This window comes from Fringilla coelebs (genome assembly GCF_963513975.1).
Source record: "Fringilla coelebs genome assembly, chromosome: 27".
Lineage (NCBI taxonomy): Eukaryota > Metazoa > Chordata > Aves > Passeriformes > Fringillidae > Fringilla > Fringilla coelebs.
The window spans coordinates 4,795,291-5,039,083 of record NC_140053.1 but is presented as its reverse complement, the minus strand read 5'-3'; the positions used below and the strand labels follow the sequence as shown (position 1 = coordinate 5,039,083).

At 60.0% G+C, this 243,793-nt stretch overlaps 9 protein-coding genes across 14 annotated transcripts; 4 read left to right on the top strand and 5 right to left on the bottom strand.

Moving 5' to 3' along the window:
• Nucleotides 1–1,650: 1,650 nt before the first annotated feature.
• On the top strand, nt 1,651–28,586 carry MAP3K14 (mitogen-activated protein kinase kinase kinase 14). 2 transcript variants are annotated; one of them, XM_084222296.1, is made up of 16 exons: nt 1,651–1,755; nt 9,224–9,496; nt 10,028–10,097; nt 12,254–12,461; nt 12,576–13,172; nt 14,178–14,315; nt 16,400–16,529; nt 17,190–17,321; nt 17,743–17,847; nt 18,900–19,063; nt 19,408–19,558; nt 20,164–20,514; nt 21,725–21,831; nt 23,111–23,255; nt 23,783–23,883; nt 25,545–28,586. In XM_084222296.1, the coding sequence occupies exons 2-16, from the start codon at nt 9,244–9,246 to the stop codon at nt 25,707–25,709; spliced, it is 2,817 nt and encodes a 938-aa protein (XP_084078422.1). In that variant the 5' UTR covers nt 1,651–1,755; nt 9,224–9,243; the 3' UTR covers nt 25,710–28,586. The 2 variants fall into 2 exon arrangements, with proteins under 2 accessions (XP_084078422.1, XP_084078421.1); XM_084222295.1 differs by having other exon boundaries at nt 12,251–12,461.
• Nucleotides 28,587–30,666: 2,080 nt separating this feature from the next.
• FMNL1 (formin like 1) lies at nt 30,667–48,679 on the bottom strand. The gene is made up of 26 exons (XM_084222420.1): nt 48,266–48,679; nt 42,166–42,249; nt 41,830–41,913; nt 41,669–41,742; nt 41,043–41,126; nt 40,696–40,827; nt 39,328–39,436; nt 39,040–39,116; nt 38,853–38,946; nt 38,444–38,518; nt 37,849–37,959; nt 37,556–37,705; nt 37,363–37,464; nt 37,018–37,255; nt 36,525–36,830; nt 36,305–36,426; nt 35,296–35,498; nt 34,335–34,569; nt 34,159–34,227; nt 33,978–34,058; nt 33,293–33,422; nt 33,042–33,205; nt 32,725–32,826; nt 32,405–32,497; nt 32,101–32,224; nt 30,667–31,135 (listed from the first exon to the last, which is right to left on the bottom strand). The coding sequence occupies exons 1-26, from the start codon at nt 48,425–48,427 to the stop codon at nt 31,032–31,034; spliced, it is 3,309 nt and encodes a 1,102-aa protein (XP_084078546.1). The 5' UTR covers nt 48,428–48,679; the 3' UTR covers nt 30,667–31,031.
• A 6,954-nt stretch (nt 48,680–55,633) lies between these two features.
• LOC311163409 (myosin light chain kinase, smooth muscle-like) lies at nt 55,634–61,503 on the bottom strand (the record flags this gene model as incomplete). The annotated part of the gene is made up of 11 exons (XM_084222247.1): nt 55,634–55,867; nt 56,172–56,262; nt 56,574–56,694; nt 56,779–56,931; nt 57,010–57,133; nt 57,925–58,142; nt 58,534–58,737; nt 58,844–58,934; nt 59,768–59,846; nt 60,693–61,284; nt 61,445–61,503. 11 exons carry the CDS (start codon nt 61,501–61,503, stop codon nt 55,731–55,733), a joined length of 1,869 nt encoding a protein of 622 aa, XP_084078373.1. The 3' UTR covers nt 55,634–55,730.
• A 9,179-nt stretch (nt 61,504–70,682) lies between these two features.
• HEXIM1 (HEXIM P-TEFb complex subunit 1) lies at nt 70,683–72,276 on the bottom strand. The gene has a single exon (XM_084222229.1). It carries the CDS (start codon nt 72,083–72,085, stop codon nt 71,171–71,173), a length of 915 nt encoding a protein of 304 aa, XP_084078355.1. The 5' UTR covers nt 72,086–72,276; the 3' UTR covers nt 70,683–71,170.
• Nucleotides 72,277–73,701: 1,425 nt separating this feature from the next.
• On the bottom strand, nt 73,702–81,196 carry ACBD4 (acyl-CoA binding domain containing 4). The gene is made up of 10 exons (XM_084222300.1): nt 81,072–81,196; nt 80,882–81,002; nt 80,703–80,787; nt 80,512–80,632; nt 77,972–78,085; nt 76,876–76,982; nt 76,145–76,295; nt 74,907–75,064; nt 74,372–74,416; nt 73,702–74,093 (listed from the first exon to the last, which is right to left on the bottom strand). Exons 1-10 carry the CDS (start codon nt 81,139–81,141, stop codon nt 73,983–73,985), a joined length of 1,083 nt encoding a protein of 360 aa, XP_084078426.1. The 5' UTR covers nt 81,142–81,196; the 3' UTR covers nt 73,702–73,982.
• Nucleotides 81,197–84,797: 3,601 nt separating this feature from the next.
• PLCD3 (phospholipase C delta 3) lies at nt 84,798–97,036 on the top strand. Of its 4 annotated transcripts, none has more exons than XM_084222389.1 (16): nt 84,798–85,081; nt 87,413–87,574; nt 88,954–89,182; nt 89,260–89,389; nt 89,873–90,098; nt 90,834–91,035; nt 91,440–91,584; nt 91,703–91,855; nt 91,933–92,082; nt 92,225–92,260; nt 92,851–93,010; nt 93,773–93,889; nt 93,972–94,120; nt 95,016–95,151; nt 96,247–96,358; nt 96,438–97,036. In XM_084222389.1, the coding sequence occupies exons 1-16, from the start codon at nt 84,979–84,981 to the stop codon at nt 97,000–97,002; spliced, it is 2,775 nt and encodes a 924-aa protein (XP_084078515.1). In that variant the 5' UTR covers nt 84,798–84,978; the 3' UTR covers nt 97,003–97,036. The 4 variants fall into 4 exon arrangements, with proteins under 4 accessions (XP_084078515.1, XP_084078514.1, XP_084078517.1 ...); XM_084222388.1 differs by having other exon boundaries at nt 91,930–92,082; XM_084222391.1 differs by having other exon boundaries at nt 96,209–96,358; nt 96,438–96,668.
• A 1,348-nt stretch (nt 97,037–98,384) lies between these two features.
• NMT1 (N-myristoyltransferase 1) lies at nt 98,385–116,296 on the bottom strand. The gene is made up of 12 exons (XM_084222392.1): nt 116,141–116,296; nt 110,337–110,451; nt 108,963–109,107; nt 105,674–105,792; nt 105,107–105,198; nt 104,385–104,501; nt 103,523–103,693; nt 103,093–103,201; nt 101,932–102,102; nt 101,073–101,240; nt 100,239–100,376; nt 98,385–98,523 (listed from the first exon to the last, which is right to left on the bottom strand). The coding sequence occupies exons 1-12, from the start codon at nt 116,266–116,268 to the stop codon at nt 98,503–98,505; spliced, it is 1,494 nt and encodes a 497-aa protein (XP_084078518.1). The 5' UTR covers nt 116,269–116,296; the 3' UTR covers nt 98,385–98,502.
• Nucleotides 116,297–116,569: 273 nt separating this feature from the next.
• DCAKD (dephospho-CoA kinase domain containing) lies at nt 116,570–125,390 on the top strand. Of its 2 annotated transcripts, none has more exons than XM_084222034.1 (5): nt 116,570–116,704; nt 119,741–119,858; nt 121,825–122,028; nt 123,838–123,925; nt 124,359–125,390. In XM_084222034.1, exons 2-5 carry the CDS (start codon nt 119,747–119,749, stop codon nt 124,642–124,644), a joined length of 690 nt encoding a protein of 229 aa, XP_084078160.1. In that variant the 5' UTR covers nt 116,570–116,704; nt 119,741–119,746; the 3' UTR covers nt 124,645–125,390. The 2 variants fall into 2 exon arrangements, with proteins under 2 accessions (XP_084078160.1, XP_084078159.1); XM_084222033.1 differs by lacking the exon at nt 116,570–116,704 and adding an exon at nt 116,743–116,877.
• A 6,455-nt stretch (nt 125,391–131,845) lies between these two features.
• Nucleotides 131,846–137,253, top strand: C1QL1 (complement C1q like 1; the record flags this gene model as incomplete). Its single annotated transcript, XM_084222285.1, has 2 exons — nt 131,846–132,451; nt 137,074–137,253. The coding sequence occupies exons 1-2, from the start codon at nt 131,891–131,893 to the stop codon at nt 137,251–137,253; spliced, it is 741 nt and encodes a 246-aa protein (XP_084078411.1). The 5' UTR covers nt 131,846–131,890.
• Between the last annotated feature and the right edge of the window lie 106,540 nt (nt 137,254–243,793).

The window sequence follows — 243,793 nt, the reverse complement described above, 5'->3', positions numbered from 1 at the left end:
GGAAGGACTGAAAACCACCTTCATCTACCAGCTCTCTCCTTGGAGGGCTGAGCTGATGAGAGCAACCCCACTCCCCATATTTTCCATGCACACTTTAAGCAATTCCACAAGTTCTGGAGTGACCTGCAGAAAATCCTGTCGACTACAACACGTGAGGTATGACAGTGACCTACTGTGACGGGTTCTTTTGCTCAGGGCTCATACCCAGAGTTAAACGGGCAACAGGGGACTGTTCTGCAACACAGAACATACAACCATTCAGGTTGGAAACAACCTCTAAGATCACCGAGTGCAACCAACACTCAATCAACCGACACAGTAGAATCCTCCTATAAAGAAGGACTGGAAGTTACGATTTCTGTCCAAACTATGCAAGGAGTTTGAGCAAGAGGCCCCAGTGCAGAGGCAGCGTATGCTGAAGGTGAGGGATGTGGGATCTTGCTCCTGTCCATTCCAAGGCTGCTCCAAGCACCATCCCTGTGGTTCTCACACACAGACTCTGCCAGAGCTGTGAATCATTCCCTGCTCCTGTGTCACACGAGGAGTCCAAATCCAGAAGGAATAAGCACTGGATGAAATCCTTCCCTGGCAGGGTGGGCAGGCCCTGGCACAGAGTGCCCAGAGCAGCTGGGGCTGCCCCTGGATCCCTGGCAGTGCCCAAGGCCAGGCTGGACACTGGGGTTTGGAGCAGCCTGGGACAGTGGGAGGTGTCCCTGCCATGGCAGGGGTGGCACTGGATGGGCTTTAGGGTCCCTTCCAATCAAATCCAATCCATGTTTCTATGCTTCTCTAAATTCATCAGAATCCTTTCTTGAAAGCTCTGAAACCACCTCTGAAATTATCTATTTCCCATGGCTCCCCCATCTCACTGAGTCAAGGACCAAGTCATCCACACCCACCCCTTCCTTTAGTGTCAAAGCAAAACATAACCGTACTTGGGCAAAATATAAGCCGAATAATAAAGTGCAATTTACTGGGGAGATCAGAGTTAAGTTATCATAAACTTACAGCACTCAAAAATCTCCCCACAGCAGGACTGACAGCTCCCGCTCCTCACCGCCGGGAGGAGCGCCGCCATGGGGGGACACACTCCTGCGGCCCTTGCCTTGTCACTTCACCAGGAAAGGGCGACAGAGTCTTAGACAAGGAAAAAAAATCTGTAGAATGGCTCAGCTTCCGGAGGCAAGAGCAATGTAATGGGCGACTCTCTGGAGCAGCTGCTGACAGGGAAAACGCGCTACTGCGGCACCGAGGGGGCTCCGAGGGGGCTCCGAGGTGGTCTCAACACACCTGTCGCCCCCCGCCCGAAGGAACCGAGGGACACGGCGGGGCCCGGGACCAGCGAGAGCCACAGCCAACATGGCGGACAATCGTGAGGGGACCGGCGGCCGCTCCCGACCCCGCCCCCTTGGCCCAACGCGCGTGCGCAGTGCGACGGCGCCCGGAGAACCGTGGGGCGGGGCCTACTTGGCAGAAAACCCCGCCCACTTCTGGGAAACCCGGCCGGCTGGGGCCCGGAGAGCTGGGGCAAGGACCGCGCGGTGATTGGGCGCGGTGGGAGAAGGGGTGGGGTCATGCCGCGAGACGGGGCGATGATTGGCTGTGCGGAGACAGGGGGCGGGGCCATGGCTGGGTGCCGCTTGTCAGTGAGCGGGAGCTGCCGAAGAGGCCTGAGGGGCCGCGCCGGGCTGTGCCGGGCGGGCTGAGCAGAATCGCGCCGGGCTGGACCGGGCTGAGCCGAGCCGAGCCGGAGCGGTAGGTGCGGGCCCGGCCGCCGCCGCGGAGACGGGATCCGGGTCCGGGGTGCGGCGTTCGATCTGGGAGCCGCGGGGTGCATCTGCCCGGTAGGGCCTGGCGGAGCTTCCGCGGCTGCCGGCGGGAGCAGCGTGTGAGGAGCCCCGGCCCGGCCGGGGGCTCCGAGGGGGTGATGGGCTCTCCGGGCCCCGCCGCAGCCGTTCCCTTCGCAGCGCTGCGTGTGGGTGTTCGGAGCTGGATGTCACTGCTGCCCGGCACCTCCTCGAGTCTGCGGCTCCCGGTGCCCCGGGCAGCTCGGCTGTCTGAGCTCCCGGTGCCCCTCAGTGCCCTGAGCTCCCGGTTCCCGGGCTCCCGGTGCGGGGACTTCGCTGGTCCCTGGCCCTGGAGAGGGGAGGAGGAGGCAGGGAAGAGCTCAGCTCATCAGAACACGGCCGAGCCGGACCTTCATTCACCTGACCCACCGATCCTTTTCGCTCCCAGCGTCCCTTTGACACAACTAAATGCCTAGCTCCTTTTTTTTTTAATTTTTTTTTTCCTGGCGAAAGGTTAATATGTTTCTTTGCTGATTAATAAGTTGCTGCTGTGGTTGATCTCAGATGCTTCCTGTCAGCTTTAACTGGTTACATTAGAAACATGTGTTGAGTGCTCTGCACATGGAGGACACAGCAGTCTGAAACCAGCACCTATAAACAAAGTCTGAATTTCTTTTTCAACTGGCTTTCTAAATGCTTTTATGAGTAATAATTCACGCTTCTGTGCTGTGACATTAGTGATAAGAATAGCTGAACTGAGTGTGTCTGTAGTGAGCTGCTTTATTGCATTTTACCTCAGTTGATGTCTGTTATTGGCATGGCCACCGGATTCCTTGGGAATGAGTCACTTGCTATTAACTATTAAATTTTAACTGTATTAAGAGACTGAATCTTGTAGAGTGCTGTGAAGGAGCATAACAAACAAACATAACTGAAAACCTAAAGGGTTTGTGGGCCCTGATCCAACACCACTGGAGTTAATGAACTTGAAATTAATGTGTCTGTCCTGAGTTTTCTTTCTGTGGTAAATGGGAGAGGGTAGAACAGAACTGTTATAGTAGTGATGAGGTGCTGAATTATTATTATTATAATTGCCAAGAGGATGGAGGCAAAGTGACCATGAATCAGCTTTCCTTCTGTGACTTTTGACCTTTGCTGGCAAGTGTCAAATGTGTTGGTGGACACAGAGGGATCGAGGCCTGGAGGACAGAAAGATTTCCAGGTTCTGAGATGAGCAGCGGGCTGGAGTAAAAGAGCCCTGAGCCAGGACAGGGACTGGAGATGATGGGAGAGGGAGAAGAGGATGCATGGAGGGACAGACACGTGGGAATTGCATCTGTGGGAGAGTGGGCTTTGCTGATCATGATTTAGTGACATCAGGGCCCTGAAGAAAATGGACCTTGTCTTGCCTAAAGGCAGTTCTGTTCCACAGTTCGTGTGGGAGTTTGTCTCATGAGAGTCTGCTCAGGCTGGACACTTAGAAATCATCCCAATCAGTTCATATTTTGATTTTATAGTCACAACTGAATTGGCAGGACCAATCATAAATTAAGATAATGTAGAACTGCTTCTATCAATACTAAATGTAACTAAACTTTTGGATTGGTTTTGCCAGTAAGGCATCCCACCCTTACTGCTTCCCCATAGATTTACACGGATTTTATAAATATGATTGAAATGTAAGGCTGCAAAGCAGTGTAAAGTAACAACTGGTGACAGCCTGGCTCCACCTCCTTGGGCAGAATGGATTTTCAGGTGTGTCTGTGGTGGCTGCTGGAGGTTGTCCCTTTAGGTGCTTTATGATATAATTTTGTTGTAGTTTAGGAAATAACTTCATGAGTTGGTTGTCAAAGCCATGATGTTGTTAAGTGGCCTGAGAACTGTGTGAGAACAGCTGGGAAGCAAATCCTTATCAGGCTGAAGTTTGTTCTGATTATTTCTGCTCTCCTTGTTTACAAAGGGGTTGGGAAAAACTGGCCATTCTCTGAGTGAATGGGCTTGTGGCAGTGTTTGTAAACTCTGGGCAAGTGGTGGTGTTCATATCTTTGTTCAGCAGCACGAAAAGAATTGTTCAGGGGTGAGCTGTGCTCGGGCTGTCCTCGAGGAAATGAGGCTAAAGGTGTGTTTGGGTGCTTTTAGAAATCTGCTGATAATTAAACCCAGTCAAATATTTCCCTGCAGATTTTGTAACCAAACTATTGCAATATCTTAATGTCTGGTAACTAAAAAAAAAAATAACTGAGGCTCATTATCCTGGTGTTTACAGTAAGCAACACCAGTGGCTGAAAGAGGATTTGGGAGTATTTACTATCAAACCACTTTAAAGAACATGTTTACACACTGCCTATCGTTTGTAATGTGACGTGCTCCTACATGGGGCTGATAGTGCAGGGCTTCAAACAGGGAGCTTGTGGTGCTGTGGGGAGAAGGTTTGCAGCTTTTCCTGGTGCTTCTCAGGTGAATCTGTGGATCCACACCAGAGGGACCAGAGGGGATTGTGCAGGAGCCCCTGGAATGGCTGGATGGGTCACAGTGGTTATTGAAGGGGAGGTGAAGGCTGAGAGCTCCCTGGAATAGCAACTGCTGCTCTGACTCACCCGGATTTTAATCAGTCAGGCATTCTATTTATTTTCACTTTGGAGCTCTTAGATACACAAGGGAAGTCTTTCCCCCCCCTTCCCCCTTAGACATGTTCACTTAAGGCAGCATAAGTGTGGTTGAGGTCGGGGGGGCGGGGGGGGCTGTTGAGTGCTACAATTGGTTTTTTAAGTCCCTTCTGACACAAAGTGAAACTTGTCCTGCTGACAGCTCTGAGCAGTTTAAATCTCCACCCAGGCCTGGGCTACAGTAACAGGCCTTAAACAGCCTCAGCCAAAACCGGAACTGTCTGAATTTCAGTTCCATCTGAAACGTGTGCAGGCCAGGAGCCCACGGGTGCCATCCAGGCACAGAGGCGCCAGGGATGGAGGGGCAGTGGTGCCCAGGGTCTGAAGGGCTTGCACAAATAGTTATGGAATGATTTGGGTTGGAAGGGACCTTGGAGTTCGTCCTGTTTCACTCCCTGCCGTGGACACCTTCCACTATCCCAGGTTGCTCCAAGCCCTGTCCAACCTGGCCTTGAATGCTTTCATCTAAATCTATATATTTATATAACTAAAGTATATATGTATACATACATGCCTTTGGCCCCAAACTGGATTTTTAATGTGATCCATCTATGTTAGAAGTATAACAAGTATAATCTTTTTTTTTTTTCCTTTGAAAGAACCTGCTCCTTGACAAGGTTTGGTGGCTTTGCACAAGGATTTTGTAGCTAATACCCTGTGTAGGTTCTTTTGGCTACAGACTTGGCGCTTTCTGCCATACTCACTGACAGCTGTTAGAACTGGAAGGTCCCCAAAAGGTGTGTGGTGTTCTTCTCAGTTGCCATTCCCTGCTCTAGTGATGCAGAAATTCCTGGCTCTTCCCAGCTGTTGCTTTGTTGTGGTGGACAGCAAAGCAACGTGGCTAAAAATGCTCCTTGTGTTTGATCAAACCAGTAGCAGCTGCAAAGGCAACCTGAGTTAGTGCTCTGTGCATAGAACTCCTCTCCATAAGGAAGTGGGAAACCTCACTGAGACAACATAATTTTTTATCTTCTTCTTTGCTTTCAAACTAAATGTCAGTTTGAAACTGCTGCTGAATAGGTACACTCAGATTAAAAGAAATCTCCATTCTGTGAAGCTGACTTAGGAAACCTTACATATATTTTAAAGCTCTTTCCCAAGTCTTTTTTGACCACATGTGTGGGCTGATGCACAGAGCATTAACTGAAATTCTCCCAAAAGCCATTGTGCAGGGGGACTGGAGCCAGGCACACCAAGCAGGGTCCCATATTATGGTGTGCTGTGGAGTGGTGCAGTGCTGGAAGGTGTTTGCATGGCTCCTGTCCAGCTCTGAGTTTCTCTCACAATGACTTCATGACACACAGAATTGCTAATGCTTAAGATCCCTGCTCCAAAATCTTCAAGCTGAGATGGAAGAGCTGAAGAAGGACTTCAGAGAAGGAAGGAGGAGGTTTTAAAGGAGCAGAAAGCATGTGGTTGTCTTTTACATTAATAATGTTTGAGTATCTCATTAGTTCTGACTCCCATCAAGTCTCAGGTGACCTTCTCCAGTATTTTAGTTTCTCCCACACGTTGGCTGAGGGAGGAGCTGCCACCAGAGCGGTGCCTTCACAGCACAACTGAGACTGTTTGGCTTTCATTCTGTAAAAACACACTTTCTGTTTTACAGCAGTGGGAACTAACATTAGTTAACCCAAGGTGAGTAAACCCTTAGTGAAGATAAGGAGCAAACAGGCTTTAAGCTGGTATCAAAAGCCCATTGTGGGTTAGGAGTGCACTGTCCACTCTTATCTCCTGCATCATTACCTGACTTCCCCTTTCTGCCTTGAAAAAATGAGTCCATCACATGTCCACAGAAGGAAGAAAGTCCAGGATATGGAAATCAAGAATTACAGCTGTATCTAAGTGAGCTGGCTGAGGGAGAGGAGAAGCAGCTCAGGACCACGAAGCTCCCTGTGCTGTTTGTCTGTGCCCTGTGTCTGTACAGGAAGCTGTGCTCATCCTGGAGCTCGTAAACAGGCAGGGGAGCTGCAGCTCCAGAGTGTCTCACATGGGTAAATCCTGCTCTTAGTGGGCTTCCTGTGGATCCTCAGGTGCCATCTGCTGCTGCCCAGGCTCCCTTTTGTCTGGAGCTCCCTGAGAAGGGCTGTGAGGTGGATCTGTGCAGAGGCAGAGTGCCTGGGTCTGAATTCATGGGACTCAGGAGCTCTTTGCACCTCTCTTAGCCCCCTTCCACTTGCACAGAGATGAGTCAGGCCTGTTCAGTTCTGAATCACAGAATCACTGAGCTTGGAAAAGACCTCCAAGGTCATTCAGTCCAGCCTTCAACCAAATCCCACCGTGCCCACTAAGCCATATCATGAAATGCCATGTCTGCTTGGTTTTTGAGCACCTCCAGGTATGGGGACTTCACCAATGCCCTGGCAGCCCATTCCAATGCCTGACCAACCTTTCAGTGAAAAAACTTTCCCAATATCCAACTTGAACCTCTCCTGACACAACTTGAGGCCATTTCCTTGTGTCCTGTCTCTTGTTTTCTGGGAGCAGAGCCCAACACTTAATTGGCTTCAACCTCCTGTCAGGGAGCTGTAGAGGGCAATAAAAGTCTTCCCTGAGCCTCCTTTTCTCCTTTTAAAAACTATTTAAAAGTTCTGATTGATTATTTTTATTCACAGCTTCTGCCCACCATGCTTTGCTGTACACACCATAAAAGTACTTGGCATTTGACTTTTCCAAGGACTGAAAATTGCACAGCAACAGTTAAACCATGCTGGGCATGCAGGTTCTGGTCCTGCACAGCCCCACAGACCTGAGTCACACATTAAACTGCCTGAGCTCTGCCCGGGTTGAGGCAGTTGCTCACAATTGCTGCCTCGGTCTCTTTGAGTCTGCAAGTGAGGTAGAGCTTTGTTGACTTTAATCTCAGTTATGTTTCCTTGTTATTCTTTGCCGTTTTAGAGGGCAACAAGGACTTGGAGTTTTGTTTCTCCCCTCTCTCTGTTCTCCTTTGACTCAGCCAAGGAGGGACTTGTAGAATTATGTATTTTTTGGCCATGGGGATTGGTTTGCCCTGAAGAACCTTGAAGGTGAGGGGAGGGCAAGGAGAGACAGAGTTAATGCAAGTCAGGAGAGAGTGAGGATAAAAATAACCCTGAACTTGTCAGTTTGGTCACTGGTGGCTGGGTTAGTCATCTGGCAGGCTCTGCTCCTGCTGCTCCAAGGGATTATTTTACAGCACTGAGAATTGACATAATTTCTGTAGAGGAGAGGGAGCGGGACGGCCGTAATGAGTGGGATACTGTCATCAGCACTTCTTTTGCACAGCAGCTGTTCTCTGTTTGGCCACTGAATGTGGTCATTGTTGACTTTCCTTGTATACCTGCCAGGTTGTTAGGTGACTCACAGCACCAAGGTTCATGCACTTGGCTCCCAAATGCCTCCCCTTTTCTTTGGTGGTCCTTCAGGCATGGAGCACCCACTCATTTTTTCATTTTCCTGATTCATCTCTGTTGCCAGGAGCCTGTTGGAGTAAATGTCCTGTTGCCCCAGGCAGCTGCTCAAGGGGGGGAAAAAAGGAAAAGGAAAGGAAAAGAAAAAAAAAAAAGGAAGAAAGATTAGTGCAGATTGAAGCTGATGAGCCTCAAGGTGTGCTCCTGTAATGGTGCTGATATCTGATTTTCTGGCCTCTGTTAAAATGTCCCCCCTTGTCCTGTCCTGGGTTTGTGCTACTTAACTCCCCTATACATTGTCCAAAGTTTCTGAACTTCTCTGGGTTGTTTAAGGGTGGAAATATTAATTTTAAGGTTTTACATTGGCACTAGGAAGGGGTCTCTGCATTAAAGGGGCAACAGAGCACATTCTGGTTTGTAAGGAAACAGCTGGTTTAACTTCTCCAGAATCCAAGGTGAGGGGATATGGGGCTACACCAAAGCTGTATTCCCCAGGGGTTGTGCTGTAGGAAACTCCTCACTCTCCACATTGCAGATTTTCACCCCTGGGTATCCCCATCCTGTCCCTCAGTGCTTTGCTTCCATGCTGGTTTATGATTCCCCCTTTCCATCCCCAGCTCTCTTCCACCTTCCCCTGTGCTGGGACTTGTTTGGAGCTGCATTTGTGTTCCTGGTCAGCTCACAGTCTGTGCTGATCCCCTCCCCAGCTCTCAGAAAAAGGGGTCTGTTCCAGCATCATCACTGTCCTCTGTCCTACACCAACTTCCATGGATCCTGACTCTGTAAGAGCTCCCTTCTGATGGGCTTGAGCAGGGGTTGCAGAAGTTGTTGATGATGTAGAGGAAGGAGGGGAGTGAGGGAGGGTCTGTGGATGGGCAGGTTGGCTGTCGAGCCTGGCTTCATTGAGGGAGGATGAGGAATGGATTTGAGGATGACTGAGCACAGGGAAAAAAGGAATTAGCTGGGTTTATGGCCATTCATGTGGTGTGAGAGCACAGTGTCATTCCCCCCAGGTGCACTCTAGGAGAACTTTCATATCTTCCCTTTTTCTGGGGATGAATATTCTTCCTGTTTAGTGATGTGGGAGTTCCTTCTTTTCCTTGGTTTCACTGTTTATATTTAAGGGAATATACCAATAATTAAATTTCTCTGAAACCTGTGTGGTTGCATACTTTCAGTCATGAGAATGTTGAATATTCAGAACTTCAGTGGTCCAAGTCAGAAATGGAGAACTGGTACGCCAGGGGTCTTCTCCAGCACCTTGATTTGAATTATTTATTAATTATGATACCTTCAGGAGCCTCCTGTTTCTCATGAACTTGAAGCTGCTTCTGTCTGTGAAGGATTTTGACAAGTGTTTTGTTTTTCTGTTCTTGCTCAGTGTCTCCCTGAAGCTGGGAAATGGCCGTGATGGGAATTGCATGCCAAGGAGCTCCTGACCCAGCCGTCAAGCACAAAAAGGAGCTCACAGCTGCCGAGGGGCTGAAGGAGACAGTGAGTGAAAAGCAAAGCAGTGTTTGCAAAGTAGAAGATTCAAAGAAGGTAATCTTTCACAGTCAGTGGAAAATCCTGAATGATGTAATCACCAGAGGAACAGCAAAAGAAGAAACAGAAGGAGGCTGTGCATCAATTTCTATTATTGCCCAAGCAGAATGTGAGTAGCAGGGCGGGCTGCGCTTCATTGAGAAAAAGGAATGTGTAGAAAGGGATGAGATTTCACTCCCTCGGCGCTCCTGGAGAGCTGAGGCCACATCTATTTGTAATCCCAAGTGGGGTGGGGCTGATGACACATCCCAGACTCTATTTAGGAAGCTCATGAAATCTCCTAATAATGTGGCTGAATAAAGCATAAATAACAGACCAGCGTGAGGCCTGTGCACCTCAACCACATCTGTGTCCTGTGGGGCACCTGTTCTTAGCTGACTTCTGAAGGGGGTTTAAAAGAGGGAATAAAGAGGAGGAAACCAAAGTAAAGCTGTCATCTGGGAAAGAGCAGGAGATAGCTGGGAAGCCTCCTAATTGTGGGGGAGGAAGAATGCAGTGTGGGTGGTGTGACATGACTGTGCAGTGATTGTCTGGATCACTCATTTAGCACAGTGGTAGAGCTGTTTAAGTCCAGTTGTTACTAGGAGAGACTTTGCCTGGTTTAAGACAAGTGATGATCCTGAGTTTTTTTTTCCCACAGGTGAAAACAGCCAGGAGTTCAGCCCCACTTTATCAGAGAGATCCTTTATTGCCCACAGTAAACGTTACAGGTGAGAGACCTCTTAATGCAAACACCCCTCTTCACTGCTGCTTTTTGACTTTCCTTGTTCCAAATCACCCTGGCTCTCTGCACTTAAAATGTTTTTCCAAAAGCACTCCTGTTGGAATTAGCTCTTCAGTCTGAGGCCTGGTAAGAATGTGTCTTTCCCAAAACATCTTCCTATCAGGAAAAAATACAAGTTTAGGCACAAACCACTTGAAGCACCTTGTCTTATTGGCAATGCCTTCAGATTTACTGCCCTTGTAGCCTTCTGGCTGTTTCTGGATGGTCAAATTTGTTTTGAAATGGCTGATTTTTTTTTTAAGGTTCATAGGCTTGATGTAGAAGGATCCAGGGAGAAATTTTCTGTCTTCTTTAACTGAACTGTTTTGATGCTTTTGAAAATGTTACACCATCTGCTGAAAAGTGAAACCTGGGTTGCTGCTAGAAGGAATCCTCAGAAAAGGGAACAGCTTAATTTCTTGGGAGGATAAAAGGGGATGAGAGAGCCTTTGCTTAATGACAGCATCAACAACAGAAGTTGTGAGCACAGAGAAGCTGGAAGTGGTAAAAAGGACAGTGACACTTGTGATGGACAAGTGGAGGCCTGGGAATTGCTTTTCTGGAGTCAGCTGGGACTGAGTGAGCTGCTTGTTCTTCATGAAGAATTTCTTCCTGTTGGGGCTCATCCTGGAGCTTTCTTACACACTGGAGCCCTGGCAGGCAGCCCCAGCACCCTGAATGTTCCATTCTGAGGAACAGAATGAGGTGCTGCCTGTTTCCTGGTGGCTTCAGACACCTTGTGGGGTGTGTGGTTTGACACTGCCCAGTGGCTTTAGGATGTGGTCCCATGAACCATCAGAAGAAGTGCAAAGTGACCCATTTCTGAGGGGTTTTATGTGGGATCTGGGGTTTTCTGGGATGCACACCAGCTGTGTATTCAGGCTCAAGGCACTGTGCTGATGCCATCAGCCAGAACTGTACTTTTGGCATCTTTTAGCACTAAAACACCAGGAAAAAAAGGAGAGAGTGGCTGTGCCCTGCATCACTGATCAGGAAAGGCAGAGAAATGTATCAGAATAGTTCTGAGTCAATGGAACAATTACTTCATTTGAAGAACAAAAATCTTGTTTTCTCTTAGAGCTTAATTTTAAAAAATCTAACTGCTATGATTGATATTGAATCATAGAATCACAGAATGGTTTGAGTTGAAAAGAACCTTAGGGACTATTTCTTTCTGACCCTGAGTAACTGCAGGCAAATATTCCTCTTGAGAGTTCATCTCTATGTGCAGACCCCAGCTGGAGTGTTGTGTGTATCTGTACACATTCTTAGAAATCATGTTGCAGTATTGAGCTTTACAAGCCAGCACATTTTGGCTTTTTGAAGCTCTTTTATTTGAGTCCTCTTAGTCATCCCTCTTTTCTGTGCAAAGTTATTTTCCTTCAAATTAGAGCAGGCATTGATATTATGAAAACATTTATTAATTTTGATAATTTTTAAAATAGGCTGCATTTATCCATCATCTCTGTGTTCACTAGAAATCAACCACAAACTGTCTCAGAGCAGGCTGGAGACATGCAGTGCTTTCCTCTCTATTTGCTAAGTTCAAAAAAGAGACAAAAGACAGCTGGAGAGGGACTTGGACAAAGAGCTGGAGTGACAGGACAAGAGGAATGGCTTCCCCCTGCCAGAGGACAGGGTTAGGTGGGATATTGGGAAGGAATTGTTCCCTGGCAGGGTGGGCAGGCCCTGGCACAGGGTGCCCAGAGCAGCTGGGGCTGCCCCTGGATCCCTGGCAGTGCCCAAGGCCAGGCTGGACACTGGGGCTGGAGCAGCCTGGGACAGTGGGAGGTGTCCCTGCCATGGCAGGGGTGGCACTGGATGGGTTTTAAGGTCCCTTCCAACCCAAACCATTCTGTGACTGTACATTCCAGTCTTGTTCATCCAGAATTTGTAAACTCTGGGTCACTTTAATGTTTTGCCTTCCCCACACCCCAGAATTTCTTTTATACAATGCCAGAGGTGCTGCTGGGCCTGGACCTTCAATTTACCCCTACTAGAAGGCAAGAAATTGTGTTTTAGTTCTCTGAATTAGCAGAGTTGCTGCTTTTCCCTCTGTGAGCTGTGCCATCTCAGAGCCCTCTGTGCTCTGCTTTCCAGCAGCCGCTCGGACAGCCTCGATCACATCCCCAACAATGTGGCCCATGCCACGGAGGGCAGGATGGCACCCACCTGGAGAGGGAGGCACCGGGGCAGGGCCAGGAAGAAAAGGCACAAGAAAAGATCCAAGCTAAAAGGACAACCTGCGGCTGCTGGCAGGAGAAGTCCAAGAACTCCAGAACAGGAGAGCTGCACCCCAATTCCTGTCCAGGTGAGAGTCTTCCACCTTCCTTTTGTACTGTCCCTGCAAACTCTTAACAGCTCTTGAGTGAATTTTGGTGTATATACTGAGGTTCCTGCTCAGCTGTTTGGTTTTGTTTTCTAGGAGGATGAATCCCACCAAAGTGCTCTTTACAGGAACAGTTTTTGGGTTCCTGAATTTAACAAGGACTTGGGCTATGATCCACTGTCTTTTGAGAAGCCTGCCCATGCCCCTTTGTCCATGGGCAAACTCCATTCCCCAAGGAGCCAGTACAGAACTGAACTGCACAAGCTGATCAGCCCTATTCAGTGCCTTAATCATGTTTGGAAACAGAGGGACACTGTTCCCCAGCCTGAGACTCTCCATCCTTTTCCCTACAACATCCTTCCCCCCCATTTCCCACATGTGGACAACCCTCTCCATGCCATGAAGCAGAATGCTCTGGACACATATTTCCATGGGGACCTCAACTATCAAGACAGTCACTTATCTGGCCTAAACTTAGAATATAATTTCACCAAATGCATCAACCAGTCTGTGCAAACCAGTTCAGACAAGCTTTCTGTGGAAGAATATTTGGTAGATGCCTTGAAGGGGAGCGTGAGTTTTGGTGAACCACAAAATTTAGCCAGCCTGGCCAAGACATGGAGAGGAGGTGGGCTGGAGCTGAAGGAACAATTCCATGAAGCAAGTGAAAATGAAGGCGTGCTGCTGAACGAGGTGATCTGAGCCACTCTGGGGTGTGGGAGGCAGAGTTTCTCCTGGACTTTGGGAGAGGGATAGTCTGTATCCATGTGCTTGCTTCTAAAACTGTCATTTCTGAATGGTTCTGGATCTGGTTGGAGCTGCCAGATAACGATGCAGAGTTGTTTTCTGCAGGAATTAAAGCCCTGCCTGTCTCAGACTGCTGGCTCCATGCTGTGCTCAGTCACCAGACATGCAGGCCTGGCTCTGAGCAGTGGTTCTGTGCTTAGTCAGTCTTCAACCATGTCCTCTGTTTGCTGGGGAAGAGCCCAATCTGTTCAGCCAGGCTGCAATATTTATTGGCTCTGGATGAGCTGGAGTGTGACAGAAACCAGGGCTGGGTAGAAGGGGAGGTGCAGAAGGCCAGGCTGTGCCTCTGCTGGGACCAGCAGCTCCAGCAGCATCCCTTGCAGTGTCCCACAGGGCCTGGGCACAGAAATGCATTTGAATCCTAGGGACATGGTTCACTTCTGAATTCAGTTCTCTCTCAACACCTTAAAGTCCTCCTGGAGGACTTCCCTGGGGTCAGTGTGACCCTGTCAGTATGGTCTGTGGAGTTCAAGGTGTCCCTTACCTGCCTGAATGTGTTCACACTGACATCTAAGGCACAGTCTCCATCTACTGACTGCAGAAAAGCTTTCACAGTGTCTGCATTTAGTCACAGGAATCTGGGTTGTAGGATTCAGCTTTGTATTTATGTCCTGCATGAGAAGGAAGGAACACAGAGCTCCAAAGCCATCCCTGCCTTTCTTTACAGCAGTGGGGTGCACTCAGTTAGATCCAACAGAGCCCACAGAAATCAAGTATGTTCATCCTGTATGGTTTCATTTCAAGCCTGTGACAGAAATAATCTTGTACTGAGATTTCTGGAGAGGTGCTGTGGTATCTGTCCTTGTGCTGCTTTGGAGAATGCTGATCTCTGTCTGTGCAGTTTAAGTGTCTCTTTCCTTGCTTCATCTTGTTTTCTGTTTGCACTTCCAGAAGCTGAAGCCGGTGGATTACGAGTACAGAGAAGAGGTTCACTGGACCAAGTGCCATGGTTCCCTGGGCATTGGCTCTTTTGGGGAGGTGTACAAGATAGAGGACAAGCAGACAGGATTCCAGTGTGCTGCCAAGAAGGTAATTCTGTGTGAGAGGACACAAGACAGCACATGGAGAGAAATCTCTTCCCTCTTTAGGACCTTGTACAGTCACAGTGAAGTGCTGCTGTTGTGTCCAAGGAAAACCTTCAGGGGGGTGGCAGACAGAGAAGCAGGTGTAGGACCTGTCTGTGCACAGGGACCAAGATCAGCAGCCAGAAAAAAGCTCATTTGGCTTTAAAGTGTGCTGAGAAGGATCCTGGGTGCTGAGGCAAGAGCAGAGCTTTCTGAATGATTGGGAGTGACTGCAGGGGAGCAACAGCTGCATGGGTTATCTGTTACCTGACTGTTCTTATCTCAAACCATGTCTGGTGTAAGTGGTTACATGGCAGGTATTTATTTCCCTGTTGAAAAAGGAATAAAGTAGGAAAAACCCAAGGCAGTCAGTAGGATGTGAAAACAGAGCTTTCATCTCCTCAGTGTCAGCTGCAGTGCTGGCACATCGTTCTGAGGTGATCCTGCTCCAGATGCAGCAATGGATGTGTGTTTTTCCAGAAACTGGCACTATAATCTGTTGTACTCCAGGGTATGCCATTGTCCCATAATGCAGGAAGTGTGTGGAATATAACTTGGATCAGGGCATTGATTTGTGGGCTGCTGTGGGGGCCTCAGGGATGCAGACAGAGGGATAATGCAAGGAGAGGAGGAAAATGTAAACTATTTTATTTGAACTTACACTTGAATACTTTCATCACCCCTGTGAACTGATGTTTCTCACATTACTTCACTAGAAAACTTTGTGTGGGAAGTGTTTGCCTTGAGTACAAAAATATTATGTGCAAAAAGAACCGTAACTTTCATTTTCCAGTTTAAAATGTTCATTTTTCCCCCATTTACACTGGGCCCAGCTTGCTGTGCTCCCTGTGGAAAGATGTAAGAGTCAAGCCAGTGTGTGTATTTATTTAACCATTTGATAACCATTCATTTGTCAGCTATAAAAAAACAAACATCTCTCAAGCATATAGAAAATTAATTCCTGTTCTGCATCCTCACAGTTCAGGTGTGAAATCTTGTGGTGACACAACCAGCTTGTTTCCTGTCAGTGTGTAGCTATTTAAATGTGTTATCCATTTGGCAAATCCACAGTCTTGGGAGAAATAGCTGTTCCTTGTGGGGTGTATTTTCAGGAAGGAAGATGGTTATGCTGAAAAGGGAAACATCAAAGTAGGAGAAACTGAAGTCTTTCAAAATGTCATTTTCCCCCCCGTAATTACTGAAGGATAAAAGGATGCTTCCTTATATCAGAAATGCATTTTCTTAGATCACACTCTGAAAGCAGAGAGTTCTAACATGCAAATTGGACACTTCTCTATGCTCTATTTAATTTCCATGAATAACTGTCTCCAGTTCCTGCTGCCTCCCTGTGACAGGAGGCCACTACCTCACCTTCTTTCACCAGACTTGGTGCTGGAAGCACCTGCTCTCCAAATTCTTGAGATGAAAGGAAACCAGCTATAGCTGGATTGCTGACAGAGAAGAAACATGATGCATCTTTTTCCCACCAGAATCTTCATGACTCATGTTTTCCTTCTGGACTTCAGCAAATTCTTCTTTTATTTAGTTTGGCTGAACTTAGTGCATAAAGTTTTTCTTTAACCATTTGCAGGATGAGCACCACCTAGCAAGGTCATCATGCAGATCACTGCTTGTGGACATATTTTTTATTCCCTCCTGTTTTGGGGGAGTTGAATTTTTGCCAAGTTTTGCACCATCCCCAGAGGTTTTTTCCCCTCAGTTGTCAAAATGATCTTTTAACTGAGACAGAAATTTCCTTCCTCCTGAAGGGTGCCTGTCCTCAGCTGTAACCTGGAGTTATTGCAAGCTGGCATCTCTTGTGATGAATTTTCACTTCCCTTGAACACTGAGGGTTTATCATCCCAAGCCTTCCCACTTCTGGCTGCACTCCCCGAGTTCTATTTGGGAAGGTCACAGAATTCAATTTGGAGGAGACCTCCAAGACCATCAAGCCCAGTTAACCCATCTCTGCTGTCCCACAGCCACCAGAGAGGGACAGTTGTGTGAGGATCCCTCCCAGCAGCGGCTCAGTTCTCCCTGTTCCTGTAGGTGCAGGTGGAACACTTCCGTGCCGAGGAGCTGACGACGTGCGCGGCCGTGACCAGCCCCAGCGTGGTGCCCCTGTACGGCGCCGTCAAGGAGGGCCCCTGGGTCACCATCTTCATGAAGCTCATGGAGGGTGAGCAGGGCACTGTGGAAGCACCACTGGCAGTGTCCAGTGCACATTGACCTCCTTTTCCTCCTGCCCCAATATGGATCTGTTAGTTCCTCAGTGCATTCCTGGTGTGGATTCCCGAGTGGGTGGGGATGGGTGTGTGTAATCCCTGCAGTGGGTTGCTGTGGGGGGAATGATTCCCAGTCCTGCCTCACTCCGGTTCAAGGTGTGTCTTTTTCACAGTAGGACACAGTTGGGGCTGGTTTGTGCTTCCTGGTGGTTTGCAGGACACCAGTGGGGCTCATTGCCCTGGCTGTTTTAGCAAACCTCGATAATTCCATTGCCTGGTGTTCTTTTCCTGGCCAGAACCATGGAAAACAGGCTGTGAAGAATGAGTGGTGGTCAGTAACACCTAGAAATGCCTGTTCTGATCACAGAGCACTTGTTTTCCTCCAAAGCAACACTGTTAAACTGACACTAAGCAAAAAACCATATGAACAAGGCCTGTTTTTGTGAGCAGCAAAAACTCTGGAAATAAACAAAAGGACCAGAGCCATGTGTGGAAGATTAAGTTCTGTCAGACCTGGAAAATCTCATTTTTTCAATGGAAACCACCAGGAATGCTAATGATGCTGGGGAGAACTTAAACATAAGATAACATGGACTCCCTGGATTCCTTTCTAGGTGGCTCATTAGGGCAGCTCATTAAACAAAGTGGCTGCCTGCCGGAGGACAGAGCTCTCAGCTACCTGGGCCAGGTGTTGGAGGGTCTGGAGTATCTTCATGCTCAAAACATTCTCCATGGAGATGTCAAAGGTAGGAAAGTGTTTGAAGTGCCTTGTTCTTCCCTTTTCTTAGTAGAGGCAAACTGCTTGGAGATTAAATTTTGGGATTATTTACTTAAGTTATGGGATCTACTTACTAAATGTTCAGATCTATGTTTGAAATTAGAGTTTCCCTTGGTTCTAGACTGCTGGGAATATCATATTTGTCACCTCTTCTTGTCACCCAAGGGGCTGCCAAGCTGCTTGCCCAGGCTGGCCCACCACTGGGCTACAAGAATCTCCAGGGCAGGTAATTGGTAGTTTATAAGAGATAATTACAGCTCTGTACTTGCTTAAGCCAGTGACAGGAGAAATAAATCCTTTGGGCTTAGAAAACTGTAGTTGTGTGTGCTTTTGAGTGTTTTTCCCATCTCCTGATGCAGAAGAGACTAATGGAACCCTTCTCTTGGCAGCTGAGAACGTGCTGCTGTCAGCTGATGGGAGCAGGGCCCTCCTGTGTGACTTTGGCCACTCTGCTCACCTGCACCCAGATGGGCTGGGAAAGTGCTTGGTCACAGGTGAGGCTTTGCTGCTGCTCTTCTGAGGAATTGCCCTTCTGACTCATTCTCTCTCATGAACATTTACATGTGGCTGATTTGCAAGCAACTGCTCGGGGTGTCTCATTTATTGGTATTACTGTGAGGCATCCCACTGACAGCCAAAATGACCTGAAATTTGGGAGGTGATGGTTTTTATCTCCCAGGCTAGAAGATTGTCAGCATGCTGCATTCAGTGTTTTGTCCCTGCAAGAAGCCACACTGAAAATTTAAAATCCTACTTGGACTTTTGTAACCTCACTAAATAGTGGGGAAGAGTCCTGATCTCCACTAAAGTAAAATTCCTTTTTTGACAATTAAACTAACCATGCTTCTTCATGCAGCTGTTGAAAGAGAAGAGTAAGTTTTCTAAAGTCAAGCTCATGTTTTGCCTCCCAGATTTGCTTGAAAGGGAAGTTAAATCCCTATTCTGTGTATAAGGGATAGGTCTGAGAGAGAACAATTTCTGAGAACACAATGCTGCTTTTTGAGTTAAGGTGGAGCCCTTCCACTATGGAGAAAAGCTGGGAGAGCTCAGATTGTTCAGCCTGGAGAGGAGAAGGCTCAGAGGAGACCTCAGAGCCACTTCCAGTACCTAAAGGGGTTCCAAGAGAGCTGGAGAGGGACTTGGAACAATGGCCTGGAAGGACAGGGCAAGGGGGAATGGCTCCCACTGCCAGAGGGCTGGGTCAGATGGGGTATTGGGAATGGGAATTGTTCCCTGTGAGGGTGGGCAGGCCCTGGCACAGGGTGCCCAGAGCAGTCCTGGCTGCCCCTGGATCCCTGGCAGTGCCCAAGGCCAGGTTGGACACTGGGGCTTGGAGCCACCTGGGACAGTGGGAGGTGTCCCTGCCATGGCAGGGGTGGCACTGGGTGGGCTTTAAGGTCCCTTCCCACCCAAAGCACTCCATCCTAGAAAGCTGACATGTCTCACTTTAGCTGAAAAGAGAGGGGTTCTGCCTTAGCCTCCTGCCAGTGGCACTGGAGCAGCTCTCTTGCCTGCATGCAGTCAGTTTTCTCCTGGCTGGTTTTAGGGAACTACGTGCCTGGCACAGAGACCCACATGGCCCCCGAGGTGGTGATGGGGAAGCGCTGTGACTCCAAGGTGGACGTGTGGAGCAGCTGCTGCATGATGCTGCACATGCTCAATGGCTGCCACCCCTGGACCCAGTACTACAACCACCCTCTCTGCCTGAAGGTGAGTGATCCAGCCTCTCTGCAGGTGAGCTGCCAGAGCTTGTTCCTGCTGGCCAGGGAGCACTCACCTCGGGGTGCATGGCTGGGAGCCAGCTGGGCATCTGACAGGATACCAGCCTTGCTCTGGGAGCTGAGCACTCCCTGTGCTTGCTCTGCTTGGCCTTCCATGCCCTGCTCATGACTTGGGTGTGACTTTTGAGCCATTCAACTGTAATAAAATTACTGTTCAGGTCTCACTTAATGCTTTCATTTCAGTTGGAAATGCTGTCGGGGTGGGAAGAACCTTCCTGAAATCAAATTAAGCCTCTCTGGTCTAACCTCTTTCACTTCCTGTTTGTTACACAGATCGCTAAAGAGCCGCCTCCTCTGAGGGAAATTCCACCTTCCTGCAACCCTCTCACTGCTGAGATTATTAAGCTGGGGCTGGAGAAGGAGCCTCTGCACAGGGCATCTGCATCAGAGCTCAAAACTAAGACCAGCGTGGCCCTCGAGGAAGGTAGAAATGTCCTGATGTAACTGATGCAGCTGAACCTTTGTATTCCCACTGGGAGAGCTGCTGGTGCTGCTCCTTTTGGAAGGGCCAGTCTGTTTTATTGTCCACCATATCATTTTCACAGCTTTAATGCATATTTTGGGTTGATGGCTTCTGCCTGCAGCCAAGTGTTTGTCAACCAAATAAATGAGAATTTCCTGTGTGCTGTCACATGCTCTTCTTCCTTCTCTGCTGGAGGAGGTGAGCTCTCTGTGGGTTTGTTCAGGGGCTGTGCCTGGGCTCCTGTCAGCTGAAGCATCAGCTGCACCTGGAGAGCCTGGTGTGCAGCACAACTGCAGGCAGAGGTTTATTGCATCCTAAGCTGTAACTCATACTTGTGGTTCAGTCTTGCCCCTGACACATCAGTAATTTATTTCAGCTTAACCCTGCTGAGTGGTTCTGTAATACAGCAAGAATTTGTGGAGGTGATTAGGTTTTATCTTTTGAAGAAGCTGGGCATTTTGCAGCAAATACACTTCAAAAATTCTTACAGAAAAGGAAAACTTTTACCTCTTTTATTGCTTTATTTGATAATGTTTGTATCCTTTTTTTTTTTTTTTTTTTTGTAGTGGGAGGTGTGAGAAGCCCCTGGAAAGGTGAATACAGAGAGCCCAGACATTTATCTTTGAGCAAAGAAAACAGTGCCCAGACATCCCTGTCCCCCACAGTGAGCCCAGTTTCTGAGATTGGTTCTGACCCAAAACTGCCAGTCAAAGTTTCCTGTGGCAGCCCAGTCCTACCACCTCCATCTCTGGAGCAAACAGAGGAGGTTGAGGAACCCCACTGGAATGAGGGCAAGGAGTTACCTGAGACCTGTGATCCCCCACCTCTCTCCTCAACTCCTCTGCCCCTGAAGAGCTGCAGCCAAGTGGAAAGAGCCACAACCATTTCAGAGCAAGAACTTCAGCAGCTGGAAATTGGTGAGCACTGGGCTGGGGGAGGAATTCAACTCTTTTTGCTTGAGAGCAGGGTGAAAATACAGCTGCTTTCTCTTGGCTTGTTGACAGTTATTTTTGGGTTTTCGGCTTGGATGTCATCTTGCTCATAGTTCCTTTCTCGTTACACAAATTGCTCAACCTTCCTTCAAACTACTAAAACTAATAGTTCTTAACCAATTAAACATGCCACAAAGGGAGTGAACAGAATTTCCTTCCTCCTGAAGAGGGGGGAACCTTCTGAGAGAGGTGCAGGAACCTCTTGGAAAACAGCCTGTTTCAGACTTGTGCTTGTTTGCACTGTGTAAACAGTGTCAGAATTCCAACTTCATCTGCAATTTTAGGTTCAAATTTTATTTTTTTTTTAATTGAGGTAAGCCAGGATAAAAATTAAGGAATGGCAGATGTCAAGCAAAGCAGTGCAGTTAAAATCAGCCTGCAACTGTTTAGTTCTGGGCGTTGGAAAACCTACAGCCATCAGCCAAGGAATTTGGTTACAACAACAATCCAGAGTTTGAAAACCAGCAGTAAATTCAGTGTGGAAATCAGTGATTTGTCCAGTTCCATTGCCCCACTATAACTCTAGATTTCACTTTTTTTTTCTCCCATATTTTCTAGTCTTTTTGAGTGAATTGAAAGAAATTAGGAAGAGAGGGGTTTGAACTGCAACTGTGTCAGAAAACAGAGGAATTTTAGGGCTTGCTGATGGGCAGCTTCTTTCTCAAATGGCTTTGGGCCTCAGCAGCATTGTAAGAGCTGGTTATGTATGGGATATCTGGATATTATCAGGAATTTTTGCAGTGTTTGTAAGTACTTGTATCCAGATAAGGGAGTACAACTTGTGAGAGCTGAGTGCATGAGTTTGACCTTTCCCTGATAATATGGATGGATCTAAAGTGACATCTCACTGGAGAATAATGGGCAAGAACTGGTAAATTTGGGGTGCTATTTTGCATGTGTTTGCACAATCCATCCCCTCTTGGCTCAGTTTCCCTGTGTCACAGTGTCCTGTGGCCTCTGCAGAGTTGTGTGTTGGGCTCTTCTGGCACCAATATGAATGCTCATTAAATATTGCTGAAGAGGCTTTGGGTATAAATTGCAGAGCTGTGATTAGAGCAGGGAGGCATGGAGGGAAACACTGGAAATGTCTCCCTGAAACACTGGAAATGTCTCCTTTCTCTTCCTTTTCCTGCAGAACTGTTTCTGAACAGCCTTTCCCAGCCTTACTCTCTGGAAGAGCAAGAGCAAATGCTTTCATGCCTCAGCATTGACAGCCCCTTTGTGTCAGATGCCAGTGAGAAGGTGAGTGGGGATGGGTGGGGGGTGGCTGGCTGGCCCCCTTGGCACAACTGGGAGCTGTGACCAATTAAAATCTGGAATTTCTCACCTTTGCTGCTGCTTTCTGGCACCCAGTTTGCTGGGAAGAAAGCTTTGCTCATGGCCAGTGGGGTGTAGCTGTGCTTTGGTTCCCTGTCCAGCATGGATCCTGTCCTCCAGAGGCTCTCCTGTGCTGTATCCTCACCAGAAGCTTCAAGTGTGTGGATACAGAAAATCTCAGCAGCCTCAATCCTGCCTGTGCAGGAGAAGGGAGCTGGGGAAGCAGTGATGGAAACAGGAGCTGCACCAGGCAGCTGTTCAGGGTCTTCTTCCTCGCCATGGCCACCAGTGGGAGGTTTATGGAAAGACCAGGAGAATAGAACAGGAAAACAGAGACCCAAATCTTGGATGTTCATTCCCAGATCTATTCTCCATGAACTTCTTTTAACCCATTGATAGTAATGAATACATAGTCCTGGTTATTTGCCAATTTCAATTAGATTTAAATTAGTTCTCTGTGGTGTTCCTAAAGTGGGGAAAACCAGTGAGGAACGCTGAATAGGCCTTGTTGGAGCAGGGAAGGACAAAAGCCCTTCAACCACACTTTTCAAAGACTTTGAGTCCCCAATTTGTGCATCCTGGCATCTGCAGGAGTCAGTTCTGATTGGGAACAGCTTTGTGTCCTAGTTCTGTCTTTCAGTCTTCCAGTGCTTTTTGAGTAGGACTGAGGGAGTTCTGCACAGCTCAGCTGTTGACACACACAGTGTGCAGTGTGGGATCTGACTCTGCTTGGTTTTTCCCTCTAACACCTACACCATACCTTTAACTTGGTTTTGACTGGGTCAGACCTCTGTGCTGGTGTCAGATTGACTGGGACAATGCAGACCCTTCCCAACAGTGCAGCAGCACAGGGTCTGTGGTTGGTTTTGTACAGTTAATTGTTTTTCCTGGGTGTTTCTAATGTCAATAAGTGACAAATATTTTAACTGATTCTTAATTCTCCTGCCAGTCACTACAACCCCTCTTTTCTCACCCAGCTTTTCAGCTCACTATTGATTTAACTATTGAGAATATCTGATAATGTCTGCACACTGTTGCACTGCCATCCATTCCCTTTCCCAGATGGCACATAAATGTTGACTGAGGCCCAGCCTTAAATCCCTGTGGATTTCCACCCTTTTCCTCCTGACCTGATTTTAATGCTCATCTCCTGCCAGCTCATTTTCTTTCAGAACCTTAGACAAACTTGTGCTTATTCCTGCAGAACTCCATGAAGGCTTCTCACAGCTTGAGGGACACCATGAGCTCTGGGATCCATTCCTGGAACAGCCAGGCAGAGGGGCAGAGCTGCAGCTGGAACAACCTGCTGAGCCGCAGCCGGCACACGGACACCCCCAGCTGCTTCAACGGTGGGTCTGCCTTCCCACAGCAGGGAGAAATGGCCAGAAATCCTTTTCTCACTATCTAGACAAGCTGGATATGGAGTTTTTGAACTCCTTTTGTCCTTCAGTTGCTGTGCCAGCACAGACCCCCCTAAAGATGGGTTGTGAGGACGCCCAGTCTGCCCCAGTCACAGATGGGTCTGTGCAGTAAAACCCAGGGAAGTTACTGAACACACACAGAGCCTGTGCCCTGCTTCATGCAGCTTCCTTGTGCAAGGAATGTTTTATAACCACAAACATCTACCCAGAATTTTGAGGGCATATTGTGCAAATTAATACATCCCTTCAGCTGCTTTCTTGCTAAATGCAGCTCTGCTCTGTGAGTCATTGCTGTCTGCAGCAAGCTCCATGCTCAGTAAAAGACCTACATAAATTAGATCCTTAATGACAAAAATGAGCTTTTCCCCATGTGTGTGCCTTGTCAGTCAGTTTTGCTGTGGACTGTGAGGTCCTTGTGGCTCAGCAGAACTTAAAGAACCTCTTGTGCATTTCAGGAGTGAAAATCCAGATCCAGTTGCTAAGTGGAGAAAATTTGCACATCAGGGATTTCCACAGGACAAAGGTGGGAGACATTGCCACGGGGATAAGCAGCCAGGTGAGACACAGACTGGAGTTCAGTGCATCATTTGAGGAATGATTTCTTCCCTACTGCAGCCTCATAACCCCTGAATGCCAGAGAGAGCCAGGAGTGGTTCAGGGGTCCTTAGGACCCCTATAGAAGCAGAGCCTCAGTGCTGCTGTTGGTACCAGAGGATGTTTTCTGAATCACAGAATCATTAAGTTTGGAAAAGACCTCCAAGATCATCAAGTCCAACCTTTGACCAAATCCCACCAGGCCCACTGAACCATATTTCCAAGTGTCACATCTACTCATTTTCTGAACCTTTTCAGGGATGGTGATTCCAGCACTGCCCTGGGCAGCCTGTTCCAATGCTTATCCACTCTTGCAGTGAAGAAATTTTCCCTAATATCCAGCCTGAACCTAGTACCAAACCTGAATTGTAAGCCAGTGCCAAATTGTCAGAGTGACCACTGGGATCTATATCTTAGAATATAGATATTCTGTGCTGCAGCTTAAAAAATCCTTCTCCTCAATTATAAACTCTTTTCCCTTTCCTTGAAGAATCATATATAGCTTTTTCATCATGAGCAGTAGCATCAGCTCAGGGAGATGAGCTGGGGTGCTTCCAATTTGTTCTGTTGGAGATGTTGGCACACTCCTGTGAACCTCACTGTGGGCTGCTTTGGCTGTTCCTGAAAGAAACTCTGGAGTGTCTGTGGGACTGTGACTCATCTCAGTGTAAAATGGGATCTGAAAGATCTCACTGTAAAATGAGATTGTCTCTAAAAGATGTTGCACCAGTCCAGAAAATGTTCCAGTGGTGCTGGTTCTCTCTAGACTCTGTTCTTGTGCACATCACAAAGCAAAACAGCTGCAGAGGAGGTCAGGTGCTCAAACATGGGCAGCTCAGGACCCCCCAGCCATGGCCCAGAGCTCAGGGAGGCACTTTGGTGTGGGGGTACCAGTTGTTGGTTTTTCTGGGTCTGGATTGAGATGGTAGTTCATGTTTGGACTCAGGTGTTTATTATTCCTTATCAGTAAAACAGTCTCACTACTGTGAGTTCTGCAGCCTTTCATTAGAAGGCACAAAATGGCCAACAATCTCTTGGTACAAGGTCTTTTAAGACTAAACTGTCCAATTAAGAACTGACACCTGAATTATTTTCCTTTTTAACCCAATAACTGATCCCAAAGAGCCCCCAATGGGAACTTTTCTGCCCAATTACAAAGTGCCCCCCAAACCTAAGATGAAGGAAGAAGAAGCATGAAGAAGAAACCCAGGACAAACCCTGTGCCCTCCATCTTGCTTCCATCCACAACACACTAAAAATCCCAAAACCTCATTTTCTCACCCAGTGACACACCTACACTGCTCTCTATAATCTCTTTCACACTTTTGTGGATTCTGCTGGGAAAGTCTGGGAAACTTTCTCTATGAATGAGGGTCAGAGTCAGTGCTCCCCTGGGGATCAGGGCACCCCAGAGCAGACAGAGAAATATTCCCAGTGCCCTGGATTTGCACACTTTGGCAGCAGGGTGGGCACTGCCCAGTCCAGTCTGAGGTGTTTCCTTATGAGAGGAGCTCAGGATGTTCCTGCCAAGCACGAGCCCCTCCCTGGGAGCTGCTCCTGCCTTGGGAACTCTGATGGAGGGGGCTGGAAGTGCCACTGAGCTCTGTGTGTTCTGCTCCCCAGATCCCTGTGCCTGCCTTCAGCCTGGTGACCAAGGAGGGGCAGCCTGTGCACTACAACATGGAGGTGCCTGACTCTGGCATCGAGCTGCAGTGCACCCTGGCCCCCGACTGCAGCGTCAGCTGGGCCTGGCGCGTCAAGCACGGCCAGCTGGAGAACAGGCCCTGAGGCCCTGCCTGCTTTGGAGGTTTGCACCTTGTGAAAGGAGGAATTGCAAAGCTTCTGACCTCCCCTGCCGTGGAGCACCAAGTGCAGTGGCTGCTGTTTGTGCTGCAGCAGGATCACAGCTCACTGCCCTCGGGCCTCGCTTCTGTTGGCTGCTCTGATCCACTTCCAAGACGTGTCCTGAGCTTAGACATTCCCAGGACAGTGGGAATTCCTTGTTTTGGGTGTGTTAGAGCTTGAGAATGGTAGGTGGAAATTCCTCACTTCTCAGAGGAAGGAGGTCATGCTTTTCAGGAGAGCAGGGCCGTTGGGTGAGAGCTCTTGCTCCTGCTCCAAGGTGAGGTCGGTCGTGGCTGGGCTTGCCCAGAGGAGGAGCTTGGGTGCCCTCGGTGTGGCTGGGGTTGGTTGTGCCAAGGGGAGCTGGCTGACTTCTTTCCAGCTGGAGGAAAAAACATTTCTGCAGGCTCTGGGGAGCATCATCTCCACCTCAAGCCTTTAGCATGGGGAGGATCCACAGCAGTCACTGGCTGGCTCTTGGTGTCACCTCCCGCCCTTCCCCGCAGTTGCTTCATTCTTGAATGAGAAAAGAACTTGGTTCCCAGAAAGAGCTTTGCTTGCAGCTCCCAGCTGCAGGTCTCAGAGGAGCTGGTGCTCTCTCTGGTGTCCCTGGCAGGCAGGGCAGGAGAAGGGTACAGAATTCCATGGTGGGAGGCTGGAGGGGTTGTTCCTCCATCCTGTTCTCACCTCTGATGTGGGACTTCAGGTGTGCTGTCCCATCCTTGGAGGAATAAGGGACATCAGCTCTGTCAGCTGTGAGTGGGCTGAATTTTATTTCAGAGTTTCTAAAAATCTCCCTCCCAGCTCCCAGTCCAGCCCAGTGCCCCAGTTCTGTGAGCTCAGCCTGGCCTCACAAGGCTTCCCACTCCTCCCCTCACTTCAGACTGGGTTCACTGAGTGGGATGGGCAGCTGGGCCTAGAATGCCTTAAGCTTTAAACTGTTTTTTTACTGATTTGTGAATGTTTGGAACATACTGAAACCTCACAGGTCAAGTTCAGGTGGGCGGGTGCCGTTCACCCTTCTCCACCCCAGAAGAGATCCCGAGGGAGTTGTGAGCTCCTGTGTGCCTGTTCAGGGTTGTGCTTGTTCCAGGCCTGGCACAGCTGGGAATCCCAGTCCCTCCCTGTGGATGTGGCTCTCCCAGAGCTCTGAGGCTGCATCTGAGCTGGGGCTTGCATCCAGCCTGGGCAGAGCAGCAGCTCCCAAAAGCCAAGGTGGGCTCTGCCAGGTCCGTGCTGGTCTGGGAGACACAAAGGGGCAGCGATGCTGGCAGTGCTCCCAAGGGAAGTTCACTTAGAAAATAGCTGGGAAAAGCTGAACTCTGAGCCTCCCTTTTTGAGGAGCAGCACTCCTTAAACAATGGATGCTCTCTCCCTTTGGTCTCCCAGAACATGGGCTGGTTTTGCTCCAACAGACAGTGACATCCCTGATCAGAAAACTCAAGTTTGTAATAAGAATGATGTAATAAGAAAGTGGAACTCATGAAGAAAAATGAAACCTGTCACCACTTTGGGTATCATTTTTATAGCACTTTTTGTTCTAAAGCACTTAATACATTGTCCAAAATAGGCACCTAATTATATCTACTATGCCACATTCAGAGTCTTTTTAGTAAATAATTAACACATTATGCACACATCTTCCAGGAGGGAGTGGGGAAAGGGGGAGGTTGGCTCGATTTCTTTTTTCAGATGCCATAAACTATTAAGAGTTTAAGCTCTGGAGCAGGAAGGATCAAAATGCCTCTTCCAGGGCTCCCAGGAGCTCCCAAGCACAGATTCAGTGCATGCCTGACTCCATTCCTGAGCTTCCTCTCCGGGGACAGGAGGAAAACGTGGTTGTTTTTGTGAGTGCGTGGTGAAGTGTCAATCCCAAAGCATTGTGGGCTCCATCCCAAAGGCTGCACCCTGTGCCTCTGTCACCTGGGGGATGCTCCCATGTCCTGGTATCTAGTTCCATGCCTAGGCATTGGGATTGAGCCCTGGAGCAGCAGGGAGGGAGCAGCAGGACTGTCTGCAGGGCTCCTGGGCTCTGCATCTGCAGCATTAACCTGAACTCAGGCTACCTGCACAAGGGCAGGGAACCCTCATGGCCTGGGATGTCCTCCCAGGGCCCATGGAGCTGTCTGTGTTCCCAGACCCACGGAGAGCCCCAGGCCCATGGAGATGTCCATGTTCCCCAGTACCCTCATAGCAGCATTAGCCAGGATTCCCCCTCTTTGTGTTGCCCAAAGCCTTCAGTCCTGTTTTGCTGCCACCACAAGTGCCCCAGTGAGGCTGCAGGCTCCCAGCCCACGCTGCTTGGCCGTGTCACTGCTCTCAGGGTGGGATGTGGTGTCACAGCCCCTCCCTGGGGACAGACACCTCGCAGCCCCACAAACCACTGGTGCCTTCCCAGTCCCTGAGCTGGGGCTCTCCTCTGGGATGATCTCCAGGCTGTGATGCCAGCCAGCCTGAGCTCTCCTGGCTCTCTCCTGCTGCCAGGACAGTTTCCTCTTCCCTTGGCTTGTCACTTTGCTGTGACAGGCACAAACAACCCAGCTTCCAGATGAAGGCAATAATGACAGCAGAAGGTCGGGAAAGATTTGCATTATCCTTGTTCAAATTTGGCTGGAACTGTCAGGTTTCATAACAAGTGTTTAGGACAGAACCCCAGCTCAGGGTGGGGAGGACAAGTAGGAGTGATAAACACAGATGGCTCTTGTTGTGCAGCTCCTTCTGGAAGTCTGGAAAAATCGCTGTTGGTGAGGTGAGGTGGAGCTGAGGATCTCATTGGGATGGGCAGTGGGGGAAGGTGCTGGAACGAGGAGCTTGTATGGAATGAATGACACTTTATAAAACTGTGATTTCTTGAAGTTAATGTTTTTGACCTGCATTTTCACAGGGAAAAAAATTAAAGCTAAAAAAAAAAAAGAATATTTTGTTTGTTGTCGTTGCTGGTGGTTTGATGTGTTGTCCTAGAGAACAAGATGGTGATGCTGAATGAGACATTTTCCAGGAAGAGGAGCCTGGTCTGAATGAACTCTGCTGTATAACTTGGGTTTGGGGCATTCAGAAGAAATCAGGGAGGAGGCTTGGGCACTGCCCAGGCTCCCCAGGGAATGGTCCCAGCCCCGAGGCTGCCAGAGCTCCAGGAGCCTTCGGACACTGCTCCCTGGGATGTACAGGGTGGGATTGCTGTGCAGGGCAGGAGTTGGACTGGATGGGCCTTGGGGGTTCCTTCCAGCCCAGGATCTTCTAGGATTCTGTGATTTCTGGGGCTGAAGAGGCAGCACTGACGTGGATGGATCCCAGGCTTTGCTGAACAGCCTGGCATCTCTCTCCTTCCAAGCAGCCAGCCCCTTGTCCTCCCTCTGTCCCTCTGTAGGGGATTTGCTGCACTGGGAGCTGCTCAGGAGGGTGAGGCAGGCAGAGCTCTGGGGATCCCCCCACAGCTCCCAGTTCTGCAGCCCCTCTGCTGCTGCTCCTTCAGGAGCTGTTTGTCTGCACGGGGCTCAATCCTTCCGGTAATTGAGCCCAGAGGCTGGGGGGGGGGGGCTGTGGCCAGGCTGCTGAGTGAGGACACTTACCCTGACACACATTTTTGTGCTGTCATGCACCCACATGTCTGTGCTGTGAACAGACCTTAGAGCTGTTGTCCTCAAAAAAAAAAAGGAAAAAAAAAAAAAAAAAGAAAAAAAAATGGTGGGTGGTTTGCTGCTAGAATTCCAGACTGGATTGTGTTGGAAGGGACCCTAAAGATCCCCTCGTTCCATCCTCTCACCTCCCACTATCCCAGGGTGCTCCAAGGCCCGTCCAACCTGGGGAGGGGGCAGCCACAGCCACTCCCTCCATCTTTCCATCCCTCCCTTCATCTTCCCTCCCTTCCTCCCCCCATCCTTCCCTCACTCCATCTTTCCTTCCTTTTCTCCCTCCCTTCATGACAGCATTGCCCACCCATGCAAACCCTTCTCCCAGACAAGTCCTTTATCCTCTGAGACATTTTATTACCAGTTTTGCTTTAGATTAAACAGGCCTTCAGTATATAAAAATAATGTATACAAATGAGCAGTTAATGGTTTACATTTCTGGCTTAAAGGCATTTATAAGTTACACATTCATTTCCCATCCCTCCCCGGACACGGAGCCGTCGCTGAAGCAGCTTAAATACAGCAGGAAGCAGCGGCTGCTCTGGCTAAAGCTGGGACGAGCGAGAAAGGACGGGAGGAGGGACAGGAGGAGGGAGGAGCGGAGGCTGCTTGATGGACTAAATGCACCAGGAGAGGTTTAACTGCGGCACTGCGGGCTCAGGGTTACTCGGCAGCAGCGGGGCAGGGCAGGGAGCGACAGCCGGGTCCGGTCCGGTACCGAGAGGCTCGGGCGGCTCCGGGGCCGCTCCTGCCTTTGGGATCGCGGGGCTGGGGACTGCCGGCATCTCCTGCGTGTCCCACCCGAGAGAACGGGGAGCCCCGCGGGGCTGACGGTCCCGGTTCATCCCAGAGGCTCCAGCCCGAAGCTGCAGGTGGATGCCGGGGATGCAGGTGGGCGGAGGTGCCGCCACCTCGCAGAGAAACTTGTCCCTGATTGTCGCAGCTACGGAGCCTCCCCTGCGGCGAGGAACAGCCCAGCGCTGCTTGCCACAGCCTTGGGGACACCCTGTGTGGGGGTGTTCCCATCCCTGCTGCCGCAGCACAGAGAAATTTGAAGGAAGACTTACAAAATCATGTAAAATAGCACCGCTGCCAGCCCCTGGCTCCGGGAGGTGCCCGGGGTGGGAGCTTTGCAGCAGGAGAACGCGGCTCTCGGGGGGCTCTGCGGGCCGGGGGAGAGGGGCGGGGGGGATGTGCGGGGAGCGCTGCGTCCCTGGCTGACACCCCCTCCCCTCCCCTCCCCTCCCGCAGCGGGAATCGAAGGCACCAGCAAGCGGAGGGTGGGACAAGGACACAGAGCTGGCCCCGCGGCCGGCGTGCGAGGGATGGGACACCTCTCTTTTCCTTCCAGGACAAGCTGGAGCCCTTTCTGTGCTTCCCCCTCCCTGTCCGTAGCCAGGAGGATCCCCAGCCCTGCCAGCCTGGGGAGAGGAGCCCAGGGACACGGCCAAGCAAGCGCCGGGGTGCCCGGCCCAGGCAGGCAAGGCGGAGCTGGCGCGTTAAGCGGCTGGAGCAGCTCGGGGCGGGCTCTGTCCGTCCGCCCCGCCGAGCCCCGGGCCGAGGGACTGCCGTCCTGCGGTCCCATCTGCGTCGGGAGGACGGTCCTGCCCCGGTGCTGCAGCTGCAGGGACGGCGCCGGTCACAGCGCGATGTCCGGCGTCGCCTGCAGGCTCTGTCCCGCCGCCCGTTTCTTGGCGCTGCCGCGGGCCTTGTCCCCCCGCCGGTACGGGTTGTTCCGCAGATCTGCACCGGGGGAAGCACCGGGGCCGGATGAGCTGCACCGCCCACCGGGCATGGCCGGGGTCCCGCGCCCATGGTGTTACCATGGAATGGTTTGTGTGGGAGGGAGCTGAAAGCCCATCCTGTCCCACCCCTGCCATGGCAGGGACACCTCCCACTGTCCCAGGTGCTCCAAGCCCCGTCCAGCCTGGCCTTGGGCACTGCCAGGGATCCAGGGGCAGCCACAGCTGCTCTGGGCACCCTGTGCCAGGGTTCACCCTCACAGCAATGAAATTTTTTCCGAGCCTTCAACCTAAAACTTTCCTTTGTTCGTTTAACACCCCTGCCCCTTGTCCTGTCTCTGCCCGGATTCGCCCCTCAGGGTTTGAGGCCACCCAGGAGGAGCCAAGGGCCGCACGCAGGGACAGGGACGGGAGGAGCAGCAGCCGCCAACAATCCGCCCGTGGGACCCCGAGCGCCGGCTCCGGGAGCCCAGCACCGCCCCGGGGGCCGATCCCGGGTGTCCCGGGGCTGGGGCTCAGCGTGGCACAAATCCTGGAGGAATCCCGGCGGGGAGGGGGGGAAGCCCGGCAGCCCCCGCCCGCCTGCGCCGCCCCGCCGCCCCACGTTACCTACAGAGGACTCTCCTCGTTGAAGCTCACGTCGCAGAAGAGCCGGGACGAGCGTTTGCCCGTCCGGGCCGTGAAAGGAACAGTTTTGAGAGCTGAGCAGAGCGATCCAGAGACAGCGAGGAGGAGCAGGAGGAGGAGAGAGGAGGAGGAAGAAGCAGAAGAGGAGGAAGAGATATGAGACAGGGGAGGCAGCACTCGGCAGCTTTGCCATGTGGGATGTGAAGGTGCTTGCAGGTAGGTTTGGTCCCTGTGATGGGGCTTGGTGACTCCCCCAGCTCCTGCGACAGCCCCTGCAGCCCCCAGGACTGGGTCTGTGATGTGGGGACACCTGGCTGCTCACCTGAACTCATCTCTCACCTGAAATTATATCCTCAATGGCCCCATCTTTGCCTTCGTAGATGAGAGGCTCCTTCACCATCTGCCTCTTCTTCAGCTCAGCTATCATGTCCATCTGCTGCCTCCTGGCCTTCTGGACAGGCAGCTGGGTGGGGACAGGGTGCTTGAGTGCTGTGATCACACCCCAGAGGAGGTGGGGTAGCCTCCCCTCCACCTCCCACCCAGCTCTCCCTCCCCAGGACCTGTTTAGTCCTTCCCCACCCCTCCTCCCAGCCAGGGCTGGGGCTGGGACCCCAGCAGGACACAGACATGGGGGCACCTTCACCTCGGGCTGCTGCTCGCTGCCAGGGGAGCCGGATTCTGCCTCCTTGGCTGCGGCCTCTTGCTTCTTCCACAGCTCAATGTCCTGCTCTGCTTTCTTGGGAGAGGGGCAGGAAGGGAGTGCTGAGCCAGGGGAATCCAGGACTGCAGCCCCCTTCCTTCTTTGCCTCACAGCCCCCAGCTCACCCCAACCCAGTTCCAAAATCCCTGACCATCCCAAAGGCATTCCAGCCTGTGACTTCTGCTGATTGCTCCAAAGTGGAGTCAGGTGCCCCAAATCTCCTCCCAGCCCTCAGAAACAGAGAACCCCACGTCCCCTCCTACCTTGTAGGCTTTGATGAAGCGCATGAACATGGGGAAGAAGGTGGTGGGGGGACTGGTCTTGGGGTTCTCCCCAAAATACTCCACAGCTGACTCATACGCTTCCTGTGGGCAGAGACACCTGATCTGGGGGCTGGGCAGTGGTGTCCATCGCCCACCACCTCCTTCAGCCTCTCCCACCTCCCCATCCTGCTCCATTCCCTCCTGCCTGTCCCACTGGAGCCACATCCCGAGCAGGAGCCTCTCCCACGGGGCAGAGGTGTGAGCAGAGGGTGTCCCCACGCAGGGGACAGCCCCCACGGCCCCACCCCAGCACCCACCTTGGCGGTTTTGCTGTCAGCCTGCAGCTTCTCCATCACCTCGGAGTTGACCTTGAGGAAGTCCTTGAGCACGGGGCTGTCGTCCTGCCTCATGAACTCCCTGCGGGTCAGCTCCATGCCCTGCTGCAGGCTCCGCACGTCCTGCAGGACACCGTCCAGGGACACTGCGGGAGGCGAGCACGGCGGGGTCAGGGCAGGCTCCAAGTGCCAGGGGCTGCCCCGACCCCCAGCCCGGGGCCCGTGGGCGCTACCTGTGCCTGCCTTGTCAAGGAAGTGCAGCTCGGTGTGGAAGCCGGTGAGCTCCGGGTACTTCTCCATGATCACCCGCACCAGGTAGTGCAGCAGCGTCTGCTTGCGGTCTGTCGACTTCATCTCCAGGAGCTGGGGCGGGGCAGAGTCAGCCCCGAGCCGCGGCCACCCCCCCTCACCCTGCTCAGGGCTGCCCTTTGTCCGTGTGGCTGGGTCTGTGTCCATCCCTCCATCCCCCCCAGCCAGGTCTGGATCCCTCCACTCCCATGGCTGATTCCCATCTTTCTCCATCCCCATGGCTGGGTCTGCATCGCTCTGTCCCTGCAGCTGGATCTTCATCCCTGCATTCCCATGTGTGACTTTCCTCCCTCTATCCCTGCAGCTGGTCCCCATCTTCCTTCATCCCATCTTCCTTCATCAAGGTCCTCGAATCCTTTAACCTCTCCATATCAGGTCTCCATCCTTCCAACCCCCCTCCTGTGTATCTCCATCCCTTGCCTCTCCATCCCAACAGTCTCCTCATCCCTCTGTCTCCACAGCTAAACCTCACATCCCTCCATCCCTGCTGCTGGTCCTGGCATCCCTCTATTCCCACAGTCGGTTCCTGTGTCCTTCCATCTCTGCAGCTGGTCCTTGTGTCCCTCTGTCCCCATCCCCCCCACACCAGGGGACCCACCCCGGCCCTACCGCGTCAAGGCTCTGCAGACGGAAGCCATAGGCAGCCCCACGCTTGCTGCTGTTCATGTAGTTCCCGAAGGCCAGGACGATCTGCAGGGACACCGCGGCTTGGGGACACGGCGCCGGGAGGGCACAGTGCCCACGGACACTCTGTGTGCACCATCGGGGCCGCCTCCCCCCGAGCCCTCACCTCGAGGATGTGGCGCAGTTTGCTGGAGGACTTGAGGGACATGGAGGCAGCGATGATGGCGTTGAGTTGCTGTGGGAGGAAGGGAGGGAAGGAGGGAAGAAGGGAGGGAAGGGTGTGAGTGTGGCCGCAGGAGCCGCCCCCGCGCAGCCCCCGCCCCGCCCGGCTCCGGCGCACACCGGCATCAGCAGCTGGGCCGTGTCCCCGAAGCTGCCCAGGAAGATCATGACGTTCATGCGCTCGGCCAGGCGCGGGATCTTGCTGAAGCGGATCATGAACTGATCCTCGTCCGAGAGCTCCTCCGGCGGCTGCTGGTCCCGCTCGAACTTCCCGATCAGGGTCCGCTCGTACTCGGTGGGCAGGAAGCGCAGCAGCAGCTCCAGGAAGTCGAGGCTCAGGGCTTGCTGGTCGTACCTGCGGGGAGGGGACGCCCCTGGCACTGTCAGGCCCTGCCGCAGGTCCCGGAGCCCCCCTGTCACACTCGGCCAGTTCCATCACCCCTCTGTCCCCACAGCTGGCTCCTGCATCCCTGCATCTTTCTGTATCTGGACCCTGCATCTCTCTATCTCTCCATGTGGATCCCTCCATCTGTCTTTGGTCCCCACATCCCTTCTTTTCATGTCTGGTTCCTGCATCCCTCCATCCCCACAGCTGCTCTCTGCATCTGTCTGTCTGTCTGTGCCTGACCCTCGCAGCCCTTTCTCACATCTCATGCCTGCATCTCTCCATCCCCACAGCTGGTGCCTGCATTCTTCCACCTCTCCACATCTGATCCCTCCACCCTCCATTTCTCTGTATCTGATCCTTCCATCCCTCCATCTCTTTGTATCCGACCCCTCCATCTCTCCATCTCCGATCCTTCCATCCTTTCATCTCTCCGTCTCTGATCCCTCCACCCTCCATCTCTCCATCTCTGATCCCTCCACCATCCATCTCTCCACGTCTGATCCTTGTATCCCTCCATCTCTCTGTATCTGATCCCTCCATCTCTCCATCTCTGATCCCTCCACCCTCCATCTCTCTGTGTCTTGTCCCTGCATCCCCGTACCAATTCCTGCATCCCATCACACCCCAGCTCCTTGTTCCTGCTGGGCTGGCCCTGACCTTCCCCCGCCCTGCCCAGGCCGTGGGGTCACTCACGTCTCGATGGCCGTGCAGATGTCCTGGACGCTGCGGCCGCCCTTGCGCAGGGTGATGGCCAAGTTCTTGGCGCGGTTGGACTCCATGAGGGTCACCTTGCTGGGCGCCTTCTGCGTGGCCTTGGCCTTGAGCGCGCTGATGTCCAGGGCGGGGCCCTGCGCCTTGGTCTTGAACTGCTCCTCAAAGTCACTCATGTCCAGCTCCTGTGGGGACACAGGGCTGTGGACACGGCGGGGAGGTGGCACGGCACATCTGGGGTGAGGACGGGGCCAGAGGAGCAGGATAAGGGTGAGGAGTGAGGACCAAGATGAAGCAAGGGGATGAGGATGGAACAAGGGGACAAGTACAGGGACAGGCAAGGGGACAGGATGGGGTGGGGGACCAGAGGATGGAGATGAGGAAGAAGAAACAGGATGTGAAGGTGTGGATGGAGCAAAGGGACAAGGACAGGGTGAGAGGAGAAGACTTCCTGGTGCTAGGGACTTTTCCTGACCTCCAGCTCCTCCTGCAGCCCTGGACCCCGCAGATGGGTGCAAGGTGGGCACAAGGCAGGCTCAGCATGGCCGGGAGCACTGAGTCCCCCTGTGCCCGGCCCCTTGTGCCCTGGGCTCACCTGCAGCACCTTGCTGTGCCCATTCCTTTGTGCCCTGGGCTCACCTGCAGCACCTTGCTGTGCCCAGCCCCTTGTGCCCAGGGCTCACCTGCAGCACCTTGCTGTGCCCATTCCTTTGTGCCCAGGGCTCACCTGCAGCACCTTGCTGTGCCCATTCCTTTGTGCCCTGGGCTCACCTGCAGCACCTTGCTGTGCCCATTCCTTTGTGCCCAGGGCTCACCTGCAGCACCTTGCTGTGCCCATTCCTTTGTGCCCTGGGCTCACCTGCAGCACCTTGCTGTGCCCATTCCTTTGTGCTCTGGGCTCACCTGCAGCACCTTGCTGTGCCCATTCCTTTGTGCCCTGGGCTCACCTGCAGCACCTTGCTGTGCCCATTCCTTTGTGCCCTGGGCTCACCTGCAGCACCTTCTCATCGTTGAGCTCCGTGAAGACGGTGCCGTCGATCTGGCTCGGCTTTAGGGCCACCCAGTTGAAGACAGGCATGCGGAACTTGGTCTGGATCGGCTTCTTCACCTTCACTGAGGGTCACAGGTGGGGGGGGGCACGTCACACCCACCCCAGGGTGCCCCCAGACCCCTCCTGGGGAGCATCCCCACCATCCCTGGGTCACACTCACCTGAACCGTTGGCAGTGGAAGGGGCACCCGGCCCGGCTGGGGGCTCCCCACCGAGGGGTGGGGGTGGTGGAGGGGGAGGCACGGCCCCCTCTGGCCCCCCCGGGAGCGGTGGGGGGGGTGGTGGCACTGGGGCACCCGGGAGTGGGGGAGCTGGGGGAGGGGCGGTGCCGGCGGGCAGAGGGGGTGCGGGGGGTGGGGGAGGGATGGGCTGAGCCCCCGGCAGAGGTGGGGGGGGTGGAGGGGGTGGGGGTGGGGGGGCAGCAGGTGCTGGTGGGGGAGGTGGGGCCGGAGCCACAGCCGGAGCATCTGCAAGGGAAAGAAGAGGGGGGTGAGATGGTGACACAGCAGGGCACGGTTCCACCGCATTACCCTGAGTCCCCGGGCACACCCCCACAGCCCCGCCTCATTTTCTGTGCCCAGAGACTCGCTGCCACCCCTCCTTGGTGCCAGATGCCCCCGGCGGGAAGGGGACATCCCCTCGCACCCACGGTACCTGCGCAGGTGGCGGCGGTGTCAGTGGTAGCAGTGGCCTCTCCAGAACCCACGGGGGTTGCGGGGGTTTCTATGACAACGGGGACAATTTCGATGGCGACGTCTCCGTCGGGCCCACGCAGAATCTGCACCAGCCCCTTCTCCTCGAGCTCCGCCAGCCGCCGCTCCAGCGCCAGCCGGTAGCACTCCTGCGGCTGCGGGGACGGCGGGCTGGGCGGCCGCGGGGGGCTCAGCTGCTCCTGGACAGGCGACAACCCCCGGCAGGTCACCGGTGTCCCTCTGCACCCCTCAGAGCCCGGTCCCCGAGCCCCAGCCTCCCCTCAGCACCGCGGCACCCCCGGCTCACCCGCAGCGCCTCCAGCTCCCGCCGCGCCTGGCTCAGCTGCTTCTCCAGCTCCGCTATCTTGGCCATGGAGTCGTTCTCCGCATCCTGCAGCTTCTCTGTCAACTGTGGGGGACGAGGCGCCGCCGCTCAGCCCCGTCCTCATCCCTCCCTCGGAGCTTGCGTCAGCGGCTCTGCCCACGCGCCCACGGCCCACCTGGCTGACGTGCTCCTGCAGCTCCTCCATGTGCTCCAGCACCGCCGTCTTGGTCTCCGAGTCCTCCAGCATGGCCCCCACGTCGAAGACGTTGTCCAGGTAGGCTTGGATCTGCACCTGCAGCTTGTCGCTCTCAGTGAGGCGCAGAGTCTGCCGAGGGACAGCATCCCGGGGTCACCATCGGTGCCAGCGGCACCCCCGGCCTCGGGATCACCCACTCCCACCCTTGGGACCACCCGCTCCCACCCCTGGGATCACCCTGGGGTCACCCCTGCCAGCCCTGGGTCACCCACCTCCAGGTACTGGTCCAGCCCCAGGTGGGTGAACTCGTACTGCAGGAACACGCGGAAGTTCATGTTCTCCACCGAGTGCACCACGATGTTGATGAACTGCATGCAGGCCACCTGCGGGGACACGGCCCAGCACAGGGCCAGGGTGGCTCCTGGGGATGTTGCCCCAGGGGCTGCGTGGGGGGTTGGTGGCCCTCGGGGACATGGTGCCCCTGAGGAGTGCATGGGGGGTTACATGTCCTGGGGACATGGTGGCCTGGGCACTGCACGGTGGCCTTGGGGACATGATGGCCTTGGGAACAGTTTGGTGGCTCAGCATGCCTTGGGACTTCATGGCCTGGGGACAGTTTGGTGGCTTAGAAGCCCTTGGGGACAGCAGAACAGCCCTTGGGACACGGCTGTCTTTGGGACCCGCCATCCCCAGGACAGCACAGTGCCTCAGCAGCCCCTGGGGACATGGTGGCCTGGGGAGAGTTTTGGTCGTTCAGCATCCCTGGACAGGGACAGTGTGGTGGCTCAGGAGCTCTTGGGGCATAATGGCCTGGGGACAGTGCAGCAGCCTTGGTGACAGGATGCACTGGGGACAGCAGCCACTCACCATGAAGTCAATGTTGGTGTCCTCATTTCGGAAATACTCCATCAGCTTCTCGAAGCGGTTCTTCTCCCCGCAGACCTGGGGGGAGCCGGGGGCTGAAGGCAGGGAGGACAGGGCCAGGGGACACCCAGGAGGGTGACAGGACAGGAGGTGTCTACTGGTGACACCATCCCAACCCTGACTGGTGCTGCCAGGCACCCGGCCCAGCTGGGACATGGTCCTGGGGACACATGGGGGCATGGGGACATCAGACCCAGAGAGTGGAACATCCCTAAGTGAACCAGAGGTTTGAGGGTGGTGCAGGGCTCTGCCACACACAGGGAAACTGAGGCACAAACCCAGCAGGAGCACAGATGTTCATGTGAGACTGGGTGTCCCTGCTGGGGACTGGGTGTCCCTGCTGGGGACTCACCTCCTTGAAGTTGTCAAAGGCAGCCAGGATGATGTCGTGGCCACCTCGGACCAGGCACACAGCAGCCAGCAGCTCCAGCACCAGAGCCTTGGTCCTGCAGAGACAGGGGGTGTGAGGGGGCTGGGGCCGTGGGGTGGGCGAGGGGACAGAGGGGACAAGGGACAAGAGGGGGCAGGGCAGCTCCTACCTGGCGCTCTTGTTGTTGAGGCTCAGGGTGATCTCGTTGACACAGGCTGGGTGGTTCATCACCAGGCTGAAGCCGGACTGGGGAGGGGAAAGGAGCATTCATGGGGTCGTGTGTCCCCCTGGAGGCACTCACGGACCGCGGGACATGGTCCCCGCCAAGCAGGAGGTTGAGCGAGGACATCTCAGAGCCAGGGGATGCGGACCCGGTCCCACCCCGGAGCTGCCCCCGCAGGCTCGGGGGATGCCGGGGAGCCCCGGGCGGGTCCCGGCGGATGCCGCCCACTCCCACCTGGTAGTTCATGATGGCGCGGAGGCACATGATGCACACATGGACATCGTCCTTCTGGCTGACGAGCCGCGAGTTGCGCAGCGTCTTCCTGCTGTGCGAGGGGTTCAGCCTGGGCGGGGAGAGCGCGGCTGAGCGGGGCCCGGGGCAGCCGCGGGCGCAGCGCAAAGCGGGGACGGCGCAAGGGGGTGGCAGCGGGGGCGCGGGGACACCGGGACACCCGGGCGGCTGCACCCCACGGGAAAAACCCTCGTGAAGCCCTGGGACCGGGGGGAGGTGTGGGGTGGGTTTTGGGGCCCCCTCGTGCACACGGGCGGTCTCGGAGGCTCACCGGGGCGGGCAGGAGCTGCCGGGTGACCTGGGGGCACTGTCCCCATCGCTGCCCGGGGCACCGCAGGGGACGCTGGGGTGAACGTGGCGGAGGAGGGTGTGGATGTGCTGGTTCGAGAGGCAGCAGCTGGAGGCGCGTTAGAGCCTGCAGGACAGGAGGGAGAAACGGGGCTCCCGCGCCGCCCCGGGGACACCCGCGCTCGGGGACAAGGGATGGGACCCCTGCGGGTGCCACGTCCCTCCTGACCTGTCCCTGGGCTTGGGAGGGACACCCCGGCTCCTCCAAACCTGCTGGCAGGCGGCGAGGGACCCCCGCGGTCCCCGGGGTGCCGCGTTACAGCTCGTGGGGTGACCGCGGTGGGTGTCCCTGGGACCCCCCGCCCACCGGGGATGCCCCGCAGGCCCTGTCCCCAATGCCGGTGACCGGCAGCGGGGTCCCGTGGGGTGTCCCCGTCCCGCCGGTGCCCCGTCACCTACCGTCAGCGCGTCCCCGGCAGCGTGCAAGAGAAGAGCGGGGTTAGACGGGGCTGCGGGCGAGCGGCACCAAGCGAGAGCCACCGGCCACCAGGACCGGCTTGGGGGGACACAGGCCCGTCCCTCCGCCCCGGGTTTAAACCAGGGGGCTGCGATCTGATCCCCCAAAATCTCCAACACCCCCAATTTCTGTGTATTCTTGGAGATGTGTTTAAAAATAGACTGGACATGGCCCTTGGTGCTATAGTCCAGTTGAGATGTCGGGGCATAGGTTGGACTCGGTGATCTCAGAGGTCTCCTCCAGCCTCGTTATTCTGTGATTCTGCGATTCCGTTTAACCAGAGCGCCCCAGTCCCCGCAGGGCTCAGCCCCTGGTGGCGCCCAGGGGGATGTGATGTGGCTTTGTCCCCTCCCTCAGACCAGCAATGGGCGCCCATTTTTAGGGCCGGGCCTGCGTCTCCCTGCCAAGCCCCTCTCCAAGCGCGGTGCGGCCGGGGTGCAGCGAGGCGACAGCGGGGGACACGGCACGGGGACACGGGGACAGGTGGGGACGGCACCACACGTTACCTTACAGTGAGGGGCCGCGGCTTGGAGGAGCCCTGCGTGGGGGACGAGGAGGTGCTTTTGTTCAGGTCCTCCAGCGACCTCTCCTTGCCCTTGTCAGAGCCGGGGCTGTTCTCTGCGCTCTCCATGTCATACCTGGTGGCCCGTGGGGACATGGGGACAGGTGAGACGCGGCACCCCAACACGGGCAGATGCCCCCCAGAGATGTTGGGGATGTTCTGCTCTACCCCAGCCATGGAGCATCGCCCTGGTGACAAGGGAGGGCCCCCCCCAGGGACCACCCCAGCCCTGCTGAGCCCCAGGGGAGGCTGATGCCAGCCTTGGGGACAGGGGACCCGGTGGGGACATACGCGACGGAGCACTGGGCAAAGGCGAGGTACTCCAGCAGCACGTCCAGCCCCTTGTTCTCCTCGTTGAGGAACTCCTGGACCCAGCTGGAGGGTGCAGAGGGTTAGTGGGCTCTGCCAACCCCCACACCCTCTGTCCCCCTGTGCCCAGACACTCAGCAGAGCCACCCCCTGCTCAGAGGTCCCCAGCAAGGGTGGAACGCTGGGGACATGAGGTGGCACCATGAGCTGGCATTTCTCTGAGGTCAGGTGAGTGCCACGGTGAACCTCAAATATGGGGGACACAGCCCAAGGGCTCTCCTGCCACCACTGCCACTGTGCCACCGCTACCACAACAGGACAGCCTGGCCCTGGGCACCGTAGGCACCCACCAGGGCTCAGGACAGCCAGGGTGGGGGCACGGTCCCTCCTGGCACCGTGGGGGTACCAGAGAGCCATAAGGGAGTTCAGACCCCCTGCATCCCCAGCTGCCTCAGCACCCTCAGCCTCCCGTCAGAACCCTCCCAAGGGAGCAAGATGAGGCCACAGCCCCCACGTCCTGCTGTCCCCTCCAGCCAGAGCCAGCACACGCCCATCCCCATCCCAGAGGCAGTGGCAGCAGCTGGGTGACAATGCCACCCCAGCCTTACCCGATGTAGTTGGTCCTCAGGGAGATCTCCAGCTCCCGGAGCACCTGTGTCGACTCCTGCACTCGCCTCTTGAACTGTGGCACAGGGACAGCCATTGGCACCGTCCCTGTGCCAGCCTGGCACGGGCACCAGGGCACCGGGGTGCAACGGGGACCCCTCACCTTCCTGCTGACTCCACCCGTGTCCAAGTAGCTCTTCAGCTTCTGGATGTAGGCAGAGGGAGGGTTCTTCACCTGGAAACGCTCCTGCAGGCCCCAGAGAGAGGCTGAAACTGGGCCACCCGCTGTGGCACGGGGACGTGCCGCTGTCCCCACAGCAGCCACAGTGTCCCTGTCCCCACCCCAACGGCATCAGTGCTTAGTGAGGTTAATGAGGTGCTGTGTCAGTAACGAGATGGATGTCAGTGCTTGGTAGTGCCAGACTGATGCCCAAACCATGCCACGAGTGGCACCTGGGGACAGGGATGGCACTGGGGACGCTGTGAGCTTGGGGCTCACCTGGTCACAGATCAGCTCCCACTTCTTCTCGTTGTCATACTGGTTAAGCAGCTTCATCTTGTCCGGGGGCAGGTTCATGGAATTCTGTGGGTGAAGGGTGTCAGTGCTGGGGGTCACCCCAAAAACACCTCTGGGATGCAGCACCCCCTGCTCAGAGAGCACTGGGAGATGGGGATACCCACGGGAGGATGGGGAGGTCGGTGGATAGATGGGGACACTGGTGGGACATGAAGATTCCAGCGAGAAGATGGGGACACAGGGGACACTGATGGAACAATGGTGGGACAGTGGTGGAAGGGTGGGATCACAGTGGGAAAATGAAACCCTCAGGATGGGGACACTGGTGGGAGGATGGGGACAACCCTGGGAGGTTGGGAGCACCACTATTCCCAGGATGTGAGCATCCCATGGACTCATCAGTAATGTCCCCACCCGAGGGTCCCCAAGGGGAGGGGTGGGGACAGGAGGAAGAACTGGACACAGCCACCCATGTCATGAGTGCCCCATGTGCCCAGCCCAGTCCCAGCAGTGCCACACGGGCTGAGGGACAGGGACGTGACAGGTGACAACTGAGGGACCCAGGGGCCTGGGCTGCGCTTGGGGGTCACCCCTGAGTCCCCCCCACCGCAGCTGGTGACGAGCCCGTCTGGGGAAAGCAGAGTTTGTTGAGAGACGGTGATGTCAGGGCCTGGCTCGTCCCCACGTCCCTCCTTGCCCCCCCTGCCCAGCCCCAGCCCCCACAGGACGTGACGCGGTTTCCGCTCGGCGCCGGGCGCTGCCGAAACCGCCCCCGCCACCGGCGGGACCCGGCCCCTGTCCCTGCTCAGGGACACCACGGGGCACCTTCCTGGGACACCACTGTGGCCTGGGCCAGGCTGCAGCTCAGCTTGGCTCTCAGGTGATTCATTTCACTGAAAGACGCAGCTTTTGGTGCTCCAGCTCGGCTGGAGAGCGCCTGCAGGTGGCACGATGGCTCGTGGAGCATGCACAGCCCCAGCCTCCCCTAAATCCCAGTCCTGGGGTTCCCTGAGGAGGAGGATGGGGACATGGGGTGCATGCCATGCTGGAGCAACCACATCCTTGGAGGAAGGCATCTCCCAGAGCTTTGGTTGCCCACAGAAGAGCAGGTCCAAGGGGAGAGGTCCCGCTGTGGTGGGCAGGAACAGAAACCTCTCCACCTCCTCCAGGGAGGACCTGTCGAGCTGCTTTTACAAGAAGCCAAAACCAGGAGCTGTGGGTGGGGAGGAGCTGGGTTGGGCTGGGGCTGGCTGGCACGAAGAGCTGGGCAGGGGACAGTCAGGCTGCAGGGGCAGAAATGGCCTCACTGGGAAGCCACTGGAGCTGCTGGGTGGGGTCTGGAATGGGCAAAGGGACAGCAGCACCTGGCTGTCACCATCGCTGATCCCAAGCTGCCATCACCCCATGTCACCATTGCTGATCCCAAGCTGCCATCACCCCATGTCACCATTGCTGATCCCAAGCTGCCATCACCCCATGTCACCATTGCTGATCCCAAGCTGCCATCACCCCATGTCACCATTGCTGATCCCAAGCTGCCATCACCCCATGTCACCATTGCTGATCCCAAGCTGCCATCACCCCATGTCACCATTGCTGATCCCAAGCTGCCATCCTTGGGATGGATGAGGGTCAGACCAAGGGACAGAGCTGTGCCAAGAGGGACCACACACCCAGACACCCCAGCCAGGGCTCAGCCACACCCGTGGCACCTCTGTGGGACACTGTTGGGTGCCCTTGGCACTGAGGGCATGGTGGCACCTGCCACAAGGACCAGCTTTAGGCCATCACGCGTGGGACCTGGACCAAGCAGGACCCTGGGTGAGACAGGACCCAGCAGGAGGGTGGGGCAGGGCTGTGCCCGTGGAGGTGGCTCTGCCCCGAGCCCCGCCGTCCCTCGGTCCCTCCCTTGCGGGCAGGATGTGGCACAGGTCGGGTACAAACTGGGTGGCGGCTGCGTCCCGAGTGGGCTTGTGGTGCCGGGGAGGAAGCGGCTCCGCTGGGGAGCCTCAGCCGGCAGCACGAAGAAACCGGTTCTCATTTCCTGCCGGGGAGAGGGGACTGCTGGGCGGGAAGTGGAGCAGGACGGGAGGTGTGGGGCTGGGTGGGTGATGTGGGGTAGGGCAACAGCCAAGCACCCCACAGGTGTCAGAGGAAGGACTTGGTCCTCCTCCTCTTCCTCATTTGGGGACAAGGATGGAGGAGCCACAGCGACTTGTCTCCAGCAGCCACATCCCACCTGCCTTCATCCAGCACCCTCATCCCGCCCCTGCCCGGGGCTTCCCAGCAGCCTCACAGCCCAGCACGTCGCTGAGTGGGTGCCACCAAATGTCCCCCAAGAACCCTGCTGTGCCACAAAGCGCCACAGAGCCTGCAGGGCCATCCCAGCCATGGCCAGCACCAGGACGAGCCTGGCTGGGACCCAGCTCCAGCTGTGCGTTGAGCCAGGCTTTGTCCTCCCCTGAAACCAAGGCCAGGGGAGGTGAAGCAGCACCAACATCATCTTCTGGTACAAAAGAACCTTTTGCTATCGTGGCTGGCAGGGATGGAGCTATTTTGGGTGTCAGACACCTCGTTTTGTTCCACACGTGAGCGAGCAGCGCCGAGCGGAGCCGGGCTGAGCCGAGCTCTGCACCAAGGCTGGCACAGAATGTTCTGGCATCCCCGGGGAAGGGTTTGTGCTGCAAAGCCTGGCAGGCTGAGCCCTGGCAGCGCCGTTTCTGGGGCACGGGGATGTGTGTGCACAGAGAGGGCAGGGACAGCCTGGGCAGCACATGGGATGGGACAAGGTCCCAGCCAGCACCAGGCACAAAGCCCTGCCACAGGAGAGGGGACAGGGCGGGGAACTGTCCCAGAGGGCAGCCTGGGGGCCCTGCCCAGCTGCAGAAGGACCAACATCTCCACTGTGCCACTCCTGGGATGCTCCATCCCTCCTGGCCACAGAGCAGCCCTGAGGGGGTTTGGGACATGGCCAGTCCTGAAGTGCCAGCTGTCCCACAGTGTCCCCTCCAGTGCTCCCGCTGCCACTGGATTTGTTCTCCTGCCTCTTCCCAGGGCTCAGTGGAAGGCACAGAGCAGGACCAGGCCCACCCAGGGCTCCCTGACCTCCCTCGTGCCCAAACTGGGCTGGGGGACACTGCCAGGACCACTTCATCCCATCAGGGATCCAGCCAGAGCCAAACCCACCCAGCGTCAGGCAGGGACGGCTGGGGCAGGACGAAATGTGTCCCCAGGATGGCCGGAGGGGGTGGTGGCAGGAGGCTGGGCTGGGCTGGGCTGGGCTGGGCTGGACTGGGCTGGGCTGGACTAAGCTGGGCTGGGCTGGACTAAACTGGGCTGGGCTAGGCTGGACTAAACTGGGCTGGACTAAGCTGGGCTGGGCTGGACTAAACTGGGCTGCTGCTGCCACGTGCGGCCCCAGCTCTATTTTGAGAACAAGCAGAAGCTGCTGTAGCTCAAACCGGGGAGAGGAGCCGGATCCCACCAGCGTGCCCTCATCCCTGCTGGGCCTGCCTGCCCACCCTGCACGGGGGGGTCCTCCTGGTTCACCCAGGGCTGGATCCAGCAGCACAGGAGGGCTCCTGCACAAGACACTCTCCAGGTCCTGATCCAGCAGCTGGTGGCTCACAGGCAATGTCCCACCTAGGACACAGGTCCCCCTGTGGGGACAGCCTGGTGCAGCCCCACATCCCCCAGCCAGCCTTGGCCACCGTGCTGGAGCCAGGCTGGAGATGGATCCAGCAGGAAGCTGAGGACCAGCTTTGTTTCCTGCTTGAGCCGAGGCTGACACTGGGCCAGGGCTTGCTGGTGACCTGTCCTGCTGCTGGGGCCAACAGCACATCTGCAAACATCTGCAAGCATCTGCAAACATCTGCAATGGTGACGTTGGCCTTGCACTCTCCCAGTTCCTGGAGAAGAGGCAGCAAAGCCCCCACCAGGCAAAGCTCCCGGCTGGAGCAGCCCCTGTCCCAGCCAGCCACGGCTGGATTTTGACTTCACCACCCCTCAACTCACAACTCCATTTATATATTCCCAATTAATGCCCCTTGACATGAAAAGGGAGGGAAATCCTGCTTGCTTCAAGCAGCAGCATCTGGGCATCCCGATCCCAGCAGCAAAGATGCCCTTCCTCTGCTCCATCCCAAAAATCCACCTGGTCATATCTCAAACTACTTGGCACAGGACAACCCTCCCATCACCCTGCCAAAGCAGCATCTGCCACAGTGCCCCAGCTGGGAAGAAGCCAATTTTTGAGAATGAAGTTTTGGGAAACTAAATTCCCATTTCTTGGCACAGAATGGTTGTATCCCCTTCCTGGCAGCAATTTGGATCCCTTAGGCTCCTCCCTGGGCTTTTCTGGCGAGGCTTTGCACCACCAGCTCTCCCAGATTGGGATGTCCAGCCCAAAACTGATTTGCACTGAGCTCTCATGGTGGCATCACTGCAACCATGGCAACGTGTGAGGTCTGGATCGTGTCCCACCAGGAGATTCCCAGCTCATCACCACCTGCTCCACCACTGAGCTCAGGAGGTAGGAAATTTGAAGGCAGAGTCAGGGATTGTGTTTGTGGTGGGTGAGGGCAGAGGGACCCCCTGTCCCCATCCCCCCGGGGTTCTGCTGCCCCCAAAGCCACGAGAATGGGGAAGGGACTGTGAAAGGAGGAAGCAGGATTGGGACAGCCGCTTTCACAAGACGCCCGCTTCCCGTCGGGCCGTGTCCAGCCCCCTGGGTGCCCCTTCTCCTGGAAAAGGCCATTTCCTCGGGATGACGGCACAGAAGGTGGTGCTGAGGGCCTGGAGCAGAGCTTTCCCCTTCTCTGATCATTTTTTGGTTTAGGATTTTCAACCTGCCGGGCCCAGCCCGGCTGAAAGTGCTGCTTCCTGGGGCCTCACAGCGGAAACACCCCGAGGCTCTTCCTGCCACCGCTGCTGTGACAGCCGGAGCCATCAGAGGCACCGCCACCACACCCAGCCACCTGCCAGCCCGGGTGTCCCCCGGCAAAGCCCTCCCTGTGCATCCCGGAGGGTCCCGCCAAGCAGCGCCCTCACCTTCCTCACCTTCACCCCCTGCGGCCGCGGGGATCGCTCCCGCGGCGATGCTCACCCCCGGATAATCCCATAAACTCCGTCAGATAAAAAAGCTCCCAAGGAATTTGCGCTCGGGGCTGGGATGGGGGAGCCCACCCAGCAGATCCCGGCAGGTCCAACCGAGCGCATCCCGGCATTGTGGAAGCTGCGCCCGGCGCGGGATCGGCAAAACGGCTCCATCTCCCGCCAGGGGTTCGGGGGGATTAAAGCAGCGATTCCTTTTTCTCGGAGCACTTTTGGGGAGGGCACGGGCAGGGGCTGGAGCGGGTGGCGCGGTGGCCGGACCCGGCCCTCCCGGCGCGAAGGTCACGGCCAGCCCGCCCCGCTCAAGGACGGAGGAGCGGGCGGGAGCCGCTCTCCCGCAGTCCCGAGCGGCTCCCGGAGCTTCCTGCCATCCATCCATCCATCCATCCATCCATCCATCCATCCATCCATCCATCCATCCATCCATCCATCCATCCATCCATCCCGCAGCACCGCGCTCGGCATCGCCCGCTGCCCCCCGGCCGGGGCTTCCCCTGCTCCGGGAGGAGGAAGAGGAGGAAGAGGAGGTGAGCGAAGCATCGCCATCCGCAGCACCGGCGGCTTGCGGCGCGCTCCGGCCCTGCCGCCGATCCCGCCATGGCGGAGCCTGCCCGGGCTCCGGGACTCGGGGTCACCCCAAGAATTCGGGGGTCGAATCCCCTCAAGGTGAGAGCGAGGAGGGCGGGGAGCGGCTGGGGGTCATCCCGGGGCAGGGCTGAGCGTCCCCGGGGAAACGAGGTGAGAGCGGGGCAGTCATCGTTAGTAATAAGAACATCAATTAAATAACAAATCAAATCATTAATAGAACGACGGGATAGTAACGATACGATCACTATCACGATGATAACGCCGCTAACGATGCTGACACCGGTAGGGATGCTGAGAGACCCCCCACGCAGGGACCCCCACCCCGTTATGTCCCCCCTCCCCGCCGGACCCCCCCGTCCCGCCGGCTGCCGCCGCCGCTCACCAGGACGCGGCCGAAGCGCTCCTCCAGCTCGGCGGCCGCGGGCATGGGCTGCCGGGGGGGCGGCGGCGCGGCGGCGGCGGGCGGGGGCCCGGCCTGCGGGCGGTGGTCGCGGGGCTCCCGCGGGGCCGAGCCCCCCTCCAGCCCCCCGGCCGCGTTGCCCATGGCGGGGCGGCCCCGGCTCCGAGCCCGGCTTCGTCCTCGCCCGTCCCCGCCGCCGCTCGCCGGCGTTTGCAACTTCTGCGGGCGTTATCGCGCTATAAAGGCTCAGCCCGCCCCCGGCCCCCGCCCCGGCCGCGGCCAGAGGCGGCCCCGGCACCTGCTCGGCTGCAGCGAGGGAGCGGAGCGCCGCTGCCCCTCCAGGCTTACTGCAGCCCATTCGCTCTATTTACTGTATTTTATTTTATTTTATTTTATTTATTTTATTTTATTTTATTTTATTTTATTTTACTTTACTTTATTATTTTATTTTTTAATTTTTTTATTTTATTTTACTTTATTTTTTTTATTTTACTTTATTTTATTTATTTTATTTTATTTTATCATTTTATTTTATTATTTTCTTTTCTTTACTTTCTTTTAGACTTACTTTTATATAATCCTAAATAAAAATTAATATTAAATTTAATTAATAATTATTTATATTATATTAAATAAATTTATTTTATTTTATTTTTATATAATCCTAAATAGAAATTAATATTAAATTTAATTAGTAATTATTTATATTATATTAAATAAATTTATTTTATTTTATTTTATTTTATTTTTTTTTTATTTTATTTATTTTAAAATATTTTTCTTAACTTTTTTTTTATTTTACTTTATTTTATTTTTATTTTTATTCCTGCTTTCCCTTTATTTTATCATGTCTAATTTATTTCATTTAATTCTATTCTTATTTTTAAATTCACTTTCATTCTATTTATCTATTCAATTTTTGCTTTAATTTTTTTGTTCTATGTATGCATTATTTCATTGCATTTTATTTCATTCTGTTATTTATTTTATTTTAAATTTTCCATTTCCTTTATATTTTTTATTTTGCCATTCTGTTTGACTTTCCTTTTATCTTACAGTAATTTATCACTGTTTTATATAATTTATTTTTATTTCATTTTATATTTTTATTCTATTTAATAATAAATTTTAATTTATAATTAAATAATAATAAATACAGTGCACCCTGAGATTGGGATGTGGCACCAGATTCACCTCCTGGACATCCCAGGATCCTGCTGTGAGCCCTGCCAGGGCAGGTGTGCTGAGACCCAGCGAGGTTCAGGGACAGACACTGAGATTTGGGGAGATTTGGGGAGATTTTGTGAGATTTGGTGAGATTTGGTGAGATTCACCAAAATCTGGAGAGATCTGGTGAGACTTGATGAGGTCCACCAAAATTTGGTGAGATTTGGTCTCATTTCATGAGATTCAGCAAAATTTGGTGAGAATTGGTGAGGTTTGGTGAGATTCACCAAAATGTGGTGAGATTTGGTAAGACTTTATGAGATTCACCAAAATTTGGTGAGATTTGGTGATATTTGGCAAGATTTTGTGAGATTTCTCAAAATTCAGTGAGATTCAGTGAGATTTACCAAAACTTGGCGAGATTTGGGGAGATTTGGCGCTGTTCAGTGGGACTCCCCAGGGCTGGGTGGGGCTGGGTGGGGTTCCCCGAGTTCTGCTGAAATTTGCTGCCCCTGGGATGGGAGGGAGCCAGAGGGGATCTGGGGGAGATCTGGACGGAGCCCTGGGGGATCCCAACCCCCTGCCCAGCCCCTGCCGGCCCCAGCGCTGCCACATCCGCGCCTCGGGCCCGGCAGGACCTGCCAGCTGTCCCCAGGTGTCCCCAGCTGTCACCAGATGTCCCCAGCTGTCCCCAGGTGTCCCCAGGTGTCCCCAGGTGTCCCCGCGGCGCCGCCAGGACCGGGCAGACACGCCCAGCCTGTTCTGCCAGGCTCCCCCGCCCTCTGCAAACCCCAAATCCCGGGCAGGGCACACGCCAGGACAGCAGGCACCCCTTCCCGTGGTCCCTGGGGATTTGGGAGCTGGGAGAGGACCCCTGGAGAGCTCAGCAGCACCAGAACTGGGGTCACCCATGTTTGGGCTTCTTCTGATATCCCAAGGCTGAATTTTGCGGTCAAAATCTCTGCTGTTAAATATTTCAGCTTCTCCTTAGATATTTTACATTTCACCTCCCGATCCAGGTTTTTAAGGGAAGGCCTTGAGCCCTCTGAGGGCACAGGGACATCCTGATGGTCCCAGAGGTGTGTCCAGGGAGAATATTGTCCCCTGGACCGTGGGGCTTCCATCCCACCCTGGGGACAGGCTCTGCTGTGGGACTCCAGGGTCTGGCACCTCCAGGCTCATGGAACCATGGCATGGTTTGGTTTGGAATGGACCTGAAACAGCGCCCAGTGCCACCCCTGGCACGGGCAGGGACATCTGCCACCAGCCAGGCTGCTCCAAGCCCCGTCCTTGGACGCTTCCAGCGTGGGGCAGCCACGGCTGCTCCGACCATGAACCCCAGAGCCGTGGGACACCCGGGCAGCGCCCCCGGACCTCGGCTGGAAAAGGCTCCGGGGAGCCGAGGCTCCGGAGCCCCAGCAGCACCGGGCCAGGCCAACAGTTCCATCTCCTGGCCGCGGGGAGGGCTGCGAGGGCAGGGCTGGGAAAGCGCCTCTGACACCTCCTGGCCAGGGCTGGGCGTTCTGTGCGGGTCTGGATCCTGCTGGCTCCCACCAGCACGGAACCGAGCTGGGAACAGGGAACAGGCTGGAATTGGGGCTGCTGGAGGTGTTTGGTGCAGCTGGGGCAGGGCAGTCCTTGCATCAATGGCAGCAGGAGGATGAGCTGGGGGAGCATCCTGCCACCCCTCATCCCTGTCCTGGGCACTGGGATATCTCTGGATGAACATCCTGCCCACCCTCATCCCTGCCCCCGGCACTGGGATATCTCTGGATGAACATCCTGCCCACCCTCATCCCTGCCCCCGGCACTGGGATGTCTCTGGAGGAGCATCCTGCTGTCCTGCCCACCCTCATCCCTGCCCCGGGCACTGGGATGTCTCTGGATGAGCATCCTGCCACCCCTCATCCCTGCCCTGCCCACTGGGATGTCTCTGGAGGGACATCCTGCCCACCCTCATCCCTGTCCTGGCCACTGGGATGTCTCTGGATGAACATCCTGCCCACCCTCATCCCTGCCCCAGGCACTGGGATGTCTCTAGAGCAGCATGCTGCCATCCTGCCACCCCTCATCCCTGCCCTGGGCACTGGGATGTCTCTGGAGCAGCATCCTGCTGTCCTGCCACCCCTCATCCCTGCCCACTGGGATGTCTCTGGAGGTGGGAAACCACCCAGACTGCCCGTGGCTGCTGGGGGGAATCACTGCTGTTCTCCAGGGTGATGGTTCTTGAGCTCCTGTGACCTCCTGACCCCTCAGAACCCGGCTGGGACCTTTGGGAAGTGAGGACACCCCCCTGGGAGCCCTCTTCACCAGGGGAGCTTTGCTGGGAGGCAGCTGCATCCCAGCTCAGGTGCTCCTGATGTTCCTCCAGCACACTCAGCCTCTCCCTCCATCGAGCCACCCTCACCTCTGGCCTGCCCATGGGGACAAGGATCTGTCCCTTGTCACCACCCTGTCCTCATTCTCCCGTGTCTTCTCTCCTCTCACTGCTTCCCTGGTGTTTGGTACACGAGGGTGTTTACCTGACAGCTCCAGTTACCCAGGGCTGCTCACTTCCTGTGATAAAAGTCCTTAAAAAAACATTCTCGAAACCACACATTCAAATAATCATCTTCAGTAAGTACCCAGGGCCACATTTCTTACATTAAAGGTGATTTCAGACACTTAAGTTTGTTTACTTAATTAATTTCAATTCCCTGCAAAACACAAGCAGGAAGGGATTTTTTTTTCCCTGAATTTGCAGGTCCACAAAAAAACCCCAAACTATTTCTTGATGTTAGAGCTACCCAGGCAATATTCCCTCATCCAAACAAGAACTGCCAGTTTAGATTGGGCAGCCTGAGGTTGTCTGATTCCCTGGCACTGAAGGATAAAGCTCCAGAAAATTGAAGGTTTTTGGACAGCTGACCCCACCTCATGTTCCTCAAAGAGCTGGGGGCACCTGAAATACCTGAGAAAAGACACCTGAGATAAGGTGGGGAGCCCTTCTCAAGATCCCCCAGGTGACATCACTCATCCTTTCTACCCCCACAGAGCATCCCTGAGGATCTGAGGACATTCTCTGGGGTTGTGTGGCTGGAGTGAAGGTCAACCCAAGAGTCTGTCTTGGTGGAAGGACAAGATCTGAATTCCTTTGCCTCTGAGATCCTGAGATTAGAATTCTATTTTCAGCATTGCTGAATTTCTCAGTGGCTGTAATGAGTTCCAGGTATAATTCACTCTCCATTCCTTCCTGAATTACAGATTTGAATGTGCAAAGCCATGGCAAGCAGCAGAAGGAGAAGGAACACGTGTCTTCTGTCAGTAAATAAGCTTCTTCTGTAGGTAAATCAGATTTTTACAGTATAAATATAGGTTAAGAGAGAAAAAGTTCATGCCTGGAGTCCTGGGACTTGGATTTTCAGGGCTACTAGGAGTTTGGAAAGCAGAGGAAGATAAACATCGTTCCCAACCAGAAATATTTTGGTAATGTCACATGGTAAATAGCTCATCAAGGGATTGATTATACCCAACTTGGTGTTTGCTTATCATCTGCAGCCTGAGCACATTCAGTGAGCTCCCCAGGGATGGGGCTGGAATCTGGGTAAGGAGGAAAACATGGAATAGACAGAGGGTAAAAACTGGGATGTGATCTGTGGGAAAGGGGCTCCTCAGCCTCCCTCTGCTGCTCTGGCAGGGAAATGCTGGGGGCAGAATAGGGAATATTTGTGTTTGTTTATTTGTTTCTAAGGAGTTTCTTCTCCAGCTAGGAGCAGGGAATCCACGGCTCCTGCTGAGAACAGGGGGGTTAGAGGAAGCAGGTGATTCTGTCAGGATGTCTCTCCCAGCTCACCCTGTGAGGAGTCATCCAGGTTGGAAAAGCCCTCTGAGACCAACCCAGCACTGCCACCACTGACCCACCTCCCCAAGTGCCACAGACACAGGGATTTTAAACCCCAGCCCTGCCCTGGGCAGCTGTGGCAGGGCTGCAGAATCCTCTGGGGGAAGAAATTTTCTCCAATACTGACCCTGAGCCTGCCCTGGCCCAGCCTGAGGCCGTTCCCTCTGCTCCTGTCCCTGTTCCCTGGAGCACAGCCTGGCTGTCCCCTCCTGGCAGGAGCTGTGCAGAGCCACAAGGGCCCCCTGAGCCTCCTTTGCTCCAGGGAACATTGGGGATTTCCAAAAGGGCTCCCCTTTCACCAGCAGCAGGTCCACACACAAGTTTCCAAATAAAGTTCCTTCTTAAATTTCATCCTCCATTTCCAACAAGAGATAAGAGCACCCAGCCCTGGCCAGGTGACAATCTGGGGCCACCCCCCAGTGTCCTCCTGCTTCCTGTGGTCACATGCACCCAGCAGCCAAGGACATTAGGAACAGGTTTGGCCACAAAAATTCAAGTCAGGGCACTGATAAGGCGGCAGCTGGAGAGTCTGTCCCACAAGGAGGGGACAGGGAGGGGACACATCCCTCCCCAGCACCCCCAGCCCAGGGTTCAGGCACTGGGGCTGCTCTGCCAGCTCTGGAGGCTGCAGGATGCCAAATCCTGCCTGGATCCTCCTGCTGGGATGGCCACTAGCCCCCAGGGTGTCCAGAGCAGGTTTGTCACCACGGCTCCAGCAGCAGCTCCCAGGCTTGGGGTCCCTTTCAGCTGTGTCCCAGGCAGAGCTCTCAGACGTGTCCCCCCATGGAGTGGCTGGATTTGGTTCTGTTTAACAATTAATTTAATTATGTTTTATTAATTTAATTCTGTTTTGGCTTTGGTTCTGTTTACTAAAAAGAGCAGTTTCCTCCTGGCCCCTGCTCCAGGCAGAGGAGGAGGAAGGGTGGAAGCCGTGCATTATTTGGCACAGCTGGAGCCTGGCACCGGGCACAGCTCAGGGCTGCTCCACCCAGGGCACCTCCAGGAGGCCTCTGGTGTGAGCAGGGAGGGCAGCAGGGCAGCACCCAGCCCTGATCAGCAGAGGAGGTTTGCACAGAATCACACCGTGGTTAATGCTGGAAGGAGCCTCTGGAGGGCACCTGGTGCCCATCTCTGCTCCAGGACTGTGCCTAGACAGAGTTTTAACATCTGCAAGGATGAAGAGCACACAACCTCCCTGGGCAACCTGTGCCAGTAAAAAACATTCAGGTTGGAAAAGCCCTCTGAGATGCCCCAGCACTGCCAAGGCCACCAGTGACCCATGTCCCCAAGTGCCACATCCACAGGGCTTTTAAACCCCACCCCTGCCCTGGCAGCTGTGTCAGGGCTGGAGAACCCTTTGGGGGAAGAAATGTTCCCTAATTTCCATCAGCAGTAAAAAAAAAAAGTGTTTTCCTGAGGATCAGATGGTGTTTCAGGTGGTGCCCATGGGCTTTGGGCACGGCTGAGAAGAGCCTGGTTTCACCCTCCCTTCAGGTACTGATGAGAGCTGAGGAGGTGCCTCTGAGCCTTCTCTTCCTCAGACAACCCCAGCTCTCCCAGACATTCCTCGTGGGTGAGGAACTCCAGTTTTTATCTCATTTTTAATCAAACTGTTCCCTTTGTGTCCATGCCACTGCTGCAGGGCAGCCCCAGAACACAGCACAGCCCTGCAGGGCAGCCTCACTGAATTGAGGAGGGATCCCTCACTGAATTTGGGGAGTGATCCCTCGCTGAATTTGGGGGAGTGATCCCCTCGCTGAATTTGGGGAGCCATCCCCTCGCTGAATTCGGGGAGCCATCCCCTCGCTCCTCCTGCAGCCCAGGCTCCATTCACCACCCTTGACCAAGGGCACACTGAGGGTCAGTGGCCACCCCAGTGCCCAGCAGGAGCCCAGCCCAGTCCCTGTCCCAGCTGGGTGTCCCTGGGCTCTTCCCCAGGGCTCCCAAACACCAAGTTCTGCCTCCTCAGGCAAGGCTGGAGGTCCCACAGCCATTTCCAGCCCCACCAGCACCAGAGCTGGCCCAGACATGGCCAGAGCAGAGGCCTCAAGGCTGATCCTGCCTCATGTGAGCTCAGGACACGATGACAACCCCTCTGATCAGGAAGGAATTCTCTTCTGAGCAAGGAATACCCATGGCTGCTGTGCCCATCACTCCTGGAGGTGACAAGGCTGGTGGCCCAGGTGGCCAAGAGCCTGATGCCAGCTCCCAAAGGGTGGGCACAGCTTGAGCAGCTCTTTCCTACCTGTGCCAGTGAGTCTGGGGGAAATGGGAGCAGCTCAGGGAGTGCAGAGACTGTCAGTGCTTTATTGGTGGCAGGGACAGCAGCACAGGGACCCCAGAGCTCACCCCCAGAGGGGTCTGGGTCTGCCCCAGGCAGGGGGGGACAGGGCCACGCTGTCACTGCCCTGAGGCTGCAGTGCTCCCACCATCCTCATCCTCCTCCTCCTCCTGGTCTGGCAGCAGCTCCAAGGGGTCGGCACCTCGTTGGGGCAGAGCTCTGGAGGGCTGTTCCTTCTGCAGGCTGCAGCCCAGGCCTGCAGGAGATGGGCAGAGGGAATGGTGAGGAGCTGGCTGGATCCAAGCCCTCCCCTGTGCTGGAGGCACCCGTGGGGATCAGCTCTGGGTCACACAGAGAGGATGAGCCTGTCCAGGGCTGCATCAGAGACCCCCCCACAGGGATGGGGATGGAGGGATCTTCAGGCCATGGAGCAGAAATGCCACCGTGGGGCCGTGCCTGGGTGTTCAGGGACACCCAGGGTGGAGCAAAAAGAGGAGGAGCACAGGGTGGAGATGGCAAAGCAGAGAGAATGGGCTGGGGGGTGCCTCAGGGGCCATCACCTTCCTCATCCTGAGCCTCTGATGCCTTCCCCTCCAGGCTCTGGGACAGCAGGGTCAGCCTCTTCAGAGCCAGCAGGGCTTTCCCTGTTTTCTGGAGGGAGGAGAATGGGCACTGAGCCCTCCAGCAGAGCCACCCCCTGTCCCCATCACCCCCCCAGGGGCACTGAGACCTTGGGCAGAGCCACCCCCTGTCCCCATCACCCCCCAGGGGCACTGAGACCTTGGGCAGAGCCACCCCCCTGTCCCCATCACGGGCACTGAGCCCTTGGGCAGAGCCACCCCCCTGTCCCCAGCACAGGCACTGAGCCCTCCAGCAGAGCCACCCCCTGTCCCCATCACCCCCCCAGGGGCACTGAGCCCTTGGGCAGAGCCACCCCCTGTCCCCATCACCCCAGCAGGTACCTGCCACTTCCTCCGTGCCAGGAACTGCCGGATCCTCTCCTTGGACAGCGCCTTGGGGCTGCTGGGCTGGGGCTGCTGCAGCCAGGGGTGCAGCAGAGCCCCTGCACTGGGGAGCCGCCGGCTGCAGCACACAGAGGGGGTCATGGGGGGCTCCTCCACCCTCAGACCCTCCCCTGGAGCAGCTCCCAGCCCCCCCGGGCCCTACCAGGGCTCCTTCTGCAGCAGCTGGCTGATGAAGTCCTTGGCTTGCTGGGAGATCTCCGAGAAGGTCTCCTCCTCAAAGTCCCACTGGGCAGCGGTGACATTGCTCAGGGTCTCCATGTCCGTGTCCCCCTGGAAGGGTGACTCCCCACTCAGCCTGAGGAGGAGACCCCAGGGCATCAGTGAGAGCTCAGCCCCCTCCAGCCCAGCCTGCCCAGCCCAGGAGGGCACTCACAGGATGTAGCAGATGACACCAACACTCCACATGTCTGTGGAGAGGCTCACGGGCTCAAAGGCAACCACTTCTGGAGCCATGAACTCAGGGGTGCCGTGCAGCACCTTCACAGGAGTGTCTGGAGCTGCAGAGAGGAGGCAGGAGGCCAGTTGGGATCTCCTGGGACAGAGGACACACCAACACAGCCCAGGTGGAGGAGCCCCTGTGCCCAGGTGGGGTGATGTATGGTCTCTTCAAGCCAGGTCTCATAAGCTTTTGGAGATCTACATCACACCCAAGATAGCTCAGCTACCTTTGGAGGCATAAAATTAGCAGGATGGTTTCTGTGGTAGTGCTGGAAACAGAAAAGTTTTAATAAAAGGAAAAATAACAAAACTCTTTACAGAGAAAAACCGACCCAGGTGCAAAAGGTTCTTGCTCCTGGTAAAGCACCTCACAAAAGCAATTACTTCCTTTGTTCTCTTATTTTTCTAGTAAATTGCTCAGGCAGGCCTTTTTGGCTCCTGTCCAATTAACTATCCTTAAGTTTGAGGTGAAGTCCCCAAAGTCCTATGAGGTGTCTTTTTTGCTAATTGAAGAAAGAAACTTCTGAGCTTTTTTCCTTTTTAAGGAGACAAAGGGTAGTTTTGTCACTCCATCAACAGGGGACACATTCCTACAGTGGAGCTGCCACCCTCCAAGGCTATTGCAGGTCTTGGTGCTCTCCAAGAGCCTCTCTGGTGCCCCATGGGCACAGGGGGGATCTCCACCTCAGCAGCAGCACTGGGGACACAGAGCTCAGCACTGGGGACTGGTGGTTGTCAGGAGGGGCCCAGGCAGGAGGACACCAAGCTCCTCGCTGCTGTGCCAGGCCAGATGTGTCCCTGTGGCAGTGCCAGTCCCTGCCCTGGACCCCCAGGACCCTTTGGTGCTCACCCAGCCTCCGTGCCAAGCCGAAGTCGATGATCTTGACCCGGTGGCTGCCGGGGCTGACGCAGACGATGTTCTCAGGTTTGAGGTCCAGGTGGACGATGGCCTGGCTGTGCATGAACTGCAGCCCCTCCAGGATCTGCTGCATGTACTGGGCACTGCTGGGCTCCGTGTGCTCAAAGTCATCGTCCACAATGCGCTCAAAGAGTTCCCCACCTGCCACACTGGGGACAGCCAGGCGCTGGGGACCCTTCGGGGTCTCACCAACCCCAAGGAGGGGATGCCCAGCAAAGAACCCAGATCAGAGCTCTGGGAGCATCTCTCCACCCTTATCCCCAAGAGATGTGGGTTCCCTATCCATCCCACCAGCACCCCATGGCACAGGGACCCCTCCCCACCTGCCACTGTGGGGACAATGGGCACTGAGGACAACTGGGGACCCCTTTGGTATCTACCAGCTCCAAGGGAGCCCAGTTCTCTGGGAGGACGTCACCACTCATAACTCCAGAGTTGCCAGGTTCTCTACCCACCCACCCATCCACCCATCCCAGGGACCCCTCCCAAACTTCAGAGCCTGGCCCAGCCCTGCCCCACACCTGACTGCCCCTCACTCACTACTCCATCACCATCACCAGCTGGGTGGGCTCCTGGAAGGCCTCGAGGCACTGCACGAGCCGTGGGTGGTGCAGGAGGTTCATCAGCTCCACCTCGGCGCGCGCCGCCTGCCTCTCCTTGGCCGTGCGCGCCCGGAAATATTTCCCAGCCCGGATCCTGCCCGTGGCCTTCTCCTGCAGCCTGTACACAGTCCCGAACTTCCCCCTGGGACAGAGGAGGAGGAGGAAGGATGGAGGAGCCACCACCACCAGGGCTGTGCATGGACAGCCAGGGGCCATGCCCAGGGGTGGGACACGGGAGCCTCACTCACTCCCCCAGCTTCTCCAGCTGTGTGTACACGTCTGAAACCTTGTCCTGGCTGTTGATGACCACGTCACGGTGCTCAAAGGCCTCCTCAGCTCCTGGGGGATGGATTAAGGTGGGCCATGCAGGGATTCCCCCTGCTTTGGGGACCAGGGGCCTGTCTTCCCCTCCAGTGCTAATTTCTGTGTCCCCCTTGCTCCATCTGGGACCAGCCACCCTCCCCACCCAGTGTGGATGGCACCTGGGGAGGACACGGGGACAAGGGCTCCTGGGGCAGCCCAGCACCCTGCAAGCCAGGTTTGGGGTGAAAGGTGCTTTTAGGATCAAAAATCCAAGAGAAATGGGGCCCGGATGGGATGGAGATTGGTGCTGACAGGGGGGATGGACCGGGTCACACCACTGCTGGGGTCCCCTGTGCCTCCCTGGGGACAGACCTGCTGTTCCTCCTGCCTGGGACATGGTGGTGCCACCGGCTCCTCACAGGGTGCTGGCACAGTCAGGACAGGCGCTGGATGTGTCCCCCAGACTGGGACAGGGGTGCTGGGGCAGGTGATGGCCGTGTCTCTGCTCCAGCTGCTCCCTGGGGCTCTGCACCTCCTCCCTGCCACAGGACACCACTGGCATCACTCCACCAGCACCCACACTCCCCATCCCCCCTGACAGACCCAAAAGGATCAAAACAGATTTTAAAGCAAGGCCCCTTTTTGGATGGGGACACCCCTTCCCAGGCTCCAAGCCGATGTTTTTCCCATGCACTGTCTTACATCAGCCAGGAAATCCCCAGGAAACCCTCACTTGTAGGGCAAAGGAGCTGTTTCCTTACACACCCCCTCCACACTCTGTCCCCAGAAAGGCTGGGGGGACAGACAGTGACACCCAGGGGTGTCAGGCAGTGACACCCAAACCCCAGCCCGGGAGCCCCAGCACTGACCTGTGACTGTCCAGCCCCTCCTGCTCCAGGCCACCTGCAGCTCGCTGCCCTTTCCAGTCACTGCAGAGCCACCGGGCACCTGCGGAGGGAGGGAAGGGGCGATGCTGGAGGCTGAGAAACCGCAACTGGAACCACACAAATGGGGATATCTCGGGGTACAGCTGGGAGCATCCCTCCCACTCCGGCGCTGGGAGCAGCCCTGGCTGTCCCCTCCCTTTCCTTCCCAGCAGAGCTCTTCCGGACGTGGGGGATAAACAACCCCCACCAGCCAGGAGCTGTCCCCAGACCCTGCCCCAACGCCCCCTTTGGCACCGTGCAGGGCCACAGGTCTGCAGCACGGAGCCCAGGCAGAGGAGCCCCAGGGCAAGGGGGCTGCAGAGACTGACACACCTCACTACATAGCAGAGCCACCCAGCTCTGCCCTCCCAGCTCCTGGGCAGGATCTGGGGCCTCTCACAGGTTAAATCCGCAGCCCACCCAACCCCCGCCCCCGTCCCACCCATGGGTGGGCTCCTGCAGGGGCCTGAGCGCGCACAGCTGCGCCCCTGTCCCTGCTCCACCTGCAGCCGATAGCCCATCGCTCTCCCCTGGGGCTTCGGCTTCCCGGGAGAGCTCGGCCCCGGCTCCAGGGAAGCAGGGTGAAGGTGAATGGAGAGTTACAAAACTCCTCTGGGCCTCCAAAGCAGGCGGTTTGGAGGAAAAATGTGTTTCCCAGCTTTTATCCCCCAGAAGCAGGAGCGTGCAGCCGCTCCGGCGCTGCCTTTGCCCGGTTTGCCCAGATTTGAAATGGCAAGAACACCGTGATGTCCTCCCGGAGCTGACTGCAGACCCGGGGATCAGGCAGTGGCACCTCACAGGGACAGGAAATCCCTGGGGACCGCGGTGGCACAGCAGCCGGGGCAGAGGGGGGGTCACCTGGGGTTACCTGCTGTCCGCTGCCGGCTCTCGGGGAGCTTGGGGCGATGCCAGCGCCTCCAGACGCGTCCCAGCGCCGCTCCCAGGCTCGGCTCAAAGTCCACGGGCTCTCCGGCAGGGAGTAGGGGACAAATGTCCCCAGGGCAATGGCGGGGTCACAGCGACCTTGCCAGCGGCGGGGCAGGGCCGGGCCCGGGGGTGCCGCGGGCAGGGACCCCCAGGGACGCGCGGATGCTCCGGGCTCGGCGGTGCCGCCGGCGCTCGGCTGGACCCCGCTGGGATATCGACTGCGGGGACACGATAGGACACGGGGGTGGCCGCGCTGGGGACAGGCAGCTGGAGCACGGCTGGGTGCATCCCGGCCACGGCTGCGGCTCGGAGCCCCGCGGCGCTGGCGGGGCAGGACGAGGCCGGGCGGGCGGTGCTGGGCAGCTCCCGGCACTCCCGGGGACCGGAGACAGCCCCGGAACGCGAGCGATCCCGGCAGCCGCTGGATGTCAGTGTCGGCCTGACGCTGGTCCCGATGGCAGCGGAGAAAGGAGCAGAAAAAGAAAGATTTTGGGGTCCGGGGGACCTGGGAAGGGCTGGCAGCACTCAGGTCCCTGCGGGATGTGCCGGGATGGAGCGCCTGGCTGGAGGTGAATCCCTCGGGAGCCGCGTTCCCGGTGGATGGAGCATCGCAGCCATGAGACAGCAGCAGCAGGGAAAGCTGCTGCACGGATCGACAGCAGATCAATCCATCCTTTGGGGCTGCCTCGTTACCGACAGCTCCATTTACCGGCCCTGTCCCGCACCTCTGCCTTCGGATTTGTCCCCTCCATTGCGCCTTGTCACCCTCTCCTTGTGCCTTATAAAATGAATTAATTAATCGAATTAATTAATCATTAGTAGTCACACCAGGCAGCCACGTGTTCTGCTTTGGGAATCAAGGTGTCCCCATCTGCCCGGGGATCCTCTGGCACGGCCGGGATGGGATTCCCAGGTGACTCCCCCAATCCCAAACCCGCTCGTGCTGCCCATGGGGGGCCCACCAGACCCCCCCCAGTTCACCCCGACCCCCCGTGTATCCCCTCCTTCCCCTTTGGGCTCAGCCAGGACCCTCGGGGCAGGTTCAGCTGTAGGTGCCACAGTGTCACCGCAGGGCTCAGCTGTGCACCTTGGTGCTGAGTGACAGCAGGGGGGGACAGGGTCACATCAGTGGGTGCTGGGTGTCCGTCTGTCCTTGAGGCCCTTGTGCCTGAGGGAAGGGCTCAATGACCTCGGGGAACACGGTCCCTGCTCCCATCACCCAGGAGGGACACAGTCCCTGTACCCATCTCCCGGGGGGACACGGTCCCTGCTCCCCATTTCCCCGAGAAGGAAGACTCAGCACATGTGCCAGACGTGTGTGGGGACATGGGTGACATGGGGACATGGAGGGCACTGTGGGCTTGGGGGGCACAGGGAACACAGGGGCACACTAAGGACATGAGCACAGGGGACATCATGGCATGGGGACACAGGGGGGTACTCAGGGACTTGGGGGGACCAGGGGAACACGGAGGGGACACAGGGAAGGCAGCAGACACTGGGGACAGGGTGACATGGGAGCCACAAGGGCCCACAGGGCCCGCAGAGGCCATGGGGCAGATGAAGGGATGCAGAAGACATGCGGGGGACAGGGGGCATTGGAGGGACACGGGGACACAGAGGACATGGGGGCACATGGGGGACTCCAGGGGGTCACCAGCGGTGGGGGCAGCAGGGACACCACGGATGGAGGGACATGGAAGCACAGGGGACCTGGCAAGGGCTGAGGACACCTGGGGACACGGGGGCACCGAGAGGGACACGAGAGGGGACGTGGGGTGACACGGGGGGCGGGGCCAAGAGCCGGGGGCGCCGCTGGTGGGCGGGGCCGGCAGAGCACGCGCCGGGGGCGGTGCTACGGCGGGAGGGCGGGGACGCTCGGGGCGGGGGTTCCGGGTTGGGCGGGGCCGGCGCGTTGTGCAACGGGGTGGGCGTGGTCATGTCCTTATTGGGAGAGGTGGGCGGGGCCAGACGGGGCACACGTGTGCGGCTCTGGCGCCCCGCAGCGCTCGCGGGTGGGGGAGCAGCCGGGAACTGGGAGCACTGGGAGCATTGGGAGCGCTGGGAGCTGAATGCTGGGACATAAGAGCTCTGGGAGCACTGGGAGCTGGATGCTGGGACATAAGAGCGCTGGGAGCACTGGGAGCTGGATGCTGGGACATAAGAGCGCTGGGAGCACTGGGAGCTGGATGCTGGGAGTGCTGGGAGCGCTGGGAGCTGGATGCTGGGACATAGGAGCGCTGGAAGCACTGGGAGCTGGATGCTGGGAGCGCTGGGAGCACTGGGAGCTGAATGCTGGGACATAAGAGCGCTGGGAGCTGGATACTGGGAGCATTGGGAGCTGGGAGCGCTGGAAACACTGGGAGCACTGGGAGCTGAATGCTGGGACATAGGAGCGCTGGAAGCACTGGGAGCTGGATGCGGGGAGCGCTGGGAGTGCTGGGACCACTGGGAGATGGGTGCTGTGAGAGCTGGGAGATGGGAGCACTGAGAGCTAGATGCTGGGAGCAGTGGGAGCACTGGGAGCTGGATGCTGGGGGCACTGGGAGCTGGGTGCACTGGAAACACTGGGACATCAGTGCTGGGAATGCTGGAATTACTGGGAACTGGGTGCAGGTGCTGGGAGTGATGGCTGATGCCTTTTGGGAGCACTGGAGCTGGGTGCAGGCTGCTGGTGGAAATGGGAGCGCTGGGAGATGAGTGATGGGTTCTGGAAGTCATGGCTGGTGCATGGTGAGAGCACTGGGAGCACTGGGAGCTGGGTGGAGGGAGCTGGGAGCTGTGGCTCATGCATGCTGGGAGCACTGGGATCCGGGAGTTTGGGATGCTGGGGGATGGATGCGGGAGCTGGAGATCTGGGGGCTGGCAGCTCAGTGCTGGGTGTAGGGCACTGGGGGTTGGGATGGTGGCTGCTGGGAGCTGGGTCCTGGTTGCTGAGTGCTGGGGTCAAACCCCATTCTGCAGGACCAGGGTTGTGCAAACATCCGTTGTCCCAGAATTATTCCTGACAGCGTGGAAAGGGTTGTGGCACCCTGGCTTTGGGATGCCGTGAGGGCTGGGAGGACGCAGGGGTGGCAGTGCTCAGCCAGACACGCCAGGGTGTGGAGGAGCTAAAATATGGCTGGAAAAGACCCAAATACATGGCAAATCAATCTGGATCTATAACCACAGTGTCTCTGGCACCAGCTCAGGAATCAGCCTGTCCCTGTGTGGGGTTGGCTGATCCAGCTCCTCCAGGCAGCCTCGGGACCTTGGACCTGCTCCTCCAGCCCCAGGAAGGTGCAGGGAGTCAGGGACAGGTGGGGGAGCGCCCTGGGGAGGGAGATTCCCTCTGCACCCTGACAACAACCCCAAAAGGTGACAAATAATGGCCCGTGGGACCTCAGAGAGCCTCCCGGTGGCTAAAGGCACGGCGGGGGAGTGCCGGAGGGGCCGGAGCTGGGCTCAGAGATAAGCCCAACGCCCGGAGCTGGGGGAGTTATCAGCAGCCCAGGCTGCTCCTGCCTCCTCCAAAGCCCTGCGTGCTCCTCTGGTGCTTTGCTTTGGGCAGGAGCAGGCAGGGAAGGGCAGAACAGGCAGGGAAAGGGAGGACCTGGCAGGAAAGTACACAGCAGGCAGGGAAGGACAGGAGCAGGCAGAAAAGGACAGAACAGGTAGGGAAGGGCAGAGCAGGCAGGGAAAAGCAGAACAAGCAGGGAAGGGCAGGAAGAAGCAGAGGATCCCATGGCTGAGGCTGTCATCAGGCTCTGTCCCTCTGACAGCACAAAATCCCAGGAGAGGGGACACGCTGGGAGTCACACCCCACCTGCACTAGCTGGGGACTGATGTCACAGTCCTGATACAGAAATCCCCCAAAATGGGTATTTTCTGGCCTGTAGGGATGGGTCAGCACAGGGAGAACACCTGAGAGCTCAGGGGGTGCCAGGAGCCGCCCCCCTGTCCCAGGGACACCCCAGAGCTCCTGGCTCTGCCTCCTGGGGAGATCCCCACATCCCGGGGTAGGGGACAGGACAAACCCTCTGGAGGGGCTGTGCCAGGGCCAATGCCCCCACGCTGGGCCTGTGGGGACAGGAACAGCCCCCAGGGACAGGAGTCACCAGGTCCCATTCCAGGGTGATGCCTGGAAACCCCTTCAGGGGATGTGGCACCGACATCACCAATCCCCCAAGCTCTGCCAAAAGGGTTCTGTCCCCCTTACTACTGCTCTGCTGGGACAGTCCAGGGGGAAGTGGATTTGTTCCCTTCCTCTCCACCCAATTCCCAAAATTTGGCCCATTTTACACCTCCCCATCCCCTTTCCCACTTAGGAACAGCCAGGCCATATCCAACACCAATCCTCTGGCCAGAAAACATTTGGCACAATTAACCCCCACTCATTAAAATCACATAATAGGGAAGAGAATTTATGTTTGGGGATTTACCAACCCAGAAAAAAAAACACCAACCCCCCCCCCCCTCCCCCCCCAAAAAAACCCAAAAAAAACCCCCAAAAACCAAACCCAAAACAAACAAAAAAAAATATCCCAAAACTAAAAATAAAAACACCCCCCCCCCCCCCATCAAACCCTCCTTTGTCTTTTTCTAACATCAGAACTTAATTCCAAATGCTTCAAATGGCTGCTCAGGCTCATTCCCTGAACTGTTCTTCCCAAAAATCACACAGGGACATGGCCTGGGCCCAGCCTGCCCCAGAAAATGAGAGTTCAAGATCACCAACTTTGTAGGTAGAGACATTTTAGGTTTGTAGTGAGGGTTTTTTGGTGGGTTTTTTTCCTTTTATTTGCAAACTGTATTGCTTATTTTTGCATTTAACATGCCCTGATCCCCCAAGGACTCGTTCCCTTAAAATTCCTGCTGGCTGAACCCCCTGTCCACACCCCAGCAAGGGGCACAACCAGTGGGGAAAAATCCCCTTGAAACCCTTGGGAAAGCTCACGGACTTTGCCCTGTGGATCACTTCTCTCCTTGAGATCGGAGATGGAGGCCAGATAAGTCTGGGAGGAGCCCTCGGCAGAGCTGGAATTGGGCAGATGGGTGATTTGAGGGGAGAACTGTCATCCCCTGAGCACACCGAGATCCCACCGTGCTGAGGGGACGCGTCTCTGCTAATTGTGGTCTGTGTCTGCTAATTGTGATCCATCTAATTGCGATCTCTGTGTGCCCGTTGTGATCCTGACCTGTGCCTGCTGCTGGAACGGTTCTGGAGAAGGACAGAGGCGTTATGGAGTTAAACTTCACACGGCTTTAGAGAAAGCCAGGCCTAGAGCCAGGCACCCTCATTTGGGGCCGAACACCCCGCTGAGGCGCTGGGGTCACCAGGCCCGTTCCTGGCTCCTCCCCTGGGCAGCCCCGGCCGAGGAGCCCTCAGGGCTTTCGGTGTCGCCATCCCGGGCAAAACCCTCCGCCCGGAGCCCCACGGGCCCTGCCCGCCCCGCTGAGAGGCTCCGGGCCGCGCAAAGAGCCCCAGGCCACACCGGGGCCCGCGGGAGGCCTCGGCGCTCGCTGTTCCGCCCCCGCGGCGGGAGCGGGCCCGGCTCCTCCGCCTACCGCCGTGACACAGCGCCCGCCACGTGCGGCCGCGGGGCGTCCTGGGGCGGCGAGTCCGCAACCGACCCGGCCCCACTCCCGCAAGGCGCGGGTGGACTACAACCCCCATAAAGCCTCGCGGTGGATACAGGCACCGCCTTTTCCTCTGCTATTCGCGTTTTCATTGGCTCCGGGCCGTCACGCAGCGGCAGGGCGGGTTCCGATTGGCAGGAGGGCGGCGGAGCCGGGACGGCGGCTATGGCGGCCGGGCGGGAGGAGCGGGAGCGGGAGCGGTGCCGCCGCCGCCGCCATTTTGTGTATGAGGGGCCGGGCCGGGCCCACTCCCGAACCGGACCGGAGTCCCGTCCGCGGCCCCGTGGCGGCAGCACGGGGCGGCCCAGTCGGGGCTCTGGCCCGCGAGCGGAGCGTGGGGCCCCTCGGCGGCCGTAATGGGGGCGCGGTGCCGCGGCGCCACCGGCCGTGTCCCCGTCAGCGCTCCGGGACCGGAGCTCAGCGCTGCCCGGCGCCTCACGGAGCTGAGCCGGTGGGGTGAAGGAGCCCGGCCCGGCCCGGAGGGCTCCTGCTGTACCTGCGTTACTGGGCGGGGGCTGGGGCTGTTTTTCGATCAAAATTAGCGTTAAAGGTATCTGGACGTCTCTGGACGGCCGCAGCCCGGTCTCGTGCGGGGCTGGCCCTGCCTGACCCCCGTGAGGAGCAGGGAGGGGAGGAACAGCGCAGCTCTGAGGGAAACGGGCTGGGAAGCACCGTGACGACGGCTGGATGTGCCGGGGTCCCGTCCCTCACACACCGCGGTTTGGGTGGGGGGAGATCATCCCGGGCATTTAATCCTTTGTTTCACACATTTCAGCCAAAGCCCGCGGGCTTCCCGGACCGATCCCGGCCGGATCCAGTGGATCTCAGCTAACATGGCCTCCCCGCCGGGGAGCTCCGAGACTCAAAAACAAAAGCGTTCGGCTGTTGCCAGGGCCCGGGGGAACTTCTCGGGCGGTAACAAACGCGAGCGACCCCGGGCTCGGAGGGAGCGGTGCCCCTCCGGGGCTGCCGAAGCACCTGCTGCGTTGTTTACCCCGTGCAAAGTCAAAACCCAGCTCTTGAAAAACTAAAAATGGCTTTTTTGGGGGAGTGCTCAGCGCTGGGGAGGGATTGAGCTGGCGCAGCCTCCCCACGGCTCCTCAGTGGAGCTCCAGTTGCCAGCCCCGTTGTTGCCTCCCTCGGCAAAGGCCGATAACACCAGCTCATCCCCTGGTATTTGTGGGACTGGGTTTAGGTTTAAAACAGGGAGATTTGGGAGCCTTCTGCTCTAAGTGTGGATTGTGCTGTCAAACGTGGGTCAGCCAGTTAAAACCAGATTATTTTACATTTAGGCACTTGGGTGGGGTGGTTTTTTGTTGGTTCTGGGTTTTTTTTTTTTTTTTTCTTTAATTGTATTTGTTGTTGTGACTCTGCAGATGTTGCTTTAGCAGGTCCTGAATTCCAAAGCATCATATGGAAAGGTGATGGCTGCCCCAGCCCTGGAAGTGTCCAAGGCCACGTTGGACAGGGCTTGGAGCAACCTGGGGGAGTGGAAGGTGTCCCTGTCCATGGCAGTGGGGTGGAACTTGTCTTTAAGGTTCCTCCAACCCCATCCATTCTATGATTCAATGATATTTTTTATCCCAACTGCATTTCCAGGGCTGAGAGGTTTATTGTGTTTGTCTTCAAATGCTTGTGACAGCTGAAAATGCAATTTCAAGCTTATTTTGTCAAACTCATGAGGGTCACACTTGGTTTGACACCCTGCCCAGGTGTCACAGGGTTTGTGGGGAGCAATCCTGGGGGGCTGGAGCTGCCAGCCCAGCCAGGGTTTGCTCTGTTGCAGATGCACAAAAATCTGCAGGTTGTTTTTTTTTTTGTGATGGCCCCACCAGCTGCAGATTGTCCTCTTGTTTCACCAAAATGCCACTTGTGTCACCCAGAGTCACCAGTCACCAAGGTGTCCTGGGAAGGTGGAGCCAGTGAGGGGCAGGTGAGGTGGTGGCAGGGCACCCTGGGGTGCCAGAGCTGTGCCCCTGGGTGTAACCCTGGCAGGGATCAGGGAGCCACTGCCACAACAGGAGCACCGAGGGGCTGCTGTGTCCCAGGGCAGGATTTGGGGCTCACCTCACCCCAACAGACACTTCCTTCTTAGATTTGCAGCGTTTCCAGGGAGCTGCTGTGTCCCTGTATTGCTCCTGTCCAATGGAAAGGCCATTCCTGCACGTGGGATGGAGCAGTCTCCATTTTTGTGTTGGTGCTGTAATTTCTGCCTCTCCCCAGGACAGAATTTCAGCCCTTTCTTCAGAAAACAAACCTCTTGGGAGGGGAGGAGCTGGGGGACCCTTTGCCAGAGGGTCTCCCAATGCTCTGTGTTCCCAGGTGCCCCAAATCCAGTGCTGCTCTTGCCTTCCTACAGCCATGGAGCCCTGGGGAAGTGATTCCTGCCTGGCTTGTGACATCCCTGTCCAGAGAATCAGGGAATGCTTTGGCTGGGAGGAGACCCTAAAGCCCGTCTCATTCCAGCCTCTGCCATGGCAGCAACAGCAGCTGCTCCAGGCTGCTCCAAGCACCATCCAACACTTCCAGGGATCCAGGGGCAGCCACAGCCGCTCTGGGAACCTCTGCCAGGGCCTCCCCACCACGGCAAGGTTGGCACTGGATGGTCTTTAAGGTCACATCCAACCCAAACCATTCCATGGTTGCAGCCTCTGGTTCCAAGCTGAGCTGTGCCAGGCTGATCCCTGCTGCTGTGGCCCTGTGCTCACACAGGTGAGCTCCAGTCAGCTCCTGGGCTCCAGAGCTGCTGGGAAGCCTTGGGATGGGGAGCTCTCCCCCGAGCCAGGGGGGAACTCCCTGTCCATTACTGATCCACTCAGGGTTTTCAGAGGTCCCCAAATGTCCCTGGTCTGTCTGCAGCAGCTTTGGGCACAGGAACTGCACCGAGCCCTCGGGATCAGGATAACCTGGTTAAAACAGCATGGAATAATGCAGGAGAAGCTGGTGGGTGCAGAGGAGGTTGGAGAGTTGATCATTATGGCCCTTTTTGTTCGTTTGTTTGCTTTGGGTTTTTCTAAGTTGTATTTTTTTTTTTAAAGCATTTGCAGAGAAAACATTTATTCCAGGGACTTGAACCTGGCAGGGTGTGGGGTGAGTGCACGAGGGCAAAACCTGACTGAGAATATCCCCTTGGATCAAGGTTTTCCCACGAAGCAGGTGCCGGGAGCTGCATTTCACAGAGCTGGGACCGTCAGGGACCCCCGTCGGTGCCATCGGCCCCGGGAGAAAACGAGAAAACGCCTCTTGTGGGAATCGCGGAGAGGGAATCGCTCTGCAGGGAAATAGACGGCGGGGAAGCATCGCCCGGGCCCGGCCGGAGGAGGACGGGGGTTCGGCCCCATCCCAGCCCGCAGGATCCCGCAGGATCATCGCCCCCCCTCCCCGGCGCTGCGGTGATGTCATGGCACAGGGAAGGAGCCGCTGGCTCCCGGGCTCTTGAGCAAGTGGCCCTGGCTCGTTTCCTTCCCCCCGCCGTGCCCCAGAGCTGGATGGGGGCGGGGGGGGGGGGTGATAAAATCGGTGTAATTCCCCCTCCAGCGGCTCCTTTGGCCGCTTTAACCCCCGGTTTTACACCGCCCCACCTCCGCTGGTAGCGCTGGGGACGTCGCTGTCCTCTCCCCCTGAACAAGGCTGGAGGTTTGGCCAGGCTGGGGTTAAACCTGGTGGGACATTTCCAGCCCCCATCCGCTCCCACCGCACGTACCCGGCAGGGCTGGGACAGCCCCGTGCCCCTGCCCTGCCCTGGGGTTCTGTGGAAATGCCCGAGTCCCCCTTTGCGGGGCAGCTGCCCGGGCCCATCCCGGCTCCTGCCTCGCCAGGTCCAGCTTTCATCACCTCCCAGCCCGATCCCCACTTCTGGCTGCACCTCAGCCCCTCCCCTGCTTCACCCCTTCATGGACCTGTCCGCCCCCCAATAAAGCTCCAGGCTGGGAGCTTCTCCCTCCTCCTCCCCCTCTCAGGTGCAGCAGGAGGGAGGTTGAGCCATCGCCTTTCCCTCGTCAGCCATTTCAGAGGCCAAGTGCTGACTACCAAAACTTTTCCTTGGGCTGCTCCAAAACTTTAAGGTTTTTCCTCTCACTTGTAGCTTGAAGAAAATTTTGGTTTTGGGGGGGGGCAGTTTTTGCCCAGATTTCAGTTAATGACCTGGATTCCTGCAGAGCTGCGGGGAAACAGAGTCAAGTTTAAGTGAGCCTTAGGCAAACAGACAGACTTGAGGCTACTCCTACTCCTCCGTGTCCATCACACACCATTTTACCCCCCTTACTGGTACTTTTAACTATTTCAGCTCATTAAGCAGAATTAAAATTGAAAACAAACAGGGGAAAATAGTAACAAAAAGGGTTAAGTGGGGAATTACAACTAAGTTTAATCAAACAACAGTTATAACACGATGAAAATAATCCAGGATGTATTCCCTGGTGGAATGCCATTCTGATTATTTTCGAGAAATCACACCAAAACTATTATAGTTACAAGTAATTAAATTTATTAGACCTCTGTATTTTTTTTAATAGTCAGTTTTGGCCAATTTACAGCTTTTCTGGGGATTTTTTTTTTTTTTTGGTTTAGACACAAAAAAAAAAAAAGAAAAAAAAAAGAAACCAAACAAAAAACCATAAACCAGATATCACCAATACATCAACCCCCCCCCTCGCCCCGTCACAGCCACCTAAAAAAGGGGGAGCCCTCGGCCCACCCAGCTGCAGTTTAGCCCGTAAAAAGGGTCCGCGGCGACTCTGTACAAGGACCGAATGTTCCACCCAGCACTGTAAAAACCCCCCCGCGCCCCCCTGCCCAGTGTCACTCCCCCGGCTTGCAGGGGCCCTTTTCCTGCCGGGGCAGCTCCTGCTCCCGCAGCAGCCGCAGGTTCTCGGCTCGCAGCCTGTCCACCTCCCGCTCCAGCGCCTGCACCCGCGCCGGGTCCGCCGCCTCCCCCCCGGCTTTTTTGCTCTCCATCCTCAGCCGGTTGTTCTCCTCCTCCATGCGCGACAGGCACTTCTCCAGCTCCAGGTACTCCTTCACCAGCTCCTGCTTGCTCATGTTCTGCAGGCTCTCCACATGGTACCGCTCGTACGTCTCCGAGAAGTCCCTCTGCAGAAACTCGCTGCCGTCCCCCCCCATCCCGTCGCTGCCCCCGTCCTCGTCCGCCGCGTCGTCCAGGAAATCCTCCTCGCTCGTGTCGTCCGACTTGGCGGCTGCTCGCCGCGGGTACAGCCCGGTTTTCAGGTCGGGCTCCTCCTGGTCATGGTCCTCCATGAGGAACTGCGTGGTGTTGTAGGGAGCCACCGGCTGCCCCTTGGCGAACATCTCCGCTCGCAGCCGGGAGGCGCGGAGGCTCTGCCGCTCGTCGAACTGCTGCTTCTCCTCCCAGCTCAGCTTCGAGTACGGCTTCCAGCGCCGCTTCTTCTTCGACGGCCGCCGACGGTGCTTCTTCTTCACCGGCCACTCCTCGGTGCGTCCCACGGCCCGGTACCGCGGGCCCAGGCCGGGACGCCCCGCTCCGCCCGCCGGCGGCCGCCCCTCGGCGCCGCCCGCCGCCGCCTCCGCCCCGGGGGGCGGCAGCCGCCCGGCATCGCCGTCCTCCGTCGGCGCCTCTCCGCGCTCGGGCTGCGGCTCGGGCTCGGACTGCGGCTCCGGCCGCGCCTCGGGCTCGGAGCGAAGCTGCGGTTCGCACTGGGGCTCCGGCCCCGGTTCAGCGGGCGCCGCGTCGGCCATAGCGCTGCGCTCGGCTACGCTCGCTGACGGGCGCTACCGGCGCCGCATGGGGGTGGCCCTGCTCAGGCCGCCCGGGACATGGCCCGGGGGAGGTTTAACGCCGCCGGGCCCGCCTCCCCGCGCGCACTGCACGCGCCGCCGCCGCCGCTCCCGCCGCAATCCCACCCCACGGCCCAACCCGCGCCCGCCGCCGCCCGCTCCCGACTGCCTCTCCTCGGCCGCGGCCGCCCGCTTTATAGCCGCGCGCGCCCCGCCCCGCCCCGCGCAGGCGCCCTGCGCGCCCCGCCCCGCCGCGCGTCGGGACCCGCCCACGCCGCGCGCCCCGCGCCGCCGCCACGGCCCTGAGCGCGCGGGCGGTGCCGCCTCGCGGCCAATCGGCGGGCGCGGGGGGCGGGCCGGCCCGCCGGGACACGCCCCTGGCCGTTGCGGGAACTGGCCGCCATTAGCCGGGATGGGCGTCACTCCTGCGCTGCCCCACCAATCGCGACGGGGCGGGGGCGGGACCGGGCCGTACCACGAGGCGGGGGAGTCCCCGTGCGCGGGGCCGCGCGCGCGCGCCCCGCGACCTTCAGGCCCGAGCCGAGGGCAGCGCGCGCACCCCCCCCCCCCCCCCACGGCGGGGCTGTGGCACGGTCCGAAAAGAGTCCCCGTGCGGCGGAGGTTCCGCCGGCCGTGCTGCGGCACCGGGACCGGGGGGGTTGCACAGGGCCGGGTCGGGCCCGGGCTGTGGGGGGACCGGGAAGGGCTCCGGGGGTGCGCGGACCCGGGGGGGAAGGGGGCGAGCGGAAGGATCCCGGCGCTGTGGAGTGCGGCGCTGCTGCAGTTGGCGGAGGGAGATGTAAACAAACCGAAGCGGAAAGAAGTCCTCTCTTAAAGGCGCCGCGTCCCTTTTTGCAGGGGCGGTGCGGAGCCGCGCTCCCGAAGGCTGGGGGGTGCGGGGGGAGGGGCACGGGAAAGGAGGGGGATGGGAACACCCCGGGCCTTGTGTCGGTCCCGGTACCGGTCTCGTTCCCGGGCCTGCCACCCCCAGCCACGGTGGCGATGTCCCCCTCGGGCCCCACGTTCGGGGGCGGGGGAGCCCCGCGGCTCTGGGGGGCCTGGCGGGGTTTGGGGGCCCCGCTGAGGGACACACGGCGGGGGGAGCCATGGCCGGGCCGGGGGGGCAGCTCGGGCTCCCGTGTCTGAGGGCGAGCAGCACAGGAGGGCCCCGGGGCTCCCGCGGCCTCACGGCCGGGCGGGGCAAGGCCCGCGGAACGGGGGGTCCGTGTTCCCCTGTGCCACCAGCGGGGGGAACCCGCCCTGCCCAGCCCCGCACCCGGCACCCCCGGCATGGCACCGCTGCAGCCCGGCCCACCGAGGTCCCGGGGGTCCCTGGGGCTTCCCCACCGCCCCCTCCGGAACAGGGTGGCGCCGGCACGGGCCCGGTGGCACCCTCAGGGTGGGCATGGGACCCGGCCGGGGGGACAGGCTGGGGCCTGGGGACAGACTGCCTTCACGGGGGACAGGGCGGCCACGGCCTCCTCCAGCCACGGGGGTGCCCGGCCGGGGACAGGGGCTGACCAGTCGGTGACACCGGCCGGGCGTTTGGCGCTCCCCTCCTCTGGCAGGGCACAGGCAGCGGGGCTGAACCGAAAAGGCGACTTTAATTGAGGCAGGTTCGGTGATGTCCCAGCGGCCCCGGAGGCCGGGACGGGCCCGGGGCTGCTCCTGCTCTGTCTGTGCGTGGCGGCGGCGCGGTGGCCGCCCGGGACCGGTGCTGGCCCTGAGTGTCGGTGGCGGTGTCGGTGCCGGTGCCCCGGGCGGGCCCGGTGGCTGCTGAGGCGATTCCCGCGTGGCTCCGTGCGAAGCGGGATGGCGAGGAGGGGCGGCGGTGGCGGCGGGGACGCGTGCTCGGGGGTCACCTCTTCCTGCCCTGCCAGTGGCGCAGCAGCCACTGGGTGACGAAGGGCCAGGCGGCCAGGAAGAGCAGCGTGCGCGGGGACACGGTCAGGCGCCACGGGGACAAGGCCTGGCGAGGGGAAGGGGACAGAGGTGGCACCAAGGCAGCAAACACCCCCTCAGCCCTCTGCTGAAAGGACCGCCACCACTGTTCGGTGTCCCGGTCACATCCCCCCTCCTCTGTGCATCACACCGCCGTTCCCGGGCTGTGTCCCCATGGATGTCACCTGCTCCCCTGGGGGTCCCTCCCCTGACCTCCCCCAGCTGTGTCCCCACACCTCCATGGGCTGTCGGGTGGGCAGGGGGACAGCAGGGCCACCCACAGCACTTCATTCGCCCCCAATTCACCTGTGGAGCGAGTGCCGGGCCGGGCTCTGTCCCAGCTGCCTCCCCCTGCAAGACAGGAGAGGGTTTGGGGTGCAGCTGGGGCTGGCACCCCCTTCCAGCCCCTGTGCCCTGGGAGAGGGAGGGAACAGCTGGAGAGGCCATGCAGGGCTCCTGCCAGGGATCAGAGGGTGCAGCTGGGCCAGGAGCCCAGGGCTGTGGGAATGAGGGGAGAAATGGGATGAGGGAGCAGTGGGAATGAGGGGGAAACAGGAGTGAGGGAGGCAGGAATGAGGGGGGCACTGGGAATGAGGGAGGAAATGGGAATGAGGGGGGGCAGAGGGAATAAGGGGGAAATAGGAATGAGGAGGGCAGTGGGAATGAGAGGGGGCAGTAGGAATGGGTGGGACAGTGGGAATAAGCGGGGCAATGGCAGCGAGGGGCAGCCCTGCTGCCGTGGGCAGGATCAGGGCACCATCACCCTCGGCCCCGCCAGGATTTGTCACCACCAAGCACCGGGGGGTCCCCACACCGGGGCCAGCCGTGTCCCCGGCCGTACCTGGGCAGCGCCGAGCGTCTCCAGCCGGTTCAGCCGCTCCCGCACCCGCCGCAGCTCCTCCTGCAGCGCCCGCACCGTGCTGGCCACGTGCGCCTCCAGCTCCGCCGCCAGCCCCGGCTCGGGGCTGCTCCCGGGGTCGCCCCCGGCCAGCCGGACATCTGCGGGCACAGCGACGGGCACACGGCTGGCAGGGCAGGCTGCACTGCCCACCCCGTGCTGGTACGCACCGGTGGGCAGCGACTCCCACGGGGCACCTGCCGTGGGCTGCCCACCCACAGGCGCTGCCAGCCCAGCCCGGCAGCCCCAGGAGCAGCCGGGATGTCCCCAGGGCCACGCACTGTGACACTCCAGTGCCGTGGTGGTGGCAGTGGGTGGCCAGCCCCCCAACGGGGTGGATGCTGTGGTGTGTGTGGGTCACCTGGTGACACCTGCCACCACCGGGCAGGACACCCAGGGCCAGGGCAGCTCCTCCCTGGCCGCCCCCGGGCCCAGCAAAGGTCCCAGAGCAGCCTGGCAAACCCCTGGATAATCCAGGCAGGGAGCAGGACACAGGCAGGGACTCGCTGCCAGCCCTGGGGACAGCCCAGCCTGGCCTGGGGACAAGTTCACTGCCAAGGTCAGGCAGCCCGGAAGGGAACAGTAACAGGGGAAAGGGTGAGACACGTGGGCTGTGACCAGGTGAGGCAATGGCACCAGTCCCAGGGGTGAGGGTGGCAATGCCACCCCAAGGCAGCCCAGTATGTCTGGGGACAGCACACAGGGTGCAGTGGCACAGCTCAAGGCCTGGTGGTCCCCAGACCCCAGCAGCACTGCTGGGTGGCATCAGGTGAGTGGCATTGCTGTCCCCAAGGCCTCCAGGGCAGAGCTTGACCCCTGTCCTGCTTGGCAGAGCTCACCCTTGGCACCACCCACATCCGAAGGCACTGCTGGTGTAGCTGGACCAGGGGCAGGAGCTGGGCATGGGGAGCCAGGGCCCTGCATTCCCTGCCTGGCTGCTGGAGGGCCAGCAGAGCATCCTCCAAACTCAGGCAATTCAGTACCACGGCAGGAAATGGCCAAAGGAGGGGCTGAGCTGCTTGGGGACCGAGGGATGCGGACACAGGACACTTGTGGCTTCCTTCAGCCTCTGATCACCCAGCCACAGGTGCTGGAGCCAAACTCACCCCCCACCCCCGGCCCAGCCCACGGAGGTGGGCAGCAGCAGCAGGAGGGGGCGCAGGGACAGGCTCTGCACCCACCTGTCTCGGAGCCCAGGGCTGGCAGGTCTGTGCTGCTGCTCCCCTCGGCTCTTCTGCCTTCGCCCCGCTCGCCCTGCCCAGCACTGTGGGGCTCTGGGGGCTCAGCCCCAGCCTGGGCGCCCTTTGGGGTGAGCCCCTGCACCTGCCCGGCCTGTGAGATGGGAGAGAAGGGCCCTGAGACCCCCACTCCCCTCCCCAGGGCAGGGGGGGCAATGCCAGGGCAGCAGTGCAGGCCTTCTCTTGTGCTGGTGTTCTTGGGGGTGGAGGGGACTGAGCGAACATGAATCCCAGTGGTGACATCAGCCAGCATCTGGCTTGGGGGGTGACATCTGAGGGGTGTGAGTGCCCAGACTTGAGGTGGCAAAAGAGAGGGGGGGCTTTCTTCCTTCTTCCACCAGACCCACCAGGTCTCAGCATGGCACCCAAACGTGGCAGCAGGGAGAAGTGGCAGGGGAAGAACCCGGGTGGTGGCACCCATGTGCAGCTGCTGGGTTGTGTTGCCCAGCCCCACCAGCCCCCAGTGCCCCAGCAGAGCCTCACCACAGCAATGGGGGGGCTGGGGAGGCTCCTCAGCATCCCCCCAATGACAGGGACCAGGCTCCAGGAGTGACAGGAAGCACAGGGAGCAGCAGGAGGGTGTCCCTGCAGGATTTGTGAGGCTCCCAGGCTGGTGCTGCCGTGCAGAGTGGGCAGGGCAGGGGCAGCAAAGCCTCCAGTGCTTCCCCTGTTACCTTCTCAGGCTCCATCTGCTCCAGGGTGTCACTGAATGTGTCCCCCTCAGAGTCACTCGTCACCTGGCTCCCCTCGAGCACCTCGGGGGCAGGAGCCAGCCCAGGCCCTGGAAGGGAAGCACAGGGCTGAGCCCCAGGCAGAAGCCAGCCCAGGCCCTGGAAGGGAAGCACAGGGCTGAGCTCTGGGCAGGAGCCAGCCCAGGCCCTGGAAGGGAAGCAAAGGGCTGAGCTCTGGGCAGGAGCCAGCCCAGGCCCTGGAAGGGAAGCACAGGGCTGAGCTCTGGGCAGGGCAGGGGTGCCCAGCCTTGTCCAAGGGCACAGGGGGAACAGGGGATGGGCCTGCCCAGGGTGAGGTGGGAGAGGGAAACTGAGGCACTGCAGGGGCAGAAGCAGCTCTGTTCATGTGGCCATGAAGCCAAGGACTGAATTCCCCTTCTGCTGCCCACGGTGTCCCACTGGCACAACCCCAGGGCCCCTGGGCAGCAGCGGCACAGGCAGGGACACTGCCCAGCTCCCTGGGCACTGCCAGCCCAGCACTCGAGGCTGGCACACTGGCACTCACTCTGTGACCATATTTGCTCCTGGGGGAAGGCTGGAGCAGCAGCAAGAGGAGGAGGAACCTCCCTGCAGCACCCTGCCCACCCCAGGGCACAGCCAGGGGCCCTCGAGGGGGGCACAGGGAGGCAGGGGGTGACAGCAGGAGGGGCTGTGAGAGAAAAGCCAGGGCTGAGGTGCCACCAGGGCTTGGCACCGTGAATCCCAGTGCCAAGGAAGCAGCAAACGTGGCTCAAGCCACGGGAGAACATGCCCTCATGGATCAGGGACCTTGCAGGGCGGTATTTCCCAGCCCATGGGGCAACAGCCTCCCCATGTCCCTGCAGTTGAGCAGATTCTGGCCCCTTAGCACAGCAGGAGTGAGGCAGAGCCAACCCCACAACTCCAGTGAGAGCTGGACCCGTGACCTGGGCAGTGCCCAGAGCAGCCAGGGCTGGAGCAGAGGTGCCTGAAGCCAACAGCTCCACGGATGGATGGAGCCCCAGCCCCAGTGGTGCTCCACAGGGCTCTGCCAGGCACTGGCCACAGCAGGGACACCAACCTGGCACGTGCTGCCCGTGCTGCTGCTGCCCAGGCAGGGCGTCTCTGGGGCTCTCTGGAGCTGGGCTGCTCACTGTGCCATCCTGGCTGGGGCCATCCTGCTGCCCCTGGCTCTCTGCACGGAGGGAAAGGCACAGCTGGGTCATTTTGTGGCCTCAGTGCTGCTGTCCTGGCTGTGCTGGCTCCCTGTGGCTGGGCTGGCCATGGAAATGTCAGGGAGCAGCAGCCTCTGGAGGTGCCAGCAGCTGGCAGGGAAGGAGAGGAGCCGGGTTTGTTTGCTGACAGCCCAGGAACCCACCTGGGCTCCCCCTGTGCACAACACCCTGCTCACCCAGGGGTGCCTGGGCTGTCCCTGTCCCCGAGCCCCTGGGGCAGCAGGCAGAGGGATCAGCACCAGTGAGTGACAGTGACAGTGCTGTCCCCTGGCAGTGCCCACAGCCCACGGCACAGCCACGGTAACAGAGCCCAGGGCAAGAGGTGTTGGCTGGAGGAGCCTTGTGTGGCCAGCAGCACCCCAAGGACCTGACAGGGCCCAGCCCTCCCCAGCACGCCGTGGAGCCCAAGGGGTTAATCCCAGCCAGATCTCCAGCAGCCCCCAGGACTTTGCTCCCTGCTCCTGGGCAGGTGTGTGGCAATGCTGCCCTGCTGCTCCTTCCCTCGCTCTCTGCTGTCCCCAGCCCGCCCTCGGCATCACAGGGACCCTGAGGGGCAGCTGCACCCCACACAGGGGTAGTGCCACCGCTCTGGGATCCTCCCAAATCCTCCTCAAAATCCCAAAATCCTCCTCCCCATCCCCAGATCCTCCTGAGGGCGTGCTGTGTGGCTCCTGTCACCTCACAGAGCACCAGGACAGACCTGGCTCCAGCCACCACCTTCACAAGGCTCTGCTGAAAGCCCCACTCCCTGGAGACCTGGTGGGATCTGGATCCATCCATGATGTGGTTCCAAGTGCTGCTTTATCACGTGTTGTCTTGGTAAATAAACAAACCCAAAGCTGCCCAGACCCCCAGCTCCGTGCCCAAAAGCTGCTGGAAGCACCTGCCACGCTCCACACTCTGAAATCTCCTTTCTGCTCCAGTTAAGAGCCACCAAAGCTGTGATTGCAGGGTCTGAAGGTGAGTTTGGGAGCCTTTAACACAAATGACTCAACACCTTGAGGAGCTCAGTGCTTTGCACCTCAGTTCCAGCCACCTCGGGCCCATTGTTCCACCGGGTTTAGATTTAAGTGACAATGTCACCTGTAAGTGACATTCCCAAGTGGATAATGACCAGTTTAGACACAGTTTTTAAATTTCAGAGGAAAACCAAGTCTGCCTTTTAAAAAGATTCAGCATCAAAATGGAGAACAGAGCACCTGGGTACCACGGGGAGGAGCAGCCTTACACACACCTGGTCCTGGCATCCCAAAAATCCCATTTGGTTTTGGCTGGAAGCAGGGGGTGACAGGCACAGGACAGATGCCTGGGAGTGAATCTGTTTGCCAGGGCTCTGCCAAACCACAGGTCACACAGCTGGACTCCCGAAGCCCCTGTGCTGCTGAGCTGATCCTTCCTGACCCCTCACTCCTCCCCACCAGAGCCAGCCAGGCCAGCCCTGCCCCGGGCTGGGGCAGCTCCCATCCCCTCCCAGCAGCAGAAAGGGCCAGAAGGGCTCTCCTCCAGCACAAACCCCTCCAGACAATCCCCCTGCTCCAGCCCTGCTTCTCCACTCCCTCCATGCAGGAGCTGCCGGCCTGGCCAGATGTTTCCAGCAGCTGGGCTGGAGCCAAGGGGCAGCAGAGGCTCCCCCAGAGCTGATCCCTGCCCATGGCCAGGGGGAACTGAGCTCAAACCCTCAATCAGCTGGGTGGAGAGAAAGCCCAGGATGTGTCACACCCAGGGACACCAGTGTCACACACACAGGGACACCAGTGTCACACACACAGGGACACCGGTGTCACACAGAGGGACAGCTCAGTCACACACAGAGGGACACCAGTGTCACACACACAGGGACACCAGTGTCACACACATAGGGACAGCAGTGTCACACACAGAGGGACACCAGTGTCACACACACAGGCACACCGGTGTCACACACACAGGCACACCAGAGTCACACACAGGCACACCGGTGTCACACACAGGCACACCGGTGTCACACACACAGGGACAGCAGTGTCACACACACAGGGACACCGGTGTCACACACAGAGGCACACCAGTGTCACACACAGGCACACCAGTGTCACACACAGGCACACCGGTGTCACACACACAGGCACACCGGTGTCACACACACAGGCACATCACTGTCACACACACAGGCACACCGGTGTCACACACAGAGGCACACCAGTGTCACACACAGAGGCACACCGGTGTCACACACACAGGCACACCGGTGTGCCCTCAGAGCTCCCCGGCGGCAGGAGCAGCCGTGCCCCGCAGTGTCCCCGGGATGTGCTGTGTCCACCCCGTGCCCCTCGGGGACGAACCGGAGCCGGTGCCGGTGGCGGCGGGAGGGCAGCGCCGAGGGCAGGGCAGCGCTCACCCCACTCACCCCCTCTGCTCCTGAAGAAGGACTCGGGGGGCCGGGGCATGTCGTGGATCACCTCGTAGAGCGGCTCGAAGTAGCGGAACATCTCCTCCGTGCTCTCGTCCATGGGCACGGTGTCAATGACCTGCGGAGGGCCGCGGCTGGACACGGGCACCGGGCAGCGCCCGGCCCGGCCCCGCCGCCCGCCCCGTTACCTTCTGGGCCACCTTCTTCATCTCCGCCACGTACGCGGCCATCGCCTCCTCCTTGGACATCGCGCCCAGGCTGTGCCACGCGTCCCTGCGGGGCCGGCGGCCGTCAGCGGGGCCGGGCCGACCGGGACCGGAGCGGGACCGGACCCGGAGCGGGACCGGGAGCGGGACCCCCCTCTTACCACTTGTAGCGGCCGATGGGGTCCCAGAAGCCTGGCCGCGGGCCCTGGCAGCGCCCCGCCGTCGCCTGCTTGTAGTAGCTGTAGAAGCGCAGCATCTCCTCGTAGGAGGGCCGGTACGCACCTGCGGGGCACGGTCAGCGGGGGCCGCCCACGCCGCGGCCGCCCGGCCCCGGGCCCGGCCCCTACTCACCGCTCCGCGGCAGCCCCTGGATCACCTGCACGGCGGCGCGGAACTGCGCCCCGCAGCCCGGCTCCTCCATGGCGGGACCGGCCCCGCACCGGCCCCGGCCCCGGCCCGGCGCGGGTCCCTCTTCGTGCGGGGACAGCGCGTGGCCAATCAGCGCCCGCCTTACATCGGCGCATCCGCGCCACGCCCAATCAGCACCCGCCTTACATCGGCCCCTCCGCGCAGCGCCCAATCAGCGCGCGGCTCCCGGAACGGGCCCCTCCCTCCCCGGAGCCCCCGGCGCCCAGCGAGGCGCGCGCGCCCCCTGCCGGCCGGAGCGTGCAGCGCGCGGAGAGCGGGGACTGTGCGCCCCCTGGCGGGGACGGGAGGGACTGCAGGGCTGGGGACAGCGACAGAGGGACAGGGACAGAGAGACAGAGGGACTGGGACAGGGACAGGGAGATAGGGACATGGACAAAGACAGGGGGACAGGGAGATAGGGACAGGGACAGAGGAACAGGGACAGAGCTACAGGGACAGAGGGACTGGGGCAGGGGCGGGGACAGTGGGACAGTGCACAGGGACAGTGAGCCAGGATAATGACAGTGCACAGGGACAGTGGGACAATAAGAGTCAGGACAGGGACAGTGCCCAGGGACAGGGGACAGTGAGGGGGTGTCCAGGGACACCCAGGCTGTGCCCAGAGCAGTGCCCAGGTGTGGAGCTCTGGGACCCAGCCCTGGCACAGAGACCTTGTGCAGGAGCACAGTGCCATGGGGAGGTGGCAGAGCTCTGTGGCACTGCAGCAGGCACAGGGACAGTGCTGGGGGTGCCACCTGGGCCATGCAGCAGGACAAGGCAGTGCCAGGGCACACGGATGCTCTGGGACACTGGCACAGGGTGCCCAGAGCCCCTGGACCCCTGGCAGTGCCCAAGGCCAGGCTGGACAGGGCTGGAGCAGCCTGGGGCAGTGGGAGGTGTCACTGCCATGGCAGGGGGGCACTGGGTGGGTTTAAGGTTCTTTCCAACCCAAACCATCCTGGGATTCTGTGATTATCACCCAGGATTCTGGGGCCACACGTGGGGACACTGGGGCCATGCACTGTGACACCAGGACAGCGCAGTGGGGACAGGGACAGTGGAGCCACGTGCCAAAGGTGCCAGGGGAAGGGACCAGGGATGGGACACTGCACTGGGAGGGTTGGACACTGCACTGGGATCTGGAACATGGCACTGGGACTGTGCCACCAGGCCACCAGGCAGGAGAGGGGACAGCTGGGCCAGGCAGAGCAATTGTTAATTATTATCCAGTTGGATCCACTGTTCTTTTATTCATTGGATACTTTTAACCACGGTTAATTATTATCCAACTCATTAATTATGGTAGTAAGGAAGGGGCAGAATTTGGGGTCTCTGAGGGGTGAAGCCCCTCTGCTCCAAGGGCTCCCTTTGAGGCAGGGAGCTGTGGGACATGTGTGACCTGGCAGAACAAGGTGCCCTGGGGGGCAGGAGGTTCTGGGGTGCCGTGGGAGGTTCTGGGGTGCTGTGGAAGGTTCTGGGGTGCCGTGGGAGGTTCTGGGGTGCTGTGGGAGGTTCTGGGGTGCCGTGGGAGGTCCTGGGGTGCCGTGGGAGGATCTGGGGTGCCGTGGGGACCCCCTGGATCCAGCCTGGCCCAGCATGCTGGGATTGAGATGCAGAGCAGCTTTCAGCGTCCCTGTGCTGGTTTCATCCTTGCCACCCACGCTGGTTTTCCAACCTTAACTCCACCTCCAAATGCCAAATCCAGGTGGATCAACACCCCCCAAACCCTTCTAAATCCCATCCACATCGCCTGGGGAAACATTTCCTTTGCCAGTTAAAGACAAATAAATAAAACTGAATAAACAATAATTTTTAAAAATGAAACAAAAGCAGTAAAATCTTTTAAAGCCCCGGCCATTTCCCAGCTCTGACTCAGGATTCCTGCTCGGAGCAGCGGCGGGGCCTCGCTGGCAGCGGCTGCCGGCGAATCCCGAGCGCTGATTCACGGCACACGTGCTGTGCTATAAGCGGCCGGGAATGCGATCCCGCTTCCCACGGGATCCCTTCCAACCCTGCAGAAAATAGCAGCGCCGCGGGAGGGGAGGAACCGCGCAGGGATTTGTTGTGCCGCGGATTTTGCAGCCAGAGGTGTTTATCCTGCTCATTCCACCCGGGCGAGGCATCTGCTGCTGAATTCCTGGGAACGCAGCTCCGACGGGAGGAAGAGAGCTTGGAGCAAAGCCCGCTTATGTGGTTTGCAAGTGCATTTTTGGGGTGACTCCGGTGTCCCTCTGTCCCCAAAGTCTTCAGAAAGAGCTTTAACCCCCCAAACACAGCCCAGGGACTGCACAGATGTGTCCCCAGCTGTCCAGATGTGGCAGGAGTTGCCCAGGTCTGGAATTACAGCACTAAAATTCCATCCCAGGCTGCTCAGATGCCTCCCTGCACGCACAGATGTTGCTCTGGGATAAGCAGAGATTGTCCCAGGAGTCCCCACTGGTTGCTCTGGGCACCCAGATGTTGCTCAGGACACACCCAGGACGCCCAGATGTTGCCATGGATGCCCCAGATGTTCCCTCAGTATCTTCCAAGGTCCCCCAGGGTACCCAGATGCTGCCCTAAGTGCCCAGACGTCACCCCAGGATACTCAGGTATCACTCCAGGTGCCCAGATGTTGCCCAGATGTTGCTCCAGTCTGCCCTGCTCTCACCCCTGCACCCCTGTGGCCCTGGCACTGGGGAAAGCCACCTCCTCTTCCTGTCCTGGAGCTCCTGGTCCCCACAGCCCAGCCAGGCCTGGGGTGGCCTCCTGCTCCCCTGGACACTCTGGATTTTTGGAAAAGCCTGCAGTGACCCCTCCCTCCCAGCCCCCACCACCCTCGGGGGGAAAACAGCCTCAGGCTGGGCCAGGGCAGGCTCAGGGTGGACACCAGGAGGAATTTCCCCATGGGAAGGGTGCTGGGGCCTTGGCAGGGGCTGCCCAGGGAGGTTGGGAGTGCCCGAGAACCATCGGGTGTGGCACTGGGTGCCCTGGGCTGGGGACAAGGGGGGGTCAGGCACAGCCTGGACTCGGTCCCAGGGGCCTTTCCCACCCTAAACCCTTCTGGGGTCTGTGTGAGCGTGGCTGCACACTCACACTCACACTCACACTCACACTCACACTCACACTCACACTCACACTCACACTCGGGGTTCTGTGACTGTCACCTCCCGGCTCATTCTGCTCCTCCTCCCTGGCTGTCCCTCCGCTGGGGACACTCACCCGCAGGTCCCAGCCCCGCTGTGGCCCTCAGCCCGGTGCCACCAGCCCATGAACTGGGGACAGGGCTGGCACGGCCGGGCCGGGTCCCCGGGTGTCCTGGGGGTGCCCTGGGGGTGTCCTGGGGGTGTCCTGGGGGTGCCCTGGGGGTGCCCTGGGTGCCCACCGGTGCTGGCCCCGGGCAGAGGGTGCTCCCCGCCGGTGCCCACTGCGCTCCTTGGGCCGGTGCCCGGTGCGGGCGGGGGGCAGTGGGGATCCCCGGTCTGTCCCGGGCTCGGACACAGCGGGACTCCCCCCACAGAACACCCCTTGGCACCGTTCCCGGGGCTGAGGCGGCCGCGGTGCAGAACGAGCCCGGTGTCGCTCGGTCCCGTCCCGGTCAGCCCCGCAGCCCCGGGCCGGCACAAACGGTTAACAGCGGCCGGGTGCCTCGTGGCTCCTCCCGGTCCCTCCCCGCGGCCGGCCCCGGTCACGGCCCGGCCGCCCAGCCCCGGCCCCGACCTCCGCCACCGCCCAGCCCGGTTACACCGGCCGGGGACACCGGGCGGACCGGGAGCGACAGAACCGGCCGGGGCACCGGGAGCACCTGCAGCGCCGGAGTCCCGAAACAGCGGGAGCGGCGGCGGTGCCGGCGGTGCCGGGGGTCCGAGCCATGATCTGCGGCAGGAAGGCGCGTCCCGCCGCCGAGCAGCTCCGCGCCCCGTCCGAAGGTGCCGGTGGCTCCCGCCGGCCCGGGAGAGCCCTGAAGAAAATGGGTAAGTTCGGGGGTAACCGGGCAGAAACCCCGCCAGGGCTGGGCCAGAGGGGTCCGGGAGGGATCCCCGTGCCCGGGAGGGTCCCCGGAGCGGGGGGGACCCTTGTGACGGGGACAGGTCCCCAGGGCAGGGGGGGGCCGTGGCTGAGATGGGTCCCCAGGGACGGAAGGGTCCCCCTGGCAGGGAGGGTCCCTGAGGCGGATGGGCTCCCCCACAGCAGGGAGGGGTCCCCAAGGCCACCCCGAAATAGCTGCATCACCCCAGCTGTTGGGGGACAGCAGGGTCGGGCTTTGGCCACATCATAGGTGACAGGAGCCCCCTTGCTCAGGGCATTTATTGTCCCCAAGGCTCGGGTCCCACTCCCCGGGAGGCCCCCCCAACACCCTGCCTCAGTTTCCCCCTCCCCAGGGGTGCTGCCCTGGCACAGGGGGCACACGGGGCTCAGCGGCCCAGCCGGGCAGGGGGTGCCCGGCAGGGTCAGGGCGGGTCCTGGGTGGGGCCGGCCCCGAGTGGGAGCAGCAGGAAGGGGCAGGTCTGGCCCTGTGCCCCCAGCCTGGGACACGGGGCTGTGTGCCTGGAGCTGCTGCAGCTCCGTGTGTCCGTGTGTCCGTGTGGCTGTGTGTCCTTGCACCCATCCGTCCCTGCACCTCTGTATCCACGCATCCACATATCCATGTGTCCGTGTGTCTGTGTGTCCTCCAGTCCCTGCACCTCTGTATCCACTCATCCATGTGTCCGTCTGTCTCTGCATTCCAGCACCTGTGTGTCCATGCCTCCCCTGGGCTGTGTGTGGGAGCACCCACCCCTGTGTCCATGCATGTCCGTGTGTCTGACTGTCCGTGCATCCCAATGCTCGTGCACCCACGTGCCCACGTGTCCGTGTGTCCTGCAGCAGTGCGTCCATGTGGATCCATGCATCCCTGCATCCTGTCAGTGCATCCCTGTGTCCATGTGGATCCATGCATCCCTGCATCCTGTCAGTGCACCCCTGTGTCCATGTGGATCCATGCATCCCTGCATCCTGTCAGTGCATCCCTGTGTCCATGTGGATCCATGCATCCCTGCATCCTGTCAGTGCACCCCTGTGTCCATGTGGATCCATGCATCCCTGCATCCTGTCAGTGCATCCCTGTGTCCATGTGGATCCATGCATCCCTGCATCCTGTCAGTGCATCCCTGTGTCCATGTGGATCCATGCATCCCTGCATCCTGCCAGTGCATCCCTGTGTCCTGGGACTCTGCGAGCAGCTGTGTCCATGCAGCCATGTGCCTGTATCCCTGCATCCACACACCTGTGCATGCACTCACCTGAATGTCCATGTGTTTGTCTGTCCTTCCATCAACAGATCCATGTACCCACACATCCCTGCATCTCTGTATCCATCATCCATGTGTCCTTGTGTCTGTGCACCCACACACCTGTGCCCATGGACCTGACATTCCTGTGCCCATCCCTGTGCCCATGGAGCTGTGTCCACGTGTCCATCCCTGTATCCATGTGTCCCTAGATCCCTGCAGCCCCATGCTCCTGCAGCCATGTCCCCACACCTGCCCTCTGTCCTGCACCTTGGGCAGGATGTGACCGTGCAGGGGGTGCTGGCAGCTGGTGGCTGCATCCCTGAGGCCATGGTGGCTCAGGATGTCCCGAGGAGTCCCCAAACCACCCTTTCCCAGCCCAGGAGTGGAGTCTCCATCCAGAGAAGGACATGGCCACTGGAGATCTTAGGAATGGCTGCTGGAACAATAAAGGGAGGAAATAACCATTCTGTGAACAGATGGAAAAATCCTGGCTGAGGCGTGGGCCTGCCAGTCCCCTGAGTCCACCCTGTCATTGTTCCCAGCCTGAGCTCTGCTGCTGGCACTGTCCTGGCATTCTCCATGCAGGATCTGGGCAGCTTTGCTGGGATTTAGCAGCTGGGCTGTGTCACTACTGTGCCATGTCCCCCCTGAACAGCCACACTGTGCACCAAAGGGGCCCAGTGGCTTGTCCTGTCTATCCTCTCCTGCCTGTCCTGTCCCATTCCCATTCCCATTCCCATTCCCATTCCCATTCCCATTCCCATTCCCATCCCATCCCATCCCATCCCATCCATCCTGTTCCATTTGTCCTACACCATCCCATTGGATACAGATGTGCACCCAGATGTGCACCAATCCCCCCCAGCCCGTGCCCCCAGTGCCCCCCGTGCCCCCAGAGCCCCCAGTGCCCCCAGTGCCCCCAGTGCCCCCAGAGCCCCCAGTGCCCCCAGAGCCCCCAGTGCCCCCAGAGCCCCCAGAGCCCCCGTGCCCCCAGAGCCCCGTGCCCGCGGTAGCCCAGGGCTGTCCCCGCAGGCCTGACGGAGGATGAGGATGTCCAGAGGATGCTCCAGGGGTCTCTGCTCTGGAAGGTGAAGGCCCGGGGGGGCTCCAGGGCGCGGCTGTTCCGCCTGCAGGAGGACGGGGTCACCGTCTGCTTCGAGGGACGCTTCCGGCGCGCCCGCTCCCCCCGGAGCTGTGAGTGCTGCCACCGCCCCACGGGGCTCGGGGACACCGAGACACAGCCCGGGCTGCCATCAGCTGCAGGGAGGGCCAGGAGCTGGGCACTGCCCCAGAGCCACCCCTAGACCCCACCAAGGACCTGACCCTTACCCAGACCCCAGCTGGGACCCAGTCCCAATCCAGGACCTAGTCCACAACCTTCCACAAAGAATCCAGACATGGACATGTCCATGTGAGACCCAGGCCCCAACCCAGGACCCCCACCTGGAATCCAGACCCTACCCCAGGACCCAGATCCATTCCCAGCATCCAGAACCCCACCTGGATCCTGACCACAGCCCAATTCCCAGACCCCCACCCAAGACCTGGATCCCCACTCAGAACCCAAATCCCCCTGAGTTCCAGACTCCAACCCAGGACCAGATCCCCCAGCCCAGGACCCAGATCCCCCAGTGAGAACCAGGGGATTCCCAATCCTGGGACATGGAACTCCACAATCCAGACCCCACGCTGCCCCAGATGCCCCCTGGGACCCAGATCCCTGCCTGGATCCCCACCTGTGACCTGGACCCTGATCCCCACCCAGCACCCAGACATCCCCGCTCACTCAGACCCCAGTCCAGCACCCAGACCCCAACCCTGCACCCCAAGCCTGGGGTGCAGACCCTCCCCTGAGCCATGAATCCAATCCAGACTATGGACCCCTGCTCAATACCTGAACTCCAGCATCCTTCACTCAGAGCCTTCCAACCCTTCCCAGTGCCTCCCAGTACACCCCGTGTGGAGCTGTGAGAGCCCCCACCCTTCCCCATCCTCCGGGGTCAGCCCGAGGTCCCGTCTCCCTCCCGGCCAGACTCTGTCCCCCTCCCCGGCGTCACCCGTCTCTTTCCACCCTCGTCAGGGACGGGTGCCTGGAGCTGGCACCGCTGCCCGGCGGCTCTGTCCCCTGCCAGCGTCCCTGTCCCATCCCCGCGGGGACAGCGGCCGCGGCTCCCGTCTCGCCTGGGATTAGCGGGCTAAGCCCGGCAGCGGCAGCGACCGGAGCCCAGCCCCGTGCGGGGGCGCCGCGGGGGCGCGCGGGGTGTCCGTCAGTCAGCCGGGGTGTCTGTCCATCAGTCAGCCGGGGTGTCTGTCCATCAGTCAGCCGGGGTGTCTGTCCATCAGCAGCCGGGATGTCTGTCCATCAGTCAGCCGGGGTGTCTGTCCATCAGCAGCCGGGGTGTCCATCACCAGCCAGGGTGTCTGTCCGTCAGTCAGCCAGGGTGTCTGTCCATCAGTCAGCCGGGGTGTCTGTCCATCAGTCAGCCGGGGTGTCTTGCAGGATGCTCGCGGGTGGGGGACCCGCCGAGGGAGCGCGTCCATGGTCCCTCCCCAACCCGCGCGTGTCCCCGCAGTCTCGGTGGCGCTCATCGAGGCGGTGCGCGAGGGTCGCCGGTCCGAGGGGCTGCGCAAGCACGGGGCCGCCTTCCCCGAGCGCCACTGCTTCAGCCTCGCCTTCAAGGGCCGCCGCAAGAACCTCGACCTGGCCGCCCGCGGCGAGGAGGACGCCCGGCACTGGGTGCAGGGGCTCACCAAGCTGATGGGGCGGCTGCAGGCCATGAGCCAGATGGAGAAGCTCGACCAGTATCCTTCGAGGGGGGCTTGGGGACAGGGTGGGGACGGCTGTGGGTGACGCCCGGAGGTTCCTTAGCCCGGTGCAGTTGGATCCACGGAGTCCTGCAGCGAGCAGACAGGAACAAGGACAACAAGATGTCCTTCCGGGAGGTGAAGAGCATGCTGAGGATGCTCAACATCGACATGGACGATGTCTACGCCTCCAAGCTCTTCAAGGTACCTGTCCTGAGCTGCACCGCCCGCTGTGCTCGCTGTGCCCACTGCTGGCTCCGGCAGGGAATTGCTGGCTCCTTCTCTGCCTTCCCAGTGCAGAGAACTGACAAACTCCTCACCCCAAAGCCACCCACTGCCGCCAAGGGTTGGGTCCCACCAGGGGCACGTGGTGGAGAGGGGTGAGGAGGGCTGGGCTGTCCGAGCCACTGCTCTGTGTGTCCCCAAGGTGGGACATTTCTCCCCCGTGGAGAGCTGTTCCTCTGGGCTCTCCCAAGGTCCCTTTCCACCTAGGGAAACTGAGGCACGGAGCTCTGCTCTGCTCCATCCCAGAGTGGGGGGTCGGGGGGCTCTGGCTGGGGGAACAGAGGGGACAGGACACCCCACGCACGCTGCCCACTCCAGGGGACAGGGAGAACAAGGCAGGGGGTGGCTGCACCCCGTCCACACAGGGAGGGGACAGTCCCTGAGGCTGGGCTGTGCCGTCAGGAGTGCGACCGCTCGGGCAACGAGCGGCTGGAGGGCCGGGAGCTGGAGGAGTTCTGCCGGCGGCTGCTGCGGCGCCCGGAGCTGGAGGAGCTCTTCGGGCGCTACTCGGGCGAGGACCGGGTGCTGTCGGCCGAGGAGCTGCAGGACTTCCTGAGGGACCAGGGCGAGGAGAGCAGCCTGCGCCAGGCCCACGCCATCATCCGCGCCCACGAGCTCAACGACAAGGGTAGGGTGGGCACTCGTGGGGGCTCATGGGTGTGGGGAGGGGGCTCTGATTGAGGCATCGCCCCCACCAAACCTGTATGGGGCCCTCCAAGGCTTCTCTTACTGTCCTGGTGCCCTTTTCCAGTGTCAGCCATCCAACCCATGGCCTGGCTGGCACCCGGTGGATGTGGCACTGTGGCAAGAGGGGTTGTGAAGGTGGGATGGGCAGCAGGTGGACTCATCTCATGGGTGGTGTGATGCCAGCTCTGCTATGAATGTGACACTGCTGAGGGACTTCTGTCCTCCTCAGGTCCTACCATGGCAGGTCCAGGGTGAGCACAGCACTAGGGGACATCGTGGTGGGGATGAAGGACCTCCATGTCACAATAGTACCCTTAAGGCAGATGTGGCACTAGGAGGATGGAGGACATCAGATGGGAGATGGGACACAAAGGGGACCTCCCCTGAGTGCCACAGTGCCAGGTCTGGGGTGACATGGCACTGGGAGGACAGAGGGTACCAAGGTGGGGACAGGGAACCTCCACACCACATGGGTGTCGCCATGCCACATCCAGAGTGAATGTGGCACCAGCAGGATGGGTGGCATCAGGATGGAGATGGGACACTCAAGGGAACTTACAAGTCCCCTGGGTGCCACAGTGCCAGGTCAGGGATGAACATGGCACCTCCAAGTGGGGAAAGTCCTCAGGGTGCCACCCTGCCACCAGCATGTGACACCTGCCACCATGCCCCACAGCCAAGCAGCAGGACCTGATGATGCTGGATGGCTTCATGATGTACCTGCTGTCATCTGCTGGTGACATCCTCAACCAGGAGCACACCAAGGTGCACCAGGACATGAGCCAGCCCCTGAGCCACTACTTCATCTCCTCCTCCCACAACACCTACCTGACCCGCAACCAGGTCGGCGGCAGCAGCAGCACCGAGGCCTACGTCAGGTGTGTGTCCCCTGGGGCCCCAGAATGGGGACAGACGGACACGTGGATGTGTGGATATAGAGGAACAAGGACAGACAGACACGTGGATGAGTGGATATAGAGGTGCAGGGACAGACGGACACGTGGATGTGTGGATATAGAGGAACAAGGACAGACAGACACGTGGATGAGTGGATATAGAGGTGCAGGGACAGACGGACACGTGGATGTGTGGATATAGAGGTGCAGGGACAGACGGACATGTGGATGTGTGGATATAGAGGTGCAGGGACAGACGGACACGTGGATGTGTGGATATAGAGGAACAAGGACAGAGGGGTGCGAGGACAGACAGCCGCAGGGACACACAGAAGGTCCCGTGGCTCCGGGGGGACGGGACTGACCCGGTGCCGCCGTGGGGGCAGGGCGCTGAGGGCCGGGTGCCGGTGCGTGGAGCTGGACTGCTGGGAGGGCTCGGACGGGGAACCTGTCGTCTACCACGGCCACACCCTCACCTCCAAAATCCTCTTCCGTGACGTCATCGAGAGCATCCGCGACTCCGCCTTCGAGGTGAGACGGGGGTGCCCGGTGCCGAGTGTGGAGTGTGGGGTGCCCGGTGCCCGGTGCTGAGTGTGCAGTGTGGGGTGCCCGGTGCCCGGTGCTGAGGGCTGCCCCTCCCCATGCCCAGAAATCCCCCTACCCCGTCATCCTGTCCCTGGAGAACCACTGCGGGCTGGAGCAGCAGGCCACCATGGCCCGGCACATGAAGGCCATCCTAGGGGACAGGCTGCTGACACAGCCCCTGCAGGGACAGGACCCCCACGATCTCCCCTCACCAGAGGTAAGGCCCCCCGTGTGCCACCACAGCGTCCCCATGTCCCCTCCAAACCCTGAGCTCGGACCTGCCCTCTGTAGCAGCTGAAGGAAAAGATCCTGGTGAAGGGAAAGAAGCTGCCAGAGCTGTGGCAGGAGCCCCAGGGTGTCACCTCCCTTCTGGACCCCGAGGAGGAGGAAGAGGAAGAGGAGGAAGAAGAGGAGGAGAAGGTGCAGGAGAGAAGCCCCCGGCGGGTAAGAGACTTCCCCAGGGATGTGGTTTTGGGGGACCACAGCATCCTGGTGGTGCCAGGGGACCATGGCATCCTGGCACTCTCCCAGCTGAGCACTGCCAGCCCTGCCATGCCCTCTGCTGCCCTGCTCTCTCCTCTTTCAGTCGCTGCAGTCGCTGCAGGAGATCAAACCTCTGCAGGTGGGTGATGCTGGGGCTGGGGGGCTGACAGGGTGGGTGGTGGGGGGTGCTGAGTGGCTGGCACTGCCTGGAAGAGGGGACAGAGCTTGGGGACCCCTCAGCTGTGCCTCCCTCTTCCTGTTGGGCTGCCTGGCCTGTTTCTGGGGTTTCCAATACTTTGATTTCTCTGTCATCTCAAGTTCTCCATCTTGTTAGGCCTTCATCACATCCAGGGTGACCTGTTGGGGTTGGCATCACTTTGGGGTCTCTGTCACCTCAAGTGTTCCATCCTCTCGGGGTGCCCACCACCTCAGGGTCTCCAGCACTTTGGGGTCTCCCTCATCCTGGGGTCTGTAACATCTTGGGCTGTCCATCCCCTTGGGCTCTCCATGACTGCAGGTTCTCAACCTGCCGGGGTTCCCCATCAGCCCCGGGTCCATCCATCCATTGCCTCGGGTTCTGCACCACCTTGGGGTCTCCACTGCTTTGAGGGTCTCCGTGGCCTTGGGGGTCTCAGCTCTCAGCACTGGCAGGGGAGGGGGTCTCTAGACCCTTGGACTGGCAGATCCAGGGGGGCCAGCTTGTCCCTGCTGCCGTGGTGGCTCCCGCAGGCCAAGGACGCGTCGCAGGTGTCCCCGGAGCTGTCGGCGCTGGTGGTGTACTGCCAGGCTGTCCCCTTCCCCGGGCTGGCCCAGGCCCTGCGCCACCCCCAGCCCTGCCAGGTGTCCTCCTTCAGCGAGAGGAAGGCACGGAAGCTCATCAAGGAGGCAGGTGAGGGCCAGCAGATGGGGACAGGGATGGGGACAGGGTAGGTCCCTACTCCTGAGCCACTGGGATTCAGGATGGGCTGGGAAGGATGGGCTCGGTCTCCAGGGTGACTCCATGAGTGGTCAGGGTCACGCTGGCCTCACCCAGGCTGCTCTGGATGGGTGGGACTGGGGTCTGCTGGCAGGGCCTGCCTGGGGCCAGCAGCCAGGGCTGGGGTCACACAACCAGGATCAAGGTCTGGGATCAGGATTTGGGATGTGGCATCTGGGTCCAGGGCCTGGGGCTGGGAATAAGGTCTGGGTCAGAGTCCAGGGACTGAGGCTGGGGTCAAGGGCTGGGAGTAAGGGTCAGAATCTGAGGTCAGGGCCTGAGGTTAAGATGTGAGTCAGTGTTCAGGGTCTGGGGTCCAAGGTCAGTGTCTGGGGCCAGGGTCTGTGTCTGGAGTCCAGGATTAGGATCTGGGTTAGGGCATAGGCTTGAGGGTTTTGGTTTGGAGTCTGAGGTCCAGGGATCAGTCAGGGTCTGGGTTCCATGGTCATGGCCCAGGGTCAGGGGTTTAAAGTCAAAGTGTGGGGTCGAGATCAAGACCAAAGGTCAGAGGTTTGGGGTCAGGGGTGCAAGGTCAAGGTCCAGCTTTGGTGTCTGGTTTCAGAGTCCCATGCGAGGCTCAGACCCACCCAGCTGGGCAGGCTCTGTCCGTGTCCTTGGGCCCCTCAGCCTCTGTTGGGCCCCCCAGCAGCCCCCCTGAGCCGTGTCCCCCCCCAGGCCCGGCGCTGGTCCGGTACAACGCCCGCCAGCTCAGCCGCGTGTACCCGCTGGGGCTCAAGATGAACTCTGCCAACTACAACCCCCAGGAGATGTGGAACGCCGGCTGCCAGCTGGGTGAGACCCCCAGGCCCCCCTGAGCTGGCACCCGCCCCTGGAGCTGTCCCCCCGCTGACAGCCCGTCCTGCTGTCCCCACAGTGGCCCTGAACTTCCAGACGCCGGGCTACGAGATGGACCTGAACGCCGGGCGCTTCCTGCCCAACGGCCGCTGCGGCTACGTCCTGAAACCGCCCTGCCTGCACAGCCCCCCCGGCGAGGCCTCCCGGCGCCTGGCCCTGCACATCAGGGTGAGGATGCACCACCAGCTGTCCCCAGGCCCGCCTGGGTGCCACCCAGGTCCCTGCTGGGTCACACCCATGACATTCCAGTGCCTGGCCAGGTGCCACCTGCATCTTTTCCGACGCCAACCCTGTCCCCAAATCCAGCTGGTATCAGCCATGTCCCTTCTCTGAGATGGCATCACCCACCATGTCCCCAGTGCCAGCCAAGTGCCACCCACATCCCTCCTCCTGAGGACCCAGCCACATGTCACTCATGTTCCTTCTCCTGTGTGGCACCACCTCCTCCTCCTCACCCCATCCCTGCTCCTGGCTGGGTGCCATCTGCACCTTGTCCCCAGCCATGTGTCACCTTCTCCTGGATGGCACCAGCCACCTCCCTCCTCTTCATCCCATCCACTCTCCTGACTGCGCCACCCATGACACTTGTGGGTGACACCAGCCCTGTCCCTTCTCTGAGATGGCATCAGCCAACTCCTTCCTCTGCACCATGTCCCCAATGCCAGCCAAGTGCCACCCACATCCCTCCTCCTGAGGACCCAGCCAAATGTCACTCATGTTCCTTCTCCTGTGTGGTACCAACAATGTCCTTCACCCCATCCTCACTCCTGGCTGGGTGCCATCTGCTCCCTTCTGGGGACACCACCTTGTCCCCAGCCATGTGCCACCTATGCCCCTTCTCCTGGATAGCACCAGCCACCTCCCTCCTCCTCATCCCATCCCCAGTCCTGACTGTGCCACCCATGACACATCTCCTGGGTGACACCAACCCTGTCCCCAAATCCAGGTGCTGTCAGCCACTGGGTGGCATCAGCCACCTCCCTCCCTTCACCATGTCCCCAGCCCCAGCCAAGTGCCACCCATGGCCCTTCTGGGGACACTGGTCCTGTCCCCACACCCACAGGTGATCACAGCACAGCAGCTGCCCAAGCTGAACAGGGACAAGGGCAGCTCCATCGTGGATCCCTTTGTGCGCGTGGAGATCCACGGGATCCCAGCCGACTGTGCCAAGCAACAAACCCACCACAAGCTCAACAACGGTGAGTGCTGCCACCTGGGCACCCTCAGGGACACCCCTGGGCGCCATGGGGACACTCCAGGACACCCCAGCCCCCAGGGACATCCAGTTACCTCTCACAACCCCATTACTGCCCGAATCTCAGGAATATCCAAGGATAACCCAGGGTCTCTTGGAGCACCTTGATCCCTGCAGACACCCCAGTGAACCTGATCTCCAGGGGTGCTCAAGGACACCCAGGGTTCCTCAGGACACCTGCTCCCCAGAGACACCTCAGGGCACCCTGATCCAGGGACACTTTGATGCCAGGGGTACCCTGATCCCTGTGAGGGACATGAGTACCCACAGCCCAGCACGCACTGCCAGTTGTGCCCAGGACATCCCAGTGCCCAGGACATGCCAGTCCTCTCCACACACCACAATGTCCCCTCCCCACACAGCCAGATCCCCACCAGTGGCAGGGTCCATCATGTCCCAGTTCTCCCAGTGCTGCTCCCTCATAGTCTCCAGTACACCCAGCCCAAGCACAGTACGGTGCCCATTCTCCCCAGTATGACCCCCCCATTCTCCCCAGTATCCTCCCCCACGGCCCCAGTGTTACCCCCATTCTCCCAGTATGGTCCGGCCCAGCTCCAATATAACCTCCATGGCCCCAGTATATCCCATCAGAGTCCCAGTATGATCTCATCCTTCCAGTACACCCCACCACAGTCATTGTACAACTCCCCTTCTCCCAGTACAACCCAGTCCAGTGCCAGTTTGGCCCCCTTTTCCCCAGTATACCCCATCATGGCTCCAGTATGACCCCCATTCCCCCAGTATGGCCCCTGTTCCCCCACTAAACCCCAGTGCAGCCCCAGCATGACCCCCTTTTCCCCAGTACACCCCATCATGGCCCCAGTATGACCCCCTTTTCCCCAGTACACCCCACTGCAGCCCCAGCATCACCCCCAGTCCCCACGTCCCCCAGTGCAGCACGGCAGCTCAGCCGGGGCAGGGGCAGTGCCCGGGGGTCCTGCCGGTCCCTGCGTGGCCCCGGTGGCCCCGGTGGCCCCACCCACCCCCTGCCGGTGCCGCAGGTTTCAACCCGCGCTGGGAGGAGACGCTGCGGTTCCAGGTGCGGGTGCCCGAGCTGGCCCTGGTGCGGTTCGTGGTGGAGGATTACGACAGCACCTCCTGCAACGACTTCGTGGGGCAGTTCACGCTGCCCCTGCCCAGCATGCGCCAAGGTGGGTGCAGGTGCCACCCCGCCACCCTCCGGGCACGGGGACAGCCCCTGGCACCCGCTGAGCCCCCGTGTGTCCCCAGGGTACCGCCACATCCACCTGCTCTCCAAGGACGGCGCGTCCCTGTCCCCCGCCACGCTCTTCGTGCACGTTCGAGCCAAGAGCCTGTGAGGGTCCACAGGAGGGACAACCTGGTGTCCCCGAGGTGCCCACGGGGGGACATTGTGCCTGTGTGGGGGACAACAGGCTCCTCCCTGGGTGGGCACCCTGTGTGGGGACAGCCCGAGGACACTGCTCACCTGCCTGTGGTGACAGCAGGGCTGGGAGGACACAAAGGGCTGGGGGCTCCCCTACCCAGTGCCACCCGGGCTGCTGGTGCCCCACTCCTCCTCTCCCTGAGGGGACAGAGATGCTGTGACAACCATGTTGGGCCAACAACAGCCCAGCACAGCCCCACAGGGGTGACACGGGTGACAACAACCAGCAAATCTCTCCAGTCTTGGCCACGCTTGATCCCAGCCCCTCTTCTGGGGTGCAAGGATGGTGCCAGCAGCACCCTGGAGTCCCTGAGGGGACCCTGCCACCACACACTCCATTTTTGTGCCCAGGTGGGGACACATTGCCAAGCACTGCTCTGGCACCAGTGACAGTCACAGATTTACACCCCGGGATCAAGCCAGTCGAATAAAGGTTTTATTTTAACAGAGCCTGTCCCAGTGTCCCTGTCACCCTCCGGGGCCCAGCGTGGCTGGAACAGGGCTGAGCCCACCCCCAAATCAGCAGTGCCCTGGGGAGCTGCCAGGCACCGGGGGCACTGCACCCATGGAAGCTGGGGGGATTCATTGGAGCAGCCCTCAAACCTGCCATGGGGACAAGGGGAGGGTCCCATGGGGTGTCCCCCACCCACGCCCAGCCTGCCCTAGCCCAGGACAGCAGGGACACAGCAGGGGACACAGAAGTACTTGCATAGGTGACACAGGACCCCGAGCAGGGGGATGTGATGGCACTGCCAGGGGGATGTGATGGGCTCCTGGTCCCCACTGAGGCCCCACAGGTCCGGGCTGGGGCGGGCACAGGCTCTCAGGGTCCGTGGTGCCACGGGGTGTGACAGGGACACGCCAGGACAGGGAGAAGTGAGAGTGCATAGACGGGGTCTTGGCCTTGGTGTGCAGCTTTGGAAACCTTTGGCTGGGTGGGCAGGAGCATCTCGGAGCTCTGGGTGCAGGACACGGCAGGAGGCTGTCCGGGCACTCCTCGATGGGATGAAGGGTTGCCATGACAACATTTCCTTTCTCTCGGCGGATCCCACAGCACGAGGTGACACCGGGAGCTGGTGGTGGAGGCACCGGGGAGGATGAAGCCCCGGGGTGATGCCAATGGAGTATCCATATTTCCATGCTTCCAGAGAAAAGCAGCTGAGCAGAGAGGCTGGAGGTGTGGCAGTGGAGCATCCCCAGCGCCCACAGCCGCACGGGGGAGGCTGACGGGAAGGAGCCCCAGGAGCCCGAGCAGAGGGGGGTGCGCCGGCCACGCTCTGGAGCTGAACCCCCTGGATCTTCGGGCACTGCTGTCCAGCAGGACGGGCTGGAGTCTCTGTGGCTGGGCAGGAGGTGGGACAAGGCATCTCTTGCACAAATAGCCCTTGGAAAGGAATCTCGACGTGCTCCCGAGCCTGTGGGGAGGGGCCCTGCTTAACGGAGTCAGGAGCAAACCTGGGGCAAAGAGCCGAGCAGGGGAGAGCCTGAAGCACCCTCGGGGCAGGCAGGAGGGTTTGGCCAGCAGCCACCATCAGCATCAGCCTCTGCTGTCCCCACGGAGAAAAGTCCCAGTCCAGCAGCCCAGTGGTGACCTTCAGCAGCCGAATGTAACTCATGGCAGTTGGGAACAGGAAAGATTTAAAATATATATAATATATACTTTTATTATTCACCCGTTAAATCCATTATATGCCAATCATGATCTAGTTTCAGCAGTTACATTCCCTTGATCATGTCTTTAGGAGGATGCAGTTAAATCAAACAAGGAGGTGGCTGGCAGCAGCGGGGTTCCAGTGCCCCTCTCCCGGTGTGGCTCCGGCTTTGGCAGAAAGGATGAGGGCAGCACCTCCTCAGGCCCGGCTCCTCCACGCTCTCCTGGCAAGGGCTCCCTTACTGCAGCACCAATCCAACCTGGAAATAGGGATCAGGAGAGAAATTGGGCTCAGGAGGTGCCCTCTGCTCCATTCCCAGCCATGCTGGCAGGGCTCGGTGCTGTCTGTGTTGGTTTCCCCACTGGTTTTGGGGTATTTGAGAGCAGCAGAGCCCTGGGTTTGTGGCTGAGTGGGCACACGGGCCCTGCCCAGCTCTGATCTGGGGAGGTGACCAATGTTTGGGGTGTGACAAGCCCCATCAGGTTATGAGACAGCCTTGATTCATGAGCCAAGGGCGTTTCTCAGCTCATGATGAGTAGAGGGATGGAACACCTCTGCTAGGAGGTGGGGTTGCTCAGCCTGGAGAAGGCTGCAGGGAGGCCTCAGAGCCCCTGTCAGTGCCAAAAGGGCCACCAAGAGGGACTTTGGACAAGGACCTGGAGTGACAAGACAAGGGGGATTGGCTTCCCACTGCCAGAGGGCAGGGTTAGATGGGATATTGGGAAGAAATTCCTTCCTGTGAGGGTGGGGACCTGGCACAGGCTGCCCAGAGCAGCTGTAGCTGTCCCATCCCTGGAAGTGCCCAAGGCCAGGTTGGACAGGGCTTGGAGCAGCCAGGGACAGTGGGAGGTGTCCCTGCCATGGCAGGGGTGGAACAGGGTACTCTAATATCCAACCCAAACCATTTCATGATTCTGTGACTGGGGAGAAGCTGCTTCCCAAGAGCCTGGTCCCTGGACATGTCCCTTGGCAGGCAGCTGGCACTGCTGGGGACCCTCCAGGACGTGCTGGTGGCTGTCATGCACTGACCCAGTGGAGCCAGAGGCAGCCCCACCACAGGAAACATTCCCAGAATCAGACTCTCCCAGTTAAAAAGGAATTGCTGACACCTCCTGGGAACCTCCTGGGGCTTCCCAGGAGGCTCAGCAGGCAAGTGAGGCTGGGCCAGGGCACAGGGCTTGTGCCCAGGGACAGACCTGGCTTCACACCAGGGAACCAAAGCCCTGTGACTGCCATCAAGGCATTAATTAGCTGTTAATTAGCTGTGATGCAGCTGGGCAGATTCTGGTTCTCAAGCACCATCCTCTGCAAGGTGCCTGTGGACTGGAGAGGTGCTGAATCACATCTCTGGTGTGGAGGCACAGCTGCAACCAGGAGCTGCCTCAGAAAGGCCCAGGGCAGGCAGGTGGGGACCCAGCACAGCTCAGGGAGCAGGGGGGAACAGGCTGCTGGCCCTGGGGACAAATGACATCCTGGGATCCCGTGGCTCAGCCCCCTGCATGTGGTGGCAGAGCTCCCTTGTCCCAGGTCCTGCTCCAGCCTGCCTCCTCTCTCCAGAGGGGTGGCTGCTCCTCCCAGCCCACCAGGACACAGTGACACCCAGGGCTGTGCAGTGACACCCAGGCCACATGAGGGATCACAGGTGACTGTCACAACCCCCTGTCTCACATCTGTCACCCTGCAGCCCTCTGCTGTCTCCTCTGTGCTTGGCCTCCTTCCTTAGAGGGAAGGCGTTGGTGTGAGGGGAAGGACTGAACCTGCACTAGTCCAGGAATAAAATTAGCTTTGGAAGATGAGTGTGGAGGGGTTTTCCCCAGGGACACACTCTGCAGGCACGGGAGATGGCAGAGGGATCCACCCTCACTGTGTGTGACACTGCAAGGACACCAGCTGGGCTGCAATGCTGAGGTGTGGGTGACAGCAAACCCGTGTCCCCAGGGCTGTGGGGACAAGACCCCTCCTCACAGCACTGACCTTCTCTGGTGCCATGCTGGGACACTTCCAATTGTACAGGTAATACTGCAGGTTCCCATCCCCGATCCCAAACTTCAGCTTCTCCAGGAAGGTTTTGTTTTCCATGAGATCCAGTGCATTGAAGACGTCAAATCCTTTCTGCACAGGGAGACATGAAGGCATCAGTTCCTGCTTTTGTGCTGGGGAGTTCCTCCCACCTGTGAGCAGCCTGGTCCCCTTTCCTGCCTGGCTTTGCATCCCAGAAAAAGGGAGAGCTCAGCGTTGGGGTCCTCACCCTAAATCCAACTACTCCAGACTGTTTGCTGTAGGCCATGAGTAACCACCACAAGCTGGAAGGTTCAAGGTACCCCAGCATCCCTCTCCTGGGTGGCAGATCCTTTTGGATTTGGATTTTTATAGTCCTGGGATCAAGCCCTTCCCACAAACCCAGGGTGGCCAGTCTGCAGTGAGCTGCCCAGTGAGTTTCCTGGTGAGCTCCTGTGAGCTGCCCAGTGTCCCACAGCGCCAATCCATCCCTGCATCCCTCACCTGTGGAAAATGGATTTGTAAGAATTCTCAAAGCCTGACAGAAGGCTCACATGGCAGAACCCATGAGGGGTAATTTGAGATGATTGGCTTTCAGGCATTTCCAGAATTGTGTGACAAAAGCTGATAGGCCAAGAAACACAGTGTATTGTAATTAGGAAACAGTTGGCTTCTAATTGTGATGGCATGGATTATAACATCTGTATTGTCTCACCCTTCTCATGAGACATAAAATGGAATGAAAGCTTTTTAAAACACCTCTCAGCTGCCCCATCTGTGGGTCAGGGAAGGGCTCAGGGCAGCACTCACCGACTTGGCGAGGATGAGCGCGTCGCTCATGAGGTCGATGAGAGGCGTCTTGGTGTGGACGTTGTAGAAGGAATAAGCAGCTTTCAGGCTCTTGTGAGTTGGGTGGTTCATGATGGTGGAGGGCAGGGTGTAAAAGCTCAGGAAGTCTGTCACCTCTCCTGGGGCACTCTGGAAGGCAGAAGTGACATCATGACTGTCACTGTCATATTTTCTGAAAAATCCTCTTTGCCCAGGATTCTTCTCCTGGGAAGCTGAGAAGCCTCAGAGAAAAAGGAAAACAATATTATCTCATTTGCTTCTCCTGTGTTTTGCTGCTTTGGAATGTGGTTTGGAGATTGTTTATCCAACAGGTGGTTGGTTGATTGGTTTCATGTGAATTGTTTTTACTTAATGACCAATCACCATCAGCTGTCTCAGGACTCTGGAGAGAGTCACAGGTTTTTCATTATTATCTTGTTAAGCCTTCTGTGAGCATCCTTTTCTCTATTCTTTAGTATAGTTTTAGTATAGCATAATTCATATCATATCACATATCACATAATATATAACATAACATAATATCATAAAATAATAAATTCTAAGAACATGGAGTCAGATTCACCATTTCCTTCCTGCCCCAGAGGACCCTGAAAATACCACACCTGAGTTGTCAGGCTGGGATAAAGCCCGGCCAGAACCTTAGAGGGGCTCTCCCAGTTGGAGTGGTGGCTGTAGGAAGACTCAGGCCCAGCATGGAGGCACCATCCTCCTGCAAATTCCCATCCTGCAGGGGCATGGAGCTCCTCCCTGGTGGCTCCCACAGCTCCAGCAGAGGCAAAAGCCCAGGAAAACACCCCTCCCATCCTGCTCCTGCCCTCACCTCTACCACGAAGGTGTCGATGATGTTCTCCTGAGGTACAAACCAGTGCTCCACCTCCTCTCTGCTCATCACGGGTGTCAGGTGGAACTGCTTCAGGTACTCAGTCAAGAGCTTGTGCACAGCAGGGATGTCCTTGTGCTCCATGGGCCGCAGGCCAGGAGTCTTGGGAGTCTGCAGAAAGTGGGACAAGTTGTTTTGTTGCTTGCAAAGTGGTTTTCATCCCCCAAGGGCTCTCCAACGAGCAGCACAGAGACACTCTCTGCTTAGATCAGCCCATTTTCAGCCCCCCAGCCCTGTGTGCCCAGCAAAGGATGGATGTGATCTGCTGTGACACTGATGGCAAAGATCACAGAGAGCACAGCATGTCCCAAAACCCCCAAGTGCCAGGTCAGGTCCCACTGGAAGTGCTCCTACCCACTAACAACACAAACTCTGCTTCCCTCAGGCTCCTGTTCCCACTCACAGCAGGCACAGGCTGGGACACAAGTCCCAGGCTCCACAAGATGCTATTCCCACTTGGCCTCAATTACTAATTTAGGGTTGGGATGGCTCAGCAAGCCCAGATCTGCTCTGGGGCTGAGTTCCTATGCAAAAACCAGTAGCTCCAGCCCAGCAACTGCTGTCTGTGTGGCTGTGGGAGGCAGGAGCTGGGAGCTGCCCAGCATGAAAGCACCACTTTCCACCCCAAAGGGGTGGCAGAAAGGAGCCAACAAGGTCAGGGAAGGTGGTGGCAATTTTAATGCAGTTTGCTTCTTTCTCTTCCATCTCCAGCTGGGGAACTTCCCCAGCAGGACAACTGCAGTGCCAGAACTGATCAGTATGACTGAAGAATGAGGGACTAACTCGATCCAAGGTCACACTGAGGCTGTGTTTGGACAGATGAAGGCTGTCACATCTGCCTGCTCGTTTTACCAGAACGACAGGCTGTGACTCACCAGCAAACAAAAGCTCACAGGGTCCTCTAACTGCAAGAATTTGCCCTTATAATGCAGGTACCCAGGCAAAAATACATAAAGATTAAATAAAGCACAACTGCTTGACAGAGCCATTTACTACATGGAACAAACCCTGGGTGTCCAGGCAGAGGACTTGACCTCCACCTCCTTTGTGTCTCTTGCCCAGGGAGGAGCAAGCCCTGAGCTCTGGCTGCCTGGCACCCACCTCGGGCAGGCGGTACAGCTTCGTGGTGCGTTGCATAGTCATGTTCCTGCTCAGGTGGGAAAACTTGACCTCGATGAGCTTCCGAGGGTTCAGGGAGCGGTGCCAATACCTGCAGAAACACACCTGCAGTGGGAGGCTTGTTCTGGGGCAGTGGGGTGGCTGCAGGGGCAAGTGAGAACATCAGGCCAGCAGCTCCCCACAGAGAGCAACACGGTTCTGAAGTGATTCTGCTGCCAAAGCCTCCTCTCCTGTGTTACATGAGCAGCTTTAGCAAAGCCACTGCACTTAATCCTGGAAGGACAACGTGGGAGGAGAAACCTGGACTGGGATCACTCTCCCCTGTCCCGGGGAATCCCACACTGGCCACAGAGGGGAGCACAGGAAGGGAAGGTCTGCAGACAGAAACCTTGGGAGAGCCACAGGCACTCACCTGCAAGTCCCCACAGGCTTTGGCAGCACCACTCCTGCAGTGTAAACAGCCTGGAAGATTCCCTCTAGATGCACCCTCCTGGTGATCTCACGGATCAGAACCGGAGCCACCCGTTTGGAGCGCAGCTTTTTGTGGACACACAGGAAGTTTATCTCCACCATCTTCTTCTCTCTTGAGGAAGAAACAATGCAGAGCATGAGGCTTGACTGTCCTGACCTGGGAGGATCAGACCAACGCCCTGGGCAATCTACCTCCAAACCCCTCCGAGGGAATGAGGAGTCAACGCCTCAGGGAAGGGGCAGGGGTTTGGAGAACCCTCCCTTAAGCTGTCACCCAGGGATTCCCAGCAAAATGGTCTGAATCTGTGTCAGGGGAGGGTCAGCTTGCACATTAGGGAAAGGTTCTTGCCCCAGGGGGTGGCTGGGCACTGCCCAGGGAATGGTCACAGCCCCAAGGCTGCCAGAGCTGCAGGAGAGTTTGGACAATGCTCTCAGGGACACGGTGGATTGTTGGGCTGCCCTGTGCAGGGCTAGGAGCTGGACTGGAGATCCTTTCCAGCTCAGGATATTTTATGATTCTACATCTCCATCTAGCCCTGGATGATTTCTGTAAGCCAGAGCCCTAAATTAACCCACCTCATTGAGGAAAACAGCCTTCACAATGGTTAACTACCAGATGTCCCTGCCCAGAACCTCCCTGCCAACCCTTAAATATCCCCCACCTTCCCCTCCAAGCAGCAAAACATCTCCAAAGCTGAAGGGCGCAGGTCTGGCTGTGTGCTGGGGAAAACAATGCAGCCAGACCCCCTGAGCACTCCTGAAGCCCCAGCAAGGGGCAGGATGAGAAATGCAGCAGCACTCACGTGTCATAGATGTGGATGGTGGCTGGAATGGCGCTGATAAATCCCACCAGCTTCTTGCTGGAGACCACTCGGACCCCACAGTGCCACTGGGGCAGCCAGCCTGGAGGACGCAGTGCCCTGGGGAGGGGACACACCTCAGCAGTCACCTCTCAGCCAAGGTCCCTGGAGTTCCTGCTCCTGCCTCCCACCCTGCCCTGGGACACCCTGAGTCCTGCTGGGCAGCAAGAGGATGAGAGAGTGACAGTGATGTGACGAGGACTGTTGGGATCCAGGGCAATTCCTGCACCCCACGGCCAGTCCTCACTAGAGACACAGGAGAAAATATCTGTGCCTGGATTCAGGAACACCCCGAGGAAACAGCAGCACTGCTGCAACAGGACTCCAAGGGTAATTGCTGGCAGCTGCCTTCATCCCACAGCTCCAGGGCACTGGGGAGTCCCTCAGCTCCAGGGATTTTCACAAACACTTGAGGGATCAAACCAAAGAGGAGAAAAATCCACTTTTAAGCTCCCATATCTCAAAGGAGCCAGAGGCAGGCAGGGCTGGGTGACTCGCTGTGGCCCTCTCACCGTGTCCCTGGGACACTGTACACAGTGACAGATGGGGAAGGGACATTTCAGGAAGAAGGGAGATGGCATAAGCAAAGGCAGCTGCAGCTCTGTCACTGGGATCAGGCTTGTCAGCATCCCACACCCCTGCTCTGCACTGCTGCTGCCACTCACCACAGCAGGAACTCGGGCGAGTAATCGAAGCGGAACATGTTGTCATCATCCTCCACGTAGTTCTCGTTGAGCAGGGTGTACAGCTCCTTCAGCTGCAGCAGAGAGCACTCAGGTTAAGGAGCTCACTCAGCCATCAGCTGCCCCCAGTCAGGACCCTGAGCACTTGAAGTGTGGCCACAGCACTGGGGCACCATGTGCAGCCATGCCCCTGCAGCGGGGTGCTGGAGCAGCGTCACACAGAGCAGGGGGAGCAGCAGGACACAGGTAAGCCCTGTGTCATCTCCCAGGGAGGTGGGCCATGCTCTAAAGGGGGTTCTCACAGGAGAATTCCAGGCTTCAGGCATCCTTACATTCCCTTGGAAAAAACAGGCAAAGCTGCCCAGTGTGGGATGGAACTGCAGTGGGGGGAGTCAGAGCCATCCAAGCCAAGGTGTGACAGAGCCACAGTGTCTGTCACCTGATGTGGTGAAGGACACATTTCCATCCCCAAAACCATCTCCAACAGCCCAAGCATTGAACTGCCAACCAAGACACTCCAAAATGAATGTGTGAGCTGCCTGTACTCACCACACCTCTATCCCCCAGGTCCAGGGCATCCCAGGTGAAGCCCTGGGGCAGGGTGTAGGGCTCCTGGCGGATATTGTCCTTGTCTGGCTCCACTGGGCCGTGGGTGTTCACCACTTCTCCTGAAAGACAGAGCGGGGAGACATGAAGTTGTTTGAAACAGGGGTCTCTCTTGAGTTTCTGTGGTTGAGATGACCCCCAAGGCATTAGAAAGTCTCTTTTTCCCAGCCCTGTGACTGAAGGAGAAGTCGAGATTGCTCAGCTCTGGTTCTCAAGGTTGTTTATTTTCTCTTATCCATTACATTCTTTCTCTGACCTGCTGAGGTCTGTCCAGGTTGGGTTGTGGCACAGTCCCTGCCCATGGGGTGGTGTTAGGTTTTTATACTAAAACCTACAAGTACTTTATTTACAATAATTTTCCAAACCTATCACCGGTGTCAGACAGTCTGTCTCTGTTCTAAACCAATCCAGAAGTGTCACCATCCCAGCAGAAGATGGAGGACAAGAAGAAGGAGAAGGACAGGACACACCCAGATTCCTCCATCTTGCTTCATGAACCCCCATTCTAAAACCCCAAAATTCTACATTTTCACCCAGTGATAAATTCACTGTCATTCTACTCAAACTCTTGTGGCTGTAACTCCTCACACAAAGTTGGTAATTGTTTCCATGGGCTCAAATGAAAGGCACAGGTGTTTTTGACTCCGTGCCAAGGTCTCTGAGCCCCCTGACAGGGTTTTGGATCACCCAGGGCAGCCAGAGGAATGTCCTGGGTCCCAACAGGTCTCCTCAAGCCAGGTCTCATAAACTCTTGGAGATCTATATCACACCCAAGATAGCTCAGCTACCTTAGAAGGCATAAAATCAGCAGGATGGCTTCTGTGGTAGTATTGGAAACAAAAAGGTTTTGATAAAAGGCGAAATAACAAAACTCTTTTACAGAGAAAAACCAAGCCAGGTGCAAGAGGTTCTTGCTCCTGGTAAAACACCTCACAAAAGCCATTGGTTTCTTTGTTCTTTTCTTTTCCTAGTGAATTGCTCAGGCAGGCCTTTCTGGCTCCTGTCCAATTAACTATCCTTAAGTTTGAGGTGAAGTCTCCCAGGTCCTATGAGGTGTCTTTTTCACTAACAGAGGGAAGAAACTTCTGAGCTTTTTTCCTTTTTAAGAGGACAAAAGATAGTTTTGTCACTCTGTCAACAAGGGGCACACTCCTACAGAAGTTCTCTGCTGTGTGAGGCCAAGCCTCCACAACACCTCAGTCTGGTGTCCAAGGTGCCTCATGTCTCCACCCCTGCAGTGGCAGACAGGAATTGTCACTTCACCCACCCAGTGTGGGACGTGACAATGGGCAGGGAATCAAAACTTCCAGGGCAAGGCTGGAGCCCACTGGGTGATCAAACGCAGCCACAGCTGCATCCTCCAGCTCCACACGTGGTGCCTGATCCTTCCCCATTCCCCACAGTCCCAGCCTGGGCCAGCACTTCCCTGGGAGCCCCTCCATGGGACAGGGATCTCCTGCCAGCTCTGGCCACTGCCACTTGGCAAGCATCAGGGTTTCCTGCCCACTGTGCCTAAAGAAGAGCTGCAGTGAACAACACAACTTTTGTTGTAAAACCACTGACTCCTAAAGGCCCTGATTCAGCCAGGAGGTGTCAGCTCGAGCTCTGGCTGTCTCAGGGATGTCAGTCCAGCAGCATCACTTCAGTGCTGCCAAGAAAAGCGAGTTGTGCTAATTAGGAATTCCCTTAAAAAGGCATTGAAAAGGTTCCCAAGCAATGGGGAGGTGATGAAAGCCTGGAGCAAGAACTTCCCCCATCACACCCACCTCAGGCAGCTTCCAGAAACACTCACCCCTGGCTGCCCTCTCTGTTCTGAGCAGGTGCTGAACTGTTTTGAGATCTGGCCCCAAAAATCCCACAGCACTTCTGTTATCCAGCCCTAAATAGCCCCATGCCCATAATGCCATGTGTCAGAGCACACCAGGACCAGGAGGGGTGCTGGGACACAGAGAGTGGCCAGCAGCCAGGCACAGCCACCAGCCTGGTGCTGGGAGGAACGAGCTGCTTTGTGCCTCCCACTCCCCAGGAGACACCTTCCACCCTTTCCCCACGGTTTTCCCAAGCAGAAATTGTGTTTCCCATGCCCAGTATCCTTGGAAAAAGGGGCAAATGCAAGACTCTGCTGTCTCACATGACCATGTGCCATCTCACTGGGATTTTCCCAACCTAAAGCCAAGATTGGTGCTCCCAGAAAAGTTTCTGAGACCCAAAAAAGCTTCACAGTGGTGTGGACACGTGGAATGGGAATCAAACACTGCACTGCAGCAAAAGGGACACAAACCCATGAAGGGAAATACTGAAGAGCAGCCAGTCTGAAGCCTGTTTTGGATAAATCTAGAAACTGTGGGCTTGGACTCACTCTCTAGTTCCCCTGAGCTCTGGGAGATGCAGATGAGGAGAGACTAAAGTAAAGTTATCCCAGGCACCCCAGTCAGCCTGGGAATGAGCCTTCCAGACAGGCAGCTCTCCTGGCATGTCTGCTCTGAGAGCTCCTGCCATGGTGTCACTGGCAGATCACTGCCACAGGCTGTCAGGAGCAAGAGGAAGGGCTGGAGCAAGGCCCAGAGCTGGGAAGCACCACTGGGATGTTCACAGGGGACCAAGAGATGGCTCCCCATCCTCAGATGCTCATGGCAGCTTGGGGTGGAGCTGCTTTGATGTTTGTGCTTCCCCTCTCCTGCCTGTGCCAGAGAGGGATGTGAGCCCAGCAGAACAAGGCTGTGGCAGCTCAGCACTGGCCCTGCTTCCCAGAGCTGCTCCCAGCATCCCCCAGCCCCAGCTCACCCCAAGTTATCTTCCCCACCAAGGGTCTCTGTCTGGGAAGCTCCAGCTGCCAGGAAGGGGAGAGCAGGACAGCTCTGATCCCAGCTCAGGATGTGGCAGCACCACAGACAAAACCTGGCTACAGAGGGCTGGGGAGACCCAGCTCCAGGGCCAAGGACTGGGATCAAGGGATGCAAATGCAGGAGGCATCAGGTGAGATGTCTGAAGGGGTTCCTTGTCCCTCTGTACCCCTGAAGTGTTTGCACATTTCAGACCCTCCCCATCCAGCTAGCCCACGTTGCTGAATGGTGCAGAAGTGGTTCTGGTGCCTTTGAAGCCCAGGCCAGGCAGGAACTCACTTGGTGGCCACAGCTCAGCATCTCCAGGCTTCTCTAAGGGCTTCCTGGAGCAGCCTGGGGACCACAAGGCCTCTCCCAGGGCTCACAGGATGTCCAGGGGCTACACATACCTAACTTGGGCACTGGCTGTGTGTCCCAGAACTGGTAGCTCCTCTTGCTGGCTTCCTCCATGGTTTTGGCAGGTCCCTGACCTACAGAGAAGAGCTCGATGGCTTTTTGAATCTCCTGGATCCTCTCAGCAGGTAAAGAGTTCACCTGAGGGCACAGAAGGAGGGTGGAAAGACAAAATGAGCAAGCTGAGCCTCCAGGTCTGCATGTGGGCTCCTCATTAGGGGAACCTGGAGCTGATCCTGTCATGGGGTGCTGGCAGGAAAGGGAGAGCAGGCAGGAACCTCCCATCCTCAATCCTTGACAGGATGCATGAACCCTTTCACCAGCCATCTGCCCCTCACCTGATCTGGCTTCCAGGCACTCCCAGGACAAAGGGGATGGCAGAATTTTCTGAAAATGCTTTAAGCTTCAGTTAAGTGGGTGCTGTGAGCTCCAGGAGCAAACCTCCCCCCTGACACCCTGCAGAGACAGATGGATCAACCCACACCCAGCACTCGAGATGCTTTCAGTGGCTTTTCTCTCATTGTTCAGCCTCCTCCCTCTAAGCTGGATCTGTATCCACAAACTGCAGCTTCCAGAGGAGTCCCTGGACACCAGGGACTGGGACAAGGCAGAGAGGTTGAGTCAAGATGAAAGACACTTAAATCCTCCTCTTCCTCAGGGTGGATGGCTCTGCACTGAATTCCCAACCCCAGCTCCTCTCTGATCCCTGAGGAATTTAGTTTGAAAAACACAAAGCCACAGTTTAAAGCTCTGCAGTGTCAGATGAACAAAATATTCAAAATATTTGGACAGGAACTGGCATCAGACAGAAAACAGCCTCTGCTGATGTGTCCCCTCTGCCACAGGACCAGACAAGAGGGCCAGGAGGGTCAAACCCTGTGTGTCCCATGCTGCTTCCTGAATCACTGGCTGCTGGACAGGATCAGGCAAAGCCCAGAGGGATAAGACAGACCCTGCTCTCCCCAGCTGCTGCTCTTGGGCTCACCAAGTAAAAAATCAACACCAGCAGATGTCCCTCCTGTGCTGCTGCAGGCAGGACTCACCTGGCAGGTGGCAGCTCCTGACTGTGACAGGCAGCTGCTGTCTGGGAAGAATAACTTGGAGGTGCTAGTCTGACCCTGGAACTGGCTGAGATATCCAGCCAAGGACTGCATTACCCCTGGAGTGCTCTGCAAACACCTTCTGCACCAATAGGAATTCCCACACATGGAGCTAGGCTAGGAAATCACTCAAAATCTGAAGTTTTTTGAGCAACCAAGTGCCTAAAACCAGGGCTGGGAACTCTTTCTTTGGCCTAAGTAACAGTGGAGGGGTTTGGGATGGGGCTGGCTGTTGTGGGGGGGGCAGGATTCTGGGAAGGGGTTGGTCACCTTCACTGGCTGGTCCTGAGCCTGGTCAGGCTGGTCTCCTCCTCCCTTCTCTTTCTTCCGTTTGGGTTTCTTTTTCTTCTTCTTGGCTCCGCTGTCATTTGCTGGACTCAGGCCCCTGGGGAACAAAAGAAACATCATTGGAGCCTTGGGGTTTTCTTTTGGGAGAACATTTGGTTGGTTTCTGAGGCATTCTAAAGAAAATGCAGACTCCTGCTGAGTCCAAGTCTCCAGGAAGGGGAATATTCTGTGCACAGAGGGTGCAGCCAAGTGCCCATCCCATGGCACAGAACTCCCTGGGAGCCCCCAAAAAGGGACCAGCACTAACACCTCCCACCCCACAGGTGTGCTGGGCAGTGGGGACTGTGCCCTGTGCTGCAGGTGCCCAAATCCCCCCTGTGGAGTGGTGGGATGCTCAGCTTTGGCTTTTTCCTCTTCTCCAAGCCCAAGGATAGATGTGGGAGCAAAAAAGACTGATCCAGCCCCAGGGATGAGGCCCCAGAGCAGGTTCAGGCACCACAGAGAGGTCACTGGCCAAGGACACAGTGCCAAGTGTCACCTCACCTGCAGAGGTGATGCTCTAAGGAGATGAGGCTGTTCATTGGAAAATTACTATATTGTTATGCTGGAGCTGGAAAATTGAGAGTGAGGAGCAAATCTCTGGGAGAGCAGGGTGGGAAGTGCCCACAACAGGGCACAGCTCCTCCTTCCAGAGATGCAGGGCAGCCCTGGACATCCAGATCATCATTATCCCCAAACAGCTGCTGGTGTGAAACCCCCTCACTGAGCCTGGCCTTTGTTCCAGCAGCATCCTGGTGCCAAAACCCAGGAGAGCTGCCTGCTCCCAGCATGGCAGAGGGCAACTCATGATGGTGATCTCGTGATCCTGCATGGAATGACCTGACACAGGACACTCACTGTTATGGGGGAGCTGGGAGCTGGCTACAGCCTCTGAGACACTCAGGGTTCAGGGGGAAATGCAGTCCTGGAGAGGCTGGAGCGGGTCTGAGTGCAAGGAGCAGGGCCAGGAGAGCTCTGCCAGCTGCCAGCACATGGCTCAGCTCTGTCCTGCCCCTCAGGGTCACCATACAGCCAGTGCTTTTGTACTCTGCAACACAGGTGTCCCCCTCCTTGCAGCCCAAAACAACTCCCACAGCAGGGAAAACCCCACAGATCTGACCTGCCCAGAGGCACCAGCCTGGAATCCCCCCACAAAAGCACAGTTTCATGTCTTTACCAAACACAAGATAGTGGTGAAGAGGGTGGAGCAGGAAAAAAAGAAACATGTTGGAAATTTTTTTTGGAGCAGCATCCAATTATTTATTTCAGCAAGGCCACAACAAGGAGCTGGGAGGAAAACAGAGCTTGAAGAAATGCAAGTGGAAGCTGTCCCTGCCCAAGGCAGGGGGTGGAACTGGACGATCTTCAAGGTCCCTTCCAACCCAACCAATCCATGCAATTCCTGGGCTGAGCAGCAAGGTTATGAAACTGGGGAAAAGTGGATGGAGAAATGTTTTTGGAGGGCTGAAGCTGGGATGTAGAATAGAAAGCCAACATGATGGGCTGCATTGCCCTGGGGAGCAGAGAAGGATGGTTTGCAGGACACAGAGCTGCTGGGCTGGGGAAGCTTTTCCTCTGGATAAAACCTGAACAGCAGCAGAGCCTCTGCAGACAACACATGCTGGGGAAAAGGATCCCCATCCACCAGCAGAGCCTGTGTGGGACACCTGGAGATGGAGCATTCCTGGTGTGGGATCAAGCAGTGGTTCAGGGCAAGAACAAAGCCACAGCTCCAAGGACCAGCATCCTGTGGTACTGCTGCACCATCCCTGGGGGGAATCTCACCTTCCCTCCCACTGCCAGGAAAGGGCTCTGCCTCCACCTGGGAGATGCTACTTGGACATGACAGCAGCAGCAATGGCAGCACAGCGCTGCTGACACCACTATTGATTTTAGTGACAAATGTGTGATGGCTTTTTTAACTCTCTGGGGAGGAGCACAGGCAAATCCTGGCCACACTGAAGTCCTGGGAGGAGCAAAGCCACCTTGGAGCTGCAATAAACACATCCAAACCGTTTCCTATCAATTCTGACACCACAAACTGACAGCACCAGGAGAATTCCTGAGCACACCTCAAGGGCTGACACTGGAAGTTGCCCCTTCCAAAGGAGAGGGACACGTGTTCCCAGCTCACCTGCACTTTGGGATGCTGCAGGTGTCAGCTGTGACAGACAAAATGCTCCCCTCATACTCTGTCAGCATTGCTTTGCTTCATAAATCAGAGCTGCCAACTCCCAGCTTGGTGCTAATGAGCTCAGCCCAAGCACGCTGGGCTCACAGGTGAAAGCTCTGAGAAAATTCCTCCCTGATTTATGAGCAAAGCTGTCGTGACCTGGAAGAAATCAGGGTGGCAGAAGGTGGGATGAGGTTTTGCATTCCAGGTGGCATGGCCTGGGGAAGGGCCCTGCTCCAGCCAGGAGATGAAAACCAAGCTGGCAGAGGAGGCACCAGCATGCAGGAAAGTGCAGGAAAACCCAAAGGTCTCACTCACCCCACCCAGGGAAGCAACAATTACAAGTATTTTCTAAATCTATTTAGGAAAGCAAATATCTCCTTTCTCCAGGGTAGCTACACCACCCAGATACTCCCCAAATGAATGACAATGTCCCATCAGTGTCCTGGGACAAGCCAGCAGCATCCAAAATCTCAGCTACTGCAACTGGCCTGACAAAGCTGAGAGGGCTGGAGCAGTTTCATCCCCAGGAGGGGTGAGCTGCCAGCCCACATCCCACATCCCACAGCCCTCATCCCACATCCCACAGCCTTCCCAGCTGCACTTGAGGCCTTTTTTTCCTCCCCTATGCCTCTGCATTCTGAGGTGCACTGAGAGATGAAGTAGCTGGACAAAGGCACCTTGGCTGCAAACATCTCCCAGTTCCCTCTGGGATCACCACAGTCTCTTTTCTGGCTAAGGAAAACACTTTTCTCCTGGGAAAGGCCTCCTCACCCCCATGGCCATTACTCCAATCCCTCCTTTTCTGTTTCCAGGTGGTTCCCTGAGTTGAAGGCAAAGGCTCCAGCACCAACCACTGCCCAGAAAACAACCCCAGTGACCTGAGTGATTTAAATAGATTTTTGGAAGCACTTAAAGACAGCAACCAGGCTTGTTCAGGGTGAGACCTGCTCAGACTGGCTCTGCTCCACCAGCTCAGCCCCTCTAGAGGCTGGAAAACACCAGACTCACCCAGTAACAAACTGGTGCTCAGCACCCACTCATCCATCCCTGGCTCCATGGGTGCTCCTAAAGCTGAGGGAGGAAGCACAAGGGGAACAACTCCAGCTGTGGGCAGCTCCCTCAGCCTGGTGGGAGGCTGAGAGTGTCAGATGAGAAGGAGTAGATCCCTGCTCTGTATTTAGGTGCTGGAAAATCCTTCTGCCATCCCAGGGGCTAATCAGGCACGGTGCTTAGGCTGTAATCTCTGTAATCTCGTTAGGGGCTGTGGCAGGGAGGGAGGGAGGGAGGGAGGATCTGCAGATGGCAGAGCTCAGCATGCCACCAGTGTGCTCCCTACACCTACAGCTGATCCCACCAGCTGGAGATCAGTGCCTGTCCCAGGAACCCCTTCTTGTGGCTGAGAGCAGGCAGGGATTGCCAAATCCACTGCAGCCCCTCTGGAAAAGCCCCTCTGCCCCCTCACACCCCATCCAGCTCTGCCACAGGGCATTCCCAAACTCTTCCTGCCTGGAACAGCTTCCCCAGGTGGTTCTGAAGTGTTTCAGGGGACTGGGACACCCCATCCTTGGTGTCACCACTGCCCTCAGTGCCTGGGAGGTGACAAACCCCACCAGGCTGAGCCCATGCAGGTTCCTGCCTTTCCAGATGCAGGGAATAAATCCTCCACAGCCACCAGGGACACAGCAGAAGCTCCCTCCACACAAAAGGAAACATGAAAAAGAACCAAGTGGGATTATTTTCTTTGGAAAATCAGCTTGGATAGGCACAGCAGAGAGCAGTGCAGCCACTTCCCTGTGCTGACACGGGACTGAGGCTGAGGAAACTCAATTCCTCTTTCCTGTCCTTAAAAGGAAAGGAAGTATTACTTTCACTAAAGAATACTTTTATGTTTTAAACCTCAGGGCCAAAATCCAGTGACTCCCAGCACAAACTGGCACAGGAAGGGCTCTGAGTGTGGCTGTACAAAGCCTGGCAGCTCAAAGCCCTTCCCTTGCCCTGTTTTTGGGGCCAGTGTCACTGGGGTGACTGGAAACACTCCCACACCCTGCTGTAATGGGATGGATGGTATGGAATCAACAGAATTAATGACTGTGCACCCAGGAAGAAAACCACCCTCCTTCCCACCACTTGGTCTCTCCCTGGTGGTTTCTGGGGGTTTGCCAGAGAACTCCAAAGCCTCCCTGACTCCTGCTCCTTAAGTGCCCACCAGCCACGCTTTTGGTGTTATCTCCCAAGCTATCCAAACTATTTCCTACTGCATATTCCCCAGGCTGCTTGTGGTGGCCCAGCTCCTAGAGGTGGCCAGAGTGATGCCCAGGACCCCAGGAGGGCTCCAGAAAACACCTTTTCCTGGCAAAGGGCAGGAGGAACTGCTGGGCTGGGGAGCAGCAGTGATTGAGCACCGTGTCTCCTGTGCTCAGCTCTGGCTTCCACAAACCTAATCATGTCAGAGGGAAAGAAAATAAAAATCTCCCCAAGCACAGCTAAACCGATTAAACTGAGACACAGTGCCACACCCGGGAGGCAAATGAAATATAAATGGGCAGCTGGGCTGTCATAAAAAAAGCTTCTGTGATATTTCTTGTGTGACCTTTTATTCACTTTGGTTCCTGGGCAGGGGGGATTGCCAATGGAAAAGCTGCTGGTGGAGGGAGAAGGGTTCTCCAAGCCTGTGGTCTCTGCTCTGCAGGGCTGGGGAAGCAGCACCAGGAGAGCAGGAGGAGCCCAGGGAGGCTCAGGTGCAGGAAAAACAAAGTGAAAACCACCGGGAACCTCTGGAAAGCTACACTTGGATGTTGCCATTCCCGGCAGGAACGAGGACAGAGCCTCTCCCCCAAATCCCAGGCATGGTGAGGCAGCTCTGCACCGTATTAATTAAGGCAGTGAGTAATGAGGGTGCTACGTTAAGCATTCCAGCTCTTCCCGACTGAGATAAGGACCTGCCTCGCTGCCTGCCTTGTTGTTGTTATTCCACCATTCCATAGCCCTGGAGGCTCCAACCATGAGACAATGTAGGCAGAGCTTTGCAAAACCCTAGGCTGTGTTTAGGATAACGACGGGATGAGTGTGCAGAAACCCGGGATTATTCCGGGGATGCCACATGCTCCGGAAAGCAGCATCACGCATGCCACCGTGCCACCACCCTGGGTGTCACCGCGGCGATGGAGATGCCACGAGTGGGCTGAGGCTTCTGCGGGAGGGCAGAGGGAATGCGGGGAGACACACCCTAACGCAAGGCCAGGAAGAGCTGCTAAATGGGCTCATTTCTGCCAAAAAAAGGCACTCGCGGCCGTCCTGGCCGCCCCGTAGGCACCGCGGCCGTCACCCATCCACGCCGCGACCGCGCCCGACCCTGCTGAGCTTCGGACACGCTCCCGCAGCGGGCGTGAATGGGCGCCAGCGGCACCGCCCCCCCGCCAGACTGACCGGCGCCTCGACCAATCGCTGCCCGGCACGCTGCCCAGCGACCAATCAGCGCACGCAAGGGGCGGGGCGCCCCTCACTTCCCGGCCGTTCCTCGCCTCAATGGGCCCGGCCGCCGCCGTGGCACGCGGTCCCGGCCGCCGCTCACCCCCGGTTGGAGCCATGCTCCGCCTCGTTCTCGCAGTCACTGCAATGCTCGTGGTCGTTCTCCTCCGCCGCCGGCCGCGAAGGCCTCGCCGGTGGCCGCCTCACTGCTGTCTCACTGTCGTCCGCCATCTTGAACGGGGCCTCCGCGCGTGCCGCACCCCCGCAACAAAGCGCGCCGCTATTGGCCGGCGGGCCGTGAGGCATGCCGGGAGTGGTAGTCTGCGTGGGTTTACGGGGGCCGGGCTGCGCCGGGGCTGGGACTACAATTCCCGTCAAGTCTCTGGGGGTGTCTAGGGGCGGGCCGCCGGTGGCGGGAGGGCTCCCTCCCACCGGCCAGCCCCGTGGATGCCCCGGCGGATGGAGAGCCGCAGCCCGTCCCCCCGCTCGCCCGTTCCCCGCTGAAGCCGCGGTGCTCGCGTCTCCACGCGCGGGGGATGGGAAGGATGCTTGAGGGCTGGGTCGAGTCTAATGAGGGCGGCGCCGATTGGCTGGAGGGAGACGCCCCCGCTTCCCGCCAGCCAATAGGCGCGCGGGACACTGCGGCGCGTGCGAAGCCGGGCGGAGGGTGAGTGGTGAGGGCGGGGGCCATGGCGGCCCCGGCGCCCCGGGGTCGGTCAAGGTGTTTGTGGTGGCGGCTCTTTCCTTCCCCGCCAGTCAACGATGATTCTTCCCTTGGGCTGCAGCCTTCTCCAGCCAAACACCAGCGCTCTCAGCCCCAAGAGAAATGAGGAGGGCCGGGTGAGGATGGTGCTGGAGGACACGGTCCGGCTTCATCCCCAATCCCTGCGCTTGCCGGATGGATGGGTTGAGGCTGGCAGCTTGTGCTGTCTCAAAACCCCCAGGACTTGGGACACGGGAAATTTTGGGCACTTAATTTTTTGAAAAACATTTCCTCGGTGCCCTGGGTGCATCTCCTCATTCCTCACTGCAGGAACAGCTCACCGAGTTTTCCTGACCGGCCTCTGTGGCTCGTGTTCTTGTTTTTCCCCATGTCTGGGTTAGTTGGAACAGGCAAAATATATCCCCCCAAATGCTTTATTTTGGGGAAAACTAGTTCTGGCTCTTGCCAGTAACATCTGCAGGAGCAAGCTGCCCTCTCCCCTCGTGTGCAGTTCAAACCAGAGCTTGTTAAATATTGATGCCTGAGATCTGTGCCGGCCCTTGGACAGCACAAGTGTTCAGATCCCTGCCTGGCCCTGCTTTCCAGGATAACCCTTCCAAGGGCTGCTTTCCCCTGCAGTAATTCCTGTGGAGGAGGGACAGAAATAGCAGGGTTTTGGGAGCAAGCCCCAGCTGAGGCTGGAGGCCAGAACACTGGCTTTACTGCAGTTAAAGCCCTGTTTACAGGGGCAGGAGAGTTTTCAGTGTATTTTTACAAAGTGTATTTATTTCAGTGTATTTTTTACAAAGCAGGAGCCTCTACTGCCATGATCCTCCTGATGCCTTCTCCTGCAGGCTGCAGCAGTGGGAGGATAAAGCCCTGGTGGGAGGGCAGGATTTTAACCTGCTGGGATGAATAGACAGCTCCTCTGTCACTCCAAGCCCCCTGTAACACCAGAGAGGCTCCCTGTGGGGGCCAGGTCCTGTTTGGGATGTACATCAGCCTCCCCAGTCACTGCTGTTTGCTATTCATATTTTGGCCCTCTCTTTCTCCTGCTGGATCCCCTCTTGCTGCTGCAGGGGAACAGATGTTCCCATCTGCTGTCCTGGTGGCTGGAAAAGGGAAGGAGCACGTGCTGCTGCTGCTTCTGCTCCTGCTCTGCCCCTTCCCTCTGCCTCCAGCTGCCACAGAACTTGCCCACCCCCTCCTCCCCCCCAAACTGTGGGTTTGGGTCCTGTTTGTAGGACTGAATTGTGACTGAAATGTCTCCTTTTTTGTTGTTTTCTAGCCAAAGGGGGGCAGTGCTGTGTTCCCAGCCATCCTGAGCCCTCCTGCAGCCCTCTGTGCCCATCTGCTGTCCTGGGGTGCCACTCCTGGGGGCACTGTGGGCAGCAGATACCTGGTTCCTTTATGGGCAGAGTTTTTGGGGGGCTGGTGATGTCTGGAGGGAGGGTGGAGATCAGAGCCAGGCTAGGCAGAGTGATGGTGACTGAGATGGGGTTGGGCTGGCTGGAGGGAGCAGGATCTGGGCAAGGGGAAGCCAAAGGGTGACTACAGCAGCCTGTGGCTCCTGGCCAAAGGTGATGGAGCCAGTTCCTTCTCAGCTGTACCAGTGGGAGCTTCAGGCCCTCTCCCCTGGTGTCACCCTGGATAAGGTGACAGCAAAGCCAGAGCTGCTGTCCTTGGGGCTTTGCAGGACTCAGCTGCTCTGGGCTGGGCTGCAGGAGGGACACTGGGTGTGCACCCTGCTGGGGCTGCTGTCTTTTTGGGATGCAGATGCTCATAGTCCCCTCAGCTCCCCAGGGCTGCCTCTGTGTGGCTGAATCCCTTGGTGGTGAGAGCACACAAGCAGGATTTAGAGGGTTGCAGGGTCTGCCTTGAGCAGGGAGGTGTCTGTGCAGGAGCAGTGAGTGTTCCCAACCCCCTCCAGGGGGGCCAAGGGCAAGCACAGATCTGTGCTCAGGGCAGCTCACAGACACCAGTTTGCTGCTCAGAGCTGTGAGTTCCCTGTCCTTAGGGCTGCCAGTGCTGTGGGAATGGGATGGTCTGAGTGCCTTGTGGGCTCTGGTGGTGTCAGAGGTGGCTGAGCTTTGATACCTGGCTGCAGGGATTGAGCAGAGCTCTCCCTCTCAGGCCCCGTGTGTCCCAGTCCTGGCTCAGATACTGTCTGAGTTCTGCCCCTTTTCACTGCTCCTGGGTCACCCTCCACAAACCTGCCAGAAATTTCCTGATTTCTCTGAGCAGATCCAGAGGAGGCCATGGAGATGCATCAAGGGCTGGAGCCCCTCTGCTCTGGATCCAGGCTGGGAGAGCTGGGGGTGCTCACCTGGAGAGGAGAAGGATCCAGGGAGAGCTCAGAGCCTCTGCCAGTGCCTAAAGGGGCTCCAGGAGAGACTTTGGACAAGGGCCTGGAGTGACAGGACAAAGGGAAATGGCTTCCCATTGCCAGATGGGATACTGGGATGGAATTCCTCCCTGTGAGGGTGGAGAGGCCCTGGCACAGGGTGCCCAGAGCAGCTGTGGCTGCCCCATCCCTGAAAGTGTTCCAGGCCAGGTTGGACAGGGCTTGGAGCACCCTGGGATAGTGGAAGGTGTCCCTGCCCATGGCAGGAGATGGAGTTGGATGGGCTTTAAGATCTCTTTCAATCCAAACAATTCCATGATCCCATGGTCAGGGTAGAAGGGGCTGTGGTTTGATGAGTGGAGATGCTGCAGGGGAATGAGTTGCTGGAGCTGCAGATAAACCAGCTGGAGGAACTTAGGGCTGGCTCAAGTGGCACATCCAGAGAAGCATTGTTTAATCCAACACTGTCCTCCAGCCTGTGGAACACCCAGCTCAGAGGGTGCCAAAATCCTGCTGATGTCTCAGCGACACCCTGAGAAAGGAGGAAAATGAGCTGTGAATGAAGTTGCCTGTTTGGGACTAAATATTTGATGTGCTCAGCATGAACAGAACGGCCTGTCCTGGCATGTTTGCCAGCTCTTCTCTTTCCCTCGCAGAGCACCATGTTCCTGGTGGGACTCTCGGGTGGCATCGCGTCGGGGAAGAGCACGGTGGTGGCCGTGCTGCGGGAGCTGGGCTGTGCCGTGATCGATGCCGATGTTATCGCCAGGCAGGGTGAGTTTTCCAGAGCTGCTCCCGCTCCCTGAGGTTCCCCTGACAACCGGGATCGCTGCCGGGAGGCGCTGACGGCAGAGGGTGCTCTGGGTACATCGCAGAAGGGTTTCCCTCCTGCTTCCCAGTCCCAGCTGCCCCGGGAGGGGATTGGAATGGGGTTATGTTTTTAATAAAGAAAAAAGATCATGACCTAATAAACACCGTGGGGAGGTTGTACTCTGAGTTTCCATCCCCTGGTGTGTGATGCTTCCCAGGTTTGAAAGCCAGCTCTGGGCAAAAGGAAATGTGGTTCCCTGTCAAGTGGGTCCCTTGGAGAGTCTGACACACCCCCTGAGCCCCAGGACACCAATCCTGTCACTCAATTGTGTTGGGGGCTGAAAGAGAATGTCCTTCTGTGCTGGATGTTGTTCTTCTGGTGATAGTGAGAGATCAGACCACAAAATAAATGTGCTCAAAACAACCCCAAAAAAAACAAGCAACAAAAAACCCAAACAAACAAACAAAACCCCCAAACAAAACCAAACCAAACAACAACAACAAAAAAGGCTTGTGCTGCTTGGGCTGGGAAAAACCCCAGAATCCCAGATCTGTTGACTCAGTAGGACCACAGCAGGCCTTGTTTTCCCTGATTACCTGTGAGATGTTAATCCCTTCACCCCACCAGGATAACGAGGAGAGCAGAGGTTGCCCAGAGCAGCCGTGGCTGCCCCTGAATCCCTGGCAGTGTCCAAGGTCAGGCTGGATGGGGCTTGGAGCAGCCTGGGACAGTGGAAGGTGTCCCTGCCCATGGCAGGGGGTGGGACAGGGTGAGGTTTCCCCCCAAACCAGGCTGGGTTTCTGAGGGCTGTGGACCCTGCGTGCAGCAGTTTGGGGTCTGCTGCTGAGCCACGGTGCGATGGTGTCATTTGGAAGCACCTGAGCTTTTCTGTTTGGTGAAGAACTTACTGTGTAGCCACTCAAAGCTGTGATGCTTTAACATTTTATTGCACTGTAATTCCCCTGGAGGTGCAGGAAATTTGCTGGAGGTGCTAAAAGCCCTCAGAGATGGTAGGAAAACACTACAGATACTCTGTGAAAGTTTTCTGCCAATCACTTTATTTTGCACCAATTCCTTTTTTATATGTGTTTGTTTACTATATGGATTTCACCCATCCCGAAACTGCCTCCATGTGATATTCCACAGGAGAAAAAAATTGGTCTTAAAGACTTTTATGAGGTTGGCCTGAGGTTACAACCTGTGGCAATGTTCCTGGATTTGGGAGAGATGATTATCTGTGGTCTGTCCTTCGCTGTGGTTACCCTCAGCTGGAGCTTAATTATGGTTTTATTGCTTCATCCCTTTTGTTGGGGAGTTTTTTTTTGGTGGCTTTAAAGTTATACACTCCTGTAACGTCAGAGCCTCTGCAAGGGCTGATTGGGGATTGAGCTTTTAGAAGGTTTTTCTGTTCATTTTCCTGAAGAATTTAGTGACTGATGTGAAAGATAATAAAAAGAAAAACACCTCAGCAGCATCCAGAGCCAAGTTACAGCAGTGAGTAACCACATAGTGCTGAAGTTTCCAGCTGGTCCTGGTTCCTTTAGGATCTCCCTGCTCCATCCCTGGTGGGAATTGGCTCAGCCCAGCTGCTCCCCCAGCCTTGGCATGTGGCCATCGCCGTGTCCTCCTGCCTGCCCTGCTGACTGGTCACCCTGAGCAGCAGCACGCGCCAGGAGGGTTGTGGTGCTGAATTAATGTCTGCAGGGCTTCCATCTTCCAGGTGTCAGCCCTCAAAGGGACCTTGGGCTGGCAGGAGCTGCTGGCTGTGCAGATGTGGTGCCAGGACAGATGTGCTGGAGGCAGATGTGCTGCCACGGCGAGCATCAGCTCTGTAGTGAATGAGCAAAGCCCATCTGAGGGTGATTGCTGATGCAAACACCAACTGTGCTGTAAAACTGGCTCTCACCCCCAGCTGTTTGATGTTCTCAGTGGTGCAGCCCCACTCCAAGGCCCATCAGCAGATCCTGCAGCACTTTGGCACCGAGATCCTCCAGGAGAACGGCGAGATAAATCGTGAGGCGCTAGGAAGCATCATCTTCTCCCAGCCAGAGAAACGGCGGCTGCTGAACTCCATCACCCACCCTGAGATCCTGAAGGAGATGCTGAAGCAGATCCTGAAGTACTTTGTACTTGGTAAGAGGCCTTGTCCAGCCTGCCAGGACTCCTGCTTGGGCAGGAGCCATCCCTGCTCCCTCTGCCTTTGGTTTGAATGTGGGGAGAGGGACAGGGATGACAGAGGAAGGGAAGGGACGTTGAGTGACAGCCTTTGTGCTCTGCCTGCGGTGGCCTTTGGTGTCAGTGTTTGGAGGATTCATTCCTGACTCACTCCTGCCTTTCACTGCTGCCCTTCACCGCTTTCCTCTGCGGTTTCAAGTGTATCTGTAGGGCCTGGCAGCAGCTTTGCAGAGATTACCCACCGGATAATGCCACACTCCTGAAATGGCCACATATCCCTCCCTGCCCCCAGCCTGCTCCAGCTTCACTGCAAGCTGTGGAGCCCTCTGAGTGTCGATAAGGTGAGGAATGGGCTGACAGCTGTGGCTTCCAAAGTGCCACATTCCCCCTGATAAATGGAACAAATGCAGCTGTCAGGCCGGGCTGGGGAAATGCCAGATAAGATCACCAGCTGTTCCAGAGGTCTCCGTGTAGACAGACAGATGCCTTAATAGAGTGAGTCTGGATTGGTGGTGCTTATCAGAGCTGAGCCCTGGGAGAGCTGAATGGGCTGGGGCACCACAGGGCCGAGCTCTGCTGCGGGGTGAGGAGGAGGAGGAAGCACAAAGGAAGCAACAGGCAGGAATGCCAGGAGCCAGAGATGGAGTCTTGAACTTGGGGCTGCAGGCTGAGGAGGCGGATGCTGTCCTGGCCCTTGGCTAGAGCTCTGTGTGGCTTCAGCAGGCTGCTTTGTCCTCATTAGTCAGGATTTAATGATTTGGGATAGCTGGATGTTGTCTCTGAGGATGGCTGTGTAAGGAAAGCTCTGATCGATCAAATCAGAGGGCAGCGAGGAGCCTCTCAGGGCGGAGGTGCTGGTGGAATGGTGGCTCCTTGGATGATGATGTCTTTGTCAAGACTTTACTTGCTGTGGGCAGCTCAGTTTTAGGGGCGTTATAAAGAGGGGACACCAGCCTGAGATGTCCCCATGACTGGGGGACACACAGGGATGTGAAGTCCTGACTTAGAGCTTTCCCCTCCCCTCACCCTCTCCCCCAGACTCAGCAGGGCATCTCCCACCCCCCCAAACACTGGCCAAGGGCAGAGGCATGGAGAGATCCAGGGGGACAGTGACTGTCTGTGAGAAGCTCTGCTCCTGGTGGTGTCAGAGGTTTTAAACCAAACTCAGCCAGTTTTGGTGAGAGTTCAGCCCTTGGGCTGTGCCTGGAGGCTCCCCTCACATTTCAGTGTCACAGCTGCAGGAGGTCTGCGGGGATTTCCTTGCACCCCTTGGAAAAATTGAGCTTTTTAGCTAAAGCTTTTCATAAAGGGAGGAAAGCTGAGCTGGGAAATGTTGGCTCAGATGGCTGCAGCCTGGTGAAGGCTTGGACAAGAGAAGGAGTGGAGAGCAGATCCTGCTGTGGGCACTGCTTCCCGGGAGAGGCCAGCACAGCACACAGATGCTGCTCCTGCCAGCCAGGCACTGCTGCTCTCATTTCAGCTCCTCGTTTCAGCTCCTCATTATATTTCTGCAGTTTCACCTTTGGTCGGGAGCAGCCAGGTTAGGGTTGATTTTTTTTTTTTCCTCTGGAAACTTGGAATGAAACCATTTCCTCCCTGTGAGAGGGAGGAGGGCCAGCAGGCTCTGCTCTGCCTGGCTGTGATCATGGAGCTGAAGAGCTCCTGCTTTCTTTGCTTTTCCTTGCCATAGTGTGTGTGCAGCATGAGGGATTTGGGAATGAGGGTTAACTCTGTTCCCTTTTTTGGGGAATGTTACCATCTCCACAGGTTATCGCTACGTGATCCTCGACATCCCTCTGCTCTTTGAGACCCGTGGATTGACCAGGCTTATGAAATACACAGTGCTGGTTTACTGGTAAGTGCTTCAGGAACTGTGAGGACAGGGACAAAGCCACCTCTCTCAGATGGGACCATCATGTGCCTCCACTCTGGTGAAATTTCAGCTTCAGCCCCGTTGCAAAGTCTGTTGAGAAAAGTGATACCTCCCTCTATAGTGCATGAGGGCCTTCCTGACACCATCATAGAGGGGAATTCACTGCCTTTGGGCCTTCCACAACTCATGCTCTATCAGGGCAGAATCTGGGGCACTGCTACAGGCTGTGTGAATGCTGAGAACAGCCCAGGCAGTGGTGGCTCTGCTGATCCAAGTGCAGGCTGACTGTGTCAGAAATGACAAGGAGGCACCTCTCTCATTCCCACTTTATCCCAGCGATTCCCCCCGGTGCCTGAGGAAGGCAGATCCCCCGTCCCCTCCCTCCCCCAGCTCAGCCCCGTGCTCTGCCCGGCAGTGACCCCCCGACGCAGCTGGCGCGGCTGATGAAGAGGAGCGGGCTGGGCGTGGCCGAGGCCGAAGCTCGGATCAGCTCCCAGCTGCCCCTGGAGGAGAAGCGCAGGTGGGCGACCCACGTCATCGACAACTCCGGGGACTGGGAGAGCACTCGCCGGCAGGTCCTGCAGCTGCACACCCGCCTCGAGGATTCCCTGGATTTCCTCTGGGCACGGCTGGTGGTGGGCACGGCTGTTGCCGGGCTCGGCGGGCTGGTGTTCCTCCTCATCCGGCATTTCATCTCTTAATTCACCTTTTCTCTTAGGCAGGGAAGGGGCCTGAATTTCCCCCTTTGAAAAGGGCAGTGAAAGGCCACCTCTGTTAATGAGCTTTGCCAGCTGAATGCAGACAGCGGCATGAGGCATCTCCTTGCACACTTCCCAAGGTGAACACAACCAGAGGTTTTTTCAGGCACATTCTCCCTGCTCAGGTTCTCACCCACCAGCTGTGCCTGTGGGACGATGCCCTTGTCCCCATGTGGGTCTATGGTGGGACTTCAGTGAGCTGAGGCACTTTAATCTGGGACGATCTCACTTTAATCGGGTACAATCTCACTTTAATGTCTTCCAGGACAATCTCCTCCCTAGGGCTGGGTGCCTTTTCAGGCCCTGTTATTGCCTGCAGTGTCCCCTGGGGTGATTCCCCATAGCTCAGCCCTCCTAATCCAAATTTAGATTTGGGATTTCCCCTCTTTCAGGTTGATTTAATGGAAACTTGTTAAATCAGTGAGGGGGAGTACAGCAGCTCTTTCACATGGGTGGAGTGTTCAGCTTGCTGTTCCTCCCCCCTGCCCTCTGCCTCTGTGGCCATCACTCGTGGGTCACCCTTGGCTTTGGATCCAAGGGTGTGATCCACCCTGGAGCAGGCTGAGACCTGGGCTCTGCTCGTTCAAACTCATTTCCTGCTGTTTGAGCTTCCTTCAGCAGCAGTTCCCCGGTGGGAGAGCCGAGCCTGGGCGAGGCGGGTGCTGGGTCTTCACTTTTGTTTTAATAAAACACTGAAAGCAGCTGCTCCACATCCCGTGGCTCTTCCCAGGCTGCTCCCAGGCTGTTCCTATGCCGGGGCACGGCTGCACTCTGTAAAGTTCAGCACACGCAAGAAGAGCTGCTGGCTGCTCCTGCTTTTCCCAGTAAACATCCCTGAGCTGCTCCAGGAGCTGCTTGGAGCATCAGCCCTGCCATGGCCTTCCTTGGGGGGCTGTGGCTCAGTGCTGGCTCTGGGCACCCCACAGGGTGGGTCTGGCTTGCCAGGATGTGATCCTGGACCTGCTGTGGTTCTCTGTGGCCAGCACATTCCCTCTGGGGTACCCCTGTCCCCAAGCCACTGCTTGTCCCCACACTTTGAGAAAGGTGGGTGCTGCCAGCCCCTGGTCACTTCCCTGCACATGGGGATCCCTGGGATCCTCCAGGGTGTTCCCACCCTCCTGCCTGGCCTTGGGCCTGTGAGGCAGTGTCCTGCCTGTCCCCTGTGCCATCCTTCAGGCACAGGGACCTTCTCAAGCTGTCCCCAGCCAGCACCTGCCCCTTTTTTGGGCCAGGCACTATTCCACCTCCATCCTCCCCTGAGCCCCAGTGTACACCCACAGCTCCCATGTCTCACCCACCTGGAGAGACCTGGTACACCCCAGGGAGCCTCCCTGAGCTGGAGCCCCCACCAGGCCACCCCGACTCTTCCAGCCGTACCCGAGCGCTGACCCCTCCTGCTCTAAATGCTCCGTAATTGTGCAGTGCCGCTGGAGTCCCTCGCAGCCAGCCATCAATCAGGGCCGGAGCGGGATTTCTCGGCCGAGATAAGAGCCAGTTCCGCCTCCCTCCCGCCCGCCTCCGCGATAAATGGGGCCCGGGGTGGAAGGATGGAGCGAGACGGGCCGTAATCGCATTTGGCGCTTCGCTCCCGCCCGGCTGACGTTCGCCCGCCGCTAACGAGTTTAGCGGGGCCGGGAAAGCGAGCGGATCTAGGGGCATGCTGAGGCACAGGGCTGCCCACGGCCGCGGGAGCCTGCTCTGGGGGTCCTGGACTGAGCCCCCTGCGTGGGCTGCACCCACGGGGGAAGGGCTCTGGAGCTTGGCAATGGAGCTGTGTCCATGGGAGCTGTGTGGTGCCCATCCGTGGGAGCGGCCCCAGGATTGCCTCAGCACCACCAGTCCCACTCCTGCCCATCCCACGCCCCAGCCAAACCCCCTCGGGGATAAGCTCATGGCCACCAGTGGCCGTGGGGCCAAGCCTCAGCCATCCCCTGTCGGTGACAGATGGCTCAGCTCCCTGTACCGGGCGGCATCGGCGATCCGTGGCCGTGGAGGGGGTCTGGAGGACCCCCCTGGCTGAGCCCCTGCGCTCCTGGAACAGGTTCTGCCCCCTGAGCGGGCTCCACGTGGGCTCCCAAGGCGCGTGGGTGCTGATGGAGGATCGCGGGCGCTGATGGAGGATCGCGGGTGCTGCACCATGGCCCCGGTCCGGGCACAGCCCCGGCTCGCAGCACGTCCCGCCATCGATCGCGGAGCAGCCGCCACCGTCACCGCGGGCCCGCGCCCACCGGGGCGGCTCGAGCAGAGCCGGCCCCGCGCCGCGAAGCCAAATATTTGACTGTGCAAATTGGCGGCCGGATCGATTCTGCTGCGGCTGGCGGGGGCTGGTGACAGACGGGCCCTCCTCCTGCCGCACCCCTGCTCCTGCAGCCCCCCCCGGAGCACTTCCTTCCCCAGTGCACCCCCTTCCTGGGGCACCCCCTCTCCTCTGCACCCCTTCCTCGGAGCATCCCCTTCCCCATTCCTGAAACCTCCCTTTCTTGGAGCTCCATCCCTGGAGCACCCCTTCACAGAGCACCCCCTCCCTGGGGTGACCCCTTCCTCAGAGCACCCCTTCCCCGGTGCACCCCATTCCTGGAGCCCCCCCTTCCTTGGCACACCTCCCACGGGACACCCGCGGGGCCAGGGAGTGGGGTCAGATGTCCCCTCATGAAGCTGCAAATACAGGGTGATGTCCCGCCATGGGACATGTCCCCAGGTGTGAACTGGGTGGGCACCTCAATACCCACAAGGGGGAGCAGGCCAGGGTGGGGTGAGTGCGGTGTCACTGCATGGCACTGGTGTCACCGGTGTCACTGCATGGCGTCTGTTGTCACAGGTGTCACTGTCGCTGCACGGCCCCCGGGGTGTGGCACAGTGTCAGTGTCACTGCACACCTCCCTGGGGTGGCACATAGTGTCACCATGGCTGCACAGCCCCACTCGTGTCACACGGAGCTGCTGCGCAGCCCTGCGGTGTTGCACAGCTTCACTGTTGCTCCCCGGAGTGTCACATGGTGTCACTGTCACCGCGCAGTGCACAGGGTGTCACTGTCACTGTGGGGCCGCCGGGTGCCACGCAGTGTCACTGCAGCTCCCGTGGATTGTCACACAGAGTCACCGTCAGTGCCTGGTGCTGGGGCTGTCACACATTGCTATGTCACTGCGTGGCCCACGGGGTGTCACCCACTGTCACCGTCACTGCCGGCCCACAGTGTATCACCCAGTGTCACTGTCACTGCATGGCCCACGGGGTGTCACCCACTGTCACCGTCACTGCACAGCCTGGGGTGCCACATACCGTCACCGTGCAGGACACTCCCCGGTGCCACCCCTGCACACCCCATCGCTGGCACCCACTTGTCACCGCGCACCCCCTCTGTGTCACACCCCCCCCACGGCGGCCGTGGGGGACCCCCGCGACAGCACAGCTGGTGCCAGCACCCCAAATCCCGGCTGCTCCCGCCCCATGTCCCCCTGGGGGACACGTCCCCGAGCCCGTCCCCTCCACCAGCCGCGCGGCCGTCGCCTCGCAGCACTCACCGCCGGCGCTAATTAACTGCCGGTGTTGGCAGCCCTTAATTGCCGCGCGGTGGGAGGGTGACGGGCCCCGCCGTGTCCGTAATGAGAGGCAGCGTGACGGGGACAGGACGGGGGATGTGCCACCCACACCTTGCCCTCCTCCTGCCTGCGGCCGGGCTCCTCCCGCTGGGCAAGGGGCAGTGCCTGGTGTCGGGCTGGGACGTGCTGGGATGGTGCTGGCCCCGGGGCCAGCCCCTGGGTCCGCTGGCTGGCCACCAGCCAACTGCTCAGCTAGCCAGACAAGCAGACAGGCAGCTGGACAGACTGGTGATCTACTGGCCAGCCAGCCAGTCAGCCATCTAGCCAACTGGCCAGCCGGGCAACCAAGCCACCAGCCAGGCAGCCCAGCCCCATCCATCCGTCTGACCGGCTGGGTGTCCCACGAGCCCGCTCACTGCCAGTAAGCCAGCTGGCCACCAACCACCAGCTCACCAACCAGCCATCCACTCGTCCTTCAAGGCCAGCAGGCAGCTGGGCCTCCCTGCCCACAGCTGAATGTCCCCCTCCCATGTCCTTCCAGAGCCCATCCCGAGGACACAGTTGGAATTTGGGGGACAGCATCCAAACTCATCGGGGCCTGCAAACGGCCAATCCCTCCCCAGGCTCGTCACTGTGAGCCGACATTGGGCTCCTTGGTTGTGTCCAGCTGTGTCTTAGCTCCAGCTGAGCCAGGCCTGGGCTGAGCCACGGTGGCACAATGTCCCTGTCCCCCTGGCCAAGCATGGTCCTATAGGCAGTGTCTGCCACAATGCCAGGAGGGGAAACTGAGGCACGGCACAGTGCCGGCCCCACGAGCCCCCTGCCCTGGCCCGGCCACCCCTACCCTTCCCCAAATCCTCCTCCATGAGTTGCACAGCAAGCAGGAGGTGGTGGGCACTGCCACCCCCAGCCAAAGCTGCGCCCCTGGAGCATTGATTGTCCCCGTCCCCGCTGCCGGCGTCCCCAGCACGGCCCACCCGCCCCCGCGCCGCGTTGCCAAAGCAAACAGCCGAGGGCTCGGCCGGCATCGATTCTGCGGGAGCTGCTGTTTGCTTAACCTTTGCAGAGGAGCGGCGGGCGTCGAGCGGAGCCGCAGCCACCGCCACCGCCGCAGCCACCGCCGCAACAGCTGCAGCCACCGCTGCCACTGCTGTCCCCACAACCCCTGCAGCCACCGCCGCAACAGCTGCAGCCACTGCTGCCACTGCTGTCCCCACAACCCCTGCAGCCACCGCTGCAACCACTGCAGCCACTGCTGCCACTGCTGTCCCCACAACCCCTGAAGCCACTGCCGCAACAGCCACCCCTGCCACCACAGCCCTGCAGCCACCGCTGCCACCACAGCCACCACAGCCACTACTGCCACCACCATCACTGCAGCCACCACCACAACCACTGCAGCTGTGACAGCCACTCTTGTCACCACTGCAGCCACCACTGCAACAGCCACAAGCGCTGCTGCCACCACAGCCACTGTGGCCAGCACCACTACCACTGGAGTCACTGCTGTCACTGCGATCACTGCTGCCATCGCTGCCACCACAACCACGGCAGCCGCTGCTGCTGCCACCTCCCGCCTTTGTCCCTTTCCCAACTCCTGCACTCCCGACTGTGGCCATTTGGAGCTTTTGCCGATCCATTCCCTGTGCCCAGATGGATGGAGCTGGTTTGAGAGGCTGCACTGCACCCCATGCAGGGCTTGGGGACAGGGAGCTCCTCAGGGGCTCCAGCCAGTGTCCCCTGGGCTGTTGTCCCCCCCATGCAGTGCTGCTGTCCCACAGGCTGTCCTGGCTCTTCACCCGGCTGTAGGGCCACGGCTTGGGGACATGGTAGCCAAGGGTGGTGGCCTTGCCATAGGGACAGGGCAGCCAGAGTGATGCAGTGGCCTGGAGTGGTGGCTATGCCAAGGGGACACAATGTCCTGTGGCAAAAAGATGACCTGGGGCTGTGTTCCCACCACGAGGATGCAGTAGCCAGGACCAGGGATGTCCCCTGAGCCTCCAGGTGAGATGAGTGCCCTGACACAGCCAGCGTGGGCCTGTCCTCCCTCTGTGTCCCCTCCATGGCCACCCTGTCCCCACACAGAGCCCCCTGCCCACCCGGGCCACACCGTCCCCACGCTGCTGGTGACTCACGCAGCCCGTGACCTCGCCAGGCGTATTTTTAGGCACTTGTTAAAACAGAAAGATAACGAGGAATGGGGGGTGTGGAGGGGGGGGGCGACAAAAATGATGGAGAAAAGCATCAGGGAAACAGCTGGTGACATAATGGTAACAGACTTTGAGAGGGGGATACGGTGCTGGCAGCACCCCCGCCCCAAAATACTCTCCCCCTCCCCAGCCTTGTAGAGACCCCAGGAATAATTGCCTCCTTAAAGGTAGCTAATTGATTTCTGCTCGCTGATTAAAGCCTCTGCGGGAGCCGGGGGACATGCGGGGGCGATCGATGGCTGTCAAAAGTCCCCTTGGTTCCCCCTCTTTTGGGGCGGGGCTGGGGCTTGTCCCCCGTGTGTCCCCTGGGCTTTGGCACCATTGCACAGGCGTGAGGGGGATGAAGGGATGCACCCCCAGGGTCTTTTTTGAGGGCGGGGGGGTGATGACCCTATGGAGCTCACAGGTGCCACTGAGGTTGATGCCACCTCGGTGTTGTCACCGAACCGCCGTGACGGCCCCGGGCCGCTCTCTGCCTGTGTGTCCGTGTCGCCCTCCCCCATCCCCGCGTCCTTCGCTCACCCCCGGCGCTGGCGGCGCCTGTCATTTGCCATCGCGTCCCGCTGTCCCCGCCGAGGCTGATGGAGATGGCAGGCGACGGAGCGGGCGCAGCCGCGTGTCCCCATGTCATGGGCCCGCCGGCGCTCGGCCCCGGGCACGGCTCTTTCGCGCAGCCCGGCCACGCCGGCGGTGGCACCTGCGGGTGCCCCGTTGTCACTGTGGCCTTTGCCACCAGCAGTGACATCCCAGCCCACGGAGCCACTGCTGACCGCGGTGGACGCTTGGACACGCGGGTGTCACCTGGGCTGTCCCAAAGTCTGGTCCCTCGTGGGAGGGGAAACTGAGGCAGGGAGTAGGGGCGGGCCCTGGGGACCATCGCCCGTGAGTGTTGTTCTGTGGGGACACGGGTGACGGGTTCCAGGGTTGTCCCCAGCTCTACGGGGGCGCTCGGAGTGTTCGGGGTCTGGCGTGGGGCCGGGGCGTGCCTCGGGTGGCCACGGGAGCCCGGGTCACCGAGGGATCCCCCCTTGGAGGAGGGGGCTCAGAGGAGCAGCCGGGGCCGATCCCCGCTCCCTGCCTCAGTTTCCCTCCCTCGGAGAGGGGGAGGTCGCGGCTGGGCGGGGAGGGGGCGTTATCGTGGGCGCGGTTAACACGGACGGAGGCGTGTCCGGGGTGGATGGGCAGGACCGAGGGGCGTGTCCGGCGGCGAGATGGGCGTGGCCCGGCGGGGTGGGCGTGGCCCGTGCGGCGCGGGGCGCACCGGAGCCAGCGGAGCGCAGCGGAGCCGCCGCCGCCGCCGCCAGCCCGAGCCCCCCCGCCGCCGCCGCCCTGCTCCCCCCCGCCGGCACCATTCCCTCCCCCGGGCGCCAGCGCGCCCCGGCCGGGCGGCGGCTCAGCCTGGGCCGGAAAACTTTGCTGGCGGCCGCGGCGGGGGTGGTGATGGTTCTGGTGCTGGTGGTGCTCATCCCGGTGCTGGTGAGCTCCGCCGGTACCGACGGTCGGTACGAGATGCTGGGCACCTGCCGGATGGTCTGCGAGCCCTACGGCCCCGCCGCCCCCCCGCAACCGGCCGAACGCGGCCCCCTCCCGCCGCCCTCCACCCTGGTGCAGGGTCCACAAGGCAAACCGGGGAGACCGGGGAAACCGGGACCGCCGGGACCGCCCGGAGAACCGGGACCGCCGGGGCCGGTGGGGGCGCGGGGTGAAGCAGGAAGACCGGGACCCCCGGGATTACCGGGACCGGGGGCTACGGGCGCGGTGAGCGCGGCCACCTACAGCACGGTGCCGCGGGTCGCCTTCTACGCCGGCCTCAAGAACCCCCACGAGGGCTACGAGGTCCTCAAGTTCGACGACGTGGTCACCAACCTGGGCAACAGCTACGACGCCGCCTCGGGCAAGTTCACCTGCGCCATCCCCGGCACCTACTTCTTCACCTACCACGTCCTCATGCGCGGCGGCGACGGCACCAGCATGTGGGCCGACCTCTGCAAGAACGGGCAGGTAAGGGCTGCCCATCCCGGCTCCCTCCGCGGGACCGGGAGCTCTGCTGTCCCCAAGCACGGGAGAAGGGCTATGGATGCTTCCCCGTCCTTTTCCTGGCCGCAGCGACGCGCCCTGTGGGTGTTGCATCCTTCTCCTGGCCCCAGGAATGCACCCCCAGGTTGCCACATCCTCTTTGTGCTGATGATGGACCGCGGGTGCTTCCCCAGGGGCCCCGTCCTTTTCCCGGCCCCTGGATGCACTCCTGGCTGCTCCATCCTTCTCCTGGCCCCAGGGATGCACCCCCAGGGTGCCACATCCTTCTCCCAGTGCTGATTACGGGCTCTGGGTGCTTCCCCAGGGGCCCCATCCTATTCCCAGCCCCAGAGATGCATCCCCAGGGTGTCACATCCTTCTCCCAGTGGCAGTGCTGGGCTCTGGGTTCATCCCTGGCACGCCACATCCTCCTCCCAGACACTGACATGCCCCCCTGGGGTGCTGGATCCTTCTCCCAGTGGTGAAGATGGGCTCTGTGTGCACCCCCAGAATGCCCTGTCCTTTTCCTACCCCCAGGGATGTACCCCCAGGATGTTCTGTCCCTCTCTCGGTGACAATGATGGCATTTGGGTGTGTTTCCAGGGTGCCACATCCTTTGCCTGGGCAGAGAGGTGTAACCCCAGGGTGCCCTGTTCTCCTCACAGTGACATGATGGACTCGGGGTGCACCCCCGAGGGGCTCTGTCCTGCTCCCATCTCTGGAGCTGCATCCCCAGGATGCTCCTTCCTTCTCCCGGTGACAATGACAGGCTCTGGTTGTGTCCCCGGGCTGCTCCATCCTGCTCCCTGCCCTGAAGGAGCAGCCCTGGGATGCCCTGTCCTTCTCCCAGGGACAGTGCAGGGCTCCGGGTGCCCTCCTGGGATGCCCTGTCCTTCTCCCAGGGACAGTGCAGGGCTCCGGGTGCCCCCCTGGGGTGTCCCATCCTCCTCCTCCTCCCGCTCCCAGGGGCTGCACTGTGTGCCCTGTCCCTCTCCCAGTGCCGGGGACAGTCACCATCCACCCTGACGTGTCCCCAGGGGTTCTCTCAGCTCTTTCCTTGGCCACGGTATGTTCCTTGGGCTGCCTCGTGATGTCTTGTGGTGCCTTGGGACACCCCCACAGCGTCCCCGGGGTGCCCCCCCCGGCCATGCCATTGTCCCCGCTGAGGTCCCTGCGGGGACAGGGCTCCTCGGCAGGGACAGTGTCCGCGGTGGCCTCGAGGGGAGCAGTGCCTGCCCCGCTTTTGGGGGGCTGCACCCCCGGCCCGGAGCCGGCTCCGCCGCTGCTGCTGGGTCTGCGTGGGGACCCCGCGGGGGACACACACCCCGAGGGTGGCTCCATCCTTCCCCCTCCCCTCTCCCGCATCCCCACGACTTCATCCCGCTGGAACCCGCAATGTCAGGACTCAGCCTCGCCATCCACACGATTTTCGGGTGCCCCTTTCCCACGCCATGTCCCCCTCCCGGCCACGACTCGAGGGACAAGATGTGGCTGTGTCCCCCGGGATGGCACCCGAGCTCAGTTCCCCTGGATGTCACCGCAGCCGGCATTCCCGCGGGATCCATCCACTCTGCTCCCGCTTCCCAGCGTTTCCTCCGGCATCACAACCCGCGATCCATCCTTGCCCTGAGGATGCAGGACCCCCAAAACCGAGTTACCACCCCAGAAACAGCCGGGGTGTGAGGCAGGAGCGGGAGCCTTGTCACAGCCACCGCGCCTCACCCACCCCGAGCCCTTCCGAGCGGGAGCACAGCAGGAGCCGCTCGGCAGCTTTTCTCCAGCCAAACACTTCAAATTTCCTTTTATTGAGATTATTTTTGTCCTCCCCCGCCTTCCAGCCTTAAATTTTGGAGGTTTCCAGCTCTGCTTGGCACTTCTGGCTCTTTCTACCAAGCAGCATCCATGTAACTCCAGACTGAGCACCCCAAAAACTCACCTCAACCCTTTGGCCTCCCCCAAAATCTTTTTCTTCCTACCCCCCCAGCTCTGCGGGGCATCGACATTCCTGGATGAATTTCCAGAAGCTATGGAGCCCCTTGTCAAGAGGAGCTGTGCTCGGGCGGGTGATGCAACTTAATTAACTGCTTGTTAATTACTAACAAGGCATCGCCGCATCGATATCTATAAAGAAGATCCCCCTCAATGGCCCAAATAATTAAAAAATGGGGTTATTTAGGGGGTTGCTGCCAAAAATCCCCCATCCCTGGCATGGTGTGGGGTTCCCAGCAGACAAAGGTGGATCCTGGCATACTCAGGGTGAGTCAGAACTTGGGGGGCCCCCTCTGATGCCCCGAAATCCCCTCGGTGCTGCCGGTTTGGGGGCTGCCCATCACCGTTGGGTCGGGGCTGGAGTTAATGAGAGCCAGGGGAGCTGCTGCTGGTGGTTAATTAGCATTAATTATTATTTGTATTAGCTCGTAGCTGAGGCGCGGACAGCGGGAGGGGGGGGGGTGGATGGACAGAGGGACAGATTGATTGATTGATATTGATTGATGGACAAACAGACAGGGCTGGTACCAGGTGGTTTGGGGTCCCCATGCTGTAGAAGACCATCCCCAGCTCAGGGAGAGTCACAGCCCCAGGGGACTGCTGGGGACAGTCCCCAAGGGTAGACAAGGATGTGCTGGGGGGTCCTGGGGGCACCCACTGCCCTGTCTGGGGGTCGGGGGGGGCATCTGCTGATGCACCCAAGGGCCCCGGGGGGCACCTGCTGCTGTGCCAGGGGCTGCTGGGAGGGCACCCAGAGCTGTGCCCGAGGATCCTGAGGAGCATCTGCCACTGCATTTGGGGTCCTGAAAGACACCTCGGGGTGCTGGGCCCTGGTGGCATGTGGGGCACGTGGTGTCCCCGAGGCCCCAGGTGTCACCACACAGGGCAGCCCCCCACTGTCGCCTGAAAGCTCCTGGGTGCAGCCACCTTGGGGAACACTCCAGAGTGTCCCCAGCGCCGGGGACACCTCCAGCATTGTCACTGGGGGTCAGGGAGAGTGGCTGCAGCAGAGCACAGGTTGGGGCATGCCACCCCCGTGACTCCCAGCTCCATGGGGAAACTGAGGCACGGGACAAGGGGGTGAGGCCATCGCGGGGGGCCGTGGTGGCAGCCCTCCTCCTGTGCCACTGCGGTGCCTGGAGCGGCTCAGCCCGGGCCCAGCGCTGCCATTTATCTTCCCTGGTTAGCGAGGGCTGGCGGGCGCGCCGTGATGAGGCGGCTCCTTAACGAGGGAAGACGGATGGCACCGGGCAGCTCCAGCTGTGGCGGGGGGGACGCTGCTGGGAGCCCGGCGCTAAATGGCTTTTCCTGGCTCTCCTTCCTCACGGCTTCTTCCTTCACTCCTGTTCCGCAGCAGGACCGCCCAGGAGAGGCAGCGTCCCCTGCAGATTGGGGCGCTGTGTCTGACTGGGATTCCTGGGTCCAATGGGGACCCTCGCGGTGACAGGGTAGACACAGGGTGACTTTTAACAGGGTGAGTGTTGCTGGTGGCACGAGGGACACGGCTGTGTGGGCAAGTCCTGCGGGATCACCAGCCTGGCCGTCTGTAGGTTCCAGAGTTAACAGCGTCCCACCCCAGCATCGCAGGCTGCTGGTGGGCTCGGGGAGGTGCAGCTGGGGAGGAGTGGTCCCCCGGGACTGCGGTCCTGGGGGCAAAGGACAGGACTGCAGGGGACAGCCGTCCTTCTCCCACCGCTCCGGGACACCGCAGCCGCTCGCCGGTGCCTGCCCGCCCCGCGCGAGCCAATTAAGAGCCGATTCTCGTCAGTTGTAATTAGCGGCACCTTCTCCCGGCGCAGCGCTTCTGCATTTCACTTGGGATTTCAGCAGCCGCCTTGTCACTGTCACCCAGCGCCGCGATCTCCCCGCGAGGCGCCGGCGGAGATTTGATTACCCAAAGAATTCTGCAGCGGCAGCGGGCTCCAGCCACGGAACCGCTTCTCCGGGCGGTGACGGCTCCTCTGGCTCTGCCGGCGCCCAGAAGCCTTTCTGGGGGGAGCACCCTGCCCCGCAGCGGGTGCGGGTCCGTGTCACGGGGGGTGTGAGTTCAGCCCTCGCCACACGCTCACGGTCCCCGTGCAGCTCCCGGGAAGAGCTGCGGGATGCAGGGTTCAGTGGTTTGGGTTGGGGCTGGGCTGGGAGATGGGGTCCTGTGTCCCAGGCATGGTTCTGTATCCAAACCCAGAGCCGGGATCCTGTGTCTGAGCTGTGCATCCAAATCCGGAGTCAGGGTCCTGTGGGAGAGCCGTGGTCCCACGTGGAGCTGTGGTGCCACGTCTGACCACGGTCCTGTATGCAAACCCGGATTTGGGGTTCCGTGTCAGAGCTGTGTCCTGCACCTGACCCCAGAGCCGCAGTCACACGTCTGTGCCACGGTCCCCCGTCAAACCCAGAACCGCGGTCCCGCCTCGGTACCCGCCGGATCGGGGGGGACTCCGGGTGGCGCTCGGCGGGGCCGCCTCCCCCCGGGACCCGCTCACCCACGGCGGGGGATCCCGGGCGCCCCACGCTACCCCGGGGCAGGTGGATCTGATGTGTGTGAGGCGGACCCGGCGCGTCCCGTGGGATCCGCGGGCCGAGGCGTGCCCTGAGCCGGTCCCGCGGTGTCCCCCGAGCAGGTCCGGGCCAGCGCCATCGCGCAGGACGCCGACCAGAACTACGACTACGCCAGCAACAGCGTCATCCTGCACCTGGACGCGGGGGACGAGGTCTTCATCAAGCTGGACGGGGGCAAAGCCCACGGCGGCAACAACAACAAGTACAGCACCTTCTCCGGCTTCATCATCTACTCGGACTGAGCCCGGCGCCCCCCGCATCCGCCCAGCCCCGCGGCACCGCCCCGGCCTCCCCGCAGTGACCCCCCAGCCCCACGGCGTCCCCGGGCCGTGGTTCGGTTCCCTGCTGCCCCCCAGCTCCCCCCGCTCCTGCCCAGCCCCGCGGCACCCCCTGCCCAGCCCAATCCCCCCTCCCCGCGCTCCCGGCTGCCCCGAGCCCCCCTTTTCTGTCAGCTCACACGAAGGCTGCCAGTCGAGGGCTGGGGGCCGCAGAGGCTTGGGGGTGGCAAGAGGCTGGGGGTGCCCCCCGCGCTGCCCCACGGCACCCCCATCCCCGGCTGCGCCCCCCCCGTCCCGCCGCTGCTCTCTGCCCGCCCTGGGGCGCTGCCGGGGCTCCCGGGGGTCCGGCTGTACCGACGCGGTGTCCCCGGGCCGGGGGGGCTGTGCTGGGGCGGGGGGAGCCGCCCTCCTGCCCCCCCTCCCCCGCCGGGGTGACAACATGGTAAAGCAGAGCTGTGATCTCTCCCCGTCTGCTGTGTGTGTCCCCAATGTCCCCAACCCCGGGGACGGGTCTTTCTGCCACCACCACCTCCCACCCCGACGCCGCTTCCTTTATCAAACCAGCCCAGCCCCGAGGGTCCCTGTCCCTGCACCGCCGCCAGTGGTGCCACTTGAGGGCCACCCTTACCATGGCCCTGTCCCCAGAGCCCAGGTGACCCCATGAGGGGGTGTCCCCTGGGAAACACAGCATTGCCACTGCCCGGGGAGGGACACGGGCAGGCCACATGGAGCCACTGCGACCCTCGGGCACTCGCGCCCGTCACCGCTGCCTCGGCACGGGCGGGACGTGGTCCAATTCGAGGTGACAGCGGGAGCCCGAGGCCAGCGGCTGCGGTGGGATCACAGGATGGGAGCTCTGGGGACACGGAATGGCCCTGGGGACAGGACGGGGCTGGGTGTCCTCCTGGCCGTATGTGTGTGTCCTAGGTGTGCGTGTGTCCCCAAGAATGAGTGTTCATGTCTCCAGGTGTGTTTTTGTGTCCCCAGGTCTGTGTGTGTGTGTCCCTCACGTGTGTGCGCGTCTGTCTGTGTCACAGGGGTGTGCGTGCCCCCAGGTGAGTGTGTGTGTTCCAGATGTGTGTGTGTTCCAGATGTGCTCCCTCCCCCAGCTCTGTGAGTGTGTCCCAAGCCCCGGCGGCTCCCGGCGCTGTTCCTCAGCACCGATCCCGGCTGGAGGCGGTGGCGGGGCCGGGCTGGATCGCAGCTTCCAGCAGAAGGTCCCCGAGAACGCTGCGGCCGAAGCGCAACCAGGGGACCCTCCCGGACCCTCCGGAAAAATCCGGGACCTTCCAGGCCCCCCTGGGACCCCCGGGACCTTCCAAGACCCCAGGGGCCACCTGGACCTTCCAGGACCCTCCAGGACCTTCCAGGACCCCCTGGGACTCCCGGGACCTCTCAAGACCCCCCGATACCTCCGGGACCTTCCAGGACCCCCTGGGACCCCCGGGACTTCCCAAGCCCCCCCGATACCCCCGGGACCTTCCAGGACCCCCGGGACCTTCCCCTCTCCGCCGCCCGCCGGGGCTCGGACCTGCAGCTGCTGCTGCAGCCGGCAGGGGGCGCAGGCGGCGACGAGACCGCAGCTCCCATGGCGCATCGCGCGAGGCTCGGGACTACAACCCCCATGAGGCACCACTAGGGACGCAGCCAATGGGAGTCGGAAAGCGGAGACGGGACCAATCAGAAAGCAGGGCAGGGCCTCGCGGGCAATTTAATGAGCGCGCCGGGGCAGGAACCCGCCTGGAGCGGAGCGGCCGGGGCCGGGGCCGGGGCCGGGGCCGGGGCCGGGGCCGGGGCCGGGGCCGGGGCCGGGGCCGGGGCCGGGGCCGGGGCCGGGGCCGGGGCCGGGGCCGGGGCCTGTGCGAGGGGTTTTGGGGGCCCCAGAGGAGGCGCAGGCGCAGTGAGGAGGCCGTGGCTGAAGAGGGCGCCAGGTCGTGAGGGGCTGAGCGGGCTCTGAGGGGACGGTGTCGCCGCTACGGCCTAAATAGTTACAGGAGCGGCTTGGAGCCTCTCCCTGCCCTGGGATCCCTTCCCCAGGAGGCTCCGTGGGCACCGGCGGCATTCCCGAGGGAGCAGCTCCTTCCCCGGGGTCAGTGCCCAGCAGCCCGGCCCGGCCCGGCCGCCCAGCGCGGGCAGCCTGGGAGCTGCCCTGGAAGTGCCTCGGGAAGGAACCACCGCGCACCAACCCCAGTGTCCAGCACACGGTACAGCCCGGGACTGTAAACATTTCCCGCTGCATCCTTTAAAATGGTTAAAGGGCTCCGGGCTCGCTCTGTGCCCGCCCAGCCCGGCTCAGAGCCTGCTCCCCCGGGCCCGCAGCAGTGCAGGCACAGCCCGGCCCCGTGCTCCATCCACTGCCGTAACTGCACCAAAACGCTGCACAACGGAGAGACTCAGACACACTCTTAGAATTGATGTGGAATCTGCTCAGGAAATTTTAACACTCTCCCTTTGTTTCTTCCTTGCTGCAAGGATGGCAGGTGAACTCATCCAGCATCAGCAGTTGGGTGTTTGGGGAAGGAAGGTGGGCTGGCGTCCCACAGGGGTCAGCAATTGTTCAGAAAACTTTCTGGCCATCCATCCATCCATCCATCCATCCATCCATCCATCCATCCATCCATCCATCCATCCATCCATCCATCCATCCATCCATCCCAGAGCCCCTCTGGCAGTCCATTCCTGCCCCTCCAAACTGGCTCTGCTGGCACTGAAGCCCCTTCACAGCAGCAGCTCCAGAGATTCCTCAACAGGAATTCCTCCCTTGATCTTAACGGGGCATTCCTGCTCATATACTCAAAGGGAAAAGTTTCAAGAGATTTAACACTGCCCTGACACACATTATTAGTGCAGGTACCAAGCAACAAAATTAATGTCACAACAGGGTTGTCATAGGCCAGAAAGGATTATCAATATAAAATCACAAAAAAGTGCTGATTGTTCCCTGCCTATTGACATACTGGGTCAGTCACCTGGTGCAGGCAGTTGGATGTTTGGAGAAGGAAGGTGACCTGGGGTCCCATCTGGGTCAGAAACTGTTCAGGAAACTTCCCTGTCATCCATCCTGGAGCTGCTCTGGCAGCTGCACTTCCTCCCCAGACTGGCCCTGGGGCCAAGGCCATCAGCAGTGCCCCGGGGGCCCTGTTGGCTCCCCCACACCCCATCCCACAGTCGCTCCTGGTTTCCTCTCCAGCTCAGCTCCAGGGCTCCCAGAGAGCAGTCCCAGGCTCTGGCTCCTCTAAGGAATTTTATTGTGCTGCAGCAGCTCAGTAACAGCTTGAGATGGAGCCTCTGGGAGGGACCCCAACAAAGAACCGCCCAGGCTCCATCCCCTCCTGAGTGGGGCCTTCCTGCTGAGCCCTCCTCTCCTGCTGTGTCCCAGTGCCCAGCCACCTGCCTGGCACTGCAAGGCCCTTTGGGTCAGTGCCAGCTCCTGGCCACTTGCTGGGGGTTCTGGCTGTTTCCCCACAGAGCTCACCCTGCAGCTCCCAGGGCAGCTGCCCCACCAGCTTTGTCCCCTAACTGTGCTCCTCAGCACGAGGGACCCTCATTGCACACCCCAAACTGACAGAGCAGCATCCCCAGACACCCCAATCCACAGCTGCACCCTCTGCCTGGAGTGCCTTCATCCCCTTCAAAACTCCATCCTCATCCCTGAGCTGGGGGACACGGCTGTGAGGGGTGGGAGGAACTTCAGCCAGAGGGCTGTGGGCAGTGGCCCCTGTCCTGAGGGAGGCTGGTGACAAGGGTGTCCCTGAGGGCTCTGGGTGGCACCGGGGCTCTGCAGTCCCTTCCTCACTAACACAGACAGTGGCTCAAGGCCACCCTCAGCATGTTCACAAAGGTGACACAAAGCTGCGGTGCAGGTGACATCCAGGGGGACCTGGACAAGCTTGAGAAGTGGGACCAAAAGGGCACAGTGAAGTTCAATAAAGCCAAGGGACGGGGCTGTGCCTGCACAGGGACAGTCCTGGCACCAGCACAGAGTGGGAGAAGAGCTGAGAATCCTGCAGAGAGGACTGGGGGGTCCCAGTGGAGGAAAAGCTGCCCCCGAGCCAGCAGCGAGCGCGCCGAACGCGTCCCGGGCTGCAGCAGAAGAGGAGTGGCCAGAGGAGGGTGAGGCAGGGGATGCTGCCCCTCCGCCCTGCGGAGCTGCACCGAGGTCACCGCTCAGGGTCCCGACCAGCACACGTCAGTGACGTGTGGTTCGCCGTCATAGATTCTCGGGGGCTCCGTTGTTCCCAGCACGGCTCCATGGCCACCAGCGGCACAGCGACAACGTTCCAGGGATGCCAGGCGGGTCCGCGAGTGACAACGGCCGGGCTGTCCCTACGTTCGGCCGCGCTCCAGTGGCTGCTCCGCTCTCGGCGAAGCAGAGTGCGAGTGCCTGAGTTCCTGGTGACCGAGGCTGTACCTCGTCCCTTGCACGGCAATGCCGACCCCAGGCGGGGGTGCTGCTGTCCCCGCGGGGGACGCGGTAGCTGGGTCAGTTCTGGGGGGAGCGGGAGGGGCCGGAGGGGCGGGACAGGGACACGGGGGTCTGCCGGGCTGTGGGAGGGGACTCTGAGCGGACCTAAGGAGTGATAGAGGGGTGGAAAGAATAATAAAGTACTGGAATGCTCTTCCCAGGGAGGTGGTAGAATCACCATCTCTGGATGTGTTTAAAAGAAGACTGGACATGGCACTTGGTGCTATAGTCCAGTTGAGGTGTTAGGGCATGGGTTGGACTCGATGATCTTAGAGGTCTCTTCCAACCTCATTATTCTGTGATTCTGTCGTGAGAGGGGCTGTGGGGGCCAAAAGAGGGGAAGGCTGAGCAGGCTGGAAGGGGGATGTTGGGACCCTTGAGGAGGCTGGGAGAGGGCTGTGTCTCAAAGGGATTTAGGGTCTTTGAGAAGTCTCTAGGGTACAGGGAAGCAGCAGGAGCATGAAGGGGTTTGTAGGGTCGTTTGGGATCCAAGGAGACCTGAAAAGGGGCCAGGGTTCTGGGAGAGGGTGCGGGAGCCTGAAGGGAGTTCAGACTTATGGGGAGCTCCAAAGGGGCACCAAGATTGGCACAGGGAGGGGGTGGGCACAGACCCTGGGGAGGGGGGAAAGCTCTGAGACCTCGCCCAGCCGGAGGATCTCCCTCCGTCATTGCACCCTGCAGCTGAACCTATCCCCCTCCAGGCCACATAAGGACCCAGCTAAGTGGACGGGGAGCCCCGTGCAGCGCGATGCCCCAGCCCCAGGTGCTTGTTGGGGGACAGAGCCCCCGCCCCAGGAGGGCTCCATGGCCGTGGTGCTGCGTGTGAGGCCCCTGAACCCCCGGGAGCGAGCTGCGCCCGCCGTCCTGCGCGTCCTGAACGAGCACGCGGTGCTGTTCACCTCCGAGGAGCCCGGCGGCGCCGGCCCCGGCACCGGCACCGCAACGCCCAGCCGCAGCTCCGGCCGCCGCCGCAAGAACGTCGAATTTGAGTTCGACCATGTTTTTGGCGAGAAGGCCACGCAGGAAGAGGTGTTCCAGCACACCACGCTCCCTCTGCTGGACACGCTCCTCGCTGGCTACAACGGCACCGGTGAGTCCCGGCACACACCCCTGTTCCGTGCGGGAACTCCTGCCCCATCCCCTCCCAGGCTGGGTGGGCTCAGAATTTAATTGGGAAGTCCTCGTGTATCTTTGGGAATGGGGTGACACAACAGCAACCCAGAACCACACAGTCTGAAGTGTGTTGGTTCCGGCAGTGCTCAGCACTCTGGGTGATGGGGTGCAGAGGATGGATATGGGCATTGGGGTAGAGGTGCAGTGGGAGAGAGAGATCCCTCCCCAGGGTCTGTGCCCACCCCCTCCCTGTGCCAATCCTGGTGCCCCTTTGGAGCTCCCCATGAGCCTGAACCCCCTTCAGGCTCCCACAGCCTCTCCCAAAACCCTGGTCCCTCTTTGGGTGTCCTTGGATCCCAAATGACCTACAAACCCCTTCATGCTCCTATTGCTCCCCTAGACCCCCAGAGGCTCCCCAAAGACCCTAAATCCCTTTGAGACAGAACCGCTTCCCACAGCCTCCCCAAGGGTCCCTGGCCAGGCATTCTGAGGAACAAGGATTACTTGCTCTTGTCTGTCCTGGGTCAGGAAGGATGGGAAGAAATGTGGTGATGCATGGAGAAAGAGCCCCTTGGCTTTGCCACCCCTTCCCAGGTAGAGCCAGGTCTGACAGGTCCTGGACAGCTCCCACAGCCCCAAGCTGCTGCAGCCCCTGAGCCATTCCCATGTCACAGGAGCATTCCCAGAAGGAGCCCAGCACTCCTCGGGCTCTCCCTGCACCAGGAGCACACTTCAGGGGATGCTGTTCCAGCTCCCGGTGCTTCCTGAGAGCCACTGAAGGGCTGTCCCTGTCCCCAGGCCACAGCACTGAGTGCTGCCCAAGGGAGCAGGGCTGAGGCTCCAGATCTGTGTCCCACCCTGATGGGGAGGCTTCAGAGGAGGTGCTGGAAGATGGGGGTGAAAGAGAGGAAGCAGAAATGCCTCGTGGGGAGAGGGTCAGAGGTGACCTGGGCATGGGAGCAGCACTCATCTGGAGACTCCTCCTGTCCCTGCTGCATTAGAGAGGCTGAAACCAGGGAGAAAAACTGCTCTGAGGAGCAATGGGGAAGCTTATGAGTTTTACCTTGTGTCTTATCGGTGTGGGAAGCTCCTCTCCTGTCCTGTCCTGTCCTGTCCTGTCCTGTCCTGTCCTGTCCTGTCCTCTCCTCTCCTCTCCTCTCCTCTCCTCTCCTCTCCTCGACCCTTCTGCTGCACCCGGTGAGTGCTGATAGATCATTTTGCCACCCACCCCTTCTCCCTGCAGTGTTTGCCTACGGTGCTTCAGGAGTTGGGAAGACCCACACCATGATGGGCTCCAAGAAAGCTCCTGGCATTGTGCACCTGGCCACGGTGGAGCTCTACAAGAGGCTTGAGGCCATGAAGGACAGGAGCTATGAGGTCCTCGTCTCCTACCAGCAGGTTTGCAGCATATCCCCTCCTGCCTCAGGGCCCCCAGGGAAGAGACTTGGGGTTGATCCAGAGCCACACTCAGGGTACCTGCAGTGTTCCTGCTGTGCCTGGGGTTGGCAGGGCGGCCTGGCTGGGAGCAGGATCACCCACTGGCTGGAGAGAACTGCTGCTGCTGCTTCCTGACAGCTGGAACTGGGCCTTTTCTCTCCCTTGCTCTACAGAGCAGTGAGGGCCTCCTGGCTGGAGGGGCTGGAGAGGAGCAGGGTTGGGGGAGCTGCCCAGCAAAGCTCTGGGAACTGGCCCTGCCTTCTGAGCCCCATCAGCTGCTCTGGTGGAATGAGGTCCCAGAAGTGGGGTCAGGGGGAACCCCTGGCTGTGACAGATCCTGCAGGGGTATCCAGCTCCCTCCCAGAGAATTAAACCTCAGTTCTGCCTCGATTTCCTGCTCCAGGTGTACAAAGAACGTGTGTACGACCTGCTGGAGTCCCGGGGCCCCCTGAACGTCTGGGAGCAGCCTGGGAAAGGAGCCGTGGCACAGGGCCTCTCCATCCATCAGGTCTGGGCACAAGGAAGGCACAAGGGCTGGGACAGACTCGGCTGCACCAGTGCTGAGAGCAGCTGGGAGCCCTGGGGACACGGGCTGGGGAGGTCCCAGGTGCCTCCTGGCTCCTGGCCGGCGGCAGACGTGGCCCCGAGCTGCCGGGGCCCCGCAGAGCTGCCGGTGCCCGGGGCTGCTCGGCCTCGGGGTGCCCGGCTGCCGTGCCCAGGTGCTGATCCAGCCCCTGCCCCTTCTCCTCCAGCCCACGTCACCACAGCAGCTCCTGGACTTGTTGGCCAAAGGCAATAAAAACCGGGCCAAGCGTTCCACCAAGGCCAACGCCGCCTCCTCCCGCTCCCACGCCATCTTCCAGGTAAGGGCTGCTGCCTCTGGGATGGCCCCACTGCTGCTGCCAGCAGGGCTGGAAACAAACCTGCACACCTGGGCCAGCACCCACAGCCCAGGGCTGTCCCCCTCAGCCCTGAGCTGGGCATGTTGCTCCCCAGGGCTCTGTTCATGTGCTCTCTGCTGGCTGGGTGCAAAGCTGCCCCTGCATTTCAGTTCCAGCCAGGCCCTTGCCCAATTCCAGGGCTGCCACAGTTGCCTGGGCAGACGGAGGCTCTGCTCTGGCTGTCACTTCAGCCTGAGCCTGCTGCCTCGCCCCTTGCTGCTGGCAGGGCAGCAGCCCAGGTGGCTGCACGCTTTTCCAGTCCCTCTGAGGACCTGCCCAGCCATACCCCTCTCTGTCATTGAGTGTGGGAGATGCTGATTGTTCCCACAGCTGTGCCTCCCTGCCAGATCCCTTCCCTGGCACTGCTCCTTGTGTCATCACCAGGTGTTTATCTCATGCTTCCAACATGCCAGGTTCCTCTCCTCCTCCTGCCTCATCTCCCCACGGGATTCCCTGGCTCTAGCCCTGTCCCCCAGAGCACCTGTATGGAGCCAGTCTCAGCCCCCTCTGTTTTCAGATCCAGGTGAAAAAGTGGGACCTCGCTGGTGGCCCCGCCAGGGCCGCGCACGTGGCCAAGCTGAGCTTCATCGACCTGGCGGGCTCGGAGCGAGCCTGGGACGCGCCGGGCCAGGGCCAGGGGATGTGGGAGGGCACCAGCATCAACCGCTCGCTGCTGGCCTTCAAAAGCGTCGTCCGTGCTCTGTCCGGAGCCAAGGTGAGTTGTGGCTCCCCGGGAGGGCTCCGGGAGGGCGTCCCCAGGGCCCGGAGCTGAGCGGTGTCTCTGGACAGGGCGGGCAGGGCCACGTGCCGTTCCGGGACAGCAAACTGACGCTCCTGCTGAAGGACTCGCTGGTCGGCAGCTTCCGCTGCACCGTGATCGCGGCCGTGAGCCCCGCGGCGCCCGCCGGCCCCGACACCTACAGCACGCTGCGCTTCGCCAGCCGGGCCCGGCACATCCTCCTGCCGGTGAGCACCGGGCGGTTCGGGAACTGCTGCCTGCGGGCAGGAGGGTGCGTGGTGGGGTGCATTGGGGGGTGCCTCCCGTATCCCGTGGGAATCTCCCAGCCCAGGGGTGCGCTGAGGGCAGGAGATTCAGCAGCGTGTGCCTGCTGTGCTGCTGAAGCTGCTCAGCCCAGACGCCGCAGGGCTTTTGCACATGGCTGCGGGTATCTGGGCATAAATCGCGTCCCCTGTGGCCACCCGGGGGCCCTGGAGCCTGGAGGAGGCTGAGGAGCTGCCCTGCTCCAGCCCCGGAGATGGGTCCGTGCTGCACCATTGTGTTTTAACCGCTGCCTTATCCCAGTCCCTGCAGGGCAGCGGGGTGTCTCCCTGCAGCTCCGGAACAGCCTCCCTGACTGAACTGCAGTGCCAGACCAGTACACCAAGTCCCCTTCAGCAGGACCTGCAGGACCAGAAGCAGAAGTGAGTGTCCTTGTGTCCTCCCCACGTCCCACTCCCTCCTCTTGGACTGGGCAGACTGGGCTGTCCATGGTCTGAATGGATGTGGGACCAGAGCTGAGCTTGGAGATGCTGGCCTGTCCTTGGGTCCCTTGTCACCCACAGGTGCACACACACCTCACAGCTCAGGCTCTCCAGGAGGGGATTTACAGCTTGGGAATGTCCCATGTTCCAAGTTTGACTCTAACCCCAAAACTCTACTCACAGCCTCTGCCCTGATGAAATCACTGCAAAGCCAAATGAAGTGGAGAAGCCCAAAGGGATGGAGAAGCCCAAAGGGATGGAGGAGTCCACAGGGATGAAGAAGCCCAGAGGGATGAAGGAGTCCACAGGGAGGGAGGAGTCTCCACGTCTGGAGGAGTCCCCAGGGCTGGAGGAGCCAACAGGGATGGAGGAACCCACAGGGATGGAGAAACCCACAGGGATGGAGGAGTCCCCAAGCCTGGAGGAGCCCACATGGATGGAGGAGCCCACAGGGATGGAGGAAGCTGCACTTCCCTGTTGCCTTGAAGAGGCCAGCGATGTTGCCCCAGCCCTCGGAATGCCGCTGAGCTGTGCAGGTGAGGATTTGGGATGGGGACAGTGGGGGTTGGCCCCTCATCTGTGTCTCCATGGGGCTGGAGGAGCCCGCGGTGGGGCACCGCTCCCGGCCGTGGTGCAGGGGCAGGGGCAGGGAACGGGCGTGTCCCCAGTGTCACCAAGCGGGTTGTGCCCGGCGTGGCTCCGGCCTCGCTGTGCAGAGCGATCCGAGCTCGGCAGCACCTCGGGCAGGAGCCGGGAGCAGCCCTGAGCCGCGTTTCTCCCATCTCCGTTACTCCTCCCGGGCTTCCTTGCCCGAGCCAGCCGGGATGGAGCCTCAGCCGGCCCCGGCTCTGAGCAGGGCTGAGCTCTTCCTCCTCATCCTCCGTGCCACGGCGCGGTCCTGGCAGGGAGCTGTGGTCCTGCAGATCCCGTTTGCCGGGGACAGCGCAGGCCCTGCCCCGGAGCGCTGGCTGCGGGGCTGGCCCGGCGCCTGTGCCGGCTCTTCCTCGGCGCTGGATGCGCTTTGATGGAACGGCCGCTGGCAAAGGGCTGCTGCGGGGCTGGGAGGGCAGGTCTGCCCTGAGCTGGGGGCACAGGGGGTGCCCCGGGGGTTGGGGGTGCTCCCGAGCTGCAGAAAGGAAGGTGATTCTGTTTCTTCTCTGCTCTTTTAGCCGAAGCTCCTGTCGCCGTGCCAGATCCTCCTGTGCCCGGCACCGCCCCGGAATGCTGCCGGGAGCTCTCTCCGTGCTCCAGTCCCAAGCCGGTATCTGTCTGGCCGGTTAAGAGGATGCTCGAGTCGAGCAGCGATTCCCAATCGGAAAATTCCTACGGCTCCCGACCACGGAGGAAGCGCCAGCGGAGTAGTAGCAAGGCAGCAAAGACTCCTCCGGCAGCGCAGAGCCCCGGACAGAGCTCCCCTGTGTCCCCGGAGCCCCGCGGTGTCAGCCGCCAGCCCTCCCCTCCGCCCGGCACCCAAAGCTCTGACACCCCGGCACCAGCGGCCGCACGGACCCCCAGCCCCCTGCCCGGGCCGGCTCCAGAGCTGCTTCCCCCAAGCGCTGAGCAGCAGCAGCAGCAGCAGCAGCAGCCAGAGCTCCAGGAAGCGCCCCCGCGCCCACCCCGCAGGCCCTCTGCCAGCGCCCAAACTCCAGAGGCGCCCCGCTCCTCCTGCAGCCCCCCGAGCACCTCCTCCTGCCCCCCGCCCCCCTTCCAGCCCTGGCTCCTGCTGCGAGCCAGCGTCTGTGCCTCCCCTGTTGGCTCAGTCCTGAATGTGTGCTTGCAGGTTATGAGCGGGTTTAGGAACTAGGAAATAGGTCTAGGAACTAGGAAATAGGTTTAGGAACTAGGAAATAGGTTTAGGAACTAGGAAATAGGTTTAGGAACTAGGAAATAGATTTAGGAACTATGAAATTGGTTTAGGAACTAGGAAATAGGTTTAGGAACTACGAAATAGGTTTAGGAACTAGGAAATAGGTTTAGGAACTAGGAAATAGGTTTAGGAACTAGGAAATAGGTTTAGGAACTAGGAAATAGATTTGGGAACTACGAAATAGATTTAGGAACTAGGAAATAGGTTTGGGAACTAGGAAATAGGTTTAGGAACTACGAAATAGGTTTAGGAGCTAGGAAATATGTTTTGGAACTAGGAAACTGGTTTAGGAGCTAGGAAATAGGTTTAGGAACTAGGAAATAGGTTTTGGAAATTACTGTGTTTTTAATAAATTGTTCTGTCGCAAATCCAAGGGCCAACATGCTGCTGTTCTCTCCTGCCTCCCCCTCATGTGGGGAGCCTGGAAAAGGTTCTGGCTCTGGGGTTGGGCTCCGTCCCCCTTCTCCATCATCCCAGGGCCTGTGGGTGCCTCTGCTGTGGGGGGCCTGGGCAGGGGGCCAGGGTTAGGGTCTGAGTGTCCCAGAGTGCAGGTGAGGGCTGTGGGGGGCACGTGGCCATGGCCATCCATGACAACATCTCAGTCAGGTGAGCTGTCCCACTGTGTCTCTGTCATTGCAGTGGGATCATGGCCCTGCCACTGCACACTCACATTTCTAGTTCTTGTTTGTTCCCATGCTGTGACTCTTTGTGTCCAGGCACTTCAGAGAGGGGATCAAGAAACCGTGTGGGGTGTGAGAGGTTCCACCACAGACACACACAGCACTGATGGCGTTTGCCCTGTGATTCTCATCTTGGGCAAAGGAACAAATGGTTCCACAGGCTGGCCTAGAATCGCCAGGAGGAAGCAATGGCACAAACATTGCCCCTTTGGAACCCACCCCCCCCAAGCCATTCCATGTAAAGCCCTGCTCATCAGACTGGCCAGCCCATGGTCGAAGGTTCTCTTTGACCTAATCCTTAAAGCACAACCCAAAAATTGTCCGCCCCAAAAGCCAATAGCTTCCCAATGGCACAGCCGTGAAGTGGTGTCGTGGTTTGACCCGGAAGTGAGTTTTTTTTGGAAAGTTGTGGTCAAACCAATCAGTGGCCAGGTGTGAAATTGGCACTTGGTGTGGCCACTGAGGACTTGGGTACGCCTCCGAGAACACACTCAGGGGTTAAAAGCAGAGGGTTCAGGGAAGAACTCTCTCTTTGGGGTCCGGCCGGTGAGTTGCTCGGACCTCTCCCCTGCCCAGCTGCGTCTGGGTGGGGGAGGGGAGGCCATGCGGCCTGAGAAGGAAGGCCGGAGCTCCGGCAAGGTGCAGGGGTGGAGGAGTCCTGGGATGGTTTGGGCAGCCCCCCCTGGGAGAGAGAATGATAGAGGCTGTGCAGGCTGGAAATTTGTTATCTTGTGCTGGGAGCACAGCCAGGAGGAGAAAGTGGGTGCAGGCAGTTGGATGTTTGGAGAAGGAAGGTGACCTGGGGCCCCATCTGGGTCAGAAACTGTTCAGGAAACTTCCCTGTCATCCATCCTGGAGCTGCTCTGGCAGCTGCACTCCCTCCCCAGACTGGCCCTGGGGCCAAGGCCGTCAGCAGTGCCCCGGGGGCCCTGTTGGCTCCCCCACACCCCATCCCACAGTCGCTCCTGGTTTCCTCTCCAGCTCAGCTCCAGGGCTCCCAGAGAGCAGTCCCAGGCTCTGGCTCCTCTAAGGAATTTTATTGTGCTGCAGCAGCTCAGTAACAGCTTGAGATGGAGCCTCTGGGGAGGGACCCCAACAGAGAACCTCCCAGGCTCCATCCCCTCCTGAGTGGGGCCTTCCTGCTGAGCCCTCCTCTCCTGCTGTGTCCCAGTGCCCAGCCACCTGCCTGGCACTGCAGGGCCCTTTGGGTCAGTGCCAGCTCCTGGCCACTTGCTGGTGGCTCTGGCCACTTCCCCACAGAGCTCACCCTGCAGCTCCCAGGGCAGCTGCCCCACCAGCTTTGTCCCCTAAATGTGCTCCTCAGCACGAGGGACCCTCATTGCACACCCCAAACTGACAGAGCAGCATCCCCAGACACCCCAATCCACAGCTGCACCCTCTGCCTGGAGTGCCTTCATCCCCTTCAAAACTCCATCCTCATCCCTGAGCTGGGGGACACGGCTGTGAGGGGTGGGAGGAACTTCAGCCAGAGGGCTGTGGGCAGTGGCCCCTGTCCTGAGGGAGGCTGGTGACAAGGGTGTCCCTGAGGGCTCTGGGTGGCACCGGGGCTCTGCAGTCCCTTCCTCACTGACACAGACAGTGGCTCAAGGCCACCCTCAGCGTGTTCACAAAGGTGACACAAAGCTGCGGTGCAGGTGACATCCAGGGGGGACCTGGACAAGCTTGAGAAGTGGGACCAAGAGGGCACAATGAAGTTCAATAAAGCCAAGGGACGGGGCTGCGCCTGCACAGGGACAGTCCCAGCACCAGCACAGAGTGGGAGAAGAGCTGAGAGTCCTGCAGAGAGGACTGGGGGGTCCCAGTGGAGGAAAAGCTGCCCCCGAGCCAGCAGCGAGCGCGCCGAACGCGTCCCGGGCTGCAGCAGAAGAGGAGTGGCCAGAGGAGGGTGAGGCAGGGGATGCTGCCCCTCCGCCCTGCGGAGCTGCACCGAGGTCACCGCTCAGGGTCCCGACCAGCACACGTCAGTGACGTGTGGTTCGCCGTCATAGATTCTCGGGGGCTCCGTTGTTCCCAGCACGGCTCCATGGCCACCAGCGGCACGGCGACAACGTTCCAAGGCTGCCAGGCGGTTCCGCGAGTGACAACGGCCGGGCTGTCCCTACGTTCGGCCGCGCTCCAGTGGCTGCTCCGCTCTCGGCGAAGCAGAGTGCGAGTGCCTGAGTTCCTGGTGACCGAGGCTGTGCCTCGTCCCTTGCACGGCAATGCCGACCCCAGGCGGGGGTGCTGCTGTCCCCGCGGGGGACGCGGTAGCTGGGTCAGTTCTGGGGGGAGCGGGAGGGGCGGGACAGGGACACGGGGGTCTGCCGGGCTGTGGGAGGGGACTCTGAGCGCACCTAAGGAGTGATAGAGGGGTGGAAAGAATAATAAAGTACTGGAATGCTCTTCCCAGGGAGGTGGTAGAATCACCATCTCCGGAAGTGTTTAAAAGAGTGGACATGGCACTTGGTGCTATAGTCCAGTTGAGGTGTTAGGGCATGGGTTGGACTCGATGATCTTAGAGGTCTCTTCCAACCTCATTATTCTGTGATTCTGTCGCGAGAGGGGCTGTGGGGGCCAAAAGAGGGGAAGGCTGAGCGGGCTGGAAGGGGAATGTTGGGACCCTTGAGGAGGCTGGGAGAGGGCTGTGTCTCAAAGGGATTTAGGGTCTTTGAGAAGTCTCTAGGGTACAGGGAAGCAGCAGGAGCATGAAGGGGTTTGTAGGGTCGTTTGGGATCCAAGGAGACCTGAAAAGGGGCCAGGGTTCTGGGAGAGGGTGCGGGAGCCTGAAGGGAGTTCAGACTTATGGGGAGCTCCAAAGGGGCACCAAGATTGGCACAGGGAGGGGGTGGGCACAGACCCTGGGGAGGGGGGAAAGCTCTGAGACCTTGCCCAGCCGGAGGATCTCCCTCCGTCATTGCACCCTGCAGCTGAACCTATCCCCCTCCAGGCCACATAAGGACCCAGCTAAGTGGACGGGGAGCCCCGTGCAGCGCGATGCCCCAGCCCCAGGTGCCTGTTGGGGGACAGAGCCCCCGCCCCAGGAGGGCTCCGTGGCCGTGGTGCTGCGTGTGAGGCCCCCGAACCCCCGGGAGCGAGCTGCACCCGCTGTCCTGCGCGTCCTGAACGAGCACGCGGTGCTGTTCACCTCCGAGGAGCCCGGCGGCGCCGGCACCGGCACCGGCACTGCAACGCCCAGCCGCAGCTCCGGCCGCCGCCGCAAGAACGTCGAATTTGAGTTCGACCATGTTTTTGGCGAGAGGGCCACGCAGGAAGAGGTGTTCCAGCACACCACGCTCCCTCTGCTGGACATGCTCCTCGCTGGCTACAACGGCACCGGTGAGTCCTGGCGCACACCCCTGTTCCGTGCGGGAACTCCTGCCCCATCCCCTCCCAGGCTGGGTGGGCTCAGAATTTAATTGGGAAGTCCTCGTGTATCTTTGGGAATGGGGTGACACAACAGCAACCCAGAACCACACAGTCTGAAGTGTGTTGGTTCCAGCAGTGCTCAGCACTCTGGGTGATGGGGTGCAGAGGATGGATATGGGCATTGGGGTAGAGGTGCAGTGGGGGAGAGAGATCCCTCCCCAGGGTCTGTGCCCACCCCCTCCCTGTGCCAATCCTGGTGCCCCTTTGGAGCTCCCCATGAGCCTGAACCCCCTTCAGGCTCTCACAGCCTCTCCCAAAACCCTGGTCCCTCTTTGGGTTTCCTTGGATCCCAAATGACCCTACAAACCCCTTCATGCTCCTACTGCTCCCCTAGACCCCCAGAGGCTCCCCAAAGACCCTAAATCCCTTTGAGACAGAACCCCTTCCCACAGCCTCCCCAAGGGTCCCTGGCCAGGCATTCTGAGGAACAAGGATTACTTGCTCTTGTCTGTCCTGGGTCAGGAAGGATGGGAAGAAATGTGGTGATGCATGGAGTAAGAGCCCCTTGGCTTTGCCACCCCTTCCCAGGTAGAGCCAGGTCTGACAGGTCCTGGACAGCTCCCACAGCCCCGAGCTGCTGCAGCCCCTGAGCCATTCCCATGTCACAGGAGCATTCCCAGGAGGAGCCCAGCACTCCTCGGGCTCTCCCTGCACCAGGAGCACACTTCAGGGGATGCTGTTCCAGCTCCCGGTGCTTCCTGAGAGCCACTGAAGGGCTGTCCCTGTCCCCAGGCCACAGCACTGAGTGCTGCCCTCGGGAGCAGGGCTGAGGCTCCAGATCTGTGTCCCACCCTGATGGGGAGGCTTCAGAGGAGGTGCTGGAAGATGGGGGTGAAAGAGAGGAAGCAGAAATGCCTCGTGGGGAGAGGGTCAGAGGTGACCTGGGCATGGGAGCAGCACTCATCTGGAGACTCCTCCTGTCCCTGCTGCATTAGAGAGGCTGAAACCAGGGAGAAAAACTGCTCTGAGGAGCAATGGGGAAGCTTATGAGTTTTACCTTGTGTCTTATCGGTGTGGGAAGCTCCTGTCCTGTCCTGTCCTGTCCTGTCCTGTCCTGTCCTCTCCTGTCCTCTCCTCTCCTCTCCTCTCCTCTCCTCTCCTCTCCTCGACCCTTCTGCTGCACCCGGTGAGTGCTGATAGATCATTTTGCCACCCACCCCTTCTCCCTGCAGTGTTTGCCTACGGTGCTCCAGGAGTTGGGAAGACCCACACCATGATGGGCTCCAAGAAGGCTCCTGGCATTGTGCACCTGGCCACGGTGGAGCTCTACAAGAGGCTTGAGGCCATGAAGGACAGGAGCTATGAGGTCCTCGTCTCCTACCAGCAGGTTTGCAGCATATCCCCTCCTGCCTCAGGGCCCCCAGGGAAGAGATTTGGGGTTGATCCAGAGCCACACTCAGGGTACCTGCAGTGTTCCTGCTGTGCCTGGGGTTGGCAGGGCGGCCTGGCTGGGAGCAGGATCACCCACTGGCTGGAGAGAACTGCTGCTGCTGCTTCCTGACAGCTGGAGCTGGGGCTTTTCTGTCCCTTGCTCTACAGAGCAGTGAGGGCCTCCTGGCTGGAGGGGCTGGAGAGGAGCAGGGTTGGGGGAGCTGCCCAGCAAAGCTCTGGGAGCTGGCCCTGCCTTCTGAGCCCCATCAGCTGCTCTGGTGGAATGAGGTCCCAGAAGTGGGGTCAGGGGGAACCCCTGGCTGTGACAGATCCTGCAGGGGTATCCAGCTCCCTCCCAGAGAATTAAACCTCAGTTCTGCCTCGATTTCCTGCTCCAGGTGTACAAAGAACGTGTGTACGACCTGCTGGAGTCCCGGGGCCCCCTGAACGTCTGGGAGCAGCCTGGGAAAGGAGCCGTGGCACAGGGCCTCTCCATCCATCAGGTCTGGGCACAAGGAAGGCACAAGGGCTGGGACAGACTCGGCTGCACCAGTGCTGAGAGCAGCTGGGAGCCCTGGGGACACGGGCTGGGGAGGTCCCAGGTGCCTCCTGGCTCCTGGCTGGCGGCAGACGTGGCCCCGAGCTGCCGGGGCCCCGCAGAGCTGCCGGTGCCCGGGGCTGCTCGGCCTCGGGGTGCCCGGCTGCCATGCCCAGGTGCTGATCCAGCCCCTGCCCCTTCTCCTCCAGCCCACGTCACCACAGCAGCTCCTGGACTTGTTGGCCAAAGGCAATAAAAACCGGGCCAAGCGTTCCACCAAGGCCAACGCCGCCTCCTCCCGCTCCCATGCCATCTTCCAGGTAAGGGCTGCTGCCTCTGGGATGGCCCCACTGCTGCTGCCAGCAGGGCTGGAAACAAACCTGCACACCTGGGCCAGCACCCACAGCCCAGGGCTGTCCCCCTCAGCCCTGAGCTGGGCATGTTGCTCCCCAGGGCTCTGTTCATGTGCTCTCTGCTGGCTGGGTGCAAAGCTGCCCCTGCATTTCAGTTCCAGCCAGGCCCTTGCCCAATTCCAGGGCTGCCACAGTTGCCTGGGCAGACGGAGGCTCTGCTCTGGCTGTCACTTCAGCCTGAGCCTGCTGCCTCGCCCCTTGCTGCTGGCAGGGCAGCAGCCCAGGTGGCTGCACGCTTTTCCAGTCCCTCTGAGGACCTGCCCAGCCATACCCCTCTCTGTCATTGAGTGTGGGAGATGCTGATTGTTCCCACAGCTGTGCCTCCCTGCCAGATCCCTTCCCTGGCACTGCTCCTTGTGTCATCACCAGGTGTTTATCTCATGCTTCCAACATGCCAGGTTCCTCTCCTCCTCCTGCCTCATCTCCCCACGGGATTCCCTGGCTCTAGCCCTGTCCCCCAGAGCACCTGTATGGAGCCAGTCTCAGCCCCCTCTGTTTTCAGATCCAGGTGAAAAAGTGGGACCTCACTGGTGGCCCCGCCAGGGCCGCGCACGTGGCCAAGCTGAGCTTCATCGACCTGGCGGGCTCGGAGCGAGCCTGGGACGCGCCGGGCCAGGGCCAGGGGATGTGGGAGGGCACCAGCATCAACCGCTCGCTGCTGGCCTTCAAAAGCGTCGTCCGTGCTCTGTCCGGAGCCAAGGTGAGTTGTGGCTCCCCGGGAGGGCTCCGGGAGGGCGTCCCCAGGGCCCGGAGCTGAGCGGTGTCTCTGGACAGGGCGGGCAGGGCCACGTGCCGTTCCGGGACAGCAAACTGACGCTCCTGCTGAAGGACTCGCTGGTCGGCAGCTTCCGCTGCACCGTGATCGCGGCCGTGAGCCCCGCGGTGCCCGCCGGCCCCGACACCTACAGCACGCTGCGCTTCGCCAGCCGGGCCCGGCACATCCTCCTGCCGGTGAGCACCGGGCGGTTCGGGAGCTGCCTGCGGGCAGGAGGGTGCGTGGTGGGGTGCATTGGGGGGTGCCTCCCGTATCCCGTGGGAATCTCCCAGCCCAGGGGTGCGCTGAGGGCAGGAGATTCAGCAGCGTGTGCCTGCTGTGCTGCTGAAGCTGCTCAGCCCAGATGCCGCAGGGCTTTTGCACATGGCTGCGGGTCTCTGGGCACAAATCGCGTCCCCTGTGGCCACCCGGGGGCCCTGGAGCCTGGAGGAGGCTGAGGAGCTGCCCTGCTCCAGCCCCGGAGATGGGTCCGTGCTGCACCATTGTGTTTTAACCGCTGCCTTATCCCAGTCCCTGCAGGGCAGCGGGGTGTCTCCCTGCAGCTCCGGAACAGCCTCCCTGACTGAACTGCAGTTCCAGACCAGTACACCAAGTCCCCTTCAGCAGGACCTGCAGGACCAGAAGCAGAAGTGAGTGTCCTTGTGTCCTCCCCACGTCCCACTCCCTCCTCTTGGACTGGGCAGACTGGGCTGTCCATGGTCTGAATGGATGTGGGACCAGAGCTGAGCTTGGAGATGCTGGCCTGTCCTTGGGTCCCTTGTCACCCACAGGTGCACACACACCTCACAGCTCAGGCTCTCCAGGAGGGGATTTACAGCTTGGGAATGTCCCATGTTCCAAGTTTGACTCTAACCCCAAAACTCTACTCACAGCCTCTGCCCTGATGAAATCACTGCAAAGCCAAATGAAGTGGAGAAGCCCAAAGGGATGGAGAAGCCCAAAGGGATGGAGGAGTCCACAGGGATGAAGAAGCCCAGAGGGATGAAGGAGTCCACAGGGAGGGAGGAGTCTCCACGTCTGGAGGAGTCCCCAGGGCTGGAGGAGCCAACAGGGATGGAGGAACCCACAGGGATGGAGAAACCCACAGGGATGGAGGAGTCCCCAAGCCTGGAGGAGCCCACATGGATGGAGGAGCCCACAGGGATGGAGGAAGCTGCACTTCCCTGTTGCCTTGAAGAGGCCAGCGATGTTGCCCCAGCCCTCGGAATGCCGCTGAGCTGTGCAGGTGAGGATTTGGGATGGGGACAGTGGGGGTTGGCCCCTCATCTGTGTCTCCATGGGGCTGGAGGAGCCCGCGGTGGGGCACCGCTCCCGGCCGTGGTGCAGGGGCAGGGGCAGGGAACGGGCGTGTCCCCAGTGTCACCAAGCGGGTTGTGCCCGGCGTGGCTCCGGCCTCGCTGTGCAGAGCGATCCGAGCTCGGCAGCACCTCGGGCAGGAGCCGGGAGCAGCCCTGAGCCGCGTTTCTCCCATCTCCGTTACTCCTCCCGGGCTTCCTTGCCCGAGCCAGCCGGGATGGAGCCTCAGCCGGCCCCGGCTCTGAGCAGGGCTGAGCTCTTCCTCCTCATCCTCCGTGCCACGGCGCGGTCCTGGCAGGGAGCTGTGGTCCTGCAGATCCCGTTTGCCGGGGACAGCGCAGGCCCTGCCCCGGAGCGCTGGCTGCGGGGCTGGCCCGGCGCCTGTGCCGGCTCTTCCTCGGCGCTGGATGCGCTTTGATGGAACGGCCGCTGGCAAAGGGCTGCTGCGGGGCTGGGAGGGCAGGTCTGCCCTGAGCTGGGGGCACAGGGGGTGCCCCGGGGGTTGGGGGTGCTCCCGAGCTGCAGAAAGGAAGGTGATTCTGTTTCTTCTCTGCTCTTTTAGCCGAAGCTCCTGTCGCCGTGCCAGATCCTCCTGTGCCCGGCACCGCCCCGGAATGCTGCCGGGAGCTCTCTCCGTGCTCCAGTCCCAAGCCGGTATCTGTCTGGTCGGTTAAGAGGATGCTCGAGTCGAGCAGCGATTCCCAATCGGAAAATTCCTACGGCTCCCGACCACGGAGGAAGCGCCAGCGGAGTAGTAGCAAGGCAGCAAAGACTCCTCCGGCAGCGCAGAGCCCCGGACAGAGCTCCCCTGTGTCCCCGGAGCCCCGCGGTGTCAGCCGCCAGCCCTCCCCTCCGCCCGGCACCCAAGGCTCTGACACCCCGGCACCAGCGGCCGCACGGACCCCCAGCCCCCTGCCCGGGCCGGCTCCAGAGCTGCTTCCCCCAAGCGCTGAGCAGCAGCAGCAGCAGCAGCCAGAGCTCCAGGAAGCCCCCCCGCGCCCACCCCGCAGGCCCTCTGCCAGCGCCCAAACTCCAGAGGCGCCCCGCTCCTCCTGCAGCCCCCCGAGCACCTCCTCCTGCCCCCCGCCCCCCTTCCAGCCCTGGCTCCTGCTGCGAGCCAGCGTCTGTACCTCCCCTGTTGGCTCAGTCCTGAATGTGTGCTTGCAGGTTATGAGCGGGTTTAGGAACTAGGAAATAGGTTTAGGAACTAGGAAATAGGTTTAGGAACTAGGAAATAGGTTTAGGAACTAGGAAATAGATTTAGGAACTATGAAATTGGTTTAGGAACTAGGAAATAGGTTTAGGAACTACGAAATAGGTTTAGGAACTAGGAAATAGGTTTAGGAACTACGAAATAGGTTTAGGAACTAGGAAATAGGTTTAGGAACTAGGAAATAGATTTGGGAACTACGAAATAGATTTAGGAACTAGGAAATAGGTTTGGGAACTAGGAAATAGGTTTAGGAACTACGAAATAGGTTTAGGAGCTAGGAAATATGTTTTGGAACTAGGAAACTGGTTTAGGAGCTAGGAAATAGGTTTAGGAACTAGGAAATAGGTTTTGGAAATTACTGTGTTTTTAATAAATTGTTCTGTCGCAAATCCAAGGGCCAACATGCTGCTGTTCTCTCCCGCCTCCCCCTCATGTGGGGAGCCTGGAAAAGGTTCTGGCTCTGGGGTTGGGCTCCGTCCCCCTTCTCCATCATCCCAGGGCCTGTGGGTGCCTCTGCTGTGGGGGGCCTGGGCAGGGGGCCAGGGTTAGGGTCTGAGTGTCCCAGAGTGCAGGTGAGGGCTGTGGGGGGCACGTGGCCATGGCCATCCATGACAACATCTCAGTCAGGTGAGCTGTCCCACTGTGTCTCTGTCATTGCAGTGGGATCATGGCCCTGCCACTGCACACTCACATTTCTAGTTCTTGTTTGTTCCCATGCTGTGACTCTTTGTGTCCAGGCACTTCAGAGAGGGGATCAAGAAACCGTGTGGGGTGTGAGAGGTTCCACCACAGACACACACAGCACTGATGGCGTTTGCCCTGTGATTCTCATCTTGGGCAAAGGAACAAATGGTTCCACAGGCTGGCCTAGAATCGCCAGGAGGAAGCAATGGCACAAACATTGCCCCTTTGGAACCCACCCCCCCCAAGCCATTCCATGTAAAGCCCTGCTCATCAGACTGGCCAGCCCATGGTCGAAGGTTCTCTTTGACCTAATCCTTAAAGCACAACCCAAAAATTGTCCGCCCCAAAAGCCAATAGCTTCCCAATGGCACAGCCGTGAAGTGGTGTCGTGGTTTGACCCGGAAGTGAGTTTTTTTTGGAAAGTTGTGGTCAAACCAATCAGTGGCCAGGTGTGAAATTGGCACTTGGTGTGGCCACTGAGGACTTGGGTACGCCTCCGAGAACACACTCAGGGGTTAAAAGCAGAGGGTTCAGGGAAGAACTCTCTCTTTGGAGTCCGGCCGGTGAGTTGCTCGGACCTCTCCCCTGCCCAGCTGCGTCTGGGTGGGGGAGGGGAGGCCATGCGGCCTGAGAAGGAAGGCCGGAGCTCCGGCAAGGTGCAGGGGTGGAGGAGTCCTGGGATGGTTTGGGCAGCCCCCCTGGGAGAGAGAATGATAGAGGCTGTGCAGGCTGGAAATTTGTTATCTTGTGCTGGGAGCACAGCCAGGAGGAGAAAGTGGGTGCAGGCAGTTGGATGTTTGGAAAAGGAAGGTGACCTGGGGTCCCATCTGGGTCAGAAACTGTTCAGGAAACTTCCCTGTCATCCATCCTGGAGCTGCTCTGGCAGCTGCACTCCCTCCCCAGACTGGCCCTGGGGCCAAGGCCGTCAGCAGTGCCCCGGGGGCCCTGTTGGCTCCCCCACACCCCATCCCACAGTCGCTCCTGGTTTCCTCTCCAGCTCAGCTCCAGGGCTCCCAGAGAGCAGTCCCAGGCTCTGGCTCCTCTAAGGAATTTTATTGTGCTGCAGCAGCTCAGTAACAGCTTGAGATGGAGCCTCTGGGGAGGGACCCCAACAAAGAACCTCCCAGGCTCCATCCCCTCCTGAGTGGGGCCTTCCTGCTGAGCCCTCCTCTCCTGCTGTGTCCCAGTGCCCAGCCACCTGCCTGGCACTGCAAGGCCCTTTGGGTCAGTGCCAGCTCCTGGCCACTTGCTGGGGGTTCTGGCTGTTTCCCCACAGAGCTCACCCTGCAGCTCCCAGGGCAGCTGCCCCACCAGCTTTGTCCCCTAACTGTGCTCCTCAGCACGAGGGACCCTCATTGCACACCCCAAACTGACAGAGCAGCATCCCCAGACACCCCAATCCACAGCTGCACCCTCTGCCTGGAGTGCCTTCATCCCCTTCAAAACTCCATCCTCATCCCTGAGCTGGGGGACACGGCTGTGAGGGGTGGGAGGAACTTCAGCCAGAGGGCTGTGGGCAGTGGCCCCTGTCCTGAGGGAGGCTGGTGACAAGGGTGTCCCTGAGGGCTCTGGGTGGCACCGGGGCTCTGCAGTCCCTTCCTCACTAACACAGACAGTGGCTCAAGGCCACCCTCAGCATGTTCACAAAGGTGACACAAAGCTGCGGTGCAGGTGACATCCAGGGGGACCTGGACAAGCTTGAGAAGTGGGACCAAGAGGGCACAGTGAAGTTCAATAAAGCCAAGGGACGGGGCTGCGCCTGCACAGGGACAGTCCTGGCACCAGCACAGAGTGGGAGAAGAGCTGAGAGTCCTGCAGAGAGGACTAGGGGGTTCCGGTGGAGGAAAAGCTGCCCCCCGAGCCAGCAGCGAGCACGCCGAACGCGTCCCGGGCTGCAGCAGAAGAGGAGTGGCCAGAGGAGGGTGAGGCAGGGGATGCTGCCCCTCCGCCCTGCGGAGCTGCACCGAGGTCACCGCTCAGGGTCCCGACCAGCACACGTCAGTGACGTGTGGTTGGCCGTCATAGATTCTCGGGGGCTCCGTTGTTCCCAGCACGGCTCCATGGCCACCAGCGGCACGGCGACAACGTTCCAGGGCTGCCAGGCGGGTCCGCGAGTGACAACGGCCGGGCTGTCCCTACGTTCGGCCGCGCTCCAGTGGCTGCTCCGCTCTCGGCGAAGCAGAGTGCGAGTGCCTGAGTTCCTGGTGACCGAGGCTGTGCCTCGTCCCTTGCACGGCAATGCCGACCCCAGGCGGGGGTGCTGCTGTACCCGCGGGGGACGCGGTAGCTGGGTCAGTTCTGGGGGGAGCGGGAGGGGCCGGAGGGGCGGGACAGGGACACGGGGGTCTGCCGGGCTGTGGGAGGGGACTCTGAGCGGACCTAAGGAGTGATAGAGGGGTGGAAAGAATAATAAAGTACTGGAATGCTCTTCCCAGGGAGGTGGTAGAATCACCATCTCTGGATGTGTTTAAAAGAAGACTGGACATGGCACTTGGTGCTATAGTCCTGTTGAGGTGTTAGGGCATGGGTTGGACTCGATGATCTTAGAGGTCTCTTCCAACCTCATTATTCTGTGATTCTGTCGCGAGAGGGGCTGTGGGGGCCAAAAGAGGGGAAGGCTGAGCGGGCTGGAAGGGGAATGTTGGGACCCTTGAGGAGGCTGGGAGAGGGCTGTGTCTCAAAGGGATTTAGGGTCTTTGAGAAGTCTCTAGGGTACAGGGAAGCAGCAGGAGCATGAAGGGGTTTGTAGGGTCGTTTGGGATCCAAGGAGACCTGAAAAGGGGCCAGGGTTCTGGGAGAGGGTGCGGGAGCCTGAAGGGAGTTCAGACTTATGGGGAGCTCCAAAGGGGCACCAAGATTGGCACAGGGAGGGGGTGGGCACAGACCCTGGGGAGTGGGGAAAGCTCTGAGACCTCGCCCAGCCGGAGGATCTCCCTCCGTCATTGCACCCTGCAGCTGAACCTATCCCCCTCCAGGCCACATAAGGACCCAGCTAAGTGGACGGGGAGCCCCGTGCAGCGCGATGCCCCAGCCCCAGGTGCCTGTTGGGGGACAGAGCCCCCGCCCCAGGAGGGCTCCGTGGCCGTGGTGCTGCGTGTGAGGCCCCCGAACCCCCGGGAGCGAGCTGCGCCCGCCGTCCTGCGCGTCCTGAACGAGCACGCGGTGCTGTTCACCTCCGAGGAGCCCGGCGGCGCCGGCACCGGCACCGCAACGCCCAGCCGCAGCTCCGGCCGCCGCCGCAAGAACGTCGAATTTGAGTTCGACCATGTTTTTGGCGAGAAGGCCACGCAGGAAGAGGTGTTCCAGCACACCACGCTCCCTCTGCTGGACACGCTCCTCGCTGGCTACAACGGCACCGGTGAGTCCCGGCACACACCCCCGTTCCGTGCGGGAACTCCTGCCCCATCCCCTCCCAGGCTGGGTGGGCTCAGAATTTAATTGGGAAGTCCTCGTGTATCTTTGGGAATGGGGTGACACAACAGCAACCCAGAACCACACAGTCTGAAGTGTGTTGGTTCCGGCAGTGCTCAGCACTCTGGGTGATGGGGCGCAGAGGATGGATATGGGCATTGGGGTAGAGGTGCAGTGGGAGAGAGAGATCCCTCCCCAGGGTCTGTGCCCACCCCCTCCCTGTGCCAATCCTGGTGCCCCTTTGGAGCTCCCCATGAGCCTGAACCCCCTTCAGGCTCCCACAGCCTCTCCCAAAACCCTGGTCCCTCTTTGGGTGTCCTTGGATCCCAAATGACCTACAAACCCCTTCATGGTCCTACTGCTCCCCTAGACCCCCAGAGGCTCCCCAAAGACCCTAAATCCCTTTGAGACAGAACCGCTTCCCACAGCCTCCCCAAGGGTCCCTGGCCAGGCATTCTGAGGAACAAGGATTACTTGCTCTTGTCTGTCCTGGGTCAGGAAGGATGGGAAGAAATGTGGTGATGCATGGAGAAAGAGCCCCTTGGCTTTGCCACCCCTTCCCAGGTAGAGCCAGGTCTGACAGGTCCTGGACAGCTCCCACAGCCCCAAGCTGCTGCAGCCCCTGAGCCATTCCCATGTCACAGGAGCATTCCCAGGAGGAGCCCAGCACTCCTCGGGCTCTCCCTGCACCAAGAGCACACTTCAGGGGATGCTGTTCCAGCTCCTGGTGCTTCCTGAGAGCCACTGAAGGGCTGTCCCTGTCCCCAGGCCACAGCACTGAGTGCTGCCCAAGGGAGCAGGGCTGAGGCTCCAGATCACTGTGTCCCACCCTGATGGGGAGGCTTCAGAGGAGGTGCTGGAAGATGGGGGTGAAAGAGAGGAAGCAGAAATGCCTCGTGGGGAGAGGGTCAGAGGTGACCTGGGCATGGGAGCAGCACTCATCTGGAGACTCCTCCTGTCCCTGCTGCATTAGAGAGGCTGAAACCAGGGAGAAAAACTGCTCTGAGGAGCAATGGGGAAGCTTATGAGTTTTACCTTGTGTCTTATTGGTGTGGGAAGCTCCTCTCCTCTCCTCTCCTCTCCTCTCCTCTCCTCTCCTCTCCTCTCCTCTCCTCTCCTCTCCTCTCCTCTCCTCTCCTCTCCTCTCCTCTCCTCTCCTCTCCTCTCCTCTCCTCTCCTCTCCTCTCCTCTCCTCTCCTCTCCTCTCCCCTCCTCTCCTCTCGACCCTTCTGCTGCACCCGGTGAGTGCTGATAGATCATTTTGCCACCCACCCCTTCTCCCTGCAGTGTTTGCCTACGGTGCTTCAGGAGTTGGGAAGACCCACACCATGATGGGCTCCAAGAAAGCTCCTGGCATTGTGCACCTGGCCACGGTGGAGCTCTACAAGAGGCTTGAGGCCATGAAGGACAGGAGCTATGAGGTCCTCGTCTCCTACCAGCAGGTTTGCAGCATATCCCCTCCTGCCTCAGGGCCCCCAGGGAAGAGACTTGGGGTTGATCCAGAGCCACACTCAGGGTACCTGCAGTGTTCCTGCTGTGCCTGGGGTTGGCAGGGCGGCCTGGCTGGGAGCAGGATCACCCACTGGCTGGAGAGAACTGCTGCTGCTGCTTCCTGACAGCTGGAACTGGGCCTTTTCTCTCCCTTGCTCTACAGAGCAGTGAGGGCCTCCTGACTGGAGGGGCTGGAGAGGAGCAGGGTTGGGGGAACTTCCCAGCAAAGCTCTGGGAGCTGGCCCTGCCTTCTGAGCCCCATCAGCTGCTCTGGTGGAATGAGGTCCCAGAAGTGGGGTCAGGGGGAACCCCTGGCTGTGACAGATCCTGCAGGGGTATCCAGCTCCCTCCCAGAGAATTAAACCTCAGTTCTGCCTCGATTTCCTGCTTCAGGTGTACAAAGAACGTGTCTACGACCTGCTGGAGTCCCGGGGCCCCCTGAACGTCTGGGAGCAGCCTGGGAAAGGAGCCGTGGCACAGGGCCTCTCCATCCATCAGGTCTGGGCACAAGGAAGGCACAAGGGCTGGGACAGACTCGGCTGCACCAGTGCTGAGAGCAGCTGGGAGCCCTGGGGACACGGGCTGGGGAGGTCCCAGGTGCCTCCTGGCTCCTGGCTGGCGGCAGACGTGGCCCCGAGCTGCCGGGGCCCCGCAGAGCTGCCGGTGCCCGGGGCTGCTCGGCCTCGGGGTGCCCGGCTGCCGTGCCCAGGTGCTGATCCAGCCCCTGCCCCTTCTCCTCCAGCCCACGTCACCACAGCAGCTCCTGGACTTGTTGGCCAAAGGCAATAAAAACCGGGCCAAGCGTTCCACCAAGGCCAACGCCGCCTCCTCCCGCTCCCACGCCATCTTCCAGGTAAGGGCTGCTGCCTCTGGGATGGCCCCACTGCTGCTGCCAGCGGGGCTGGAAACAAACCTGCACACCCGGGCCAGCACCCACAGCCCAGGGCTGTCCCCCTGAGCCCTGAGCTGGGCATGTTGCTCCCCAGGGCTCTGTTCATGTGCTCTCTGCTGGCTGGGTGCAAAGCTGCCCCTGCATTTCAGTTCCAGCCAGGCCCTTGCCCAATTCCAGGGCTGCCACAGTTGCCTGGGCAGACGGAGGCTCTGCTTTGGCTGTCACTTCAGCCTGAGCCTGCTGCCTCGCCCCTTGCTGCTGGCAGGGCAGCAGCCCAGGTGGCTGCACGCTTTTCCAGTCCCTCTGAGGACCTGCCCAGCCATACCCCTCTCTGTCATTGAGTGTGGGAGATGCTGATTGTTCCCACAGCTGTGCCTCCCTGCCAGATCCCTTCCCTGGCACTGCTCCTTGTGTCATCACCAGGTGTTTATCTCATGCTTCCAACATGCCAGGTTCCTCTCCTCCTCCTGCCTCATCTCCCCACGGGATTCCCTGGCTCTAGCCCTGTCCCCCAGAGCACCTGTATGGAGCCAGTCTCAGCCCCCTCTGTTTTCAGATCCAGGTGAAAAAGTGGGACCTCACTGGTGGCCCCGCCAGGGCCGCGCACGTGGCCAAGCTGAGCTTCGTCGACCTGGCGGGCTCGGAGCGAGCCTGGGACGCGCCGGGCCAGGGCCAGGGGATGTGGGAGGGCACCAGCATCAACCGCTCGCTGCTGGCCTTCAAAAGCGTCGTCCGTGCTCTGTCCGGAGCCAAGGTGAGTTGTGGCTCCCCGGGAGGGCTCCGGGAGGGCGTCCCCAGGGCCCGGAGCTGAGCGGTGTCTCTGGACAGGGCGGGCAGGGCCACGTGCCGTTCCGGGACAGCAAACTGACGCTCCTGCTGAAGGACTCGCTGGTCGGCAGCTTCCGCTGCACCGTGATCGCGGCCGTGAGCCCCGCGGCGCCCGCCGGCCCCGACACCTACAGCACGCTGCGCTTCGCCAGCCGGGCCCGGCACATCCTCCTGCCGGTGAGCACCGGGCAGTTCGGGAACTGCTGCCTGCGGGCGGGAGGGTGCGTGGTGGGGTGCATTGGGGGGTGCCTCCCGTATCCCGTGGGAATCTCCCAGCCCAGGGGTGCGCTGAGGGCAGGAGATTCAGCAGCGTGTGCCTGCTGTGCTGCTGAAGCTGCTCAGCCCAGACGCCGCAGGGCTTTCGCACATGGCTGCGGGTCTCTGGGCATAAATCGTGTCCCCTGTGGCCACCCGGGGGCCCTGGAGCCTGGAGGAGGCTGAGGAGCTGCCCTGCTCCAGCCCCGGAGATGGGTCCGTGCTGCACCATTGTGTTTTAACCGCTGCCTTATCCCAGTCCCTGCAGGGCAGCGGGGTGTCTCCCTGCAGCTCCGGAACAGCCTCCCTGACTGAACTGCAGTGCCAGACCAGTACACCAAGTCCCCTTCAGCAGGACCTGCAGGACCAGAAGCAGAAGTGAGTGTCCTTGTGTCCTCCCCATGTCCCACTCCCTCCTCTTGGACTGGGCAGACTGGGCTGTCCACGGTCTGAATGGATGTGGGACCAGAGCTGAGCTTGGAGATGCTGGCCTGTCCTTGGGTCCCTTGTCACCCACAGGTGCACACACACCTCACAGCTCAGGCTCTCCAGGAGGGGATTTACAGCTTGGGAATGTCCCATGTTCCAAGTTTGACTCTAACCCCAAAACTCTACTCACAGCCTCTGCCCTGATGAAATCACTGCAAAGCCAAATGAAGTGGAGAAGCCCAAAGGGATGAAGAAGCCCAAAGGGATGGAGGAGTCCACAGGGAGGAAGAAGCCCAAAGGGATGAAGGAGTCCACAGGGAGGGAGAAGCCCAAAGGGATGAAGGAGTCCACAGGGAGGGAGGAGTCTCCACGTCTGGAGAAGCCCAAAGGGTTGGGGGAGCCCACAGGGCTGGATGAGCCAACAGGGCTGGTGGACCCCAAAGGGCTGGGGGAGCCAAAAGGGCTGGAGGAGTCCCCAAGTCCGGAGGAGCTCATAGGGCTGGAGGAGCCTACAGGGCTGAAGGAGCCAACAGGGCTGGAGGAGTCCCCACGTCTGGAGGAGTCCCCACGTCTGGAGGAATCCTCAAGTCTGGAGGAATCCTCAAGTCTGGAGGAATCCCCACGTCTGGAGGAATCCCCAAGTCTGGAGGAGTCCCCAAGTCTGGAGGAGTCCTCAAGTCTGGAGGAGTCCCCAAGTCTGGAGGAGTCCCCAGGGCTGGAGGAGTCCCCAGGGCTGGAGGAGCCAACAGGGCTGGAGGAGTCCCCAGGTCTGGAGAAGTCTCCAGGGCTGGAGAAGTCTCCAGGGCTGGAGGAGTCCAAAGATCTGGAGGAGTCCACAGGGCTGGAGGAGCCCACATGGATGGAGGAGTCCACAGGGCTGGAGGAGCCCAAAGGGATGGAGGAGTCCATAAGGCTGGAGGAGTCCAAAGATCTGGAGAATTCTCCAGGACTGGAGGAACCCACAGGGCTGGAGGAGTCCACAGGGATGGAGGAATCCCCACATTTGGAGGAGTCCTCAGGGATGGAGGAGCCCACAGGGCTGGAGGAACCCACAGGGATGGAGGAAGCTGCACTTCCCTGTTGCCTTGAAGAGCCCAGCAATGTTGCCCCAGCCCCCGGAATGCCGCCGAGCTGTGCAGGTGAGGATTTGGGATGGGGACAGTGGGGGTTGGCCCCTCATCTGTGTCTCCATGGGGCTGGAGGAGCCCGCGGTAGGGCACCGCTCCCGGCCGCGGTGTGTACGGGGCAGGGAACGGGCGTGTCCCCAGTGTCACCAAGCGGGTTGTGCCCGGCGTGGCTCCGGCCTCGCTGTGCAGAGCGATCCGAGCTCGGCAGCACCTCGGGCAGGAGCCGGGAGCAGCCCTGAGCCGCGTTTCTCCCATCTCCGTTACTCCTCCCGGGCTTCCTTGCCCGAGCCAGCCGGGATGGAGCCTCAGCCGGCCCCGGCTCTGAGCAGGGCTGAGCTCTTCCTCCTCATCCTCCGTGCCACGGCGCGGTCCTGGCAGGGAGCTGTGGTCCTGCAGATCCCGTTTGCCGGGGACAGCGCAGGCCCTGCCCCGGAGCGCTGGCTGCGGGGCTGGCCCGGCGCCTGTGCCGGCTCTTCCTCGGCGCTGGATGCGCTTTGATGGAACGGCCGCTGGCAAAGGGCTGCTGCGGGGCTGGGAGGGCAGGTCTGCCCTGAGCTGGGGGCACAGGGGGTGCCCCGGGGGTTGGGGGTGCTCCCGAGCTGCAGAAAGGAAGGTGATTCTGTTTCTTCTCTGCTCTTTTAGCCGAAGCTCCTGTCGCCGTGCCAGATCCTCCTGTGCCCGGCACCGCCCCGGAATGCTGCCGGGAGCTCTCTCCGTGCTCCAGTCCCAAGCCGGTATCTGTCTGGTCGGTTAAGAGGATGCTCGAGTCGAGCAGCGATTCCCAATCGGAAAATTCCTACGGCTCCCGACCACGGAGGAAGCGCCAGCGGAGTAGTAGCAAGGCAGCAAAGACTCCTCCGGCAGCGCAGAGCCCCGGACAGAGCTCCCCTGTGTCCCCGGAGCCCCGCGGTGTCAGCCGCCAGCCCTCCCCTCCGCCCGGCACCCAAAGCTCTGACACCCCGGCACCAGCGGCCGCACGGACCCCCAGCCCCCTGCCCGGGCCGGCTCCAGAGCTGCTTCCCCCAAGCGCTCAGCAGCAGCAGCAGCAGCAGCAGCAGCAGCCAGAGCTCCAGGAAGCCCCCCCGCGCCCACCCCGCAGGCCCTCTGCCAGCGCCCAAACTCCAGAGGCGCCCCGCTCCTCCTGCAGCCCCCCGAGCACCTCCTCCTGCCCCCCGCCCCCCTTCCAGCCCTGGCTCCTGCTGCGAGCCAGCGTCTGTGCCTCCCCTGTTGGCTCAGTCCTGAATGTGTGCTTGCAGGTTATGAGCGGGTTTAGGAACTAGGAAATAGGTCTAGGAACTAGGAAATAGGTTTAGGAAATAGGAAATAGGTTTAGGAACTACGAAATAGGTTTAGGAACTAGGAAATAGGTTTAGGAACTACGAAATAGGTTTAGGAATTAGGAAATAGGTTTAGGAACTACGAAATAGGTTTAGGAACTACGAAATAGGTTTAGGAATTAGGAAATAGGTTTAGGAACTAGGAAATAGGTTTAGGAACTACGAAATTGGTTTAGGAACTAGGAAATAGGTTTAGGAACTAGGAAATAGGTTTGGGAACTACAAAATAGATTTAGGAACTACGAAATAGGTTTGGGAACTAGGAAATAGGTTTAGGAACTACAAAATAGGTTTAGGAGCTAGGAAATATGTTTTGGAACTAGGAAACTGGTTTAGGAGCTAGGAAATAGGTTTAGGAACTAGGAAATAGGTTTTGGAAATTACTGTGTTTTTAATAAATTGTTCTGTCGCAAATCCAAGGGCCAACATGCTGCTGTTCTCTCCCGCCTCACCCTCATGTGGGGAGCCTGGAAAAGGTTCTGGCTCTGGGGTTGGGCTCCGTCCCCCTTCTCCATCATCCCAGGGCCTGTGGGTGCCTCTGCTGTGGGGGGCCTGGGCAGGGGGCCAGGGTTAGGGTCTGAGTGTCCCAGAGTGCAGGTGAGGGCTGTGGGGGGCACGTGGCCATGGCCATCCATGACAACATCTCAGTCAGGTGAGCTGTCCCACTGTGTCTCTGTCATTGCAGTGGGATCATGGCCCTGCCCCTGCACACTCACATTTCTAGTTCTTGTTTGTTCCCATGCTGTGACTCTTTGTGTCCAGGCACTTCAGAGAGGGGATCAAGAAACCGTGTGGGGTGTGAGAGGTTCCACCACAGACACACACAGCACTGATGGCGTTTGCCCTGTGATTCTCATCTTGGGCAAAGGAACAAATGGTTCCACAGGCTGGCCTAGAATCGCCAGGAGGAAGCAATGGCACAAACATTGCCCCTTTGGAACCCACCCCCCCCAAGCCATTCCATGTAAAGCCCTGCTCATCAGACTGGCCAGCCCATGGTCGAAGGTTCTCTTTGACCTAATCCTTAAAGCACAACCCAAAAATTGTCCGCCCCAAAAGCCAATAGCTTCCCAATGGCACAGCCGTGAAGTGGTGTCGTGGTTTGACCCGGAAGTGAGTTTTTTTTGGAAAGTTGTGGTCAAACCAATCAGTGGCCAGGTGTGAAATTGGCACTTGGTGTGGCCACTGAGGACTTGGGTACGCCTCCGAGAACACACTCAGGGGTTAAAAGCAGAGGGTTCAGGGAAGAACTCTCTCTTTGGAGTCCGGCCGGTGAGTTGCTCGGACCTCTCCCCTGCCCAGCTGCGTCTGGGTGGGGGAGGGGAGGCCATGCGGCCTGAGAAGGAAGGCCGGAGCTCCGGCAAGGTGCAGGGGTGGAGGAGTCCTGGGATGGTTTGGGCAGCCCCCCCCGGGAGAGAGAATGATAGAGGCTGTGCAGGCTGGAAATTTGTTATCTTGTGCTGGGAGCACAGCCAGGAGGAGAAAGTGGGGGTTGGGCAAGGTGCCCAGCTGCCAGCAGACCAGGCCGAGCTTTTAACCTTTTTTTGAGTTTTTGGAAGCTGTAAAAGCACTGATCCTCCCCAGCTGAGGAGTGAGAGGGGAAAGAGGATGGGAAAGAAGAAGAAGTTTGACTAGGTGAAGAAATGCTTGCAGATGAGAGTGCCCTAGGTGGAGGAGATGATTGGAGTGGCTTTGGCTGGACTTTTCTCTTACACAGCCACGGGCGAAACCAAGTTCTTCTGATAATACAGAGACTGCTCCTTGGGGGAGGCGGTTGGCTGGAAGCCAGGAGTGACAAGGCCGCGAGGAGAAGCAGCGAGAACAGAGACTGAGGGGGAGGGTGTGGTGGAGCCCTCTGCCTCCAGGGAAGGATCTCTGTTCCTGAGAGCCCCAGGCCCCAGGGGAGATAATATGGGGGGGACAGGTGTCCCAAATGGTGAGCGGCGGCCACTTCTTGGAACTGGGCAAAGCATTCTTAAAAGGACCTAAGGAGCGGCTCAGCCCGGGCCCAGCGCTGCCATTTATCTTCCCTGGTTAGCGAGGGCTGGCGGGCGCGCCGTGATGAGGCGGCTCCTTAACGAGGGAAGACGGATGGCACCGGGCAGCTCCAGCTGTGGCGGGGGGGACGCTGCTGGGAGCCCGGCGCCAAATGGCTTTTCCTGGCTCTCCTTCCTCACGGCTTCTTCCTTCACTCCTGTTCCGCAGCAGGACCGCCCAGGAGAGGCAGCGTCCCCTGCAGATTGGGGCGCTGTGTCTGACTGGGATTCAGGGTCCCCCACCGGCAATGGGGACCCTCGCGGTGACAGGGTAGACACAGGGTGACTTTTAACAGGGTGAGTGTTGCTGGTGGCACGAGGGACACGGCTGTGTGGGCAAGTCCTGCGGGATCACCAGCCTGGCCGTCTGTAGGTTCCAGAGTTAACAGCGTCCCACCCCAGCATCGCAGGCTGCTGGTGGGCTCGGGGAGGTGCAGCTGGGGAGGAGTGGTCCCCCGGGACTGCGGTCCTGGGGGCAAAGGACAGGACTGCAGGGGACAGCCGTCCTTCTCCCACCGCTCCGGGACACCGCAGCCGCTCGCCGGTGCCTGCCCGCCCCGCGCGAGCCAATTAAGAGCCGATTCTCGTCGGTTGTAATTAGCGGCACCTTCTCCCGGCGCAGCGCTTCTGCATTTCACTTGGGATTTCAGCAGCCGCCTTGTCACTGTCACCCAGCGCCGCGATCTCCCCGCGAGGCGCCGGCGGAGATTTGATTACCCAAAGAATTCTGCAGCGGCAGCGGGCTCCAGCCACGGAACCGCTTCTCCGGGCGGTGACGGCTCCTCTGGCTCTGCCGGCGCCCAGAAGCCTTTCTGGGGGGAGCAGCCTGCCCCGCAGCGGGTGCGGGTCCGTGTCACGGGGGGTGTGAGTTCAGCCCTCGCCACACGCTCACGGTCCCCGTGCAGCTCCCGGGAAGAGCTGCGGGATGCAGGGTTCAGTGGTTTGTGTTGGGGCTGGGCTGGGAGATGGGGTCCTGTGTCCCAGGCATGGTTCTGTATCCAAACCCAGAGCCGGGATCCTGTGTCTGAGCTGTGCATCCAAATCCGGAGTCAGGGTGCTGTGGGAGAGCCGTGGTCCCACGTGGAGCTGTGGTGCCACTCCTGACCACGGTCCTGTATGCAAACCCGGATTTGGGGTTCCGTGTCAGAGCTGTGTCCTGCACCTGACCCCAGAGCCGCAGTCACACGTCTGTGCCACGGTCCCCCGTCAAACCCAGAACCGCGGTCCCGCCTCGGTACCCGCCGGATCGGGGGGGACTCCGGGCGGTGCTCGGCGGGGCCGCCTCCCCCCGGGACCCGCTCACCCACGGCGGGGGATCCCGGGCGCCCCACGCTACCCCGGGGCAGGTGGATCTGATGTGTGTGAGGCGGACCCGGCGCGTCCCGTGGGATCCGCGGGCCGAGGCGTGCCCTGAGCCGGTCCCGCGGTGTCCCCCGAGCAGGTCCGGGCCAGCGCCATCGCGCAGGACGCCGACCAGAACTACGACTACGCCAGCAACAGCGTCATCCTGCACCTGGACGCGGGGGACGAGGTCTTCATCAAGCTGGACGGGGGCAAAGCCCACGGCGGCAACAACAACAAGTACAGCACCTTCTCCGGCTTCATCATCTACTCGGACTGAGCCCGGCGCCCCCCGCATCCGCCCAGCCCCGCGGCACCGCCCCGGCCTCCCCGCAGTGACCCCCCAGCCCCACGGCGTCCCCGGGCCGTGGTTCGGTTCCCTGCTGCCCCCCAGCTCCCCCCGCTCCTGCCCAGCCCCGCGGCACCCCCTGCCCAGCCCAATCCCCCCTCCCCGCGCTCCCGGCTGCCCCGAGCCCCCCTTTTCTGTCAGCTCACACGAAGGCTGCCAGTCGAGGGCTGGGGGCCGCAGAGGCTTGGGGGTGGCAAGAGGCTGGGGGTGCCCCCCGCGCTGCCCCACGGCACCCCCATCCCCGGCTGCGCCCCACCCCCGTCCCGCCGCTGCTCTCTGCCCGCCCTGGGGCGCTGCCGGGGCTCCCGGGGGTCCGGCTGTACCGACGCGGTGTCCCCGGGCCGGGGGGGCTGTGCTGGGGCGGGGGGAGCCGCCCTCCTGCCCCCCCTCCCCCGCCGGGGTGACAACATGGTAAAGCAGAGCTGTGATCTCTCCCCGTCTGCTGTGTGTGTCCCCAATGTCCCCAACCCCGGGGACGGGTCTTTCTGCCACCACCACCTCCCACCCCGACGCCGCTTCCTTTATCAAACCAGCTCAGCCCCGAGGGTCCCTGTCCCTGCACCGCCGCCAGTGGCGCCACTCGAGTGCCACCCTTACCATGGCCCTGTCCCCAGAGCCCAGGTGACCCCATGAGGGGGTGTCCCCTGGGAAACAGCATTGCCACTGCTCGGGGAGGGACACGGGCAGGCCACACGGAGCCACTGCGACCCTCGAGCACTCGCGCCCGTCACCGCTGCCTCGGCACGGGCGGGACGTGGTCCAATTCGAGGTGACAGCGGGAGCCCGAGGCCAGCGGCTGCGGTGGGATCACAGGATGGGAGCTCTGGGGACACGGAATGGCCCTGGGGACAGGATGGGGCTGGGTGTCCTCCTGGCCGTATGTGTGTGTCCTAGGTGTGGGTGTGTCCCCAAGAATGAGTGTTCATGTCCCCAGGTGTGTTTGTGTGTCCCCAGGTGTGTGTCTGTGTCCCAGGGCTGTGTGTCCCTCAGGTGTGTGTGCGTGTCTGTCTGTGTCACAGGGGTGTGCGTGCCCCCAGGTGAGTGTGTGTGTTCCAGATGTGTGTGTGTGTGTTCCAGGTGAGTGTGTGTGTTCCAGATGTGTGTGTGTTCCAGATGTGTGTGTGTTCCAGATGTGCTCCCTCCCCCAGCTCTGTGAGTGTGTCCCAAGCCCCGGCGGCTCCCGGCGCTGTTCCTCAGCACCGATCCCGGCTGGAGGGGTGGCGGGGCCGGGCTGGATCGCAGCTTCCAGCAGAAGGTCCCCGAGAACGCTGCGGCCGAAGCGCAACCAGGGGACCCTCCCGGACCCTCCGGAAGTATCCGGGATTTTCCAGGCCCCCCTGGGACCCCCGGGACCTTCCAAGACTCCAGGGGCCACCTGGACCTTCCAGGACCCTCCAGGACCTTCCAGGACCCCCTGGGACTCCCGGGACCTCTCAAGCCCCCCCGATACCTCCGGGACCTTCTAGGACCCCCTGGGACCCCCGGGACCTCCCAAGCCCCCCCGATACCCCCGGGACCTTCCAGGACCCCCGGGACCTTCCCCTCTCCGCCGCCCGCCGGGGCTCGGACCTGCAGCTGCTGCTGCAGCCGGCAGGGCACGCAGGCGGCGACAAGACCGCAGCTCCCATGGCGCATCGCGCGAGGCTCGGGACTACAACCCCCATGAGGCACCACTAGGGACGCAGCCAATGGGAGTCGGAAAGCGGAGACGGGACCAATCAGAAAGCAGGGCAGGGCCTCGCGGGCAATTTAATGAGCGCGCCGGGGCAGGAACCCGCCTGGAGCGGAGCGGCCGGGGCCGGGGCCGGGGCCGGGGCCGGGGCCGGGGCCGGGGCCGGGGCCGGGGCCGGGGCCGGGGCCGGGGCCGGGGCCGGGGCCGGGGCCGGGGCCGGGGCCGGGGCCGGGGCCTGTGCGAGGGGTTTTGGGGGCCCCAGAGGAGGCGCAGGCGCAGTGAGGAGGCCGTGGCTGAAGAGGGCGCCAGGTCGTGAGGGGCTGAGCGGGCTCTGAGGGGACGGTGTCGCCGCTACGGCCTAAATAGTTACAGGAGCGGCTTGGAGCCTCTCCCTGCCCTGGGATCCCTTCCCCAGGAGGCTCCGTGGGCACCGGCGGCATTCCCGAGGGAGCAGCTCCTTCCCCGGGGTCAGTGCCCAGCAGCCCGGCCCGGCCCGGCCGCCCAGCGCGGGCAGCCTGGGAGCTGCCGTGGAAGTGCCTCAGGAAGGAACCACCGCGCACCAACCCCAGTGTCCAGCACACGGTACAGCCCGGGACTGTAAACATTTCCCGCTGCATCCTTTAAAATGGTTAAAGGGCTCCGGGCTCGCTCTGTGCCCGCCCAGCCCGGCTCAGAGCCTGCTCCCCCGGCCCGCAGCAGTGCAGGCACAGCCCGGCCCCGTGCTCCATCCACTGCCGTAACTGCACCAAAACGCTGCACAACGGAGAGACTCAGACACACTCTTAGAATTGATGTGGAATCTGCTCAGGAAATTTTAACACTCTCCCTTTGTTTCTTCCTTGCTGCAAGGATGGCAGGTGAACTCATCCAGCATCAGCAGTTGGGTGTTTGGGGAAGGAAGGTGGGCTGGCGTCCCACAGGGGTCAGCAATTGTTCAGAAAACTTTCTGGCCATCCATCCATCCATCCATCCATCCATCCATCCATCCATCCATCCATCAATCCATCCATCCATCCATCCCAGAGCCCCTCTGGCAGTCCATTCCTGCCCCTCCAAACTGGATCTGCTGGCACTGAAGCCCCTTCACAGCAGCAGCTCCAGAGATTCCTCAACAGGAATTCCTCCCTTGATCTTAACGGGGCATTCCTGCTCATATACTCAAAGGGAAAAGTTTCAAGAGATTTAACACTGCCCTGACACACATTATTAGTGCAGGTACCAAGCAACAAAATTAATGTCACAACAGGGTTGTCATAGGCCAGAAAGGATTATCAATATAAAATCACAAAAAAGTGCTGATTGTTCCCTGCCTATTGACATACTGGGTCAGTCACCTGGTGCAGGCAGTTGGATGTTTGGAGAAGGAAGGTGACCTGGGGTCCCATCTGGGTCAGAAACTGTTCAGGAAACTTCCCTGTCATCCATCCTGGAGCTGCTCTGGCAGCTGCACTCCCTCCCCAGACTGGCCCTGGGGCCAAGGCCGTCAGCAGTGCCCCGGGGGCCCTGTTGGCTCCCCCACACCCCATCCCACAGTCGCTCCTGGTTTCCTCTCCAGCTCAGCTCCAGGGCTCCCAGAGAGCAGTCCCAGGCTCTGGCTCCTCTAAGGAATTTTATTGTGCTGCAGCAGCTCAGTAACAGCTTGAGATGGAGCCTCTGGGAGGGACCCCAACAAAGAACCTCCCAGGCTCCATCCCCTCCTGAGTGGGGCCTTCCTGCTGAGCCATCCTCTCCTGCTGTGTCCCAGTGCCCAGCCACCTGCCTGGCACTGCAGGGCCCTTTGGGTCAGTGCCAGCTCCTGGCCACTTGCTGGGGGTTCTGGCTGTTTCCCCACAGAGCTCACCCTGCAGCTCCCAGGGCAGCTGCCCCACCAGCTTTGTCCCCTAACTGTGCTCCTCAGCACGAGGGACCCTCATTGCACACCCCAAACTGACAGAGCAGCATCCCCAGACACCCCAATCCACAGCTGCACCCTCTGCCTGGAGTGCCTTCATCCCCTTCAAAACTCCATCCTCATCCCTGAGCTGGGGGACACGGCTGTGAGGGGTGGGAGGAACTTCAGCCAGAGGGCTGTGGGCAGTGGCCCCTGTCCTGAGGGAGGCTGGTGACAAGGGTGTCCCTGAGGGCTCTGGGTGGCACCGGGGCTCTGCAGTCCCTTCCTCACTGACACAGACAGTGGCTCAAGGCCACCCTCAGCATGTTCACAAAGGTGACACAAAGCTGCGGTGCAGGTGACATCCAGGGGGACCTGGACAAGCTTGAGAAGTGGGACCAAGAGGGCACAGTGAAGTTCAATAAAGCCAAGGGACGGGGCTGCGCCTGCACAGGGACAGTCCTGGCACCAGCACAGAGTGGGAGAAGAGCTGAGAGTCCTGCAGAGAGGACTGGGGGGTTCCGGTGGAGGAAAAGCTGCCCCCCGAGCCAGCAGCGAGCGCGTCGAACGCGTCCCGGGCTGCAGCAGAAGAGGAGTGGCCAGAGGAGGGTGAGGCAGGGGATGCTGCCCCTCCGCCCTGCGGAGCTGCACCGAGGTCACCGCTCAGGGTCCCGAGCAGCACACGTCAGTGACGTGTGGTTCGCTGTCATAGATTCTCGGGGGCTCCGTTGTTCCCAGCACGGCTCCATGGCCACCAGCGGCACGGCGACAACGTTCCAGGGCTGCCAGGCGGGTCCGCGAGTGACAACGGCCGGGCTGTCCCTACGTTCGGCCGCGCTCCAGTGGCTGCTCCGCTCTCGGCGAAGCAGAGTGCGAGTGCCTGAGTTCCTGGTGACCGAGGCTGTGCCTCGTCCCTTGCACGGCAATGCCGACCCCAGGCGGGGGTGCTGCTGTCCCCGCGGGGGACGCGGTAGCTGGGTCAGTTCTGGGGGGAGCGGGAGGGGCCGGAGGGGCGGGACAGGGACACGGGGGTCTGCCAGGCTGTGGGAGGGGACTCTGAGCGGACCTAAGGAGTGATAGAGGGGTGGAAAGAATAATAAAGTACTGGAATGCTCTTCCCAGGGAGGTGGTAGAATCACCATCTCTGGATGTGTTTAAAAGAAGACTGGACATGGCACTTGGTGCTATAGTCCAGTTGAGGTGTTAGGGCATGGGTAGGACTCGATGATCTTAGAGGTCTCTTCCAACCTCATTATTCTGGGATTCTGTCGCGAGAGGGGCTGTGGGGGCCAAAAGAGGGGAAGGCTGAGCGGGCTGGAAAGGGAATGTTGGGACCCTTGAGGAGGCTGGGAGAGGGCTGTGTCTCAAAGGGATTTAGGGTCTTTGAGAAGTCTCTAGGGTACAGGGAAGCAGCAGGAGCATGAAGGGGTTTGTAGGGTCGTTTGGGATCCAAGGAGACCTGAAAAGGGGCCAGGGTTCTGGGAGAGGGTGCGGGAGCCTGAAGGGAGTTCAGACTTATGGGGAGCTCCAAAGGGGCACCAAGATTGGCACAGGGAGGGGGTGGGCACAGACCCTGGGGAGTGGGGAAAGCTCTGACACCTCGCCCAGCCGGAGGATCTCCCTCCGTCATTGCACCCTGCAGCTGAACCTATCCCCCTCCAGGCCACATAAGGACCCAGCTAAGTGGACGGGGAGCCCCGTGCAGCGCGATGCCCCAGCCCCAGGTGCCTGTTGGGGGACAGAGCCCCCGCCCCAGGAGGGCTCCGTGGCCGTGGTGCTGCGTGTGAGGCCCCCGAACCCCCGGGAGCGAGCTGCGCCCGCCGTCCTGCGCGTCCTGAACGAGCACGCGGTGCTGTTCACCTGCGAGGAGCCCGGCGGCGCCGGCCCCGGCACCGGCACCGCAACGCCCAGCCGCAGCTCCGGCCGCCGCCGCAAGAACGTCGAATTTGAGTTCGACCATGTTTTTGGCGAGAAGGCCACGCAGGAAGAGGTGTTCCAGCACACCACGCTCCCTCTGCTGGACACGCTCCTCGCTGGCTACAACGGCACCGGTGAGTCCTGGCGCACACCCCTGTTCCGTGCGGGAACTCCTGCCCCATCCCCTCCCAGGCTGGGTGGGCTCAGAATTTAATTGGGAAGTCCTCGTGTATCTTTGGGAATGGGGTGACACAACAGCAACCCAGAACCACACAGTCTGAAGTGTGTTGGTTCCGGCAGTGCTCAGCACTCTGGGTGATGGGGTGCAGAGGATGGATATGGGCATTGGGGTAGAGGTGCAGTGGGAGAGAGAGATCCCTCCCCAGGGTCTGTGCCCACCCCCTCCCTGTGCCAATCCTGGTGCCCCTTTGGAGTTCCCCATGAGCCTGAACCCCCTTCAGGCTCCCACAGCCTCTCCCAAAACCCTGGTCCCTCTTTGGGTGTCCTTGGATCCCAAATGACCTACAAACCCCTTCATGGTCCTACTGCTCCCCTAGACCCCCAGAGGCTCCCCAAAGACCCTAAATCCCTTTGAGACAGAACCCCTTCACACAGCCTCCCCAAGGGTCCCTGGCCAGGCATTCTGAGGAACAAGGATTACTTGCTCTTGTCTGGCCTGGGTCAGGAAGGATGGGAAGAAATGTGGTGATGCATGGAGAAAGAGCCCCTTGGCTTTGCCACCCCTTCCCAGGTAGAGCCAGGTCTGACAGGTCCTGGACAGCTCCCACAGCCCCGAGCTGCTGCAGCCCCTGAGCCATTCCCATGTCACAGGAGCATTCCCAGGAGGAGCCCAGCACTCCTCGGGCTCTCCCTGCACCAGGAGCACACTTCAGGGGATGCTGTTCCAGCTCCTGGTGCTTCCTGAGAGCCACTGAAGGGCTGTCCCTGTCCCCAGGCCACAGCACTGAGTGCTGCCCAAGGGAGCAGGGCTGAGGCTCCAGATCACTGAGTCCCACCCTGATGGGGAGGCTTCAGAGGAGGTGCTGGAAGATGGGGGTGAAAGAGAGGAAGCAGAAATGCCTCGTGGGGAGAGGGTCAGAGGTGACCTGGGCATGGGAGCAGCACTCATCTGGAGACTCCTCCTGTCCCTGCTGCATTAGAGAGGCTGAAACCAGGGAGAAAAACTGCTCTGAGGAGCAATGGGGAAGCTTATGAGTTTTACCTTATGTCTTATCGGTGTGGGAAGCTCCTCTCCTCTCCTCTCCTCTCCTCTCCTCTCCTCTCCTCTCCTCTCCTCTCCTCTCCTCTCCTCTCCTCTCCTCTCCTCTCCTCTCCTCTCCTCGACCCTTCTGCTGCACCCGGTGAGTGCTGATAGATCATTTTGCCACCCACCCCTTCTCCCTGCAGTGTTTGCCTACGGTGCTTCAGGAGTTGGGAAGACCCACACCATGATGGGCTCCAAGAAAGCTCCTGGCATTGTGCACCTGGCCACGGTGGAGCTCTACAAGAGGCTTGAGGCCATGAAGGACAGGAGCTATGAGGTCCTCGTCTCCTACCAGCAGGTTTGCAGCATATCCCCTCCTGCCTCAGGGCCCCCAGGGAAGAGATTTGGGGTTGATCCAGAGCCACACTCAGGGTACCTGCAGTGTTCCTGCTGTGCCTGGGGTTGGCAGGGCGGCCTGGCTGGGAGCAGGATCACCCAGTGGCTGGAGAGAACTGCTGCTGCTGCTTCCTGACAGCTGGAACTGGGGCTTTTCTCTCCCTTGCTCTACAGAGCAGTGAGGGCCTCCTGGCTGGAGGGGCTGGAGAGGAGCAGGGTTGGGGGAACTTCCCAGCAAAGCTCTGGGAGCTGGCCCTGCCTTCTGAGCCCCATCAGCTGCTCTGGTGGAATGAGGTCCCAGAAGTGGGGTCAGGGGGAACCCCTGGCTGTGACAGATCCTGCAGGGGTATCCAGCTCCCTCCCAGAGAATTAAACCTCAGTTCTGCCTCGATTTCCTGCTTCAGGTGTACAAAGAACGTGTCTACGACCTGCTGGAGTCCCGGGGCCCCCTGAACGTCTGGGAGCAGCCTGGGAAAGGAGCCGTGGCACAGGGCCTCTCCATCCATCAGGTCTGGGCACAAGGAAGGCACAAGGGCTGGGACAGACTCGGCTGCACCAGTGCTGAGAGCAGCTGGGAGCCCTGGGGACACGGGCTGGGGAGGTCCCAGGTGCCTCCTGGCTCCTGGCTGGCGGCAGACGTGGCCCCGAGCTGCCGGGGCCCCGCAGAGCTGCCGGTGCCCGGGGCTGCTCGGCCTCGGGGTGCCCGGCTGCCGTGCCCAGGTGCTGATCCAGCCCCTGCCCCTTCTCCTCCAGCCCACGTCACCACAGCAGCTCCTGGACTTGTTGGCCAAAGGCAATAAAAACCGGGCCAAGCGTTCCACCAAGGCCAACGCCGCCTCCTCCCGCTCCCACGCCATCTTCCAGGTAAGGGCTGCTGCCTCTGGGATGGCCCCACTGCTGCTGCCAGCGGGGCTGGAAACAAACCTGCACACCCGGGCCAGCACCCACAGCCCAGGGCTGTCCCACTCAGCCCTGAGCTGGGCATGTTGCTCCCCAGGGCTCTGTTCATGTGCTCTCTGCTGGCTGGGTGCAAAGCTGCCCCTGCATTTCAGTTCCAGCCAGGCCCTTGCCCAATTCCAGGGCTGCCACAGTTGCCTGGGCAGACGGAGGCTCTGCTTTGGCTGTCACTTCAGCCTGAGCCTGCTGCCTCGCCCCTTGCTGCTGGCAGGGCAGCAGCCCAGGTGGCTGCACGCTTTTCCAGTCCCTCTGAGGACCTGCCCAGCCATACCCCTCTCTGTCATTGAGTGTGGGAGATGCTGATTGTTCCCACAGCTGTGCCTCCCTGCCAGATCCCTTCCCTGGCACTGCTCCTTGTGTCATCACCAGGTGTTTATCTCATGCTTCCAACATGCCAGGTTCCTCTCCTCCTCCTGCCTCATCTCCCCACGGGATTCCCTGGCTCTAGCCCTGTCCCCCAGAGCACCTGTATGGAGCCAGTCTCAGCCCCCTCTGTTTTCAGATCCAGGTGAAAAAGTGGGACCTCACTGGTGGCCCCGCCAGGGCCGCGCACGTGGCCAAGCTGAGCTTCATCGACCTGGCGGGCTCGGAGCGAGCCTGGGACGCGCCGGGCCAGGGCCAGGGGATGTGGGAGGGCACCAGCATCAACCGCTCGCTGCTGGCCTTCAAAAGCGTCGTCCGTGCTCTGTCCGGAGCCAAGGTGAGTTGTGGCTCCCCGGGACGGCTCCGGGAGGGCGTCCCCAGGGCCCGGAGCTGAGCGGTGTCTCTGGACAGGGCGGGCAGGGCCACGTGCCGTTCCGGGACAGCAAACTGACGCTCCTGCTGAAGGACTCGCTGGTCGGCAGCTTCCGCTGCACCGTGATCGCGGCCGTGAGCCCCGCGGCGCCCGCCGGCCCCGACACCTACAGCACGCTGCGCTTCGCCAGCCGGGCCCGGCACATCCTCCTGCCGGTGAGCACCGGGCGGTTCGGGAACTGCTGCCTGCGGGCAGGAGGGTGCGTGGTGGGGTGCATTGGGGGGTGCCTCCCGTATCCCGTGGGAATCTCCCAGCCCAGGGGTGCGCTGAGGGCAGGAGATTCAGCAGCGTGTGCCTGCTGTGCTGCTGAAGCTGCTCAGCCCAGACGCCGCAGGGCTTTCGCACATGGCTGCGGGTCTCTGGGCATAAATCGTGTCCCCTGTGGCCACCCGGGGGCCCTGGAGCCTGGAGGAGGCTGAGGAGCTGCCCTGCTCCAGCCCCGGAGATGGGTCCGTGCTGCACCATTGTGTTTTAACCGCTGCCTTATCCCAGTCCCTGCAGGGCAGCGGGGTGTCTCCCTGCAGCTCCGGAACAGCCTCCCTGACTGAACTGCAGTGCCAGACCAGTACACCAAGTCCCCTTCAGCAGGACCTGCAGGACCAGAAGCAGAAGTGAGTGTCCTTGTGTCCTCCCCATGTCCCACTCCCTCCTCTTGGACTGGGCAGACTGGGCTGTCCACGGTCTGAATGGATGTGGGACCAGAGCTGAGCTTGGAGATGCTGGCCTGTCCTTGGGTCCCTTGTCACCCACAGGTGCACACACACCTCACAGCTCAGGCTCTCCAGGAGGGGATTTACAGCTTGGGAATGTCCCATGTTCCAAGTTTGACTCTAACCCCAAAACTCTACTCACAGCCTCTGCCCTGATGAAATCACTGCAAAGCCAAATGAAGTGGAGAAGCCCAAAGGGATGGAGAAGCCCAAAGGGATGGAGAAGCCCAAAGGGATGGAGAAGCCCAAAGGGATGAAGAAGCCCAAAGGGATGGAGGAGTCCACAGGGAGGAAGAAGCCCAAAGGGATGAAGGAGTCCACAGGGAGGGAGGAGTCTCCACGTCTGGAGAAGCCCAAAGGGTTGGGGGAGCCCACAGGGCTGGATGAGCCAACAGGGCTGGAGGACCCCAAAGGGCTGGGGGAGCCAAAAGGGCTGGAGGAGTCCCCAAGTCCGGAGGAGCTCATAGGGCTGGAGGAGCCTACAGGGCTGAAGGAGCCAACAGGGCTGGAGGAATCCCGACGTCTGGAGGAGTCCCCACGTCTGGAGGAATCCTCAAGTCTGGAGGAATCCTCAAGTCTGGAGGAATCCCCACGTCTGGAGGAATCCCCAAGTCTGGAGGAGTCCCCAAGTCTGGAGGAGTCCTCAAGTCTGGAGGAGTCCCCAAGTCTGGAGGAGTCCCCAGGGCTGGAGGAGTCCCCAGGGCTGGAGGAGCCAACAGGGCTGGAGGAGTCCCCAGGTCTGGAGAAGTCTCCAGGGGTGGAGAAGTCTCCAGGGCTGGAGGAGTCCAAAGATCTGGAGGAGTCCACAGGGCTGGAGGAGCCCACATGGATGGAGGAGTCCACAGGGCTGGAGGAGCCCAAAGGGATGGAGGAGTCCATAAGGCTGGAGGAGTCCAAAGATCTGGAGAATTCTCCAGGACTGGAGGAACCCACAGGGCTGGAGGAGTCCACAGGGATGGAGGAATCCCCACATTTGGAGGAGTCCTCAGGGATGGAGGAGCCCACAGGGCTGGAGGAACCCACAGGGATGGAGGAAGCTGCACTTCCCTGTTGCCTTGAAGAGCCCAGCAATGTTGCCCCAGCCCCCGGAATGCCGCCGAGCTGTGCAGGTGAGGATTTGGGATGGGGACAGTGGGGGTTGGCCCCTCATCTGTGTCTCCATGGGGCTGGAGGAGCCCGCGGTGGGGCACCGCTCCCGGCCGCGGTGTGTACGGGGCAGGGAACGGGCGTGTCCCCAGTGTCACCAAGCGGGTTGTGCCCGGCATGGCTCCGGCCTCGCTGTGCAGAGCGATCCGAGCTCGGCAGCACCTCGGGCAGGAGCCGGGAGCAGCCCTGAGCCGCGTTTCTCCCATCTCCGTTACTCCTCCCGGGTTTCCTTGCCCGAGCCAGCCGGGATGGAGCCTCAGCCGGCCCCGGCTCTGAGCAGGGCTGAGCTCTTCCTCCTCATCCTCCGTGCCATGGCGCGGTCCTGGCAGGGAGCTGTGGTCCTGCAGATCCCGTTTGCCGGGGACAGCGCAGGCCCTGCCCCGGAGCGCTGGCTGCGGGGCTGGCCCGGCGCCTGTGCCGGCTCTTCCTCGGCGCTGGATGCGCTTTGATGGAACGGCCGCTGGCAAAGGGCTGCTGCGGGGCTGGGAGGGCAGGTCTGCCCTGAGCTGGGGGCACAGGGGGTGCCCCGGGGGTTGGGGGTGCTCCCGAGCTGCAGAAAGGAAGGTGATTCTGTTTCTTCTCTGCTCTTTTAGCCGAAGCTCCTGTCGCCGTGCCAGATCCTCCTGTGCCCGGCACCGCCCCGGAATGCTGCCGGGAGCTCTCTCCGTGCTCCAGTCCCAAGCCGGTATCTGTCTGGTCGGTTAAGAGGATGCTCGAGTCGAGCAGCGATTCCCAGTCAGAAAATTCCTACGGCTCCCGACCACGGAGGAAGCGCCAGCGGAGTAGTAGCAAGGCAGCAAAGACTCCTCCGGCAGCGCAGAGCCCCGGACAGAGCTCCCCTGTGTCCCCGGAGCCCCGCGGTGTCAGCCGCCAGCCCTCCCCTCCGCCCGGCACCCAAAGCCCTGACACCCCGGCACCAGCGGCCGCACGGACCCCCAGCCCCCTGCCCGGGCCGGCTCCAGAGCTGCTTCCCCCAAGCGCTCAGCAGCAGCAGCAGCAGCAGCAGCAGCCAGAGCTCCAGGAAGCCCCCCCGCGCCCACCCCGCAGGCCCTCTGCCAGCGCCCAAACTCCAGAGGCGCCCCGCTCCTCCTGCAGCCCCCCGAGCACCTCCTCCTGCCCCCCGCCCCCCTTCCAGCCCTGGCTCCTGCTGCGAGCCAGCGTCTGTGCCTCCCCTGTTGGCTCAGTCCTGAATGTGTGCTTGCGGGTTATGAGTGGTTTTAGGAACTAGGAAATAGGTCTAGGAACTAGGAAATAGGTTTAGGAACTAGGAAATAGGTTTAGGAACTACGAAATAGGTTTAGGAACTAGGAAATAGGTTTAGGAACTACGAAATAGGTTTAGGAATTAGGAAATAGGTTTAGGAACTAGGAAATAGGTTTAGGAACTATGAAATAGGTTTAGGAACTATGAAATTGGTTTAGGAACTAGGAAATAGGTTTAGGAACTACGAAATTGGTTTAGGAACTAGGAAATAGGTTTAGGAACTAGGAAATAGGTTTGGGAACTACAAAATAGATTTAGGAACTACGAAATAGGTTTGGGAACTAGGAAATAGGTTTAGGAACTACAAAATAGGTTTAGGAGCTAGGAAATATGTTTTGGAACTAGGAAACTGGTTTAGGAGCTAGGAAATAGGTTTAGGAACTAGGAAATAGGTTTTGGAAATTACTGTGTTTTTAATAAATTGTTCTGTCGCAAATCCAAGGGCCAACATGCTGCTGTTCTCTCCCGCCTCCCCCTCATGTGGGGAGCCTGGAAAAGGTTCTGGCTCTGGGGTTGGGCTCCGTCCCCCTTCTCCATCATCCCAGGGCCTGTGGGTGCCTCTGCTGTGGGGGGCCTGGGCAGGGGGCCAGGGTTAGGGTCTGAGTGTCCCAGAGTGCAGGTGAGGGCTGTGGGGGGCACGTGGCCATGGCCATCCATGACAACATCTCAGTCAGGTGAGCTGTCCCACTGTGTCTCTGTCATTGCAGTGGGATCATGGCCCTGCCACTGCACACTCACATTTCTAGTTCTTGTTTGTTCCCATGCTGTGACTCTTTGTGTCCAGGCACTTCAGAGAGGGGATCAAGAAACCGTGTGGGGTGTGAGAGGTTCCACCACAGACACACACAGCACTGATGGCGTTTGCCCTGTGATTCTCATCTTGGGCAAAGGAACAAATGGTTCCACAGGCTGGCCTAGAATCGCCAGGAGGAAGCAATGGCACAAACATTGCCCCTTTGGAACCCACCCCCCCCAAGCCATTCCATGTAAAGCCCTGCTCATCAGACTGGCCAGCCCATGGTCGAAGGTTCTCTTTGACCTAATCCTTAAAGCACAACCCAAAAATTGTCCGCCCCAAAAGCCAATAGCTTCCCAATGGCACAGCCGTGAAGTGGTGTCGTGGTTTGACCCGGAAGTGAGTTTTTTTTGGAAAGTTGTGGTCAAACCAATCAGTGGCCAGGTGTGAAATTGGCACTTGGTGTGGCCACTGAGGACTTGGGTACGCCTCCGAGAACACACTCAGGGGTTAAAAGCAGAGGGTTCAGGGAAGAACTCTCTCTTTGGAGTCCGGCCGGTGAGTTGCTCGGACCTCTCCCCTGCCCAGCTGCGTCTGGGTGGGGGAGGGGAGGCCATGCGGCCTGAGAAGGAAGGCCGGAGCTCCGGCAAGGTGCAGGGGTGGAGGAGTCCTGGGATGGTTTGGGCAGCCCCCCTGGGAGAGAGAATGATAGAGGCTGTGCAGGCTGGAAATTTGTTATCTTGTGCTGGGAGCACAGCCAGGAGGAGAAAGTGGGTGCAGGCAGTTGGATGTTTGGAGAAGGAAGGTGACCTGGGGTCCCATCTGGGTCAGAAACTGTTCAGGAAACTTCCCTGTCATCCATCCTGGAGCTGCTCTGGCAGCTGCACTCCCTCCCCAGACTGGCCCTGGGGCCAAGGCCGTCAGCAGTGCCCCGGGGGCCCTGTTGGCTCCCCCACACCCCATCCCACAGTCGCTCCTGGTTTCCTCTCCAGCTCAGCTCCAGGGCTCCCAGAGAGCAGTCCCAGGCTCTGGCTCCTCTAAGGAATTTTATTGTGCTGCAGCAGCTCAGTAACAGCTTGAGATGGAGCCTCTGGGGAGGGACCCCAACAAAGAACCTCCCAGGCTCCATCCCCTCCTGAGTGGGGCCTTCCTGCTGAGCCCTCCTCTCCTGCTGTGTCCCAGTGCCCAGCCACCTGCCTGGCACTGCAGGGCCCTTTGGGTCAGTGCCAGCTCCTGGCCACTTGCTGGGGGTTCTGGCTGTTTCCCCACAGAGCTCACCCTGCAGCTCCCAGGGCAGCTGCCCCACCAGCTTTGTCCCCTAACTGTGCTCCTCAGCACGAGGGACCCTCATTGCACACCCCAAACTGACAGAGCAGCATCCCCAGACACCCCAATCCACAGCTGCACCCTCTGCCTGGAGTGCCTTCATCCCCTTCAAAACTCCATCCTCATCCCTGAGCTGGGGGACACGGCTGTGAGGGGTGGGAGGAACTTCAGCCAGAGAGCTGTGGGCAGTGGCCCCTGTCCTGAGGGAGGCTGGTGACAAGGGTGTCCCTGAGGGCTCTGGGTGGCACCGGGGCTCTGCAGTCCCTTCCTCACTAACACAGACAGTGGCTCAAGGCCACCCTCAGCATGTTCACAAAGGTGACACAAAGCTGCGGTGCAGGTGACATCCAGGGGGACCTGGACAAGCTTGAGAAGTGGGACCAAGAGGGCACAGTGAAGTTCAATAAAGCCAAGGGACGGGGCTGCGCCTGCACAGGGACAGTCCCAGCACCAGCACAGAGTGGGAGAAGAGCTGAGAGTCCTGCAGAGAGGACTGGGGGGTCCCAGTGGAGGAAAAGCTGCCCCCGAGCCAGCAGCGAGCGCGCCGAACGCGTCCCGGGCTGCAGCAGAAGAGGAGTGGCCAGAGGAGGGTGAGGCAGGGGATGCTGCCCCTCCGCCCTGCGGAGCTGCACCGAGGTCACCGCTCAGGGTCCCGAGCAGCACACGTCAGTGACGTGTGGTACGCTGTCATAGATTCTCGGGGGCTCCGTTGTTCCCAGCACGGCTCCATGGCCACCAGCGGCACGGCGACAACGTTCCAGGGCTGCCAGGCGGGTCCGCGAGTGACAACGGCCGGGCTGTCCCTACGTTCGGCCGCGCTCCAGTGGCTGCTCCGCTCTCGGCGAAGCAGAGTGCGAGTGCCTGAGTTCCTGGTGACCGAGGCTGTGCCTCGTCCCTTGCACGGCAATGCCGACCCCAGGCGGGGGTGCTGCTGTCCCCGCGGGGGACGCGGTAGCTGGGTCAGTTCTGGGGGGAGCGGGAGGGGCCGGAGGGGCGGGACAGGGACACGGGGGTCTGCCAGGCTGTGGGAGGGGACTCTGAGCGGACCTAAGGAGTGATAGAGGGGTGGAAAGAATAATAAAGTACTGGAATGCTCTTCCCAGGGAGGTGGTAGAATCACCATCTCTGGATGTGTTTAAAAGAAGACTGGACATGGCACTTGGTGCTATAGTCCAGTTGAGGTGTTAGGGCATGGGTTGGACTCGATGATCTTAGAGGTCTCTTCCAACCTCATTATTCTGTGATTCTGTCGCGAGAGGGGCTGTGGGGGCCAAAAGAGGGGAAGGCTGAGCGGGCTGGAAGGGGAATGTTGGGACCCTTGAGGAGGCTGGGAGAGGGCTGTGTCTCAAAGGGATTTAGGGTCTTTGAGAAGTCTCTAGGGTACAGGGAAGCAGCAGGAGCATGAAGGGGTTTGTAGGGTCGTTTGGGATCCAAGGAGACCTGAAAAGGGGCCAGGGTTCTGGGAGAGGGTGCGGGAGCCTGAAGGGAGTTCAGACTTATGGGGAGCTCCAAAGGGGCACCAAGATTGGCACAGGGAGGGGGTGGGCACAGACCCTGGGGAGGGGGGAAAGCTCTGAGACCTCGCCCAGCCGGAGGATCTCCCTCCGTCATTGCACCCTGCAGCTGAACCTATCCCCCTCCAGGCCACATAAGGACCCAGCTAAGTGGACGGGGAGCCCCGTGCAGCGCGATGCCCCAGCCCCAGGTGCCTGTTGGGGGACAGAGCCCCCGCCCCAGGAGGGCTCCGTGGCCGTGGTGCTGCGTGTGAGGCCCCCGAACCCCCGGGAGCGAGCTGCACCCGCCGTCCTGCGCGTCCTGAACGAGCACGCGGTGCTGTTCACCTCCGAGGAGCCCGGTGGCGCCGGCACCGGCACCGCAACGCCCAGCCGCAGCTCCGGCCGCCGCCGCAAGAACGTCGAATTTGAGTTCGACCATGTTTTTGGCGAGAGGGCCACGCAGGAAGAGGTGTTCCAGCACACCACGCTCCCTCTGCTGGACACGCTCCTCGCTGGCTACAACGGCACCGGTGAGTCCTGGCGCACACCCCTGTTCCGTGCGGGAACTCCTGCCCCATCCCCTCCCAGGCTGGGTGGGCTCAGAATTTAATTGGGAAGTCCTCGTGTATCTTTGGGAATGGGGTGACACAACAGCAACCCAGAACCACACAGTCTGAAGTGTGTTGGTTCCGGCAGTGCTCAGCACTCTGGGTGATGGGGTGCAGAGGATGGATATGGGCATTGGGGTAGAGGTGCAGTGGGAGAGAGAGATCCCTCCCCAGGGTCTGTGCCCACCCCCTCCCTGTGCCAATCCTGGTGCCCCTTTGGAGCTCCCCATGAGCCTGAACCCCCTTCAGGCTCCCACAGCCTCTCCCAAAACCCTGGTCCCTCTTTGGGTGTCCTTGGATCCCAAATGACCTACAAACCCCTTCATGCTCCTATTGCTCCCCTAGACCCCCAGAGGCTCCCCAAAGACCCTAAATCCCTTTGAGACAGAACCCCTTCCCACAGCCTCCCCAAGGGTCCCTGGCCAGGCATTCTGAGGAACAAGGATTACTTGCTCTTGTCTGTCCTGGGTCAGGAAGGATGGGAAGAAATGTGGTGATGCATGGAGAAAGAGCCCCTTGGCTTTGCCACCCCTTCCCAGGTAGAGCCAGGTCTGACAGGTCCTGGACAGCTCCCACAGCCCCGAGCTGCTGCAGCCCCTGAGCCGTTCCCATGTCACAGGAGCATTCCCAGGAGGAGCCCAGCACTCCTCGGGCTCTCCCTGCACCAGGAGCACACTTCAGGGGATGCTGTTCCAGCTCCTGGTGCTTCCTGAGAGCCACTGAAGGGCTGTCCCTGTCCCCAGGCCACAGCACTGAGTGCTGCCCAAGGGAGCAGGGCTGAGGCTCCAGATCACTGAGTCCCACCCTGATGGGGAGGCTTCAGAGGAGGTGCTGGAAGATGGGGGTGAAAGAGAGGAAGCAGAAATGCCTCGTGGGGAGAGGGTCAGAGGTGACCTGGGCATGGGAGCAGCACTCATCTGGAGACTCCTCCTGTCCCTGCTGCATTAGAGAGGCTGAAACCAGGGAGAAAAACTGCTCTGAGGAGCAATGGGGAAGCTTATGAGTTTTACCTTATGTCTTATCGGTGTGGGAAGCTCCTCTCCTCTCCTCTCCTCTCCTCTCCTCTCCTCTCCTCTCCTCTCCTCTCCTCTCCTCTCCTCTCCTCTCCTCTCCTCTCCTCTCCTCTCCTCTCCTCTCCTCTCCTCTCCTCTCCTCTCCTCGACCCTTCTGCTGCACCCGGTGAGTGCTGATAGATCATTTTGCCACCCACCCCTTCTCCCTGCAGTGTTTGCCTACGGTGCTTCAGGAGTTGGGAAGACCCACACCATGATGGGCTCCAAGAAAGCTCCTGGCATTGTGCACCTGGCCACGGTGGAGCTCTACAAGAGGCTTGAGGCCATGAAGGACAGGAGCTATGAGGTCCTCGTCTCCTACCAGCAGGTTTGCAGCATATCCCCTCCTGCCTCAGGGCCCCCAGGGAAGAGATTTGGGGTTGATCCAGAGCCACACTCAGGGTACCTGCAGTGTTCCTGCTGTGCCTGGGGTTGGCAGGGCGGCCTGGCTGGGAGCAGGATCACCCAGTGGCTGGAGAGAACTGCTGCTGTTGCTTCCTGACAGCTGGAGCTGGGGCTTTTCTCTCCCTTGCTCTAGAGAGCAGTGAGGGCCTCCTGACTGGAGGGGCTGGAGAGGAGCAGGGTTGGGGGAGCTGCCCAGCAAAGCTCTGGGAACTGGCCCTGCCTTCTGAGCCCCATCAGCTGCTCTGGTGGAATGAGGTCCCAGAAGTGGGGTCAGGGGGAACCCCTGGCTGTGACAGATCCTGCAGGGGTATCCAGCTCCCTCCCAGAGAATTAAACCTCAGTTCTGCCTCGATTTCCTGCTCCAGGTGTACAAAGAACGTGTCTACGACCTGCTGGAGTCCCGGGGCCCCCTGAACGTCTGGGAGCAGCCTGGGAAAGGAGCCGTGGCACAGGGCCTCTCCATCCATCAGGTCTGGGCACAAGGAAGGCACAAGGGCTGGGACAGACTCGGCTGCACCAGTGCTGAGAGCAGCTGGGAGCCCTGGGGACACGGGCTGGGGAGGTCCCAGGTGCCTCCTGGCTCCTGGCTGGCGGCAGACGTGGCCCCGAGCTGCCGGGGCCCCGCAGAGCTGCCGGTGCCCGGGGCTGCTCGGCCTCGGGGTGCCCGGCTGCCGTGCCCAGGTGCTGATCCAGCCCCTGCCCCTTCTCCTCCAGCCCACGTCACCACAGCAGCTCCTGGACTTGTTGGCCAAAGGCAATAAAAACCGGGCCAAGCGTTCCACCAAGGCCAACGCCGCCTCCTCCCGCTCCCACGCCATCTTCCAGGTAAGGGCTGCTGCCTCTGGGATGGCCCCACTGCTGCTGCCAGCGGGGCTGGAAACAAACCTGCACACCCGGGCCAGCACCCACAGCCCAGGGCTGTCCCCCTGAGCCCTGAGCTGGGCATGTTGCTCCCCAGGGCTCTGTTCATGTGCTCTCTGCTGGCTGGGTGCAAAGCTGCCCCTGCATTTCAGTTCCAGCCAGGCCCTTGCCCAATTCCAGGGCTGCCACAGTTGCCTGGGCAGACGGAGGCTCTGCTCTGGCTGTCACTTCAGCCTGAGCCTGCTGCCTCGCCCCTTGCTGCTGGCAGGGCAGCAGCCCAGGTGGCTGCACGCTTTTCCAGTCCCTCTGAGGACCTGCCCAGCCATACCCCTCTCTGTCATTGAGTGTGGGAGATGCTGATTGTTCCCACAGCTGTGCCTCCCTGCCAGATCCCTTCCCTGGCACTGCTCCTTGTGTCATCACCAGGTGTTTATCTCATGCTTCCAACATGCCAGGTTCCTCTCCTCCTCCTGCCTCATCTCCCCACGGGATTCCCTGGCTCTAGCCCTGTCCCCCAGAGCACCTGTATGGAGCCAGTCTCAGCCCCCTCTGTTTTCAGATCCAGGTGAAAAAGTGGGACCTCACTGGTGGCCCCGCCAGGGCCGCGCACGTGGCCAAGCTGAGCTTCATCGACCTGGCGGGCTCGGAGCGAGCCTGGGACGCGCCGGGCCAGGGCCAGGGGATGTGGGAGGGCACCAGCATCAACCGCTCGCTGCTGGCCTTCAAAAGCGTCGTCCGTGCTCTGTCCGGAGCCAAGGTGAGTTGTGGCTCCCCGGGACGGCTCCGGGAGGGCGTCCCCAGGGCCCGGAGCTGAGCGGTGTCTCTGGACAGGGCGGGCAGGGCCACGTGCCGTTCCGGGACAGCAAACTGACGCTCCTGCTGAAGGACTCGCTGGTCGGCAGCTTCCGCTGCACCGTGATCGCGGCCGTGAGCCCCGCGGCGCCCGCCGGCCCCGACACCTACAGCACGCTGCGCTTCGCCAGCCGGGCCCGGCGCATCCTCCTGCCGGTGAGCACCGGGCGGTTCGGGAACTGCTGCCTGCGGGCAGGAGGGTGCGTGGTGGGGTGCATTGGGGGGTGCCTCCCGTATCCCGTGGGAATCTCCCAGCCCAGGGGTGCGCTGAGGGCAGGAGATTCAGCAGCGTGTGCCTGCTGTGCTGCTGAAGCTGCTCAGCCCAGACGCCGCAGGGCTTTTGCACATGGCTACGGGTCTCTGGGCACAAATCGCGTCCCCTGTGGCCACCCGGGGGCCCTGGAGCCTGGAGGAGGCTGAGGAGCTGCCCTGCTCCAGCCCCGGAGATGGGTCCGTGCTGCACCATTGTGTTTTAACCGCTGCCTTATCCCAGTCCCTGCAGGGCAGCGGGGTGTCTCCCTGCAGCTCCGGAACAGCCTCCCTGACTGAACTGCAGTTCCAGACCAGTACACCAAGTCCCCTTCAGCAGGACCTGCAGGACCAGAAGCAGAAGTGAGTGTCCTTGTGTCCTCCCCATGTCCCACTCCCTCCTCTTGGACTGGGCAGACTGGGCTGTCCATGGTCTGAATGGATGTGGGACCAGAGCTGAGCTTGGAGATGCTGGCCTGTCCTTGGGTCCCTTGTCACCCACAGGTGCACACACACCTCACAGCTCAGGCTCTCCAGGAGGGGATTTACAGCTTGGGAATGTCCCATGTTCCAAGTTTGACTCTAACCCCAAAACTCTACTCACAGCCTCTGCCCTGATGAAATCACTGCAAAGCCAAATGAAGTGGAGAAGCCCAAAGGGATGGAGAAGCCCAAAGGGATGGAGGAGTCCACAGGGATGAAGAAGCCCAGAGGGATGAAGGAGTCCACAGGGAGGGAGGAGTCTCCACGTCTGGAGGAGTCCCCAGGGCTGGAGGAGCCAACAGGGATGGAGGAACCCACAGGGATGGAGAAACCCACAGGGATGGAGGAGTCCCCAAGCCTGGAGGAGCCCACATGGATGGAGGAGCCCACAGGGATGGAGGAAGCTGCACTTCCCTGTTGCCTTGAAGAGGCCAGCGATGTTGCCCCAGCCCTCGGAATGCCGCTGAGCTGTGCAGGTGAGGATTTGGGATGGGGACAGTGGGGGTTGGCCCCTCATCTGTGTCTCCATGGGGCTGGAGGAGCCCGCGGTGGGGCACCGCTCCCGGCCGTGGTGCAGGGGCAGGGGCAGGGAACGGGCGTGTCCCCAGTGTCACCAAGCGGGTTGTGCCCGGCATGGCTCCGGCCTCGCTGTGCAGAGCGATCCGAGCTCGGCAGCACCTCGGGCAGGAGCCGGGAGCAGCCCTGAGCCGCGTTTCTCCCATCTCCGTTACTCCTCCCGGGCTTCCTTGCCCGAGCCAGCCGGGATGGAGCCTCAGCCGGCCCCGGCTCTGAGCAGGGCTGAGCTCTTCCTCCTCATCCTCCGTGCCACGGCGCGGTCCTGGCAGGGAGCTGTGGTCCTGCAGATCCCGTTTGCCGGGGACAGCGCAGGCCCTGCCCCGGAGCGCTGGCTGCGGGGCTGGCCCGGCGCCTGTGCCGGCTCTTCCTCGGCGCTGGATGCGCTTTGATGGAACGGCCGCTGGCAAAGGGCTGCTGCGGGGCTGGGAGGGCAGGTCTGCCCTGAGCTGGGGGCACAGGGGGTGCCCCGGGGGTTGGGGGTGCTCCCGAGCTGCAGAAAGGAAGGTGATTCTGTTTCTTCTCTGCTCTTTTAGCCGAAGCTCCTGTCGCCGTGCCAGATCCTCCTGTGCCCGGCACCGCCCCGGAATGCTGCCGGGAGCTCTCTCCGTGCTCCAGTCCCAAGCCGGTATCTGTCTGGCCGGTTAAGAGGATGCTCGAGTCGAGCAGCGATTCCCAATCGGAAAATTCCTACGGCTCCCGACCACGGAGGAAGCGCCAGCGGAGTAGTAGCAAGGCAGCAAAGACTCCTCCGGCAGCGCAGAGCCCCGGACAGAGCTCCCCTGTGTCCCCGGAGCCCCGCGGTGTCAGCCGCCAGCCCTCCCCTCCGCCCGGCACCCAAAGCTCTGACACCCCGGCACCAGCGGCCGCACGGACCCCCAGCCCCCTGCCCGGGCCGGCTCCAGAGCTGCTTCCCCCAAGCGCTGAGCAGCAGCAGCAGCAGCAGCAGCAGCCAGAGCTCCAGGAAGCGCCCCCGCGCCCACCCCGCAGGCCCTCTGCCAGCGCCCAAACTCCAGAGGCGCCCCGCTCCTCCTGCAGCCCCCCGAGCACCTCCTCCTGCCCCCCGCCCCCCTTCCAGCCCTGGCTCCTGCTGCGAGCCAGCGTCTGTGCCTCCCCTGTTGGCTCAGTCCTGAATGTGTGCTTGCAGGTTATGAGCGGGTTTAGGAACTAGGAAATAGGTTTAGGAACTAGGAAATAGGTTTAGGAACTAGGAAATAGGTTTAGGAACTACGAAATAGATTTAGGAACTATGAAATTTGTTTAGGAACTAGGAAATAGGTTTAGGAACTACGAAATAGGTTTAGGAACTAGGAAATAGGTTTAGGAACTACGAAATTGGTTTAGGAACTAGGAAATAGGTTTAGGAACTAGGAAATAGATTTGGGAACTATGAAATAGATTTAGGAACTAGGAAATAGGTTTGGGAACTAGGAAATAGGTTTAGGAACTACGAAATAGGTTTAGGACCTAGGAAATATGTTTTGGAACTAGGAAACTGGTTTAGGAGCTAGGAAATAGGTTTAGGAACTAGGAAATAGGTTTTGGAAATTACTGTGTTTTTAATAAATTGTTCTGTCGCAAATCCAAGGGCCAACATGCTGCTGTTCTCTCCTGCCTCCCCCTCATGTGGGGAGCCTGGAAAAGGTTCTGGCTCTGGGGTTGGGCTCCGTCCCCCTTCTCCATCATCCCAGGGCCTGTGGGTGCCTCTGCTGTGGGGGGCCTGGGCAGGGGGCCAGGGTTAGGGTCTGAGTGTCCCAGAGTGCAGGTGAGGGCTGTGGGGGGCACGTGGCCATGGCCATCCATGACAACATCTCAGTCAGGTGAGCTGTCCCACTGTGTCTCTGTCATTGCAGTGGGATCATGGCCCTGCCACTGCACACTCACATTTCTAGTTCTTGTTTGTTCCCATGCTGTGACTCTTTGTGTCCAGGCACTTCAGAGAAGGGATCAAGAAACCGTGTGGGGTGTGAGAGGTTCCACCACAGACACACACAGCACTGATGGCGTTTGCCCTGTGATTCTCATCTTGGGCAAAGGAACAAATGGTTCCACAGGCTGGCCTAGAATCGCCAGGAGGAAGCAATGGCACAAACATTGCCCCTTTGGAACCCACCCCCCCCAAGCCATTCCATGTAAAGCCCTGCTCATCAGACTGGCCAGCCCATGGTCGAAGGTTCTCTTTGACCTAATCCTTAAAGCACAACCCAAAAATTGTCCGCCCCAAAAGCCAATAGCTTCCCAATGGCACAGCCGTGAAGTGGTGTCGTGGTTTGACCCGGAAGTGAGTTTTTTTTGGAAAGTTGTGGTCAAACCAATCAGTGGCCAGGTGTGAAATTGGCACTTGGTGTGGCCACTGAGGACTTGGGTACGCCTCCGAGAACACACTCAGGGGTTAAAAGCAGAGGGTTCAGGGAAGAACTCTCTCTTTGGAGTCCGGCCGGTGAGTTGCTCGGACCTCTCCCCTGCCCAGCTGCGTCTGGGTGGGGGAGGGGAGGCCATGCGGCCTGAGAAGGAAGGCCGGAGCTCCGGCAAGGTGCAGGGGTGGAGGAGTCCTGGGATGGTTTGGGCAGCCCCCCCTGGGAGAGAGAATGATAGAGGCTGTGCAGGCTGGAAATTTGTTATCTTGTGCTGGGAGCACAGCCAGGAGGAGAAAGTGGGTGCAGGCAGTTGGATGTTTGGAGAAGGAAGGTGACCTGGGGTCCCATCTGGGTCAGAAACTGTTCAGGAAACTTCCCTGTCATCCATCCTGGAGCTGCTCTGGCAGCTGCACTCCCTCCCCAGACTGGCCCTGGGGCCAAGGCCGTCAGCAGTGCCCCGGGGGCCCTGTTGGCTCCCCCACACCCCATCCCACAGTCGCTCCTGGTTTCCTCTCCAGCTCAGCTCCAGGGCTCCCAGAGAGCAGTCCCAGGCTCTGGCTCCTCTAAGGAATTTTATTGTGCTGCAGCAGCTCAGTAACAGCTTGAGATGGAGCCTCTGGGGAGGGACCCCAACAAAGAACCTCCCAGGCTCCATCCCCTCCTGAGTGGGGCCTTCCTGCTGAGCCCTCCTCTCCTGCTGTGTCCCAGTGCCCAGCCACCTGCCTGGCACTGCAGGGCCCTTTGGGTCAGTGCCAGCTCCTGGCCACTTGCTGGTGGCTCTGGCTGTTTCCCCACAGAGCTCACCCTGCAGCTCCCAGGGCAGCTGCCCCACCAGCTTTGTCCCCTAAATGTGCTCCTCAGCACGAGGGACCCTCATTGCACACCCCAAACTGACAGAGCAGCATCCCCAGACACCCCAATCCACAGCTGCACCCTCTGCCTGGAGTGCCTTCATCCCCTTCAAAACTCCATCCTCATCCCTGAGCTGGGGGACACGGCTGTGAGGGGTGGGAGGAACTTCAGCCAGAGGGCTGTGGGCAGTGGCCCCTGTCCTGAGGGAGGCTGGTGACAAGGGTGTCCCTGAGGGCTCTGGGTGGCAGCGGGGCTCTGCAGTCCCTTCCTCACTGACACAGACAGTGGCTCAAGGCCACCCTCAGCGTGTTCAAAAGGTGACACAAAGCTGCGGTGCAGGTGACATCCAGGGGGGACCTGGACAAGCTTGAGAAGTGGGACCAAGAGGGCACAATGAAGTTCAATAAAGCCAAGGGACGGGGCTGCGCCTGCACAGGGACAGTCCTGGCACCAGCACAGAGTGGGAGAAGAGCTGAGAGTCCTGCAGAGAGGACTGGGGGGTTCCGGTGGAGGAAAAGCTGCCCCCGAGCCAGCAGCGAGCGCGCCGAACGCGTCCCGGGCTGCAGCAGAAGAGGAGTGGCCAGAGGAGGGTGAGGCAGGGGATGCTGCCCCTCCGCCCTGCGGAGCTGCACCGAGGTCACCGCTCAGGGTCCCGACCAGCACACGTCAGTGACGTGTGGTTCGCCGTCATAGATTCTCGGGGGCTCCGTTGTTCCCAGCACGGCTCCATGGCCACCAGCGGCACGGCGACAACGTTCCAGGGCTGCCAGGCGGGTCCGCGAGTGACAACGGCCGGGCTGTCCCTACGTTCGGCCGCGCTCCAGTGGCTGCTCCGCTCTCGGCGAAGCAGAGTGCGAGTGCCTGAGTTCCTGGTGACCGAGGCTGTGCCTCGTCCCTTGCACGGCAATGCCGACCCCAGGCGGGGGTGCTGCTGTCCCCGCGGGGGACGCGGTAGCTGGGTCAGTTCTGGGGGGAGCGGGAGGGGCGGGACAGGGATACGGGGGTCTGCCGGGCTGTGGGAGGGGACTCTGAGCGCACCTAAGGAGTGATAGAGGGGTGGAAAGAATAATAAAGTACTGGAATGCTCTTCCCAGGGAGGTGGTAGAATCACCATCTCCGGAAGTGTTTAAAAGAGTGGACATGGCACTTGGTGCTATAGTCCAGTTGAGGTGTTAGGGCATGGGTTGGACTCGATGATCTTAGAGGTCTCTTCCAACCTCATTATTCTGTGATTCTGTCGCGAGAGGGGCTGTGGGGGCCAAAAGAGGGGAAGGCTGAGCGGGCTGGAAGGGGAATGTTGGGACCCTTGAGGAGGCTGGGAGAGGGCTGTGTCTCAAAGGGATTTAGGGTCTTTGAGAAGTCTCTAGGGTACAGGGAAGCAGCAGGAGCATGAAGGGGTTTGTAGGGTCGTTTGGGATCCAAGGAGACCTGAAAAGGGGCCAGGGTTCTGGGAGAGGGTGCGGGAGCCTGAAGGGAGTTCAGACTTATGGGGAGCTCCAAAGGGGCACCAAGATTGGCACAGGGAGGGGGTGGGCACAGACCCTGGGGAGGGGGGAAAGCTCTGAGACCTCGCCCAGCCGGAGGATCTCCCTCCGTCATTGCACCCTGCAGCTGAACCTATCCCCCTCCAGGCCACATAAGGACCCAGCTAAGTGGACGGGGAGCCCCGTGCAGCACGATGCCCCAGCCCCAGGTGCTTGTTGGGGGACAGAGCCCCCGCCCCAGGAGGGCTCCGTGGCCGTGGTGCTGCGTGTGAGGCCCCCGAACCCCCGGGAGCGAGCTGCACCCGCCGTCCTGCGCGTCCTGAACGAGCACGCGGTGCTGTTCACCTCCGAGGAGCCCGGCGGCGCCGGCCCCGGCACCGGCACCGCAACGCCCAGCCGCAGCTCCGGCCGCCGCCGCAAGAACGTCGAATTTGAGTTCGACCATGTTTTTGGCGAGAGGGCCACGCAGGAAGAGGTGTTCGAGCACACCACGCTCCCTCTGCTGGACACGCTCCTCGCTGGCTACAACGGCACCGGTGAGTCCTGGCGCACACCCCTGTTCCGTGCGGGAACTCCTGCCCCATCCCCTCCCAGGCTGGGTGGGCTCAGAATTTAATTGGGAAGTCCTCGTGTATCTTTGGGAATGGGGTGACACAACAGCAACCCAGAACCACACAGTCTGAAGTGTGTTGGTTCCAGCAGTGCTCAGCACTCTGGGTGATGGGGTGCAGAGGATGGATATGGGCATTGGGGTAGAGGTGCAGTGGGGGAGAGAGATCCCTCCCCAGGGTCTGTGCCCACCCCCTCCCTGTGCCAATCCTGGTGCCCCTTTGGAGCTCCCCATGAGCCTGAACCCCCTTCAGGCTCTCACAGCCTCTCCCAAAACCCTGGTCCCTCTTTGGGTTTCCTTGGATCCCAAATGACCCTACAAACCCCTTCATGCTCCTACTGCTCCCCTAGACCCCCAGAGGCTCCCCAAAGACCCTAAATCCCTTTGAGACAGAACCCCTTCCCACAGCCTCCCCAAGGGTCCCTGGCCAGGCATTCTGAGGAACAAGGATTACTTGCTCTTGTCTGTCCTGGGTCAGGAAGGATGGGAAGAAATGTGGTGATGCATGGAGAAAGAGCCCCTTGGCTTTGCCACCCCTTCCCAGGTAGAGCCAGGTCTGACAGGTCCTGGACAGCTCCCACAGCCCCGAGCTGCTGCAGCCCCTGAGCCATTCCCATGTCACAGGAGCATTCCCAGGAGGAGCCCAGAACTCCTCGGGCTCTCCCTGCACCAGGAGCACACTTCAGGGGATGCTGTTCCAGCTCCCGGTGCTTCCTGAGAGCCACTGAAGGGCTGTCCCTGTCCCCAGGCCACAGCACTGAGTGCTGCCCAAGGGAGCAGGGCTGAGGCTCCAGATCTGTGTCCCACCCTGATGGGGAGGCTTCAGAGGAGGTGCTGGAAGATGGGGGTGAAAGAGAGGAAGCAGAAATGCCTCGTGGGGAGAGGGTCAGAGGTGACCTGGGCATGGGAGCAGCACTCATCTGGAGACTCCTCCTGTCCCTGCTGCATTAGAGAGGCTGAAACCAGGGAGAAAAACTGCTCTGAGGAGCAATGGGGAAGCTTATGAGTTTTACCTTGTGTCTTATCGGTGTGGGAAGCTCCTCTCCTGTCCTGTCCTGTCCTGTCCTGTCCTGTCCTGTCCTGTCCTCTCCTCTCCTCTCCTCTCCTCTCCTCTCCTCTCCTCTCCTCTCCTCGACCCTTCTGCTGCACCCGGTGAGTGCTGATAGATCATTTTGCCACCCACCCCTTCTCCCTGCAGTGTTTGCCTACGGTGCTTCAGGAGTTGGGAAGACCCACACCATGATGGGCTCCAAGAAAGCTCCTGGCATTGTGCACCTGGCCACGGTGGAGCTCTACAAGAGGCTTGAGGCCATGAAGGACAGGAGCTATGAGGTCCTCGTCTCCTACCAGCAGGTTTGCAGCATATCCCCTCCTGCCTCAGGGCCCCCAGGGAAGAGATTTGGGGTTGATCCAGAGCCACACTCAGGGTACCTGCAGTGTTCCTGCTGTGCCTGGGGTTGGCAGGGCGGCCTGGCTGGGAGCAGGATCACCCAGTGGCTGGAGAGAACTGCTGCTGTTGCTTCCTGACAGCTGGAGCTGGGGCTTTTCTCTCCCTTGCTCTAGAGAGCAGTGAGGGCCTCCTGACTGGAGGGGCTGGAGAGGAGCAGGGTTGGGGGAGCTGCCCAGCAAAGCTCTGGGAACTGGCCCTGCCTTCTGAGCCCCATCAGCTGCTCTGGTGGAATGAGGTCCCAGAAGTGGGGTCAGGGGGAACCCCTGGCTGTGACAGATCCTGCAGAGGTATCCAGCTCCCTCCCAGAGAATTAAACCTCAGTTCTGCCTCGATTTCTTGCTCCAGGTGTACAAAGAACGTGTCTACGACCTGCTGGAGTCCCGGGGCCCCCTGAACGTCTGGGAGCAGCCTGGGAAAGGAGCCGTGGCACAGGGCCTCTCCATCCATCAGGTCTGGGCACAAGGAAGGCACAAGGGCTGGGACAGACTCGGCTGCACCAGTGCTGAGAGCAGCTGGGAGCCCTGGGGACACGGGCTGGGGAGGTCCCAGGTGCCTCCTGGCTCCTGGCTGGCGGCAGACGTGGCCCCGAGCTGCCGGGGCCCCGCAGAGCTGCCGGTGCCCGGGGCTGCTCGGCCTCGGGGTGCCCGGCTGCCGTGCCCAGGTGCTGATCCAGCCCCTGCCCCTTCTCCTCCAGCCCACGTCACCACAGCAGCTCCTGGACTTGTTGGCCAAAGGCAATAAAAACCGGGCCAAGCGTTCCACCAAGGCCAACGCCGCCTCCTCCCGCTCCCACGCCATCTTCCAGGTAAGGGCTGCTGCCTCTGGGATGGCCCCACTGCTGCTGCCAGCGGGGCTGGAAACAAACCTGCACACCTGGGCCAGCACCCACAGCCCAGGGCTGTCCCCCTCAGCCCTGAGCTGGGCATGTTGCTCCCCAGGGCTCTGTTCATGTGCTCTCTGCTGGCTGGGTGCAAAGCTGCCCCTGCATTTCAGTTCCAGCCAGGCCCTTGCCCAATTCCAGGGCTGCCACAGTTGCCTGGGCAGACGGAGGCTCTGCTCTGGCTGTCACTTCAGCCTGAGCCTGCTGCCTCGCCCCTTGCTGCTGGCAGGGCAGCAGCCCAGGTGGCTGCACGCTTTTCCAGTCCCTCTGAGGACCTGCCCAGCCATACCCCTCTCTGTCATTGAGTGTGGGAGATGCTGATTGTTCCCACAGCTGTGCCTCCCTGCCAGATCCCTTCCCTGGCACTGCTCCTTGTGTCATCACCAGGTGTTTATCTCATGCTTCCAACATGCCAGGTTCCTCTCCTCCTCCTGCCTCATCTCCCCACGGGATTCCCTGGCTCTAGCCCTGTCCCCCAGAGCACCTGTATGGAGCCAGTCTCAGCCCCCTCTGTTTTCAGATCCAGGTGAAAAAGTGGGACCTCACTGGTGGCCCCGCCAGGGCCGCGCACGTGGCCAAGCTGAGCTTCATCGACCTGGCGGGGTCGGAGCGAGCCTGGGACGCGCCGGGCCAGGGCCAGGGGATGTGGGAGGGCACCAGCATCAACCGCTCGCTGCTGGCCTTCAAAAGCGTCGTCCGTGCTCTGTCCGGAGCCAAGGTGAGTTGTGGCTCCCCGGGAGGGCTCCGGGAGGGCGTCCCCAGGGCCCGGAGCTGAGCGGTGTCTCTGGACAGGGCGGGCAGGGCCACGTGCCGTTCCGGGACAGCAAACTGACGCTCCTGCTGAAGGACTCGCTGGTCGGCAGCTTCCGCTGCACCGTGATCGCGGCCGTGAGCCCCGCGGCGCCCGCCGGCCCCGACACCTACAGCACGCTGCGCTTCGCCAGCCGGGCCCAGCACATCCTCCTGCCGGTGAGCACCGGGCGGTTCGGGAACTGCTGCCTGCGGGCAGGAGGGTGCGTGGTGGGGTGCATTGGGGGGTGCCTCCCGTATCCCGTGGGAATCTCCCAGCCCAGGGGTGCGCTGAGGGCAGGAGATTCAGCAGCGTGTGCCTGCTGTGCTGCTGAAGCTGCTCAGCCCAGACGCCGCAGGGCTTTTGCACATGGCTGCGGGTCTCTGGGCATAAATCGTGTCCCCTGTGGCCACCCGGGGGCCCTGGAGCCTGGAGGAGGCTGAGGAGCTGCCCTGCTCCAGCCCCGGAGATGGGTCCGTGCTGCACCATTGTGTTTTAACCGCTGCCTTATCCCAGTCCCTGCAGGGCAGCGGGGTGTCTCCCTGCAGCTCCGGAACAGCCTCCCTGACTGAACTGCAGTTCCAGACCAGTACACCAAGTCCCCTTCAGCAGGACCTGCAGGACCAGAAGCAGAAGTGAGTGTCCTTGTGTCCTCCCCATGTCCCACTCCCTCCTCTTGGACTGGGCAGACTGGGCTGTCCATGGTCTGAATGGATGTGGGACCAGAGCTGAGCTTGGAGATGCTGGCCTGTCCTTGGGTCCCTTGTCACCCACAGGTGCACACACACCTCACAGCTCAGGCTCTCCAGGAGGGGATTTACAGCTTGGGAATGTCCCATGTTCCAAGTTTGACTCTAACCCCAAAACTCTACTCACAGCCTCTGCCCTGATGAAATCACTGCAAAGCCAAATGAAGTGGAGAAGCCCAAAGGGATGGAGAAGCCCAAAGGGATGGAGGAGTCCACAGGGATGAAGAAGCCCAGAGGGATGAAGGAGTCCACAGGGAGGGAGGAGTCTCCACGTCTGGAGGAGTCCCCAGGGCTGGAGGAGCCAACAGGGATGGAGGAACCCACAGGGATGGAGAAACCCACAGGGATGGAGGAGTCCCCAAGCCTGGAGGAGCCCACATGGATGGAGGAGCCCACAGGGATGGAGGAAGCTGCACTTCCCTGTTGCCTTGAAGAGGCCAGCGATGTTGCCCCAGCCCTCGGAATGCCGCTGAGCTGTGCAGGTGAGGATTTGGGATGGGGACAGTGGGGGTTGGCCCCTCATCTGTGTCTCCATGGGGCTGGAGGAGCCCGCGGTGGGGCACCGCTCCCGGCCGTGGTGCAGGGGCAGGGGCAGGGAACGGGCGTGTCCCCAGTGTCACCAAGCGGGTTGTGCCCGGCGTGGCTCCGGCCTCGCTGTGCAGAGCGATCCGAGCTCGGCAGCACCTCGGGCAGGAGCCGGGAGCAGCCCTGAGCCGCGTTTCTCCCATCTCCGTTACTCCTCCCGGGCTTCCTTGCCCGAGCCAGCCGGGATGGAGCCTCAGCCGGCCCCGGCTCTGAGCAGGGCTGAGCTCTTCCTCCTCATCCTCCGTGCCACGGCGCGGTCCTGGCAGGGAGCTGTGGTCCTGCAGATCCCGTTTGCCGGGGACAGCGCAGGCCCTGCCCCGGAGCGCTGGCTGCGGGGCTGGCCCGGCGCCTGTGCCGGCTCTTCCTCGGCGCTGGATGCGCTTTGATGGAACGGCCGCTGGCAAAGGGCTGCTGCGGGGCTGGGAGGGCAGGTCTGCCCTGAGCTGGGGGCACAGGGGGTGCCCCGGGGGTTGGGGGTGCTCCCGAGCTGCAGAAAGGAAGGTGATTCTGTTTCTTCTCTGCTCTTTTAGCCGAAGCTCCTGTCGCCGTGCCAGATCCTCCTGTGCCCGGCACCGCCCCGGAATGCTGCCGGGAGCTCTCTCCGTGCTCCAGTCCCAAGCCGGTATCTGTCTGGCCGGTTAAGAGGATGCTCGAGTCGAGCAGCGATTCCCAATCGGAAAATTCCTACGGCTCCCGACCACGGAGGAAGCGCCAGCGGAGTAGTAGCAAGGCAGCAAAGACTCCTCCGGCAGCGCAGAGCCCCGGACAGAGCTCCCCTGTGTCCCCGGAGCCCCGCGGTGTCAGCCGCCAGCCCTCCCCTCCGCCCGGCACCCAAAGCTCTGACACCCCGGCACCAGCGGCCGCACGGACCCCCAGCCCCCTGCCCGGGCCGGCTCCAGAGCTGCTTCCCCCAAGCGCTCAGCAGCAGCAGCAGCAGCAGCAGCAGCAGCCAGAGCTCCAGGAAGCCCCCCCGCGCCCACCCCGCAGGCCCTCTGCCAGCGCCCAAACTCCAGAGGCGCCCCGCTCCTCCTGCAGCCCCCCAAGCACCTCCTCCTGCCCCCCGCCCCCCTTCCAGCCCTGGCTCCTGCTGCGAGCCAGCGTCTGTGCCTCCCCTGTTGGCTCAGTCCTGAATGTGTGCTTGCAGGTTATGAGCGGGTTTAGGAACTAGGAAATAGGTCTAGGAACTAGGAAATAGGTTTAGGAACTAGGAAATAGGTTTAGGAACTACGAAATTGGTTTAGGAACTAGGAAATAGGTTTAGGAACTACGAAATAGGTTTAGGAACTAGGAAATAGGTTTAGGAACTACGAAATTGGTTTAGGAACTAGGAAATAGGTTTAGGAACTACGAAATTGGTTTAGGAACTAGGAAATAGGTTTAGGAACTAGGAAATAGATTTGGGAACTATGAAATAGATTTAGGAACTAGGAAATAGGTTTGGGAACTAGGAAATAGGTTTAGGAACTACGAAATAGGTTTAGGAGCTAGGAAATATGTTTTGGAACTAGGAAACTGGTTTAGGAGCTAGGAAATAGGTTTAGGAACTAGGAAATAGGTTTTGGAAATTACTGTGTTTTTAATAAATTGTTCTGTCGCAAATCCAAGGGCCAACATGCTGCTGTTCTCTCCTGCCTCCCCCTCATGTGGGGAGCCTGGAAAAGGTTCTGGCTCTGGGGTTGGGCTCCGTCCCCCTTCTCCATCATCCCAGGGCCTGTGGGTGCCTCTGCTGTGGGGGGCCTGGGCAGGGGGCCAGGGTTAGGGTCTGAGTGTCCCAGAGTGCAGGTGAGGGCTGTGGGGGGCACGTGGCCATGGCCATCCATGACAACATCTCAGTCAGGTGAGCTGTCCCACTGTGTCTCTGTCATTGCAGTGGGATCATGGCCCTGCCACTGCACACTCACATTTCTAGTTCTTGTTTGTTCCCATGCTGTGACTCTTTGTGTCCAGGCACTTCAGAGAAGGGATCAAGAAACCGTGTGGGGTGTGAGAGGTTCCACCACAGACACACACAGCACTGATGGCGTTTGCCCTGTGATTCTCATCTTGGGCAAAGGAACAAATGGTTCCACAGGCTGGCCTAGAATCGCCAGGAGGAAGCAATGGCACAAACATTGCCCCTTTGGAACCCACCCCCCCCAAGCCATTCCATGTAAAGCCCTGCTCATCAGACTGGCCAGCCCATGGTCGAAGGTTCTCTTTGACCTAATCCTTAAAGCACAACCCAAAAATTGTCCGCCCCAAAAGCCAATAGCTTCCCAATGGCACAGCCGTGAAGTGGTGTCGTGGTTTGACCCGGAAGTGAGTTTTTTTTGGAAAGTTGTGGTCAAACCAATCAGTGGCCAGGTGTGAAATTGGCACTTGGTGTGGCCACTGAGGACTTGGGTACGCCTCCGAGAACACACTCAGGGGTTAAAAGCAGAGGGTTCAGGGAAGAACTCTCTCTTTGGAGTCCGGCCGGTGAGTTGCTCGGACCTCTCCCCTGCCCAGCTGCGTCTGGGTGGGGGAGGGGAGGCCATGCGGCCTGAGAAGGAAGGCCGGAGCTCCGGCAAGGTGCAGGGGTGGAGGAGTCCTGGGATGGTTTGGGCAGCCCCCCCTGGGAGAGAGAATGATAGAGGCTGTGCAGGCTGGAAATTTGTTATCTTGTGCTGGGAGCACAGCCAGGAGGAGAAAGTGGGTGCAGGCAGTTGGATGTTTGGAGAAGGAAGGTGACCTGGGGTCCCATCTGGGTCAGAAACTGTTCAGGAAACTTCCCTGTCATCCATCCTGGAGCTGCTCTGGCAGCTGCACTCCCTCCCCAGACTGGCCCTGGGGCCAAGGCCGTCAGCAGTGCCCCGGGGGCCCTGTTGGCTCCCCCACACCCCATCCCACAGTCGCTCCTGGTTTCCTCTCCAGCTCAGCTCCAGGGCTCCCAGAGAGCAGTCCCAGGCTCTGGCTCCTCTAAGGAATTTTATTGTGCTGCAGCAGCTCAGTAACAGCTTGAGATGGAGCCTCTGGGAGGGACCCCAACAAAGAACCTCCCAGGCTCCATCCCCTCCTGAGTGGGGCCTTCCTGCTGAGCCCTCCTCTCCTGCTGTGTCCCAGTGCCCAGCCACCTGCCTGGCACTGCAGGGCCCTTTGGGTCAGTGCCAGCTCCTGGCCACTTGCTGGTGGCTCTGGCCACTTCCCCACAGAGCTCACCCTGCAGCTCCCAGGGCAGCTGCCCCACCAGCTTTGTCCCCTAAATGTGCTCCTCAGCACGAGGGACCCTCATTGCACACCCCAAACTGACAGAGCAGCATCCCCAGACACCCCAATCCACAGCTGCACCCTCTGCCTGGAGTGCCTTCATCCCCTTCAAAACTCCATCCTCATCCCTGAGCTGGGGGACACGGCTGTGAGGGGTGGGAGGAACTTCAGCCAGAGGGCTGTGGGCAGTGGCCCCTGTCCTGAGGGAGGCTGGTGACAAGGGTGTCCCTGAGGGCTCTGGGTGGCAGCGGGGCTCTGCAGTCCCTTCCTCACTGACACAGACAGTGGCTCAAGGCCACCCTCAGCATGTTCACAAAGGTGACACAAAGCTGCGGTGCAGGTGACATCCAGGGGGACCTGGACAAGCTTGAGAAGTGGGACCAAGAGGGCACAGTGAAGTTCAATAAAGCCAAGGGACGGGGCTGGGCCTGCACAGGGACAGTCCCGGCACCAGCACAGAGTGGGAGAAGAGCTGAGAGTCCTGCAGAGAGGACTGGGGGGTCCCAGTGGAGGAAAAGCTGCCCCCGAGCCAGCAGCGAGCGCGCCGAACGCGTCCCGGGCTGCAGCAGAAGAGGAGTGGCCAGAGGAGGGTGAGGCAGGGGATGCTGCCCCTCCGCCCTGCGGAGCTGCACCGAGGTCACCGCTCAGGGTCCCGACCAGCACACGTCAGTGACGTGTGGTTCGCCGTCATAGATTCTCGGGGGCTCCGTTGTTCCCAGCACGGCTCCATGGCCACCAGCGGCACGGCGACAACGTTCCAGGGCTGCCAGGCGGGTCCGCGAGTGACAACGGCCGGGCTGTCCCTACGTTCGGCCGCGCTCCAGTGGCTGCTCCGCTCTCGGCGAAGCAGAGTGCGAGTGCCTGAGTTCCTGGTGACCGAGGCTGTGCCTCGTCCCTTGCACGGCAATGCCGACCCCAGGCGGGGGTGCTGCTGTCCCCGCGGGGGACGCGGTAGCTGGGTCAGTTCTGGGGGGAGCGGGAGGGGCCGGAGGGGCGGGACAGGGACACGGGGGTCTGCCGGGCTGTGGGAGGGGACTCTGAGCGGACCTAAGGAGTGATAGAGGGGTGGAAAGAATAATAAAGTACTGGAATGCTCTTCCCAGGGAGGTGGTAGAATCACCATCTCCGGAAGTGTTTAAAAGAGTGGACATGGCACTTGGTGCTATAGTCCAGTTGAGGTGTTAGGGCATGGGTTGGACTCGATGATCTTAGAGGTCTCTTCCAACCTCATTATTCTGTGATTCTGTCGCGAGAGGGGCTGTGGGGGCCAAAAGAGGGGAAGGCTGAGCGGGCTGGAAGGGGAATGTTGGGACCCTTGAGGAGGCTGGGAGAGGGCTGTGTCTCAAAGGGATTTAGGGTCTTTGAGAAGTCTCTAGGGTACAGGGAAGCAGCAGGAGCATGAAGGGGTTTGTAGGGTCGTTTGGGATCCAAGGAGACCTGAAAAGGGGCCAGGGTTCTGGGAGAGGGTGCGGGAGCCTGAAGGGAGTTCAGACTTATGGGGAGCTCCAAAGGGGCACCAAGATTGGCACAGGGAGGGGGTGGGCACAGACCCTGGGGAGGGGGGAAAGCTCTGAGACCTCGCCCAGCCGGAGGATCTCCCTCCGTCATTGCACCCTGCAGCTGAACCTATCCCCCTCCAGGCCACATAAGGACCCAGCTAAGTGGACGGGGAGCCCCGTGCAGCGCGATGCCCCAGCCCCAGGTGCTTTTTGGGGGACAGAGCCCCTGCCCCAGGAGGGCTCCGTGGCCGTGGTGCTGCGTGTGAGGCCCCCGAACCCCCGGGAGCGAGCTGCACCCGCCGTCCTGCGCGTCCTGAACGAGCACGCGGTGCTGTTCACCTCCGAGGAGCCCGGCGGCGCCGGCCCCGGCACCGGCACCGCAACGCCCAGCCGCAGCTCCGGCCGCCGCCGCAAGAACGTCGAATTTGAGTTCGACCATGTTTTTGGCGAGAGGGCCACGCAGGAAGAGGTGTTCGAGCACACCACGCTCCCTCTGCTGGATATGCTCTTCGCTGGCTACAACGGCACCGGTGAGTCCTGGCGCACACCCCTGTTCCGTGCGGGAACTCCTGCCCCATCCCCTCCCAGGCTGGGTGGGCTCAGAATTTAATTGGGAAGTCCTCGTGTATCTTTGGGAATGGGGTGACACAACAGCAACCCAGAACCACACAGTCTGAAGTGTGTTGGTTCCAGCAGTGCTCAGCACTCTGGGTGATGGGGTGCAGAGGATGGATATGGGCATTGGGGTAGAGGTGCAGTGGGGGAGAGAGATCCCTCCCCAGGGTCTGTGCCCACCCCCTCCCTGTGCCAATCCTGGTGCCCCTTTGGAGCTCCCCATGAGCCTGAACCCCCTTCAGGCTCTCACAGCCTCTCCCAAAACCCTGGTCCCTCTTTGGGTTTCCTTGGATCCCAAATGACCCTACAAACCCCTTCATGCTCCTACTGCTCCCCTAGACCCCCAGAGGCTCCCCAAAGACCCTAAATCCCTTTGAGACAGAACCCCTTCCCACAGCCTCCCCAAGGGTCCCTGGCCAGGCATTCTGAGGAACAAGGATTACTTGCTCTTGTCTGTCCTGGGTCAGGAAGGATGGGAAGAAATGTGGTGATGCATGGAGAAAGAGCCCCTTGGCTTTGCCACCCCTTCCCAGGTAGAGCCAGGTCTGACAGGTCCTGGACAGCTCCCACAGCACCGAGCTGCTGCAGCCCCTGAGCCATTCCCATGTCACAGGAGCATTCCCAGGAGGAGCCCAGCACTCCTCGGGCTCTCCCTGCACCAGGAGCACACTTCAGGGGATGCTGTTCCAGCTCCCTTTGCTTCCTGAGAGCCACTGAAGGGCTGTCCCTGTCCCCAGGCCACAGCACTGAGTGCTGCCCAAGGGAGCAGGGCTGAGGCTCCGGATCACTGTGTCCCACCCTGATGGGGAGGCTTCAGAGGAGGTGCTGGAAGATGGGGGTGAAAGAGAGGAAGCAGAAATGCCTCGTGGGGAGAGGGTCAGAGGTGACCTGGGCATGGGAGCAGCACTCATCTGGAGACTCCTCCTGTCCCTGCTGCATTAGAGAGGCTGAAACCAGGGAGAAAAACTGCTCTGAGGAGCAATGGGGAAGCTTATGAGTTTTACCTTGTGTCTTATCGGTGTGGGAAGCTCCTCTCCTGTCCTGTCGTGTCCTGTCCTGTCCTGTCCTCTCCTCTCCTCTCCTCTCCTCTCCTCTCCTCTCCTCTCCTCTCCTCTCCTCTCCTCTCCTCTCCTCTCCTCTCCTCTCCTCGACCCTTCTGCTGCACCCGGTGAGTGCTGATAGATCATTTTGCCACCCACCCCTTCTCCCTGCAGTGTTTGCCTACGGTGCTTCAGGAGTTGGGAAGACCCACACCATGATGGGCTCCAAGAAAGCTCCTGGCATTGTGCACCTGGCCACGGTGGAGCTCTACAAGAGGCTTGAGGCCATGAAGGACAGGAGCTATGAGGTCCTCGTCTCCTACCAGCAGGTTTGCAGCATATCCCCTCCTGCCTCAGGGCCCCCAGGGAAGAGACTTGGGGTTGATCCAGAGCCACACTCAGGGTACCTGCAGTGTTCCTGCTGTGCCTGGGGTTGGCAGGGCGGCCTGGCTGGGAGCAGGATCACCCAGTGGCTGGAGAGAACTGCTGCTGTTGCTTCCTGACAGCTGGAGCTGGGGCTTTTCTCTCCCTTGCTCTAGAGAGCAGTGAGGGCCTCCTGACTGGAGGGGCTGGAGAGGAGCAGGGTTGGGGGAGCTGCCCAGCAAAGCTCTGGGAACTGGCCCTGCCTTCTGAGCCCCATCAGCTGCTCTGGTGGAATGAGGTCCCAGAAGTGGGGTCAGGGGGAACCCCTGGCTGTGACAGATCCTGCAGGGGTATCCAGCTCCCTCCCAGAGAATTAAACCTCAGTTCTGCCTCGATTTCCTGCTCCAGGTGTACAAAGAACGTGTCTACGACCTGCTGGAGTCCCGGGGCCCCCTGAACGTCTGGGAGCAGCCTGGGAAAGGAGCCGTGGCACAGGGCCTCTCCATCCATCAGGTCTGGGCACAAGGAAGGCACAAGGGCTGGGACAGACTCGGCTGCACCAGTGCTGAGAGCAGCTGGGAGCCCTGGGGACACGGGCTGGGGAGGTCCCAGGTGCCTCCTGGCTCCTGGCTGGCGGCAGACGTGGCCCCGAGCTGCCGGGGCCCCGCAGAGCTGCCGGTGCCCGGGGCTGCTCGGCCTCGGGGTGCCCGGCTGCCGTGCCCAGGTGCTGATCCAGCCCCTGCCCCTTCTCCTCCAGCCCACGTCACCACAGCAGCTCCTGGACTTGTTGGCCAAAGGCAATAAAAACCGGGCCAAGCGTTCCACCAAGGCCAACGCCGCCTCCTCCCGCTCCCACGCCATCTTCCAGGTAAGGGCTGCTGCCTCTGGGATGGCCCCACTGCTGCTGCCAGCGGGGCTGGAAACAAACCTGCACACCTGGGCCAGCACCCACAGCCCAGGGCTGTCCCCCTCAGCCCTGAGCTGGGCATGTTGCTCCCCAGGGCTCTGTTCATGTGCTCTCTGCTGGCTGGGTGCAAAGCTGCCCCTGCATTTCAGTTCCAGCCAGGCCCTTGCCCAATTCCAGGGCTGCCACAGTTGCCTGGGCAGACGGAGGCTCTGCTCTGGCTGTCACTTCAGCCTGAGCCTGCTGCCTCGCCCCTTGCTGCTGGCAGGGCAGCAGCCCAGGTGGCTGCACGCTTTTCCAGTCCCTCTGAGGACCTGCCCAGCCATACCCCTCTCTGTCATTGAGTGTGGGAGATGCTGATTGTTCCCACAGCTGTGCCTCCCTGCCAGATCCCTTCCCTGGCACTGCTCCTTGTGTCATCACCAGGTGTTTATCTCATGCTTCCAACATGCCAGGTTCCTCTCCTCCTCCTGCCTCATCTCCCCACGGGATTCCCTGGCTCTAGCCCTGTCCCCCAGAGCACCTGTATGGAGCCAGTCTCAGCCCCCTCTGTTTTCAGATCCAGGTGAAAAAGTGGGACCTCGCTGGTGGCCCCGCCAGGGCCGCGCACGTGGCCAAGCTGAGCTTCATCGACCTGGCGGGCTCGGAGCGAGCCTGGGACGCGCCGGGCCAGGGCCAGGGGATGTGGGAGGGCACCAGCATCAACCGCTCGCTGCTGGCCTTCAAAAGCGTCGTCCGTGCTCTGTCCGGAGCCAAGGTGAGTTGTGGCTCCCCGGGAGGGCTCCGGGAGGGCGTCCCCAGAGCCCGGAGCTGAGCGGTGTCTCTGGACAGGGCGGGCAGGGCCACGTGCCGTTCCGGGACAGCAAACTGACGCTCCTGCTGAAGGACTCGCTGGTCGGCAGCTTCCGCTGCACCGTGATCGCGGCCGTAAGCCCCGCGGCGCCCGCCGGCCCCGACACCTACAGCACGCTGCGCTTCGCCAGCCGGGCCCGGCACATCCTCCTGCCGGTGAGCACCGGGCGGTTCGGGAGCTGCCTGCGGGCAGGAGGGTGCGTGGTGGGGTGCATTGGGGGGTGCCTCCCGTATCCCGTGGGAATCTCCCAGCCCAGGGGTGCGCTGAGGGCAGGAGATTCAGCAGCGTGTGCCTGCTGTGCTGCTGAAGCTGCTCAGCCCAGACGCCGCAGGGCTTTTGCACATGGCTGCGGGTCTCTGGGCACAAATCGCGTCCCCTGTGGCCACCCGGGGGCCCTGGAGCCTGGAGGAGGCTGAGGAGCTGCCCTGCTCCAGCCCCGGAGATGGGTCCGTGCTGCACCATTGTGTTTTAACCGCTGCCTTATCCCAGTCCCTGCAGGGCAGCGGGGTGTCTCCCTGCAGCTCCGGAACAGCCTCCCTGACTGAACTGCAGTTCCAGACCAGTACACCAAGTCCCCTTCAGCAGGACCTGCAGGACCAGAAGCAGAAGTGAGTGTCCTTGTGTCCTCCCCACGTCCCACTCCCTCCTCTTGGACTGGGCAGACTGGGCTGTCCATGGTCTGAATGGATGTGGGACCAGAGCTGAGCTTGGAGATGCTGGCCTGTCCTTGGGTCCCTTGTCACCCACAGGTGCACACACACCTCACAGCTCAGGCTCTCCAGGAGGGGATTTACAGCTTGGGAATGTCCCATGTTCCAAGTTTGACTCTAACCCCAAAACTCTACTCACAGCCTCTGCCCTGATGAAATCACTGCAAAGCCAAATGAAGTGGAGAAGCCCAAAGGGATGGAGAAGCCCAAAGGGATGGAGGAGTCCACAGGGATGAAGAAGCCCAGAGGGATGAAGGAGTCCACAGGGAGGGAGGAGTCTCCACGTCTGGAGGAGTCCCCAGGGCTGGAGGAGCCAACAGGGATGGAGGAACCCACAGGGATGGAGAAACCCACAGGGATGGAGGAGTCCCCAAGCCTGGAGGAGCCCACATGGATGGAGGAGCCCACAGGGATGGAGGAAGCTGCACTTCCCTGTTGCCTTGAAGAGGCCAGCGATGTTGCCCCAGCCCTCGGAATGCCGCTGAGCTGTGCAGGTGAGGATTTGGGATGGGGACAGTGGGGGTTGGCCCCTCATCTGTGTCTCCATGGGGCTGGAGGAGCCCGCGGTGGGGCACCGCTCCCGGCCGTGGTGCAGGGGCAGGGGCAGGGAACGGGCGTGTCCCCAGTGTCACCAAGCGGGTTGTGCCCGGCGTGGCTCCGGCCTCGCTGTGCAGAGCGATCCGAGCTCGGCAGCACCTCGGGCAGGAGCCGGGAGCAGCCCTGAGCCGCGTTTCTCCCATCTCCGTTACTCCTCCCGGGCTTCCTTGCCCGAGCCAGCCGGGATGGAGCCTCAGCCGGCCCCGGCTCTGAGCAGGGCTGAGCTCTTCCTCCTCATCCTCCGTGCCACGGCGCGGTCCTGGCAGGGAGCTGTGGTCCTGCAGATCCCGTTTGCCGGGGACAGCGCAGGCCCTGCCCCGGAGCGCTGGCTGCGGGGCTGGCCCGGCGCCTGTGCCGGCTCTTCCTCGGCGCTGGATGCGCTTTGATGGAACGGCCGCTGGCAAAGGGCTGCTGCGGGGCTGGGAGGGCAGGTCTGCCCTGAGCTGGGGGCACAGGGGGTGCCCCGGGGGTTGGGGGTGCTCCCGAGCTGCAGAAAGGAAGGTGATTCTGTTTCTTCTCTGCTCTTTTAGCCGAAGCTCCTGTCGCCGTGCCAGATCCTCCTGTGCCCGGCACCGCCCCGGAATGCTGCCGGGAGCTCTCTCCGTGCTCCAGTCCCAAGCCGGTATCTGTCTGGTCGGTTAAGAGGATGCTCGAGTCGAGCAGCGATTCCCAATCGGAAAATTCCTACGGCTCCCGACCACGGAGGAAGCGCCAGCGGAGTAGTAGCAAGGCAGCAAAGACTCCTCCGGCAGCGCAGAGCCCCGGACAGAGCTCCCCTGTGTCCCCGGAGCCCCGCGGTGTCAGCCGCCAGCCCTCCCCTCCGCCCGGCACCCAAAGCCCTGACACCCCGGCACCAGCGGCCGCACGGACCCCCAGCCCCCTGCCCGGGCCGGCTCCAGAGCTGCTTCCCCCAAGCGCTGAGCAGCAGCAGCAGCAGCAGCAGCAGCCAGAGCTCCAGGAAGCGCCCCCGCGCCCACCCCGCAGGCCCTCTGCCAGCGCCCAAACTCCAGAGGCGCCCCGCTCCTCCTGCAGCCCCCCGAGCACCTCCTCCTGCCCCCCGCCCCCCTTCCAGCCCTGGCTCCTGCTGCGAGCCAGCGTCTGTGCCTCCCCTGTTGGCTCAGTCCTGAATGTGTGCTTGCGGGTTATGAGTGGGTTTAGGAACTAGGAAATAGGTCTAGGAACTAGGAAATAGGTTTAGGAACTAGGAAATAGGTTTAGGAATTAGGAAATAGGTTTAGGAACTAGGAAATAGGTTTAGGAACTACGAAATAGGTTTAGGAACTACGAAATTGGTTTAGGAACTAGGAAATAGGTTTAGGAACTACGAAATTGGTTTAGGAACTAGGAAATAGGTTTAGGAACTGGGAAATAGGTTTGGGAACTAGGAAATAGGTTTAGGAACTACGAAATTGGTTTAGGAACTAGGAAATAGGTTTAGGAACTAGGAAATAGGTTTGGGAACTACAAAATAGATTTAGGAACTACGAAATAGGTTTGGGAACTAGGAAATAGGTTTAGGAACTACAAAATAGGTTTAGGAGCTAGGAAATATGTTTTGGAACTAGGAAACTGGTTTAGGAGCTAGGAAATAGGTTTAGGAACTAGGAAATAGGTTTTGGAAATTACTGTGTTTTTAATAAATTGTTCTGTCGCAAATCCAAGGGCCAACATGCTGCTGTTCTCTCCCGCCTCACCCTCATGTGGGGAGCCTGGAAAAGGTTCTGGCTCTGGGGTTGGGCTCCGTCCCCCTTCTCCATCATCCCAGGGCCTGTGGGTGCCTCTGCTGTGGGGGGCCTGGGCAGGGGGCCAGGGTTAGGGTCTGAGTGTACCAGAGTGCAGGTGAGGGCTGTGGGGGGCACGTGGCCATGGCCATCCATGACAACATCTCAGTCAGGTGAGCTGTCCCACTGTGTCTCTGTCATTGCAGTGGGATCATGGCCCTGCCACTGCACACTCACATTTCTAGTTCTTGTTTGTTCCCATGCTGTGACTCTTTGTGTCCAGGCACTTCAGAGAGGGGATCAAGAAACCGTGTGGGGTGTGAGAGGTTCCACCACAGACACACACAGCACTGATGGCGTTTGCCCTGTGATTCTCATCTTGGGCAAAGGAACAAATGGTTCCACAGGCTGGCCTAGAATCGCCAGGAGGAAGCAATGGCACAAACATTGCCCCTTTGGAACCCACCCCCCCCAAGCCATTCCATGTAAAGCCCTGCTCATCAGACTGGCCAGCCCATGGTCGAAGGTTCTCTTTGACCTAATCCTTAAAGCACAACCCAAAAATTGTCCGCCCCAAAAGCCAATAGCTTCCCAATGGCACAGCCGTGAAGTGGTGTCGTGGTTTGACCCGGAAGTGAGTTTTTTTTGGAAAGTTGTGGTGAAACCAATCAGTGGCCAGGTGTGAAATTGGCATTGGTGTGGCCACTGAGGACTTGGGTACGCCTCCGAGAACACACTCAGGGGTTAAAAGCAGAGGGTTCAGGGAAGAACTCTCTCTTTGGAGTCCGGCCGGTGAGTTGCTCGGACCTCTCCCCTGCCCAGCTGCGTCTGGGTGGGGGAGGGGAGGCCATGCGGCCTGAGAAGGAAGGCCGGAGCTCCGGCAAGGTGCAGGGGTGGAGGAGTCCTGGGATGGTTTGGGCAGCCCCCCCTGGGAGAGAGAATGATAGAGGCTGTGCAGGCTGGAAATTTGTTATCTTGTGCTGGGAGCACAGCCAGGAGGAGAAAGTGGGTGCAGGCAGTTGGATGTTTGGAGAAGGAAGGTGACCTGGGGTCCCATCTGGGTCAGAAACTGTTCAGGAAACTTCCCTGTCATCCATCCTGGAGCTGCTCTGGCAGCTGCACTCCCTCCCCAGACTGGCCCTGGGGCCAAGGCCGTCAGCAGTGCCCCGGGGGCCCTGTTGGCTCCCCCACACCCCATCCCACAGTCGCTCCTGGTTTCCTCTCCAGCTCAGCTCCAGGGCTCCCAGAGAGCAGTCCCAGGCTCTGGCTCCTCTAAGGAATTTTATTGTGCTGCAGCAGCTCAGTAACAGCTTGAGATGGAGCCTCTGGGAGGGACCCCAACAAAGAACCGCCCAGGCTCCATCCCCTCCTGAGTGGGGCCTTCCTGCTGAGCCCTCCTCTCCTGCTGTGTCCCAGTGCCCAGCCACCTGCCTGGCACTGCAAGGCCCTTTGGGTCAGTGCCAGCTCCTGGCCACTTGCTGGGGGTTCTGGCTGTTTCCCCACAGAGCTCACCCTGCAGCTCCCAGGGCAGCTGCCCCACCAGCTTTGTCCCCTAACTGTGCTCCTCAGCACGAGGGACCCTCATTGCACACCCCAAACTGACAGAGCAGCATCCCCACACACCCCAATCCACAGCTGCACCCTCTGCCTGGAGTGCCTTCATCCCCTTCAAAACTCCATCCTCATCCCTGAGCTGGGGGACACGGCTGTGAGGGGTGGGAGGAACTTCAGCCAGAGGGCTGTGGGCAGTGGCCCCTGTCCTGAGGGAGGCTGGTGACAAGGGTGTCCCTGAGGGCTCTGGGTGGCACCGGGGCTCTGCAGTCCCTTCCTCACTGACACAGACAGTGGCTCAAGGCCACCCTCAGCATGTTCACAAAGGTGACACAAAGCTGCGGTGCAGGTGACATCCAGGGGGACCTGGACAAGCTTGAGAAGTGGGACCAAGAGGGCACAGTGAAGTTCAATAAAGCCAAGGGACGGGGCTGCGCCTGCACAGGGACAGTCCTGGCACCAGCACAGAGTGGGAGAAGAGCTGAGAGTCCTGCAGAGAGGACTGGGGGGTCCCAGTGGAGGAAAAGCTGCCCCCGAGCCAGCAACGAGCGCGCCGAACGCGTCCCGGGCTGCAGCAGAAGAGGAGTGGCCAGAGGAGGGTGAGGCAGGGGATGCTGCCCCTCCGCCCTGCGGAGCTGCACCGAGGTCACTGCTCAGGGTCCCGACCAGCACACGTCAGTGACGTGTGGTTCGCCGTCATAGATTCTCGGGGGCTCCGTTGTTCCCAGCACGGCTCCATGGCCACCAGCGGCACGGCGACAACGTTCCAGGGCTGCCAGGCGGGTCCGCGAGTGACAACGGCCGGGCTGTCCCTACGTTCGGCTGCGCTCCAGTGGCTCTCCGCTCTCGGCGAAGCAGAGTGCGAGTGCCTGAGTTCCTGGTGACCGAGGCTGTGCCTCGTCCCTTGCACGGCAATGCCGACCCCAGGCGGGGGTGCTGCTGTCCCCGCGGGGGACGCGGTAGCTGGGTCAGTTCTGGGGGGAGCGGGAGGGGCCGGAGGGGCGGGACAGGGACACGGGGGTCTGCCGGGCTGTGGGAGGGGACTCTGAGCGCACCTAAGGAGTGATAGAGGGGTGGAAAGAATAATAAAGTACTGGAATGCTCTTCCCAGGGAGGTGGTAGAATCACCATCTCTGGATGTGTTTAAAAGAAGACTGGACATGGCACTTGGTGCTATAGTCCAGTTGAGGTGTTAGGGCATGGGTTGGACTCGATGATCTTAGAGGTCTCTTCCAACCTCATTATTCTGTGATTCTGTCGCGAGAGGGGCTGTGGGGGCCAAAAGAGGGGAAGGCTGAGCGGGCTGGAAGGGGAATGTTGGGACCCTTGAGGAGGCTGGGAGAGGGCTGTGTCTCAAAGGGATTTAGGGTCTTTGAGAAGTCTCTAGGGTACAGGGAAGCAGCAGGAGCATGAAGGGGTTTGTAGGGTCGTTTGGGATCCAAGGAGACCTGAAAAGGGGCCAGGGTTCTGGGAGAGGGTGCGGGAGCCTGAAGGGAGTTCAGACTTATGGGGAGCTCCAAAGGGGCACCAAGATTGGCACAGGGAGGGGGTGGGCACAGACCCTGGGGAGTGGGGAAAGCTCTGAGACCTCGCCCAGCCGGAGGATCTCCCTCCGTCATTGCACCCTGCAGCTGAACCTATCCCCCTCCAGGCCACATAAGGACCCAGCTAAGTGGACGGGGAGCCCCGTGCAGCGCGATGCCCCAGCCCCAGGTGCCTGTTGGGGGACAGAGCCCCCGCCCCAGGAGGGCTCCGTGGCCGTGGTGCTGCGTGTGAGGCCCCCGAACCCCCGGGAGCGAGCTGCGCCCGCCGTCCTGCGCGTCCTGAACGAGCACGCGGTGCTGTTCACCTCCGAGGAGCCCGGCGGCGCCGGCACCGGCACCGGCACCGCAACACCCAGCCGCAGCTCCGGCCGCCGCCGCAAGAACGTCGAATTTGAGTTCGACCATGTTTTTGGCGAGAAGGCCACGCAGGAAGAGGTGTTCCAGCACACCACGCTCCCTCTGCTGGACACGCTCCTCGCTGGCTACAACGGCACCGGTGAGTCCCGGCACACACCCCTGTTCCGTGCGGGAACTCCTGCCCCATCCCCTCCCAGGCTGGGTGGGCTCAGAATTTAATTGGGAAGTCCTCGTGTATCTTTGGGAATGGGGTGACACAACAGCAACCCAGAACCACACAGTCTGAAGTGTGTTGGTTCCGGCAGTGCTCAGCACTCTGGGTGATGGGGTGCAGAGGATGGATATGGGCATTGGGGTAGAGGTGCAGTGGGAGAGAGAGATCCCTCCCCAGGGTCTGTGCCCACCCCCTCCCTGTGCCAATCCTGGTGCCCCTTTGGAGCTCCCCATGAGCCTGAACCCCCTTCAGGCTCCCACAGCCTCTCCCAAAACCCTGGTCCCTCTTTGGGTGTCCTTGGATCCCAAATGACCTACAAACCCCTTCATGGTCCTACTGCTCCCCTAGACCCCCAGAGGCTCCCCAAAGACCCTAAATCCCTTTGAGACAGAACCGCTTCCCACAGCCTCCCCAAGGGTCCCTGGCCAGGCATTCTGAGGAACAAGGATTACTTGCTCTTGTCTGTCCTGGGTCAGGAAGGATGGGAAGAAATGTGGTGATGCATGGAGAAAGAGCCCCTTGGCTTTGCCACCCCTTCCCAGGTAGAGCCAGGTCTGACAGGTCCTGGACAGCTCCCACAGCCCCAAGCTGCTGCAGCCCCTGAGCCATTCCCATGTCACAGGAGCATTCCCAGGAGGAGCCCAGCACTCCTCGGGCTCTCCCTGCACCAGGAGCACACTTCAGGGGATGCTGTTCCAGCTCCTGGTGCTTCCTGAGAGCCACTGAAGGGCTGTCCCTGTCCCCAGGCCACAGCACGGAGTGCTGCCCAAGGGAGCAGGGCTGAGGCTCCAGATCACTGTGTCCCACCCTGATGGGGAGGCTTCAGAGGAGGTGCTGGAAGATGGGGGTGAAAGAGAGGAAGCAGAAATGCCTCGTGGGGAGAGGGTCAGAGGTGACCTGGGCATGGGAGCAGCACTCATCTGGAGACTCCTCCTGTCCCTGCTGCATTAGAGAGGCTGAAACCAGGGAGAAAAACTGCTCTGAGGAGCAATGGGGAAGCTTATGAGTTTTACCTTGTGTCTTATTGGTGTGGGAAGCTCCTCTCCTCTCCTCTCCTCTCCTCTCCTCTCCTCTCCTCTCCTCTCCTCTCCTCTCCTCTCCTCTCCTCTCCTCTCCTCTCCTCGACCCTTCTGCTGCACCCGGTGAGTGCTGATAGATCATTTTGCCACCCACCCCTTCTCCCTGCAGTGTTTGCCTACGGTGCTTCAGGAGTTGGGAAGACCCACACCATGATGGGCTCCAAGAAGGCTCCTGGCATTGTGCACCTGGCCACGGTGGAGCTCTACAAGAGGCTTGAGGCCATGAAGGACAGGAGCTATGAGGTCCTCGTCTCCTACCAGCAGGTTTGCAGCATATCCCCTCCTGCCTCAGGGCCCCCAGGGAAGAGACTTGGGGTTGATCCAGAGCCACACTCAGGGTACCTGCAGTGTTCCTGCTGTGCCTGGGGGTGGCAGGGCGGCCTGGCTGGGAGCAGGATCACCCACTGGCTGGAGAGAACTGCTGCTGCTGCTTCCTGACAGCTGGAACTGGGCCTTTTCTCTTCCTTGCTCTACAGAGCAGTGAGGGCCTCCTGGCTGGAGGGGCTGGAGAGGAGCAGGGTTGGGGGAACTTCCCAGCAAAGCTCTGGGAGCTGGCCCTGCCTTCTGAGCCCCATCAGCTGCTCTGGTGGAATGAGGTCCCAGAAGTGGGGTCAGGGGGAACCCCTGGCTGTGACAGATCCTGCAGGGGTATCCAGCTCCCTCCCAGAGAATTAAACCTCAGTTCTGCCTCGATTTCCTGCTTCAGGTGTACAAAGAACGTGTCTACGACCTGCTGGAGTCCCGGGGCCCCCTGAACGTCTGGGAGCAGCCTGGGAAAGGAGCCGTGGCACAGGGCCTCTCCATCCATCAGGTCTGGGCACAAGGAAGGCACAAGGGCTGGGACAGACTCGGCTGCACCAGTGCTGAGAGCAGCTGGGAGCCCTGGGGACACGGGCTGGGGAGGTCCCAGGTGCCTCCTGGCTCCTGGCTGGCGGCAGACGTGGCCCCGAGCTGCTGGGGCCCCGCAGAGCTGCCGGTGCCCGGGGCTGCTCGGCCTCGGGGTGCCCGGCTGCCGTGCCCAGGTGCTGATCCAGCCCCTGCCCCTTCTCCCCCAGCCCAAGTCACCACAGCAGCTCCTGGACTTGTTGGCCAAAGGCAATAAAAACCGGGCCAAGCGTTCCACCAAGGCCAACGCCGCCTCCTCCCGCTCCCACGCCATCTTCCAGGTAAGGGCTGCTGCCTCTGGGATGGCCCCACTGCTGCTGCCAGCGGGGCTGGAAACAAACCTGCACACCCGGGCCAGCACCCACAGCCCAGGGCTGTCCCCCTGAGCCCTGAGCTGGGCATGTTGCTCCCCAGGGCTCTGTTCATGTGCTCTCTGCTGGCTGGGTGCAAAGCTGCCCCTGCATTTCAGTTCCAGCCAGGCCCTTGCCCAATTCCAGGGCTGCCACAGTTGCCTGGGCAGACGGAGGCTCTGCTCTGGCTGTCACTTCAGCCTGAGCCTGCTGCCTCGCCCCTTGCTGCTGGCAGGGCAGCAGCCCAGGTGGCTGCACGCTTTTCCAGTCCCTCTGAGGACCTGCCCAGCCATACCCCTCTCTGTCATTGAGTGTGGGAGATGCTGATTGTTCCCACAGCTGTGCCTCCCTGCCAGATCCCTTCCCTGGCACTGCTCCTTGTGTCATCACCAGGTGTTTATCTCATGCTTCCAACATGCCAGGTTCCTCTCCTCCTCCTGCCTCATCTCCCCATGGGATTCCCTGGCTCTAGCCCTGTCCCCCAGAGCACCTGTATGGAGCCAGTCTCAGCCCCCTCTGTTTTCAGATCCAGGTGAAAAAGTGGGACCTCACTGGTGGCCCCGCCAGGGCCGCGCACGTGGCCAAGCTGAGCTTCGTCGACCTGGCGGGCTCGGAGCGAGCCTGGGACGCGCCGGGCCAGGGCCAGGGGATGTGGGAGGGCACCAGCATCAACCGCTCGCTGCTGGCCTTCAAAAGCGTCGTCCGTGCTCTGTCCGGAGCCAAGGTGAGTTGTGGCTCCCCGGGAGGGCTCCGGGAGGGCGTCCCCAGGGCCCGGAGCTGAGCGGTGTCTCTGGACAGGGCGGGCAGGGCCACGTGCCGTTCCGGGACAGCAAACTGACGCTCCTGCTGAAGGACTCGCTGGTCGGCAGCTTCCGCTGCACCGTGATCGCGGCCGTGAGCTCCGCGGCGCCCTCCGGCCCCGACACCTACAGCACGCTGCGCTTCGCCAGCCGGGCCCGGCACATCCTCCTGCCGGTGAGCACCGGGCGGTTCGGGAACTGCTGCCTGCGGGCAGGAGGGTGCGTGGTGGGGTGCATTGGGGGGTGCCTCCCGTATCCCGTGGGAATCTCCCAGCCCAGGGGTGCGCTGAGGGCAGGAGATTCAGCAGCGTGTGCCTGCTGTGCTGCTGAAGCTGCTCAGCCCAGACGCCGCAGGGCTTTTGCACATGGCTGCGGGTCTCTGGGCATAAATCGCGTCCCCTGTGGCCACCCGGGGGCCCTGGAGCCTGGAGGAGGCTGAGGAGCTGCCCTGCTCCAGCCCCGGAGATGGGTCCGTGCTGCACCATTGTGTTTTAACCGCTGCCTTATCCCAGTCCCTGCAGGGCAGCGGGGTGTCTCCCTGCAGCTCCGGAACAGCCTCCCTGACTGAACTGCAGTGCCAGACCAGTACACCAAGTCCCCTTCAGCAGGACCTGCAGGACCAGAAGCAGAAGTGAGTGTCCTTGTGTCCTCCCCATGTCCCACTCCCTCCTCTTGGACTGGGCAGACTGGGCTGTCCACGGTCTGAATGGATGTGGGACCAGAGCTGAGCTTGGAGATGCTGGCCTGTCCTTGGGTCCCTTGTCACCCACAGGTGCACACACACCTCACAGCTCAGGCTCTCCAGGAGGGGATTTACAGCTTGGGAATGTCCCATGTTCCAAGTTTGACTCTAACCCCAAAACTCTACTCACAGCCTCTGCCCTGATGAAATCACTGCAAAGCCAAATGAAGTGGAGAAGCCCAAAGGGATGAAGAAGCCCAAAGGGATGGAGGAGTCCACAGGGAGGAAGAAGCCCAAAGGGATGAAGGAGTCCACAGGGAGGGAGAAGCCCAAAGGGATGAAGGAGTCCACAGGGAGGGAGGAGTCTCCACGTCTGGAGAAGCCCAAAGGGTTGGGGGAGCCCACAGGGCTGGATGAGCCAACAGGGCTGGAGGACCCCAAAGGGCTGGGGGAGCCAAAAGGGCTGGAGGAGTCCCCAAGTCCGGAGGAGCTCATAGGGCTGGAGGAGCCTACAGGGCTGAAGGAGCCAACAGGGCTGGAGGAGTCCCCACGTCTGGAGGAGTCCCCACGTCTGGAGGAATCCTCAAGTCTGGAGGAATCCTCAAGTCTGGAGGAATCCCCACGTCTGGAGGAATCCCCAAGTCTGGAGGAGTCCCCAAGTCTGGAGGAGTCCTCAAGTCTGGAGGAGTCCCCAAGTCTGGAGGAGTCCCCAGGGCTGGAGGAGTCCCCAGGGCTGGAGGAGCCAACAGGGCTGGAGGAGTCCCCAGGTCTGGAGAAGTCTCCAGGGCTGGAGAAGTCTCCAGGGCTGGAGGAGTCCAAAGATCTGGAGGAGTCCACAGGGCTGGAGGAGCCCACATGGATGGAGGAGTCCACAGGGCTGGAGGAGCCCAAAGGGATGGAGGAGTCCATAAGGCTGGAGGAGTCCAAAGATCTGGAGAATTCTCCAGGACTGGAGGAACCCACAGGGCTGGAGGAGTCCACAGGGATGGAGGAATCCCCACATTTGGAGGAGTCCTCAGGGATGGAGGAGCCCACAGGGCTGGAGGAACCCACAGGGATGGAGGAAGCTGCACTTCCCTGTTGCCTTGAAGAGCCCAGCAATGTTGCCCCAGCCCCCGGAATGCCGCCGAGCTGTGCAGGTGAGGATTTGGGATGGGGACAGTGGGGGTTGGCCCCTCATCTGTGTCTCCATGGGGCTGGAGGAGCCCGCGGTAGGGCACCGCTCCCGGCCGCGGTGTGTACGGGGCAGGGAACGGGCGTGTCCCCAGTGTCACCAAGCGGGTTGTGCCCGGCGTGGCTCCGGCCTCGCTGTGCAGAGCGATCCGAGCTCGGCAGCACCTCGGGCAGGAGCCGGGAGCAGCCCTGAGCCGCGTTTCTCCCATCTCCGTTACTCCTCCCGGGCTTCCTTGCCCGAGCCAGCCGGGATGGAGCCTCAGCCGGCCCCGGCTCTGAGCAGGGCTGAGCTCTTCCTCCTCATCCTCCGTGCCACGGCGCGGTCCTGGCAGGGAGCTGTGGTCCTGCAGATCCCGTTTGCCGGGGACAGCGCAGGCCCTGCCCCGGAGCGCTGGCTGCGGGGCTGGCCCGGCGCCTGTGCCGGCTCTTCCTCGGCGCTGGATGCGCTTTGATGGAACGGCCGCTGGCAAAGGGCTGCTGCGGGGCTGGGAGGGCAGGTCTGCCCTGAGCTGGGGGCACAGGGGGTGCCCCGGGGTTGGGGGTGCTCCCGAGCTGCAGAAAGGAAGGTGATTCTGTTTCTTCTCTGCTCTTTTAGCCGAAGCTCCTGTCGCCGTGCCAGATCCTCCTGTGCCCGGCACCGCCCCGGAATGCTGCCGGGAGCTCTCTCCGTGCTCCAGTCCCAAGCCGGTATCTGTCTGGCCGGTTAAGAGGATGCTCGAGTCGAGCAGCGATTCCCAATCGGAAAATTCCTACGGCTCCCGACCACGGAGGAAGCGCCAGCGGAGTAGTAGCAAGGCAGCAAAGACTCCTCCGGCAGCGCAGAGCCCCGGACAGAGCTCCCCTGTGTCCCCGGAGCCCCGCGGTGTCAGCCGCCAGCCCTCCCCTCCGCCCGGCACCCAAAGCTCTGACACCCCGGCACCAGCGGCCGCACGGACCCCCAGCCCCCTGCCCGGGCCGGCTCCAGAGCTGCTTCCCCCAAGCGCTCAGCAGCAGCAGCAGCAGCAGCAGCAGCCAGAGCTCCAGGAAGCCCCCCCGCGCCCACCCCGCAGGCCCTCTGCCAGCGCCCAAACTCCAGAGGCGCCCCGCTCCTCCTGCAGCCCCCCGAGCACCTCCTCCTGCCCCCCGCCCCCCTTCCAGCCCTGGCTCCTGCTGCGAGCCAGCGTCTGTGCCTCCCCTGTTGGCTCAGTCCTGAATGTGTGCTTGCAGGTTATGAGCGGGTTTAGGAACTAGGAAATAGGTCTAGGAACTAGGAAATAGGTTTAGGAACTAGGAAATAGGTTTAGGAATTAGGAAATAGGTTTAGGAACTAGGAAATAGGTTTAGGAACTACGAAATAGGTTTAGGAACTACGAAATTGGTTTAGGAACTAGGAAATAGGTTTAGGAACTACGAAATTGGTTTAGGAACTAGGAAATAGGTTTAGGAACTAGGAAATAGGTTTGGGAACTACAAAATAGATTTAGGAACTACGAAATAGGTTTGGGAACTAGGAAATAGGTTTAGGAACTACAAAATAGGTTTAGGAGCTAGGAAATATGTTTTGGAACTAGGAAACTGGTTTAGGAGCTAGGAAATAGGTTTAGGAACTAGGAAATAGGTTTTGGAAATTACTGTGTTTTTAATAAATTGTTCTGTCGCAAATCCAAGGGCCAACATGCTGCTGTTCTCTCCCGCCTCACCCTCATGTGGGGAGCCTGGAAAAGGTTCTGGCTCTGGGGTTGGGCTCCGTCCCCCTTCTCCATCATCCCAGGGCCTGTGGGTGCCTCTGCTGTGGGGGGCCTGGGCAGGGGGCCAGGGTTAGGGTCTGAGTGTCCCAGAGTGCAGGTGAGGGCTGTGGGGGGCACGTGGCCATGGCCATCCATGACAACATCTCAGTCAGGTGAGCTGTCCCACTGTGTCTCTGTCATTGCAGTGGGATCATGGCCCTGCCACTGCACACTCACATTTCTAGTTCTTGTTTGTTCCCATGCTGTGACTCTTTGTGTCCAGGCACTTCAGAGAGGGGATCAAGAAACCGTGTGGGGTGTGAGAGGTTCCACCACAGACACACACAGCACTGATGGCGTTTGCCCTGTGATTCTCATCTTGGGCAAAGGAACAAATGGTTCCACAGGCTGGCCTAGAATCGCCAGGAGGAAGCAATGGCACAAACATTGCCCCTTTGGAACCCACCCCCCCCAAGCCATTCCATGTAAAGCCCTGCTCATCAGACTGGCCAGCCCATGGTCGAAGGTTCTCTTTGACCTAATCCTTAAAGCACAACCCAAAAATTGTCCGCCCCAAAAGCCAATAGCTTCCCAATGGCACAGCCGTGAAGTGGTGTCGTGGTTTGACCCGGAAGTGAGTTTTTTTTGGAAAGTTGTGGTCAAACCAATCAGTGGCCAGGTGTGAAATTGGCATTGGTGTGGCCACTGAGGACTTGGGTACGCCTCCGAGAACACACTCAGGGGTTAAAAGCAGAGGGTTCAGGGAAGAACTCTCTCTTTGGAGTCCGGCCGGTGAGTTGCTCGGACCTCTCCCCTGCCCAGCTGTGTCTGGGTGGGGGAGGGGAGGCCATGCGGCCTGAGAAGGAAGGCCGGAGCTCCGGCAAGGTGCAGGGGTGGAGGAGTCCTGGGATGGTTTGGGCAGCCCCCCCTGGGAGAGAGAATGATAGAGGCTGTGCAGGCTGGAAATTTGTTATCTTGTGCTGGGAGCACAGCCAGGAGGAGAAAGTGGGTGCAGGCAGTTGGATGTTTGGAGAAGGAAGGTGACCTGGGGTCCCATCTGGGTCAGAAACTGTTCAGGAAACTTCCCTGTCATCCATCCTGGAGCTGCTCTGGCAGCTGCACTCCCTCCCCAGACTGGCCCTGGGGCCAAGGCCGTCAGCAGTGCCCCGGGGGCCCTGTTGGCTCCCCCACACCCCATCCCACAGTCGCTCCTGGTTTCCTCTCCAGCTCAGCTCCAGGGCTCCCAGAGAGCAGTCCCAGGCTCTGGCTCCTCTAAGGAATTTTATTGTGCTGCAGCAGCTCAGTAACAGCTTGAGATGGAGCCTCTGGGAGGGACCCCAACAAAGAACCGCCCAGGCTCCATCCCCTCCTGAGTGGGGCCTTCCTGCTGAGCCCTCCTCTCCTGCTGTGTCCCAGTGCCCAGCCACCTGCCTGGCACTGCAAGGCCCTTTGGGTCAGTGCCAGCTCCTGGCCACTTGCTGGGGGTTCTGGCTGTTTCCCCACAGAGCTCACCCTGCAGCTCCCAGGGCAGCTGCCCCACCAGCTTTGTCCCCTAACTGTGCTCCTCAGCACGAGGGACCCTCATTGCACACCCCAAACTGACAGAGCAGCATCCCCACACACCCCAATCCACAGCTGCACCCTCTGCCTGGAGTGCCTTCATCCCCTTCAAAACTCCATCCTCATCCCTGAGCTGGGGGACACGGCTGTGAGGGGTGGGAGGAACTTCAGCCAGAGGGCTGTGGGCAGTGGCCCCTGTCCTGAGGGAGGCTGGTGACAAGGGTGTCCCTGAGGGCTCTGGGTGGCACCGGGGCTCTGCAGTCCCTTCCTCACTAACACAGACAGTGGCTCAAGGCCACCCTCAGCATGTTCACAAAGGTGACACAAAGCTGCGGTGCAGGTGACATCCAGGGGGACCTGGACAAGCTTGAGAAGTGGGACCAAGAGGGCACAGTGAAGTTCAATAAAGCCAAGGGACGGGGCTGCGCCTGCACAGGGACAGTCCTGGCACCAGCACAGAGTGGGAGAAGAGCTGAGAGTCCTTCAGAGAGGACTGGGGGGTCCCAGTGGAGGAAAAGCTGCCCCCGAGCCAGCAACGAGCGCGCCGAACGCGTCCCGGGCTGCAGCAGAAGAGGAGTGGCCAGAGGAGGGTGAGGCAGGGGATGCTGCCCCTCCGCCCTGCGGAGCTGCACCGAGGTCACTGCTCAGGGTCCCGACCAGCACACGTCAGTGACGTGTGGTTCGCCGTCATAGATTCTCGGGGGCTCCGTTGTTCCCAGCACGGCTCCATGGCCACCAGCGGCACGGCGACAACGTTCCAGGGCTGCCAGGCGGGTCCGCGAGTGACAACGGCCGGGCTGTCCCTACGTTCGGCCGCGCTCCAGTGGCTGCTCCGCTCTCGGCGAAGCAGAGTGCGAGTGCCTGAGTTCCTGGTGACCGAGGCTGTGCCTCGTCCCTTGCACGGCAATGCCGACCCCAGGCGGGGGTGCTGCTGTCCCCGCGGGGGACGCGGTAGCTGGGTCAGTTCTGGGGGGAGCGGGAGGGGCGGGACAGGGACACGGGGGTCTGCCGGGCTGTGGGAGGGGACTCTGAGCGGACCTAAGGAGTGATAGAGGGGTGGAAAGAATAATAAAGTACTGGAATGCTCTTCCCAGGGAGGTGGTAGAATCACCATCTCTGGATGTGTTTAAAAGAAGACTGGACATGGCACTTGGTGCTATAGTCCAGTTGAGGTGTTAGGGCATGGGTTGGACTCGATGATCTTAGAGGTCTCTTCCAACCTCATTATTCTGTGATTCTGTCGCGAGAGGGGCTGTGGGGGCCAAAAGAGGGGAAGGCTGAGCGGGCTGGAAGGGGAATGTTGGGACCCTTGAGGAGGCTGGGAGAGGGCTGTGTCTCAAAGGGATTTAGGGTCTTTGAGAAGTCTCTAGGGTACAGGGAAGCAGCAGGAGCATGAAGGGGTTTGTAGGGTCGTTTGGGATCCAAGGAGACCTGAAAAGGGGCCAGGGTTCTGGGAGAGGGTGCGGGAGCCTGAAGGGAGTTCAGACTTATGGGGAGCTCCAAAGGGGCACCAAGATTGGCACAGGGAGGGGGTGGGCACAGACCCTGGGGAGTGGGGAAAGCTCTGACACCTCGCCCAGCCGGAGGATCTCCCTCCGTCATTGCACCCTGCAGCTGAACCTATCCCCCTCCAGGCCACATAAGGACCCAGCTAAGTGGACGGGGAGCCCCGTGCAGCGCGATGCCCCAGCCCCAGGTGCCTGTTGGGGGACAGAGCCCCCGCCCCAGGAGGGCTCCGTGGCCGTGGTGCTGCGTGTGAGGCCCCCGAACCCCCGGGAGCGAGCTGCGCCCGCCGTCCTGCGCGTCCTGAACGAGCACGCGGTGCTGTTCACCTCCGAGGAGCCCGGCGGCGCCGGCACCGGCACTGGCACCGCAACGCCCAGCCGCAGCTCCGGCCGCCGCCGCAAGAACGTCGAATTTGAGTTCGACCATGTTTTTGGCGAGAAGGCCACGCAGGAAGAGGTGTTCCAGCACACCACGCTCCCTCTGCTGGACACGCTCCTCGCTGGCTACAACGGCACCGGTGAGTCCCGGCACACACCCCTGTTCCGTGCGGGAACTCCTGCCCCATCCCCTCCCAGGCTGGGTGGGCTCAGAATTTAATTGGGAAGTCCTCGTGTATCTTTGGGAATGGGGTGACACAACAGCAACCCAGAACCACACAGTCTGAAGTGTGTTGGTTCCGGCAGTGCTCAGCACTCTGGGTGATGGGGTGCAGAGGATGGATATGGGCATTGGGGTAGAGGTGCAGTGGGAGAGAGAGATCCCTCCCCAGGGTCTGTGCCCACCCCCTCCCTGTGCCAATCCTGGTGCCCCTTTGGAGCTCCCCATGAGCCTGAACCCCCTTCAGGCTCCCACAGCCTCTCCCAAAACCCTGGTCCCTCTTTGGGTGTCCTTGGATCCCAAATGACCTACAAACCCCTTCATGGTCCTACTGCTCCCCTAGACCCCCAGAGGCTCCCCAAAGACCCTAAATCCCTTTGAGACAGAACCGCTTCCCACAGCCTCCCCAAGGGTCCCTGGCCAGGCATTCTGAGGAACAAGGATTACTTGCTCTTGTCTGTCCTGGGTCAGGAAGGATGGGAAGAAATGTGGTGATGCATGGAGAAAGAGCCCCTTGGCTTTGCCACCCCTTCCCAGGTAGAGCCAGGTCTGACAGGTCCTGGACAGCTCCCACAGCCCCAAGCTGCTGCAGCCCCTGAGCCATTCCCATGTCACAGGAGCATTCCCAGGAGGAGCCCAGCACTCCTCGGGCTCTCCCTGCACCAGGAGCACACTTCAGGGGATGCTGTTCCAGCTCCTGGTGCTTCCTGAGAGCCACTGAAGGGCTGTCCCTGTCCCCAGGCCACAGCACGGAGTGCTGCCCAAGGGAGCAGGGCTGAGGCTCCAGATCACTGTGTCCCACCCTGATGGGGAGGCTTCAGAGGAGGTGCTGGAAGATGGGGGTGAAAGAGAGGAAGCAGAAATGCCTCGTGGGGAGAGGGTCAGAGGTGACCTGGGCATGGGAGCAGCACTCATCTGGAGACTCCTCCTGTCCCTGCTGCATTAGAGAGGCTGAAACCAGGGAGAAAAACTGCTCTGAGGAGCAATGGGGAAGCTTATGAGTTTTACCTTGTGTCTTATTGGTGTGGGAAGCTCCTCTCCTCTCCTCTCCTCTCCTCTCCTCTCCTCTCCTCTCCTCTCCTCTCCTCTCCTCTCCTCTCCTCTCCTCTCCTCTCCTCTCCTCTCCTCTCCTCTCCTCTCCTCGACCCTTCTGCTGCACCCGGTGAGTGCTGATAGATCATTTTGCCACCCACCCCTTCTCCCTGCAGTGTTTGCCTACGGTGCTTCAGGAGTTGGGAAGACCCACACCATGATGGGCTCCAAGAAGGCTCCTGGCATTGTGCACCTGGCCACGGTGGAGCTCTACAAGAGGCTTGAGGCCATGAAGGACAGGAGCTATGAGGTCCTCGTCTCCTACCAGCAGGTTTGCAGCATATCCCCTCCTGCCTCAGGGCCCCCAGGGAAGAGACTTGGGGTTGATCCAGAGCCACACTCAGGGTACCTGCAGTGTTCCTGCTGTGCCTGGGGGTGGCAGGGCGGCCTGGCTGGGAGCAGGATCACCCACTGGCTGGAGAGAACTGCTGCTGCTGCTTCCTGACAGCTGGAACTGGGCCTTTTCTCTCCCTTGCTCTACAGAGCAGTGAGGGCCTCCTGGCTGGAGGGGCTGGAGAGGAGCAGGGTTGGGGGAACTTCCCAGCAAAGCTCTGGGAGCTGGCCCTGCCTTCTGAGCCCCATCAGCTGCTCTGGTGGAATGAGGTCCCAGAAGTGGGGTCAGGGGGAACCCCTGGCTGTGACAGATCCTGCAGGGGTATCCAGCTCCCTCCCAGAGAATTAAACCTCAGTTCTGCCTCGATTTCCTGCTTCAGGTGTACAAAGAACGTGTCTACGACCTGCTGGAGTCCCGGGGCCCCCTGAACGTCTGGGAGCAGCCTGGGAAAGGAGCCGTGGCACAGGGCCTCTCCATCCATCAGGTCTGGGCACAAGGAAGGCACAAGGGCTGGGACAGACTCGGCTGCACCAGTGCTGAGAGCAGCTGGGAGCCCTGGGGACACGGGCTGGGGAGGTCCCAGGTGCCTCCTGGCTCCTGGCTGGCGGCAGACGTGGCCCCGAGCTGCTGGGGCCCCGCAGAGCTGCCGGTGCCCGGGGCTGCTCGGCCTCGGGGTGCCCGGCTGCCGTGCCCAGGTGCTGATCCAGCCCCTGCCCCTTCTCCCCCAGCCCAAGTCACCACAGCAGCTCCTGGACTTGTTGGCCAAAGGCAATAAAAACCGGGCCAAGCGTTCCACCAAGGCCAACGCCGCCTCCTCCCGCTCCCACGCCATCTTCCAGGTAAGGGCTGCTGCCTCTGGGATGGCCCCACTGCTGCCGCCAGCGGGGCTGGAAACAAACCTGCACACCCGGGCCAGCACCCACAGCCCAGGGCTGTCCCCCTGAGCCCTGAGCTGGGCATGTTGCTCCCCAGGGCTCTGTTCATGTGCTCTCTGCTGGCTGGGTGCAAAGCTGCCCCTGCATTTCAGTTCCAGCCAGGCCCTTGCCCAATTCCAGGGCTGCCACAGTTGCCTGGGCAGACGGAGGCTCTGCTCTGGCTGTCACTTCAGCCTGAGCCTGCTGCCTCGCCCCTTGCTGCTGGCAGGGCAGCAGCCCAGGTGGCTGCACGCTTTTCCAGTCCCTCTGAGGACCTGCCCAGCCATACCCCTCTCTGTCATTGAGTGTGGGAGATGCTGATTGTTCCCACAGCTGTGCCTCCCTGCCAGATCCCTTCCCTGGCACTGCTCCTTGTGTCATCACCAGGTGTTTATCTCATGCTTCCAACATGCCAGGTTCCTCTCCTCCTCCTGCCTCATCTCCCCATGGGATTCCCTGGCTCTAGCCCTGTCCCCCAGAGCACCTGTATGGAGCCAGTCTCAGCCCCCTCTGTTTTCAGATCCAGGTGAAAAAGTGGGACCTCACTGGTGGCCCCGCCAGGGCCGCGCACGTGGCCAAGCTGAGCTTCGTCGACCTGGCGGGCTCGGAGCGAGCCTGGGACGCGCCGGGCCAGGGCCAGGGGATGTGGGAGGGCACCAGCATCAACCGCTCGCTGCTGGCCTTCAAAAGCGTCGTCCGTGCTCTGTCCGGAGCCAAGGTGAGTTGTGGCTCCCCGGGAGGGCTCCGGGAGGGCGTCCCCAGGGCCCGGAGCTGAGCGGTGTCTCTGGACAGGGCGGGCAGGGCCACGTGCCGTTCCGGGACAGCAAACTGACGCTCCTGCTGAAGGACTCGCTGGTCGGCAGCTTCCGCTGCACCGTGATCGCGGCCGTGAGCTCCGCGGCGCCCTCCGGCCCCGACACCTACAGCACGCTGCGCTTCGCCAGCCGGGCCCGGCACATCCTCCTGCCGGTGAGCACCGGGCGGTTCGGGAACTGCTGCCTGCGGGCAGGAGGGTGCGTGGTGGGGTGCATTGGGGGGTGCCTCCCGTATCCCGTGGGAATCTCCCAGCCCAGGGGTGCGCTGAGGGCAGGAGATTCAGCAGCGTGTGCCTGCTGTGCTGCTGAAGCTGCTCAGCCCAGACGCCGCAGGGCTTTTGCACATGGCTGCGGGTCTCTGGGCATAAATCGCGTCCCCTGTGGCCACCCGGGGGCCCTGGAGCCTGGAGGAGGCTGAGGAGCTGCCCTGCTCCAGCCCCGGAGATGGGTCCGTGCTGCACCATTGTGTTTTAACCGCTGCCTTATCCCAGTCCCTGCAGGGCAGCGGGGTGTCTCCCTGCAGCTCTGGAACAGCCTCCCTGACTGAACTGCAGTGCCAGACCAGTACACCAAGTCCCCTTCAGCAGGACCTGCAGGACCAGAAGCAGAAGTGAGTGTCCTTGTGTCCTCCCCATGTCCCACTCCCTCCTCTTGGACTGGGCAGACTGGGCTGTCCACGGTCTGAATGGATGTGGGACCAGAGCTGAGCTTGGAGATGCTGGCCTGTCCTTGGGTCCCTTGTCACCCACAGGTGCACACACACCTCACAGCTCAGGCTCTCCAGGAGGGGATTTACAGCTTGGGAATGTCCCATGTTCCAAGTTTGACTCTAACCCCAAAACTCTACTCACAGCCTCTGCCCTGATGAAATCACTGCAAAGCCAAATGAAGTGGAGAAGCCCAAAGGGATGAAGAAGCCCAAAGGGATGGAGGAGTCCACAGGGAGGAAGAAGCCCAAAGGGATGAAGGAGTCCACAGGGAGGGAGAAGCCCAAAGGGATGAAGGAGTCCACAGGGAGGGAGGAGTCTCCACGTCTGGAGAAGCCCAAAGGGTTGGGGGAGCCCACAGGGCTGGATGAGCCAACAGGGCTGGTGGACCCCAAAGGGCTGGGGGAGCCAAAAGGGCTGGAGGAGTCCCCAAGTCCGGAGGAGCTCATAGGGCTGGAGGAGCCTACAGGGCTGAAGGAGCCAACAGGGCTGGAGGAGTCCCCACGTCTGGAGGAGTCCCCACGTCTGGAGGAATCCTCAAGTCTGGAGGAATCCTCAAGTCTGGAGGAATCCCCACGTCTGGAGGAATCCCCAAGTCTGGAGGAGTCCCCAAGTCTGGAGGAGTCCTCAAGTCTGGAGGAGTCCCCAAGTCTGGAGGAGTCCCCAGGGCTGGAGGAGTCCCCAGGGCTGGAGGAGCCAACAGGGCTGGAGGAGTCCCCAGGTCTGGAGAAGTCTCCAGGGCTGGAGAAGTCTCCAGGGCTGGAGGAGTCCAAAGATCTGGAGGAGTCCACAGGGCTGGAGGAGCCCACATGGATGGAGGAGTCCACAGGGCTGGAGGAGCCCAAAGGGATGGAGGAGTCCATAAGGCTGGAGGAGTCCAAAGATCTGGAGAATTCTCCAGGACTGGAGGAACCCACAGGGCTGGAGGAGTCCACAGGGATGGAGGAATCCCCACATTTGGAGGAGTCCTCAGGGATGGAGGAGCCCACAGGGCTGGAGGAACCCACAGGGATGGAGGAAGCTGCACTTCCCTGTTGCCTTGAAGAGCCCAGCAATGTTGCCCCAGCCCCCGGAATGCCGCCGAGCTGTGCAGGTGAGGATTTGGGATGGGGACAGTGGGGGTTGGCCCCTCATCTGTGTCTCCATGGGGCTGGAGGAGCCCGCGGTGGGGCACCGCTCCCGGCCGCGGTGTGTACGGGGCAGGGAACGGGCGTGTCCCCAGTGTCACCAAGCGGGTTGTGCCCGGCGTGGCTCCGGCCTCGCTGTGCAGAGCGATCCGAGCTCGGCAGCACCTCGGGCAGGAGCCGGGAGCAGCCCTGAGCCGCGTTTCTCCCATCTCCGTTACTCCTCCCGGGCTTCCTTGCCCGAGCCAGCCGGGATGGAGCCTCAGCCGGCCCCGGCTCTGAGCAGGGCTGAGCTCTTCCTCCTCATCCTCCGTGCCACGGCGCGGTCCTGGCAGGGAGCTGTGGTCCTGCAGATCCCGTTTGCCGGGGACAGCGCAGGCCCTGCCCCGGAGCGCTGGCTGCGGGGCTGGCCCGGCGCCTGTGCCGGCTCTTCCTCGGCGCTGGATGCGCTTTGATGGAACGGCCGCTGGCAAAGGGCTGCTGCGGGGCTGGGAGGGCAGGTCTGCCCTGAGCTGGGGGCACAGGGGGTGCCCCGGGGTTGGGGGTGCTCCCGAGCTGCAGAAAGGAAGGTGATTCTGTTTCTTCTCTGCTCTTTTAGCCGAAGCTCCTGTCGCCGTGCCAGATCCTCCTGTGCCCGGCACCGCCCCGGAATGCTGCCGGGAGCTCTCTCCGTGCTCCAGTCCCAAGCCGGTATCTGTCTGGCCGGTTAAGAGGATGCTCGAGTCGAGCAGCGATTCCCAATCGGAAAATTCCTACGGCTCCCGACCACGGAGGAAGCGCCAGCGGAGTAGTAGCAAGGCAGCAAAGACTCCTCCGGCAGCGCAGAGCCCCGGACAGAGCTCCCCTGTGTCCCCGGAGCCCCGCGGTGTCAGCCGCCAGCCCTCCCCTCCGCCCGGCACCCAAAGCTCTGACACCCCGGCACCAGCGGCCGCACGGACCCCCAGCCCCCTGCCCGGGCCGGCTCCAGAGCTGCTTCCCCCAAGCGCTCAGCAGCAGCAGCAGCAGCAGCAGCAGCCAGAGCTCCAGGAAGCCCCCCCGCGCCCACCCCGCAGGCCCTCTGCCAGCGCCCAAACTCCAGAGGCGCCCCGCTCCTCCTGCAGCCCCCCGAGCACCTCCTCCTGCCCCCCGCCCCCCTTCCAGCCCTGGCTCCTGCTGCGAGCCAGCGTCTGTGCCTCCCCTGTTGGCTCAGTCCTGAATGTGTGCTTGCAGGTTATGAGCGGGTTTAGGAACTAGGAAATAGGTCTAGGAACTAGGAAATAGGTTTAGGAACTAGGAAATAGGTTTAGGAATTAGGAAATAGGTTTAGGAACTAGGAAATAGGTTTAGGAACTACGAAATAGGTTTAGGAACTACGAAATTGGTTTAGGAACTAGGAAATAGGTTTAGGAACTACGAAATTGGTTTAGGAACTAGGAAATAGGTTTAGGAACTAGGAAATAGGTTTGGGAACTACAAAATAGATTTAGGAACTACGAAATAGGTTTGGGAACTAGGAAATAGGTTTAGGAACTACAAAATAGGTTTAGGAGCTAGGAAATATGTTTTGGAACTAGGAAACTGGTTTAGGAGCTAGGAAATAGGTTTAGGAACTAGGAAATAGGTTTTGGAAATTACTGTGTTTTTAATAAATTGTTCTGTCGCAAATCCAAGGGCCAACATGCTGCTGTTCTCTCCCGCCTCACCCTCATGTGGGGAGCCTGGAAAAGGTTCTGGCTCTGGGGTTGGGCTCCGTCCCCCTTCTCCATCATCCCAGGGCCTGTGGGTGCCTCTGCTGTGGGGGGCCTGGGCAGGGGGCCAGGGTTAGGGTCTGAGTGTCCCAGAGTGCAGGTGAGGGCTGTGGGGGGCACGTGGCCATGGCCATCCATGACAACATCTCAGTCAGGTGAGCTGTCCCACTGTGTCTCTGTCATTGCAGTGGGATCATGGCCCTGCCACTGCACACTCACATTTCTAGTTCTTGTTTGTTCCCATGCTGTGACTCTTTGTGTCCAGGCACTTCAGAGAGGGGATCAAGAAACCGTGTGGGGTGTGAGAGGTTCCACCACAGACACACACAGCACTGATGGCGTTTGCCCTGTGATTCTCATCTTGGGCAAAGGAACAAATGGTTCCACAGGCTGGCCTAGAATCGCCAGGAGGAAGCAATGGCACAAACATTGCCCCTTTGGAACCCACCCCCCCCAAGCCATTCCATGTAAAGCCCTGCTCATCAGACTGGCCAGCCCATGGTCGAAGGTTCTCTTTGACCTAATCCTTAAAGCACAACCCAAAAATTGTCCGCCCCAAAAGCCAATAGCTTCCCAATGGCACAGCCGTGAAGTGGTGTCGTGGTTTGACCCGGAAGTGAGTTTTTTTTGGAAAGTTGTGGTCAAACCAATCAGTGGCCAGGTGTGAAATTGGCATTGGTGTGGCCACTGAGGACTTGGGTACGCCTCCGAGAACACACTCAGGGGTTAAAAGCAGAGGGTTCAGGGAAGAACTCTCTCTTTGGAGTCCGGCCGGTGAGTTGCTCGGACCTCTCCCCTGCCCAGCTGTGTCTGGGTGGGGGAGGGGAGGCCATGCGGCCTGAGAAGGAAGGCCGGAGCTCCGGCAAGGTGCAGGGGTGGAGGAGTCCTGGGATGGTTTGGGCAGCCCCCCCTGGGAGAGAGAATGATAGAGGCTGTGCAGGCTGGAAATTTGTTATCTTGTGCTGGGAGCACAGCCAGGAGGAGAAAGTGGGTGCAGGCAGTTGGATGTTTGGAGAAGGAAGGTGACCTGGGGTCCCATCTGGGTCAGAAACTGTTCAGGAAACTTCCCTGTCATCCATCCTGGAGCTGCTCTGGCAGCTGCACTCCCTCCCCAGACTGGCCCTGGGGCCAAGGCCGTCAGCAGTGCCCCGGGGGCCCTGTTGGCTCCCCCACACCCCATCCCACAGTCGCTCCTGGTTTCCTCTCCAGCTCAGCTCCAGGGCTCCCAGAGAGCAGTCCCAGGCTCTGGCTCCTCTAAGGAATTTTATTGTGCTGCAGCAGCTCAGTAACAGCTTGAGATGGAGCCTCTGGGAGGGACCCCAACAAAGAACCGCCCAGGCTCCATCCCCTCCTGAGTGGGGCCTTCCTGCTGAGCCCTCCTCTCCTGCTGTGTCCCAGTGCCCAGCCACCTGCCTGGCACTGCAGGGCCCTTTGGGTCAGTGCCAGCTCCTGGCCACTTGCTGGGGGTTCTGGCTGTTTCCCCACAGAGCTCACCCTGCAGCTCCCAGGGCATCTGCCCCACCAGCTTTGTCCCCTAACTGTGCTCCTCAGCACGAGGGACCCTCATTGCACACCCCAAACTGACAGAGCAGCATCCCCACACACCCCAATCCACAGCTGCACCCTCTGCCTGGAGTGCCTTCATCCCCTTCAAAACTCCATCCTCATCCCTGAGCTGGGGGACACGGCTGTGAGGGGTGGGAGGAACTTCAGCCAGAGGGCTGTGGGCAGTGGCCCCTGTCCTGAGGGAGGCTGGTGACAAGGGTGTCCCTGAGGGCTCTGGGTGGCACCGGGGCTCTGCAGTCCCTTCCTCACTAACACAGACAGTGGCTCAAGGCCACCCTCAGCATGTTCACAAAGGTGACACAAAGCTGCGGTGCAGGTGACATCCAGGGGGACCTGGACAAGCTTGAGAAGTGGGACCAAGAGGGCACAGTGAAGTTCAATAAAGCCAAGGGACGGGGCTGCGCCTGCACAGGGACAGTCCTGGCACCAGCACAGAGTGGGAGAAGAGCTGAGAGTCCTGCAGAGAGGACTGGGGGGTTCCGGTGGAGGAAAAGCTGCCCCCCGAGCCAGCAGCGAGCACGCCGAACGCGTCCCGGGCTGCAGCAGAAGAGGAGTGGCCAGAGGAGGGTGAGGCAGGGGATGCTGCCCCTCCGCCCTGCGGAGCTGCACCGAGGTCACCGCTCAGGGTCCCGACCAGCACACGTCAGTGACGTGTGGTTCGCCGTCATAGATTCTCGGGGGCTCCGTTGTTCCCAGCACGGCTCCATGGCCACCAGCGGCACGGCGACAACGTTCCAGGGCTGCCAGGCGGGTCCGCGAGTGACAACGGCCGGGCTGTCCCTACGTTCGGCCGCGCTCCAGTGGCTGCTCCGCTCTCGGCGAAGCAGAGTGCGAGTGCCTGAGTTCCTGGTGACCGAGGCTGTGCCTCGTCCCTTGCACGGCAATGCCGACCCCAGGCGGGGGTGCTGCTGTCCCCGCGGGGGACGCGGTAGCTGGGTCAGTTCTGGGGGGAGCGGGAGGGGCGGGACAGGGACACGGGGGTCTGCCGGGCTGTGGGAGGGGACTCTGAGCGCACCTAAGGAGTGATAGAGGGGTGGAAAGAATAATAAAGTACTGGAATGCTCTTCCCAGGGAGGTGGTAGAATCACCATCTCTGGATGTGTTTAAAAGAAGACTGGACATGGCACTTGGTGCTATAGTCCAGTTGAGGTGTTAGGGCATGGGTTGGACTCGATGATCTTAGAGGTCTCTTCCAACCTCATTATTCTGTGATTCTGTCGCGAGAGGGGCTGTGGGGGCCAAAAGAGGGGAAGGCTGAGCGGGCTGGAAGGGGAATGTTGGGACCCTTGAGGAGGCTGGGAGAGGGCTGTGTCTCAAAGGGATTTAGGGTCTTTGAGAAGTCTCTAGGGTACAGGGAAGCAGCAGGAGCATGAAGGGGTTTGTAGGGTCGTTTGGGATCCAAGGAGACCTGAAAAGGGGCCAGGGTTCTGGGAGAGGGTGCGGGAGCCTGAAGGGAGTTCAGACTTATGGGGAGCTCCAAAGGGGCACCAAGATTGGCACAGGGAGGGGGTGGGCACAGACCCTGGGGAGTGGGGAAAGCTCTGAGACCTCGCCCAGCCGGAGGATCTCCCTCCGTCATTGCACCCTGCAGCTGAACATATCCCCCTCCAGGCCACATAAGGACCCAGCTAAGTGGACGGGGAGCCCCGTGCAGCGCGATGCCCCAGCCCCAGGTGCCTGTTGGGGGACAGAGCCCCCGCCCCAGGAGGGCTCCGTGGCCGTGGTGCTGCGTGTGAGGCCCCCGAACCCCCGGGAGCGAGCTGCACCCGCCGTCCTGCGCGTCCTGAACGAGCACGCGGTGCTGTTCACCTCCGAGGAGCCCGGCGGCGCCGGCACCGGCACCGGCACCGCAACGCCCAGCCGCAGCTCCGGCCGCCGCCGCAAGAACGTCGAATTTGAGTTCGACCATGTTTTTGGCGAGAGGGCCACGCAGGAAGAGGTGTTCCAGCACACCACGCTCCCTCTGCTGGACACGCTCCTCGCTGGCTACAACGGCACCGGTGAGTCCCGGCACACACCCCTGTTCCGTGCGGGAACTCCTGCCCCATCCCCTCCCAGGCTGGGTGGGCTCAGAATTTAATTGGGAAGTCCTCGTGTATCTTTGGGAATGGGGTGACACAACAGCAACCCAGAACCACACAGTCTGAAGTGTGTTGGTTCCGGCAGTGCTCAGCACTCTGGGTGATGGGGTGCAGAGGATGGATATGGGCATTGGGGTAGAGGTGCAGTGGGAGAGAGAGATCCCTCCCCAGGGTCTGTGCCCACCCCCTCCCTGTGCCAATCCTGGTGCCCCTTTGGAGCTCCCCATGAGCCTGAACCCCCTTCAGGCTCCCACAGCCTCTCCCAAAACCCTGGTCCCTCTTTGGGTGTCCTTGGATCCCAAATGACCCTACAAACCCCTTCATGGTCCTACTGCTCCCCTAGACCCCCAGAGGCTCCCCAAAGACCCTAAATCCCTTTGAGACAGAACCGCTTCCCACAGCCTCCCCAAGGGTCCCTGGCCAGGCATTCTGAGGAACAAGGATTACTTGCTCTTGTCTGTCCTGGGTCAGGAAGGATGGGAAGAAATGTGGTGATGCATGGAGAAAGAGCCCCTTGGCTTTGCCACCCCTTCCCAGGTAGAGCCAGGTCTGACAGGTCCTGGACAGCTCCCACAGCCCCAAGCTGCTGCAGCCCCTGAGCCATTCCCATGTCACAGGAGCATTCCCAGGAGGAGCCCAGCACTCCTCGGGCTCTCCCTGCACCAGGAGCACACTTCAGGGGATGCTGTTCCAGCTCCTGGTGCTTCCTGAGAGCCACTGAAGGGCTGTCCCTTTCCCCAGGCCACAGCACTGAGTGCTGCCCAAGGAAGCAGGGCTGAGGCTCCAGATCACTGAGTCCCACCCTGATGGGGAGGCTTCAGAGGAGGTGCTGGAAGATGGGGGTGAAAGAGAGGAAGCAGAAATGCCTCGTGGGGAGAGGGTCAGAGGTGACCTGGGCATGGGAGCAGCACTCATCTGGAGACTCCTCCTGTCCCTGCTGCATTAGAGAGGCTGAAACCAGGGAGAAAAACTGCTCTGAGGAGCAATGGGGAAGCTTATGAGTTTTACCTTGTGTCTTATTGGTGTGGGAAGCTCCTCTCCTCTCCTCTCCTCTCCTCTCCTCTCCTCTCCTCTCCTCTCCTCTCCTCTCCTCTCCTCTCCTCTCCTCTCCTCGACCCTTCTGCTGCACCCGGTGAGTGCTGATAGATCATTTTGCCACCCACCCCTTCTCCCTGCAGTGTTTGCCTACGGTGCTTCAGGAGTTGGGAAGACCCACACCATGATGGGCTCCAAGAAAGCTCCTGGCATTGTGCACCTGGCCACGGTGGAGCTCTTCAAGAGGCTTGAGGCCATGAAGGACAGGAGCTATGAGGTCCTCGTCTCCTACCAGCAGGTTTGCAGCATATCCCCTCCTGCCTCAGGGCCCCCAGGGAAGAGACTTGGGGTTGATCCAGAGCCACACTCAGGGTACCTGCAGTGTTCCTGCTGTGCCTGGGGTTGGCAGGGCGGCCTGGCTGGGAGCAGGATCACCCACTGGCTGGAGAGAACTGCTGCTGCTGCTTCCTGACAGCTGGAACTGGGCCTTTTCTCTCCCTTGCTCTACAGAGCAGTGAGGGCCTCCTGGCTGGAGGGGCTGGAGAGGAGCAGGGTTGGGGGAACTTCCCAGCAAAGCTCTGGGAGCTGGCCCTGCCTTCTGAGCCCCATCAGCTGCTCTGGTGGAATGAGGTCCCAGAAGTGGGGTCAGGGGGAACCCCTGGCTGTGACAGATCCTGCAGGGGTATCCAGCTCCCTCCCAGAGAATTAAACCTCAGTTCTGCCTCGATTTCCTGCTCCAGGTGTACAAAGAACGTGTCTACGACCTGCTGGAGTCCCGGGGCCCCCTGAACGTCTGGGAGCAGCCTGGGAAAGGAGCCGTGGCACAGGGCCTCTCCATCCATCAGGTCTGGGCACAAGGAAGGCACAAGGGCTGGGACAGACTCGGCTGCACCAGTGCTGAGAGCAGCTGGGAGCCCTGGGGACACGGGCTGGGGAGGTCCCAGGTGCCTCCTGGCTCCTGGCTGGCGGCAGACGTGGCCCCGAGCTGCCAGGGCCCCGCAGAGCTGCCGGTGCCCGGGGCTGCTCGGCCTCGGGGTGCCCGGCTGCCGTGCCCAGGTGCTGATCCAGCCCCTGCCCCTTCTCCCCCAGCCCAAGTCACCACAGCAGCTCCTGGACTTGTTGGCCAAAGGCAATAAAAACCGGGCCAAGCGTTCCACCAAGGCCAACGCCGCCTCCTCCCGCTCCCACGCCATCTTCCAGGTAAGGGCTGCTGCCTCTGGGATGGCCCCACTGCTGCTGCCAGCGGGGCTGGAAACAAACCTGCACACCCGGGCCAGCACCCACAGCCCAGGGCTGTCCCCCTGAGCCCTGAGCTGGGCATGTTGCTCCCCAGGGCTCTGTTCATGTGCTCTCTGCTGGCTGGGTGCAAAGCTGCCCCTGCATTTCAGTTCCAGCCAGGCCCTTGCCCAATTCCAGGGCTGCCACAGTTGCCTGGGCAGACGGAGGCTCTGCTCTGGCTGTCACTTCAGCCTGAGCCTGCTGCCTCGCCCCTTGCTGCTGGCAGGGCAGCAGCCCAGGTGGCTGCACGCTTTTCCAGTCCCTCTGAGGACCTGCCCAGCCATACCCCTCTCTGTCATTGAGTGTGGGAGATGCTGATTGTTCCCACAGCTGTGCCTCCCTGCCAGATCCCTTCCCTGGCACTGCTCCTTGTGTCATCACCAGGTGTTTATCTCATGCTTCCAACATGCCAGGTTCCTCTCCTCCTCCTGCCTCATCTCCCCATGGGATTCCCTGGCTCTAGCCCTGTCCCCCAGAGCACCTGTATGGAGCCAGTCTCAGCCCCCTCTGTTTTCAGATCCAGGTGAAAAAGTGGGACCTCACTGGTGGCCCCGCCAGGGCCGCGCACGTGGCCAAGCTGAGCTTCGTCGACCTGGCGGGCTCGGAGCGAGCCTGGGACGCGCCGGGCCAGGGCCAGGGGATGTGGGAGGGCACCAGCATCAACCGCTCGCTGCTGGCCTTCAAAAGCGTCGTCCGTGCTCTGTCCGGAGCCAAGGTGAGTTGTGGCTCCCCGGGAGGGCTCCGGGAGGGCGTCCCCAGGGCCCGGAGCTGAGCGGTGTCTCTGGACAGGGTGGGCAGGGCCACGTGCCGTTCCGGGACAGCAAACTGACGCTCCTGCTGAAGGACTCGCTGGTCGGCAGCTTCCGCTGCACCGTGATCGCGGCCGTGAGCTCCGCGGCGCCCGCCGGCCCCGACACCTACAGCACGCTGCGCTTCGCCAGCCGGGCCCGGCACATCCTCCTGCCGGTGAGCACCGGGCGGTTCGGGAACTGCTGCCTGCGGGCAGGAGGGTGCGTGGTGGGGTGCATTGGGGGGTGCCTCCCGTATCCCGTGGGAATCTCCCAGCCCAGGGGTGCGCTGAGGGCAGGAGATTCAGCAGCGTGTGCCTGCTGTGCTGCTGAAGCTGCTCAGCCCAGACGCCGCAGGGCTTTCGCACATGGCTGCGGGTCTCTGGGCATAAATCGTGTCCCCTGTGGCCACCCGGGGGCCCTGGAGCCTGGAGGAGGCTGAGGAGCTGCCCTGCTCCAGCCCCGGAGATGGGTCCGTGCTGCACCATTGTGTTTTAACCGCTGCCTTATCCCAGTCCCTGCAGGGCAGCGGGGTGTCTCCCTGCAGCTCCGGAACAGCCTCCCTGACTGAACTGCAGTGCCAGACCAGTACACCAAGTCCCCTTCAGCAGGACCTGCAGGACCAGAAGCAGAAGTGAGTGTCCTTGTGTCCTCCCCATGTCCCACTCCCTCCTCTTGGACTGGGCAGACTGGGCTGTCCATGATCTGAATGGATGTGGGACCAGAGCTGAGCTTGGAGATGCTGGCCTGTCCTTGGGTCCCTTGTCACCCACAGGTGCACACACACCTCACAGCTCAGGCTCTCCAGGAGGGGATTTACAGCTTGGGAATGTCCCATGTTCCAAGTTTGACTCTAACCCCAAAACTCTACTCACAGCCTCTGCCCTGATGAAATCACTGCAAAGCCAAATGAAGTGGAGAAGCCCAAAGGGATGAAGAAGCCCAAAGGGATGGAGGAGTCCACAGGGAGGAAGAAGCCCAAAGGGATGAAGGAGTCCACAGGGAGGGAGAAGCCCAAAGGGATGAAGGAGTCCACAGGGAGGGAGGAGTCTCCACGTCTGGAGAAGCCCAAAGGGTTGGGGGAGCCCACAGGGCTGGATGAGCCAACAGGGCTGGAGGACCCCAAAGGGCTGGGGGAGCCAAAAGGGCTGGAGGAGTCCCCAAGTCCGGAGGAGCTCATAGGGCTGGAGGAGCCTACAGGGCTGAAGGAGCCAACAGGGCTGGAGGAGTCCCCACGTCTGGAGGAGTCCCCACGTCTGGAGGAATCCTCAAGTCTGGAGGAATCCTCAAGTCTGGAGGAATCCCCACGTCTGGAGGAATCCCCAAGTCTGGAGGAGTCCCCAAGTCTGGAGGAGTCCTCAAGTCTGGAGGAGTCCCCAAGTCTGGAGGAGTCCCCAGGGCTGGAGGAGTCCCCAGGGCTGGAGGAGCCAACAGGGCTGGAGGAGTCCCCAGGTCTGGAGAAGTCTCCAGGGCTGGAGAAGTCTCCAGGGCTGGAGGAGTCCAAAGATCTGGAGGAGTCCACAGGGCTGGAGGAGCCCACATGGATGGAGGAGTCCACAGGGCTGGAGGAGCCCAAAGGGATGGAGGAGTCCATAAGGCTGGAGGAGTCCAAAGATCTGGAGAATTCTCCAGGACTGGAGGAACCCACAGGGCTGGAGGAGTCCACAGGGATGGAGGAATCCCCACATTTGGAGGAGTCCTCAGGGATGGAGGAGCCCACAGGGCTGGAGGAACCCACAGGGATGGAGGAAGCTGCACTTCCCTGTTGCCTTGAAGAGCCCAGCAATGTTGCCCCAGCCCCCGGAATGCCGCCGAGCTGTGCAGGTGAGGATTTGGGATGGGGACAGTGGGGGTTGGCCCCTCATCTGTGTCTCCATGGGGCTGGAGGAGCCCGCGGTAGGGCACCGCTCCCGGCCGCGGTGTGTACGGGGCAGGGAACGGGCGTGTCCCCAGTGTCACCAAGCGGGTTGTGCCCGGCGTGGCTCC

Coding starts and splice junctions, on each gene's coding strand:
- FMNL1 (XM_084222420.1), bottom strand. CDS start 48,427: ATGGGCAACGCGGCCGGGGGGCTGGAGGGGGGCTCGGCCCCGCGGGAG. Junction 41,127..41,668: donor CTGAGGACCAACTACATCGG/GTAAGGCTGGGG, acceptor TGCACCCTCCAG/CTGGGTCCAGGAGTTCCTCA. Junction 35,499..36,304: donor ACGATGAGAAGGTGCTGCAG/GTGAGCCCAGGG, acceptor GTGTCCCCACAG/GAGCTGGACATGAGTGACTT.
- MAP3K14 (XM_084222295.1), top strand. CDS start 9,244: ATGGCCGTGATGGGAATTGCATGCCAAGGAGCTCCTGACCCAGCCGTC. Junction 20,515..21,724: donor ACTTCAGCAGCTGGAAATTG/GTGAGCACTGGG, acceptor CTTTTCCTGCAG/AACTGTTTCTGAACAGCCTT. Junction 21,832..23,110: donor TGTCAGATGCCAGTGAGAAG/GTGAGTGGGGAT, acceptor TTATTCCTGCAG/AACTCCATGAAGGCTTCTCA.
- PLCD3 (XM_084222388.1), top strand. CDS start 84,979: ATGATCTGCGGCAGGAAGGCGCGTCCCGCCGCCGAGCAGCTCCGCGCC. Junction 91,036..91,439: donor AGCACCGAGGCCTACGTCAG/GTGTGTGTCCCC, acceptor CCGTGGGGGCAG/GGCGCTGAGGGCCGGGTGCC. Junction 95,152..96,246: donor CCACCACAAGCTCAACAACG/GTGAGTGCTGCC, acceptor CTGCGGTTCCAG/GTGCGGGTGCCCGAGCTGGC.
- ACBD4 (XM_084222300.1), bottom strand. CDS start 81,141: ATGGAGGAGCCGGGCTGCGGGGCGCAGTTCCGCGCCGCCGTGCAGGTG. Junction 80,788..80,881: donor CCCATCGGCCGCTACAAGTG/GTAAGAGGGGGG, acceptor CCGGCCCCGCAG/GGACGCGTGGCACAGCCTGG. Junction 76,983..77,971: donor GCACGGGCAGCACGTGCCAG/GTTGGTGTCCCT, acceptor CTTCCCTTCCAG/GGCCTGGGCTGGCTCCTGCC.
- DCAKD (XM_084222033.1), top strand. CDS start 116,800: ATGATTCTTCCCTTGGGCTGCAGCCTTCTCCAGCCAAACACCAGCGCT. Junction 119,859..121,824: donor CGATGTTATCGCCAGGCAGG/GTGAGTTTTCCA, acceptor TGATGTTCTCAG/TGGTGCAGCCCCACTCCAAG. Junction 122,029..123,837: donor CCTGAAGTACTTTGTACTTG/GTAAGAGGCCTT, acceptor CCATCTCCACAG/GTTATCGCTACGTGATCCTC.
- HEXIM1 (XM_084222229.1), bottom strand. CDS start 72,085: ATGGCCGACGCGGCGCCCGCTGAACCGGGGCCGGAGCCCCAGTGCGAA.
- NMT1 (XM_084222392.1), bottom strand. CDS start 116,268: ATGGCGGACGACAGTGAGACAGCAGTGAGGCGGCCACCGGCGAGGCCT. Junction 104,502..105,106: donor TCGCCCGAGTTCCTGCTGTG/GTGAGTGGCAGC, acceptor TCCCCTCCCCAG/GGCACTGCGTCCTCCAGGCT. Junction 98,524..100,238: donor CCAGCATGGCACCAGAGAAG/GTCAGTGCTGTG, acceptor CCCTATTTCCAG/GTTGGATTGGTGCTGCAGTA.